At 39.0% G+C, this 288,358-nt stretch overlaps 3 protein-coding genes across 5 annotated transcripts; all 3 read left to right on the top strand.

Moving 5' to 3' along the window:
- The first annotated feature begins 91,478 nt into the window (after window positions 1-91,478).
- On the top strand, window positions 91,479-97,455 carry LOC127447433 (ATP synthase F(0) complex subunit C2, mitochondrial-like). Its single transcript, XM_051709313.1, has 5 exons — window positions 91,479-91,541; window positions 91,730-91,805; window positions 92,485-92,559; window positions 96,490-96,680; window positions 96,894-97,455. Exons 2-5 carry the CDS (start codon window positions 91,767-91,769, stop codon window positions 97,006-97,008), a joined length of 420 nt encoding a protein of 139 aa, XP_051565273.1. The 5' UTR covers window positions 91,479-91,541; window positions 91,730-91,766; the 3' UTR covers window positions 97,009-97,455.
- Window positions 97,456-97,598: 143 nt separating this feature from the next.
- Window positions 97,599-143,203, top strand: LOC127447418 (cyclic AMP-dependent transcription factor ATF-2-like). Of its 3 annotated transcripts, none has more exons than XM_051709296.1 (12): window positions 97,599-98,506; window positions 104,216-104,285; window positions 104,498-104,594; window positions 104,685-104,803; window positions 107,533-107,658; window positions 108,676-108,857; window positions 112,881-112,995; window positions 117,360-117,446; window positions 126,010-126,177; window positions 127,913-128,110; window positions 132,501-132,606; window positions 141,245-143,203. In XM_051709296.1, the coding sequence occupies exons 2-12, from the start codon at window positions 104,238-104,240 to the stop codon at window positions 141,475-141,477; spliced, it is 1,479 nt and encodes a 492-aa protein (XP_051565256.1). In that variant the 5' UTR covers window positions 97,599-98,506; window positions 104,216-104,237; the 3' UTR covers window positions 141,478-143,203. The 3 variants fall into 3 exon arrangements, with proteins under 3 accessions (XP_051565256.1, XP_051565254.1, XP_051565255.1); XM_051709294.1 differs by lacking the exon at window positions 97,599-98,506 and adding an exon at window positions 103,359-103,395 and having other exon boundaries at window positions 112,881-113,028; XM_051709295.1 differs by lacking the exon at window positions 97,599-98,506 and adding an exon at window positions 103,403-103,547 and having other exon boundaries at window positions 112,881-113,028.
- Window positions 143,204-153,898: 10,695 nt separating this feature from the next.
- Window positions 153,899-248,800, top strand: LOC127447421 (N-chimaerin-like). The gene is made up of 13 exons (XM_051709302.1): window positions 153,899-154,309; window positions 163,879-163,917; window positions 164,538-164,593; window positions 177,943-177,974; window positions 178,245-178,358; window positions 186,487-186,775; window positions 218,405-218,482; window positions 224,297-224,381; window positions 239,167-239,340; window positions 239,922-239,999; window positions 241,420-241,557; window positions 243,942-244,047; window positions 247,753-248,800. The coding sequence occupies exons 1-13, from the start codon at window positions 154,291-154,293 to the stop codon at window positions 247,922-247,924; spliced, it is 1,380 nt and encodes a 459-aa protein (XP_051565262.1). The 5' UTR covers window positions 153,899-154,290; the 3' UTR covers window positions 247,925-248,800.
- Window positions 248,801-288,358: the final 39,558 nt, after the last annotated feature.

Here is a 288,358-nt window from a genome sequence, read left to right as displayed (position 1 = left end):
GATGAGGCTCTTTTTTCATTGACCACTGGCTGCCGTTGGACATTCCAATTTCTTCCATTCATTTTAATAGAAGTGGCCTGTCTCTGCTAAATGATCTCTGTTTTGAAAAGCAGGAAATGTTCACGGAACAGTGATGTCACTTGACCTCACCAATGAACAGTCCTTGAATTGGTCTATATAGATTCTATGGTGTTGATGTCTAAGTGTAATTAGCTAGCAAAGTGGATTTACGGGTTGTATAGTTGCCAAAAGTTATCATGAGTATTTTAAAGTGTTCAGGGAATGTTATAACAACTGGAAGAAGAGCTGGGAGATTTTAAATCTAGAGTACTAATTCATAACATACAAGTGTGGTGGCGGGGGTGTGAACGAGCTCTGATCTGTGGAGAGTGAGGTTAAGAATTTACACCTGTGCTAACGCCTGTTTGTGTTTCCAGTTAGCTGTGATGGAGATAAAAGTGGAGGTGACGGCGGCAGACAGGAGAGAGAGTCATGCTTGAACCGCCTGTGTGTGTGTGTGTGTGTGTGTGTGTGTATGCAGAATGTGTTGCTGAAAAGCAACAACATTAACTTGCAAATAAAATAACTGTTTATTGGAATGCAGTACACTGTCTCCCACTTCCTCCTTCAATGGAACTAAGGGATTTGTTACAGTGGTGTTGAAACCCGGGAATGAGGAAGAACGCCTCGGAATAAGAACAACGGTTCCAGGCCATGATGCAAGCCCAGGCAGAGGACCGACAGGTGATCCGGAACTTGCTGCCACAGGGAGGTACTCCAGCAGTGACCCCGACCACGCCCGCTGTGCCTCAGATCACACTCACAAAGATGGGACCCCAGGACGACCCTAAAGCCTTCATAGATCTTTTGAGCATGCTGCGGAGGGGTCGGGGTGATCCCGTGTGCAGTGGGCGGTCTGTTTATTGCCACTGTTGTTTGGAGGGGCTCAGCTTGTGGCCCAACATCTACCTGTCATGAGTCTGCTGGAGTACTCTGACCTGAAACGAGCCATCCTTCAACAGGTCGGCCGGAACCCAGAACACCACCATCAGCACTTCTGGATATTGACATTCAGCGAGTTTGGCCACCTGTTCGCCTTTGCCAAAAACAGCTCCTTGTCGCCTGTCTGAGGTGGTTGCTGGCTGAGGACCGCAGCACCAATGGAGTCGTCAACCTTGTGGTAATGGAGCAGTTCATAGACCAACTGCCAAAGTGGACAGCAGAGTGGGTCCAGTGCCACTGTCCAGCGACACTGGAAGAGGCCATTCAGCTGGCAGAAGACCACTTGGCGGTGTATCCGGGAGCTGGCAAATCCTGTTCTCTCTCTCCAACTCTCTCTCCCTCTTTCTCTTCCCCTTCCCCATCCCATACTGTGCTTGTCCCTACCCCCAGCAACAGGGGTTCATTGCCTCGAAGCCTGTTCCTCGGACTCAGGATGGTTCTATTGCCCTGACCCCCTCTTTTCCTGTTCCCATTTCCCGCCAGGTTGGTGAATCCAGGGCCTCAGGTGTGGGGGTAAGGTCTGGGCCAGTGTCAACATCAATGCCTGGTGATGGATGTGGTGCCGTGGGGCTGGATCCCCAATGCTTCACTAGCTGCTTCCGATCGAGCAGGGGCATACCGCATACCAGTGAGAATCCAAGGGGGTACATACCAAGCCTTGGTGAATTCGGGTTGTAATCAGACTTCGATTCACCAAAGTTTGGTTGTAGGTAAGTCTTTGGGTACAGCACCCTGGGTGAAGGTGAGGTGTGTGCATGGGGATATACATGAATATCCTTTACTGCCTTTTACTGTTCAATTCCAGGGGAAAAAAACATGGAATAGAGGAGGCGGTTAGTCCCCGCCTCACCCATCTGCTGATCTTGGGTATGAATTGGCCAGCATTTCAGTCATTACTGAGGGAAATGTGTGCGGATGGATCCTGCGATAGTATAATTCGGTGTGGGATTTGTGCAGCGCTGGCTGGGGAGGTGGTGTCTGAGCCATCGATGTCAGCTCCAGGTCAGGGAAACCAGGAGGGAAGTGAGGGTTCTGCCAAGCCCACCCTCCGGGAAATCCCCATGGGGGATTAATTGATGGCTAAAAGCTTCAGCCCGGCATTGCACTCTCCTACCCCTACTTTTCAATTACTAAAGACTGGTTGTATCGGGTGACGCAGGACACCCAAACAAAAGAAAATACAACACAGTTGTTAATTATGAAAAGCCGCCGGGAAATGGTTTTCCAGGTGGCTCATTATAATCCGATGGCGGGACATTTAGGGGAAGATAAAACACTGAACCGTCTCATGGCCCATTTTTATTGGCCGGGCATTCATGTGGATGTATGCAGGTGGTTTGCTGCATGTCGCAAATGTGAATTGCTGAATCCACTGGCCACTCCAAAAGCACCATTGCGCCCTCTACCATTGATCGAGGTCCCCTTTGAAAGAATTAGCATGGACTTCGTCGGGCCATTAGAACGGACGGCATGGGGGCATCGCCATGTATTAGTCTTGATGGATTATGCTACGCGATACCCTGAAGAAGTGCCCCTGTGCAACATTGCAGCATGCAGTGTTGCGGAGGCACACTGTAAAATTATCTCCCGAGTTGGGATCCCGAAAGAGATCCTAACTGATCAGGGCACCTCGTTTAAGTCACGTACACTCCGCAAACTTTATGAACTATTGGATTAAGTCAATCCACACCAGTGTTTACCATCCTCAGACGGATGGCCTGGTCGAGTGATTTAATCAGACCCTTAAAAATATGGTTTGGATGTCCGTACACAAAGACGCGCACAATTGGGATAAGTGGCTAGAACCCCTGTTATTTGCAGTGCGAGATGTCCCACAAGCCTCACCTGAATCTCCTAAAACCATGGAGAGAGGTGGTACCCGTGGCTTTGGTGACAGTCGTCCCAGAGATTGTGGAGTTAGGTCCAGAGGTGGAATCAAAAACCACCCATCAAACCACCCCAGTTCCCTGTGGAGAAAGAAGTTTTGTGTAGACTACATAAAAGTTAACACAGTGTCTAAATTCGACGCATACCAAATGACTCGCATTGACGAACTGCTCGATCGGTGCGGCTCGCTTTTATTTGACACTGGATTTAACTAAGAGTTATTGGCAGATCACCTTGACTCTCATATCCCGAGAAAAAAATTACCTTTTCCACTCTGTTTGGCTTACACCAATTCATTACCCTTCTGTTTGGTTTGTTTGGGGCCCTAGCTATGTTTCAACGATTCATGGACAAAATTCTTTGCCCGCACACTGCATATGACGCTGCCTACCTGGATGATATTATTATTTATAACAATGTTTGGCAGTGGCATATCCAGCATCTGAGGGCCGTCCTGAGATAGCTGAGATGGGCGGGACTCACAGCGAATCAAAGGAAGTGTGCAATTAGGTGGGTGGAAGTACAGCATCTGGGATTCCAAAAAGGAGGTGAGACAGTTCCTGGGGCTGGCTGGCTATTATCGTAGGTTTGTACCTAAATATTCGGATGTCACCAGCCCACTGACTGATCTCACTAAAAAGGGAACACCAGACCTGGTCCAGTGGACAGAGCTGTGCCAACAGGCGTTTACACAAGTGAAAGCTGTGGGCCACTCTTGCATTCCCTTGACTTCTCTCTACCTTTTTTGTTACAGACGGATGCATTGGACAGGGGATTGGGGGCTGTATTATCTCAGGTAGTGGAGGGGGAGGAGCGCCCGGTGCTGTGCATTAGTCGGAAGCTCTCGGTGCGAGAGACAATGTACAGCATGACAGAAAAAGAGTGCCTGGCCATCAAATGGGCTATCCTCACTCTCCGGTACTACCTGCTTGGGAGGGCCTTCACCCTCTGTTCGAATCATGTACCACTCCAATGGCTCCACCACATAAAGTATACCAATGTGCAGATCACTCGTTGGTATCTGGCACTTCAACCCTTTAAATTCGAGGTGGTCCACAGGCTGGGGGCGCAGATGGCTCTGGCATTTTTTCTCTCTTGGAATTTGGGGGGTGGGGGTCGGTAGCATGCCGAACGGTTCCCCTGCCTAAGTCTGGCAGTGGGGGTAGGTGGAGGTGGGGGTGTAATCTGTGGAGAGTAAGGTCCGAGAAAGCTGAGTGGTTAAGGATTTACACCTGTGCTAACACCTGTTTGTGTTTCCAGTGAGCTGTGGCAGAGATAAAAGTGGAGGAGATGGTGGCAGACAGGAGTCGTGCTTGAACCACCTGTGTGTGTGTGTGTGTGTGTGTGCAGAGTGTGTTGCTGAAAAGCAACAAGATTAACTTGCAAATAAAATAACTGTTTATTGGAATACAGTACACCTTCTCCCATTTCTTCCTTCCCTGGAACTAAGGGTTTAGGTACAGCAAGATCCTACCTTCAAGCTGTGGATGTACTGATGTGCCTCTGTGCTCATGAATGTCCAACAGACAACACAAAGTCATGAAAAATATCTCTGTACGACACCTTTGATCAACTTCTCATGTCATTCACCCATCGTGTTATAGTTCAGGTGATAAGATTTTTTGAGTGTTAAACCGGGAGGGGGTTACAGTGTGAAGAATTTACATGTTTCCATTGATCATGGTATAAATATTGGGGGGTTTGTACTTGCATGTTTTTATTATTGAGGGGGTTACCTCTCCCCCCATCCCCCCTGGAATCTAAGTCCATGGGTGCAACTATATTTACACACACACACACAAAAGTGTACATTTTATTTTATATTGTGTTTACAACTGTTTTAATCACATTTAAGCCTCTTAAAAATGTGGGGTGAAAAAATAATTTTAAAAAGTACAAATAATTTCCTTTAATGTCATTAACTTGCATGTGAAATAATACGAGCTATCCTGTTTGAAATGTCATGTCAACTACACATTTTAACACAAATTATTAATAAGTTGAAACCCTAAAAAATTAAGCAGAATTACATGTATAACAATGAAACGCTTGTATCATGAAAAAGTGCATGTAGAAGTATCAACAATAAGGAAGCGGGAAGCAGGGTGGCAGTCCAGGTAAATCAAGCTTTAATGGTTTCCCAGTCTAACAAACAGTCTTTGGCTTTTCAGTTTCACAGCAGTGCATTTACTCATCAGCTTCACAACAAGGTATCTACTCCAGCTTTAGTCATAAGAGACAACATACTTAGGATTGTGGTGAGCCGCCTGGAAAAGTGTTTCCCGACGGCTCCTCAGGACTAATAACTGGGTTGTACTTTCATGGGTTTGCGTGTCCTGCATCACTCGATATAACTGGTCCCTAATAACTGAAAAATACGGATATGTGAGGGTGACATCGGGTTGGAGCTGCTGGCCATCGATTACTCTCACTTGGTCAAAGGCATGCCTAAGGGTTTCATCACGTGACTGCTCAAGAGGGAAGTCCCCCTCAGGGAATTTCCTAAGGGCGGGAATGCCGGAGGATCCCCCTCCCCCACGTGGCCCCGGCTCCGCCTCCCCAGCCATCGCATCACACACCGTGTTTTTGGTTTTCAGGACCCATCCACACACAATGCTCTTAATAATATTTTAAACCCCGGCCAATTGGTTCCCAGAATCAGTGGATGGGTGAGGTGGAAATTAACCGCGGCCTCCACTCTATGCTTTACTCCCCAAAATTGAATAACGGTAGTCACTACCGGGTATTTGTGAACATCCCCATGCACACACCTCACCATCACCTTGCGTTTTGTTCCCAAAGCCCCGTCATGAACCAAGCCATGGTGGAACAAGGTTTGATTACAATCCGAATCCACCAGGGCTTGGTATGTACTTAATTTTTACCAGTATCCTGTACGTCCCTGCTCGACCGGGGGCAGACTGTGGCGTGTCGGGGACCTGAATCCATGTCTCCACCTCCATCACTGGACGTCGGTCTTGGACGCGACCCAGCTCCCCGCAACCCCAACAGACCGGCCCAGGCTTCCCGGCTGCACCTGTGGCGGCAGACACATCAGCCTGGGAAGGATGATGGAGAGGGGTAGGGGAGGGGCCGGCGCATAGTGCAGCCCGCAAAGGTGGGGCGCCGGTTTGGATGGAACCACTATAGGGTGAGAGGGAGGGGCAAGAGGAGGAGGAGAAGCAAGAGGGAGTGAGAGAGAGAGAGAGAGAGAGAACTGGACTGCGGCTCGCCGGCTTCCGGGTAGGCCGCCATGTGGGCTTCGGCCAGCTGGATGGTGTCATCCACCGATGTGGGGCGATGGCAATGGACCCATTCCACTGTTCCTCGGGGAAGGTGAACGGTTAGCTGCTCCAGCACCATCAGGTTGATAAGATCCTCCATGCTGCACTGTTGGGCAAACGCGAATGGGCGGCCGGCGTCGCTCAAGGTGAAGGAGCGGAATCGCTGACGGTGTTGTTCGGGGCTCCGGCCAACTCGTTGCAGGACAGGGGTCTTCAGCTTGATGTAGTCCAGGCGGTCCTCATCTACAAGTTGCTGTGCCGCGAGCTGGGCCTCCCCGGAAAGCAGCGGCAGCATGTGCAGGCCCATTGGGTTCGCGGCCAGTCGGAGGCGGTGGCCGACTGCTCGAAGAAACTCAGGTATACCTCCAGCTCATCCTGGGGGCCCATCTTTTGGAGCAACAGCTGTGGCTTCATCACTGCTTCCGGGGCTGCGGTGGAGGAACCGCCTGGAGATAACCAGCTACACAAGGCCTGCTGATCCTCGGCTTGGAGGAGCTCCTGGAGGTGCCATCCTTGCATGAGGAGGGCTTGGTTGTGGGACTCCTGGATCCTGGCCAGGGCACGGATGACTTCGTCCAGCGGTGAGGTGTCCATGGCAATCAGTCTTTTTCCTTATTCCCGGGTTTCGGCACCAGTGTAGAAGAATCAACAAAAAGGAAGCGGGAAGCGGGGTGGCAGTCCAGGTAAATCAAGCTTTAATGGTTTCCCAGTCTAACAAACAGTCTTTGGCTTTTCAGCTTCACAGCAGTGCATTTACTCTTCAGCTTCACAACAAGGTATCTACTCTAGCTTTAGTCGTAAGAGACAACATAAACTCATAAATAATTAAGGTTAACAGCTTTGCAGCGTTTAGCTTCTCGAGCTGGCAGGTCTGTGTGACTGGGACTCTCTCTGTCTCACTGGCATTCTCGGCGGCCTTTTCAAGCCCATCTCTGTCGTCACTGAAATGAGACACAGGTGTTACGTATCATTAATCACCAGGTGATGGCCCTTACCACTTCCTCTCTCCCCAGTGACAGACACATGACCACGTCCCACTCCACAGTGCAGTGTCATAGCTGTCTGAATGTGATCTGCCAGGTCCATTTTACCTTCATAAGTGTTGGAAAACAAACTTGTATATTGACAGAAAACACCTCACTAGCATTTTCACATGGGAAAGAGGTGGTGTAGACTCACACCATCAACTCTTGGTGAAAAATACTTTCTGTGCTCCCACACGTAATCCACACGTGGTCCCACACATCAACTCTTCTCAGTAGCTTCAGTACAATCAGGAAGTTAGATGACAAAATTCATAACAGTGGAGCGCTGAAAAGGGATGGGACTGAATAAGGTGAATAGCGGATATGTTCAATTAGTTTTCTCAATTTTCAGTTAAAAGTACTTTATTGGCATGATTGTGTTTACATACAGCATTGCCAAAGCATTAATATACAAAACAAAACAAATAATGAATAATAATATAACTATAATGTAATATTTATCTTTCAAGTCAACTACTGTCATAACGGATCAAGAGTAGTTAGTGAAAGTTAGTTGACATGTTTATAACGCATGAGTAATAACACATCCAGTTTAACTAGTGACGCAAAATGACCTGGAATTTGATGATTTTTTTAACTCTCTCCCAAACCGTCATTTCAATCACAATAATTTTAATGAATCAGTTCGTTTTCTTTTTTTTTTCTTCTTTTTTTTTTTGACAGTTCATGTATATGTAGCTCTCCAAAACAGTTCTCTCCCTTTCATATAAAGCATTTTAGTTTATCAGTTTGTTCAGATGATTCATGTAGATGAACCATCTGAAAGCACAATTCATTTGAGTTTCACACAGAATTCCAAGATGAGAATCATTTTATGTCTTGCTACATGTTTACTTAAATTCTGGTGTTCACATCTGTGGTTTCGATTAATTTATTTAGCCTACATAATGTTGTTGATCTGTTCAAATTATATTTTATGCTGATTGTTATATATTTGACCCTTAAACACATACCTTGGGTCTTTAGAGACCAGGGACTTCATTCCACCTATTTTACCTCATCCATTTTTTTTGGGAGTTGTGCCCACACCTCTTTAGTATTCCTCAATCTATCTCTTATAAATAGTGTAACACACAAAAAATGCCAAAATTGCAAAAAATAAAATAAAATAAAAACCTTACTTTGGCTTAAGTACCAAAAGTGTATAGGGTCTTTACAGACCGAAGTATGTAAGAGTGTCTGGGATTTTTTTCGCACTTCCATAAATTATATTTTGTATAATTATTTCATATCTATTTAAGTTTACTATCCAGGATATCTATTTCTTTGCTTTATTACAAGAGAAATGAGTACTATATTCAAACAAATATACACTACATTACGTTGATTTTCTGTGCAACAATGAATTATCAACAATGGTGAATTATCCGTATTTTATACGCATGTACACATGCATTTTATACTTGTTATTTCTTACTCAAGGTGGCACTGATGTTTCAGTGATTAATTTGATTTACATTTGACAGTAACATTTGATGAAGAAACAACACTGAAGTAAACTATAGCAAGTGTAACACATGAACAGTATGATATGACTATTGTCATTTGAGTGTACTACTGAAATAATGTAAGCTGTTCATCTGTTTAGACATAAGATACACATAAGCTACACATAAGTTACACATACATGTGTAGATTATGTGTTATGTGTAGCTCAATATGTGTTTGACAGCCAGTTGCATCTCATGAAATTTCAGTGTTAAAATAATGAATCCTGTTCTTGATTTGTCCAGATTTGTTGCAATATCTCTTTAATTTATATATATATATATAAAAAAAAAACATCAAAATACATATAAAAAAAAGAATATATATATATATATATATATATATATATATATATATATATATATATTAGTGTTTTCTAATTGTCTTGAAAATATCTGGACATTTTGTACATCCATTTTTGATAGATATAAGTGCCGGGTATCTAAAGACCCGAATATGTAAGAGTGTTTGGGAAAATTACCATGCATTTAAGGACTAAGGGTGCACTCAGTAATTTTTTCCCTCATTAAAAAAGTTTAACTCTTAAAGACATGAATTGTAATTTTGCAATATATGTAGGAAATCATGAGCACTCACATTAAAATGAAGACTCCAGTCATGTCAGTAACCTTATAAAAGCTGTTTTATTCTACATGGAGAGGGTCCGCACATGGGGGCTGCCATGTTAGAATCATACGACCAGCCGAATACTACTCACTTAATCTCAGTAACCATCATGTTATTTGACACTTTCACTCATTATTAAAGTAATCATGGCTGACTGTGAATACTACATTTCTACAATGACATCTGAAACTGAAAACTATTGATTTTAAATTATGCTCCATCCAAGCCACTAGGTATCAGTGTAAGTCCAAGATGACACAAAGACAAAAGTTACTGAGTGCACCTTTAAAGAAAAGAGAATGTTTCAGTGTAGCTATTGTTCATTGCTTATAATGTAGCTAACTATTTTTTTAAAGGGGTAGATTCAACTCAAAATTGTTCATTGAGAGAAGAAGTAAACATGTTAAACTTATACACAATAAAATTATGTATGTATTGTTTGAATGAATTGCTGTTTTGCAGTAATTTCCATATAAAACAGTCATAAAAAAATAAAAAAAATAAAAAAAATTGGCCAGCAGTATTTCTTTTTTTTTTTTTTTTCAGTTATTGATGTTGTGTCCAGCAGGGCCAAGGTGGCAACTAGTTCAACAGAACCGTGCACTTGTGAATCGTTGAAAGCATTTGTCTCTGCATTGGTTATTAAAAAGTGATTATTAATTATATTTAAAAAAAATTCTCTCTCTCTCTCTTTCTCCCTCTCTACACTGTTAGCAAGCAAGGTGACAAACCCAGAGCACTCCTGTAATAATCAACGTAGCTGTCTACACGTCACAGACTTGCAGTGATACTGTGTCCCACATTCTGTCCATCATCAGGTTAGCAGCCGAGATCTGATCAGCAGGGCAGAGGGCAGCGTCCACACACTGAGGTCTGAGCAAGAAAAAGAGAGGAAAACAGGGGGAGAGGGAGGGAAAGAGACAAAATTGTCAGGCAAGCTTACCTACTGTGACTTGGCGCACCTCACTGGACAGCTAGAGACAGAGGGAGTAAAGAGCCTGCCAAAGTCTGGATGACAGAGAGAGAGAGAGATAATTTTGTGAGTTTTTAAAATATTTTATTAAAGCAATAATGACAGAAATTACATACATATCAAATTACATATCACTTTACATTTAGCAAATATCAGATTATCATCTTTCACAGAACATTTCCACAGTTTTCCTGATCAACAACTGGGAGGCGCAATGATGATTCTGATTGCCGCTGGACTGTTTTCTTGTTCCGGTCTTCATAAGAAGCAATGTAAAAACTACCAAAACAAGTAGTTCAGATGGAGAACAACAACAATTTTAAGTGTTGGAGATAAAATGAGTTCAGGCTCAACTCGTTGCTGTTGTTGGCTGTCATAACAACTCCTAGTAGTTAATGATCAAAAGGCAGTCATCTAGACTCTGTAAAGAGCACTACTGAGCCACATGTTTTTTTTAATTTTTTTTTTTTTTTTTTTTGGCAATTTTTTAAAATGTATCATGCTAAACATCACATTATCTGCTTAAAACATATGCCGATGCGAGTGAAAACACTGGAGCCCAGAAAACAAAACAGGCTGCCGTTAAGAATCACACTTCAATGTGTTCAGGAAAAAGGTAGATAGCATATCCTTATTATTCCATTTATTCTCAATATCCTAAACAGCCTATTCTTCATAGATTTTTACAGCATAAAATAACATCTTGTTCTTGCTTTTATCAAATTTCTACAACTCGAAGTCATGACAAGTTGTAAGAAAAGTACAAGATGGCGAAATCTTAAGAAATCGTACAAGTTGGCTCATACAAAGCATACAACTTCTTCTGTTGTGTACCATGGAAAAAAGAGAAACAGCTGGGTTTTGAAGTAGCGTTCTGACAATTTATTGTAAGTTTAACCCTTAACCCAAACCCCAAATCTAAACCTAATCATAACCATAAAGTTTAATACCCGTACTTAAATCCCAAACCTAACCATTTTAAAGCCAAAATATGTCACTTCTGCACCACTAGCACCAACAAACAGAATTGCAAAAATAAATGTTGTTTTCAAAACAACTGTCTGAATACATGAATACTGAATACTGTATATATAATATATATAATATGTACAGTAGGTTGTATTGTACTGTATTGATATTCAGGCTGTCGGTTGATATTCAGTTGCCAGTGTGTTGTTAAGAGAGTATAATTTATAACAGTCCAGTGTGAGATAATAAGATTAATAAAGTGCAGTGCTGATGTATATTGATCGTGGGAGATCAAGAGTTCAAAAGTCTGATTGCTTGGGGGAAGAAACTGTCATGAAGTCGGCTGGTGCGGGTGCTGATGCTGCGATACCGCCTGCCTGATGGTAGCAGTGAGAGCAGCCCATGGCTCGGGTAGCTGGAGTCTCTGATGATCCTCCAATTTTTTTTCACACACCGCCTGGTGTATATGTCCTGGAGGGAGGGAAGCTCACCTCCGATTATGTGTCTGGCAGTTCGCACCACCCTTTGCAGGGCTTTGCGTTTGTGGGTGGTGCTATTGCCGTACCAGGGGGAGATGCAGCCAGTCAGGATGCTCTCTACAGTGCTGGTGTAGAACTGTGTGAGGATGTGGTGGTTCATTCCAAACTTCCTCAGCCGTCTCAGGAAGAAGAGGCGCTGATGAGCCTTCTTTACAACGGCCTCAGTGTGGACAGACCTTGTGAGTTCCTCAGTGATGTGGACACCCTAGGAACTTGAAGCTGCTGACTCTCTCCACTGGTGCTCCATTGATGGTGATGGGGCTGTGTTCTCTTTCTCTTCTCCTGAAGTCCACCACAAGCTCCTTTGTCTTACTGACGTTGAGGGAGAGGTTGTGCTCCTGACACCAGCGTGTCAGAGTGTGCACCTCCTCTCTATAGGCTGTTTCATCATTGTCAGTGATCAGACCTACCACTGTCGTATCATCAGCAAACTTAATGGTGGCATTGGAGCTATGTGTTGCCACACAGTCATGTGTGTACAGGGAATACAGGAGTGGGCTAAGAACACAGCCCTGCGGGGCTCCAGTGTTGAGGGTCTGTGATGAGATGTTACTGCCCATTCTAACCACCTGCCGTCTGCTTGACAGGAAGTCCAGGATCCAGCTGCACAGCGAGCTGTTTAAGCCCAGAGCCCAGAGTTTCTCATCAAGCTTGGAGGGCACTATGGTGTTGAATGCTGAGCTGTAGTCTACAAACAGCATTCTCACATAAGTGTTCCTTTTTTCCAGGTGGGAGAGAGCAGTGTGTATTGTAGATGCAATGGCATCATCAGTGGAGCAGTTGTTGCGGTAAGCAAACTGCAGTGGGTCCAGTGATGGAGGCAGCACAGAGCAGATGTAATCTCTGATTAGTCTCTCAAAGCATTTGCTGATGATGGGGGTCAGAGCAACAGGATGCCAGTCATTTAAGCAAGTGATTTTGGATTGCTTTGGTACAGGCACAGTGGTGGATGTTTTAAAGCATGTGGGGACAACAGACAAAGAGAGGGAAAGGTTGAAAATGTCCGTAAAAACACCAGCCAGTTGCTTCGCGCACACTCTGATGACGCAGCCCGGAATGCCATCTGGACCCGCGGCTTTACGGATATTCACCCGTCAGAAGGATCGGGTTACATCCGCTACAGAGACGGAGAGTGAACTAACCTCTGTAGGTTCGGCAGTGAGAGCTCTCTCTGTGAGAGCTGTGTTATTTCCGTTGAACCGTGCATAAAAAGTATTTAGCTCATCCAGGAGAGAGGTAGTGGTGTTCATGGCAGAGTTTTTATTCCCTTTAAAGTCCGTGATGATATTAATTCCCTGCCACATGCTTCTAGAGTTGGTGGTGTTAAACTGTCCTTCAATCTTGTTCCTGTACTGGCATTTTGCTGCTCTGATAACTGGCATAACTGGCTTGTATATGCTCCTCCACATTCCCAGAATTAAAAGTGGAGGTCTGCGCGCTAAGTGCCACGCGAACATCGCTATTAATCCAAGGTTTCTGGTTTGGGTAGATCCGTATTGTTTTGGACGGAACAACATCCTCTACGCACTTTCTGATGAAACATGTTATGCTATCAGCATAAACCTCGATGTCGTCATCAGAGGCAGACCGGAATATCTCCCAGTCTGCGTGATCAAAACAGTCTTGTAGCATAGAGTCTGATTGGTCCGACCAACACTGGATCATTCTGAATGTGGGTGCTTCCTGTTTCAGTTTCTGCCTGTAAGTGGGCAGAAGCAGAATGGAAGAGTGGTCCAATTTGCCAAATGGTGGGCGGGGGAGGGATTTGTAGCCATCCCAGAAGGGAGAGTAGCAATGGTCCAAAACCCGGTCCCCTCGAGTGTTAAAAATGATGTGTTGGTGGTATTTTGGTGCAATTGATTTAAAATTGGCTTTGTTAAAGTCCCCGGTCACAATGAATGCAGCCTCAGGGTGCAAGGTTTCCTGCTAGCTTATAATCCTGTACAGCTCCTTGAGTGCCCTGTCTCTGTCGGCTTGTGGGGGGATGTACACAGCTGTGATAATGACCGCTGTGAATTCCCTCAGTAACCAGAATGGTTGACACAGAAGCATGAGAAATTCCAGATCAGGAGAGCAGAAAGACTTGACAGAATGTCCGTTCCTCTGATCACACCAGGATTAGTTGATCATAAAACATATACCACCACCTCTGCTTTTACCTGAGAGGTCTTTCGCTCTGTCCGCTCGGTGCACGGAGAACCCCACGGGTTTGATGGCTAAGTCTGGAATCTCCGCAGACATCCAAGTTTCTGTAAGGCAGATAATGCAGCAGTCCCTCGTCTCTTGTTGGAAAGAGATCCGCGCTCTCAGCTCACAGAGCTTGTTGACCAGAGACTGAACATTTTCCAGTAGAATACTGGGTAGCGGGGGTCGATTTGTGCGACGTCTTACTCTGATGAGAATGCCGGCTCTGTTTCCCCTTTTCCTTCTGCGTTTTCGCGGCCGGGCAGCCCAGACAAAGGGCTCCGCTGGCGTGTTTGTAAACAGCGCATTGGCATTGAGGAATTTGAAGTCCGGTTTACGGTGTGTAATTGCAGAACCAATGTCCAAAAGTGTTTGTCTGTCATAGACAATAAGGCAGACAACTTCCAAGACAAAAAACATAAGAATTGTAAACAAAACAAACAAAAAACTACAATGTTGTTTCGGAGCTCGCCACGCAGCAGCCATACTCTGCGCCATCTTGAGTCCACTCAAGACTGTGTTCAGAGAGGGACTGAACTACAACCTGCAGGCCAAACTTGCATGCAAGGGTGAGGATTCAACGCTCACTGAATTCATTTCGTTGGCTGTAAAAATTTATAATTTACTGCGCAATTCACCACGCCCAAGGATTAGCTCCAAGTCACAACCATCAGTCCATTGTCAAGACCAGGCATGCCCCGAAGCTCCTGAACCGATGCAGATCACCTATGCTAGAGTTTCTGATGAAGAACGCAATCGTCGTCATAAGTGTTACTACTGTGGTGAAAGGAGTCATCGAAACTCTGCATGCCCTCACAAAGGCAAGAAATATCAAAACTCTAGAACAAATGTGAGTACCAAGAATATCTCCTCTCCCATACACAGTTTTTCTCTTCCCATCAAACTCTCCTTTGTTGTTAAAGTCAAATGTGTTTCTGCACTCGTCGACTCAGGGGCTGCTGTAAATTTGATTCATCACGATCTTGTACAAGAACTCAATATCCCTACAGTACTGTGCATACCCACCATTAACATCACTGCTGTAAATAATGCACCCATAGGCACAGGCATCACTCACCAAACCATTCCAGTGACACTACAAGTTGGATTATTTCACATAGAAACAGTCTCTCTTTATGTCATCAACTCACCCAAGCATATCCTCATCCTGGGTCATCCATGTCTGGCTATCCACGATCCAATCATCTTTTGGAATCAGGGTGAGCTAAAACAATGGTCAGACTATTGTCAGTCAAATTGTCTTCGTGTCACTGTCACCATGCCATGTTTAACCACTAGCATTGAGAGTCCTGATATTCTAACCCAAATCAAAATCCCCAAGGAATATTCAGAGTTTTCTGAAGATCAAGGCAACACAACTACCTCCTCATCATCCATGGGACTGCGCTATTGAGTTACTGTCCAACATGGCACCCCCCAGGAGCAAAGCCTATCCATTATCAAGACCTGAGACCACAGTCATGGAGACCTACGTCGAGGAGGCACTAGCTTCAGGTTTCATTCGTCCATTCACCTCACCAGCTGCAGCAGGCTTTTTCTTCATTGAGAAAAAAGATGGAGGGCTTTGTCCATGTATTGACTACTGAGGGCTGAATACAGTAACAATCAAATACAGGTACCCACTCCCTCTTGTTCCATCTGCCCTTGAACATATGCCTATTCATATTAGAGAAGGAGACGAGTGGAAAACTACTTTCATTACCACTAGGGAGCACTATGAATACCAGGTGATGCCTTATGGCCTGACCAAGGCACCAGCTGTGTTCCAATCGTTCATTAACGAAAATTTTCAGAGACCTCCTCAACAAGTGTGTCATCGCCAACATCGACGACATACTCATCTACTCCCAAGATAAAGCACAGCACATCAAGGAGGTCAAGATGGTCCTCTCTCGCCTACAGAAACACCAACTCTACGTGAAAGCAGAAAAATTTGAGTTCCACACTACCCATACAACATTCTTGGGGTATATAATCAGAAATAGAGGTGTCAAGATGGATAACTCCAAGATCCAAGCAGTCACGGAATGGCCAAGACCCAATACTGTTAAGGAGCTACAACGTTTCCTGGGCTTTGCGAACTTCTACAGGAGGTTTATCCGCAACTACAGTCTCATCTCTGCCCCTTTAACGTCATTGCTCAAAGGTAAACCATCCAAACTACCATGGAGTGACTCTGCTCAAAAAGCCTTTGAAACCCTCAAGACAAGTTTCTAGACCACCCCTATTCTCTAGCACCCCGATCCTAACCAACCATTCATCGTGGTAGTGGATGCATCGGACTGCGGCATCGGGGCGGTTCTCTCTCAACGCCATGGTAACCCTGGAAAACTTTATCCTTGTGCTTTCTTTTCACATAAACTGAACTCAGCGGAAACTATGATGTTGGAAAAAAAGAGCTACTCTCCATGAAGGCTGCTTTAGAAGAGTGGTGCCACTGGCTTGAAGGAACTGTTCATCCATTTCAAGTAATCACCAACCATAAGAACCTCGTATACATCAAGGGAGCAAAACTCAGTAAGAACTGCAAAGCCGATGCTCTTTCCTGTAGTCATGATCCTCCTCACAACATACCTCAAAATGTATCCATACTACCACCTTCAGTCATCATCGCACCCATAAGCTTGGACATCATGGAAGAAATCCAAAGAACAGAACAGACAGACCCTGCACCACCAGAATGCCCTCCAACTAAGAAGTGTGTACCACGCACTCTACATCAAATAACGATCCAATGGATCCATACCTCCCTCAGCACTGAACACCCTGGCATTCAGAGGACGATAAGCCTGGTACATAACTCATTCTGGTGGCTGTCACTTATACATGATGTCACTACATGTTAAGTCATGTCAAGTTTGTGCACAGTCAAAGACCCGCAGAAAACTGCCAGCCGGCCTTCTACAACCACTGCCTATCCCTCAGAGACCCTGGTCCCATCTGTCCGTCGACTTCATCACAGATCTGCCAAACTTCAATGGGTATACCACCATTTTTGTTATCATTGATCGTTTCTTTAAGTCATGCAGACTAATCCCCATGAAAGGTCTACCCACTGCCATGGAGACCGCTAATGCTCTTTTCCACCAAGTTTTCAGGATCTATGGTCTGCCAGAAGACACCAGAATGAGTTACGTGCCAGAAGACATAGTATCTGACCGGGGACCACAGTTTACCTCCAGAGTACGGCAGGCTTTCTACAAACAACAAGACATCAATGTCAGCCTCATGTCTGGTTATCATCCTCAGGCAAATGGACAGGTGGAGAGGCTAAACCAGGAGATAGGCAGATACCTCAGGTCTTACTGCAGTCGTGAACAACAGAGGTGGAGCGACTTCCTCCCATGGGCGGAATATGCCCAGAACTCCCTCACCCACTCCTCTACTGGACTCACTCCCTTCCAATGTGTGCTGGGCTACCAACCTCCAATGTTCCCTTGGTCAGGTGAACCCTCAACGGTGCCAGCGGTGGATGACTGGATCAGGCGGAGGAGCAGGTGTGGGACAGTGCGCACGTCAGATTGCAGCGGGCCGTCCAGGCCCAACGTATCCAAGCTGATCGACGGAGGTATCCCCACCCTACTACCAGCCTGGTCAGAGTGTCTGGCTATCTACACGTGACCTCAAGTTACGGCTACCCTGCAGGAAGCTCAGCCCCAGGTATGTTGGTCCATTCAGAATGATCAGACAGATCAATCCTGTAACTTATCGACTGGAGCTTCCTGCTAACTACTGCATCTCTCCTTCCTTTCATGTGTCATTGTTTAAACTTGTCCACCCGTCATCTGGCCCCGGAACCACGGATCCTGAGCCTCCTCCTCTATTGGAGATCGATGGATCACCTGCTTACATGGTCAGAGAGATCATAGACTCACGTTGTTGAGGGGGCCAGTTGCAGTACCTGGTGGACTGGGAAGGTTATGGACCAGAGGAGAGATCTTGGTAGCAACCCAAATCGTCCTGCACCACGACCAAGGGGACGACCCAGGAGAAGAACACCGGGAGTTGTTCGTAGAGGGGGGAGGTTCTGTAACGAATGAGGCTGGTATCCCTTCAGCCAACCACCAGAGGGATCCCTCTCCCGAATACTGACACTGTAACATTTCTTCTATGGTGACTTCCTGTTTGCATCATATAAACAGCCATGCTTTTCCATTGTTACTTTGCGAAGCATTGCCAGTTTCACTGCCTTACCAAGCGTTATTCCCACTGCCTGTTTATTGCCTTCTTGTTATGACCATTGTGCCTGATTTTGATCATTTGCTTCATTGATTACCGATTCTTTTATTACTGTTTTGCTCTGTTTGCCTGGTTGGATTGATTACCTGTTAACGACTACTTTGCCTTGTGTCTTGGATTTGTTTGCTGTTTGTTAATAAACTTCCTGCATATGGATTCTACCTTCACCTCCATGTCAGTTCCCTCACAGTTAACTAAGTTTATGAATTGATTTTAAATTGTGTTTGTTGATTTGTTGGCGTGTAAGTAAACACAAGTTGAACCTTTTCGTACGAAGCAAGTCGTACAATATCACACGATTTCTCCATGTCATATGAAATATTACAAACTGTCATGAGACTGTGTTGCTAATTACTTCTTACACTTGCTGACCCCTTCTATTGTTCCTTCCTTGTCAAGTATTCAGTATAGTCATCTTTGCTTGACCAATATAAAATAAATTAATTACTCCATTTTCCATGTTTCCACAAATACTTATAACCATAAATGTGTAAAAAAAATATATATTTTTTTATTTTACCTTTTATTTATCACAATTTATAATCTATAAATTAGAATGTAGAGTTACAATAACTGCCCTGGGTTAAACTCAATTATCCAAGTTTTTGTTGGTTGTGATAAGTTATTGCACTTATGAGAAAACTATTTAGCTGAAATCAAAAATATAAGTCAAAAGAACTACACACATCACACTCACGTATTTGGATTCCCAGCATGCACTGCACCATTAATAAATTATGCAAATTACAGTGTTATTGTCTTTTCTTTTTTTACTGTTTGCTTATTTTATTTATGCTGTTGGTTCAGGGGTGGATCTACCGGTGTGGCATGGGGTGGCAAATGCCACCCTAAGAAAAAGCATTGCCACTCCATCTGCCACACCGGCATAAGTATCCAAATGTATTAAATATAAATGTAAGTATATTATCATTGATTTTGACATTGTGTAGGGGTTTATTCATGTCAAACTGCCTAAACTCTCACCGAATGCATAAATGACTAAAGACCCATTGATTGATTACAGCAGCAGCCAATCTCATGATTGTTTACAGCAGCAGCCAGTCACAGCATCGACCAATTGCCTACCTACTATTGCAGCGCGTGTACAGTTTTTGGGCTCTCAAGGGTTGATGAGCTTATTTCCTCAACAACAATGACCACATGGACAAATACGTGGAAAAAAGAGGTAAAAGATGACTTTCTCAATTGTTTCCTAGTATTCATTGAATGATTATTAGATACGTCACGGTCAGTTATGGGTTGAGACGGGTAAGACGTGTCCTCACCACTTTGAATAGCTTTCGTCAGGTATGTGTATAACCCAGATGAAACATCTCCAGTTCTTGAGTAGGAGTTTCTATTTCATCTGTGTGTGTTTTGACTGTCGATCCAGCGCTGGAATGTGTTATTTTGAATGTTATGATAAGTGTTCGTTGATGCTGTTATCAGCGTCGTTTAGTGTCTGCAGCTTTTCCGCAGCTCGCGCTCTTTTCCGTGTCCCCCACTGTGATGACCTTCTTGACCTTATTGTTTGTGTGTATGTAGTGTGTGTGTGTTTGTGTGTGTTGTCTTTTTCTCTTTCACTCCCTGTCTCTTATTAATCACTCTCAGGTGCGGGGTAATCAGGTGAGCTGATTGTTGATGGGGTGCACCGGCGGGCAGTGTGTTTCCTCCCTATTTAAACTGAGTGTTTCATGGATAGGTTGTGTGATGGAAAACAGTTGTTCGTGAACTGTGTCATCTCGGTCACGGGTGCATTCCGGGTTCCCGCTGTTGGAGTGGAGAGTTTGTGGTTGTCACTGTCTGAATTTCGGAGTTCGCTGTTCTTTCAGATACAGAACTGTCAATAAATGTGTCTGTGTTTCCACAACTTTCATCTCCCCTCTCGCATCTTTTATTGTTTTTTTTTTTTTTTTTTTTTAAGTGTAACACCCATCCACTGACGTACAGATGCAATCTTGTTTTATTAAAATAAAAAGATATATCTGGGTGAATTAGAATCCAAAACCTCTAAAAACTAAAAGCAAAAAGTTACCACTAGATCAGTCAGTCATGTTCTTAATCAAAGTGCTGATCAATGTAGGCCTGTTCATCTACTGAAAAACAAAATCCCAAAACTGATAGTTGCAGGTGTAGAAATGAAATTACCATATTATGTGAAATATTTATTTGGGTGCTTGAATCGGTCATTTACAATGGCTGTTGATAAAAACAGGTAATTTAAAATAATCTTTTACTGTAACATAACATAACATACATAACATAATTAATATTCATGAGTTTTGTAGCACTGCCCCCCACAGTACAATTTTCTGTACAGTTTATTTTTATTTAGATCTAACTTTGTGTTAATCTTCGCTTTCAAATTGATTATTCCAGCTGTTACAAAGGTGATAGGCCTACAGGACTTTATTAGCAGAATAACATGGGATATGCATGCATTTTCCATCCATGGGTACATTTAACAAAGGTGGTGACATTTAGTCCAGATTGCCAGTTCTATATGTGAAGCATAGGAACATTTAGAATTTGTTGATGTGTTTAATAGACAATGTCTTGGTGCTATGGTGATAGAAAATGTGTTACTTATTTTTTATTATGCAAAAATATATATTTTTTTAATGTTAGCAAATCAGTATCAAAATGGTTACTATGTGGTTCCTGTGGAAATACAGTATCACAAATTCATGGGCATTTATAATTTGACTCCAATTAATGAACTAGTACTTGTTGCAATAAAGCTTGGTACCTTAATCCATAAGAACTATGCATGGGCGCTTGCTTTTGTGTTGCCACCCCTTGCCACCCCATAAAAATTTTCTAGATCCACCCTCCTTGTCATGTAGCAATCATTTAAAGCTCATCTTTTTACTCTATGTGTTTGAAGATTTACCACCAAATGGCAGTTTATTTGGCCTCTGACAATTGTAGAACATCATGGTTACTTGTGTAACTTCCGTTCCCTGATGGAGGGAACGAGACGTTGTGTCGATGTAGTGACACTAGGGGTCACTCTTGGGAGCCAGAGACACCTCTGGTCTTTGATAAAAGATCAATGAAAATTGGCAAGTGGTATTTGCATGCCACTCCCCCGGACATACAGGTATAAAAGGAGATGGTATGCAACCACTCATTCAGGTTTTATGCTGAGGAGCCGGACACAACTTCTCGTTCCCTCCATCAGGGAACGGAGGTTACACAAGTAACCATGACGTTCCCTATCTGTCACTCACTTGACGTTGTGTCGATGTAGTGATACTTGGGGTCCCTATACGAAACGCCACAATTGGCAGAACTGTGTTACGTGAACTGGCGGTGTATGGTGGGCAGACTACTGTGTGCCTCATAGCCAGCACACCAGGTCGACACGTAACCTCCCCCAACATAGTTATGAGTGTCGAACGGCCCTTTGGGGACAAGTCGACTACTCAAGAGATAGAGACAGGCTTAACCCAGTCGTGGCCTCTTTTCCCCTTCTCTTTTTCCACTCCCTAAAAAAGAAGGGGGATTATCCGACTGGGCCGCCAGGTCTAGTCGAGGGGTGTCCCTCCCAAGGGGAAGACACCGCGGAGACCACACCTCGCCCAAAGAGAGGGGGGGATATTTAAGTGGAGGAATACATCATATGGTCTTTCCATCCATGTGGAGAGTCTTCAAGGTAGATCCTACCCAATGGGGGAGGAGTTACTACAAACATGGAGACTGGTGCAGAGGGGCTCTGCCCAAGGAAGATGCAGTTTGCCAATAGGGAAATGAATTAGTGGAAGATATATATCGCATGGGGTTAGCCTTACAGGGAACCGCCACATGCAGAGCACCTACCCCAGAACAGGACTCTTAGTTAGCACGTGTACTGGGCCGGCAGCGAGTCTCTCCGAAGACTCGACTGCCACAGGGCTCGGAGGAAGTCAACCAGGGAACATAGTTTGTGAACACTACTGGGAATTAATGGCGCATGTCTTCAGCTCAAAGGGAGGTGGAAGGCGCTATGCGCAAGCGACCCGGCCGGTTATCCTGGGCTTATCCGCTTGTATTGCGTGCCATTACCTGGGACGAATCCGGTTCCACCCAGAGGTTGTAGAACCTTGCAAAGGTGTTGGGTGTTGCCCAGCCTGCTGCTCTGCAAATGTCTGTTAGAGAGGTACCCCTGTCCAGGGCCCAGGAAGCCGCTACACCCTGGTAGAATGGGCTCGTAGCCCTACCGGGGGCGGCATGTCCAGGGCATGATATGCCATAGTTATGGCATCAATGAGCCAGTGGGTGATCCTCTGCTTGGAGACAGTGCTTCCTTTCCGCTGTGCACCAAAGCAGACAAAGAGCTGCTCAGAGATCCTAAAGCTCTGCGTGCAATCCAAATAGATGCGTAAAGTGCGCACCGGACACAGCAACGACAGGGCTGGGTCTGCCTCCTCCTGGGGCAGCACTTGCAGGTTCACCACCTGGTCCCTAAAAGGGGTGGTGGAAACCTTGGGCACATAGCCCAGACGGGGTCTCAGGATCACTTAAGAGTAACCCGGACCAAACTCCAGGCACATTTCGCTGACAGAGAACACTTGCAGGTCTCCTACCCTCTTGATGGAAGTGAGCGCAGTCAGGAGGGCAGTCTTCAAGGAGAGTGCCTTAAGCTCGGCTGACTGCAAAGGCTCAAAGGGGGCTCTCTGTAGACCCTGAAGAACTACAGAGAGGTCCCATGAGGGAACGAGGTGCGGTGTGGAGGGATTCAGCCTCCTGGCGCCTCTTAGGAACCTGATGATCAGGTCGTGCTTCCCTAAGGACTTACCGTCGACTGCATCATGGTGTGCTGCTATGGCGGCAATGTACACCTTCAAGGTGGAAGGGGACAGCCTCACTTCCAACCTTTCCTGCAGGAAGGAAAGCACTGATCCGACTGCGCATCTCTGGGGGTCTTCCCGTTGGGAAGAACACCACTTAGCGAACAGACGCCACTTAAAGGCATACAGGCGCCTCGTAGAGGGGGCCCTAGCCTGAGTTACCGCTAAGGTCTTCCGCGTCCCATCCAGGGGCCAGACATGGAGATTCCAGAGGTCTGGGCATGGGTGCCAGAGGGTACCCCGTCCCTGAGAAAGAAGGTCCTTCCTCAGGGGAATTCACCGGGGGGGGCTGTCGTGAGGAGCATGAGGTCCGAGAACCATGTCTGGGTGGGCCAGTAGGGTGCTACCAGGACGACCTGCTCCTCGTCCTCCCTGACCTTGCACAGGGTCTGTGCAAGTAGGCTCACTAGGGGAAACGCATATTTGCGCAGGCCAGGGGGCCTCAGTGAGGGTGTACCAGAGCGGGCAGTGGGAGGATTCTTGGGAGGTGAACAGCTCCACCTGTGCCCATCCGAATTGACTCCAAATCAGCTGGACCACCTGAGGGTGGAGTCTCCACTCTCCCCTGAGGGTAACCTGCCATGACAGCGCGTCCGCTGTAGTGTTGAGGTTGCCCGGGATGTGAGTGGCTTGCAGTGACTTGAAGTGCTGCTGACTCCAGAGGAGATGGCAGGCGAGTTGTGACATACAACGAGAGCGCAGACTGCCTTTGGCGGTTGACATATGCTACCGTTGCCGTGTTGTCTGTCCGAACTAACACGTGCTTGCCCTGGATCAACGGCCGAAACCTCCGCAGGGTGAGCAGAATTGCCAACAACTCGAGGCAGTTGATGAGCCAATGCAGTCGCGGGCCCGTCCACAGGCCGGCGGCTGCATGCCCATTGCAAACAATGCCCCAGCCCGTTTTGGAGGCATCTGTCGTGACCACGACGCACCTGGAGATCAGTTCAAGAGGAACTCCTGCCCGTAGAAACGAGAGGTCGGTCCAAGGGCTGAAAAGACGGTGACAGACCGGTGTGATGACCACGCGATGTGTCCCATGGCGCCATGCCCATCTCGGGACTCGAGTCGTGATGATGACCGTGCACACCGTGTATGTGACCCAGGGCGGAAGGAAACCGCTCTTTTGCTGAACTGTTGGGTACCGCAGCCACTTCAAAATCAAAACAAAAAGGCAACAAAAGATTTTCCACCCAGCCCTCCACTGGGGGATGGAGTGGTCTTCTTACCAGCTCCAGGTGAGTGGGTTCCTTCGTCCTTGGGTCGCCCGTCTCAGGGGCGCTTTGATGACCTCCGTGGGTTCTTAGGCACCAACTGTGAGACGGGTGGCATCTGCTTCCTGCGGTGGGCTCCACACCGTGGCCGGGCCAAAGGGGCGGGCTGCGGCGGAGCCGGTGCAGTCACCACAGGGGGACGCCCTTGGCGACGAGCAGACGGGGTGTGGAATCTTGAGCTGCGCCGGGGCAGGATGTGCTGGATAGCCTCCGTCTGCTGCTTCACCACCGAGAACTGCTGGGAAAAGTCCTCGACGGTGTCACCAAATAGGCCAGCCTGGGAAATGGGGGCAGCAAGGAACCGTGTCTTGTCGGCCTCACCCATCTCGACCAGGTTGAGCCAATGGTGGTGCTCCTGGACCACTAATGTGGCCATCGTCCACCCGAGAGACCGCACCATGACCTTCGCCGCTCGGAGAGTGAGGTCGGTCGCCGAGCACAGTTCCTGCATCAAATCTGGGGCGGAACTACCCTCGCGCAGTTCTTTCAATGCCTTGGCTTGGTGGACTGCAGGAGAGCCATGGCGTGCAGGGCAGAGGCGGCTTGTCCAGCAGTGCTGTAGGCTTTAGCCGTCAGGGACGACGTGAGCCTACAGGGCTTGGACGGGAGCTTAGGGCGTCCGCACCAGGTGGTGGCGCTCTGCGGGCATAGGTGCACCGCGAGAGCCTTATCCACTGGGGGAATCGCCGTATAGCCCCTGGCCGCCCCGCCATCGAGGGTAGTGAGAGCAGGGGAACTGCGGAATCGGGGCCGGGCAGTAAAAGGTGCCTCCCACGATTTCTTCAGCTCCTTGTGCACTTCCAGGAAGAAAGGCACTGGAGCGGGGCGTGGCTGCTTTGAGCAGTGCCGCGAGCCCAGGAACCAATCATCAAGCCGCGAGGGTTCAGGGGACAGCAATAACAAGCTGCAACCACAACGTTGCCATGGTCATGTTCTCACAATGAGAACATGAACCATCCACAAATGCTGCCTCCATGTGGGTCGCGCCCAGACACAAAAGACAGCGATCATGGCCATCCGAAGTTGAGAGATAACGACCGTAACCAGGAATTAAAAAGATGTTCCATGTGTGGTGCTCTTTTAGAGAAATATACTCTTTTAGAGGAAAAGATTTTTCAGAAAATATACTCTCTTTGTTTTCTGCCGAAGCACCCAGGGGCGTTCTCTGCAGTGCACCAGTGCAGAGGAGGGAGAAGCCACTGAAATGCGCCATCAGAATGAACAGTAGAATTCAGCTCAGTGAGCATGACCGTTCGGCTCCGAAGAGAAAATCTGAATGAGTGGTTGCATACCAGCTCCTTTTATACCCATATGTCCGGGGGAGTGGCATGCAAATACCACTCGCCAATTTTCATTGGCCTTTTATCAAAGACCAGAGGTGTCTCGGGGTCCCAAGAGTGACCCCTAGTGTCACTACATCGACACAACATCGAGTGAGTGACAGATAGGGAACCTTAACTACTTCCATGGTTATCATGTGTAATATTAAAGTATAATACAAGTAATTGCACTTTTTATTAAATTAGAATGAAGTTGATTGAACTAAGAAAGTCAAGTTTTCTTTAAAAGACATTAAGCTCATTTAACAAGTTATGTTGATTTAAGTCAACTTTGTGTTCTGTTTAAACAACTATTCCTCTTAAGTTGACACAACTTAAAATTTTAAAACAGCACGAACATTTACTTTTTTGAGTAGAAACAACACGTTTTTTTTTACAGTAAAAACCACACTAAATAAAGTTTCTTCTATGGTTCTTTACTGTACCTCAGGTTTAGCAAGAACCCTATCTTAAAAAAAACATATTTGCCTGTATAGTGTTTTGGCTGTATAGGATATATGCATCTTTTGAGATTTAAAAATGTATTGATGTTACGGTAAATATTTTTCACTCAGTGTATTGGTTTTTAGGTTCTTTAATAGATAGTTTCCTAAAGACCTAGAGAATGATCTTTGTAAAACTTAAAGGTGCAATATGTAAAAAAACATTTTGGGCCAATGTGAGAATGGCTTGTAAGGCAACTTAAAAAATGTGCCCTTCCCGGACTTCCTAGGTTGCCTATTAAAGCCTGTAGACTAATTTTCATGTGAAGGGAGTGGGTCGCTTTTAGATGTGGATGTGACATTTATGCGCACTCCCGAGAGTCTTGTCTCAGACAGTAGTTTCTCTTCCGCTATTCAACAACGTCAACAGACAATCTGCAACACTAGGTAACGTTATCTTAGAGATGGAATCCAGCAAACGTCCGGATCCCAGCACAACACAGACTCCTACACAAACTCAGAGTAAGCCAAAAAAAAAAAAAAAAAAACATTTATCTACTGAATCCCGTCTGGCTAAGCGGGAACGTGATCGTGGTCGAGCGAAAACTAGAGTGAACATTGGCAGGGCATTTGATTCCTGGAGGGACCTTCGTTCGGTTTTGGGGATCAAAACCAACCCTGAATTGACATTCTTCTTATTGGACAGGTAAGCTTACATAACTGCAAAGCATGTGAAATATAGTGCCATAAGGATTGATCTGTGTAATTTTAGCTAACTTGATCTTGCCTGCTAATGCTGACGAATTGCAAGCTATCTTGCTTCATAACTTTCAAATAATTTCAACGATCTTCTCTTTATACTAAAAGTCAGGTTAATGTCAATGTTAATCTGTAATTATTCAGCAAGGTAAACTACAATAACACATGAAATGAATGCTAGACAATGTTCAAGATAATGCAAAAAGCTCCATTCATTAGTGTAACGTAACTTATACAGAAAATATATACAATCTATTATTATAAAACAATAGCACATCGATATATCAAAATGACAGTTGTGATGGAATCACATCAGTACTGAATTGTGTCAACATATTTATAATGTACTGTCTATTTTATAAACAGCTACTGTCATCATCCACCAAATTTAGCTAACAGTTACTGATAAAACTGGCTAGCTAGTTAAGGCTGACATAGGCTATCGTATAAATGCAGTCAATGTATCATGCAAAGAAAAGTAATTACTTCAAACTACAGTCTTGCATAGTCAGACCTATATCCACACTTAGTTTTAGCCCTGTTCCAGCATTGGAGAGTCAAATATAATATATAGTCTCAAAGTTTGTAGTAAAACAATCATAACTGTGTAATTTTAATTATGCTAACTCATCTGTCAGCATGATGTCGGTGAATCACGTTGTCTCTTTGTACGTTACATCATTGTTTTGGTTGATGCTTGCTCGCTCACGTCCCTATGGAGTGTGTGCACGAGCGCGAGCACGAGCAACTGGTAGCTGGCTGAAGTTCACTTAACGACCACAGGTGTCATTAATAACAATGGTTTCTGAATCTTACATACTGCACCTTTAAAGGAATGTACCGACTTCAATATAAGTTAAGCTAAAGAAAAAAAACTCAAAATTCATGGTAACAGTAAGGCACTTAAAATGGAAGTGAATTGGGCCAGTCCATAAACATTAAAGTAATGTTTCAAAATAATAGACAGAAAACGTCAAATTTATGTTCTTTTTAACTTGATACCAACACGGTATCAAAAAATGCAGCGGTCCTGCGCGAGACTCTGAAAAAAAAAAAAATGAGATGCGGCGCAAAGGTCCATTCAAGACGTCCAAGACATCCATTCAAAGAGTCTTTACATAGAAAAGCAATTGAAAATCAGTGCAGACGCACACAAAAATACATTATTGTTGAACAACCCTTAACTTGTCTGTTTTTCATTATTACCGGATTTGACCCAAACCCGAAGTTATACTTGGAAAAACTGACCCAAACCCATCTCGAAACCCGACGATTTGTCGGGTCCCATCAGGCTCAGGTCGAGTAGCAGATCCTCTTCTTTCTTGTCATGACGACGTAACGCCTGTAAACCTAGTAATCTGGTATACACCCTAACACTTTGGTCAATGGTGGCTTTTGCAACACTCTCCACTTTTTTTTTTTTAAACCTCCACAAGGTTTACAAACATTTCAGTCTCCAAATTGAGAAATCCATGGGAACCTTTTCTTTACAATTGTTCACAAGAGTTCATTTTATCATAGATGGAAAGAATGGACAGTTTATACATTATACCCTTTAGGGGTCTGATACCAGCAACTGATTACCAAAATCATCTGTAATTATTTAACCTATAGTCACATACACACCTATATACACACAGTTAAATGCTTACACAATGCACTAATTCACAAATATCCCTGTACATATGACTAAATCTATTTGTGCAGTAGATTAAAGTAGCCCACTCACCTACGTTAGCTAATAATGATGAATACTGCACCTTAAACTCTGTGTGTGCTGCATACCATGTGAATGGCCAATTGCTTTTTAACCCAAACCCATTTCAGTTAGAGCAAACAAGTCAAATGTATTTATTTATACTTGAGTCTAATTATGGCAAACATGGAGTATGATTAGAGTGCAGCATTATAGTTCTTACTCAAGCCACCGAATATGTTGGATATAAAGTCAGTGAAACAACAGTATATGCTTTTTGTACTCTGTATGAATTATGAACAGAAAATATGGGTCGGTATGAATGAGGAAAATGCATAAAATACCAAAATATAGTGAAATTATCATATAAATTATGCATAAGCTCTTCAGATAGAGGAAAAATGTTTACTCGCATTAATTATTCATTGTTTTTGTTTCATTAGCATTTTTTTTTTCTTGAGAACACAAGAAAAGTTTGGACTAGAGAAAGACTGACGCTGTTTTACTCCTCTAAACTTCACTTCCAAGAGTATATGTGTGCTGCAGTGGTGTGTACCTAAGACAAACTGACAGAAATCATTAAGGTCTTGTGACTCAATTCAGGTTTAAAGACAGTTCAGTGGTGTGAATATGACATCAGATTTATTGTTTGGAGTTAAATCTAGGCTCATCAGCTCCTAGACTTTGTTACAACATACTGACAGCCAGTCTGCAATCTGATAAATGAATCTGGCTCAAACCAGACTTAACATGCAGTGCTGGTATTGTCAGGCTAAGGTGTATCAGAAGCCATGTTAAATATAAGAATAAGTAGTGTGTCTAGATTAATACTTGGTGAGGAAACATCTAAGTTAATTACACAACATGTTAAAAGGTGGAAATTGTCAATGAAACAATGTTCATTGGTCACATTATGATTACACAAACACCAAAATGCATTATACACATACACACATAAACATAAAGAAATAATATGGCTCTGTATACCCAGGACTAATTCCTGTGATATTGTGCATAATAAAGATAAAATACATATAATGTACAGTTAGTAAAAATATATATGAGGGAAAAGGAAAGAAGGAGGTGTAGGAGAGAAGATACAGGTCAGTTGTTGCTGTAATTAAGACTAGACTTGCTGTAAATTAGTCTTTTACTGTACATTACAGCCTGATCTCATGGAAATTACATGACTGTGGCGACAATTTTGCAAAATGATGTTCCTTAACCCCAAAGTATACTTTGTTTTTACGTGTACGCTAGCAAACGTCCTGGTTACTTTCGTAACCTCCATTCCCTGATGGAGGGAACGAGATGTTATGTTGATGTAGTGACACTAGGGCACTTGGGAGCCCCAAACACCTCTGATTTTTGAGAAAAGGCCAATGGGAATTGCCGAGTGGAATTTGCATGCCACTCCCCCAGACATACGGGTATAAAAGGAGCTGGCTTGCAACCACTCATTCAGGTTTTGTGCTGAGGAGCCGAGATAAGGTCCCGGCCATTTCAGCGGGTAGTTCAGTGTTGTTGCAGGAGGGAAACAACGTCTCGTTCCCTCCATCAGGGAACGGAGGTTACGAAAGTAACCAGGACGTTCCCTATCTGTCACTCACTCGACATTTGTCGATGTAGTGACACTAGGGGTCCCTATACAAAATGCCACAACTAGCTGAACTGTGTTACATGAACTGGCGGTGCGAGATAGGCAGACCATTGTGTGCCTCGTAGCCAGCGCACCAGGCCGTCATGTAACATCCCCCATTGCTCTTACAAGCGTCGTACGGTCCCCTGCCCCTCGGGGACAAGTCAACTTACCAAACAATGGGGACCGGCTACCCCAGCCTCGGCCTCTTCTCTTTCTTCTCCCCAAAAGGAAAAATCATTTAGCTGGGGGCCATATAGCGTCCACATCGGGGGGGTGTCACTCCCAAGGGGAAGACACCGCAGAGACCACACCCTGCCCGAGGGGGAGGAAATTGTGTGGAAATACGTCACATGGTCTTACCGAGTCTTGTCGGCAGTGTCTCATGTGGAGAAGTCACCATGGTAGGTCCTACCCAGGGGGGGAGGAGCTCTACAAACATGGCAACCGGGGGCAGAGGGGCCTCTGCCCAAGGAAGACACGGGTTCACCAACAAGGGAACTGTCTCGCGGAAGATACATCACACAGGGTTACATATGTGCAACTAACGCATGTGGAGCACCTACCCCAGTACAGGACCAAGTTAGCAGGGCCAGCTGTCCCACAACAGCTGGTACCTGACAACACACGGGACGAGACTGGCTCAACCCGGTGTTTGTAGAACCTTGCGAAGGTATTGGGTGTTGCCCAGCCCACTGCTTTGCAGATGTCTGCCAAAGAGGCGCCATTGGTCAGAGCCCAGGAGGCCGCCACACTCCTAGTAGAATGTGCTCATAGCCCCAAGGGGGGCAGCACGTCCTGGGCGTGATATGCCAAAGCGATGGCGTCAATGACCCAGTGGGCGATCCTCTATTTGGAGACAGCGCTCCCTTTATGCTGTCCTCCAAAGCAGACAAAGAGCTGCTCAGAGCGTCTTAAGCTCTGCATGTGATCCAATAGATGTGCAAAGCATGCACCGGACACAGCAACGACAAGGCTTGGTCTGCCTTCTCCTGGGGCAGTGCTTCCCTAAATACTTACCATCAACTGCATCGTGGTGCGCCACCATAGCGGCCATGTACCTCTTCAAGGTGGAGGGAGACAGCCACCCCTCCAGCCTCTCCTGCAGAAAGGAAAGCACTGACCCGACTGCCCATCTCTGGGGGTCTTCGTGTTAGGAAGAACACCACTTAGCGAACAGACGCCACTTCAAGGCATGCAGGCGCCTCATAGAGGGAGCCCAAGCCTGAGTGATCATGTCTGTCACTGTGGGCGGTAGGCCACTTAGGTCTTCTGCATCTGTCCAAGGGCCAGACATGGAGATACCAGAGGTCTGGTCGTAGGTGCCAGATGGTGCCCCATCCCTGAGAAAGAAGGTCCTTCCTCAGGGGAATTCATCGGGGGGGCTGTCGCGAGGAGCGTGAGGTCTGAGAACCAAGTCTGGGTGGGCCAGTAAGGTGCTACTAGGACGACCTGCTCCTCGTCCTCCCTGACCTTGCACAGCATCTGTGCAAGTAGGCTCACTGGGGGAACACATACTTGCGTAGCCCCCGGGGCCAGCTGTGTGCCAGTGCATCTGTGCCGAGGGGAGCTTTGGCCAGGGCATACCAGAGCGTGCAGTGGGAGGATTCCCAGGAAGCGAACAGGTCTACCTGCGCTTGACCGAATCGACTCCAAATCAGCTGGACCACCTGGGGGTGGAGTCTCCACTCTCCCCTGAGCAAGACCTGCTGCGACAGCTGCGATGACGATGACCAGTGACGATGTAGACCTACAGGCCCTGGACGGGAGTCTCGGATTGTTCAACCAGGTGGTGGCGTTTTGTGGGCACAAGTGCACCGCAACCACCTTATCCACCTGGGGAATCACCGAGTACCCCCTGGCAGCCCCACCGTCGAGGGTAATGAGAGTGGAGGAGCCCATAAATTGGGTCTGGGCAGTGAAAGGTGCCTGCCACGGTCTTGTGAGCTCATGCACCTCTGGGAAGAAAGGAACTGGGGCGGGGCGCAGCCGTGAGCAGCACTCTGAGACCAGGAACCAATCATCGAGCCGGGAGGGTTCAGGGGGAAGTGGAGGGTTCCACTCCAGCCCGACGCTCACAGCCGCCTGGGCAAGCATGGCCGCCAGCTCCGTGTCAGCCTGTGACTGGGCGACCGCACCCAAGGGTGGGAGCCCAGTCGAGTCCTCGGCGTCAGACTGGACGAGCCTGCTCTCTGATGCTGCGATCGAGAGATCATCCACTTCACGAGCGCCGAATGAGATCGCGAACTCGCCCTGAGATGAGCCTGTGGTCTCATCCCAGAACTCAATTGGGGCACACGAGCGTACTGGGGAATGGGAGGTCCGTAGGGGGTTTCCCGGCGGAGAAGCTCCCATTGAGGTCCCCAAATCACCCCCAGTGCTAACCACAATGAGGACATGACCCATCCACGAACGATGTCTCCGCGTAGGCAGCGCCCAAGCACATGAGACAGCGATCATGGCCATCAGAAGTGGAGAGATAGCGACCGCAACCAGGAATTATACACAGACGGAAAGACATCTTTAAATAGACGCTCCGTCTGTGCTACTCTTTTAGTAGGAAAATATACTCTTTTATTAGGAAGAATATACTCTTTTAGCTGCTGAAGTGCCCAGGGGCGTTCTCTGCACAGAGGGGGAGAAATGTGGCCCATACACAGACTATGCATACAGAGGATGCACATTTAGAAAAATGCCGAGGTGTGGAAGTGGCCACCCGACCAGTGGGCAGCCCGCCTGTTACCACTCCTCTCCAGGGAAGCACAACTAGTGGCCCAACAGCTTCCTGCTGCCAGCCTCCTCAAATATAGAGATCTGAAGAAGGCCATTGTGCAACGGGTTGGTCGTTGTCTTGAACAGAACTGCCAGTGTTTCAGGTCCCTGAAATTTGGGAAACACGGCCGCCCATTTGCTTTTGCACAACAGCTCCAGGATGCCTGTCAGAAATGGTTGCTGGCTGAATGAACACGCAGGGCCGTGGATATCATAGGCCTGGTGACACTGGAGCAATTAATCTCCCAGCTTCCTCAGGGAATGGCAGAGTGGGTCCAGTGCCACCACTCGGTGTCGCTGGAGGAAGACATCCAGCTGGCCAATAACTACATGATGCTGTTTCCAGGAGGCAGCAATCCAGAGACTCTTCCTTCTCTCTCTTCTCTCTCTTTCTCCCCTGCATCTCAAGTTGATGCAAGAGAGGGAGTTCCCATCCACAGGGGGTTCCCTGAGGGGGATTTCCCTCTAGAGTAGTCATGTGACGAGTCCCTCAAACATGCGTTTGACCAAGTGAGAGTAATCGATTGTCAACAGCTACAGCCTAACGTCTCACTCACATACCCATATTTTTCAATTATCAAAGATAGGTTGTATCGAGTGATGCAGGACACTCAAACAAAAGAAAGTACAACCCAATTATTAGTACCGAAGAGCCTCTTCCAGGCAGCTCACCATAATCCAATGGCTGGACATCTAGGTCATAAAAAAATGCTCAATTGAATAACGGCCTGTTTTTTTTTGGCAGTGGTGTGCCGTGAATGCCAGTTGGTGAATCCACTGGCCACCCCAAAAGCACCATTGCGCCCTCTACCACTAATCGAGGTCCCCTTCAAAATAATTGGCATGGACCTCGTCAGGCCATTAGAACGAACCGCACACGGGCATCACTTTGTATTAGTTCTGGTTGACTATGCAACGCGATATCCGGAAGCAGTGCCCCTGCGCAACATCTCAGCATGTAGTGTTGCGGAGGCACTCTTCAGAATTATCTCTCGAGTGGGGATTCCAAAAGCAATCCTCACTGATCAAGGCACTATTTTTATGTCACGAACACTACACAAACTGTACGAATTGTTAGGAACTAAATCGATTCGCACCAGTGTTTACCACCCACAAATGGATGGGTTGGTAGAACGATTTAATAAAACCCTAAAAAATATGATTTGTATGTTCATACACGAGGATGCTAGAAATAAGGATAAGTGGCTCGATCCCCTGTTATTTGCAGTGTGAGAGGTCCCACAAGCCTCCACAGGGTTTTCCCCATTCGAGCTGCTGTATGGGTGTCGGCCGCGGGGTTGGGTGGAAGTTCGGTATCTGTTGTTTGTTTGTCTCTGTCTTGTGTTTGAGCGCATGACTTTGATTGTGTTTTTGTTTGCCATGTGCTCTTCTTACCCTGCCCGCTTGTTTCCCCTTGCCACGCCTCCTCGTTTAGTCCTTGTCTTGTTGATTATCTGCCCCGTCCCTCATGTGTCTCTCTCTATATATTGTGCCTTCTTCCCTCTTGTGTTTGTCGAATTGCTTTGTAAAGTTGTGAAGTTTGTTAGTTGGTTTGTCTGTTCCTGTTCTAGTCTTTTTCATGTTCCCAGTCGGTCCTTGTTGCTATCTTTATTCTGGTTTATGTTTAGTTATGTTTAGTTCTCTCCCCTGTGAGAGGTTTGTGTTGCTTGTTTGTTTCATTTGGTTTAATAAAATTCGGTTTTCACTCACTCCTGCATTTGGGTCCTCATTCTTGCTATATATCGTTACACATACTGTGACATCACTCTATCAGTTGAGCTACTGTGCAGTTTGATCACACTCATAAAAGCTTGCAAATGCAGTTGGTTATGTAATGCAAAAATGGATTCATTGCTTTACAAGTCATGCGCTTAAGTAAAAGTGCTTAGATGTCTTAAGATAGCATTGTGTGAAGAACAGAGCGAAAAGTATTTATAAACTGCTAATCTGACGCTTTACTAGTTTGTTTAAAAGTAAATAAAAGTCACTGTTTTTTAAGTGCCTTCACCGGGAATTTGCCACTAACATTCAGTGAGTAGCGTAAAATCGTTTTGTAAAAATGTAGGTATAGTAACATCATTATGAACTGATGTCATGTATGGTTTCTCTTTATTTACATATCAATTTAGCCATTGAAAACATTTTGTTCTCAAAAAGAAGTTGTTATTGTTATTTATTGTTGAAATGTGTTTGGTTATATTTCAAATTTAAATAGTTTACTCCAATGATTCTGTAAGATGCTATTAATTGAATGTGTTTATTTATATTTCAGGATATAGCTGAAAGATCTTATGGTTCATGTGGTCTCAGTTTAATAAACACTTTGTGCTTTCAGTGGGACAGAGAGGAGATGTGTGTCCAGAGGTTGAAAAGAGGTAGAAAAAATATTTATCCATCACTTTGATGGACTGAGTTATAAAGTTTCCGTCATGGTCTATTTTTATCTGTCATAATTGTTTTAATTTTATAAGTACTACATTCAGGGTGGTGGCATCCATTATAATGGCATATACATGATGGTGGATAGGCTTAATGATATTTTTGACTCCCCAAGCGCAAGTCTAGTGAAACCAAGGAATTCCTGGGTGAAAGTAACTACCTGTCAATCAACCACTGTGCTAAAACAAGCTTTTTTTTTTTTACTTTACTGGTATGTGCAGCTTTTAAATGAAATAACAGTCCAATAGGAAAATGCACAGGTTCAAAGAACTTCTTCAATGTGACTGATAGCCTTAAACAATAAAGTCACAGTTGAGAAGCACATGCATCTCTGAAGCTCTAATGCAGGTACTCCTCTAAATTAACTGACAATTCTGCTCTAAACGTCCTGGTTACTTTTGTAACCTCCATTCCCTGATGGAGGGAACAAGATGTTGTGTCGATGTAGTGACACTAGGGGTCACTCTTGGGAGCCCAAAATACCTCTGGTCTTTGAAAAAAGGCCAATAAGAATTGGCGAGTGGTATTTGCATACCACTCCCCCGAACATACGGCTATAAAAGGAGCTGGTATGCAACCACTCATTCAGGTTTTGTGCTGAGGAGCCAAGACAAGGTCCCGGCCATTTCAGCGGGTAGTCCAGCGTTGTGGCAGGAGGGACACAACGTCTCAGTCCCTCCATCATGGAACGGAGGTTACAAAAGTAACCAGGACGTTCCCTATCTGTCACTCACTCAACGTTGTGTCGATGTAGTGACACTAGGGGTCCCTAAACACCACAACTAGCTGAAATGTGTTACGTGAACTGGCGGTGCGAGATGGGCAGACCACTCTGTGCCTCGTAGCCAGCGCACCAGGCCGACACGTAACCTCCCACAACGCTGTTATGAGCATCGAACAGCCCTTCGGGGACAAGTCGACTGCCCAAAAGATAGGGACAGGCTAGCATAGTCATGGCCTCTTATCCTCTTTTTTTTTCTCTCCCCAAAAAAAGAGTGAAATTTGTTAACCGACTGGGGCCACCAGTGTCTACGTCAGGGGGGTGTCACTCCCAAGGGGAAGACACCGCAGAGACCAAACCCTGCCTAGAGAGGGGGGGGGGGTGTTTTGAGTAGAAATACGTCACATGGTCTTGCCGAGCCTTGTCGGAAGTATGTCATGTGGAAAAGTCCCATGGTAGGTCCTACCCAATGGGGGAGGAGTTTCTACAAACATGGTGACTGGGGTAGAGGGGCCTCTGCTCAAGGAAGACGCAGTTTACCAACAGGGAAACGAATTAGCGGAAAATATACATCACATGGGGTCACATATGGGGAACCAACAAATGCGGAGCACCTACCCCAGTACAGGGCTTAGTTAGCACATGTACTGAGCTGGCAGCGAGTTTCTCCGCAAACTTGTCTGCTACAGGGCTCGGAGGAATTCATTCAGGGAACACACTTTGTGAACACTACTAGGAGTCAACAGCACACGTCTTCAGCTCAGGGGAGGTGAAAGGCGCTATGCGCAAGTGATACACCCGGCCAGCTGTCCTGGACTTACCTGCTTGTGCCTGCCACAACACGGGACGAAACTGGCTCAACCCGGAGAATGTAGAACCTCTCAAAGGTGTTGGTTGTTGCCCAGCCTGCTGCTCTACAAATGTCTGTTAGAGAGGTGCCACTGGTCAAGGTCCAGGAGGCTGCCACACTCCTGGTAGAGTGGGCTCGTAGCTCTGCAGGAGGCGGCAAGTCCTGAGCGTGATATGCCATTGCTATGGCATCAATGACCCAGTGGGCGATCTTCTGCTTGGAGACAGTGCTTCCTTTCCACTGTCCACCAAAGCAGACAAAGAGCTGCTCATAGACTCTAAAGCTCCACGTGCGATCCAAATAGATGCATAAAGCATGCACCGGACACAGCAACGTCAGGGCTGGGTCTGCCTCCTCCTGGGGCAGTGCTTGCAGGTTCACCACCTGATCCCTAAATGGGGTCATGGGAACCTTGGGCACATAGCCCGGTCGGGGTCTCAGTATCACATGAGAGTAGCCCGGACTGAACTCCAGGCATGTTTCGCTAACAGAGAACGCTTGCAGGTCTCCTACCCTCTTGATGGAAGTGAGCGCAGTCAGGAGGGAAGTCTTTAAAGAGAGTGCCTTAAGCTCAGCTGACTGCAGGGGCTCAAAGGGGGCTCTCCATAGACCCTGAAGAACTACAGAGAGGTCCCATGAGGGAATGAGGCTCGGTCTGGAGGGATTCAACCTCCTGGTGCCTCTCAGGAACCTGATGATCAGGTCGTGCTTCCCTAAGGACTTACCGTCCACTGTGTCGTGGTGTGCTGCTATAGCGGCTACATACACCTTCAAGGTGGAGAGGGACAGCCGCCCCTCCAACCTCTCCTGCAGGAAGGAAAGCACCGACCTGACTGCGCATCTCTGGGGGTCTTTGTGTCGGGAAGAATACCACTTAGCAAACCTCATAGAGGGAGCCCTAGCCTGAGTGATCGTGTCTACCACCACGGGTGGTAGGCCACTTAAGTCTTCCGCGCCCCGTCCAGGGGCCAGACATGGAGATTCCAGAGGTCTGGTCGCGGGTGCCAGATGGTGCCCCATCCCTGAAAAAGAAGGTCCTTCCTCAGGGGAATTCACCGGGGGGGGGCTGTCATGAGAAGCATGAGGTCTGAGAACCACATCTAGGTGGGCCAGTAGGGTGCTACCAGGATGACTTGGTCCTCATCCTCCCTGACCTTGCACAGGGTCTGTGCAAGTAGGCTCACTGGGGGAAATGCATATTTGCATAGTTCAGGGGGCTAGCTGTGTGCCAGCGTGTCTATACCAAGAGGTGCCTCGGTCAGGGTGTGCCAGAGCGGGCAGTGGGAGGATTCTTGGGAAGCGAACAGGTCTACCTGTGCCTGCCCGAATCGACTCCAAATCAGCTGGACCACCTGGGGGTGGAGTCTCCACTCTCCCCTGAGGGTACCTGTCATGACAGCATGTCTGCTGCAGTGTTGAGGTCGCCCGGGATGTAAGTGGCTCGCAGCGACTTGAGGTGCTGCTGACTCCAGAGGAGGAGACGGCGGGCGAGTTGTGACATACAACGGGAGCGTAAACCGCCTTGACGGATGATGTATGCCACCGTTGCCGTGTTGTCTGTCCGAACTAACACATGCTTGCCCTGGATCAACGGCTGAAACCTCCGCAGGGCGAGCAGAATTGCCAACAACTCGAGGCAGTTGATGTGCCAACGTAGCCACAGGCCCATCCAGGAGCCGGCAGCTGCGTGCCCATTGCATACAGCGCCCCAGCCCATTTTGAAGGCATCTGTCATAACCACGATGTGCCTGGAGCACTGCTCAAGGGGAACGCCTAACGTATAAATGTGATGTCGGTCCAAGGGCTGAAAAGGCGGCGACAGACCAGTGTTATGGCCACGCGATGTGTCCCGCGGTGCCATGCCCATCTCGGGACTCGAGTCTGGATCCAGGGCTGAAGCGGTCTCATATGCATCAACCAGAGCAGAGTGGCCACCACTGAGGATGCCATATGCCCCAGGAGCCTCTGAAAAGTTTCAGTGGAACCGCTGTCTTCTATCTGAATGCCTTCAAACAGGTCAGCATTGACTGTGCGTGCTCGTTCGTGAGGCGCGCCGTCATCGAGACTGAGTCCAACTCCAAGCTGATAAAAGAGATGCTCTGAACCGGGAGAAGCTTGCTCTTTTCCCAGTTGACCTGAAGCCCTAGTCTGCTGAGGTCCGAGAGCACCAGGTCCCTGTGCGCTCACAACGCATCCCGAGAGTGAGCTAGGATTGGCCAGTCATCGAGATAGTTGAGGATGCGAATGCCCACTTCCCTTAACGGGGAAAGGGCTGCCTCTGCGACCTTCATGAAGACGTGAGGGGACAAGGACAGGCCGAAAGATAGGACCTTGTACTGATACGCCTGACCCTCGGATGCAAACCGCAGGAAGGGTCTGTGTCAAGGTAGAATCGAGGTAGTCCTTCAGGTCTACCGCCACGAACCAATCTTGATGCCGGACGCTCACTAAAATGCGTTTTTGCGTCAGCATCTTGAATGGGAGTCTGTGTAAAGCCCGGTTCAGTACTTGCAGGTCCAAGATTGGCCGCAACTCTCCACCTTTCTTCAGTACAATGAGGTAGGGGCTATAAAATCCCTTCTTCCTCTCAGCCAGAGGGACAGGCTCTATCGTACCCTTCCGTATGAGTGTAGCGATTTCCACACGCAAGGTAGCGGCGTTCTCGCCCTTCACCGAGGTGAAGTGGACGCCACTGAACCTGGGCGGATGCCTGGCAAACTGAATCACGTAGCCGAGTCAGATGGTCCGGACCAGCCATCGTGACGGGTTGGAAAGCGCAAGCCACGCGTCCAAGCTCAGGGCAAGGGGGACCAAGGGGATAATCTCGTCGGACGTACCGCCGGGTGGGGCCTTGTGGCAGGGCTGCAGAGTCTGAGGTGCCGTGGCCGTGCTGAGTTCAGGGACATTGAAGCACTTACCTGGCTCCTTGTGACCACCCCCGGAACAGCCTGGGACGGGGGAGGAAGAGGCCTGTCCTTGTGGCCCGTGGAGACCATCACATCGGGTGCAGATTTGTGCCACAGCTGGGCGCGCAGGGGCGGGGAGACTGCCGCTGGAGCGCCAAACCTGCCGAAATGGAATGGTGGACGGCGTTCCTGATGACGGCCGTGTGCATCAGGTATGTGACCTAGGGAACAAGGAAACCGCTCTTTTGCTGAACTCTTGGGTAACGCAGCCACTGGGCATGCGGCGAAATTAAATGAAAAGGTAAAAAACAATTCTCCTCCCGGCCCTCCACCGGGGGATGGAGTGGTCTGCTTACCAGCTCCAGAGCAGTGGGTTTCCTCGTCCCTGGGTCGCCCGTCTCAGGGGCGCTGCAAAGACTTTCTCGGGTTCTTGGCGGCCGGCCATGAGACGGGTGGCGTCTGCTTCCTGCAGTGGGCTCCACGCCGGGGCGGGCTGCGGCAGAGCCTGTGCAGTCACCGCAGGACGACGCCCTTGGCAACGAGCAGACGGGGTGCGGAGTCTTGAGCCATGCCGGGGCTGGGTGTGTTGGATAGCTTCCATCTGCTGCTTCACCACCGAGAACTGCTGGGCAAAGTCCTCGACGTTGTCGCAGAACAGGCCAACCTGGGAAATGGGGGCACCAAGGAACCGTGCCATGTCAGCCTCTCCCATCTTGACCAGGTTGAGCCAAAGGTGGTGCTCCTGGACCACCAAGGTGGACATCGCCCACCCGAGAGACCGCACTGTGAACTTCATCGCCCAGAGGGCGAGGTCGGTCGCCGAGCGTAGTTCCTGCTTCAATTCCGGGGCGGAACTACCCTCCTGCAGTTCCTTTAGCACCATGGCTTGGTGGACTTGCAGGAGAGCCATGGTGTGCAGGGCGGAGGCGGCTTGTCCAGCGGCACCGTAGGCCTTGGCCATCAGGGACGATGTAAACCTACAGGCCCTGGACAGGAGCTTTGGGCGCCTGCACCAGATGGTGGCGCTCTGCGGACATAGGTGCACCGCGAGCGCCTTATCCACCAGGGGGATCACCAAATACCCCTTGGCCACCCCATCATCGAGGGTAGTGAGGGCAGGGGAGCTGAAAGATCGGGACCGGGTACTAAAAGGTGCTTCTCACGACCTTGTCAGCTCCTCGTGCACTTCCGGGAAGAAAGAAACTGGGGCGGGGCGTGGCTGTGAGTGGTGCCGTGGGCCCAGGAACCAATCATCGAGCCGCGAGGGTTCAGGGGAGAGCGGAGGGTTCCACTCTAGCCCGACGCTCACGGCTGCCCGGGAAAGCATGTCTGTCATCTCCGCGTTAGCCTGTGACTGGGCGACTGTATCCGAGGGGGGAAGCCCAGCTGAGGCTTCCGCGTCCGACTGGATGAGCCCGCTCTCCGATGCTGCGCTCGAGAGCTCATCACCTTCACGGGCTCCGAACAAGAGCCTGATCGGGGCAGATGAGTGTGCTGGGGAATGGGAGGTCCATGGGGGGATACCTGGCAGAGGTAGTCCCATTGGGGTCCCCAAATCACCCCCAGTGCTAGCCGTGCTGGCCTCATACCTGTAGATTGAAGGACTGAGGCGGGGAGCCGCTGGGGTGGCTTGCTTTCTTACGAAGGCAAGCCGCGACCACAACGTTGCCAAGGTCATGTTCTCGCAATGAGTACATGACCCATCCACGAACGCTGTCTCCACGTGGGTAGCGCCCAGACACGAAAGACAGTGACAGTGACCATCAGAAGGTGAGAGATAATGACCGCAACCAGGAATAACACACAAACGGAAGGGCATCTTTAAAAATATCCGTGCCGTCAGATCCAACAGAGGTGAATGAACAGCTGTGAGAATTCAGCTCAGTGAACATCGACCGTTCAGCTCCAAAGAGAAAATCTGAATAAGTGGTTGCATACCAGCTCCTTTTATACCCGTATGTTCGGGGGAGTGGTATGCAAATACCACTCACCAATTCTCATTGGCCTTTTTACAAAGACCAGAGGTGTTTCGGGCTCCCAAGGGTGACCCCTAGTGTCACTACATTGACACAACGTCGAGTGAGTGACAGATAGGGAACGTAGGCTAATGTTCGCACTTAGATTAAATGCAATTTATTGGCTGAAACAAAGTGCCACTTTTTCATGCTTTCATTTTGTTACTATACTTTTTGTGCTTTATTAATAAAGTGACACACTGATCATGCAGTAACACACTAACGTAATGACTGATGTATGCAGTCAATTATTCAGACCTCTCCTGGAAATCCGAACACAATTGGTCAAAAGAGACGCATACTACCAGGTGTTAATGGTGATGGTGACGTAATGACTGATGTATGCAGTCAATTATTCAGACCTCTCCTGGAAATCCGAACACAATTGTTCAAAAGAGATGGATACTACCAGGTGTTAATGGTGATGACACCTGTTAATACACATCTTAATATAAGGCAATAAACAGGGCACACACACATGCAGCGGGAGTGTGTGTGAGGGAGACAGTGAAGTCAAAACTGATGCACTAGGTGAAAATGTTTTCTTATTTTTTATCTGTCAAAATGACGGACAGCATTTGAAATTTTCCGTCAGTCTTTCAAAAAATCAGTAAATGATGGATAATAGCATTCTGAGATGATATTCTTCTCACCACAATTGTACAGAGCAGTTATCTGAGTTACTTTGTCAGTTCAAACCAGTCTGGCCATTCTCTGTTGACCCCTCTCATCAACAATACTCAAACTAGCCCGTCTGGCACCAACTGCCACGGTCGCAATCACTGAGATAAAAATTTTTTTCCCCATTCTGATGGTTGATGTGAACATTAATTGAAGCTCCTGGCCCATATCTGCATGCTTTTATGCACTGCACTGCTGCTGATTAGATAATTGCATGAATGATTGTTGGTGCCAGATGGGCTGGTTTGAGGATTTCTGTAACTGCTGATCTCCTGGGATTTTCATGCACAACAGTCTGTAGTTTACTCAGAATGGTGCCAAAAATAAAAAACATCTGGTGAGAGGCAGTTCTGTGGACAGAAACGCCTTGTTGATGAGAGAGGTCAACGGAGAATGACCAGACTGGTTCGAGCTGACAGAAAGGCTACAATAACTCAGATAACCACTCTGTACAATTGTAGTGAGTAGAATGGAATCTCAGAATGCACAAAATGTCGAGCCTTGAGGCAGATGGGCTACAACAGCAAAAGACCACGCCGGGCACTTTATTAGGACCATAGCGTTCCTAATAAAGTGCTCAGTGAATGTATATTAATAATACTTAATAATATATTAAAAATAAATGCTGTAGAAGTATTGTTCATTATTAATTTGTGTTAAAGGTGCTGTAAGCGATTTTTGTTTTTTTCATGGAAAAGTATGCAAAAAATGTTCCTACTCCCTGAAAGATATTAATGATATAAGTGTCCTGAGATATCTCGCCGGTCTCTGTGACAGCTCTAGACTCTGTAAGAAGCAAACAAAAATGTGTCCGCGGTCGATGATGCCTGTCAATCATTTTGCGTGTTTTCATAGTATTGTAGTTGCAGCAAATTATTGAGGCATACTGCATTTTTATGCCATGTTGTTCATAACAGTTGTCAGTTGAGGGTGCTATTTTTCAGCTGTTGTTTTTAACAACCGTTTCTGCTCTCAGTAAAGCTAATTTTGGTATCTTTTTGCTTGAGCTTTTTTTCATGGTGAACCTGCAATTAACTGCAAGTAACAATATGCTATTTGCCATATTCTGTTTATGTTTCATGAAGTAATAAGTGAAATTGATTGCTCCCAAGTAACATGTATACATTTTCTTTTTTGTTTATTGCTTCATGAAACATAAACAGAATATAAGTAATGGCATGTCATTACTTACAGCAGATGATGCAGATTAAAACCAGCCCCAAAACAAAACAAAAAACAAGGTGCAGAGATGTTGAAATAAATTTTTCTCGCAACACTAGCCTGGCTCTCATTGTCATACAGGTTGTGTGTGAGCATGTGTACATTTGCTTGAGGCTACCCGAGTCCCTGCCTGAAGAGAGAAGCCGCAGGCAATCAGAGATTCTCAGCTGCAAGAAAATAACCATAACAAATTATCAGCAAAAAACATCAGTGGTAGTTCCACTATTGTGCAATAATAATAGTTTGATTTTTACAGTTATCAGCAAATAATATATCGGCTGCCGATATATCGTGTATCCCTAATTTTTGTGGTAACCTACTTTATGCCACATATGCTGTAGATTGAGCTTAATTTGTATTGAACCCAGAATATTCCTTTAAGACACAAATCAAACTGGAGAGAAGAATTTTATTTTTTGCATGAAATGAATGCATGTTCATTGGGTTTTATTATATAATTAGGCAATAATACGATTATTACATAAAATCTGTAATCAATGCTTTACATTTTTATTATTAGATTGGTGGTTTTCATGTGTTTATAGTGTATGCTGTTGGGGCAGTGGGTGTTTTGTGTGGTTATAGTACATGTCTTTTGGGATGTGTAATGTTGTGCAGAAGCAAGCGCCTCTCATGTCTGTGGATTACCCATAATACCTCTTTGATCTTATTGTTTGATGGGTTTAGTGTATTTGTGGCCACATGATCAGCAGTGAGTGTGTAATGTTGAGTAAATATCCCCGCTGTATCTCTCTCTGTCTCACTCCATACAGACAGTGCTTAAGACTGCTTACACATGTTCCTCTGGCTTTGGGAAAGATTTGGACAGACAAAAAGCGCTCATGTGGCAGATATGAGACTTTTTTCAAAGAAAAGATCTGCTCGTTGTTCGTAGACTTAGCGCGTCTATGCAAGAGAGGTGATGGATGGGTATCGTAGTTTAGAGGCTCACAATTATTTCCTCAGGCAAGGTTGGGAATGTTGGATTGCTTCTGTTATAAACAATTAAGCTGTTAACGTTGCAAGTGCGTGACTCTTCTGCAGTATCTGCTATACTACTCGAGCTACTCTGAGAACTTGGCAGTGTGATACTGAATATATTGTTGATGTTTTATGCTTGTTTGATTCCTCATTTGTAAGTCGCTTTGTATAAAAAGCATCTGCTAAATGACTGTAAATCTAAATGACTTGCGCAGCTTCATTCATTATAAAGGGAGTCACTTATAGTCACTTTTAGAGCCGGTAAAGAAATACTCTGACTTAATTAGCCAGCTAAACTCTACCTATCAAACTCACTGTTATTTGGCAAAAATGTCATTCACCTAAAAGAGATAAGATGTGTGCTACAGTTGTTAGTACTGCACGTATCCATCCAGCCATCTCGCTTCACTGTAGCGGTTCATGCATCCATTTGTGGTTGCTTTGGAAATCTAAGCACTTTAATTTTTGTTAGTTTTAGGCGTCCAGGGAGTATCCAGCCACTGAACAACATGGTCCAGATTTTAATAATGACATTTGATTACAGTCGTATTAACATTATTAATGTTATTAATGTTAATCATGTTAAAGTCACAATGAATGAAGTGCCTCCTGTTGTAGTTTTAAATGAGTTTGACAAGTACCCAGAAATGTTCAAGGAACAAAGACGTCACTTCCTTAAACCAACTAAAAGCACTTAAATTGGTCTATAATTATTTTCAATTATGTGCAACCTGTATATATCTGTTAACTTCTCAAAAAATGGGGTTTCATGACCCCAAAACATCACACTGACCACATGTTCAGATACAGAGTAACAATACTGAGAACAAGGTTTGCGTTAAACGGAACACTAATCTTCATTATGGTGATTTCAAGTAAAACACCATAATTAAACCCAAAACAGCACAGGTAACACAATGCTTCTGTCTTGGCAATAAAAACAGTTCAAATGTAACTGCTAATAATAAATACAAAAGCAGGCAACACAGTGTGTGATATCAGCATCTGATGGGTCCTTGCAAAAGATTCCATAATTTTACCATAAGTAGTACTAGATAAAATGCAGTGTAGACAGTTGTTACGTAACACTAATGATAGCTTTCAACAACACTGTAAAACTCAAATGACAATGTCTAGCTCAGTCAAAAAAAAATCCTCCACATAGTGTAAAGAGCAATGTGTGGGTGTGGTTGGACTTATTTTTAGTTTGGAGACAAAATTGTGTCGAGAAGTGAGCTAAATCTGACAAAACCCTGCTGAAAAGACCATCAATGCTGGTCACCAGCTTATGTCAACATGATCACACGAGAAGTCAGCATGCTGTTTCTGAAAGTTCCGGTACCCTAGGATTGGCAACAGTATGCCGACTCACTGACATGCCCTGTCTCCCATCAGACATATTTGGAACGTTTCAACAACAATTACTTTCCCTCGTGGCATGACTGGTAGCGTGTTGAATCAGTTGCATGGGAGACCATAGTTCAGTTCCCATTCAAATGAGGAAGTAATCACGTTTGTATAAACAATCACAAATGTGATAAGGAGGTTGCATTTTTATCCCTAACATTGCATTTTGTTTCTACTAATGATTAAAGTTAGATTTGGTTTTGGTTGGGGGGTAGATTAAATAAAATAAGCATTTCTCTTCACTGTTTTACACCCTGTTCAGCTGAAAAAAAAATATTTTTACAACTGGTAACCTCTCCTGGATATAAATGGGTGTCACACTTGTTTATATGCTCTGAAACACTTACCGCTTTAGCCTCTGGAGGCAGTGTTTTCAAATTCGGTCAATGTATACCGATTTCAGCCAAAAAAAAATCTGCGTGCACACTTGCCGATTTTTATGTGAGATCAGGCTGGTTGTGTTTTGTGTGCTGGTGCCCAGCATGGAATGCTGTTGTACGGGTGTCCAAACCAAGCTTTTAAACTAGCTTAAACAGCTTCATTATAAAGACCATGCTGGTGGAAAGCATGAACATGCATTGGGAATAGCATACTGGTTAAGCTGGTCTTTTTAGCAGCAAACCGTCCTTTGGGGACATTTGGGGCTGTCATTGGAGAAATTATTGATAAACAAAGCAAATCTTGATTAGTTTTGTATAAAAAACATTTGGCTTTGTGAAGACTTTAAATGTATGTCTTTTGTTTCCCCCGTTGTGAATCACGGAGCCAAACACCAGCTACTTGCCAAGTAATAACAAATGTATTAAATCTTTTAGTTGTCAGACATAGGAGAGAACAGGTAAAATTTCAGTTTGGAGAGAATGGTGTCAAAGGTCTAGTCTTGTCTTGAGTCTTGTACCTTTCTCTCTCTCTCTCTCTCCCAGCCTGTTCTCTAAACCTGGTACAATTTTCAGGGGTATAAATACAGATCACTGAGCATACATCACCTCCCTATAAGGTAGAACATTCATGCTTGCTTCAAATTTTTATTTAAATCCCCTCCATTAGTACATTCTTAGATGGTTTCCACATAGGGTGAAACACATACACATACCTCATGTTTAAATTTAACCCCCTTCTCTATCACCTGTGTCTCTAGAATGCAACTAATGTACAACCTATGTAAAGCTTCACATGGCTGTAACCTTGAGTCTTGCACCAGGCTTTAGACATGCCTTGACTTACACTATAACATAGAGACATAATGATCAATACTGCTACTAAATGATTATGAATACTAATCAGCATGAACATTTTAGTCTACATTTCCCTCCACTGGAGCTACAGCCATCAAGCTCCACACAATCACTTCGAGGTCATCACCTGTAATGAAGTGATAGGAGAGAGAGAAAACAACAGACCAAAGAAATAAAAAAAGATAGACATACAAAAGAGGAAAAGAAACATAAGGAAAACAGAGGGAAAACAAAAGAAAACCCCAACCCCGTGATATGGGATATTTTCCACTCTCTCACACTGTTCCTTGTCTATGGTAGAGTAAACTTTTTTTAAATCCTCTATAACTGTTGTTCTTTCTTTTTATTTTTAGAATCTCACAATAATACATTTAAGTTATTCTTCAACAGTGAAAATAGTGATAATTATAATAATTCAGTATTTTCTAAACTGCTTTTCTCACCAAGCATTATTATTAGCATTTTGCCAATCCTTTATTATTATTATTAACGCCCATTTAATTTATCATGTGTCTTATATGATGAGAAGAGTAAACTTTTTCTAGAAGAGTTGCTTTAACCTTGTATTATTATCTCTAATTCGATATGTCCTAATGTTTCAACATCACTCACACTCAGTCCTTCTTTGTGGCACTCCACTAACATTTCTTTAAAGTGAGGGTACTACTCTCTGGAAACTTTTTCGTGAATGACCAATCCAATAGGTAACTCTAACTTTGCCATCAAGTTTCCACTTACTATTCACATCAATAAATCAGCGGTTAGATGCTGGATTTAAATTTAGACCCACAGAACATTTTAGACATGAGTACTGAACCCATGAATGGCATTCTTAAAAATCATAAACCCAATTTGTGGTATAAAACTGAAATAAACTTATCCAGAGAGAAATTTAAATTCACATTAGAATTTAGTAATAGCACCAGTGAGCATAGGATGACCTATCCTGTAAAAATCTGTCTCACTTCTTTTTCATTGTGAGTGAACATCAGTAGACTATTTACTTCAGCCATCTGAAATGATAAAACACTAATTCCAAAAGTTAGTGACACAAAATAATAAGAAAACTTCCATTGTTCCTGATGAGCAGAATAAGCTACTTGTCTACACCGACTTTTTAGTGGTGTAAATATAGTTTTTATCCCTAAAAATTATGTTTAGGTTCCTGTAGACTTTTCTGCTTTGCCAGTCTTGGTGTATGTGTGTGTGGATATATATATATATATAGAAAGGACTGTGTGTCCAGTCAATGTGCGTGTATGTGTGTGCATGTAAGGAAAGAGAGAGGTCTGTGCGTTTTTGTCAAATGACAGTAACAGGGAAAGTTGTCTCACTCTCTCTAGTATGCTGTTCCATTGAGATATTTTTAACCGAACATCTGCAGTATTTACATTACGGCTGCCAGGCACAGTCATAGAAAAAGCCCTCAGAGTAAGGGAGGGGCCCTCTCCCCCCTCTACAGCCCTCCCCTGTGAGTGTAACAAAACTACTAATACTTAACAAAAGGCAATTTTACATGCTCCTTAAAACTTTATCTTTATTTTGTACCTTTTATGAATACTTTTTTAAAAATGTTTCTTTTGTCTCTTTCTTTTATTCTTTCTTCCTCCTATCCTCTTGTTTCTCTTAACAGTAAAACTATAAACATCTGAACAAACTGAATTGCTATAATCAAGAAATCCTAGTCTCATTTCGACTAGCTAGCCCTTTTTTGCCTCCCGGACGTTTTTATAACCTTGTATTATAGCTTTGAATCGGCTCTTTTCAAGGTCAATCGCCTCTTTCCCGAGGTCATTTTCGTCTTTTCCGAGGTAAATTTCCCAGTTAAGTTAAAATTTGGACATAGTTCTTTACAGCAGTTCTAAGACAATATGTCTCATCACTGACTATTATCAGGCAGACTTATTCAAATTTATCAAAACAAAGTCTTACCTGATTTTTCTGAGACAAATGCCTGAAGATGCAAACCCTGCTCGCAGTGCCAATTTGAAGACTTTCAATTTATGTCTTTTGTTTCCCCTGTTTTAAATCTTAGATGGTTTCCACATAGGGTGAAACGCATACACATACCTCATGATTAAATTTAACCCCCTTCCCTATCACCTGTGTCTCTAGAAGGCTTCATATGGCTTACACCAGGCTATAGACATGCCTTGACTTACACTACATAACATAAAGACATAATGATCAATACTGCTACTAAATGATTATGAATACTAATCAGCATGAACATTTTAGTCTACACTTTGTAAGGGTTGCCAGCTGTCCCATATTATCTGGGATGTCCCATATTTTATCCGAAATTAAGATGTCCCATAAGATACCTTTTGTTAGTGGTGAGATGCTCGAGGGGGACCTCCCTCGGATGGACAAGTAGGTATAGCTGCAGGCCGGAGATCTCCAAATGCGGGCGGATTCCACAAAAGAGGGTGGAGTTATGCCAGAAGGGGGCAGGATTACTCCAAAAGGGGGTTGCGCCAACTCCATAAGGGGCCGTAACTTCCACACAAGGTTAGGGTTAGGGAAAGGGTTAGGGGCTCCCTATATCTTTGCTGGAGGTTTGGAGCTCACGCCCCTTTTTGGAAATCTGCCCGCAGCTATATCCTTCTCCAGAGGGATGGCAAAATGTCCTGTACTGAAGGCCTTATGCCCGTATTGAAGCAGCAAAATGCTCAAGGGGGGTGCTAAAGGGGGAACAACCAACCATACCCCCATAATGTTGAAAAAAGAAAATGTTTAAATGTTCCATGTTCAAGTGCCGAAAAGTTGGCAACAGTAAGCTTTGTATAAAAAACTGGAAGTCTACGGTATGTGCTAATTTAACTAAGCAAATGTAGCTAAAAAAGTAAATAATCGTGTGTGTGTGTGTGTGTGTGTGTGTGTGTGTGATCAGCTCTAACTCTACCTAGTTCCTCTAAAACTTAACACTTACTCCACCAGTGGTCTATAACATTGCAATAATTTTGATGTCTTGGAAAGGTGAACCCTCTGCAGGGGTTAGATGTAAAAAAATTATTATTTTCATGGCCACAATCGTTATTGGCATGGTGTGAACCTCTTCATCGGTTGCCATGATAAACAAAGACTTTTCTTTTGTTTAATGACTATTCGCGGGCCCAAGGTTAGCAATAAACTCGCTCCCTGGCACCTTTTCACACATACTGTATGTGTCTTTAGGGACTGCCATTAGAATCTATTTTAATATGTTACACAAACAGTTTGTCTAGTTATTCTGTGGCCCCTGCATACACCATATCTCCATAAGAAATGGCTCAAGGCAATTTTTGCATATGCCAGTGGCCCACTTATAACTTAAATGACTAGTTTAGTTAACCTCTCCGCTCAAGTCCAACATATCGTTATGGCAGCAACCGTATAATTTCACTGGCATTAACATCCGTCATCTTCCCTTTCCGGCTATAAATAACAATGTCAGTACATACACTTGCACACATACACACGCAGTGGAAGAGTGAATCGGGTTCTGGAGGTGAAGCTCTTTGATAGTCCAGCAGATGAAATATTTGCTGACTTCTCTCACCTCAGGGACTGGCGCGCTGATGGAGCCACTCAAATGTGGCCCCAGGAGTCTCTGAGGATTTTCCACAGCCCACTTTCTGCACGATCCATGCCAATTAAGCAGCCGAATTATGTATAATAGTGGGAGTGACTTGGATTTGCCAGAGCAGGAATGCAGAGGCCACGATGACAGAGGGATACCGTTGAATAATTAGAGTGAATTTTCAGAGCCCCGGAAGCTCAATCAGATTGTGCCAGATGCTAATTATTTTTAACCTACTCTTTCTCTTTCTTTGTAATTCTTTCTGATTTCACTTTTTTCCACACTTTCGCTTCTGTCTTGTGGAATTGCAGCAGGTGTCCTCAGTGTCCTGCAAAGGTTCTTGTGGTGGTAGCACTGGGCTCTACAGCAAGAGAACGCCTAATTCTGTAGTTCACTCAAAAAGGGGCACTGTTAGAATTTTTGGACCCCCTGACAACTTCACATTCAGGACCCCCTATCTAATCGCAACCTGTTACAACATTTCATTATCATTAATAAACATAAAAATAAGCATGATGTCACATTCAACAAGAGGCGCTAAAAAAAATAACTAAAATAGATACACTGATGAGCCAAAAGATTATGACCTAATATGCTGTTGGTTCTCCACGTGCCGCCAAAACAGGGCCGACCCACTGAGGCATGGACTCTACAAGACCCCTGAAGGTGTCTTGTGGTATCTGCCACCAAGACATTAGCAGCAGTTCCTTTAAGTCCTGTAAGTTGCAAGGTGGAGCCACCGTGGATTGGACTTGTTGGTCCAGCACATCTCGCAGATGCTCAATCGGATTGAGATCTGGGGTATTTGGAGGCCAGGGCAACACCTTGAACTCTTCATCATGTTCCTCAAACCATTCCCAAACAATGTGTGCAGTGTGGCAGAGCACATTATCCTGCTGAAAGAAGCCACTGCCATCAGGGAATACCATTGCCATGAAGGGGTGTATCTGATCTGCAACAATGTTTAGGTAGGTGGTACGTGTCAAATTGACATCAACATGAATGGCCGGACCCAGGGTTTCCCAGCAGAACATTGCCCAGAGCATCAGACTCCCTCCACTGACTTGTCATCTTCCCACAGTGCATCCAAGTGCCATCACTTCCCCAGGTAAACGATACACACATGCACAACTGTCCACGTGATGTAAAAGAAAATGGGACACATCGGACCAGGTGACCTTCTTCCACTGCTCCAAGGTCCAGTTACAATGCTCACGTGCCCATTGTAGGCCCTTTTGATGGTGGACAGGGGTCATCATGGGCCCATGACCGGTCTGCGGCTATGCAGCCCCATACCCAGCAGGGTGCAATGCACTGTTTGTTGTAACACATTCCTTCAGTAACCATTATTACAATTTTCTGTGACTTGTATCACAGTAGACCTTCTGTCGGTTTGGACAAGACAGGATAGCTTCATTGCCCTCACGCATCGACGAGCTTTGGGCACCCAACACCCTGTCGCCGGTTTGTGATTTGTCCCTCCTCAGACCACTGGCGGTAGGTACTCACCACTGCTGACCGGGAGCACCACACAAGCCTTGCCATTTCAGAGATGCTCTGACCCTGTCGTCTGGCCATAACAATTTGGCCCTTGTCAAAGTTGCTCAGGTCTTTACTCCTGCCCATTTATCCTGTGTTCAACATGTTGACTACAAGAACTGATTGTTCGCTTACCATCTAACCATCGACAGAATGGGGTGGGTACAGAGAGCGTAGTCAGTTTGGTTGAGAGAAGATCAGGCATGATGGTATTGAAGTCTTCAATACCTTCATGTCTGACCCAGCTCTCCGTGCTCACTCTAATCTGTCAATGGATCACCAGCTTTCTGGCAGCTAGTGAGACTGGGGAAGCACACATCCAGGACCCTCACTATTAGCATTGGTGCTCCTCAGGGATGCGTTCTCTCTCCACTGCTCTTCTCCCTGTACACGAATGACTGCACTGTAAAAGACCCCACTGTCAAGCTCCTGAAGTTTGCAGACGCCACCACGGTCATCTGCCTCATCCGTGACAGTGATGAGTCTGCATACAGACGGGAGGTTGATCAGCTGGCTGTCTGGTGCGGTCTCAACAACCTTGAGCTGAACACACTCAAAACAGTGGAGATGATAGTGGACTTCAGGAGAAATTCATTCATTCAGGTTCCTGGGCTCAACCATCTCTCTGGACCTGAAGTGGCACACCCACATAGACTCCATTGTGAAGAAGGCCCAGCTGAGGTTGTACTTCTTTTGCCAGCTGAGGAAGTTCAGCCTGCCACAGGAACTGCTGACACAGTTCTACTCAGCTGTCATTGAGTCTGTCCTGTGTACATCTATAACTGTCTGGTTTGGTTCAGCCACCAAATCAGACAGAAGGAAACTACAACGGACAGTCAGGACTGCTGTGAGAATTATTGGTACATCTCCAGAGTGAGGAAACATGCAGGTAGAATCACTCTGGACCCCACACACCCTGCTCACTCCCTCTTTGAACTCTTGCCTACAGAGCACTGAGCACCAGGACATCCAGGCACAAGAACAGAACAGTTTTTACCCTCAGGCCATTTTCCTCATGAACAATTAAACTGCCTCAGGACTCCCCCATAGTGCAATAATGTAAAAACATATCTCATGTACATATGTAACTTCACATATTTAATTCAATAATGTCCTGGTTACTTGTGTAATCTTCGTTCCCTGTCTCATTCAGGTTTTACGCTGAGGAGCCGAGACAAGGTCCCGGTCATTTCAGCAGGTAGTTCAGCGTTGTGGCAGGAGGGACACAACGTCTTGTTCCCTCCATCAGGGGACGGAGGTTACACAAGTAACCAGGATGTTCCCTATCTGTCACTCACTCGACGTTGTGTCGATGTAGTGACACTAGGGGTCCCTATACAAAAACGCCACAACTGGCTGAACTGTGTTACGTGAACTGGCGGTGTGTGACGGGCAGACCACTGTGTGCCTCGTAGCCAGCGCACCAGGCCGACACGTAACCTCCCCCAACACAGTTATGAGTGTCGAATGGCCCTTTGGGAACAAGTCGACTGCCCAAAATATAGAGACGGGCTAGCCCAGTCATGCCCTCTTATCCCCTTTTTTTCCCACTCCCTAAAAAAAAGTGGCTGCTTTGAGCGGTGCACAAGCCCAGGAACCAATCATCGAGCCGCGAGGGTTCAGGGGAGAGCGGAGGGTTCCACTCTAGCCCGATGCTCGCGGCTGCCCGGGAAAGCATGTCCGTCATTTCTGCATCAGCCTGTGACTGGGCAACCGCACCTAAGGGGGGGGGAGTCCAGCTGAGGCTTCTGCGTCCAACTGGACGAGCCCGCTCTCCGATGCTGCACTCGAGAGCTCATCAGCTTCGCGGGCTCCAAACAAGAGGTCGAACTCGCTGTGAGACGAGCCGGCGGACTCATCCGGAAGCCCGATCGGGGCAGACAAGAGTGCTGGGGAATGGGAGGTCCGTGGGGGGATACCCGGCGGAGGTGGTCCCATTGGGGTCCCCAGATCGCCCCCAGTGCTAGCTGCCCTGGCCTCATACCTGTAGGTAGAAGGACCGAGGCGGGGAGCAGCTGGAGTGCTTTTTACGAAAGCAAGCCGCGACCGCAACATTGCCATGGTCATGTTCTCGCAGTGAGTACATGATCCATCCATGAACGCTGTCTCCGCGTGGGTCATGCCCAGACATGAAAGACAGCGATCATGACCGTCAGAAGTTGAGAGGTAACAACCGCAACCAGGAATAACACACAATCGGAAAGGCATCTTTAAAAAGATGCGTCTTTAAAAAGACGTTCCGTGTTTGCCGCTCTTTTAGAGAAATATACTTTTTTAGAAAAAATACTCTCTTTTTTCTGCCGAAGCGCCCAGGAGCGTTCTCTGCAGTGCACCAGTGCAGAGGAAGGAGAAGCCGTTGAAATGCGCCGTCAGATCCAGAGGTGAATGAACAGTCAGCTCAGTAAATATCGACCGTTCGGCTCCGAAGAGAAAATCTGAATGAGTGGTTGCATACCAGCTCCTTTTCTACCCGTATGTCCGGGTATAAAATTTTCAATTTTCAATTTTCATTGGCCTTTTATCAAAGACCAGAGGTGTCTCAGGCTCCCAAGAGTGACCCCTAGTGTCACTACATCGACACAACGCCGAGTGAGTGACAGATAGGAAACTGTACATACCCCTACTTTGCACATATATTACCACTTGCACATGTACATATGCCATTCTGTTATATGTCCTATTATTTGTATGTCTGTTTACTGTATACTCTTCCCATGTTTAATATTCTGTCTCACTGTAATGTTCTGTGTGCACTTGTTTCTCCTATCACCAAAAAAAAATTGCTTGTATATGTGAGAACACTTGGCAATAAAGCTCATTCTAATTCTGATCTAATCTAATCTACACAGACCTTGATATCTGGCCTTGTTAGGAGATGATCAATGTTATTTGCTTCACCTGTGAGTGGTCATAATGTTTTGGCTCATCAGTGTATACATACTGGAATGTTTGATCACACCATTTTAGTGAGTTGGACTCATGCTTCTAATCAAAATGTTGGTTTGTAAGTTTTAAAAGTTGATTTAAGTCATCTCTAGGAATATCTAATTGCAAACACATCCAGATTTTTTCCTACAATCAAAGAGCATTAGAACAGAACAGATTTTACACAGGAGGAAAACTGATAGCTTTGTCCACGATTAATGGAGGCCCAGGCTTTAAAGCCCTTGATTACCACAACTTAGACCAGGGATGGCTTGTCTTTAAATGGGTCAATGTAACTACGGTTAAAAAAGCAGTAGCCTAAACACATTTAGAATCTATAACTAAAAATGTTATCATCATAATAAAAACGAAGTAGACTTCTACTTGCCCTTATTGTCTGAATATGAATCTATAACTTTTTGGTCATAATGCCAGTTACTACAGTTGGTGTTACTTCAGTAATTATGTTTTCTAGTCTTATGCTTGTCAGTGCTGCTTCAAATGTAGGGGCTGTTCAACATTCTCCATTGTGCTTCAAAGTCAAAAAATTCTTGGTTTAATTCCAATAATTCTCAGAGTTTTTGTGGTCAGCATGTGACATGTTCAGACTGTGTTTATTTTCTTGATCACTTAAATGCTACACATTACAGAAGCCTTAAAAGCACTAATTCTGGGGGGCCTGGTTAGCTCAGTGAGTAAAGACGCTGACCCCTGGAGTCGCAAGTTTGAATCCAGGTCATGTTAAGTAACTCCAGCCTGGTCTTCTAAGCAACCAAATTGCCCTGGTTGCTAGGGAGGGTAGAGTCACATGGAGTAAACTCCTCGTGGTCGCTATAACATGGTTCTCGCTCTCGGTGGGGCATGTGGCAAGTTGTGCGTGGATGCTACAGAGAATAGTGTGAGCCTCCACATGCGCTACGTCTCCGCGGTAACGCGCTCAACAAGCCACGTGATAAGATGTGCGGATTGACATTCTCTGACACGGAGGCATCTGAGATTCATCCTCCGCCACCCAGATTGAGATGAGTAACTACGCCACCACAAGGACTTAGAGCGCATTGGGAATTGGGCATTCCAAATTGGGGAGAAAAGAGGAGAAAAAGAAAACACTAATTCTAAATTTCAAAAGGACTGCAACTGAACGATCATCATTTCTCAACTGATCAACGTGACTCTTGTAGCCTGTCAGCCGTTAGTAAATCGCTCCATTTGTTTATTTATTATAGACTTGAACTCTCTGGACTCCATTTCCCATAATCCCCATACCTGTCAATGATTACCTGTTCACCTGTTTCCAGTTCACTCAGCTATTAAAGTCTCACTCTCACTCTCTATCATTGCGAAGTCTTGTTTTGCCCTGGCTGACATTTCTAAGCGTTCTCTGAATTTTCTGTATTATCTGTGTATGATCCTGGTCCATTTACCCTGTCTTGACCCGTTGCTGCCTGCCTATTATTACTGCCTTGATTTCCTGGATATAACCTGTGATTGTCTGCCGCCTGCCCTGACCTCTTTCTTGTTTATTTACTACCACTCTAGATTTCCTTTAATAGTACTGTTGCTGGTGATTGAACCCCCGCCTGTCTGTATTACTACGTCTATTATGATTAAAGCTGCACATGGATTTCAACTCCGTTGACTTATCATTACAGAAGACTTCGCCACAAACAGATCCAGTGGCTTTTCTGCAACTCACCACCGAGGTCTCAGCGCAAGCAGATGTATTGGCCGTACACCACCAAGAGCTTGACCGGCAGTCATTGTTAACAGAGGAGCTTGTTAAAACTTTGCAAAGCTTCCGTTTACCATCACCAAACCCTTCAGCCTCGTCATCCAATCCAGCAGCTTACCCGGCCTCACCTAGCACAATCACCACTAACCCACACCTTGCCTTTCTTGAGGAATTCATTGGATCACCAGCTAAATGTAAGGGATTTCTGCTCCAGTGTTCTCGGTTTGTTAATCAACAACCCACACTATACCCCACTGATGAGAGCCGCATTTCCTTTGTTTGTTCGCTGCTTACCGGTAAGGCATTAGATTGGATTGCAATGGTGTGGAATGGCAACAGAAAAACATTCCCTTCGTTCTGTTACTTCCTCCAACGATTTTGTGCTGCATTTGAATATCCAGTAGGAGGCAAAGACACCGGAGATCAACTGCATTCTCTTCATCAAGGTAATGCTCCACGCCATGTCACAGCCACATCTGAGTCTGCTCCACGCCATGTCACAGCCACGCTTAAGCCTGCTCCATGCCATGTCTAAGAAACACCTCAGCCTGCTCCATGCCATGTCACAGCCAAGCCTGAGTCTGCTCCATGCCATATCACAGCCACGCTTCTGCCTGCTCCATGCCATGTCACAGCCATGCCTCAGCCTGCTCCATGCCATGTCTCAGCAACACCACAGCCTGCTCAAAGCCAGGTCACAGTAACACCTCAGCCTACTCCACTCCATGTCCCAGTCAAGTTTGAGTCTCCTCCACACTATGTTCCAGTCAAGTCTGAGTTGGTTCCACGCCATGTCATAATCTTGCCTTCCGCGGCCCCAGCCTTGAGGTCCTTCACGAACCTTGTCACCAAGTTGAATTATCCACCACTGATATCGGTGCGTAAGGCTACGAAAACTCTTTCCCACAAATTGTCAGTGCCCACGCCTGCCACAGCCAACGAGCCTATGTCCACGCCTGCCACGACCAACAAGCTGGAAGCTTTGTCCTTCCCAGAGCCAGTGTTGCCAGCCTCGTCCGTCCCAGATCCAGCATTGTCAGCCTCATCTGTCCCAGAGACCACAGAGGTCGTCTCCGAGACTCAGCCCATGTTCACGACCACAGAGGTCGTCTCTGAGTCTCAGCCCATGTTCATGACCATAGAGGTCGTCTCCGAGTCTCAGCCTATGTTCACGACCACAGAGGTCATTCCCGAGTCTCAGTCCATGCCCACGACCACAGAGGTCATACCCGAGTTTGCGTCTACGCCCACGACCACAGAGGTCATTCCCGAGTCTCAGTCCATACCCACGACCACAGAGGTCATTCCCAAGTCTCTGACTACGCCACACGACCTCTCTGTCCATGCCCATAACCACAAAGGTTGTTCCCGAGTCTCTGTGCATGCCCATGACCACAGAGGTCATTCCCGAAACTCTGCTCATGTTCACAACCACTGAGGTCATTTCCCAGTCATCCTGGACTCTTAGTCTAGAGTCTCCCATGGCTCTGCCTTCCATGGCTTTGCCCCTCGAGCCTCCTATGGCTCCGCCTGCCACGGCTCCGCCTTCTACGGCTTCACCCCACAAGCCTCCCATGGCTCCGCCTTCTACGGCTCTGCTCCTCGAACCTCCCACAGCTCTGCCTTCCACGGCTTCACCCTTCGAGTCTGCCATGGCTCCGCCTTCTACAACTTTGCCCCTCGAGCCTGCCACGGCTCTCCCTTTCATGGCTTCGCCCCTCGAGCCTCCTATGGCTCCACCTTCCACGGCCCATCCTTCCATGGCTTCGCCTCTCGAGCCTCCTACAGCTCCGCCTACCACGGCTCCGCCCTCAGAGTCTTCTATGGCTCCAGTCTCCAATCAGGGGTCACCACCCAGGCCTCCTGACCCTGTTTCAGCTCTGTGGTCATCAACCAGGCCTTCTGATCTAGTCCCTACCCTGAGATGGCCTCCTGGGTTTCCTGGCCATCTGCCTGATCTGCTCTGGTCCCCTTGATCTCATGGCTGTCCACCTGATCCAGCTCTGGTCTTCTGGGTCTCCTGGCCATCCGCCTGATCTGTTCTAGTCTTCTGGATCTCCTGGCCTTCTGCCTGATCTGCTCTGGTCCCCTTGGTCTCATGGCCGTCCGCCTGATCTGCTCTGGTCTTCTGGGTCTCCTGGTTGTCCATCTGATCTGCTCTGGTCTCCTGGGACCCCTGGCCATCCGCCTGACCTGCTCTGGTATCCCTGGTCTCATGGCTGTCCGCCTGGTCTGCTCTGGCTCCCTTGGTCTCCTGGCCTTCCACCTGACCTGCTCTGGTATCCCTGGTCTCATAGCCATCCGTCTGGTCTGTTCTGGCTCCCTTGGTCTCCTGGCCATCCACCTGACCTGCTCTGGTATCCCTGGTCTCATAGCCATCTGCCTGACCTGCTCTGGTATCCCTGGTCTCATAGCCGTCCGCCTGGTCTGCTCTGGCTCCCTTGATCTCCTGGCCATCTGCCTGATCTGCTCTGGTTTCCTTGGTTCCCTGGTCGTCTACCTGATCTGCCCTGGTTTCTTTGGACCCCGGCGTCACCTGCCTCCTCGCTTCAGGAGCCGCTCATGGGGGGGGGCTCTGTCATGAATCCCGCCTTTGTTGTTCCTCCCACTCACCACCACAGGGCTCCATCACCTTTAACTCTCTGGAGTCCATTCCCCATAATCCCCGTACCTGTCAATGATTACCTGTTCACCTGTTTCTAATTCACTCAGCTATTTAAGTCTCACTCTCACTCTCTATCATTGTGAAGTCTTGTTTTGCCCTGGCTGACATTTCTAAGCGTTCTCTGAGTTTTCTGTATTATCTGTGTATGATCCTGGTCCGTTTACCCTGTCTTGACCCATTGCTGCCTGCCTACTATTACTGCCTTGATTTCCTGGATATAACCTGTGATTGTCTGCCACCTGCCCTGACCTCATGCCTGTTTATTTACTACCACTCTGGATTTCCTTTGATAGTACTGTTGCTGGTGATTGAACCCCTGCCTGTCTGTATTACTACATCTATTATGATTAAAGCTGCACATGGATCTCAACTCAGTTGACTTATCATTACACATATAGACCAATATTTATTTTTAGAATAGACCTATTGATAGAAATAGTCAAGATCTTGTGTCATTCATACTATCAATCATAAATAATGTAAAGAATGCTTTACTTTGCACTGTTTATTATGCTGTTTCACTTTGCCTTTTCTTAAGAATGCTGGAAGTCTGGAAATCAGGATTGGAATTGGAGTGAATAAAAAAATTTCTTGAATCAAACAGCCCTGCTGGAAATGCAAAATGTGCTGATGCGATGCGTGTTTAGTTTCATTATGTTGCGTTGCGTAAAATGAAATATCTATAATTTTATTAACAAATATCATGTGTTCATTGATTATGAATTTTATTCGCTAGAAATCCGTTGAATCAAAAGCAGCTTGTTATCATAAAGTTGCTGAATAAAAACTGCTTTGTAAACAAAGACTGCAATGGGCTTTGTTGTTTATGGGCAGGTTATTAAGTAAAACAAGTGCTTTTCCACCATTGGCCTGAATGATTTTGAGCACGGTGAGTAACGGTTCCTGTTGTATTTCCACTTGAACACGATATGGTACAGTATAATCACAAACTGTCCTCGGACCGCATTTCTGAGCACGGTTAACTAACCTTACTCAGGAGAACTCATGTTTGGTCACTTGCTCAGGCAGTCCATTCTAATCCTGATTTCGCAGCATTATAGTGGAAAAGAAACCATAACCGTGTCAACAAACTCGGATCGGCACGAAACAGCACAGTTCCACAACAGGAACCGTTCAGAATGTTAGTGGAAACATGCCTATATTCATTGTCCAGCTCTCAAGACAGTGGAAACTCTAGCACGTTCTGAGAGTGGTTTGGAGTTCCTCCCACTTAACAACCTGTACCATTTTGGTGAAAAAGGAGTAAATGATCTGAGATAAGACTCTAGCTTTACATTTGGTGAGGAATTAACAGCAAACAATCGAAGCTGGAAGTAAGTCAACATGATTTTGAGGGATCTTAAAAAACGGAAATGAAAACAGACTGCTGCAGCCCTGCAGTGCAGCCTTCAAAACATCTGTCCAACTATCCAGAGTACATCACACACTACCAATACACACAATTAATTTATGTTGCTAAGTTACAGCTGATTGGACCATCTGTGTGTGTAAAATAAATACATTTGGAAGAGTAGTGAGGGTGGGAACATGGGAAATAGAGAAAGAGAGATAACGTGGAATAGGTTGGAGTCTCTTATGGTTATTCAGAACCTTAACCAATTCTTTCATTTTACTGAATTACTAACCTTATTCTTTTGTCAGAAGTGATCGCTAAGGCAAGCATCACTGTTACTATTGCTCATTCTTCGGCGAGTAAGTTATCCTGCACCATTTGTGCAACAAACATGAATTATTCCTCAAATCTTGCTACTTGTTGTGGAGAGGTGTGATATTACTTTTCTAAGTGACTGGACTGGCTTAGCGAAATCTGAAGTAGGGACCCGAGCCATAACTAGGGACCATAATATGGTAAAGACTTGGACTAGGCTCTTTTGATTGATTTTTAACAATAACATAATGTTTACAAAAATATTCATTCCTCTTTTGAAGAAGCTCCTCAGAGTTTTTACACAAATCAATGGCCCTAATGAAGACACCGTTGCTTTACAATGGGCCTCTACCTGTGAATCATTAAAGTAACTTTCAATTCTTTTCAATAAAACCAACAGTCAAGAGATCACTTTCGAATGTCAAACACAAATAATGAAGACTTGCCTTTTTGATGAACAGCTAAGAGCCAAACTAAGTAACTATGCATGTCAAAATATTGTTGTGGCTGCCTTACAAAGAACATGTAAAATTATTTAAAAAAAAATTATGTTACAGTTTTTCTCAATCGCTTTGGCTCAATTCTCGAATGAGAGTTATTTTTTTCTAAACAGTAAGTTCAAATCTCTGAACAATTAGTTTCTTGTTCACACCAGATTTGAATTTCTTATTCATTTAAGCAAATTGCACGTATTTTGACGTGTGCAAAAGAGTAAGTACAATTGTCTACAATTTGCACAATAACTAAATGCACATGGCTTGCTGATCAAAACTGATGAGTTGATTCTCAGTGAAATTGCCATACTCTTCACAACTTCTAAACATTCTTTTATCATGTGAGCCATCACATGCAAAATGATCCATTCAATTATCAAAATTTGTCAGACATACATGTATATTCCATAAATATCTATGACATGGAATGTTTGTGATGTCCGCTAAATCTCTGGCCAGACCAACAAGAGTGACAGGATATCCACCAAGAAGATGGGAACTTGTAGCATTATGTATTGTGAGGAGGTACAGTTTATTATTTTTTACAGAACTACCGCAGGGTTTTTCATTTGTTGCATGGATGTCATTTTGTGGCAATTTTCTGTTCACTATATATGACTTTATATGTAAGAAATGTGTAAAAATGCAATGCAGATGTGAATTTTCTGTTTACATGTAACATATTGCTACAAAAATTAATTCACTGTATACATACAAATGTGCATATCCTTTTTCTGTGTACTACAGTATTGTACAGTATTGACTTTTCCCAGTATACTTTTACCTACTGTTGAAATCAGTATCTAAAAAGCTCAGTGTGATACACAATAACATTCAGCTAGACAAAACTGACATTCTTGTATAGTACAGTAAACAGTCAGTGTCAACAAAAAATAGAACAATAATGAAATTTTTATATAACAAGTATTTCCAGGGTTGACTGCCATGGTGAAAAAACATCTAAACATTTTGACCAGTACGGCTCACACGATGACAAAAAAAAAAACTTTTAATTTTGGTGGCATTGGCCAATTTACTGACACAATAACTAAGTTTTGAAGCATTAATTACATGTTTTTGGTGAGTTACTACATTTTGCAGACATGCAATAGAGTTGTGATGTCCCATAAAACAGTTGTGACAATTGCACTTACAGTTTAGAGAATGTTAAGACTGTTTCAAAAATGAGCCAAAGCGATCAAGAAAAACTGTTATGGTAGTCTTTTACACACCAGTACATACATGAGTGTCAAAATAAAGTGTCTTAAGTTTCACTGCATCCTAATTTGCATATCCATCCTGAGTTTTCTGAGCTAGTAATATTACCCACAACCCTTTGTGCAATGGAAGATTAAAGCTGTGTCTCAACTGATGCAATATACACTATGCACTTATACTGTACACCATGCACTTGGCCATCTAGGGTATGAATTTTCAAAGTGTAGTATCATCTCAAATGGAACACTAAGGTTTTCTTACTACAAAAAAGCATTCACCGTATTTCAGCTGAAAGATTTGACATTTCAAATGCACGTGTTGCTGCTAGCTTTAGTGCATTAGCCAACCTTAGTTCAACACTTATATCTCAGATAATATACATATTCACATAGCGTGGGGTGATGGAAAAGCATTCAACTCACATTTGCAAGGTACCGTCTTCACAGAAGTTTTACTACTTGACACATTCACCATTCATTACAATTGTTTTGTCAGACCAGCATCGCCAGGTAATCCCGCCCCTTCAGCTACGTTGCACAAGCCGTGAGCGCTGAGCAGGGATGTAAAGTGATGAATTACAAGTACTTTCGTTACTGTTATTAAACAGTTTTTCTCAGGAATTGTACTTTAAGTAGTTTAAACATTGTGTACTTTTACTTGAGTACATTTTATGTGATGTAACTGTACTTTTACTGCACTATTTTCTCTCCGTCTGTGTTCCCTTCTTCCCTAAATACAGTCAGTTATGTCTAAAGTGAACATAAACAGTGGGATAAAAAGTGGATTTGTATCAAAATGTCGGACTTCAACTGTACATGTAATCTAATAGACCACTGTCTAGTGTGTCATTAAAAGCTATTAATCAAACAACAATAACAAGAAAATGAGAAAACCACTCACTGCTTTTGGGTGAACAACTTTAGTAGCTGTAAAATTATTAATGCAATATAATAAAATAGTGACATTTTTAATAGTAATATGTTTTTGGTAATATTTTTATTTTTTTAATAATACCAACACCTGATGAAGTGAGTGTGTTAATTTGAATAGTACATTTCCAGGGAGGTAGAGATGATAAAATAATTTATATGCTAAGCCTTTATAAAGTTTTTCTAATGCCTGAAAATTATTAACCCTTATGTAGAGCAACACTTCAGGCAGAATATTCCACTAGTTACAAATACACTTCAGAAAATTGTGCATCATGCATTAGAATGAGTATACAACTATTTCTGGGCATAAAAGGTGCAAGAAAATGCACTAAATCAGTGCAGAACATTGTATCTCAATACGAATACAATGTGACCCCCCCCCATGTAGTACTTGAAACCCGATGTGGCCCCTGTACCAAAACATTCTGCCCACCCCTGCTCTGTACCCCCTCTGTTGTGCGGTATTACATGACAAGTGTCTTATTTTTCTCTCTCTCTTTGCGTTTTTTTCCATTTTTTGCCTTGTTTTGAACATAATGTTTTACGTGCAACAATAACTTGCTCTGTTTCCATTAAGGGCAGTTTAGACCCTTCACATAAACTGATTTTACTGTAATTGTTTCATACATTATGATTTAAAATGGTGATCAGTGTATTGAAAATAACTTTCATATTTTCATCTTTGTAATCATTTGTCCGTGTAATTTATTTGGAATCAAATACATGTAGTGTTTATCATAGATAAGTGATGCATTTTAAAAGTTGGCAGTAAAAATGTAATTGTTGGAGGATACCTATATTTTTCAGTCTTTCTGACAAACAGCCATAAAAGGGAATGTGAATTACGGTATGTATGCTACATTTTTAATTTTCAGCACACAATGTTTATTGTAAGGGGGCATATACTGTAGCTTTTGCAACCCAATACTCACTACTCATGAGTACTTTTAAATAAGCTACTCTTTTACTCTTATTTGAGTAGTTTTTAGGACAGGTACTTTTACTCTAATCAGACAAAATTTTTTGGGAAGTAGCAGTACTTTTACTTGAGTAGGATTCTTCAGTACTCTTTCCACCCCTGGCGCTGAGTGCATGAAGAGTCCAACATTCCACACTCTGTTATTTTAACTGAAGAAGTACATTATCCGGGTACTCTTCTAGTTGCATTTTCAGTGTGAACATACACTACTAATCGCGCCACTTACGCTACAAAATGGCGTAGAATTGTGTTGAAATGTATGGTTTAGGGAGTGGTTTCAGAGTTTGTGATGGTTCTATTTCAACTTTCTACTTTTGATGAAGGTGCAACAGCAGTTTTTAAAAATATATACCTGAAAGTAATTCATTTTAAGATAATGAATTTGGATGCTAATGTTAGAAGCTAACACTTACAGAACAAATTCGAAAAGGGTCTTTGGTATTAAGATGCATTTTTTGATGTGGTAGTATGTTCTAATACTGGTGTACTCTTTGCCACACACAGATGTACCTATTCATCACACATAGGCCTTTCAAAAAATGTAGAGTTCTGGCAAAGTTGCCTATCATTATACATGCAAATGAGCTTGTAATTCGCCGCAAATGTTTGCCAGAAGTTTGCAGCTCTTCACCGGTAGTGGTGAACCTGCAACAAACATTTGGCAACAATGGACAATTTGCTGCAAGTTTGGGAGTGCATAATATGCAAATTGGGACACAGCCTTTGTTTCTTTGTCGTAGGCTGTTTTTATAGTCAAATTAAACATGTTAAACAACTATATTCATCCTTCACTGTTCTGTCAATCTGAAGGTATTTTTACAACTCAAAATTCTGTGTAAAGACGTATAAAAGCCAGACTAAATTATGCCTGCTCTGACCCACCTCAGCCGCCAGTATCAAAGTCAGTTCTGATGCTGCTTTTGTTCTGTTTAAGTGAAATGCAGCATCAGAACAGAGTGATAGAGCATATTTTTCATAATTTAGTTTAAAAGTTAAAGTATAATTTGTAATTTTCATTAATTTAATATTTCTATATTCATTATTCTATGTTTCAAACATTAATATCATAACATTATTTATGCAATTCCAGTTGCAGTGTAAATGCATTTATGCCACCCTTGAGCAGCATTAAGCAGTCTGTGTAAATACACTTTTTCTTTGTATATATGCCACTTCAGATACAGCTTCTGTGCATGACTTAACCTGTCAGTGTAAATCACCACAGAGCAATGGTTCTCAATTGGTTTTGCGTTAGGGCCCAAATTTTACGTTAGACATCAAAATTGTTCTTAAAATCAAACATAGAAAAATGTATTAATATTACCGTAAACTGCATAGGCCCATCAATATGCAAAATTATCAACATGACATGGGCTAAATAGGACAAATAAAAATGTTGGTTTCTAAATGTCTGTTGAATTTTAATAGTTCATGCTTTCAGAAGCAAACAGTTCACTGCACAAAACACATTGTGGTTGACAAAATCTATGTTTATCAGCTCTGCACGTGAACCCGAATTCAATGTGGTCTGGATTGTATTTATATTAGCTTGAGTATTTATTTATTTAATTATTTATTTTTTTATGTTTTTTGAGGATGGGGGTATGTCGCGCAAACAGTCCATATAGGAATCTGGCTAATTTGGATAGCTTCTACGAAGTTACAGATTAATTTGCACCAAAATACTGTACTCTATTTTAGGTTGCTATCCTGACTATGCTCAATTACATGGTTTATTGCATTGTATTAATTACATTTAGCACTGGTTTACCCTGTTGTCTGTAACCCCATCTGAATGTGACCCATCATTATTACAATTGCTGTAGAAGATCACCTTTGGCATTATTACATTCATTCCCTTTTTGAATTAAATCACAACAGCTAGATGACTGGATGAGTGGAAACAGGTCAGTAGCTACAGCCTCCTCTTTTCCAAACATAAAAATATTATGGCTGAGGGCATAATCAATACATTCTCTCTAGCCAACAAACACTCACATGATCACCTCCTCCATAACGTTCCCAAACATCCCGTGCCATTACTCATCTGGCCTCTACCTCCAGCAGCTTTTGACCTGAGCAGTCACGGGTCAAAGGTCACATGTCCTTGTTTCAAATATTTGATTGGGCCGTGTTCTAATTACTGCTTTGTCATTGACATACCACCTCTCTTTCTCTCTTTCTCTGACATCCCCTGTGTTTGGTAGCCTTGTACAGGCATCATTTTGCCCTCCCCCCATCTGCCGATTGCATGCAGAGGCCGTAGTAACGAGATGTCAGCCCGCTATGAATTCTAATTTAGCTTAGTCCAGTCCATGTCAGTTATTTGTACCCTTCTACAGCATCATCAGCCTGCCGAGAGGCCATGTAGCAGCTCACCACCGCCGCGCCATATGACTGAATTACTTGTTTTCTTCTTATTTTTGCTGTTTTTAGCACTTCAACAGCAACATTAGAGAGCAACATTAACCAAATCCCAAATGGGCACTATGCAAAGGTTAATAATCCTTTTAATTAATGAACAAACCTTAATTGATGATTAATGTTTTAAGTGTGAGAATAAGAGCCCACGTGCTCCAAGATGAGCTGTAAAACCCATACTGTTGTTCAGGGAGGTTTTGGAAATGTTAGCATGCGCATTAACCGTGGTGCACGGCGCGGTGTGCGCACCAGGAGTGGCTGTGAAACGCGCAGTCCCAGTGGGGGTGTGCAGCAACAGCTGGTCCAGCTCTAGCCCGGTGCTGCGCGCAATATGATCTCTCCATCAGTGAGCGCTCGCATCTGTATTCATCCAAGAGTCTTATCAATAAACAGACCAACAGTTAGGCAAATCCGAGGGGGGACAAAACCTCGACCCAGGAAATAAAACATTCCAGCCACAGACTTTAATCACGTTAATCAATAAAACACTTTTAAATCTTTTAACTACATATTTATTTCTGTCTATGAGATGCTAGTTTTCAGTCAAATACAGCGGCATTCTTGTTACTGGCTGTGTGGTCGGTCGTACCAGGGATCCGTGTTTCTGTAATTGCATTTTGTCACCTACAGAGGGAGGTGAGGATGCCAGTTAACGGTACAGGGAAAATCTCTCCCTAACAATTATTGTCGAACAAATTACCAGGTAGGCAATATCTAAACTGTCAGGAGAGGTTAAGAAGAAATGGTTTAAGGAAATGAGGCGCTCAGCCGTTCATCATGGAGGCAGTTTCTGGGTCCAAATTGAAAAAATGTCATCCTATCTACAGGAATTAGAGGATGTTAGCTTTGCTTATCACAGAAGCTGACAGCGGACAGTGGGGGAAAAAATGTCTCATAAATGCTCTCTATCTCGCTTTTACTCTTCGGCTGTCCATCTAAAAATAAAACCAAATACAGCAGACTGTGAAAAACACTGGCTGTACAGAAGAGATTTACAGTGAAAGAGAACAGAAATCCCTAAATTTCCCCCCTTAGTGGTATCAATGGAAAACAGTTTTTTAGTCACATGAGATCTGTATGCTGCCATCTGCTTCAATATCAGCATGGTGCCTGTACAAACACACACACATGCACACACAAACACACAAGTACACATTGACTGACTCACTCTGGTGCACATGCATACACACGAATGCAAAAATACACAGATACATGCAGAAGTTTTATTAGGGTGAATAGTACAATTTAAGGAATGCATTTAGTTTGGGGAGGAATGAGAATGTATTTATGCTTGACTAAAATTATACTGTATCCTTTTTAAAGACAGCGGTGCCATATCTAGGATTGCATTTAACTTGAAAATAAGGTTATGGTAAACCATTTCTGCAGTCACTAAAGCAGCAAAAGGGTTGAAGTCAAGAAACCGTAGAAACAATTAAAGAATAAAATATAAATCAACATAATCAGGGGGTTGGACAGCGCAACTCACTAGAATCATTACAATCAAAATTTATGAATAAATAAAACAGACTTTCCATATTATTAGAAAGACTGTAAATGTGTTCATGTAAATGAATCAGTTCAAATAAATGATTCACAGATTTACTTGAGCCTATTCGAAGTGACTGTGTCTTTTTTGATGCAAAATATTTAAATATGTGCAACTGTTTATCACTATGTTTATTAATCAGTTAATATAAAAGTGTTTTATTAGTTGTATGTAGTATACTTTTATTTTTATTTTTTTTTTGTATGAATTTATTTGTTCAATTTATGTTGCCACCCTGTTTGTTTCATATCACCCTAATTGGGATCAGCATTGTTTTAAGCCAGAAAAATTCTGTAAAATTGATAGTAGAATTAAAATAAATAATAGACCTTTAATATAATTTAATAGTAGTATTATTAACATTGTGCGACCCTGCGTCCACGTGTGGACTTTGTATTTTGGCTTCGCTATATACGCAACACATCATTTAAATGAATAAAAACTGACTGAATACTGTTCACAAGTCTCTAGACTATCATTTAAAGGGTTAACTTCTACCTAACCGAGTCACGTGACACAGCAACATGCCATCGATTTCTGTGAAGCGCTCCTACGGACGCAGTGCCAACAAAAGTTCCTCTGGTAAGAAATCTCTTCTTTCTTTTTTTTTTCATTGAAACTAATTTTGGTTTGTAAAGAGTTGAGTCTAGTTTCGTTTGATATGACGCATTAAAAAATCTGTTCATTTCTCACACATAAACGCCCTGATAAACATGATGTCCACATATGTGGAAACTGGCACTGTATTTCCTCAAAAGAAGAAAAAAAACATGTTTGTTATTTTAAATAACTTTCAACTGTGGGTCATTTCACTTCATTTTAATATACATTTTGTTATGTTAATTTTGTTATCACTGTGCAATACGATTCTATTCATTAACATTAGTAAATGCATTCCTATATTTTATGTGCATTTTCACACTGAGAATAAATGGATTTATCCAAAAGCTGACAAATTTTGCTTTCAGAGGCTTTATATGGAGTTAGGATGAAAATAAGGTGCATTTCAAACTGTTCTGAGGCCAGTGAAGACAGACAGTACTCTTGAGGTTAAGTCATTCACTAAATAGGGAGCAAGGGAGCATCCTATAACTTTCTATGCAGCCAAGTGCATTCAATCCTAAAATCCGACCAAAAGTTCAGTTTTATGCTGCAGATGATGTTTGGACCACTCAACATGTTTGGCAGACATGGGACAATGATAATCATTATATAGATTCAGAATTTTATAATGCAATGTTTTATTTAAACATGATTGGCAGTGATTGGATGATAATTATAATTATAATTATTTATTCAGCTTTACAGAAATTCAGCTGTAATGTCTGTAACGTCTCAAAAACATGAGTAACCAACACTCCTGGATGCATAATAAACAATTTGATGAAAAAAATCTGGCTTTCTATAGCTTGGTATTATTTACAATTTCACAACTTAATCCCGCTGTCCACATATGTGGACATTGATTTTTAGGAAAACTATTTGCTCTAGAATTCTTTTTATTATTATTATTATTAAATATTATTATATTTTGCTTGTTTATTAGGTACTAATAGTTACAAATCAAAAAGGGAAATGGAAAATGCACAAAGCAGTCACACGGGGGTCTCGAGAGGTTAAAACATTTTCTTCTTTTAATAGCTTCAATGTATAGATAGAGTTCATATAGATTCAATACCATAGTTTGATATGTCATGGTACTGAATAATTACCATATTCATATATGCCATGGTATTTACATGGTAGCCATGGAATGCAATGGAATTACTATTTACTAAAAAACACATGGTACTAAAGTGGTACATGTCCAAAAAAATAGTATTTTCAATAAATAAATAAAAATAAAACATGATAATGCTATGGTAATTTTGTTGTTATGGTACTTTTTGGTAAAACGTTTTCATTGGTTTACATGAAGGATGTTGAATGTGCTATTCCATTGTTCAAAACGGGTATTGTGGTAAGACGTATCATATTAATTTTGGTTGTGAATGTTCACCATATAACTTCATTGCTGCAGACAGCAAATGCCTGTTGTTCTGTTGTATTACTGCATCACAGGGGCTGCTAAGCTAAGCTAAGTGCTAGCATTATTTCCCATAACCATTTAGCCGCCATGTTTGTCTGGACATTTGCCTTTCTTGTAGGTGTTAACTCAGGGTTGAATTTACTGTTGCCTGGATAGCACAATCCTGTTTTTATTATTGTTTTTCTGTAAAATCGGCTCATTTTGAGGTTTAATGGTGGCGTGTAGCGTTAGTGCTGAAACTGCTCTCAGGGGAATACAGCATCAAGCAGCTGAATTTCCACAGCCATTAAGCAGTCTCCATTCAATTAGAATGCATAGAATCCTGACACGCCATAACTTACAGCCCTCCAGGCCAACATAAAGCATGTCTATAGCACAGCTCTCCGCTTTAAAAATACTAAGCCAATTTGACCGCCACTTTTATAGGAAGCTAATTACATCCTTGATTTTTTTGTTTCAGAAAATTAAACCTGGATTAATGGTTCACCTTAAGAAAGGGGGAATGCTGCCCAGATTTGTGTCCTTTAATGCAGATAGATACAGTGAGGCAGGAGGCGGGGAGATGATTTTCAGTGAAGAGTCACATAGCCCCACACTCGCCTGCCATCAATTAGACTGCGTCTCAGACCAGCACTCTCATACCTCTACGTCTAATAAATTATGCGACATATCAGAAATGGCATGGTTACCTGTTTAAAAAACAGGATTGTGTCGGGGAGAGCAATAAATATGAAATATGAAAGGCAACAAATTGAGACAGTCAATAAAATCTGCGATTTGTTACAAGGCTAAATGCTACGTGCAGAAAGGTGTTGCTGAAAATCAGGAATTATGATGATAGAAATGGACTTTGATTGGTGTTTAATTTTTTGGAGGTGAAGCACACAGGTTTTGCTGCAGTGTACAGTTCTCATTTACCACCTGATTAATAACATTCCAATTCCACCAAATAGAGATATTATTTCTAATACAGATTATATTGTAAAAATCACCTCTTTCTAACACCAAGATTGCATTCATTTATTCATTATTATTGCTTAAAGAATCTCTGCTGGCTTTTAATTAGATAACTTCCACCTTGCTGTTTTTCATTTTTTTAAATTACATTTATTTATTTTATTTTTTTTAAATACTTTCTCTTATCCCAGCTTAATATACAGTCAACTATAAGTAAGCCATTCGTAGGTTTATTACATCGAAAAGTGTAAACCCGGTGGCTATCGAAACACTACTGTTTGTTTGAGCATACTGACTAAGGTTGCTAGGGTTGCCTATAGGGTTGCCACCTGACCTGTAAAATACGGGATCGTCCTGTATTTAAAGATGAAATGATTAGAGGTAGACCGATATATCGGTTTTACCGATTAATCGGTGCCGTTAGTTGCTTTTTGGAACTATCGGTTATCTGCAAAAACGATGCCAATAGTTGCAGATAGTTTTCTTTATTCCTCAGTGTTCCTATGAAAATTAAGTCTTTAAAGTTGAAGTGAGGGCATGCAAAGAAAAATGGGACTATATAGAAATGTCCATCTTCAGCACATACATTGTGTCTCCAACTTCATCTTGTGAATAAAAATAATATATAGCCTATAAAAAGCTTAATTTGGTAAAGAGCATTGTAATGGAGCCAAGTCAACATGATTTCAAAATAAGAGTCCCTGGAGTATTTCAGGCTTGTTTAGTGTTAAAATGTTATGCACAGAATCTTCTTTTTTTCTGATTATTATTGAGGTTTTGGTCGAAAAATAAACTACATCTGGGATTTTATTCAATTTGAACTCTGACATCTATGTATGTGCTGACTAAGAAAATGTTGTAACAGTCTATGAATTTATTTTAAAAACTATCGGCCGATTAATTGGTTTTCGGCCTTTTCCAGCACCTAAGTTATTGGTATCGGCAATCCACTATTGGTCTACCTCTAGAAATGATACGTCCAGTATTGAATCAATACGGGACGCATTTCGACCCATATTTAAGCTGGTCCGATGGCGTCATGGTGAAATCGTTCAAGATCATAAATTTAACCTTGAAATTCATTGTAAATTTTAACCAACGGTGGGTAAGGGACTGTCAGAAAATACACATTCTGCTAAAACATGCTAAATCTGTGGAGCGTGTGGTAAGGGACCGCCTGAAAATATCAGACAGCCCCCCCCCCCCAGTGGCAATCCTAGTTTTCTATGCCAACTGTCTGGCATAGCCTCTCAAAATATTTAAGTAGGAATCCCGCCTCTTGTCCCTTATTGAAGCAGGGCAAAACCCCAACCCCCCAGACAGACAGCGAATAAGACCTTAAGCATTTCCTCAAGCATTTAATACGGGACCGCAATAAAAGTAAGATGGGAGGAGTGTTCTGAGAAACCTGTTGAGAATTATTTGTATTTCAGTTCCATTTGGTGCCACTAGTGGCAGAGAAATTACACACTTCCCCTCTAAATTCATACATAAATGAATCACCTTTGTATAAAATGGCTTGGTTTGGTGTGTAATTTTCACCTTTTTTACTTTTAACTATAAGATCTTTCTTTTTCCCACAGTTTATATACATAGGTTTAAATATATGTGTTTATATGTAGGTATGCCAGTGGTTTCTGGACTTTCATGCATCTAATTGTTTGTTACATAAATCTGTCCTGAAGCTTGAAATAAAAGCTTTTATAGGGCACTCACCTGAGCTCATGAAATGCCTGCGAGGTGACACTGACAAACTCCAGACAGGCCACATTTGTTTGGAATTAGTATGACCACACCTAGTGTGTGTGCGTGCATGCTCAGACCAAGTAGTGGATAACAGACCGAGGGATTTCTTGGCCGGTGGCCGATCGCAGGTGAGCCTTCCTGCCATCAACAACAACGTGTGGTCCAGCATTTTAACACTCAGAGGTCACGAGAGGTCGCTGCCGCCGCAGATTTTGACAGTCTGACAGATTAAAAGAAGGTGACACTGAACTGATGCTTTCTGGACCACCCGTATTCTCCATTCTTTTTGCATTATGCGAAGGGAGTCAGGTTTAAACATACCTCGACTAGTGACAGACCCATAAAACTAGATGGAATTAGACGTGATGTAGGGGGCCAATAGGGCTAAATCAGACATGTTTTCATAGTGATCTAAGAGTCAAAGAGAAATAGCCCGGTGCATAATGTACAATTCAGCTGTTTGAAACAAATTTGGGGGGATTATAAGATGTATTTTGTCGCATAGGGCAAAATTAGTTTTGTGTCTTTGATCACTTAGTGTGACATGCTCATTAATTGCCTTTGCGATGAATCTTGACAGATTTCTGACAGCGTATTATCAAAATTACCTGAAGTTCAGCCTGAGTCTGAAAAATAAGCAGTCCATTAGTTTTCCTCTTTTACCCAGCTACGACAGACTCCAAACACTGCTTTGTTTTGTTTTTTTCTTTTTTTAATTTCCAGATAAAATATTACCAACATTAGCGCAAGTGCTTGCTTTGGATTGTGTGGAATTGTTTTGTGTTTTACAGACTGATGATGTACAACATCCTGTCAACACTGTCAATCATGACCTACAGTAGCTAAGATCTGTATATTGGACAGTCTGACAGAAAAGACACCATGACTGATTTTGTAAGATCTGACAAACAACGATCAAAATAAAATCACACCAGTGTAATTAAAGGTGAAGTGGTTAATTTCATCCCCACTAGCGTCACTAAACAAAATTGCAAAAATGATGACCTGTGATTGACGAAATTGCAAAAACAATGGTTTTCCAAACACTCCTTCTGTCTACCATTGGTTGGACAAACAGATAGCCCCACCCCCAAACTAAAGCCATTGGTTGAGCCAGTGTTGTTGTGTCATAAAAGATGCCATAATAGCCTGTTGTTGCTGCATCATGAATAATACTTATTTTGCTTTTTTGATTAAAATATGAATAATTGTTTATTACACATTTATAATATTTGAGTTAAAATAAAATCACTATTTGGCAAATATTGCATGCCGGTTTGCCTTATTATTCATCTTGTTAGAACTGCATATTAATGATTCCATTTGGAAGTGAAATATTAGTCATAAACCATTTATAAACCCTTAACAAAGGGAACTTTGATGTAAAGCATTACCATTATTACATTTAGGACCGAAAGTTATTACATTTAAACTCTTTTAGGCCCAACCATTATAGACTCATTATTACATATAGGACCAAACGTTAATCCATTTAGGACTGAATGTTATTTCATTTAGGGCCTTTATTACATTTAAATTTAGGGCTTGTAATACATGTATGACTAGTTATTACATTTGTGCCCTCTGCATGTTGAGTTTTATTTTCATTTTCCATATCTTCCATTGAGCTTTAGCTCATATTGGTTAGTGTGTTTTGTACTTGTCCTGCCTTAGACAATTCAGAGTAATTTCCATTTAAAGTCTTATAAAGTCAACTCTCTCTTCATATCAACAAAACCACAAGTGTTTTAGTTCACTACCACCTGGGAATCACAGGCTGGGATCAAATCAACGTTCGCATTAGCATGGCTTCGAGCCATAACCATGAGACCATCATCACCCCTCTACAGAACTTAAGAATTAACAACCAGCCAAATTCCTTTCCTTCACCATTTCCTTTATGTTCCCATACCTGACAGAGTTTTGTGATGGCCTTTGAACTATTGGAGGTTTTGAAGGATTTTAAGTATGTCTGTGTGAGAGCCCAGCGTTTCTGCCAAACGGCCCTGAGCAGACTGCCTGTGCTCATATCTGGGGAGAGAAAATTAATGCTTATTAATGGGGCCTATGAAAGCAACTAATTGAGCATTCCGGAACTTGCTGAGTTTGGCGTCTGCCGCTGACATTCCACAGCACAGGGCTCAGACAGACACAAACACACACCTCGCTCTGTGTCTCTCTCTCTCTGACAGTAGGTTAGACCAGGGGTTTTCATCAACATTTTCTCATGAGAATTCGTCACAATTCTACCAGGTGGTGAATTCGTACTGATTCGTATAACTTAATTTGTACGAAAACAGAAATAATTTACATTTATGCAGACGCTTTTATCCAAAGCGACTTACAGTGCACTTATTACAGGGATAATCCCCCCAGAGAAACCTGGAGTTAAGTGCCTCACTCAAGGACACAATGGTGGCTGTGGGGATCAAACCAGCAACCTTCTGCCTACCAGTTATGTGCTTTAGCCAGCTACGCCACCACCACTCTTCAGTACAGGCATTTACAACATTATTGTATGTACTGTATATAAATATGCAACAAAAAACTGGGGGAGGGGGTCTTGGGGGAGAGGGGTCTTTGGGTGCTCAGTCTCATATGTATTGTCAGAGGGGAGGCTTAATGTTTAAGACTTTGAAAACCAACCCGATCTCACAAGAATTCTTCACAATAGTACAAGGTGACGAATTTGTACACAATCATACATACAAAATAGTACGACTTAAACATCAGCCAGTCACATACGCTTCACGAACAAACGTTCGGAACTCAAAAGTGTTGCTTTCTTCCGTATTACACATCAGGCCTTTTAACATTAATATCATGGTTATGTTTACGTTCTGGGTATGGTAAGGCATTACACTCTATGGTTAGGGATGGGAATTGGGGTAAGGGGTTTAAGTTACGTGTTTAATACTTCATAAGTATGAACTTGTACGAATTGGTACGTATTCGCTACCTTGTACTATTGTGACGAATTCTGGTGATGTCGGATTGGTTTTCAAAGTCTTAAACAGTCAGCCACCCCTCTGACAAAATTTACAAGACTGATGTGGTCATTTTTCATTTCACATTTGCTTTTTCTGATACTAGCATTTAGGATTAGCTTTAAGGCTTAGGGTAGGGAGGTCAGTTTTGTTGATTTAAAACCTCATCTGTTTTGGAGAACTTTAAATTCGCTTTTTAGCACCACACAGTGGACATTTCACCTCGGAACTGCCACAATGCATATAAAGAACCACGTAATATTATTTTGCAAAAATGTTGCCGCAGTCACATCATTTTAATGAGACCAGGCTTGTGAGACGTGTGTTGTTTTAAAGGAATGGCCCCAAAAATGAAAATACTATCATTAATTTACTCACCCTGGAACAACATGATGGTGATGATTTTTGGCTAAACTATCCCTATAATGCGATCATACCCCCTTCGCTGAGCACCAGAGAGATCATGTGTCTTCCATTATCTGTTTTTTTTTTCTAATCAGCCTGCAGTGGCTGAGATTAAACAGCGAGGAGTTCTCCCATCAAACTCTGCTGTTGTAAATCCAGCTCACCTTGGAGACCAGAAAGGAAGTACACATCTGTAAACCAATCATCACTCGCTACCCCCAACAACTATACGCTCCCACCCAGACTCACACATAGACAAACACACACACACACACACACACATAGGAGCATGCAGACGTGTACAAAAATATGCAGACTCGCTGTGCAAAAAGGACCACATTTAAAGTAATAGTTCACTGAAATTAAACTGTTGTAATTGTTTTGGCCTACTCACCCTCATGTTTAAAATCCGTATGACTTTCTTCCTTCTGTGGAACATAAAAGGAGATTTTTAGCAGAATGTTCATGCCACTCTTTTCCATACAATGAAAGTCAGCCTGATCTCATAAAAATTACAAGACTGTGGCGACATTTTTGCAAAATGATATTACGTGGTCCATAACACAAATCACAGCAGTTCCGAGGTGAAATGTCCACTGTGTGATGCTAAAAATGAGTTTAATGTTCTCCAAAACAGATGAGGCTTTTTATTTCTCTATGGAGTTTTAAATCAACAAAGTCTACCTGCCTACCCTAAACGTTAAACCTAAACCTAACTGATAAAAAGCAAATGTGAGATGAAAAACAAAATTGCTGAAGCAACCACATCATTTTGTGGTGCTTCTAATATACTTTCGACTCATGTGTCGACTCACGTGCTGTTCAGGACTTGTACTCCAGTCCTTTGCATCAGAAGTGCAATGATTAGTTGAGATACTTCACAATTTAATCACACTTGAATTTGGGTAAATAATAACAACAGAATTTTAATTATTTGGGTGAACTGTTCCTTTAATGCTGATCAGATAGGCAGGGAAAAAGAGAGGGAGAGAGAGAGAAACATAGTGTGGACAGCAAGTCAAGTCATGAGCTGTTTTTCTCCTCACTTTGCAGCCCATTTGATTCCAATAACACTTAATAGAGACCACACACACACACACACACACACACACACTCACACACACTGGTCATGTTACAACATCTTCCTGGTCATTTTCTCTTTTCACCTGGGCAAACTCTCGCTTAGTGAATTCAGCAAATCGATTGGCTTGATGATTCACTCTGTAATATTCGTATTATTATACCCGAGTATTTCCAGTTTCCAGTCAAAAACACATTTAATCGCTCCTAGGGGAATCTTTCACAACTATATAAGAAAACTGACTCGTCTCTCTTGCTCGCCCCCTCTCTCGGTATTACTCAGAGTTGTGGAGTTGTGTTCATTTGTAGATTGTCTTATAGAGGGTAGGTGTCACTGGGGTGAAATTCAGGTAGATTATACTAAGTTATAATGCATCACATGCTGTAAAATGTGGTAACCTGCAATTGTTAACTTAAGAAACTGTTTCCACTTTATTTAACCTGTTAGTTTTGTTTGTATAAACTGATGTATTCAGGCTTATTCAGTGATGTTAAATCAGTTTTTTGACTGGAAAGCAGCTGTTTGATAGATAGATAAGATAGATAGATAGATAGATAGATAGATAGATAGATAGATAGTGTGTTGTTTGTTAGATGCATTTGTGTTTGAAATAAAAAGAGAGTGAGATTATTCTCCTCAGTCTTCTGCATGTGTTAGGCAGCGCAGATCAGTTCTGGTATAGATCAGCTCAGAAAATCAATCTTGAGAATACTAATGACCTTTAGATCTCTGAATCCCTTCAAACAGGAAGGAATAATGTTCACTAAGACCACACAGCCTGAGACAAGAGTCGGCTGGGCCACTGGGCTACCCATACACACACACACAGACACAGACACACACACACCCATACACACACACACACACACACACAGACACACACACATCCATACACACACAGACAGACACACACACACAAACACACACACACACACACACACACACACACACATTTACATAGCAATTTAAATGAGGACATACCATGGACTTATGTTTTTATATGAAGCTAATTATGACAACTAACCATAACCCTAAAAGAAAACATTTAGCATTTAAATAAATACTAATAAAAACATTTAGCATTTTTATAATTTTTGAAAAAAAAAAAAACATCCCCCGAATGTTCTTTATATATTATAATATATTCTTATAAATTATATAATAACAAAATAAAATTTGTACAATATTTTTTTACTTAAAATATTTGTATACATTTACATAAAGAAATATTTAATTCTAAGACTATATACTGTATATTTAATTGCATAGATAAACTGATCCTGTGAGCATTTAAACATAAAAATGCTAAAAATAGAAACCAAATAACCTTAAAAGCTTCTGACATAGTTAAACTATGTATTATTATAAATAAATAAATGATATAATAACAATGATAATATATTTAAACATACATATATCTCAAAAATGTATAGGTAAACAGATCCTGTGAGGGTTTCAATGTATTTATACACTAAAAATGGAAATGTTATAGTGTTTACAGTGTCTTTGATCTGCTATGTGAGATATATATTATTAAATAAATTAATGATATAATTAAAACAATTATATTATTTAAAAATTAAAAACAATTATAAAATAAAAAATACGATCCTTATTTTATCATTATAAAACTGAAAATAATGTAAAAAATATTTATACAATAATATTTATACTTAAAATATTTGATACATTCTGAAAATAAAAAAAATACTGTATATATCTTACAAATATATAAACAGATCATGTAAGGGTTTAAAATATATACAGTACGTTACAAAGTTAAACATTTATCATACATGGAACGGTATACAGCGGCAATAGTTTAATGTGTGTTGGCTTCAATATTAAAACATTTTTTAAATATTTCTCTAACCCCGCTTACTTTTTCTAAATGTGTGTGTGCGTGGGAGCAATGCAAGGAGAAGCATGTAGACCTATCTGCATGTGCTGTGCCTGTCTGCATGTATTGATGTAGCACACATGTGTGTGTGTTTGTGTGTGTGTGTGTGTGTGTGTGTGTGTGTGTGTGTGTGTGTGTGTGTGTGTGTGTGTGTGTGCGGGGTGAGTGTTTCTGTCAGTGTGCTGAACGCCTCTCACAGCTTGTCAGAGGTGTTGACCAGAACCCGCACGAGTCTTTTTCCTCTCTAACAACTATACAAAACACACACACACATTGCTCCATAGGTGCTCACTGACTCCTCTGACAGGATGTGCTGCTGGCACAAATTGTTATTCATAAAGGTTAAGGGGGTCAATGCCTTTTATCATCAGTCTGTGTGTGTGTGAGTGTGTGCCGTCTGATGAGGGCCGCATGCAAATACACCCACTCAAGATGTTCCACTCACTGAAGGGGGAAGGGAGGAGTAACGAGACAGTGGAGCATGAGAATGAGCTGGAGGAGTGCTGAGAGAATCATAAAGAACTGAAAATAGAGACACAGAAGAAGAAAAAAGTGATAAAGAGTGTAAACAGAGGATAAACGTTATCTCACTGAGGGAGATGGACGGCGAATCTGACAATTAAACATCCATATATTGTTCCCTTGTGAATAATCTGTTTGACGTCCTCATAAAGCACTTGTTCTTGGAATTTTGTGTCTTCATTTAGGCAAATTCCTGTATTCATTTATACAATAAACTAAACAATTACAAAATAAATACATGAAACATAATGAAAATGAAATGAAAAAATAATAATATTTTGTCTGTAATACTTTATATAAATGTTCCTTTTGTTAAGAGTTTATAAAAGGGTTCATTAATAACTAATAAGTCATTTACAAATGCATTATAAATCATTTATTTGCCAATATAGCAACATACATAAAATGGGCACCTTTCATCCAATACTTGCCAAATAGTGAGCATTGTAACTTGCATGAAGTAAATGCTTAGTAAATATACTTATTCATACTTATTTTAATCAAAAACTTAAAATGCCTGAATTTATGATTTACATCACAATGCAGCAAATACAGACTATTATAGTGGGATTAAAAGGAGGGATTATGTCATTTTGTGTTTATATTAATTACTGTAATGTCTTGACTCATTTGTGTTGTCACTTTCCTTGTCTCAATGATGTCAAAAGAATGGTTTTACCTAGTCCTGCTTACTTAAAGTTCTCTGAAAAAACACTTTTCAGCTCTTCATGCTCATTCACAACATATATCACATAATAAAGCCTAATGACAATTGAACCATACTGAACTTTATGTACAGATTTTTAATGATGGCAACCACTTAATACATTTTTCATATGTGTCCAATTAACATTAAGGTACATTTTAATAGGTTATTAATGTCGAATACGTATTATGAAGCATTTATAAGATGTGAGGTAAAATGGCTCATTATTTGGCATCATATGAAATTCACCCTTTTATGCATGTTGTTATAAACCCATATCAATGACTTATAATGCATTTGCAAAGGAATTAGCAGCCATTAATGATCCCTTAAAACCCTTTAATCTCTTAACAAAGGGAACATTAATGTAAAGTGATACCAAATGGTCATTAAATACTTGGGCTATTTTGGGAGTGGAATACAATAAACAAAATAGTTTGTACAATAATACAAAATTTAGTCAGTAATACTTTACATGAAAGTTCCTTTTGTTAAGGTTTTATAAAGGGGTTAATTAATAACTGCTAAGTAATTTACAAATACATTATAAATCATTTATCTGCAGTAATAGCAACATAATAAATAAAAAGAGCACCTTTCATTCAATACTTGCCAAATATTGTGCATTGTAACTTGCATGCAGTAAATGCTTAATGAATATATTTATTCATCCTTATTTTAATCAGAAACATAAAATGCCCTAATTCATGATTTACATCACAATGCAGCAACAAAATATACTTTTATAGTGAGAACAAAAGGAGGGATTATGTCATTTTGTGTTTGTAATCATTCCTGTAATGTCTTGACTCACTTATGTTGTCACTTTCCTTGTCTCGTTGATGTTAAAAGAATGTTTTAAATGAAAGTTTTACCTAGTCCTAGTTACCTAAAGTCCTCTGCAAAAACACTTTCAGGTCTTCATGATCATTCATATAATAAAGCCTGATGACCATTAAACCATACTAAACTTGATGTACATATGTAAATAATGCTGGCAACTAATTAATCAATTCTTCATATTTATCCACTTTACATTAAAGTACATTTTCATAGGTTACTAATGTTGAATAAGTGTTATAAAGCATTTATAACACAAGGTAAATTGCTCACTCTTTGCCATTGTATGAAAGTCACCCTTTTATGCATGTTGTTCTAAACACACATCAATGATTTATAAAGCATTTGTAAAATAATTATCAGTCATAAATGATCCCTTTAAAATCCTTTGTAATCCCGTGATGAGAGGAACATTAATGTAAAGTATTACCACATGGTCATTAAATAATTGAGCTATTTTGGAATATATCAGCTTACTGCTTATTGAATGCTGTACAGTACATAATATATACCGCATTATATGGCCTATATGAAACAGTATGAAATGTATATGCAATGATAAATATTTTAAACAGTATGCTATATCATCATGTTACATGTTTAATTCAGTGGGTGTCTTGCAGTTATCATCTCAGTAATAAGTACGATTATTGTGCATTTTCAATCTAATCTTATTTAAATATTATGTGAAATGAAAAAGTTGAATGTTTGTTTCTCTGGTCTACGCTGACATTGGACAGTCAAATCAAGCAGACTGCATTGTGGAATACAGTATTTTATAAAGTAAATTTTGGCAAATATAGTTGGTCATCCGGGTATTCTGTAAATAAAATATTTAAAAAAAAATTTTTTAAAAGCATACTGTGCAAACATACACAGTATAAACTGCAGCGGTATGCAGTTCCTTAGCCTTCACTGACTGGTGTGTTCACAAGGGGAACAGTGGGCTCTGGAGGCTCACTGACCCCCTCTGGTGGACAGGGTACATGGGGAGTGTCTTCAGGACAACCATTCTCAAAGATGATTCTTCAGAAGAAAAAAAACAATAATATTCCAGCACTAACACAACAGCACTTTAATAAAATACATTAATGCTCTGCAACTAATACAGTGAAAATATATATATTAAAAAAAGAATACATATTTTTCATCTGATAAAACATAGTAAAATAGTGTTTTTGTTTTTTTTTTGGGGGGGGGGGGGGGGGTTCATTGTAGCTTATTTTAGAGAGGGGGTGGTGTATGGTTTGTAAAGCTATGAAAGTTAGCATCTTAATTTAACTGGAATAAAATATTAATATAAAATATTCTTTTCACATAGGTAACTTTACCCCATACATAAATTCTATTGTTTATATTTTATATTTTTATCAAAATACAAAAAAAAAATTAATTATTTTTTATGATGGTTGTGATTTTTTAATAGGTAAAACATATTTGTCATTAATTTGTCATAAAGAGTTTCATAATTTATAAAATATGAATACATTGAAATGCTGCTTTTGAACAAGTTTTAAACCAACTTGATATAAAATAATGTACAGTATTTCACTGAACATAACAATGTTTTAAAATGTTTCAAACATCACATTCAGTATAAAATATATCAATGTTTTACAATATAAACTTTTCTAACAACTAAGAAGCTACACAAACATTAAAATACTGTAATTGTGTGTTGGTGTGTGTGTGTGTGTTACACTGCATACATTGCCTGCAATTATTTTATGCATTAATAAGGGCCCTCGACAGGTACAATTCTGTGTGAGTGTGGTGAGATTGAGTGTCTCTCACCTGTGCTGAGACACCTGAGTAGATTACAGCAGTATTTCAGCTCATCAACACTCACTGCACTTATTATCTGAACCTCCACATGCCCCACGGCAACCGTAAGCCATTCATCACCCTCAACCGGACAAATACTGCATCCAAAACTGTACAACTTTACCCAGATGCTCAGCGACAAGCCCTCCGAGAAAGCATCACTTACATCATACCTCTGAGACTGAGAACAGAGACAAAAGAGGGCGAAAGGCAGAGGCAAAGGGATTTGTAATACAAAAGGCAAAGGTGCATGCATATACACATACATGTAGGTTTGGGTCAGATTATAGAATTATCTTTATCAATTGCACAGTGATGCATATTCTGAATGATTAATTGTTTTTAATTAAAATTTGCATAATATATATCTTTAATAAAGGTCAATCAAATTGGATCAGTGTTACTTTAAGAGGTAGCTGACAGGAAATAAACAAAAACACTTGGTAAGTGTAAGAGTCTCTTACACACTGTTTTAGATTTATTGAAAAAAAAAAAAACTTTGGTTTGAAAACATTATAAGGTTCTCTATAAATGAAGCTAGTACAGTATATTATTACAAATATAAAAATGCAAATATATAAAAAAAACTAAAATTAAAAAAAATATTTTTGCCTGAACAGATCCTCTGGGAATAATGAATGGTTTTTGGTGTGTATGTATATATATATATATATACATACAGGGTTGGGAGGGATACTTTTGAAATGTATTTCACTACAGATTACAGAATGCATGCTGTAAAATGTAATTTGTAACATATTCCATTAGATTACTCAAGGTCAGTAACGTATTCTAAATACTTTGGATTACTTCTTCAGCACTGGTAGATTTTTTCACTTGTTTTGACTATAAAAATTCTGCCAGTACAGTAAGACAAAATACACATGTTAAAAATACATTTTCTGAAAAACCTAAATATCTTATGCAGTGTTGTTTCTAAAACAAGATAAATCTAATTTATATTATTTTAAGGATTTTTAGATATTTTTACAGGAAATAAATTAAAAAATGATCAAGAATATAATTTTTGCCTTAATATCAAAGGTCTTACTAGAAAAAAGAAATTATGATCCAACGTGAATTTTCTTGATAAATAAATATGATTGTGCCTGGTAACATGTTCATGTAAAATGTCTAGAAATAGCATTTTAGCTTAGCGTAAAGCTGACAATTTACACAAGGTTTATTTCTATTTCTTCTGCTCCAAACTTACTTCAAACTTACTTCTCTGTCTGCTCGTATGAATGTAACACATCATAAGAAAGTGTTTCACCGCTGTTCAAATGCACTTTGGATCGCATCATTTATATGTATAAATGTTTTCCATCTGAAAGGACTAAATATTAAATGAAACAAATGACAATAAAATGAAAAGTAATCTCTTCAGTAATCAAAATACTTTTTGAATGTAACTGTATTCTAATTACCAATGATTTAAATTGTAACTGTAGTGGAATACAGTTACTTATATTTTGTATTTTAAATATGTAATCCCATTACATGTATTTCGTTACTCTCCAACCCTGTATATATATATATATATATACACAGCTCTGAAAAAACGTAAGAGACCACTGAAAAATTATCAGTTTCTCTGGATTTACTATTTATAGGTGTGTTTAAGTAAAATGAAAATTTTTGTTTTATTCTATAAATTACTGACAACATTTCTCCCAAATTCCAAATAAAAATATTGTCATTTAGAGCATTTATTTGCAGAAAATGACAACTTGTCAAAATAGCAAAAAAGTGTTTTCAGACCTCGAATAATGCAAAGAAAACAAGTTCATATTCATTTTTAAACAACACAATACTAATGTTTTAACTTAGGAAGAGTTCAGAAATCAATATTTGGTGGAATAACCCTGATTTTCAATCACAGCTTTCGTGCGTCTTCACATGATCTCCACCAGTCTTTCACATTGATGTTGGGTCACTTTATGCCACTCCTGGTGCAAAAATTCAAGTAGCTCGGCTTTGTTTGATGGCTTGTGACCATCCATCTTCCTCTTGATCACATCAGAGGTGGGTAGAGTAGCCAAAAACTGTACTCAATTACTTTTTTAAAAAATATATCACTGAAGTAGAAGTAAAAGTACTAACATAAATAATTACTTGAGTAAGAGTAAGAAAGTATCCAATTAAAAGAGTACTCAAGTAGTGAGTAACTTGTTACTTTCACAAATGACATAATGGACATTAACTCCCCTATATTCCATTACTTAATTCACATTTAACATGTATTACAGAATTATTTTTATTAATGGAAATTCTGTCATCATTCACCATCATGTTGTTACAAACCCATATGACTTTCTTTCTTCCATGCCACACAATAAGTAGATATGTTTGCCTGAGTCACCATTTACTTTCAGTGAATGTGCTTTTTTAATTTTTTTATCCATATTTTAAAAGTGAATGGTGACCGAGACTGTCAGTCCCTAACATTCTGTCTAACATCTTTTATATTCCACAGAATACAGAAGGTCACACTGGTTTGGAACAACATGTGGGTAGGGAAATGATCACAGAATATTAAATTATGGCTGAGCTTTTACTTTAAAGGACAGTTCACCCAAAAATGAAAATTCTCTCATCATTTACTCACCATCATGCCATCCCAGATATGTATGACTTCCTTTCTTTTGCAGAACACAAATTAAGATTTTTAGAAGAATATTTCAGCAATGCAAGTGAACGGGTGACAAAAATGTTAAGCTCCAAAAAGCACATAAAGGCAGCATAAAAGTAATCCATAGTGGTTAAATCCATGTCTTCAGAAGTGATATGATAGGTGTGGGTGAGAAACAGATCAATATTTGTCGTTTTTTGCTAGAAGATCTTCTCCCAGCCCAGCAGGGGGCGATATTCAGAGAAGAAAGTGAATCACCAAAAACACAAGGAGAAGAATGTGAAAGTGATCTGTTTCTCTGTTTGTCATTCACACATTCTCATATCGCATTGCTTCTGAAGATATTGATTTAACCACTGGAGTCTTATGGATTACTTGTGTGCTGCCTTTTTTTAATTTTTTAGCTTTAAAATGTTGGCACCCATTCACTTTCATTGTATGGACCAAAAGAGCTGAGAAATTCTTCTAAAAATCTTAATTTGTGTTCAGCCGATGAAAGAAAGTCATACACATCTGGCATGAGGGTGAGTAAATGATGAGAGCATTTTAATTTTTGGGTGAACAATCCCTTTAAGGGCTGTTGTCAGATGGACGAATTTGTCAATAAGAAGAGAGGTTTGGAAACCTTTCTAGTAATTCTTATGGTGAAAACGTGAAAATGTCCCACCGGGGCATTATATATAATGCTGAAATAAAAACCAAAACAAGATCATGCTTTATTAATGCCTCCTTTGCTATTTCATAGCTTTTAGTTGTAAGTTCAGTGTAGGTACAGTTTCAGTGTCAAAAGAATTTAGATCATTAGTTTTGTACAGCAGTACAAAAAAGCCTGTGTAGGGCACCAACCCCAGTCGCAGAACACTCGCTGTCTCTGAAACCGCCCCCCTATACACTATATAGTGTACAATTTTGGGAGTGTTTGAATTCTGAGTGAGCCACTCGGTCCTAACTTTTACTCACTCATTCTTACCCAGAATTTGATGTACACTCGACGACGGTTAATTGCCAATAATCCACCGCAGGGAAGACTTACAAGCTGGGAGTCTACTGCTTCCTTCACTCCTGCAATATTTTATTTCATACTGAATGTATTAAATTACTTTTTGACCAATCATTACTTGATTAAATTAACATAAAAACATATAGAGAGGCAAAACATACAGATACATTTTAATGTACTCTTTATTTATATTTTTTTTTATAGAATTTTGCCATTAAGATGAAGAATTCTTTATTTACTAAATAATTCACTGAGGTGATATTATTTTAACTCAAGAGACTGCACACAGTGGAAATGATAATTCTGTGGATGATTTAAATATTCAGTTATAACACGTAGGTTATGATCATTTGGTCAGATGAGGGTGCTATGCACCCAGAAACGCTACCCAGCTTGTATTGTAGTTAAAAGACACTAAAGTATAACAAATAACTACAATAATGTACATTTGATATAATGTATTTACTCTTTATATTAACATATATATTAAAATGACAAACAAAATGAAGATTTATTGTATTAATATATTATTTAATAAGAATAACAAGTAAGGCCCAAGTGCATATGTGACATTGTTTCTGCGACAGCCCCAGAGCTCCGACACTCGGTGTATACGTCAGCGTCTGAATTCACTCACTCATTTCGTTCACTCACTGCTGAGATATAGTGCACTCACTGCCATTCACTATATAGGAAATAGTGAATGAGTGAACAATTTCGGACACAGTCACTCTCGTCGCCATACGTGGCGCCCGCACATCTCTCACTCATGCAACTCATTGTGCACCTGTAAAAATGCTGTCTGTTCACGCTCCAGTTGTCAATAATTCAATCGGCAGAGCAAAAGGCATTTACACTTAATTTGGATGTTTACATGGATTTATTCAGTTAATCAGCCCAAAGTAGCTGCGATAGTTTCCAGTATCCCCGCGACGGCACAGGGTAAATGCATAAATACTTCTCATGACATGCAGGACGCGGGACAAAGCGCACTGATATATTGCTGCACTGAATTAAAAATGTAAACTTAAAAACTGATGTCACAAGAGCCCATATTTACAGAATCACCCTGAAAATGACCATCACCATGTCAGAGAAAAGCCTGCGTTATCATTAGAGTCAAAACTTACCTCAGCGTGCTGCCTTAAATTGGATCTGCAATTTTAATCTTGAAATATCCGCTTGTCTTGGTGTTAATGAAGGCATTGCATGACAAAACTATTCTTTTTTCACTGTGCGGAGCAAAGAAAGTGTTTCTCTTAGTTAGAAGAGCATGATGCTGCAGCAGTAATGGACTCATCTTGAGCGACAGTCTGTGTCAGCACACGCAGCTGTGTGAACTTCCGCTGTCGTAAAAGTTCCATTCAATAATCTCTCAATAAATTACACATTAAATATTTCAAACCCAGTAATGTAATGACAGGAACGCCACCCATTGTAACTAAGTAAAAGTACAAAAATTTCATTAGAAATTTACTTGAGTGAGAGTAAAAAGTACCCACTTTTAAACCTACTCTAAAAGTAACAATTTTTCCAAAAGTTATTCAAGTAAATGTAACAGAGTAAATGTAGCGCGTTACTATCCACCTCTGGATCACATTCCAGAGGTTTTCAATGGAGTCTAGAGATTGGGCTGGCCATGACAGGGTCTTGTTCCGGTGATCCTCCATCCACACATTGATTGACCTGGCTGTGTGGCATGGAGCATTGTCCTGTTGAAAAAAACAATCCTCTGAGTTGGGGAACATTGTCAGAGCAGAAGGAAGCAAATTTTCTTCCAGGATAACCCTGTATGTGGCTTGATTCATGCATCCTTCACAAAGACGAATCTGCCCGATACCAGCCTTGCTGAAGCACCCCCAGTTCATCACGATCCTCCACCAAATTTCACAATGGGTGCGAGACACTGTGGCTTGAAGGCCTCTCCAGAAATTTGGTGGAGGATCGGTGATGATTTGGTGATGTTTCAGCAAAGCTGGAATCGGGCAGATTCGTCTTTGTGAAGGACGCATGAAGCAGGACAATGTTCCATACCACACAGACAGGTCAATCGAGGTGTAGATGGAGGAGCACCGGATCAAGACCCTGTCATGGCCAGCCCAATCTCCAGACCTGAACCCCATTGAAAACATCTGGAATGTGATCAAGAGGAAGATGGATGGCCACAAGCCATCAAACAAAGCCGAGCTGCTTGAATTTTTGCACCAGGAGTGGCATAAAGTGACCCAACATCAATGTGAAAGACTGGTGGAGATCATGTGAAGACGCATGAAAGCTGTGATTGAAAATCAGGGTTATTCCACCAAATATTGATTTCTGAACTCTTCCTAAGTTAAAACATTAGTATTGTGTTGTTTAAAAATTAATATGAACTTGTTTTCTTTGTCTGAAAACTGCATATTTTATTTATTTATTAATTTTTTTGACTAGATGTCATTTTCATCAAATAAATGCTCTAAATGACAATATTTTTAATTGGAATTTGGGAGAAATGTTGTCAGTACTTTATAGAATAAAACAAAATGTTAATTTTACTCAAACACATACTGTACCTATAAAGAGTAAATCTAGAGAAACTGATAATTTTGCAGTGATCTCTTAATTTTTAATTTTTAATTTTTATATATATATATATATATATATATATATATATATATATATATATATATATATATATATATATATATAATATTTTTTGTGTCCTTTTGATGCATCTATTCATGTCTGAAAATCTCCTCAAATAAAATAAGGAATGAAAACATTATTATCAAATTAGTTTTTAATATTTTTTTTATTTTCTTAATGATCCTCCTTGTGAATTCTGTTGTTGGGATTGAAATAAATAAATAAAAATTCATTTTTAAAAGAAAAACATCTCAATATGGAAAGTTCTCAAATATTATCATAAAAAAAAATAGTCTTTTTTATTTTCGTTCTTTTGATGTGATTTTATTTTAGTTAATTGCTATAATCTCAAATAAAACATGAATGAGAAAATTTCAGAATATCAAATTGGTTTCGGATATTTTTTTTATATTTTCTTAATGTAATAATCCCCCCTTGTGATTTATGTTATTGTTGGAATTTCAATAAATAAATATTAAAAATAAAAATATACTGAAAGTTTTAAAAGAGTATAAAAATGTTGTAATTTTTACCTTTTATACAATAGAAATCCTTTTGATGCATCTAACTTAATTTTTGAAAATCTTCTCAAATAAAAAGGTATGAGAACATTCCATATTAGCGTTTAATATATATATATATATATATATATATATATATATATATATATATATATATATATATATATATATATTGAGTGTAAATTTATAACATTATTCTTTGTGTTATATTACTCTGGAATTAATTTTAAAAAATTAAGCTGCTGAGAGAGTGACAGTAAATTTGGCATCTTCTCTCATCTGACTGTCTTAATCCACCGCTCTCTATTATTTTATTTTTTTAAATTTTATTATTAATTTTTTTTTTTTTTTTCTGGAAAGTCATTTAAAAGTAATAGTGGATTTTTTCTTTTGGTCTTGGAGCAAATGGGTAAGTGAAAATAATATTTGCTATTATCTCCCATTCACCACTGTCGAAGTTTACCCTGCAAACGTTTACTCCCGGAGTGTGAAAAAAGTCGATTGTCTTTAAAGCGCTTTTGAATAAAGCTCGAATGTAGCGACATTGCTGACCTCACACTCACATCCGGGACTTTGCGGGGAGTCATTTGTGCGCAGGCGCAGTATCTCCGGCGGTTCGACCTCTGCATTCGGTAAGTAAAATAGGGCTGACAGAATTCACTCTGAATACAAACATCTACATTCATCCGCTGTTTATAACAACACAGAGCGGTGGCTGTGATGGGAATAGTGCTGTTAGAGTTATTTTCGTATGCAAGAGAGCCGTATTTTTGAAGCTCTTCCTATGAATCCTGTCTGACCTCACATTTTGTCTTTGCAGAAAGTCCCGGGCCCCTCAAAAGCACCTAAAGCTCAAAATGTTCACCTGCGCAAAGTTCGTCTCCACACCCGCCCTGGTGAGTGACCGGAACTTCAATAAACTGTGTCATTTTACCGAACTGTCTTGTGTTCATGAAAGCTGTTCTGTGTAGGCCTGCAGATTGAACTTGACGTCTGTAATTCATTCATTTCTGGGCGGATTTCAAAGGGTTAACATTAAAAGTCAGGTGAAGATAAAGATTAACTTTGACCTTTTTCCTTTAGTTTCAAAGTTTTGACTTTGGAAAACACTTTACTCGTTCAATGGTATGGCAGTGTATGTAGGCGGTCATGCAGTTCATGTCAACAGTCATTGAATGCAGAATGTATTACTCCCTCCTAGACAGCGTTTTCTATTGCCTCAAATACTTGTTGCCATTTTTACATGACACTTTCACTAAAAGCAACTCACAGTAAACATGCTTTGAAATTCATGAATAGGCTATATGTTGACCTTGATGGTTTTGTTCACGTATACCATTATGGTGAAGAGTTTTAATGGAAAAAATAGACCTACACCTAAATACTTCTCAAAAGAATAGTGTCCACATCATTTATCTTAGTGGTAAACCATGAGCTATAACATTTGTACATACTTTTTTTACTTTGCCACTGCCTTTAAGTCATTTAATACTTTACCCCCCCCAATACTTTGTTTTGGCAGATATTTTATATTACTATGATTTACTATGCTCCATTTTGTTTTTGTGTATTTAGGTGCGTGCAAGTTCCCGTGCCCTGTACAGACCAATTTCTGCTGCTGTACTGTCCAGACCAGAGGTCAAACCAGAGGTGAGTGTCAGACCAGCTGTAAACTGCCTTTTGGCTTTCAGTTCATGCCTGTGAGCTCTTCTGAAATGTTTAACACTTTGTTTGTATCACAAGCCCTTTGGACATGTAATCACGTGCAGGGTATGAATTCATAAACATTAACAATAACATTTTCACTAGTAAAAATTAGCTTTTGACCGATATATCGCCGAGGCGAATAAATCGGCCGATATTCTGACATTTTTAATTATCAGCATCAGGCGATAAATTTTCACGTTTGGCTGATTTGTTTCTTGAGGGTGCCAAAAATCACCTGCTTGCATGTGAAGCGTCTGAGACATGAAAACGACCAGTCACGGTTTTTGTTGTTATGTGCCATCGTGTTATTACAATAATAGACCGGTGTGCAACATTTGAAAAGTCCGCATATCAGAGCCACAGCAGACGCGTTTGAGCTCATAATGTTAAAGTGCTCTCCTGTTTCATTCTCCCCCTCTCTCCTCAACAGTTCCCTGTAACCTTTAACTGTCTTGTCTAATGATAAAAAGGCAAATATCTATCAAACTAATAGTGTTGTCACAGTACCAAAATGTCAGTAGTCGGCACCGATACCAGAGAAATTTCACGGTTCTCGATACCAATTTCGATACCACAGCAAAAATATGCTAATATTATAATGTGCTATTAAACATACCAGTTTAGTTATTTTTAATTATTTAATAATTATTTTAATGGGGGCCTGGGTAGCTCAGCAAGTAAAGACACTGACTATCACACCTCCACACGTGCTAGGTCTCCGCAGTAACGCACTCAACAAGCCACGTGATTAGATGCGCGGATTGACTGTCTCAGACGCGGAGGCAACTGAGATTCATCCTCTGCCACCCGGATCGAGGTGAGTCACTACGCCACCACGAGGACTTAGAGTGCATTGGGAATTGGGCATTCCAAATTGGGGAGGAAAAAAAAGTGGCCGGTCTCTGCTAAATAGTCTCTGGTGCAACTTCAAAGTAAAAGCCCTTCACGTGTGCTATGAGTAAATGTCTTATTCACTATGCACTGTATGTACAATTGGTTTGATTCAGTATTTTTGGAATAAATGCGATGGCTAACGTGGACATGCCATTCATGGTTGCTGGACTACTGTATGTACTGTTATTTCCTTCTTTCTGATATATTAACAGTTTCTTCATGTGCAAATAAATGACAAAAATTTGATGACTAAACAGAAATCAGAAGAAACTGCTATCAACCATTTAAAATACAATATTATTTTTAGATTCTTTATTACAAAGTTAAAGTTTTGTGTGAAATAGAATAAATATAGTGCTAAATAAGAGTTTGTTTTTTTGTTGTTGTTGTTGCAATTTTATGTTTATGTAATTGTGTTATATTGGCATTTTATCGGCCTATCGGCCACCCTGCTTTCTGGATATTGGCATTGGCCATTAAAAAACCCATATCGGTCGACCGCTAGTTAAAATGCTAATTCTTGATATTAGGAATGGAATACTACTAGTGAAAGTGCTATTTTTCATATCAGTAATTACACTTGCACTAGTAAAATTGCTCATTCTTTATCAGAAATGGTATCAATACTTGTAGAAATACACATTTATTTGATTGATAATGGAATATTTGTAACGACATTTTCACTAGTAGAATTTCACAATGATCTGTCATGTTTAAAACGCAATTACAGATATCTATAATTAACGTTTTACTAGTTGACATTCTAATTTCACATTTTAGCAATGCACTTCTTACTAGTAAAATTGATTCTTTTTCATATCAATAATTGTTATTAGTAGGGCTGTGTTCAAAATATTGATATTGAAAAGAGGTGTCGTTGCTTTGACACAAAGATGCACGCTTGAAGGAACATATTTGATAAGATTTGGAAAAACGGAGGAAAGAAAAGCGCGTCTCTGATTTGCTGTTTGTTGAGATGTTTAATGGCGCTCTGTCACTCACGATCATATGAAGAGTTTTCTTCTCTATGTCAGTGGCCTGCAAACAGTTTTATTATTAATGTGAGTGCTGCAACTGATCTCAGGAGGGGCTCTGAGTTTGCATCACTTTAAATCCAGAAGTTCGCAATTTACTGTAGATGGATTTCGAATAGTCTATATACTGTTTATATGAATTGGATAATGGTGGCAAGTAAAAATCAAAGTGGCTGGTAAAATTGGGTCAAAGTTAATTTCGTACCCTGCTCTCAACAGAGGTGCAACAACTGACTACTCGATTAGTAGGTTTGACCACTAACATTAATATTTTTAGTGGTGGTGGTTTTAATGGAAGACTCAATTCTCAAATTAATTGAGAGTAGCACCTTCTGTGCTTAGCATTGAATAACAGTCAGCACAGTAAAACCCTCTGCAAGAAGTTTCTTTTCTTTAATACTTTAGGTTTAGTCCTTTTTATATGCTGCTGTTACAGCAAAGCGTTGCATCAACAATACATTTCAAGATGTTCCTGTATGTGGGAGGTGTTGTAGAAGGATTAAAGTGTGTTGCTGATTCTGTCTGACACTACTTAAATAGTTGCAGTAAAAAAGGTTTAAACTGCTTGATGTCGTGCAGTTCTGCGCTTTTGAATGCGCTCAAGTTACATTGAAGTGCGTCATTCTGCGTACAGGATGCGCATAAGCAGTTTTGTGCTGTTCTTTATTGGAGCCTTATTTCTTACTTTGAAAGTTTTATGCAATAAGATGTTATAGTCATTTATTTATTTGTTGAATATCCATTAGTCACCATGTTGCATCTGTATATTTCTCTAAAAGGCGTCTGATCGGGGTCACGTGAACATAATGGAGACAGTTTTTATGCATTATTATTCTTAACACTGACTAGTAGATTTTTGAAAATGGGTAGTTTTGCACATCCCTATCAACATAAAAAAATAAATATTTCTTATTCATAATTAAATTGTTACAAATGTCCATTGCTGATATCAACAGTTGAATTACAACTAGAAAAATTGCTCATGAGATTTCTATTATTTGGTTTTCACTAATAGCAATGTTAATTTTAGATATCTGTAATGTAATTGTAACATCAAAAATACCAAATCTAACTGTTGAAATACATTTACAGACCAAAAAAAAAAAAAAAAAATTGCATTATCACTAGTAATTCAGTTGTTGATAACAGAAATAAACATTTGCACTAGTACCAATATAGTTATTGATTTCAAAAAAATATAGTTTTTATTCTTAAGTACAGAGCTGATATGTATATTTGTAATTTCAGCTAGTAAGAAATGGAATATCTGTAATTTGTGTTTTGAAAAGGAGTGAATGACAGATTACTGTGAAATTCTACTAGTGAAAATGCAATTACAGTTATCCAAAACTAATGGCTTTTTGCTAGTTAAAAATGCATTTTTGATTCCATGAATGGGTATTTTCCGAGTAACGATGGCGGGGGTTTTATATATCAAGAATTGACTTTTTTTTACTACTGCAAATGTAATTACTGATATGAAAAATTAGCATTTTCACTAGTAGTAATTCCGTTACTGGTATCAAGCATTTAAACAAGTGAAAATTGAATTGTTTATCTTTAATTCATATCCTGCACGTCCTTAAATGTCAAAATGGCTTGCAATACATTTGAAGGTCATAGCGTGTGGATAAAGTTCACGTACAAGGCATGGGAGCCAGAAGAAGACAAAAGATAAAAACAGAACTATGAGTAATAGGAAAGTCAGTGTCAGTTTAATTAATTGGTGTAGAGTTCTTCAGGCCTATGCTGATTAAACTCCTTAAACTGTTCAGTATTGCAAGCATATAGAATTTGCGGGTGTAATGTTTCTGTTCTGTTATAATATAATTTTAATATAATGTAAAGGCTGGTTTGTTTGAAGTAGATGCTGGAGAGAGTAGGTGGTAGGCAGAACATACCAGGGTCGTGTAGAGGTCAAGTCAGTACTTTCTTCCACTTTTAGGTCAGTGCTGCTGTCCTGCCTCAGTCACCCTTCACTCAGGTAGCCCTCAGAAGCTTCCAGACCAGTGCTGTGAGCCGTGACATTGACACTGCTGCTAAGTTCATCGGTGCTGGAGCTGCCACCGTGGGAGTGGCTGGATCCGGTGCTGGAATCGGAACAGTGTTCGGTAGCCTCATCATCGGTTATGCCAGGTAACATGCACTAAAATTTCATACTCATAGGTTTTGGACATTTTTCACCCTTGACTAGACAATCTATAAATTCTATGGTGGAACATTACAAAGATCTCCAAATAATCCTACAGATTTAATGTGGTCTAGATGTTTGCAAGTGTCTCTGCATGTAAGTGACGTTTAAATGCGTTTTTTAGTAAAGCACTGAGGTTTATGTTGTTTATCTTGCAGGAACCCATCTCTAAAGCAGCAGCTCTTTTCTTATGCCATCCTGGGCTTCGCTCTGTCTGAAGCTATGGGGCTCTTCTGTTTGATGGTTGCTTTCTTGATCCTGTTCGCCATGTAAAAAACTGCTAGTTGTGTAAACTCATTTAGTATAGTTGTGACTACATATTTTTGCTGTTGCTACCAAAATGTCTGCTGTATGTCTCCACGGGAGAAAAAACAGAACAAATATGAATTCCACTCTCTGAAAAGAAATCATGTAACAGTTACATTTTGTTTGATTATTTAAACCTCAAGTCATGTTCATGCCCATTGAATGTAAAAGGCAACAGCTCCAATGGTGCTACTGGTATATCGACCTGAAATTCACCATGGAACTACAGAACTTGAAAGCACTTTCTGTACATCAGAATTGGGGAAAATGTAGTGCTTTTGTGTAGACTGTAAGGGTGCACTCAGATAGTGTGGTCGATTAGTATGACTGTAAATTTATAGCAGTTGGTTGAAAGCTAGTTCAAAAACCTTAATTGCTTTTGTAAATCGCATTAAATACATTTAAGTCACAGTTTACCGTATCTCTGTGGTGTCTATTTGATTTTTCTTCACACAGCTACATTCACCAGTCGTGTGTAGTGGCATACCAGCATTCAAAGTTATGTTTTGGAGTACGACAAGTGTGCTGTAAAAGTTGGCAAAGATAGCTCTATCCTTGGCCCTGTATTTCACCATGTTGCCTTTGGGTAACACCCATTTTCTTCACTTTGCAAGCACATTATGCATGTAAGATGGCAATGAAATTGTTGATAATGAAAAGATCACTTCGAATGAACACCAAATTGCTTTTTCCTTGGTCAAAATACATCTTGGTGGTCATTATCTAGTACTTTTTCTGGCAAGGTGCACTTTGTGGTGGTTGCAGGGTTTTGCTCTGGAGAACTGTCCCTAAGAAAAGCAATTTTCATAGATTCTTCAGCCATTAAAAATATAATTAACATTTTTTTGAGTAAACTTTATATTAAAAGATTGAGGCATATTTATTATTTGTATGTTATGCAAAATTGATACATTTTGTTGCCTTGAAGCAAGCTGTATAGTAGAATGAATACAGCTTGAATGTTCTGTTTATATATATATATATATATATATATTTATTTATTTATTTATTTATTTATTTTTGTATTATCCATTATTAAACCAACTTTAGTATTTAACAATATTAAGTAAAATTTTGGTAAAGTTACCTAAGAGACAATTGTATTAGATTATCATATCGCAGATGGTATAAAGTACTGATAAGTGTAATTAAACGGTTTAACCGCATTGTTCATTGCTGTATTTAACATTTTTAGTATTCTGACATCCACAAGATGTATAGCCACTCATTTTCATTTCAAGTATTTCTTTAGAAACCTGTTTTCGATTCATTTCTTTTCAGAGTTGCACAATGTTGCCTTGAAACAACATACCTAAAAATATAGCTGCAAGCAGCAATGATCTGGGCCAAGCCCTAAAGCCATGCCCTAAGCACAATGCAAAGAGCTCCAGCACAACGGCGAGCTGGGATTCACCCAGTCCTTTGAACTGAAGCCCAGAGCTATAACCACTGTGCCACACAATCAGTAAGTTTGACTGACATCAAAGAGACATTATTGGTTGAGAGTATACAACTATTTCTGAGAAAATAGTTATATTTTAGTTTTTTTTTTTTTTAATTGAAGCAGGAATTCCACAATAAAATACAGTCTGCATTGTAGTAGGCACAATATGAAGACTCCGATCAATTGAAGTACAAATTTTAAAAATGCTTTCTCTTGGACCAGAACCCACAACTTTTTGAACTATATTCCAATGTGTTAACCACTGGACAATTCAGTTGACAGCTCAAAAGTGCCAAAGAGACATTCCAAGCAGAGAGCAGCAGGTTTTAAATACTTATATATATAAAATACATTTAGAAATGTATCTGTGCCAATTTCAGAAGACCTAGAATAAGGAAGCAATGATACATTAAAAGTTTTGTTTAAATTTACTAAGCATTTTGAACACTACGTAGCGCTGTCTCCAAACTGCTTAGGTACCCTCAAGACATGATGTCGAAGACCCCTTACAATTTTCATTCAAATCAGACAAAGCGTTTTAATACTTTAATTTTTCATAAAATTCTAAATAGTGGAGAGGTTATATGGCTGATGTCGGAAAAATTGATAACGTTGAAATTATCAAGGAATCCAAAGACACCTAACATAATTTTAGGACAAAAGGTTCAAAAGTTACAGGCAAAAGTAGCCAATTTTTACGTTTCTTTACCCATAGGTGGCGCTGTCACCAAACTTTGCATGTTACCTCGGATCATGTCCTGATGACGCATAGAAAATTTCGTTTCAATAGGACAAAGGATTGCCGAGATACAGCCTCAAATCCATTTTCACGTCAACCTTGTTAACTTCACGTTGGCATATGTATAATAGGGGCCTGGACACTAAATATTAGTAAAAAGAGAGAAAAAATGAAGATGAAAGCTTTCTTAGCCGAAACGCGTTGGCCAATATGTTTTAGATGTTGTAGCTCATTTAAATAAAGCTCTTTTTAATTCATACCACGTGAGTGCAGTGGACTTTTCTCTTTTTTCAAGAATATTTGTTACATAAAATTATATTGAATTATAATTTTTCTGATTTTATTTTAGGTTTAAGTTATAAGGTTTATTTTATGCAGGTTAACAATAATAATAATAATAACAATGATTTAATAATGCTTGCAATAGGGGTTAAAGGGATATTCTGATGCCCACAACTGCATCAGCACAATAGAGAGTGAAAACATACACTACTGGTCAAAAGTTTTGAAAAACTTACTCATTCTTTATAATATATATATATATTTCACATTTTAGAATAATAGTAAAGTCATCAAAACTATGGAGTAACATAAATGGAACTATGGGAATTATGTTGTGACTAAACAAAATCCAAAATAAATCAAAACTGTGTTATATTTTAGCATCTTCAAAGTAGTCACCCTTTGCCTAGAATTTGCAGACATGTACTCTTGACATTTTCTCAACCAACTTCTTGAGGTATCACCCTGGGATGCTTTTTAAACAGTATTGAAGGAGTTCCCATCTATGTTGGGCACTTATTGGCTGCTTCTCTTTATTATTTGGTCCAAGTCATCAATTTCAAAAACCTTTTTTTAAATTAAATTTTAGTTTTATAATTAAATTAATATGGTGGCACAATTATATTTTTGTCTACAAAACTAATTTCAAACATTTAAGCATACACCTTCAGATCAAAAGATTTTTAAGATCATGAGAAACATTTCAGTCAAGTGTTTCAAAACTTTTGACCGGTAGTGTATATCCCATCTCTGAATGTGGCAATCATGTAAATAATGTTTTCCGTGTTCAATTAAAGTAATAGCTAAAAACATTTTTAAAAAATACGAAAATTAACTAAATAAAATGGTTTGCATTTATCTAAGAGTGTTATTTCACCATAACAACAAACGGGCATCAAAACATGACAAACATCTCAACTAAGCTGAGCAGACAACAACATAAAAGGAGTAAAAAATGAAATAAATCTAATACATTATTTTTGTAAACCAAAGTTGTCATTCCAAGGCTTTCTAATAAATATATTAATTTAGTGGCATTCTTCATTCTCAATTAACTAAAAAACAAATGTATTTCATTCAAAAAAACAACAACAAAAAATAATACTGAAAACAGGTTAGGTCTTCATAAATATAGCTTTGTATAAAGAATTTAGCCATATTTATGCAATTTATAACATACTCGTCTTTGTTTCCCACAGTAATCCCAAACAGTATGTACTATAAAGGGAACGAGCAATCAGACTGTTAAAGTGAACTGACAAAAAAATAAAAGCTAAATGCCGGCTGATTAAAGTCATGTCTGAGTGGTCAATGACATGCAGCAGCCATGAAAAAATAAAATATTTTTTTATCTTTCACAGTGTGTGCTAAGCAGTCATGAAACAAAGTGGCTGATGTCTCGTCAACACTAGCGCTGCTGCTTCGATCCGTTCAGTGGCCTTCCACCTTTCTCCCATTGAAAATATGAACCTGTAGCTACCAAGGAACCATGTAAAACCGCTTTCCTTAAAGGTGCAATATGTAACTTTTTTCATGTAATATTCACCTTTTTTTTTTGCCAATGTGTGAACGGCTTGTAACGCAACTTAAAAAATGAGTCCTTTCCGGACTTTCTAGGTTGCCTATTAAAGCCTGTAGACTGATTTTCATGCGAAGGGAGCGGGTCGCTTTTGCCGGGAAAATCCAAAGGATGTGACGTTTATGCATGCTCCTGAGAGCCTTGCCTCAGTGCTTCCTCTATTCAACAGCGACAACAAACTGCAACACTAGGTAATGTTATCTTAGAGATGGAATCCAGCCTAGGTCCGGCTCCCAGCACAACACAGACTCCTACACAAACTCCGAATAAGCCAAAAAAAAAAAAAAACATTTCATCTGGCTAAGCGGAAACGTGATCTGCAAAGCATGTGAAATATAGTGCCATAAGGATTGATCTGTGTCATTTTAGCTAACTTGATCTTGCCTGCTAACGCTGACGAATTGCAAGCTACCTTGCTTCGTAACTTTGAAATAATTTGAACGATCTTCTCTTTATACTAAAAGTCAGGTTAATGTCAATGTTAATCTGTAATTATTCAGCAAGGTAAACTACAATAACACATGAAATGAATGCTAGACAATGTTCAAGATAATGCAAAAAGCTCCATTCATTAGTGTAACGTAACTTGGTTATACAGAAAATATATACATTCTATTATCATAAAACAATAGCACATCGATATATCAAAATGACAGTTGTGTTGGAATCACATCAATACTGAATTGTGTCAACATATTTATAATGTACAGTCTATTTTATAAACAGCTACTGTCATCATCCACCAAATTTAGCTAACAGCTATTGATAAAGCTGGCTAGCTAGCTAAAGCTGACATAGGCTATAGTATAAATGCAGTCAATGTATCATGCAAAGAAAAGTGATACTTCAAACTACAATCTCGCATAGTCAGACCTATATCCACACTTTGTTTTAGCCCTGTTCCAGCACTGGAGAGTCAGATATAATATACAGTCTCAAAGTTTGTAGTAAAACAATCATAACTGTGTAATTTTAATTATGCTACCTCATCTGTCAGCATGATGTCGGTGAATCATGTTCAGTCTCTTTATTTTGTTCCCAATGGAGTGCGCGCACTCACGAGCTACAGGCTGCAGTTCACTTAACGGCCACAGGTGTCATTAATAACAAGGGTTTCTGAATCTTACATACTGCACCTTTAATTAAAGTTTTTATAATGACTAAAAAGGAGAGGATTCACACTGAAATAAGATATGCCACTGCTTTCATTAAACATAAAGTGTAAAGACGTCGCAAAATCTGTCAAATTCATTTCAGCACCAAAGTACATGAACAGCGACTGATCAAACAAAAACATCTTCAGTATATAATTAGACTATAGGAAAAATGATTGACTGATCCATGGATCAGACATAGTTGGCAAACGTTAACTGCACTAAAGTTGATGCAATTAATTCATTTTTATTACCACAACACCGAGCAATCTCCGAAGCAGTCATGGGATGACGCCTATAGCAGAAGCAACATATGTGACTCGACTGGACTTTGGGCTGACAGAATTTAGACACGTAAATAAAGATTTCTTCCACAGACATTCTTTTGTACATGCAATAATCGTTTAATTTAATCATCGAAGGTACAAATGCATTTCAAATAATCCATTCAAAATCCTCTTGGCTCAAAAATCTAAGGGGGCACGTGCACCCTCAGTCTGAATGGGCATAACGCCTCTGCTAACAATGGAAGTGAATGGGGGCCAATCTGTAAAGGTTAGAATACTCACTGTTTCAAAAGTATAGCCACAAGACGTAAACAATATGCATGTTAACATGATTATTGTGTGATAAAATCGTTTACCAACCTTTCTGTGTAAAGTTATATCAAATTTTACAACTTTGTTGCCGTAAACCTTAAAACGACCGTAAAAAATGACTATTTCAATAACTACAGCTCAAATAATACATGAGTTTTAACAGAAGAATTAATGTAAGTGCTTTTATAAAATTATAAGCTTCACATGTCTGCCTTTAAACCTTCCAAAACTGGCCGCATTCACTTCCATTGTAAGTGCCTCACTGGACCCTCGAATTTAGGAATGACGAGTTGAAATGTTGTTGATTGCGCTTAACCTGAATTGAACCCGGGATATTGCTTTGAGAAGAGCACTACAGTAAAACATGGAAATGCAGTTTTGTCAAACATGCTCAGAATCTATGAATGATAGTGCCACGTTTTTAAAAACATAAACACACTTAGAGTAGGTGACATCTCGCGAGATTAGGTTCTAATTGGCTTTCTGGGTACAGCTGAGTTCCAAGTTCTCGCGAGAGGTGGCATTAGTGGGCTTTGGCTACTGGGTTCAGTCTGGGGGTGAGTAAGCGCATCAATACACAGTATTTATAAACAAACGCGACATTTTAATAGAGCGTTCGGTTGGCTAACGGAACACTCGGCATATGAAACACAGATTTGTGACATCTTTATTGCTTGTTTTTGTTTCTTTGTTACTGATATGGCGACGGGTAAATAGCATGCTAACAGCTTGCTCAGATTCCATTGAAATGAAGGGAGATGAGGCTAAATGCTAACATTGATTAGCATGATGAGAGCGATTTAAACAAGCCGTTTAGTGCTATTACAGTCTCATTGTCACTAGAAATAGCCGTATAAACTAAAGAAATTCGGGTATGTGGTGAAAGACCCTGGCACTTTGGGATTAGCTTAATGGGAATAAAGATTTACAGTCTTATTTAGTGAGATTTAAGGCAGAAAGTGACAATAGGCAGAGCTGTTATCAGACTGTGCAGCAGCCTGATCATTAGACCACACTTCATTACTTTATACGATTGATTGAGTGGTTTATAAACACATGGACACCTCTGTTATGTGTTACATATAGAAAGTGATGAATGCTGTATTTCATCCTACGTTTGATCTTATGAGCATCCTTAAAATCCACATCCATGTCCTGTCAAACATCCACCTGCTATGACAGCATGGTCCGACACAAAGCTAATTGTTAAGGATCGTTAAGGATTTGAAGATTAATATTCATTAGAGGTTGATTACTGCATAATGTTGTTATGTAAATCTTGTGTTTGTGATTTGATGGAATTGAGTCAGTATATTGTTGTTAGATGATCAAAAAGTTGCAAGTTTGGTTTGACTTCTTTTTTCCCCATGTTATTAGGTGGCAGACTGTAGCTGTGAATATGAGTGATGATAAACCGTTTCTCTGCACTGCTCCTGGCTGCGGACAGGCATGTGATAATTTCTAAACACTTTTAAGCAGACATATACCTCCAAACTGAGATGCATGTATTTAGGAAAATCATACGTAGTCTTACAAGACTTTGCTTGCTTGTGCTCGACTTTTAACTGAATCCTCGTCAATTTTGTAATAATGTACGCCACATTATTCAGATTGCTCTATGGTTCAGATCTTTACATAATGATTATTTGTCTGCAACAGCGATTCACAAATGAAGACCACCTGGCAGTGCATAAACACAAGCATGAGATGACCTTGAGGTTTGGGCCAGCACGCAATGACACTGCCATCATCGCTGGTAAGTTTGAAAAGTCACCAGTGCACAATAAAAGACAAACAAACATGGACTGTTATTTATGAGTTTATGGCTTTATGGGCTGCTTTTCAGACCAGACACCGACACCGACCCGCTTCTTGAAGAACTGTGAAGAGGTCGGGCTGTTTAACGAGCTCACCAGCCCGTTTGAGCATGACTTTAAAAAGGCCACTGAGGATGACATTAAAAAGGTACACATCTCAATTTATTCAGCTATGTGAACATTTTGCAAATACAGTAAGTGCAAATAGGTTTTATAGGCAGGGTTACACAAAGGTCTGTAAAGACAACATGAAATCAAAATTTACCCTATTTACTTTCTAAATGTGCATGAATCATCAATGGGCGTTTTCTAAAGAAAATTGAATTTGTTTTCATAATCTTCCTTTAAAATGTAGACACCTTTTCACCTCTCTAAATAACTTTTCTTCTGCTGTCACCAAAGCAACACTGATGGGGAAAGTAATGTTAACTAATACATATGCACTTAGGCTGAAGTCATTATTACTCGTGCATGACACGAGTAATTTTTCCAACAATTGTTTACAGACAGATTGTTTCACATTTAATTGACTATATCACAATTCCAGTGGGTCAGAAGTTTACATACACCAAGTTAGCTGTGCCTTTAAGCAGCTTGGAAAATTCCAGAAAATGTTGTCAAGCCTTTAGCCAATTAGCTTCTGATAGGTGGTGTACTGAATTGGAGGTGTACCCGTGGATGTATTTTAAGGCCTACCTTCAAATCAGTGCCTCTTTGCATGACATCATGGGAAAATCAAAATAAATCAGCCAAGACCTCAGAAAAAAATTGTGGACTTCCACAAGTCTGGTTCATCCTTGGGAGCAATTTCCAAAGGCCTGAAGCTACCACGTTCATCTGTACAAACAATAGTACGCAAATATAACACCATGGAACCACATAGCCTTCATACCGCTCAGGAAGGAGACGCATTAAGTCTCCTAGAGATGAACGTAGTTTCGTGCGAAAAGTGTAAATCAATCCCAGAACAACAGGAGGAAACAGGTAGACAAATATCTATATCCACAGGAAAATGAGCCCTATATCGACATAACCTGAAAGGCTGCTCAGCAAGGAAGAAGCCTCTGCTCCAAAACCTCCATAAAAAAGCCAGACTACAGTTTGCAAGTGCACATGGGGACAAAGATCTTACTTTTTGGAGAAATGTCCTATGGTCTGATGAAACAAAAATTGAACTTTTTAACCATAATGACCATCGTTATGTTTGGAAGAAAAATGGTGAGGCTTGCAAGCTGAAGAACACCATCCCAACCGTGAAGCATGGGGGTAGCAGCATCATGTTGTGGTGGTGCTTTGCTGCAGGAGGGACTGGTGCACTTCAAAAAATAGATGGCATCATGAGGAAGGAAAATGATGTGGATTTATTGAAGCAACATCTCAAGACATCAGCCAGGAAGTTAAAGCTCGGTCACAAATGGGACTTCCAAATAGACGATGACCCCAAGCATACCTCCAAAGTTGTGGCAAAATGGCTTAAGGACAACAAAGTCAAGGTATTGGAGTGGCCATCACAAAGCCCTGACCTCAGTTTGTGGGCAGAAGTGAAAAAGCGTGTGCTAGCTAGGAGGCCTACAAACCTGACTCAGTTACACCAGTTCTGTCTGGAGGAATGGCCAAAATTCCAGCAACTTATTGTGAGAAGCTTGTGGAAGGCTATCCAAAAAGTTTTACTCAAGTTGAACAATTTAAAGTCAATGCTACCAAATACTAACAAATTGTATGTAAACTTCTGACCCACTGGGAATGTGATGAAAGAAATAAAAGCTGAAATAAATAATTCTCTCTACTATTATTCTGACATTTCACATTCTTTTTTTTTTATTTCTTTTTTTTTTTTTTTATCCCCTTTTCTCCCAATTTGGAATGCCCAATTCCCACTACTTAGTAGGTCCTAGTGGTGGTGCGGTTACTCACCTCAATCCGGGTGGCGGTCGACAAGTCTCAGTTGCCTCCGCTGCTGAGCTCGTCAATCAGCGCATCTTATCACGTGGCTTGTCGTGCGTGACACTGCGGAGACTCCGCATGTGGAGGCTCATGCTACTCTCCGCGATCCACGCACAACTTACCACACTCCCCACTGAGAGCGAGAACCACTAATTGCGACCACGAGGAGGTTACCCCAAGTGATTCTGAGATATGCTAGTTTATTGCACACTGTGGCAACTCAAAAACAAACACAAAGACAATGTTAAGCTTCATTTAACAAACCAAATAGCTTTCAACTGTGTTTGATATAATGGCAAGTGATTTTCTAGTACCAAATTAGCAATTTAGCATGAGTACTCAAGGATAAGGTGTTGGTGTGATGGCTGCTGGAAATGGGGCCTGTCTAGATTTGATCAAAAATGACTTTTTGCATATAGTGATGGTGCTGTTTTTTTACATCAGTAATGTCCTGACTATACTTTGTGAACAGTTGAATGCCATTTTGGTTAATTAAAGTATCAATTTCCTTCCGAAACAGCAAAATCTGTACCAGTGTATGTCTAAATATCAAGGAAAATTGTATTCTCCATTTCATTACCCCTTTAATGAAAACATAAAAGTGTGCATTATGGCACCACCTTGGGTTGGATGAAAGTGTGTGTGTCCAACTGAGTAGTGGGAGGATTTAGGACCACCCTGCCAAATTTGGTGTCTCTAGGACTCTTGGAAATTTTAATACAAGAGGGTTCCAGCACCTTGGACACTAAAAAGATTATTGCATTACATTGAACTACCCAAACAAATCCCATCTGATAAAATCATGTCCCACCATACATAATTTTCCACTAAATATTCTGTTTCACATGGAAATATGTCACTTTACAGAAGATTACTGTTTTGAATGTGTAATCCTTTTTTTTATTTATTTTTTTATGTTTGGGGTTATTGCAGTTGCCCCTGGACTTGTCTCCTCTTGCGACTCCTGTTGTTCGAAACAAAATAGAGGAGCACACATCCATGGAGTCTAACAGAAACAGTCCTCTACCCCACCCCGAGTCTACAACCACTGACGACAAGGTGAGAGACAGTTCTTCTCCACAGAGCACTATATAAGCACTGGCAGTAATGGGCAGGATTTATATCAGGGGCCTTTCTGTGTGTTATTACTTAGTGCTTGTCATTTCCTAGACAGTTTTCATGCAAAGCAACTTGCAATATAGTAATTATAGGGAAAGTTCACCTTGGAGGATCCTATGCTGATATTATGCAGATTTGTGATGCCAGTAATTATTTCGTTCCTGGGTTGCCCAAACCTGTAACCTTTGTGTTGGCAGCCCAGATTCTTGTGGCTGCCGCCGCATCTGTGAAAGGAGTTACATTGCTGCTCGATATAGCCAATACTGGAGCCATTGGGTTTGAAAATCTTTTATATCAACACATGAAAAGAGATTTCTTCAACAAAACAGTGTTTCACCTCCATCTCTCACAGTTGGTCAGAATTTGTGAGAAATATAGAACTACCATCCTCATAAGACACATGAGGATTCTGCAGTGAAGATTAAGAAGCTAACAGTCACAGCTATAATGAACAATCTCTGCATTTTGAACACTTTTTGGTATATAGCGTCATGTTTTACTCTTTGCTTCTAACGTACTGTTGTAAACTCTTAATATAATGAGATGATGTCTTCATAAAACCACTGTAGAGGGCAGTACTTACATATTTTCTGTGCAATAATTGAATATTTCTTAAAACACAGCTACAATAGCACACAATTAATATAATCATAAAATTAATACAGCTTACTATAGCTTTGTTCCAAAACTAGTGAGTTGTCTCTATAGGCAGCTACCTTCTAAGGCATACTAACTGAAATCGAACATTATAAGTGATTGTCATGGTTGCGAGTATGTCTAGGATGCCAAAAAAATGTAACTAAGTGGGGAGCTTGGTTTTGAAACAAAGCATATGTCAGGAAGTATCTAAAGTTATCCAAATTGCAGTCTCACAATTCATAGGTCAGTAATGGACAGTCAGAGGTGTAGTTTTGTGTGAGCAGTTGATGCAGCTTGGCTCTCGTGTGGTGTTTTCAGGAGGTTTCTTTGCAGCCGACCTCTCTGCCTTCATCCACTATAGTCCGTCCTGCCTCCCTTCAAGTCCCCAATGTACTTCTGGCCAGCAATGATGCTGGTGTTGTTATTCAGCAAGCTCCTCTCCCATCACCAACATCTAGCTCTGTTATAACCCAGGTCCCATCCTCTAGTAGACCGATAGTGTAAGTAACTTCTAAACGTTAATTATTCTGCTTCTATCTCAGTTTGCCATCATTTTCTGCTACACGCCTCATTCGGTTTTTTGTTTTTGTTTCTCATTTAATTGGAGAATTTATGATTTCGTTTCAACTGCTTGTGATCATGTGCCTTTACTTTCACATTGTACAATTGTTAAGTGCTCGACCACCAGACAATTCACAAGTTTTGTTTGAGCTTTTTGTTTTGTTTTATACACCAAACAATTGAAGAACAACATGTTTGCCCTTAATTATTTTTATGTTAAATACTTGTCACTTAAAGTCAACATGAAATTAAAATGGACCCTTTTTACTTCCTTAAAACATTATACATTTTTGCACTCTGTCTTCATAGTCTTTCATAAAAAATGAAATGATTTTCTCCACTTCTAAAATGACATCTTGGAATAAAAAAAAACGACCTCTTAAATTAGGCTATTGGCAGTCCCAGATGGAATCTCTGGACTATTTTCACATTTTCTGCACTAATTTTGGGGTAAAATCTGCAGAATTCTGCAGATCGGATTTAACCTTCTGAGACCCGAGCATGACCGCTGTGTGCATTTTACATTTCCCTTTTTTTGATTTGTAACTAGTAGCACCTAATAAATATGCAAAAAATAATAATAATAATAATAATAATCTAGAGCAAATAGTTTTCCTAAAAATTAATGGCAAAATAAGTGAATTTTTAAATAATACCAAGCTACAGAAAGTCAGATTTTTGTTTATCAAATTGCTGTTTCCAGGATTGTTGGTTATTCATGTTTTTGAGACGTTACAGAAATTACATAAGAAATTAACAAAAGTAATTCATGCAGTATATGATTTCTAAGGAAAAAATGCACTAAAGTACACATTAGTGTACATTGTGTTTATCAACGTGGCGTTTTGCGATAAATCACAAAAATTTTAAAAATGGCATATCAGATGAAACTAGACACTCTGATCTTTTGATTCAGACAGGTTTCAAATTAAAAACTTTATTAGGTTTCTTACCAGATGCAGTTTTTGTGGTGTTTCTCCCAAAGACAAACTCCACTGTGGTTGGCACCATTTTGTTTAGTCACATGACTTGCGTCAAAAGTTTAACCCTTTACTGACAGCACAGAGTTTCCTGAACTGAGATCAGTCGGCTAAAATTAATTAAAATTATGCATTGCATTGCATATAGCGAAGTCAAAATACAACATCCACGCATGTGTAGGCGGGGTCGCATGAGGATAAACATGTTAACGTGTGTTAAACTGAGATTAGATAACTCTATTTGGCAACTAAAAGTAACAATTTAATTTTGTCCGAGGGTGTCTGTTTTACGGAAATCTCGCTCTTAAGTCGGAGGTATGACAAAATTTCAGAGGGGTGATAGACATAATGACTTCCCCTGACTGTCTCTCTCTGATTCAAACAGCAAGATTCAAACTCTCTCTCTGATTGGAACTCGCCAGAATAACAGGAGTTCCATGTGAACTTGAGGTCTGACATAGTACGCAAATGTCCATATATGCAGCTTTCAGGGAGTAAAGGATTTATGACCAACAAAAACAGACTGTTCTGCCTTTCTGATTTTATTGTAGGAGAACCCCAGTAAAAACACTTTGTGACAGAATCACTATGAGTTACAGTCGTCGTTTGCAGCTGTGTGCGATCGCTGATTAAAATGTTCAGATTAGCATAATGTCTTGTCAGTTCTTCAGTAAAAGAAACTCATGGTTCACTTGACAAGACCTCAACAGCCCAGCTCAGCAACAGAAGGATTTTTTTCTAACAAGTTTAAACTGCTTTTCCAGTTCTCAGAGACAGTAACTCAACAGGGAGTCCAGATGGTCAAGGGATTAACGACCTCTTACTGGCAGACGCTAATCCAAGCTCCGTCTCTCACCTAATTACCAGCGATTATGTAAATGAAGGTTAAGCCTGAAAATCACTGGAACAATCAGCTAGTTTGACACCGTTTTAATCAGATTAGTATAAACAACATATTTCATTAATGAACATGCAAAGGGTATATGGAGCCTAAAAATGATTAAAGTGTTTGTATTTGCTTGAGTTGCTTGAGTTCTAGACATGTGATATTTAACAAAACTAACGTTTTCTGCTGTGTATTTCATAAATTTGCATTTTTTTAAACTTTTAGAAAATTCTGAGAATAGAATTACAGTTAAAATTGTCAGATTAGGAAGAAATTCAAAACTCCAAATGCAAACCTCTTACATTCAGATCTCAGAAACTCAGATTGTAAACAAAGCCAAAGGGTCAAGGAAAGTTGGGTTATTTACTTGTGCCACCCAGTGGTCGGCACAGTGCTTACCAAATGCAACACGAGCCAAATTTGCATTGAAGGACAAAACATGTTATCCATTACTGCAAATCAAACATTGCCGCTACATGGAAGCTAAAGGGTTTTTCCTGCTGAATATAGTGTTTTCAGACAGTGTGAAGTCATTCATTTTCCTTTGTTTATTACGTTTCTATTTACTTCTCATCATCGCAGACTTTATATTGCTGAAATATGTGGTAACACTTTACAATAAGTTTGTATATGTTAACTTTAGTTAACATGAACTAAAATGGACAAAAGTGTTACTTTCTCAATTTAAATGCTGAGCACTGGGTGGCGTAAGTAAATAACCCAGCTTTTCTTGACCTTTTGCCTAGTTTGTTTACGTTCTGAATTTTGGAGATTTGATTGTGAGAGATTTGAATTTGGAGTTCTGAATTGCATCTTAAGGCACGGTCACATTTACATTCACACGGCGAAATACCACGGGCAAAATACAGTCATCAATGGTAAACTGCGTGATCATGAATTTCGTGCGACGGACTTCCAGTGGTGAAGAATTCCCCCTTGCAGATTCAAATTTTGTTAACTTTGACTGGCGAATTTGCAGTGTTGACCAATAGGAAGTTGCTTGGTTTGCTAGTGATGTCTGTGTGGGCGGTGCTCCATACACCGCTGCACTGAATAGTCACAATGGACAAGGATATCATTTTAACAGCAAGGTTTTTTTAACTTCAATCTCCCAGAGATTAAAGTGCAGCATTAAAAAGAAGCTGATTGGCAGTTCATTTTTTGCTGGTTTCCCACATGCTCAACGTCTGCTCAAGCCTTCTTCACCCATGGAATTTCACCGTGCAAAGGTAAATGTGACCGCACCTTAAGGTAAATTTGACTGTACCTTAAATCTGAACATTTTAACCTAGAATTATATAGTCTGAATTTTTACAGCTTATTCCACCCCTAAAATAAAAAAAATCTGCTGTTTAAAAATACAGTTTTGTTAAATGCTACATGTCTAGTATTCAAATGAACAAATTTTAGATCATTTAAAGACTTAAGTCATTGTTCTAGCTCCATTGGGATGTGGGATGTATAGATCTTTATGAATGACAGGTGTTACAATTCTGTGGAAATCTGCAGAGTTTTCTGCATAGTTCTGCGTGCACAGATTCTGTGTGGGCTTAGCTATTATACAGTTGCCAGTAGCTACAAAATAGCTCTAGAATGTGATTGTAGCTCGGCTTTGTCCTTCGTCCAGCATGTATACACGTTAATAGGACCACCGTCAGGATGCTCTCGAGTGTCAACTTCAGCCTCCATGTCCTGGTCCAAAAGCCTCCTCACAAATAGGTATCACCAGTTGTGTTTCAGGAGGGGAGTAGTCCTCCACAATCCACTGCAAACTCACTTTATATCTGCCTCCATTCTGGTATGCAACACCAACTTTATTTACAATCCAATTAATTCTTGATGGTTAAGTTTTTCTCATTAAATATCCTGTTCTGCTCTAAAATATATTATATTATGGAAGTACAATGAGTTGAGAATGACATTTCATGTTGACTTTAAAGCATGATGCTGTGTAGTTTGTTTTTTGTGCTTAGCTGAGTTATATGTTGAATTGCTTTGTTGATAAAATCCATGTTACTATATTGCAATAAATATTATATGATACACTTGGTATGAATATTGTTTCTCTGTTTTCCCCTCTCTCTCTCTGTCTTCAGTCCAGTGTCAGGCACATTTCCGGTTCTTCTGCAGCTGCCTAACGGTCAGACCATGCCAGTAGCCATCCCAGCCACCATCGCCAGCTCAAGCGTACACATACCCACTGCCATTCCTGTGAGAGAGAGACACACACACACACTCTCTTTAGTATGTGTTCATAAAACCCTGTTTATCTATTGTGTCTCTGTTTTTAGTGGTAGGTACTGTAAAGGCCTTTGCACACCAAATGCGAATGTTCGGCACGATTTCTCGCTGCGATCAACATTTTGAATCGAAACAATAGTTTCCTAACAAGCCATTCTCACCTGGAGTGAACATTTGCGCCGAATCACGCAGAAAAAAAAACAAAGCAACAAAGCGAACCTTTTTTTTTTTTACGGAGAGTGTGTTGATTTTGTGTTCGTCTGACGAACAAATGCCCTGACCAATAATATATAAGCTTTAGATCATGTGCCCAGAAGCCATTGCAGTTACCAGAACCAAAGCAACAGGTGGCACTAAAGCACAGAAAACTGTTTTGACCACCAACATTAAACTGTGAAGTTACTTGAGAAACAAACCCTGAACCAGCAGTGAAGTTGTTTATTTCATCTGCATCAAATGCCTTAGAAACTGGAAAAAAAATGTAAAAAAAAAATTCTCATATGGGTTCATTGCTGCATCACTGCTTTGTATCCCCTTTAAAAATGATCTGATTTTATGTGAATTGTCTTCATAGATTATTTCATATTGCTGCATTGTTTGGCCTTTGCATTTAATCTTACGTGAGTTCTCTTATATCTTTAATATAAAATATATCGTGGCATATTTGCCTCTGTATCACTTTTTTAATAAACAACATATTCTTCCCCAAATATTAATCATATTAATACTATTGCTGTGACTTGCCTCTGTGTGCCTTTGAATACCAAAAACACAATCGTTATTGCTGTGCTATTTATAATAATCGGTACCAGTATTAAAAGTATCTAATAATGGGTCAGACTGAAGATGGGTTTTGTTGGGTGAGATCACCAGCTTGATCAAAATAAATACAATTATTATTTACTTTTTTTTCTAAGGCACAATTTACAAAAAATTGTTTTTATATATATATCAAACAGCACAATTATGACTCTCAGACATTACAGATATTATAGCTTTTTCTGTTAAAGCTGCTTTGAAAAGCACTATACAAATAAAAATGACTTGGCGTATTGCTTGCACTCTTGGAGCGTTTAAATTTCATCACTTTTAATTAGTAGCATGCAGGGTTTTGAGCAAATATAACACAAGTATGTACATGGCAATATGATACAGTCAAACGTTTGTTTTAAACATTTGTTTGAACAGTCATTATGAGCATTACCCTCATGCCATCCCATATGTGTATGATTTTCTTTCTTCTGCTGAAAGAATATCTCCACTCTGTCGGGCCATACAATGCAAGTGAATGGTGATCAGGCCTTTGAAGCTCAAAAAAGCACATGAAGTTAGCATAAAAGTAATCCATATGACTCCAGTGTTTTAATTAATGTGTTCTAAAGTTATCCATTCCGTTTTGTGTAAGAACAGACCAAAATATAACTCCTTTTTAACTGTTCATCTTGACATCTGCAGTCTCCTTGGCGATAATGATTTTAAGCTTGATTACACTTACTAGCGCCATCTAGTGCTCTGTGCATGCGTCAAGCACTAGGAGGTGTAATCAAGCTTGAAATCAAGATGGACAGTGAAAAAGGAGTTATATTTTGGTCTGTTCTTACCAAAAACCAACTGGATCTCTTCAGAAGACATTGATTAAACCACTGGAGTTGTATAGATTACTTTTATGCTGCCTTTATGGTCTTTTTGGAGCTTCAAAAGTTCTATTCACAATTCACTTGCATTGTATGGACCTACAGAGCTGAAATATTCTTCAAAAAATCTTTGTTTATATTCAGCAGAAAAAAGAAAGTCATAAACATCTGGGATGGCATGAGGGTGAGTAAATGATGAGAGAATTTCCATTTTTGGGTGATCTATCCCTTTAAGGGAGATTCCAATCCAAGGGAGCGTACATGTTCAGTTGGAAGGGCACTCCAAACAGTATAGGGAATAAGAGTACGTCGATACATCACTTCACAGGAAGTGGAAAGGGAAATTTACCTACCAGTCATTGCAAACCATCTGAGTACTGATGAAGTTTGGCTAAAATAAAGTTAACAAATGGAGTTTGAGACTCTGTGACCGTTACATTCATTATCATGGCAATTGCTCATAAAACATTTAACAAGATAAGTTTATTATAAAATAACCAAATAACATTTATTTTTTATATTAAGCAACAACAGTCATTTAACTTTGGGGTTAAGAGTCTGGAGAAATATATTAGTTTAAATATATAAAAATATATATTATATAAGAATACACTTGGATGTATTTTAGAAAAGTTTGTTTATAAGGTAATTTATATTACATTTTATAATGAGAATATTACCGGTATGTCCTCTTATTTGAAACCTACACTACCGTTCAAAAGTTTAGGGTCACTTACTCATTATTATTTTTTTTATTTTTTTTTTACATTTTAGAATAATAGTAAAATCATCAAAACTATGGAATAACATAAATGGAACTATGGGAATTATGTTGTGACTAAACAAAATCCAAAATAAATCAAAACTGTGTTATATTTTAGCATCTTCAAAGTAGTCACCCTTTACCTAGAATTTGCAGACATGTACTCTTGACATTTTCTCAACCAACTTCTTGAGGTATCACCCTGGGATGCTTTTTAAACAGTATTGAAGGAGTTCCCATCTATGTTGGGCACTTATTGGCTGCTTTTCTTTATTATTTGGTCCAAGTCATCCATTTCAAAAACTTTTTATTTTTTTATTTATTAAATTTTAGTTTTATAATTAAATAAATTAATATTGTGGCACAATTATATTTTTGTCTACAAAACTAATTTCAAACATTTAAGCATACACCTTCAGATCAAAAAAAAAAAAAAAAAAAAAATATATATATATATTTTTTTTTTTTTTTTTTTTTTTTCACCCAAATTTGGAATGCCCAATTCCCAATGTGCTTTTAAGTCCTCATGGTGGCGTAGTGATTCGCCTCAATCCGGGTGGCGGAGGATGAATCTCAGTTGCCTCCGCGTCTGAGATCATCAACCCGTAGCTTGTTGAGAGCATTGCCACTGAGACATAGCGTGTGTGGAGGCTTCACGCCATTCACCGCGGCATCCACGCTCAACACGCCACGTGCCCCACAAAGGACGAACCACATTATAGCGACCACGAAGAGGTTACCCCATGTGACTCTACCCTCCCTAGCAACCGGGCCAGTTTGGTTGCTTAGGAGACCTGGCTGGAGTCACTCGGCACACCCTTGGATTCGACCTAGCGAACTCCAGGGGTGGTAGCCAGCGTCTTTTACCACTGAGTTACCCAGGCCCCCAGATCAAAAGATTTTTAAGATCATGAGAAACATTTCAGGCAAGTGACCCCAGACTTTTGCATGGTAGTGTATATTCAACAATACTGAAGCGTTGTCTGTTAGATGACGTTGCAGGGTATTCAAAATGAACGAATTGTTTCAATTAAATGCTCAGTGAGTAGGGTGCAGTGAACACTATTACTAGTGGTCCTCCAGGAATAGATAGAGAAACACTGTTCTAAACCATAGTAATGCCATGGTATTCTTTGAAGTACCTCGGAGTACCATGCATTTTTACTGTTTTATCTCTATTTTATTTGTAATTTGTCCTCTCAACTTAGTTTCATTTTCATTCATTTTTACTACAACTGTAAGTAGTCTTTTTTTAGTATTTTTTTTTTTTAGTTTTTGTTTAAATATTTTAGGGCTGCCTGTTAATGTTAACCGATATCATTTTTATCTGATAAATTCAGTATGATGATATCAAATAAGTTTAACATGGGTACATTTCTCAGTGCTGTCTAGTGTCATCAACATTTAGTAAAAGTGTATGTTAAATGAAGGCCGTTTGTTGCAAATTTTTGTACTGTGTATCAAAAAATTAAATTACTTGGAGGTAATTTTATTTTATTTTAGTTAGATTTAGTGTCTTGTAAATTTATTTTAGTTTAATTTTGATGTTTATTTCAGTTAACAAAAAAGTTTTTGCTTTGGTTTTTATTAATGATAATAGCACTGACATGAATATGGTAATCCTTCAGTTTCATGGTATATATCAAAGTACCCTGGTACTGCCATCCGATACCATCACTATACCATGATACTGCCACAGAACTTTATTGAGGTATTTTTGCAAATCCTCGCCCAACCAGAGATTTGAACGCATACTGAGCTCTTCCAGTGTATGAGTGTGATGATGAGGGTGATTTAGGATCTCTTCTTGTTGTGTTTCTTTCCTTTTTTCTTGTTGTTTTTCTTTCCTAGTTTAGTGTGAAAGAAACAGAGACTGATCACCACATTATGTTTACGTGTGTGTGTGTGTGTGTGTGTGTGTTTGTGTGTGTTTTCAGCTGGTCAGACCGGTCACCGTAGTGCCTAGTGTCCCTGGGATCCCCGGCCCCTCCTCTCCTCAGCCTGTCCAATCAGAAGCTAAGATGGTAATTTCCTCCTCTCTCTCATTTGCATATGGAGCCATCCACATGTGCCTTATTAGCAAGTGTGTTTCAGTGTAAGCAGATTTTCCTTTGGCCCAGAGGGACTGAAGAATGTACAGTCCACAACATTGGCACAACACTGAGCTTTGCAAACCTGCAAATTGTAGTTCATGTTTTGGATCACTAGAGGGCAACAGTATGGAGTGTATGCATGTGTGTCTGTTTATGTGTGTGCTCTTTATACACAACCAGACTACCAGGGGTTGTTTAATTAGTATAATGTGGGGTAGGAGTTAGACAGGTCATTGGCATGAACTTTTAAATTCATGTTAGACCAGCCATTCCCATGCTTGCATACATATTTAACATATTACATTTTCTAAAATTTTTCACAAAATTTGTTGAATGCATTCATCAAGCTCAATCATTCAACCCTATTACCAGAGTTATTGTATGAAATCTAAACAAACAAAAAAATTATATCTTTAGTTCTGCAGCAATTACACTCTTCAGCTTTAAAATAAATCTGCAACCCTGTTAACTATTCTGTCTTATTTTATCTATTTTGTATTTTATTTTATTTTTTATAAATGTTACTGAATTTGTTAAATGTTACTCTTTTTAAACTTTATTCACACATATCCCAAAATTTGCTAACAGGGTTGCAAAAATGTCAAACCTTATTTAAAATAAATAGAAAATACAATGGATCAGCCACAACATTAAAACCACCTGCCTAATATTGTGTATGTCCTCCTCGTGCCGCCAAAACAGCACCAACCCACATCTCAGAATAGCATACTGAGATGATATTCTTCTCACCACAATTGTACAGAGCGGTTTTCTGAGTTACCGTAGACTTTGTCAGTTCGAACCAGTCTGGCCATTCTCTGTTGACCTCTCTCATCAACAAGACGGTTCCGTTCACTGGATGTTTTTTGTTTTTGGCAACATTCTGAGTAAATTCTAGAGACTGTTGTGCGTGAAAATCCCAGGAGATCAGCAGTTTCAGAAATACTCAAACCAGCCCGTCTGGCACCAACAATCATCCCATGCAATTATCTAATCAGCCAATCGTATGGCAGCAGTGCAGTGCATAAAATCATGCAGATACGGGTCAGGAGCTTCAGTTAATGTTCACATCAACCATCAGAATGGGGATGTGATCTCAGTGATTTGGACCGTGGCATGATTGATGGTGCCAGATGGGCTGGTATGAGTATTTCTGTAACTGCTGATCTCCTGGGATTTTCACGCACAACAGTCTCTAGAATTTACTCAGAATGTTGCCAAAAATATTCACGCAAACATCCAGTGAGTGGCAGTTCTGTGGATGGAAACGTCTTGTTGATGAGAGAGGTCAACAGAGAATGACCAGACTGGTTTGAACAGACAAAGTCTACAATAACTCAGATAACCACTCTGTACAATTGTGGTGAGAAGAACAGCATCTCAGAATGCTATTCTGAGATGCGGGCTGGCGTTGTTTTGGGGGACCTACATAATATTAGGCAGGTGGTTTTAAGGTTGTGGCTGATTGGTGTATATTTTACATTTCTTTAAAAGTTTCAAGCCTAAAAGTTTGTACTTATTTTGTGGAAAGTTTCATGAAATGTGTGCTTAGATACATATAACTAAATGAATGCACACGCACATATTCACGCACACTTATTACTAAATGCATCTAAAGTTACTTACTGTTGGGTAAGTTACTCAAAAAAGTAATCCACTACAAATTAATTCTCTAAAAATCACAAATTACTAATACAAATTGTAATCAGATTACTGACTACACTGATTACATCATCGAAAAAGTATTAGTAATTACTTTAATTACTTTTTAAATTACAACAAAAATACTTTTTCACAGTGAAGTTTTTATTTTTCCACTAAACAAAAAATAATGTCAATATTTTCCCCTTGTTCATTGTAGCACACAAGCCCTTCAGCTGTCACAGAAACACAAGCAGACGTACATATGAACATAATGCATCTTTTCATGTGTTCTTCATAGTGCTGTGACTGTCAGTCGATTAAAGATTTTAATCACGATTAATCGCATAATTGTTTTGTGGTAGATTTTGAAAGTGCATAAATTTGACAATTTTTGACCTGTCAAAATGAATTTATTTCCATTTTAGGAAAGAAAACAAAACAATATGTAACAAAATAATGCTTTATTAACATTTTCCAAACAAAGCCTTCCACAGTATAAAGATAGAAATGCACTAAAATATCATCAATTCAAGTAACATTAAACGCTTCCCAAAGTCTAAGTGTGAGTTTGACTTATTGAAAGAACTAGTCTCCACATAGGTTGCATTTTCATTGCAATGGACATTAAATCTCTTAAACTCTCATCCTCCACAATCTGCCGGTAGATGGTGGCTATCCGCTTTTCTACAGCAATCGTAAAGCCACGTTCATGATTTGCATCAGGGCATCAATGCCATTGGCGCTTTGAACTCCACATGGAGAGCACTTGCAAACAAACCAAAAAAGTCTCATTCTGCGTTTTGGTGATAGTTAAGACTTGGCGTGCTTCTGTGGTAATTAAAAATGTGCCTTACTTAGGCTGAAAAATCTTGATTTCTATCACAAGTCCCATCTGGGCTTGTTTTGTACATCAAATAGCATTTAGAGCTCTTTTCTCCATCATTTTATCATGGAAGTGCTGTTGTGTATATGTGTGCAGAGATTCTTTTATTTACCGAGATAACAACCACCGTGGTTCTGTTATAAGACAGAGCAAAACGGTCAACTAGCGTGTTACAACATCACCGCCCATAGATTGTCTATGGGACTGCTGCGTTATGCTGTAATTAACTTAATTGATAGTCTGTAACAGTAATCTGATTAAAAGAATTTAAAATTTAATGAATTACTCTACTTTTTGTACTAAAATTTAATTAGAGTACAATATTGACTTTGTCATTAGATCACACCCAACATTGCATCTAAACAACAAGAGACATACATCTACCCCATGGCCAAACATGCACAGCACGTGCACACACACACATACACGCAGCACATGAACATACACTTACACACATAAAACATGTTCACACACATACACATCTCCCATATTTCATAGCCATAGAATTTATGCACCCACCCTCCATATAACCTCCATCTACAGAAACACATGCACAAAACCTCAACTCATCAGAAAACATCTAATGAGCCCTCGTCAAGCAAACACACCCGCCATCTCTCCTTTTTCTCTCTTGCTTGTTCCCCAGCCACACAGACACGGCACTTTACAAGGACTGATGATGCTGCAAAGACCACAATAATGATAATTAACTTGCTGAATTTAGAAGATTATGCTGTTAATTAGTTGCAAAATAAAGATAAGTAATAAAGGAGCAGATGGTTGAATAAAACCCTGGAGATGGAGGGCTACTGCTCTGATGGGCTCCGATGACAGAAATGAAATATGAATCTGACTGGCCCCACATACATCGTTCACATATTGCCTCTGTCTCTCTCTGTTTCAGTCTTTCTCTCGGCCCCTGTATGACTTGTTCCACGTGAATAATTTCTTTCTAGCCATGAAACGTGGAGTTCAGGAAGGGTATTGCTCTATAAACTAATTTGCTAGATAGATTGGTCTGGCAAGGATAGCTGTTAAAATAATGTTCTTTTCATGTTTCTCCATGAAAATTAATGTGTTCTCCATCCGTGTGGCCATGGTTACACACCTCACCTGCTGTGGGGGCGTTTGTTAACTCGTGCGGTTGACTGCTTTCGGGCCACATCATGGCTTTCTCCAAAAGCTTTCAGAGTAAATTGGGAAAAATTATCTATGGAGATATATAGCTTTTCTTTATCTGGGCCTCTGAAGACTGTCTTTCCTTGGTGTGTGTATGTGTGTGTGTGTATGTATATGTATATATTTACATAGTGTGTGTGTGTGTGTGTGTTGAATAGGGCTGGGCGAGTATCGAATATTTACGATACATTCAATATTGTATTGTTGGTAATATAAAATTAACCAAGATTGTGAGTGCAAAAGACAGAAATATTTTAATGGCCTCTCTGATTTAAGCCCCATTACAATGCTGATAGTTCATTTTTGCATTTTCGATTTTTTCAAATTCAATTAATTTCCACTGAAATGAGCTGTTTGAATTAGCAATTAGTTTGCCTCATCACCCAACGACGTTCACTGAAGTCATTGCGAGGCATTTTACATGCCTATTTAAAGATTGCAGTATTGTATTGTACTGAGCACCTTTGAGAACAGGGAGTGAATTTATTTTCTGAAATAGTTTTGCATTCCTTCGCAATAGTTTACATTCCCTCGCAATAAGTTTTGCGTTCCCTCGTAATTGTTTTCTTTTTTTTTTTTTTCGCAATACCTTTATCCATCCTATATGAAAATAACCATGGTTGTACCACAGTTACCAAAGTTAATTTTATCATGGTTTTACTACTGTAACTATAGTTCAGCTATGGTATTTGTAGTAAAACTTCAACTACAAAATTTACAATGTTTTTACTACAAATAACCATATTTTACTATGAAACTTGTGATGAAAACCGTAGTAATTATACAGGGAGACCAAAACTATGGTAAAAAAAATCATAATCATTCTGCCAAAAAAAACATGGTTAGCTTTACTATAGTAAAACCATGGTTAATTTATGATATGTTTGTATGTACCATGGTTTTAAAACCATGGATATTGCCACAAACCGACCCTATAGTACATAGAATAAGCGGGCACATGGATGGATGGATGGCGTTGCCATCTTCTCCAATTATGATATATTGTGTTTATATTGCTTTATATCTCCATAAAATGCATTATTTCTCTATAAAATAGTTTAACCACTAATAAAACACAACCTAAATAAATGTGCACTATATAGGGAATAGGGAGCAATTTCAGACTGTTCTGAAGGGACTTAATCAGTTAAAAGCTAAATGCCTGATGATTAAAGTTTGACCTTTGATTAGTCAGTGACGTGGCAGCCGCAAAAAAATGAAGCATTCTCGTGAATGTGCTTGACAGGCGGAGCTGCCTCCGTTCTGCCGCCTCTCCAATTAAAAATGAATAGGGAACTTGCAGGTACAACATACCGTGTAAAACCACCTTTATACGCTACTAAAAGATCGTTTTAATTCTGTGACACTACTTATCTGTCTGCACACAACATATTTCATTTGTAATTATTGGTGCAGTAAATGTTAATGTTATGTAATATGGAAATCTATAATGATTATTCCACAGTTTAGATACCGTCTGTTTTTGTGTGTGTTTGCATTGTCATTATGTTGCATTGATATCCTTTATTCATATCAGATGGATTATGCAGTTACATTATGATTATTGTTCTGTTTATATATGCAGCCACACATACAGTCAAACTTCCTTGGTTCTAAATGCATCTGTGAGTCTTGTGCTCAAGTCTGGTGCATGTCTGTGCTGTCTAAATTAAGAAAGTAATTTTTTCTGCATATTTCTGAAAATAATTATGAATCGTTCTAAAATAATTAAATCGGATCGAATGGAATCATGTAGATTTTACGATGCATCGTAATCATTAGGTAATGAATCATAATCAAATCGTTGTCAGTGCAAATATTTACACCCCTAAAAACCATGGTTATTTTTGTTAGGGATGGGTAAAGGTTTTTTGAGGGAACCCAAAATAATTGTGAGGGAACACAAAACGTATTGCGAGAGAAAGCAAGACTGTATATATAATAATATACATATAAATAACTGTGTGATTGCTAATAACTATTCCATGTGTTCATTTAGCCAAAAACAATGGAAAACATACATTTTTTACAGTCTTTTTAAATTCTAATTATTACTTTTTGCATTAAACATAATGGCTATTTGTTTGAAATGTTAGTTCCTCTGATCACATTTTTAAGCCATTTCAGAGCAAATACATAGATGTAGACATATCGAATCAAGTCAGAAAAGACTGCCAAATTTTAAGATACAGTTGTGCTCAAAAGTTTGTATACTCTGGCAGAAATTGTGAAATTTTGATCATGCAAAAAAACTGTCTTTTATTTAAGGATAGTGATCATATGAAGCCATTTATTATCACATAGTTGTTTGGCTCCTTTTTAAATCATAATGATAACAGAAATCACCCAAATGGCCCTGATCAAAAGTTTACATACCTTTGAATGTTTGGCCTTGTTACAGACACACAAGGTGACACACACAGGTTTAAATGGCAATCAAAGGTTAATTTCCCACACCTGTGGCTTTTTAAATTGCAATTAGTGTCCGTGTATAAATAGTCAATGAGTTTGTTAGCTCTCACGTGGATGCACTGAGCAGGATAGATACTGAGCCATGGGGAGCAGAAAAGAACTGTCAAAAGACCTGCGTAACAAGGTAATGGAAATTTATAAAGATGGAAAAGGATGTAAAAAGATACCCAAAGCCTTGAAAATGTCAGTCAGTACTGTTCAATCACTTATTAAGAAGTGGAAAATTCGGGGATCTCTTGATACCAAGCAAGATTTCAGCCACAACTGCCAGAAGAATTGTTCGGGATGCAAAGAAAAACCCACAGGTAACCTCAGGAGAAATACAGGCTGCTCTGGAAAAAGATGGTGTGGTTGTTTCAAGGAGCACAATACGACGATACTTGAACAAAAATGAGCTGCATGGTCGAGTTGCCAGAAAGAAGCCTTTACTGTGTCAATGCCACAAAAAAGCCCGGTTACAATATGCCTGACAACACCTTGACACGCCTCACAGCTTCTGGCACACTGTAATTTGGAGTGACGAGACCAAAATAGAGCTTTATGGTCACAACCATAAGCGCTATGTTTTGGAGAGGGGTCAACAAGTATTGTGCTCCTGGAAACAACCACACTGTCTTTTTCCAGAGCAGCCTGTATTTCTCCTGAGGTTACCTGTGGGTTTTTCTTTGTATCCCGAACAATTCTTCTGGCAGTTGTGGCTGAAATCTTTCTTGGTCTACCTGACCTTGGTTTGGTATCAAGAGATCCCCGAATATTCCACTTCTTAATAAATGATTGAACAGTACTGACTGACATTTTCAAGGCTTTGGGTATCTTTTTACATCCTTTTCCATCTTTATAAATTTCCATTACCTTGTTACGCAGGTCTTTTGACAGTCCTTTTCTGCTTCCCATGGCTCAGTATCTAGCCTGCTCAGTGCATCCACGTGAGAGCTAACAAACTCATTGACTATTTATACACAGACACTTATTATAATTTTAAAAGTCACAGGTGTGAGAAATTAAACTTTAATTGCCATTTAAACCTGTGTGTGTCACCTTGTGTGTCTGTAACAAGGCCAAACATTCAAGGGTATGTAAACTTTTGATCAGGGCCATTTGGGTGATTTCTGTTATCATTATGATTTAAAAAGGAGCCAAACAACTATGTGATAATAAATGGCCTCATATGATCACTATCCTTAAAAGACATGATCAGTCATATTTTCAAAATCAATGCCAAAATTTCACAATTTCTGCCAGGGTATGCAAACTTTGAGCACAACTGTATAATCTTTTAGCTATAAAGCCCAGCCCAAGAGTTGTCATTACTGGGGGTTGCTTAAAGTGAAGAGAACAGCTCTTAGCGCTGAGGTCTCTGTGCTGCACATGCTACAGTATGCCAGGGAAAGGCAGATTTTTCTGACAAGAGAAAATCATGGGCATCTCCAGGGAATAGGAAATTAGCTACGACAGCTCTTACTCCTGTGCAAGAGCTCTGAGGGAAGCATCTGTTTAAAGCTGTGATGAATATGTTGTTTTAATCCTTGCCTCTGGTTTTCTGCGGAAGTTAATTATTCTAATCTTTAGTTCTCGCCTCTCTCTAATGTAGTTTAGCCTCCTGATCCCTGAGAGAGAAAGAGAGATAGAACCGTATTTTTCTCATTTCAGTGCAGTTATGCTAGAAGTATTCAAAAATGAAAAGGCTGAGATTTAATTTGGAAATGCTGTGCTCATGTAGTCTCGCATAGGCAGACTTTTCCATGTTGAAGCTTATTTCTGTTCAAGAACTGCTCTCTTAGAACAAAAATGTCAGACTGGCATGCAAACCACAGTTTTTTCGTTTTATGAGACATTTAGGGGTGGGTAAATCTGAAATTTAACAAATCTGTGAACAAAGTGGAATATAAAGGTGTGCTCAAGGATAACTTGAGCACACTTCAGTATATTTTGTCTAGAGTATATTTTGAAGATTCGATGCCTTGAACTTAAGAAACTTTGTCAAGTCTAGAGACTTCCTTGGAAGCGTTCATTGTACCTTTTATACAAGATCGTATTTTCTGGCAGACAGATAAAAACCTGTTAACCCTGACCCCTGGAAACCAGCCAATCAAAATGGAATTTTTTTTCAGCCGCCTCTTGCCATTTTTGTGTGCAATAGCCTCAGACATTCCCATTGGCCATTCATGAATAGAGTGAGACTAGTGGTACTATTCTAGTGGAGACTAGACTGGTACATGAGACTAGTGCTCAATAACTAAAATAATCATAGTGTCTGTTAGATTTTTCTTTCAAAAATGTGTTGATATTTGACCTCTGAATTTTATTCCTCTGTAGAAGCTCAAGGCGGCCCTCAGTCAACAGCTCCCTCAGGTAACCAACGGCAATGCAGGTGACCTCCAGAGCAGCTCTGCCAGCCAGACCCCACCCCCAGCCCAACCTCCAACCGAGAAGCCATGCCCAAAATCACTACAGCAACCAGCTACATCCACTACAGAAACTCCTGTATGTAGTGTCTCCTTTGGGGATGATTGTTAAACAGTGCCAAGCATTAACTGTCTCTGGCAAATAATGAACACGGGGCCCAATTGAACACTTGTATACCACCAAATGCAAATCAAATTTGGCTGTGGAGTTACTGGACAATTTGCTACTGAACAGTTGGACATTTACTTTATTAGAAATTGCAGCATAATGCATTGTTTAAATCGCAATGTGATAGCCTGATCCTACTGTCATAAGTGACATCAGCCAATTCAAATCAAAGAGATACAGACAGTCCGTGTACTACTAAATAAAAGATCAGTAGGTGTTGCACATCTTCAAACAAGTTTACCATTTGAAGTTTAGCTAGGAAGCCCAACATTTTTTATTTTTTTATTTTAAAGAATGTTTGGGGTTCAATACAAGCTAAGGTCAATCGACAGCATCGGTGGCATAATATTGTTTACAACAAATAATAATTTCGATTTGTGCCTTGTTTTTTGTTTGTATTTTTTACAGTGGTTACAGTAAGGCACTTACAGTGGAAGTGAATGGGGCCAGTCCATAAACACTAAAATACACAGTTTCAAAAGTATACTGTAGCCAGAAGATGTAAACATTATATGTGTTAACATGATTTTAATGTGATGAAATCGCTTACTATCCTTATCTGTGTAATGTTATATCCAGTTTTACAGCTTTGTTGTCATTGGCGACATAACACTGATTAACCCTGTAATCTGGTAAAGGACGTAATGCTTTTAAATCAGTGATTCTATAACACTAAAATCATTTTCACACATATAATGTTTACATCTTGTGGCTACGCTTTTGAAAACGGTGTGAAGATTAATGTTTATGGACTGGCCCCATTCACTTCCATTGTAGGTGCTTAAAGCCCTAGGTATACTTCCATTTTGACATGAACGCTCAGCCTCCGCGTACAGTCGAACGCAAGCCTGACAAAGAATACTCCAGATAACTGTGCGCGCATACACAGGTGGTTAGTGCATGCGTGCTATGACTGCTATGAGACATCCGGACTTTCTCTTCAGGAGTTTAGACCCATAAAGATGTCTTCATCTCCTGATGTTTAGCTGCGATTACATCATCTAGCGCTTCTTTGTGTCAGCAACGGCTCAAAATGTAATTGTTGCCACCTTGTGGAGTCGGACACACTAATTAGTGCAAATAACTCCAGGCGCATGCGCGGTTAGAAAAATCGGGCTGCACGCATTCAGTGCTCATGCACTCTGCTGATGATGAGATTTGCGTCACATGTACTGTACGAGTCAAAATAATTTTTCTGGTAATCAACATTATGCCACAAATGCTGTCGATTGAGCTTAACTTGTAGTGAACCCTGGATATTTATTTAATTGTCGTAACTGCAGTACTCCATGTGGCAACACATTATTGTCGCCAAGACACTAAAATGAAAATATGGGAAACAAAATCACAATGGGCCAATTTAGTTTTTTGTCCCAAACCAACTAACAGGAAAAACGGCTAAATATGTCCCTTTGTCAAAGGGATGTAAAATAAATCAATAAAATTAATGTATTAAATAATAATAATAATAATACAAAAAAAAGAATAATAAAATGAATTAATAGCAATTAGTCATCTTTCTCATACTATGTTTGTTTTTCTTATTTTATCTTTGATAAAATGTTGTATCTTTTAAACGTCTTCGGATTAGTGTGTTTTTTCTTCTAATGTGTCTATTCTTGCGTATTTTTGTTGACATGTCTAGGTGTCTCCAGCCCAGCACACGACCAGCACAGGTGGGCGGCGGCGGAGAATGACCAGTGACGACCCAGATGAGAAAAGACGAAAGTTCCTGGAAAGAAATAGAGCCGCTGCATCCCGCTGCAGGCAAAAGAGGAAAGTCTGGGTGCAAGGTCTGGAGAAAAAAGCTGAAGACTTGAGCACCATGAACGGACAGCTACAGGTACACACACATTGACAGGGTTACCTATATGGGCAGGTTTGAGTGTATTCAACATGCGTGTTTTTTGAGCAAGACAAAGATAGTGATGAAGTCATTAAAGAAAATTAAGAAGTGTGTTTGCATGACAGCCACGGCATGATTGTTCAAGTCTCATGCATTGATATGTCCCTGTCAATAAAGACGTTTCTTCCAGATGTCATCGGCACACAAGCGTGTCGTCTCTTCTGTCGAAGTGTTTGCGAGCTGCCCTGGAACTCTCTCAGGGAAAGCCGTCTCTTTCTCAACCCCCGTTTTTTAGCAGGCAATTAGGATCTGCCACTGACAAGTTCGAAACAGTTCACGTAACCGTTTTCTCCGCTGATAACTGAGAGTGCGGCTCGGCGCCAGCGCATTCCAGACAATTTAATGAGATGTGCCACTGTTTATTTGCACGCTGTCTTTTTTATTTGTCCATTTAAACAAAGCGCAATGGTTTAGCGAAGGGGTGGGGGGAAGCGAGATTAATTTGTGGGTTATATGAATGAATAAACTAACATAAAACAGATGGAGCACTGCAGAAGTCTGTTGGGTGAATAACAGAATGTTTGAGACTCTTAAATCTAGCGTGGCTGTATGTTTCATCGGAGAGAAGGTGTTTAATATGAGAGCATATATCAGTGCTGATGCGCTTGTGTAATTGTCCCTCTCTGCCCCGTTGGCCCAGCTGATCAGACCGTAGAGCTCTAATGATGCTCCGTTATGTTAACATCATCCTTAACTGGCTTTTTAACGAGGTGTCAGGGTTTGCCGACCAGCACATGGAAACTCTCGAGCCAAACATCCCCCCTGTGCTGTTTTTATGGATGCAGCCGGTCTGTGATAACATTAAACACTTTAATGATCTGAACGGGCCTGCTCTGCCATCTCTCTGAAAACTGGATATGGGAAAATTGAGATTCATCAGATTTTATTCATGTCATTTGGTCTTTTTTTGTTGTTGAAAGGCAGGGTGGGAGGACCAAATGTGGAGCAATGGGTTCCTAAAGTCAAGATAGGAAGTTCACTGGTCAGAAATCTGGGTAAAATCTTGACTTTATTGACTTCTGTTTCTAACTTGAATCATGCTATTTACATAGTAAATTGTTGGTGGAATACCTTGTAACAATTATTTTCCACCTACAAAACAGCACTTTTATGTGAACATGGTTTCCCTTTCTTTGTTTATAAGATATCTGAGCTAATGATAATGATAAATCACCCAGGCCGATTAAAAGATGCCTGCCTTTTAGGATGATTAAAAGAAGTTCAGATTGTATATTTTCTATTTTAAAATTCCTGAGTAAATATTGTGTGAAATAAATGTACATTTAATGTCAACAATTTTATGTAAGGAAAAAATGTACAGTCAGTTGGGGTCCTGATCATGCTATCAGGGTTTATTTTGCAGTAATGACCAACTATACGTTATCTGGCTTATTACACAGCTACTTGCTAAATAAATACATATATGGACATGAAGTAATGAACATTTTGATATAAACTAATTTTAGGGTGTTTATCAGTGTTTTCTCAGAGCCTTATGATTAATTTTCATGAAGTTAGTAATTAGCAGCAGTGTTGGGGAATCTACTTTGAAACTGTGGCTTCCCAAGCTACAAGCTACTCATAACTTTACCCTTTGGCCCGCTGAGAAAAATAAATAAATATCAAAATATTAATAACTACATAATTTTAAAGTTTAGAAGCTGTACTTTACAATGCATGTAATCATTATGTCTAAAACTGTACAAGTGCTTTTAAATTTGCAAATCAGAAGTGTTCCATTTTTAAAATGTATTAATTATTTTGCTCGGTAAAATCAAACTGATCAAATAGCCATGTGTCATATGTCGTTTGAAAGCTCTCAAAGAGTAGAATACAATTTGTTTAACTCATAGACAAAAATATAGCGAGTAATAGCTAAGTATATGTCTTTGACATACATGTTACAAGTAAACAGGTGTTGTATATATGCCATGTTTTTGCTTAACTTCACGAGAAAAAAACCATTGCTTAGAGGCAATTATCTTTTAATCAACCCCACACATAACGTAATTTAATGCATACATCATTAGATAATCCACATGAAGCACAATGTGCACACAGTACATAATGTGCTATCTAGCTAAAAACATGTTTGCTTTCCTGGATCAGATAATGGAAATTATGTAGTATTTTGTCCAGCGTCATGGAACACTAAACCAATCGAATTATTCAGATCGCTGCAACCAGAGGTGGTAGTCATCCAAAAATGGGCAGAGAGGATCGTTCACTAATACATATGGCCACCAGAAGATGGCGCCAATTACATGACACAGTCTCAATGATGGCTCAAATGACACAGAATGGAAATGAATGAGATCTTGTTACTCATGCCTGCATGCTTTGGAGAGAGAGCATACCTTTAGTCATTGTTGTGTATTAGTTCTTATGTACAGTTATTATGCTTTATTTGTTTAGAGTCATTTTTGGACACTAGGATAAATATTTTTTGTAATGTTAATCTTTTGATTGCTTTGTCTTATCAACACAAAATGTTACTCAGTTACAGGTGACATGATTGGGAACAAAACAAATGCAGTTTTTCAGAGCTACCTTATTTACACTGAGATATATATTGTTAAATCAGAAGAATAAGTAAAAAAATTCATTTTTGGCTCAAGTTATTTGTGATTTTTCAGCAGCTTCTTAGGCTGAGAGTCTCAGAATTTATTCGTTATTCATAATCTATATCATTAAAAATGTGAAAAGTTTTTTGTTATAAGCCTTTAATCTGGGGTATGCCACTGAAACAGGAAATCTTTAAAAACACTACATTTAAGCCATTTAAAGAAGAAAATATTTTTAGATATATAACAGTAGGATGACATTTATTTAGTACAATATCACCAAAAAGTTTTACGAAAATTAACCATGGTTTTACTATAATAACCATAGTTTAAACATGGTATTTGCAGAAAAAACCATAGTAACCAGAAAATGAATCGTGGTTACTACAATAGTACAGTATAACCATGGTGGCTATGTGGATACAACATTATTACTGTAGTAAAACCATGGTTAATTGTATCAAATCCATGGTTACTACAGTCATGGTGACTAATATATTACAACAATAAAACCATGGTTAATTTTCATAAGGGTTACCCATATAGGGTGACAACTTTAAACATAAATGTATACTTAATATACTCAAATAAACGAGAAAACACCCTATTTTATATAATTGAATCGATATATAGTGATAAACAGCAGCAATAAACTAAATATTTCACTTCTGAAAAGAAGGCCCTTTTAGGCTGAATCAGCGAATCGTTTATGTGAACATGTTCATTTACATGAATCATCCAAAAGAACCGACTCACTAAAATAAATCTGTGTTCCCAACACTAAATATAAGGGAACTGTTTATTTTAACCGGCTCATTTACATGAACTGTCCAAAAGAACAATTCACTTTTAAATGATTTTGCCAGTGCTACATGAGAGGACTGTGTGTTTGATTATGCCCTTGGCTCCATTGTGATAATTGTAGCGTTTTGTGACGCTACAGTGCTACTCGTTTGAAAATGTAGCTCGTTATTGGAAAAGCTATACTATTGTGAAAATAGCTACTGTCATGCTACTGATAAATGTAATTAATTTAGTAGCATTACTACTTTTATCTAAATACTGCCAGACACTGATTAGCTGAGTTACAGACACACACTAACTGACCGAATACTTGAATCTGAGGGACCCAGTGTATTTTAATGTGATGTGGAATAACTAAGAACTAGAAAAGAGCGAGTAAGAGGGAGAGAGGCCACTTTTGTGGTCGTAATGGAAGATGGCATAGTGTAGTATACATTTTGTCGACATAGACTTGCTGTGTTGAAGCAGCTGTGTTGAAATCTGCTTCTCTTCTGCCCACCATACCAATGCTGCCAAGATAAAACAGATGGAATGAAATAAACTGGCACGCTTTTAGACTGCTAGATTAAATGTGGCCCGTGTTTCTGAGGAACGGTTTAAATCTGCGGCTGAGTGTCGTGCCCTTCTCTCGCACCAGTTCAGCTCACTGTAAATCCTGATAAAGTCACCTTGACTGTTAAACAGTCTGTCTTTAGTGCATGCAGAACAGCATGGCCCCATGGGAGCTCTAACGGCAGCCGAGAGTAAATCTCACCAGAATGGGTGACAATGTTTTGCTGACAGAGGGGAGCTCTCTCTCTCTGTTTCTCTCTCCTGGGACTCTGTCATTAGGCAGCTATAATTGTGTCCCAAAAAAGCACAAATGAAGAAGGGTAGACAATCTTTTTGATTCTTCACTAATCTGGCCATCTTGTCAGTTAACATGATTGTTTCTTTCTCTCCATTGTCTTTGTGTGCAGAATGAGGTGACTATTCTGCGTAGTGAGGTGGCCCAGCTGAAACAGCTTTTACTGGCTCATAAGGACTGTCCTGTGACGCTACTGCAGAAGAAATCGGGATACCACCGTGAGTACTGCACCATCAGACCAGAGCAGATTCACTTTTACCAGCCAAAACGCCAATAGACATAATATAACACATTAGACCGTTGCACTCAACGCTATTATCAGACCTCATTGTGTGCACTTTAGGGTGCACATATGGAAAGGCCTAAAAGTACTTTTTATAAAAGAGAACATGAAATTAAAATTGGCACACTCTAATTGATCAAACTTAGAGTATTTTCCACCTCTCAAACAACGTTTATGCTGATGTTACAAAGACTGCATACTGTAGGTAGGGAAAAAATAATACTAACCAAATAAATTTTTAGTGGTGTTGTTGGGTGGTTGTCAGGGTGTTGCTATGCAGTTGCTAGGATGTTTCACATGGTGACTGGTTACTAGATTGTTCTGTGGTTGTTACAAAGTCAAAAGAGCCGACCCTCTTTATTCGAAAGTGATTTTACAAAACCTGTCAAGATAATGCCATGGTCATGTTTAATCACAAAAACATATGAAATTATATTTTGAAATAATAAGGAAAATGAAGCCTACAACCTTTAAGATTTTTTGTATTGTGACATTATTTTTAGGATACTTTACTATTTACTTTACTATTCCCCTGGTTTTCAGTGATTATTCTCAATACTGTAACAGTCTTTTTTATGTATTACATCAGCAAAATCAAATGGCAGTACCAAGAGAGTACTACTTCGATGTTTAAAGACTTTACATAATATGCCATTCTTTTTTTAAATTTCATTTTTCAAAAAAAAAAAATACTTTTTCCCATTGCGTTATTGAGAATTGGGGGATTAAAATGTGCAAATGTTTCAAATCAATAGAAATGCCTGTAAATAGTACAAATTATGCATTTAATTCCAAAAAAATTATGCAAATAAAATATGAAATATATGATCTTATTTATCATTAAATACATGGATTTGATAATTTTTTGAAAAAGCCAAAATATGACCAAAATAATGAAAAACCATAATGTGCCTAGTTAGAAGGTCCCCTGTATTATTCACAGCATTAGCTGGGAGCTAATTTTTTTCATATGTAAGCAAAAGGGACATTAAAATTGAAATATACCCATATGAATCAATATCGAACCAAAATCAAATAGAGAGCTTGTAAATCGGAATCGAATCAGGAAATCTGTATCAATACCGAGCCCTACACCCATATAATACCTAGATATGGCTCAAGTTTCTCCTTCAATGTAAGTATGCATGTTTTTATTTATTTTTTATACCCTTTTATCATCTGCCAGGTGAACATTTTAAGTTTCATTGCTTGGAAACGCTTACATTTCTTGTGGTATTTGTTGTGTCTGTAGCATCTAAAACCCTAAATATGAGAAATAGTAATAGTTGCTTTAGCAAGCACAACTCTTAATATAACCTAACATAGCCTCAAATCTTAATGGATGAAACCTCATCCTATATTATTCCCTACTGAATATTATTTATTACTGGGTTAGCATTGTGGATGTCATTCAGTGCTGTCTTTGAAGTAATCTCTAAGGCCAGAGTGGCAGTTGGCAGACTTCTTTATATTCATATTTCGTTAAATTTAGCTCAGAGTTCGAGACCATATCCATATCTATGAACTGACTGTCTGTATTTCTGTGAAAATGAGAGAAAATCTCTGGACTGTCAGGCCTGCTTAATGGGTTGTAAACTTTTCTTTTTTCATTTCTTTTTCCTACTATAACAGATGAGCGTTAATACTAATGAGTGTTCTGTGGGACATTTGATGAAATATGAAGAGTGGAATATGAACCAGCCCTGAGTGTGAAATAACACAGATTCATCTCATCCTATTATTACTGTAGAACAACCAAGGACTCATATATTTGCACAACAGTGATGTTAGCTACCAAAATGATCCCTGCTGTATGTTGCGCTGTCCTCTTTAAGATGAGTGATAAAGAGGCATTCAGAAACCGAGGGTTGTTTCTGTTACAAGCGCGTTTTTGGCCGTTATGCTTTAATGACACCTTGTGAAATCTGCAGCTCGTCTGCCATATGTAGCCACTTCATATCAATTAGCTGTTGTCACTGGGCCGGAGAAACGGTTGTGGGAGTGATTGCATCTGTATGCTTCTGCCGGCAGCACTTCCACAGGCTTCAGCAGACACTAAAATTTAACGGCTGCCAATGCTGCTCTGCTAGTGTGTAAGCAATTTTTGCAGATAACTTTCAATACTTTGATTTCACAACGTAACCTGTGTGTGTGTGTGTTTGCATTTGGCTCACTCCGTAACACAGCGCTGACTTGTGTTGACAATGACTGCCTCCAAAATGAGTGCATTATAGCCGCGAGCCTGACAGAAGTGCAGTTTCGCAACTCAGATGCGGCACTGCAGTCATAGAGTTCATTATACGACCGCATTGTTAAGCAGCTTTACTGACAGGTCTCATGCATATTTAGGGTAGGATGGTTGCCGGGTGAGATTGGGTTGTCAGGGAGCGGGTTCATTTGCAGGCTTCTAGTTGGTCTTTGCGAGGAAGAGTATGGAAATGATCGAGACCATTCCTCAATGCTATTTATGCTGCCAGTGTCACCGAGCACCGTGAGGGGTCATATATTAGTCACCTGTGCAAATGAGACCCAAAGAAGAGCAGTGTTCCGTCTTTGCCAGATTTGTAAACAACACAGGTTTGTGCCACATTCATCGCAGGATAGTGAGCAGCAGATGGTTATCATCTGTCAGAGAATGGTCTTAATATGGTGAAGAAGTGCAGTCTGAGTGGATGGGTCAGTGCTTGCATTCGGTCACCTGAATGCCCCAGTCTTGTTTCCTCCAGTCCAGATTGTGCTGTTGTCTGGATGCTGCACGCAATGCTCTGTCATGTAACCAAAAGTTGAGAATAGTACTGGGCAAAAATATCAATTTTCAGATGCATCGCAATCTTGATATCGATTCTTAAATCCCAAGAACAATCTTTTACTCTGTGACAGCCCTCTACATTCACTTACATATTTGACAATATATTGCGCTATGTGGCTAAAAATTGGCTTAGAAAGTTTCAGATTTCACTCACCAGTGATTGAGTAGTATAGTGGTGAAGAAGTTCAACACAGAGATCCTTTCACAGCATGTTGAGAGTAAAGGTTTGGTTCCGTCACTCCATGTAATGTGTGTCCAAAGATGAGATCCACACAATCCATTTGTCATTGAATATTGTTTCTTTTAATATCCTTTCTGTTCTTTACAGGCAGTAGTCGATCAAAAATGACAAAAAAGAAACATTTGATTCTAATCACACATAACAAAGAAGTCATTTGATTCCGCTCGCTCATTAATATAGGGTCAACCAAAACACGCTCTTTATTGAACTACCTGTATTCTATAGAGACAGTGCCTTTTATTGGCACATGTTCTACAAATCAATATAAAGACTTATAAATGGTCCAAATTATGCATGTAAACAATAAACGTAGCAATAGAAGAATAGAATTTCTAAAATGTTAATGCAGAATGGGCATTCTGAAATAAACCCATGCAAATCAAATCGAAATCAAATCAAGAGCTTGTGAATCGGAATCAAATCGCGAAATCTGTATCAGTACCCAGCCCTAGTTGAGAAAATTGTAACTTTTTCTGCAACAAACTCCAACATAGGCATCCATTGACCAATGAGAATCTTATTTGGAGGATTCAGTTGTGCTCTTGTGAATCCAATTCACTGTATTCCCACTTAATTTCAGACTGACCCGGCTCTTTTCACACCCTGAAAATGGACCTTACACATTCATTTCTGTCACTCTTTGCTTTTTCTAGTGTGTAGGTGCCTTAAGACCTGAAATATGCTCTACACAAGTACATGAACGCAAATGCTTGAGGTACGCTAAATTGTTTTTTGTACATTGTTACATTCTGAAATGGTTCAGACCACAATTCATAACACAAGTGCATGTTACATTCTCAGCATTCCCTGCAAGTCTGCTATAGGGCATTAACACAAACTGTCAACTACTTTTACAGTTATGCAACAGTTAGTTAAGGCTGAAACATACTTCATACAAGAACATAAGCGATGATACTTTTAGCTATGCAAGCTTGGTTTCATGCGTTGTTGTGTTCCAAAATGTCTTGGACCGCTATTCACAACAGAATTCACAATGCAAGAATGCATTGGATTCTCAAAGTTGCTGTGAGGGGTGCTATAGTCGATATTAGTGTGAACTGTCCACTTCCAAGTCAACTAATGTCATGGCACAGCAACAGTTTGAAGAGAATGTAGCTGAGAAAGTAAAGTCAATATATGTATAGCAACCTACTTGAATATGAACACATCCAGTTAAATGGCACAGACTTTTAAAGGTAACTCTATCGCTCCCTTGAGTACTGAGGTTTATTACCACCACAGTATCGCAAGAAGGAACTTTCAACCGGACTGCACATTGGCCAAGCCCTGGTATTGGCATACACGTACTTGTGTGTAAAGGATGTTTCTGGCCTTACAGTCAAAATGTTTATAGTTAGCTACCTGAACAATAAATGGCACAGACTTTTAAAGGTAACTCTTTCGCCCCCTTGAGTACTGAGGTTTGTTACTGCCACAGTAAGGCAAGCATGCACGTTAAGCATGTTCGTCCGAAACATGATGCGTTGGCAGTGCGTTGGCCAAGTGCTCACATGTGCAAAAACGTACTTAATTAAAGTGTGTTTCTTACCCTACAGTCGACAAGTTAATAGCTAGCTACAGTACCTGAACATTAACATATCCAGTTAAATGGCACAGACTTCTGAAGGTAACTCTGTCGACCCCTTGAGTAATAATGGTTGGTTACCGCCACAGTAACACAAGAACGAATGTTAAATTTGTTCAACAGGATTTGTTCACTATGCGATGGCCATGTGCTGACATTGGCTTGCATTAAGTAGGTTTCTGGGCTTATTCGACATGTTTACAGTTAGCTACCTGAACAATAACACATCCAGTTTAATGGCACAGACTTTTAGAAGTTACCATATCACCCCCTTGAGTACTGAGGTTTGTTACCACCACAGTGAGGCAAGAATGAACTTTCGACCGGACCACATTGGCGAAGCCCTCGCATCAACCTACATGTAGTTGCGTTACATATGTTTCTTGTCTTTCAGTCAACAAGTTTATAGCTAGCTACTGTACCTGAACAATAACACATGCAGTTTAATGGCACAGACTTCTGAAGGTAACTCTATTGCCCCCTTGAGTACTGAGGTTTGGTACCTTCACAGTAAGGCAAGAACAAACGTTCAACCGGACCGCGATGGCCAAGCCCTCGCATCAGCCTACACATACTTGTGTTAAGTATGTTTCTTGTCTTTCAGTCGACATGTTTTATAGTTAGCTAATAAAACATCCAGTTTAATGGCACAAACTTCTGAAGGTAACTCTATCGCCCCCTTGAGTACTGAGGTTTGTTACCACCAGAGCAACACGAATGCATGCAAAGTAACAGGACTGCACTTCCAATGCGATGGTCAAGCATTCTCGTCTGCGCTTGCGCTTGTGTAAAGTATGTTTCTGTTTCTGGCTTTAATCTCTCGGGCAGCGCTACCCTGGTAGCAGGTGGGGAAAAATTACCCAGGCTGCCCTACAAACAGAGCGGGCCATGCCTTCGTTTGGCATTGCACAACCCCATCTGCTCACAACGGAGATGATCCGAGAGGAGGTGAGTGGAGAGCTGTCTTGGGAGCATGCAACGCTGTGTATGGTAATATATCACCCTCTTTCCTGCTTAATACCATTAGGAGTAATTACAGACGCCTGAAAACAGAGTCGAGAGAAGAGAAAACACGGCTCCGATTTATGCCGAGTTCAACCTTATGTGCGCAGAGCCAGCGAGGGTATTTACAACCCCGTGGCATACACGTGTAGCAAATCACCTGATCAGAGCCCAGTCAATTCAGATGCTACACATCGGATCAGAATCGTGCACACAATCAAATACCCCTGCATTAATTACCAAGTGCCATTTCAGCAGTGCTTGCTTCATTAGCTATATTAATTATCATGGTAGTCTGCATTTCTGTTCGAGTCAGAGTGAGAGCAGGGCTTTTTTCGTTCCCTTCCTCATCAGGAACCAATTAATTCAATGCAACTGCAGAACAGCTGGTGGCATTTGGACCGCGCATCTCTGCCGCTCTCCTGTGTGTGTATCATTAAAATCAGGTGCAGTAATTATCTGTCGCTGCAGTAGTTGGCAGGAATGGAAGGGGATGGTAGGGAGGGGTGCGAGAGTCTGGCCGCACACTACAGCTTCTAATACACCCTGATAATGTTGGTTTAAAATGACATTGTAACTTTAATTAAAGGTTACAAAGCAAGCACAGGGATTAATAAAAGACAAAGCATTAGACTGGGAAACCCTTTAATCTCAATCACAGCATCAGTTTAGCCTCTGCAAAAGAAGTTTAAATGTTTACTGGGTCAGAACCACACATTCTCTAAAGGCCCTTGAATATGACTCTGTCAGTGTTCCCCAACTCTGTCAAGCTGCTACCCAGGTGTTGGACAAAGTTTAAGTGTTGTAACATGACAATCTGATACTGCGTTCAAATTTGCGTACTTTCAGAGCATGTACAGCATTTCTTGGCCACTAATAAAGTATGTTCTATAGCTATGCAGGTGAGTAGTTAGAACACGTTTCCCAACATTCTTCGTATGGGAACATGGGCATTGTCCCATGTGACTAATATAAAGGTAAATGCGAAAATAATGTTCTCTGCTTTTGTTAAATAAGTAAAATTTAGCCACTGTTTATAAGTACTGAGGATTCGGACATACTACTCATTTGACATACTGATTTTGGCATGCTTTATAGTAGAGAAGGATGCATATTTGGATGCAGGGAAAGTTCAAATAATTTCAACTCTGACCCTGTTTGCTGTTACCCTTTCAAAGCACCCCCAATGATTACGGCAATTCACATGATGCAACATTATGTGGGCAGTAGGGTAAACGCCTCACGATTCGACTTTTCAAAACAATTCCTGATTCATCTAAAGTTTTCTAGCTACATTGTCAGGGCAAATGTTTGACGAGTTAAGGTGGCTCAGTGCCAAATTCTGTATAAAGAATCCACACAAAAAAACAAAAAAAAACATATTGTTATTATGTCTCCTACCCACCAATATACCATATTCATATATTATGCTAGTGGCACTTGAGCTTAAAAATTTATCTTGATGTTCTTTGTTCCATTCCACTGCGCATATAGAACCACTTATTTATTTAATAAATAATAACATAATTCTGAATTGACCCATCAGGGCTGTGCAGTGCGACAGTTTTGCTTGCATTTGTGATTAAAAATTACAATAACAGATTGTATGCGATAATTGTCATTTCCACCTTTGAGAAGCATTGCAACAAAGAACATGTACAGTGAGTCTATCTGCATTGCTATTGTATTAGTTAACATTAGTTAATGCACTATGAACTAACAATGAACATTGTATTTTTACTAAATAACATAACAAAGATTAATAAATGCTATAAAAAATATACTATTAACCTTATTGTAAAGTGTTATCAAAAAGTCAATACAAAAAGTGGCTTTAGAATCCAATATATTGTTTATTTCAATATTATTGAACATAAGCCAATCATTAGCCTACTGTTCACAGCTATCCATTTTGCAATTGAATTCGTCAATCTGTCCGAAATAGATTTATTATAAGGACTCGATAATGCACACCTTTTGGAGCATCTCTGATGCGTGGGGTCATAAACATACCGTTTTTAGGTCACTGTGTCAAGTTTTATGTAGTTTGAAACTTGAAACACATCTTGAGATCCCTCCATTCGGAATTGCGCTCCATCAAGCTGTTTAAACGTAAGAGTGCGTCCGTACTCGTGTTGTGCTGTCGGTCTGTGTGGTTTGTTCTCTGTATAAGCTGCGTGCTGCCTATACAGCTGGAGTTTTTTTAATTTTTTTTTATGTGTTATTTTTTATATAATTCATTGCGCTGAATTAACCCACTAAATCGACAGCCCTATTTTAAATTAATATAGAATTTTAATTATTCCGATAATTAAAATAAATTACATTATTGTGGCAGACGAGTAAAGCATTGATTTGACAATACAAAAAGTGGCTTTAGAAGGCAATATGTTGTTTATTTCCATATAATTGGAACATTCATCTATGATAGGCCAATGTCGTTTAATAAACAGTGTTTTAGGGATGCTGTGTCAAGTTAAACATAGTTTGAAACTTGTGTTAACATAGTTAAAAACGTGTCCTCATCTTGTGCTGTCTTCTGTCGGGTAAGTGCAGTGTATTAACTTTAAAGCTGGAGTTGCGCTTACTGCCCCCTGCTGTCTGAGACTTGTAAAAACATGAAGGTGGTACTTCAAGCTTGAATTTCTCTGATGGTAGAAAAATGTCTTATAATGTTCTGGGGGCATTATTAAGTGCGTTCATTTTTTTACACTTTATTATATAATTAATCACACTGAATTAACACATTTTAGAATTAACGCTAAAATTAAGTGCTAATAATTGTTTTATTCACAAGCACCAGCGCCAAGCGTACAGGCCGTTGTTTTCTGAGTATTAGACAGCACTACTTAGAATACAAAGTGATTTTTAGAAACTGCTTTAAGCCTGCAACTGTGTGAAAGGTTAGTGATGGTGTCTGTGTCTTCATATTTCAGAGTTAGATAAGGAGGACAGCTGTGGAGAGATGTCCGTTCCCAGCAGCCCACAGAACGAGGCCATCCAGCACAGCTCTATCAGCACATCCAACGGAGTCAGCTCATCCACAGCAATCACAGCGGCTCTCACATCCGGCCCCGCTCAGGGGCCCGCCACAAACCAGGGCACTGAAGAGGAGTCGTCACAAGTGGGCGGGGCTTCTGCCACTCACGCCCAGTCTTCAGGAAGCTGATCAGACCTCTTAATGGTCACTTTGATTTCTGGCAGCCATGTTGAAATGAGGGGGAGAGGAAATGCTCCATGGAGAATATTCCTGTCTGTTTCCCCCTCCGATTTCATATGAGCTATTTTCAATCCAATGCATTTTTACTAAGAGTGAGTTCAGTAGTTGAGGAAGGCACTTGGGCGATCATGCAAAGATTTTACTGATTGATTGTTTTTTTTTTTTTTTTCAATATGTGGTGTATTTATTGAGTTGATATGAAATGCAGGGCACTGTGTAGGAAGGATCAAGAACCGTTGAATCACATGAATCCCTACAGCCAAAATGTACCTGGATTCATAGTAATAGGAAGAGGACTTATTGAAGCACTGTCAGAGGCTTAAAGATGAAAGACATGGCCACTTTAATTTCTTTGCCTTTTATATTTTGCACATGAGGAGAGTGAAATGGTGTTTTTTATTTATAATAATTATTATTTTGAAGTGCGTGTTGACGAGCAGTTCCAGCAGCTGCTAAGAGTTGCTTTAAAACTGTCTTGTTACAAATCTTATACTGATCATCTTCTTGAATTTCTTGAAATAGTGATGTGCTGGTGTGTGAATGTTTTTTATGATTCTTGGCCTGTTAAAAGAAGTCTTTGGGAAAGTCGTTACATCAAAAATATCTTGAGCGGAGCGATTGGTCCTTTGGCATTGATTGTAAGAGTGCATTATTCACCATGCAGACTTTCAAATGCTCTCTCTATATGCCATTATTTGATTAGTTTCAATTACAGTTTCATTTTAGCTGAAATCAGTAAAATAGATCCTGATTTTGAAGGTTTTCATTAACTTAATTATTTTGATAAAAGAGCTTTATGCCTTTTAAAATAAGTGATTTTATTTTCTGCGTGAGAACAAAGTGGCTGACTTTGTATTTGTGGTGTTTGATTCTTAGAAACAAAGAAAAAACTCTTTAGTTCATTCACTGGTTGTCTTTCTAATTACAGTGTATTTAAGGAAGCATTGTAAATGCCATTACTGATGAAATCATTGTATGTGATCTCTACTGGTACTATGTGTTTGTCTTAGGATCAAAAGGACAACCATTTTAAAATAAGTAAAATATAATAATCACCTGAACAAGCCTTTGAGGCTTTCTCTGCCTGATCTGTGGAAGCAATTCTGTCTTTGAATAAAATTCTTACAAATTTGAACTTTAACTGGAGCTGCTTTTTAAAAGAAACAAACAAATAAAACACACTGAGACTTTAGGATGTTTTTTTAAGTTAAAGTATTAACTTAGACTATGCTTAGTGACAGTTACCAAGTAAGAATCGGTCTTAAATTACCATTTTGCATCCTTTTCTCTTTAAACTGTATTTGCTTACTACTGTGTAGTGCTACAAGGCTTTGCTGCATTTTTCCTGCTTTAATGATCAGCTGTTTAAAACTTGATTTTTGTTCTGAGAGGTAATTTGTATGAGAGTTGTTATGTTCTTATCTGCATGACTGAATTCTGAGAAACTGAGAATTTGACCAATGTTTCAACCATGTCTGTTTTGGGTTATTGCAAATGAACATCTCTTGGGTTTCTCAGCCAGGAAATGGCTTTTTTTTTTTTTTATTAACTCTGGGTCTACTTCGAAAAAGGATGTGATTATTGTTGTGTTGGCGGTCAACTTGTAACTTGTGAAAGTTATGTATAAAGTAAAATAAATTCAAATGTTGTAATAAAACTTTTAATAGCTCTTTAAGTCCTCAAAATCATTCTGTGGATTTTGTCATTTAATGAATTTCAATGTTTTTTCTTTCCTCCTCTCAAAGTGTTTTTAAAGCATGACCTTTTGCTTTGTAGACTCTGCCATCTTGTGGAGATGCACAAGAAAAATTCAACTCCGCATTTTATTGTTACATTCATGCCTGTGCCTTCAATAGACACTATATTTTAGCCATAAATCACCTAAGCGTAGTTATTCTGTAATAATTGGAGCTTTAAAGGTTTTAGACAAATGTTTATCTGTTGTTTATGTATTTCCCACTAGGCTTTTAATGGTTTGTTGATTATGGTTTCAACATGTCACCCACCTCACTCTTACTGAGACAAGTAAGTCAAATTTCTACTTACTCGAGTGAGTCGAGTCGAGTGAGTCAAAGTTCTACTTTGTCGATTGATTTACTGAGTCCAGTGAGTTTAGTCGAGTGAGTCAAAGTTCTGCTTAGTTGAGAGATTTACTGAGCTGAGTAAGTCAAAGTTCTACTTAGTCGAGTGATTTACTGAGTCGAGTGATTTACTGAGTCGAGTCAGTCAGTGTTCTGCTTAGTCAAGTGATTTACTTAGTTGATTGAGTCAGAGTTCTGAGTCGAGTCGAGTGAGTCAAAGTTCTGCTTAGTTGAGTGATTTACCGAGTCGAGTAATTCAGAGTTCTGCTTAGTCGAGTGATTTACTTAGTCGAAAAAGTTAAAGTTCTGAGTCGAGTGAGTCAAAGTTCTGCTTAGTTGAGAGATTTACTGAGTCGAGTCAAAGTTCTGCTTAGTCGAGTGATTTACTTAGTTGTATTAGTCAATGTTCTGCTTAGTTGATTGATTTACTGAGTCAAGTGAGTTTAGGTTCTGCTTAGTCGAGTGATTTTCTGAGTCCAATGAGTCAAAGTTCTACTTCGTCAAGAGATTTACTGAGTCGAGTGAGTCAAAGTTCTGTTTATTTGAGTGATTTACTGAGTTCACTGCATCAACATTCTGCTTAGCCGAGTGATTTACTGAGTCAAAGTTCTACTTAGTTGAGTAAATCCTTAGTCAATTGAGTCGAAGTACTACTCACTCAAGAGATATACTGAATCGAGTGAGTCCATGTTCTGCTTACTCTAGTGATTTACTGAGTCGAGTGAGTTACTGAGTTGACTGAGTCAAATTTCTACTTAGTTGAGTGATTTACTGAGTGGTAAATCACTCAGTGATCACTGAGTACCATGATCCAGTATGAAGTTCGAAGCCTTGAGGAAGAATGGAGAAGAGCTAAATCCATAGAGCTCGGAACTCAAGGCACCTGGACAAGGTAGGAGCTCCGTAAGAGATCCATCACATGGGCTTAGCTGTGGAGGCTGGAGCCATTTCGCATTGCCTTCTTACAAGGAAAGGAACCATTGCACACATCTTTTCAGGGTGCAAAACTGCTTTGACCCAAAGGAGATGCCAATGGCGTCATGATAGGGTGTTGAAAACACTCACAGATATCCTAGAACAGGAAAGGAGAAAGAGGCATCCAGCCAAAACAAAACCACTGCTGAACACCATCACCTTTATCAAAGAGTGGCAGAGGCCGGTTGCTCAAGGTGAAGCCAAACAAAACCTTTTGCAGTCAACCCAGGGGTGGGAGATGAGGATCGACCTGGGTAAAAAAAACTCCAGTTCCCAGAAGCGGTATTGTCCACAACCCTGAGACCAGATGTCATGGTTGTAACATGGCATCTTTGATGTAAGTAAACCCAGTCTAATAAGTGAAAGTTATGCTGAGTTGAGTGATTTTTGTGCTGCTCCCTCTGCTGGTTTATCCTGGTATTGTTTTATCAACAATCTCAGAAAGGTTCGTGACTTTATTGGCCACTCACCATCTTGTTTGGTCAACCATGAGCCATCATTCTAACTAGACTGAGAGGGATTGAGCAGGTTTATGGATCACTGCTCTTCTGATAGTGCGAGAGTGCTGACCTTTCAGTGTTTCTGGATGAGAGCACTTTGATGAGGCTGTCTGCACTTCAGTCACAAGGTTATGTGTCATGTCTTTTGAGTTCTTAACACCTGTAGCCTATATACATTAATGCATATTGGACTCAGAATTATTTAAGTTGTTTAAACTATTAAAAGTTGTGTTTAAATTACCTTTTTTTTTTTTTTTTTTTTTTTTAGGTCCAACACTTTGTTTCAACAGCAATGAGATATATTTTCATGACTTTTAGGATGTGATTTCTATCTGTTCATTGCGCTTGGTGATTAGATAGATCATCATTCAGTAACAAGCAAATGACAGGAGGGGCCCAACATCTAAACAAGCAGTTTCTAAGATACAGTTGAAGTCAGAAGTTTACATATACTTAGGTTGAAGTTATTAAAACTCATTTTTTAACCACTCCACAGATTTCATATTAGCAAACTATAGTTTTGGCAAGTTGTTTAACACACCTACTTTGTTCATGACATGAGTAATTTTTCCAACAATTGTTTACAGACAGATTGATTCACTTTTAATTGACTATATCACAATTCCAGTGGGTCAGAAGTTTACATACACCAAGTTAGCTGTGCCTTTAAGCAGCTTGGAAAATTCCAGAAAATGATGTCAAGCCTTTAGAAAATTTGTCAATTAGCTTCTGACAGGAGGTGTACTGAATTGGAGATGTACCTGTGGATGTATTTTAAGGCCTACCTTCAAACTCAGTGCCTCTTTGCTTGACATCATGGGAAAATCAAAAGAAATCAGCCAAGACACTAGAAAAAACAATTGTGGACCTCCACAAGTCTGGTTTCCAATTTCCAAATACCTAAAGGTACCACGTTCATCTGCACAAACAATAGTACGCAAGTATAAACACAGTGCCGATTTCTCAGGGCCAGCAAAGCCTTCTCTGCTGGCCTAACATGCCAAATAAATACATATTTTTTTCATCCTTTCATTCTCAATCACCTTTTTGCCTATGTATTTTTAATCGCTTTCCACTCTTAATTAATCTACAAACAAATAGAGAAAAATTAAAAGTTTATCCAGTCAGAATTTATTCCTTGATGCTTACAAGCAAAGTGTGACAACTGTTTCACAAATTGCATGCCCAAAGCCATGCTCCTTAGCCAAAGCACCGCGTGAGTCTGAGCTCCACCCCCTCAGGCCTTCAGAATTTCCACAGAATCCCTCAATAGTGCAAATGAATGAGCAACTAAAGTCAGAGTGTCAGATACATCAGCCAATCAAATTGATTTATTTGTTCTTAGTGGGTGTGATCTTTAGGATATATCCCAGTCGAGGCCTTCTAGCTGGCCTTGAGTGACGCAATCACGCTTTAAGTGATGTACGTAATTCAAGAGTGAAAAGCATAAGATCAAGCTGTCTGACGAGTCGGCTGTCATTGCTGTTATTTGCTGAGAAGAGATCCTTATGGATTTAAAAACACGAGATGTTCTGCATGACCATGTGATTGCTTAATTTATTAAACAGGAAAGTAGGGCTCATTCTCACTTCAAGTAAATTGTTAAGTGCTTTTTGCATTGTTATAGCAACATCAGGAGTTTTCTAAATATAAATTAGGCTGCTTGAGCATTCAGTGTCAGATCAAGTTTTGAAAAGTAGTGCTGCATTCCATTCAACTTGGAAATTCGGATTTTACAACTTCATCCTAGGAAAAGTGCAATGGAATGCATTTTGAAGTCAGAATTACAACTTGTAGGCTCGTGCAGAAATTCTCAACTCCGATTTCCCCGAGATGCAGGGGCATGATGTCACACAAACATGTCGACACAGGGAGATATACAAAGTGATAAACATTCACTTTATTAAGTAATATAAATGAGTTCGTTTCCACATTACATGATTTTAAAGCTTGTTTAACTAATGCCTGCAGAAAACATGGTGTATAAAACATTATAATCTCTTTTGATAATCGTACATCTGAAGCACAAATGCTAACGCTGCAGCATTGTTTATCAGTTGGGTTGCTAGGAGACATCTCTAATGAGAGTCAACCCCCTGCTAAGCTAACAGGAGCGTTGCAGTTTTGTTTCCTTAAATGTCATCTTCTGAATATCGGGAACATTTAAATAAATAAAATATTATTAGATAGGTTTTTCCAGGTATTATAGACCTCCTTGGTAGATTCATATGAAAAATTATGATTTTTGAATGTCTGTTCAGGAGATGTTCATTTAAAAAAACAGTCATGCTGCAGTTAAAATTAGGCTTGCTTGAGCATTAAGTGTCATTTCAAGTTCTGGCTTTCGTACGTGGACGTGTTTTTAAAATGTCAGTTGGTATTCCTAGTTAGCTGCGACATAATGTATGATGCCCAAAGGCATAGGGTGTCTTATTCATTGTGAAACTGTGTTTTCTTAATGGCATGAATCACACTGAAGGCCTAGACTGTAAATTCACGGCCCGCCACTGCATAAACAACATGGGACCACACAGCCATCATACCGCTCAGGAAGGAGACTCATTCTGTCTCTTAGAGATGAACGTAGTTTTGTGCGAAAAATGCAAATCAATCCCAGAACAACAGAAAAGGACCTTGTGAAGATGCTGGAGGAAACTAGTAGACAAGTATTTATATCCACAGGAAAACGAGTCCTATATCGACATAACATAAAAGGCTGCTCAGCAGTGAAGAAGCCACTGCTCCAAGTCTGCCATATAAAAGCCAGACTACAGTTTGCAAGTGCACATGGGGACAAAGATCTTACTTTTTGGAGAAATGTCCTCTGGTCTGATGAAACAAAAATTTTACTGTTTGGCCATAATGACCATCATTATGTTTGGAGGAAAAAGGGTGAGGCTTGCAAGTCGAAGAACAACTTCCCAACTGTGAAGAATGGGGGTGGCAGCATCATGTTGTTGGGGTGCTTTGCTGCAGGAGGGACTGGTGCACTTCACAAAATACATAGATGGCATCACGAGGAAGGAAAATGGTGTGGATATATTGAAGCAACATCTCAAGACATCAGCCAGGAAGTTAAAGCTCGGTCGCAAATGGGTCTTCCAAAAGGACAATGACCCCAAGCATACCTCCAAAGTTGAGGCAAAATGGCTTAAGGACAACAAAGTCAAGGTATTGGAGTGGCCATCACAAAGCCCTGACCTCAATTCGATAGAAAATTTGTGGGCAGAACTGAAAAAGCGTGTGCGAGCAAGGAGGCCTACAAACCTGACTCAGTTCCACCAGTTCTGTCTGGAGGAATGGGCCAAAACTCCAGCAACTTCGTGAGAAGCTTGTGGAAGGCTAATTTTAATGGTAAAAGACAGTAAAAATGCTACAGAAAAAAAACGTTAATTGATTAATGAGTATTAACTGTAAAATATACAGTACAAAATTGTGATATATTTTAAAAGACAATACAGTAAAGTTTTTACAATAAAATGTTGTAAAAATATATTTTTTTAGATGTAAAAAGTATGATTTTCCAGTAAAATTAATGGTAAAATTTACATTATGTTTAACAAGAGAGTACATGTACTTTTTACAGTAAATTATTGTTAAAATTACAGTAAAAGGGCCTGGGTAGCTCAGCGAGTAAAGACGCTGATTACCACCCCTGGAGTTGCGAGTTCGAATCCAGGGTATGCTGAGTGACTCCAGCCAGGTCTCCCAAGCAACCAAATTGGCCTGGTTGGTAGGGAGGGTAGAGTCACATGGGGTAACCTCCTTGTGGTCACTATAATGTGATTCACTCTCGGTGGGGTGCATGGTGAGTTGTGCGTGGATGCCTTGGAGAATAGCATGAAGCCTCCATAAGCGCTATGTAATGCGCTCAACAAGCCACGTGATAAGATGCGTGGATTAACGGTCTCGGATGCGGAGGCAACTGAGATTCGTCCTCCGCCACCCGGATTGAGGCAAGTCACTATGCCACCACGAGGACTTAGAGCGCATTGGGATTGGGCATTATAAATTGGGGAGAAAAAGGGGAGAGAAACAATTACAGTAAAAAACAATAATTGGGCGTTCCCACAATTCCCTGCGTGACCCATCATATTTCAATATATTTGATGGGAATAGTTATATTTCTTCTTATTTTTAATATCAGTTGTACATTGGTGTGTTCTGTTTTATATTTGATGTAGTTTGTTAAAGTTTATTGTATTATTTTAATTTCACATGTGTTACCCTGATGGTGTTTGTTGAGTGACACTGAGCGCCGTCTTACATGTTTATTGGTCATTGCTCCTGGAAGAGTCACTATTAAATAACTTCATGTCATCATGTGCTCTTCTGTAATTTTTACAATGATTAACAATACCTTATTAAGTAAAAAGCAGATTTTTACAGTTTCAGAAGGTTAATATCAAGTTTATGACATTCTTTTACTGTAAATTTAACAGACTTTTTTTTTATTTTTATTTCATAAAAACAACAGGATTTTATTTTACAGTGTACCCAAAACGTTTGACCCAAGTTAAACAATTTAAAGGCAATGCTACCAAATACTAACAAAGTGCATGTAAACTTCTGACCCACTGGGAATGTGATGAAAGAAATAAAAGCTGAAATAAATCATTCTCTCTCCTATTATTCTGACATTTCACATTCTTAAAATAAAGTAGTGATCCTAACTGACCTAAGACAGGGAATGTTTTCTACAATTAAATGTCAGGAATTGTGAAAAACTGAGTTTAAATGTGTTTGGCTTAGGTGTATGTTAACTTCTGACTTCAATTGTAAGTCCAGTTTAAATTAACTCGGAAGAAGAGGTGTAGTGACAAGAACAAGATTCAGTGTTATCATTGTTTTAAAATAAATATTCAGCCAATCAACATGACACGCCTTTTACCTCTTTCCAGTCTTATCATATTCCGCAAACTCTGTAGTATATTTACTTTTATTCAACTGCAGGAAATGAGGGCTGAACAATAAATGTGGTGTCAGAAAACATTTGTTTTAATGCTCCCTTTGTTAATTAAGGTGTTTTTAAGTAATTTACAAATGCATTATAAATTATTAATATGCTGTTATAACAAAATGCATAAAAAGGGTAACTTGAACTTTTACCTCACATGTTATAAATGCTTAATAACACTTATTCAACAATAGTAACCTATGAAAATTGTATTTAATGTCAAGTAGACACATATCAAGCATTTATTAAGGAGTAGCCAAATCTATGTACATAAAGTTCAGTATGGTTTAATGGTCATCAGGCTTTATATATGCTGTGAATGAGCATGAAGACATGAAAAGTGTTTTTGCAGAGGACTTTAGGTAACTAGGACTAGTTAAACCCATTCTTTTGACATCAACGTGACAAGGGAAGTGACAACACAAATGAATCAAGACATTACAGTAATTAATATAAACACAAAATGTCATAATCCCTCCTTTTACTCTCACTAGTCAATTTTTGCTACATTGTGACATAAATCATGGATTAGGGCATTTTATGTCTTTGATTATAGTAATAAGCATTTATAACATATAATATAAATTGCTCTCTATTTGGCAAGTATTGGATAAAAGTCCTCCTTTCTATTAATGGTGCTTTAACTGCATAAATGATTTATAATACATTTGTAATTGACTTATTAGTCATTAATGAACCCCTTTATAAAACCTTAACAAAGGGAACACTAATGTTCAATGTTACCTTAATGTTTTGTTATCTAATGCAATCACATACACCTTTAGGTGGGTCTTAAGTATCTAATTACTTTTTGGGGTCACTGTATTTTGCAACAGACACTTGCAATTCTGACAGTTGTACACTACATGTGCAACATATAAACTCAATTTGCTACTTCATGTAATGCTGCTTTTTTTTTTTTTTTTTTTTTTTACTCTTTTGCACTATAATATCTGGGTAGTATCTTGCTGTAAAAAAAAGTAAACTGCCCATCTACCTCAATATCCACATAAAGCCCATGTCTGCATTTATTGTTACTATTTTTTTGTTAATCTGTGAATTTGTATGTATCTCCTGACATGGTGTTTGTCTTGTAAATGTTTGTTGGTTTTGGAGACATTGTATTCAATTTTGTCTAACAAGCAGGAGAAAAATAACAATATGTGAATAAACACTTTGATTGGAAATGTTTTAAGTGCATTTCATATACTTTATATGATGATGTGACAACAAAGTGATTTGATTTAATAAGACAAATGAAAATCAGTATCTAATGACAACAAAAAACGTGAATTATTGAACATAGATGCAATATATGTCTGCCAAAAATGAATTGTCACACTGCTACAGTACACTACTTTTTAAAGACAAATTCTGAGATGTAAACTTCAGGCACTTTTAGCACTATGGATTTTTAGACAGTAAAGTCCAATGAAAACATTTTTTTCACATTCACTAGTTTATTAACTTTACTAACAATGTCCAACAGTGTATGCACATGCATTAGAGGAGATTTGTCTTTTTTTTTTTTTGGAAAATAATGAAAATTCCCATCACAGTGTCATTTCCAGCACATCTCAAATTCTGTATTGTGTTAATAAAATTCTGTGCTGGAAATGACTGATGGAAATACATTTTTTTAAAGGGATAGTTCACCCAAAAATGAAAATTCTCTCATCATTTACTCACCCTCATGCCATCCCAGATGTGTATGACTTTCTCTCTTCTGCTGAACACAAATTAAGATTTTTAGAAGAATATTTCAGCTCTGTAGGTCCATACAATGCAAGTGATCAGAACTTTGAAACTCCAAAAATCAAATAAAGGCAGCATAAAAGTAATCCATATGACTCCAGTGGTTAAATCCATGTCTTCAGAAGTGATATGATAGGTGTGGGAGAGGAACAGATCAATATTTAAGTCCTTTTTTACTATAAATTCTCCTCCCTGCCCACTTGGTGTGGATATGTACAATGACTCACAGTTCGCCGCTGTTCTTTTAAATCCAGCATACTCATTGGCAAACTGTTTTGGCATACTATATAGTAGGGAAGTATGTAGATTCGGATGCCGCATTATTGTGAAAAAGGACTTAAAATTGATCCGTTTCTCACCCACACCTATTATATAGCTTCTGAAGATATATATTGAACCACTGGAGTCGTATGGACAGTGGCGGTTTTGGCTTATTTGGTGCCTTCGGCGAGATCTGACGTGGCACCCCCCTTAACCCCCCACCCCCCAAAAAATACACAACACAAAGAAAATATGGATTTTTACGATGTTACGATGTTGACAACTTATTATTATTACAGAACTATGCTTTAACACACAAAATATAACACAAGGACACAAGGGATAGTTCATCCCAAAATAAAAATTCTCTCATCATTTACTCACTCTCATGCCATCCCAGATATGAACGAATTTCTTCTTTCTGCTGAACACAAGCAACAACTTTTAGAAGAATATCACATCTAAAGACATAGATTTAACTACTGGAGTCTTATGGATTAATTTTATACTTTATGTGCTTTTTTGTGCCTCAAAGTTCTGGCCACCATTCACTTACATTGTATGGACCTACAGAGCCAAGATATATTTATCTTCATTTGTATTCTGAAAAAGAAAGAAAGCCATGTTTCTGGAATGGCAAGAGGGTGAGTAAAGAGGCCTACAGTATATATATATATATATATATATATATATATATATATATATATATATATATATATATATATATATATGGGCACCATAATTCGGGGCACCTTTATCCCATCACGAGCTTGTGAGCTCTGTGTGGGGGCGGCCGAGCAGGTACCCTGTCGTGCCGCCCCATAGAGCGTTGCCGCCCTAGGCGCCTGCCTATATCGCATGTGCCAGGATCCACTACTGCGTATGGATGATTTTATTCTTCCTTTATGTGATTTTTGGAGCTTCAAAGTTCTGGTCTCCATTCACTTGCATTCTGACTGTGACTGAGATGGAGCTGAAATATTCTTCTGAAAATCTTAATTTGTGTTCAGCAGAAGAAAGAAAGTCAAACACATCTGGGATGGCATGAGGGTGATTAAATGATTAGAAAATGTATACTTTTGGGTGAACTTTAACGGTTTTGAAATAAAATGGCTGACTCCTTTGTCTTGCTAAGGCTAATTTCATAGTTTACATTTTATGTCTCCTAAATACACACATTTAAATAATATTTTCACACTTTTTACATAATTTGGCAAAATTACAGATTGTTTGAAAATGATGCCCAATAAAAATATTCTGCTCACAAAGTGATATTTACCATGAATTTTCTTTGTTTTACAAGTACACTAACGTTTGATAAAGGCAAAATTGTTTAGCGTGGTTGAAATAAAACCACAATTGTGGGACAGTCATATTTTGAAATAAATAATATTAATATTAATAGTAATAATAATAATAATAAATAATAATAATGATAGAAGTAATTTTCACACAATAAATCTAGGAAAGTTTATTTCACAATTTGTTTAGATTACCATGGTTTTAAACCTAATTTTTATTTTTTATAATGAATTTTCATAGTTTAGGCAAATATTGTAAATCTGGGTCTGGGATGAGGCTAAAACAGTTACATCTGGAAAAGAAAAAAAAAAAATGTGAAAGTACTAAAAATAAATGATGACCAGGTAACAAGTTTCCGAGTCAGTTTGAAGAACTTCATATAACAAATAGAAAAGAAAAAAAGAAAGAAAGAAAAAACCCCGCTAGACCTGTAAACATGCAGAGCATCACTACCTCACAGAATAAGGGTGTCTCCGTGGTAACGCGCCATGAGGAGGCTGAGCGCGCGTGTGAGAGTGTGGCTCAGGTCATGTGGTCTCACAAGATGGCGACTTCAGTGTTTGGATGTACGGAGTGAATCAGATCTCAAACAGAGTGTTCACTATATTTGTCCGTCAGGATCTGTCGGTGCGTTCACACTGGACTCATCTGTGATCACACGTGAATCGTCCTGTGGTCGGTGTTGAGTTGTTGTCACTGGACTCTGTAGGGGTCAAAGTTTAGCTCGGCAACAGCTTATTATATCCAACAGCTCATCGCTTATGCAGAATTGTTGCATTTGACATTCACCAATAATAATAATAATAATAATAATAATAAGGATATTTGTCATATAATCGTCGAATCAGACATGGAATAATTGTGGAGATCAGGATAAAAGGCCGATTGTGTCTGTAGTTGAAAGCTTTGTCCATCGGGATCACTGCAAGCAATGGCCATCCTTGTGTTTGGTGAGTCGATGCCATTTAATTGTGTTTATTTTGAGTTTTTAAACGAACAGCAGCGTTTAATCGCAGTGTGAGTTTTTAAACGAATGCAGAATATAAGCAATAGACATCATGCGGCCACAATAACTTTGACTTCATCCTGAAGTCTGACATTATTCTGCTATTGGATACGCATTGAAAGGGTGATGTCAGTGTATTCTTTTCATTTTTAACCCCTTATCTTCAGTATTTTTTTTTTTAAAAGTGAGCACACAATAATTAGCGAGATGGTCCCTAACAGTTATACTGTAAACAGAAGGACCAGGGCGAAAGATAAATTCTTTTTGAAGTGGAATGGTCAAATAAATGAGCAGTTAAAACCTAAGACTATTTAAAAAGCGTTTTGCTAATTCATTTGTAATTGTTATGGATGTTATTATGACCTCATATTAATTGAGAGACAACATAGAATATTTGTGCTTTGAAAAATGTGTGCCACACCCATTTCATTTTACATTTATTGTACAGGACCTTTCCCAGACTTTACAAACAAGTGGTTGAGACTTTGTGGTTTATAGTGTCTAAGACCAGATAAATGTCCAGTCACAGGCCTATGTTGATAGATCACTGATTTTTGCGAGAAGGGACAAAACATGTCCTACATACAAAAGTCCTCTTTATGTTAACAAATCAAGAAATTAATAATAATAAAAATACTGAAAAAATTAAATCTAAAGGAAGTGTGTATAGTTATATATATATATATATATATATATATATATATATATATATATATATATTTTAAATGCATGCTCATCTTGGAAGCACATGTAACTTAACCTGTCCTCTGCAAGAAGTCACAATGTTAAACAAAGCGTTTAAAAATGAAACAAATTCATAAATATCTATATCAAATCAATGGGAGGGATCTGTAAGATATCAAATGAAACATAAAGTAAAATTTAAATGGTATTTTCCATAAAAACCTGCCTATCAAAGTTGTGTCCTCACTTTAAGTCAACTCTGTCAGATTTTTTAATAATCCTGAATAAATCAGACAATGTCATGGTCACATATAACTCTTTCCCACTTCCTGCTTATGGTGGATGCAACAGTAGGACATGTGGTCTGGAAAGTTTTATATTTTTATATATTTCAAACAAACAATGTTTAAGCCTCTGCGGTCACAGCTTCAACATATCAACACCGCCATCCCATTTTAATATTGATAATTACAGTAAGATGTAAGTTATGAAGTGAATAAATGCCAATTTTTTAGAAAAAAAGCATTTTTATAAAAATCTGTTCCCTTACATGGTTCGTTAGCTGAGAACTTGTCTACAGATATATCCATTTCAAGTTAATTTAGTATAAAAAAATATATATATAAACTCATTTTAAAAAACAATTTTGTCCCTTATCTCAAGAATCAGTGAGATATTTACATAGTTGATGCATAACATGCCTATTTTTTATTATTGTTATTATTATTTATGAACAAATTTTTTATTTAAAATGTATATTAATGTAAAAGGGAAAGTACATGTTTGAGGTGATTTTTTTATTATTATTATTTATATAATATAATCAAGAAATTAATGTAGGCAAAAAGTTGATTAAAATGGTGAAAATTTAACATCACTGATTTGATTACCACAAAAAAATAATTTTGATTCATCCCTACTGTAATAAAAAAAAAAAAAAAAAAAACGTTACAGAGAGGCAATAACAATGAAAGTGAATGGGGCCAATTTTTGGAGGGTTTAAAGTAGAGGTCAACCGATAGTGGATTGTGCCGATACCGAAAACTAAGGTGGTGGAAAAGGCCCATAACCGATTAATCGGCTGATAGTTTTAATAATATTCAGCACAAACACAGAGGCCAGAGTCCAAAATGAATAAAACCCTAGATGTAGTTTATTTTTCAACCAAAGTCCCAATTAAAATCAGAAAAAAAGAAGATTGGGTGCATAACGTAGGACTTTTAAAACACTAAACAAGCCTGAAACACACCAGGGACTCTTATTTTGAAATGATGGGACTTGGCTCCATTACAATGCTCTATATGTATTTACCAAATTAAGGTTTTTATAGTTTATATATTATTATTATTCACAATATATGAAGTTGGAGTCATGATGTATGTGCTGATGAGGGACGTTTCCGTATAGTCACATTTTCCTTTGAGTGCCCTCGCTTTAATTAAATAAACGTAATTATCAAAGGAACACAGAGGAATAAAAAAAAAAACTATTGGAATATATTTTTGCTGATAACCGATAGTTCTAAAAAGCAACTATCAGCACCGATTAATCGGTAAAACCGATATATTAGTTTACCTCTAGTTTAAAGGCAGAAATGTGAAGCTGATAATTTTATAAAAGCACTTTTCTTCTGTTAACTCGTGTATTATTTAAGCTGTGAAGTTACGAAATTACAGTTGCTTTAGTTTATTGCGTTACGGCAACGAACTTTTAAAATTGGATATGACTTTACACAGAAAAGGTTAGTAAGGGATTTTATAACTTTAAATGATGTTAACACACATATTGTTTACATCCTGTGGCTATACTTTTGAAACAGTGAAAATTTTACAGATTGGTCCCCATTCACTTCTATTGTAAGTGCCTCACTTTTTTTTAAACAAGGTGGGAAATGTCAGAACTATTTGTAATCAACATTATGCCACACATGCTGTTGTTTGAATTTAACTTGTATTGAACCCGAATATTCCTTTAAAAGTAGGCTAATTGTTAAACCATGGACATTTTTATAGTAAATATACATTTTTCTAGTTACGCTGTGCTCTAAAATGTTTCTTCCCCTAAATGTTGCTCTTGGATAGAGCTTGTGTAAAGTAAAAACCCATAGTATTGTCTTCTTTGAAGTCGGTTCTTTGCAGTTATTTTGTTGAAATGGTTCACAAAAAGGTCTGAATGATTAATTAGTGAATCAGTCTGAATCAAAATGTTTTGTAAAATAGGCCTATTGGTTTCCTGAAATCACAAATGAATGGAAAAGTCATGGAAATTCATTGTCCAAAAAGAGTGGTAAACCTGTATATTAGAGGTTGGTCGGTATATCCTTTTTACCGATTAATCGGTGCCGATAGTCGTTTTTTGGAACTATCGGTTATTGGAAAAAAATCAACACCGATAGTTGCTGATAGTTTTTTTTTTTCTTTTTTCTCCATGTTCCTCTGTGGCCAAAACCCTTAACCTGATGAATATATATGGTATGAAAAGCTTACTTTGTTGAATACAGAGGATTGTAATGAGCCAAGTCACTGTCATCATCACTGTTTATGAACTAAATCACGATTATTAATACAACATATTATTGTTTTAAAAAAAGACACATATTAAGCATAGACATGAGCCACTTTTCCACCATCGGGCCGAACGGTTCTGAGCACGGTACGGAACAGTTACAGTAGCATTTCCACTTGAACCGTGCTGGTGGAATGGCTTTAGTATGCGGTGACTTGTTTAGTGGATCTTCAAGATTATATTATGATGGTTTAACTAGTATTGTAGCCTACATTTATTTTTCTACACACCTTTTTCGTCAGGGAAGTAGATTACTAGCTCATTTAAACTCAAAATACATCAATACATTCTCACTAATCATTTGCATACAGTAGTTATATAAAATTTTAGCTAGTCTGGGAACTTTTACCATTCTGCATGTTCATGTCCGGTGGCAAAAACAAGCCCTCAGAAAATGATGGTAAACCTCTCGTCCTTTTCTCTTTACTCTCCTTTTTCCGACATGGTCTGTGTGATGTTTGTTAGCAGAGTAAAACCAGGGGAAAAAAGCAGTCCTAAAAACTGGAATATGCGATTATCCTCCATAGCGCACCGCACTCGCTCCAATGTTTACCTCTCACACTGTCGCCAAAAGACGGATCTGTTACATACCACAGTGGAAAAAGAAACTTTAACCACACCAGGTTACCTGGATCGGCACGGAACGGTTTTGCAATGAGAACTGTTTGGCCTGTTGGTGGAAAAGCGGTTATTGTTGAACGTTTATTTGTGTAACCTTTATTGATTATTGAGTTAATGTATTTTATAATACCGGAAAAGACAACTGACAAGCAAACTCTGTTAATGAATGACTGCTTACACAGTATTTATGAGCCCATATGACAATGTTTACCTTATAGTATTTTTTTTTTTATTGTAATACATTGTAGATGATTGTAAGAGACTAAGTGCATGTTTTGTTTAGAAGATATTTCAAAATAAGAGTCCCCAGTGTGTTTCAGGCTAAATCTTCATTTTTTTTTTTTTTTTTGTCTAGGTATTATTGGGTTTTTGGCAGTAAACCTGCATCTGGAATTTTACTAATTTTGGACTCTTTTAGCCTCTGTGTCAGTGCCCCTCACAGTAAGGAAAGACTAAGAAAATGTTTTCACATTCAATACATCGATTTTAAAAACCATCGGCCGATCAATCAGTTATTGGCCCTTTTCACCACCTTGGTTATCGGTATCGGCAAAATCCACCATCGGTCGACCTCAACTGTATATATACTTTCCCTTATACATGTCGATTTTAACCCAAAGTCTTGGATGTGGTTGACATTTATGACATCAACTACCCAAATAAATATGAACATTTTAATGGTTATAGATGCGTGATACTCCATCCACACAGCCTCAAACACTTGTTGGTGAACTCGGAGAGAGGAAGTGTGTTTGTTTTATCTTTGGATAAGGAAACAGCTATTTTCTATTAATATTTAGCTAATGCTGAATCATACTCCTTATCATGAGTAGTATTGAAGGCCTACGTGACCCTTAGAGGAAGATATTTGAATATAACCAAACTCTTCTCCATTGCTACTGTATTTCACACTCCAGCTGTCTGCGGACTCATACTGCACATTATTTTATTGAGATGATGCCTTGAATGCATTCAGATGCTTTAAACTTGGAAGTATCTTTTTGTGAGGAGGATAATAAAGAGTGTCTTTCTATTGTGGATGTTTCTGTGAAAAGGAGAGGAAGCTGTCAGTGGGTCCTTCCTCCTCAGAGAGTGAGAGTGAGTTAGTGTAAGGAGCAGGACTGTAGTGTGTTGAGCGGGGCCAGGTCTGTAGTAATGTGAAGGGCCTCTCCCTCTCCTGCAGGCTATTGTTCATGAAGTGCTGCTTACAGCAGGGTTTGCCTGCTACTATTATTCATTAATTATGGAATGAACACTCTAAAGAGCTATTAAAAGGTTTATTATTAGGCTATAAATGGTGCAACAGTTTCTTGACACATTCATTCAGACCCATCTTGTGAAAATCTAGAGCTAATTGTGATGTTTGGTCTAAGTATTGACACTATCCATTAAAAATAAAAAATAAAATAATGGTTAAACACCAATCTAGGCTATGTCAATCTGGAATTATTTTGTCAGTTTCTCCTACAGTTGCCCAGTTGATGACATATAGACAGGGGCTAGTTGTCACACTTTTTACTCAAGCAAATATTTCTCAGGGTACATTTATTTTTGAAAGTCAATTTCTGCAGAGCCACATACCTTAACCCATCAAACACCAATGTTTGATGGCTCCTGTTTCACTCTCTGTTCAAGGAAATAAGCCAAACAACCTATGGTATGTAAGTTTCACATGTTTATGGCACCATTTAGTGGTTATTTGTGAAAAAAAAAAAATGGTTTTAATGTTTTAAATCGGTCAGTTAAACAATGGCGGCGGACTTGCGTGAAAAGTGACTGTATGTTGGGATAAATGACATTTAAAAGTTCAAAGTAACATTATAATTAAAGCTATTGACATTTTTGACAATAGATGTTTGCTTTATAAGACTAGCCTATCATTGTTTCAAAGCACTATGTTTAAATTAATAAATTACTATGTCATTAGCACTGTGTTATGTATCGGACAGAAACCTTACGAAATGTTATATTTATAATATTATTGTTCTTTACTCTTGAAAGACTAAATAGTAAACTTTGTTATAATTTATAAGCAGGGTTGGGAGGGTTACTTTTGAAATGTATTCCACTACAGATTACAGAATACATGCTGTAAAATGTAATTTGTAACATATTCCGTTAGATTACTCAAGGTCAGTAACGTATTCTAAATACTTTGGATTACTTCTTCAGCACTGGTAGATTTTTTCACTTGTTTTCACTATAAAAACTCTGCCAGTACAATAAGACAAAATAGCAGCCGTCACTCTAACACCTTATCCTTGAGTAATCATGCTAAAAATCTGTACATTATTCCAAACTTTCGACTGCCAGTATGTGTGTGTATGTGTGTATATATATATATATATATATATATATATATACACACACACACACACACACACACACACACACACACACATCTGGGAAACAAAATGGAGGAAAAATTACCTCTAAAGCCTAATGTATCAAATATGATACAAAAAAACAAAAAAAAACTTTTTTTTTTTTTTACGATTCCTTTTTATATCTTGTCTAATGGTACTAAAAACAGTTTAATGTAAAAAAAAAAAAATATCATTTTCTCACTATTCTTTCATATGTTAGGCTTTACAGGGTTAAAGTCTTGGCTACAAAAAAAGTTAGCCAAATATTTATTACCATTTTTGCCCAGGAAAAAGATATAATTCATTGAGCACACGTTGTCCTTTTTTTGACAACTTGTCCCAATAGTGGTGCATGTTGTCACACTATATGGAGTGATTTGACACAATCAAACATGCCATTAAACAGTGACATAGGTTTAGTGTGAACATTGAGGGGACGTGTTCTCCTGTCACCCCACCATAACAACCACCAAAACAAAATCTATACCTCTCTTTAAAGGAATATTCCGGGTTCAACAGAAAGTTAATTGCTGTCGACAGCATTTGTGGCATCATGTTAATTACCACCATAAAACAAAACATCAACAACAACATAAAAAAATAAAAATAATAATTTGTCTTGTCCCTCCTTTTCTTTAAAAAATCAAGGTTCCAGAGAGGCACTTACAATGGAAGTGAATGGGGCCAATTATTAAATGTTAAAATATTCACTGTTTTCAAAAGTTCAGCCACAAGACTAAATAATATGCATGTTGATATGATTTTACTGTTAATGTTATATCCAATTTTACAGCTCAAATACTACACAGTTTTATCAGAAGAATTAATGCAAGTGCTTTTATAAAATTATAAGCTTCACATCTCTGCCTTCAAACCCTCCAAAAATTAGCCCCATTCACTTCCATTACAGTAAGTTATGTAACCTCACTGTAACCTTGATTTTTGTTTTTTTAAAGCTGCACTATGTAACTTTGTACTCTCTTACGACATCAGCTTTGCCTGTGTGTGATCATGACTGGAGATATTCAGAGCCGGAGTCATAACGTGTTATTTTCATGTTGATTTAATGTTATACAATTAAACATTTAAAACTGAAATATTACTTGCTTTGATGAAGATAAACAACACTCATATTCACATATTTTGAATTAAAGAATTTTACACTTATAGCGCTTTTCTGACAGTATATTTTAATATAATTATCTACTGTTAATGTTTGTATTGTACTATCAATTTAAGAGGTGATACTCGTGATATGGCTGATACGAGTTCAGTGGTAGACTTTATTATTCATGTTATGACCAGCTTGTTCCCGACACGAAAGGTCATTTCAATGATATGAATTTATTAACTTAAAGATAGTGTACAAGGAATAAAGAATGTCTAGGGGGTTAAATAAAGGTAAAAAAAAAAAAAAAATCCAATGGAGCTGGAAATGATGGGGAGCATGAAAGTAAGAGTAAAGCTAAGGTTAAACCTTGAGCTTAGCTTGAACCTAGAATATTCCTTTAAATCTGTGCCTGCATGAAATAAATTATGAGGCACAAAATTGTCCATGAAACACCAAAAACGGAAAATAGTTCCAAATAGTTTTGGCCAACAAAGATTGTAATTAATAAATTGTATAAATATATGACATTTAAAACACGTGACAACATGCCCTGAGCTGACTTTCATTATTGTGCCAAGAACACATTTATACCTTTTGGTAAAATCTGCCCCATAATATATTTAACCCTTGCCTGAATGTATGCCAGTGTGGATTAATTCCAGTATGTTCGCTTGTTTACTTAAGAGCTATAACAAAAATATAATGATAGTGAATACATACTTTGGAGGTTAGAGTTCGCAAAAATGATTCTAATTTAAGAGGGTTTTCATCTAACTGTTTGAAACCAACATATAAATCCTCTGCGAGAGGAAACACACATTTACGCAATTGGATTTTTGACTTTTTGATTCCTGGTTGTCCCTCTCAATGAAGGTGTTGCGAATGTGTATAAAATACATTTGATAAATGCAGCCTATATGTTTATGTGGATGTGCAACTCATCCTGTAAATTGTGATCTGCTTTTGTGCTTGATTTTTACACTTCCTCTGCTGCTTTCATCATAAGACAATGGAAGAGTATAGTAGTTAAAGAAACCCAAAAATTACCATAGGCAAGCTCTGTAAAAATCAATAAAATAATATTGGAAATCTGACTGCAATCACTGTATAGTCCAGCAGAGGCCCTCTCACACCATCAGTACAGTCTGGCACAATGCAAACACAAAGCTCAATGTAATGAATAGAAATCATAGGTTTAATTAGTTAACAGCTGTTTGAGCTGCTCAAATGTAAATATTCAGGCACTGTTGGTGAATGGCTGTTTTGTTCCATGTACACAAGTTGTAAAGTGTAATGATAACTTTCAGTGCCTTTATTATAAATGTGTGTGAGTGTGTGTGAGTGTGTGTGTGTGTGTGTGTGTGTGTGTGTGTGTGTGTGTATGTGTATACACCGATCAACCACAACATTAAAAGCACCTGTCTAATATTGTGTAGGTCCCCCTTGTGCCACCAAAGCAGCACCAGCCCGCATCTCAGAATAGCATTCTGAGATGATATTCTTCTCACCACAATTGTACAGAGTGGTTATCTGAGTTACTGTAGACTTTGTCAGTTCGAATCAGTCTGGCCATTCTGTGTTGATCTCTCTCATCAACAAGACATTTCCATCCACAGAACTGCCCCTCACTGGATGTTTTTTGTTTTTGGCACCATTCGGAGTAAATTCTACAGACTGTTATTTGTGAAAATCCCAGGAGATCAGCAGTTTCAGAAATACTCAAACCAGCCCGTCTGGCACCAACAATCATCCGTGCGATTATCTAATCAACCAATCATGTGGCAGAAGTGCAGTGCATAAAATCACTCAGATACGGGTCTGGAGCTTCAGTTAATGTTCACATCAACCATCAGAATGGGGAAAAAATTGTGATCTCAGTGATTTGGAGCATGGCATGATTGTTGGTGCCAGATGGGCTGGTATGAGTTTCGGCAGTATGAGGGGGACCTACACAATTTTAGGCAGATGGTTTTACTGTTGTTGCTGATCGGTGTGTATGTATATTTATATATATATATATACATATATATATATATATATACATATATATATATATATATATATATATATATATATACTTTATATAGCTTGTCTTTTAAATGAATGTAATTTTAATGTCATGTGACTGAAAAATTATAATTGAGTAATATGTCTTATTTCTCGCAGATAATGATGAGTACAGACCCCCTGTGTGGAAATCCTATTGTAAGTGTACTTTTTAATACATATTTACCTTTTCTGATCGTTTTAATAGCACTGTGCAAATAGTGTTTTGTGTTTGCAACCAGCAGCTAGATAAATATGTCAGCAGAACTTAATTCTAATAGAAAAATGTATTATCTTATCTGGAGATTAGAGCAAATACAAACATATTTTTCTTAATGGCATGTTGCAAACAATAAAGGCCACATAAAAAATTGGCACTTTAATATCATGCACTATGAACATTTTGGCTTACATGAGAGATTTTATATATTGATTTTATATATATATATATATATATATATATATATATACACACACACACACACAGTCAAAAGTGCGGACACACCACTAAAGTCATCAAAACCACACAAATGGAAGTACAGTATTCAAAAGTACTCTTCGTAGTAGTCACCCTGGACACTTGTTGGCTGTTTGTTTTTTGTTTCACTCCAATTTATCAATTAAAAAAGGCTTATGCTTCAATAATTTAAATTAGATTATTAGACAATAATATGTATTTATTTTATTATTAATTTTAAAAATGAATCCAGCCAAGTGTGTTCTGACTTTTTACTGGTAGTGTATAATCTTGAAACGCTTGACCTGTGTTGTTGTAATAGTGTACCAGCTCCAGCAGGAGGCGCCACATCCACGCAGAGTCACCTGCACATCTGAGGTGAGGAAGTGGATAGAATGGCAAGTGTCTCTGTAAAAGAGTGGGGGTTAGCAGCTTTCAATGTTATGTATGATGGGTCTAAATATTAATTCTTCTATTTTAACTAGTCAAGATGGACCAATCTGCTTTTTTGTGATTTCTATGGCTCAATGAATTATTTTGTAGATATAAGTGAAGTAGATTTCTGAGACGCTTTTCCCACCATTGAACTGAACTTTTACTTTTTTTGCTGAATCTTGCCGTTCTGTTCTGATCTGGACTGGTTGGCACAGTTAGGGTTTCTTTTATACTGTGGTGCTGCAAAATCAGGATTAGAATGGACTGACTGGGCAGGTGACCAATCGTGAGTCATCACGTCAATAAATCCGGGCTGGGAACAGTTTGTACTCTTACAGTACCGAACAGTGCTCGGGCGGAAATGCTACTGGGACTGTAACCTACTGTGCTCAGAACCGTTCAGCTTGATGATGGAAAAGCACTTCTATGTCTAAGACAGGTAACAGTCATATAAACTATACAGTGTACAAACATCTAAAATAACACAATAAAACAACGTCCTGAGATTTGAATGCGGCTCAATGGAGGACGAAAACTGTGTGTCTCATAGGAAACAGTTATTAGCTGGAAATCTTTGCCACCCAATGGCAGATCAGTGTTGACTGCTCATGTGCAGTAAGCATGAGTTTACAGAAAGAGCCTGACATCAGGAAGAGCAAGGAAAGGTCTAGGAAGAATCTCTCCAATAAACCTTCCCTTGAGGTTGTCCACTGATTCAGTTTTGTCGAAACACGTCCTGTGCTGTTCTATGGCAGCCATTCGGTAGTTCATGTAGTTTGTTGATTTTTCTCTGCATAGTAAATATTTAAAGATCAGTCAGAATATTATTTAGGTCACCCACCTACATTGAATTACAAATGTGTCTTTTAATTGTATGATGGTCTAGATTTCTTTTTGAGTAATCTCTAGAGGCGAGATGCAATATAAATACAGCACCCCTACCCCAGCACTGCTCGATTAGTCAGGGAGATAGAGGCTGTAATTAAGGAGCAAGATAGTGCCTCTGAATTATTCATCTTTATCATCATAATCGTGTGTGTATGGAGGAGTCACATGAAACTGCCTCTGGTCCAGCTCTGCGTTTAGAGGATTTGGGCAAAATCACCCTCTCTGGGGCAAAATATTTCAACCCTTTGCCCTATCTCTTCTCAGTCTGCACTCTGCAGGTTTGTGCTTCTTTATACATGAATATTAATTATAAAGATTTTTGGTCACTATTAACTGCAATTTTGGCAGTTAATTGATATTACTATTTTAATATTAGGGATGCATGAGTGACTAGTGTATTTATAGGTGTGTGTGTGTTTTTTTTTTTTTGTTTTTTTTTTTATCAGCATCATGTTTGATTAATCAGGTTAAATTGGAAGTAGAAAAAGGGTTTATTCAGTCATTTCCCCAATTCAATCTATTAAAATTTCAATCAGTCAATCTATTAAAATTTTTAATCGAATGAATTATATGAAATGCTGATTAATTCATCAAATTAATCGCATGCATAAATATTTGCCGTGAAAGCTCCCCCAATTAACAATAATTAAATGTAAGATGATTAAATAATTATAAATATAATACATATTATAATTATAACTAAAATAAATAGCATTACATAATGTGGCAGACGAGTAAAGCATTGTTTAGAAAGTACAAAAAGTGGCTTTAGAAGGCAATATATTGATTATGTTTTTTTTTTTTGAACATAAGTTTATCATTAGCCTTCAGTCACATCAATCCATTTTGCTATTTAATTTATCAATCTATCTGAGATTCATCAATCTTTTTAAGAACACATCAATGTATACATGCGATGGATGGATGCTTTTGGAGCGTCTCATTTCAATTGTCGTGTAATAAACTGCGTTTTTTTGTTACTGTGTCAAGTTAAACGTAGTTTGCAACTTAGAAAAACACGACTCGAGACCCCTTCATTCGGAATTACTTTACATACAGCTGTGTTTGAACTCAAGAAAGCATTCTCATCTTGTGCTGTCACTAGTGTGAAGCAAGCAAACAGGCGGTACTTCAAGCTTCAATTGCTCCGATGGTAGGAATATTTATTAGTCAATTCATTTTTATTTGAACAGTGCTTTTCACAATACACATTGTTTCAAAGCAGCTTTACAGAAAATGATGCTGAAATGTTTCAAATGTCTTAGAGTCCATATTAAGCATTTCCCCTCTGGCTACATGAACATAATGCCAATACCAGTTATCTATATGTAATACAAGTCATGAATTAATTGAGTAAACAGAGTCGATTTTTGGTGGGCAGTGTTTAAAACTAAAGGATATTGATTGAACTGTAAAATTAATAATTAAGTGTCTGTGAAGTCAATCCCGAATTGACTGTGGAAGTGCATGTAGATGCAGTCTCCTGTTTTATTTGACTGATAAAGGCTTTAGTTGGCAGTAATTTCTTGTCCATGTATTCCATTTTAAGAGAAGTGATGCAAACAGTGGTCAGAGAACTATTACTTGGTATTCGATTGGATTGCAGTTGATAGCAGTTTATTCACTGTGTAGTTCACCCTAAGACCAAGATGATGCATGCAGAAGTCATTGAGTTGTGCCTCGCAGTCTGGCTGGAAACTTGTGGCAGTTAATTTTTGGTGAAGTTCATCCTAAGTCCGAGGTGCAGGCAGTGGCCAGTGAAGTATCCCTTGTTTTCGGGCTTGAGTTGGCAGCAGTTCATCCTTGGTGAAGTCTATCGTAGTCAAATATTGCATTGTCAGTGCTGTTTTGTTCGGTACACAAAAATGTTAAATTAGCCGGATAGCTAGCTACTATCTAGCGGCTACTGAGCCTCATTGCCGGTTTCCATGACAAGAGGGCTTCCTGCTAATACTTCCTATCAGACTGATTTCATGACTGTGATTCAGTTAGCTAGTTGTGTGTATAACTTGGCCGAACTGCTTACGGTTTTAGCAACACATACTTATATCGTCTAGATGTATAATATAGGCTAAATATTGAAATTTACTCAAAAGTTTATCATCCATATAGAACATTTATTTTGTCCAATAAATGTCAGTATTGTTTTATGTTTTTGTCTGGTTTCGTAAGATTCACCCTAGGAATATTTCGGGTTCAACACAACTTAAGCTCAATCGACAGCATTTGTGGCTTAATGTTTATTACCACAAAAATGTTTTTTGACTTGTCCCTCTTTAAAAAAAGAAAAAAAGAAAGGAAAGAAAAGCAAAATACTGGATTACAGTGAGACTTTTATAATGGAGGTGAATGGGGCCAATCTGTAAATGTTAAAATTAGTGCTGTCAGTTAATATTTTTTTAATCGCATAATTTTTCATAGTTAATTGCAATTAATCGCAGATTTTGAAAGTGCTAAAATATGACTCTAGATATACTTCTTTTCCTGTTAAAATGCATTTAGTTTCTTCTTAGAATATGTAACAATAATGTTTTATTAATATTTTCCAAACAAAACATCCAACAGTATAAAGATTAAAATTACCTAAAATAGCACCAGTTCAAAAAATCGTGTCAAAACGTAAATCGAAAAAATACCCCAGCCCCAATTGGAGCTGTACTGTGTATGCTTACATTTGAAATACATAAATATATATATATATATATATATATATATATATATATACACTGGTGGCCACAAGTTTGGAATAATGTACAGATTTTGCTCTTATGGAAAGAAATTGGTATTGTCATTCACCAAAGAGGCATTCAACTGATCACTGGTGAGTTTCTAGAGAAAGCTGTTTCTTTTTTGCCATGTTTTACCTAATATTAACCTTATGACATGCCAGTCTATTGCATACTGTGGCAACTCAAAAACAAACACAAAGACAATGTTAAGCTTCATTTAACGAACCAAATAGCTTTCAACTGTGTTTGATATAATGGCAAGTGATTTTCTAGTACCAAATGATCAATTTAGCATGATTACTCAAGGATAAGGTGTTGGAGTGAAGGCTGCTGGAAATGGGGCCTGTCTAGATTTGATCAAAAATGACTTTTTTCAAATAGTGATGGTGCTGATGGTACATCAGTTATGTCCTGACTATACTTTGTGATCAGTTGAATGCCACTTTGGTGAATTAAAGTACCAATTTCCTTCCGAAACAGCAAAATCTGTACATTATTCCAAACCTTTGACCGCCAGTGTATATATTTTATTTTATGTCCAATAATCATATGGTTATTGGACATAAAATAAAATAATTTTTGATTAAAATAAGCTATTGGTATTGGCCAAATAAGAAGCCATTCTGTATAATCTTTGAGACAGTCTCCGCATGCTTTATGCATTTTGATGTTCTCATTGAATGATAAAGAGCATGTTCCTGCTATAAACCCGGATGCCCTTGTGACTTTTAAGACAGAGACGTGTCTGTGAAGGGAATTTTAATAAGATGTTGATCTGCTGATGGGGGCATGGTGTCTCCTGCTGTTCCGCAGGTATTTTACACACAGACGCATCCCCCTCCGCCCTGCCTCAGCTGACTGGACGTCTGCTTAATTAGTGGTGGATTAACATTAAACAGATGCACGCTGCTCCTCACGTTTATCTCAAGGGCTTCTTAACCATTAATTCTGGACCCTGCTGTTGATTTAGGCTGCTGGCCACTTATCTGCTCCTTAAAGCACATCACTCTCCTGCAGGGTGGAGAGATTTAACCCTGTATAATCCCCTACACCCCCCCAATTTTCATCTTATTCAGAACATGTAAATCAGTGACATGCAGTACACTCAGCACAACACTGTCACCAGCCCAGCACACTGAACACAAGCAGAAAATGAAACATATTGTGGTAATTTATTAGGGATAGTCTGATATAGAAATTTTGGTCAATGCAAATAGAGGCAAATAGTTTTTTATGTTATGATTGATAGCCGATATAGTAGCCGATTTTATAAATCCAATACTATTTTTTATTTTATTTTAAATGTTTATTTTAAACAAACATACCGTTACCAAGAGGGCTCAACAATAAGGATTGTTTACTGCTGACGCAGTCAGGCCAGTAGTTCAGATTTGTTCTACTCAATTAGTAGGACACAAAAATATGTGTGATCTTTTCCATTCATAAGTGAATAAGAACCTTAGACTGCCCTCTATGTAAGGGTTAAAGTAATGAGATGATGCTGTTGTCAAGAGCGTTTGTTTTGTCTTTGGTCTGTCCTGTGTCCAAACTGTTCAGGGGTTTGCTCTATTATCAGACTTCATTAGTGCTGCAGAGGATTTAGTGTCCTGTGGTAATTAAATTGTTATGCGCTGTGGTGAGCATCATCTTATTCATCATTATGGGTTTGTACAGCTTATATTGAAATGCATGATTTATCAATGACCATATTGCTAATGGCTAATATTACTGATGATTTTTTTTTTTTTTTTTTCACTAATTGCATTACACCAGCAATATAGGGGCTTATTTTTTTTTAAATTGAGTGGATTTTCTCCTGTTCCTGTTCTAAAAAGAAATACAGTTTTTGGTGTTTCTTCAACTTCGGGCACTTATAGCAAAGTGGATTTCTAGAAAGTTAAGTCTTAAAGACCCCCTCCAGTGAAAATCAAGTTTTAGGCTTGTTTACATGTCCATGTCCAAGACATACCATGAGTGAAATCAGCAGTCAATGCCATGGTTGAGCATTTTCTTCTTGGAACTGCAGTTTACCAGAGACGGACTCAAAAACACGGATTCAGACAGCACGTCATACGTCACAAACCTAAGGAACCAATCCCGTCCACTTGCGGGGTGGGGCTTTACATATCATTAGCATACGCTACGGCGAAGCAAGGGGTATCAGGAGAAGTCAGGTGTAGCTACGTATCGGTATTTTGCAAGACATGTTCTGTTTTTGGATGCAAAGTTGCAAAAGGACAAATGGTGAGCCTTCATGTATTACCAAAGGGTCTGAAAATCTGAGATAAATGGGTGCAGTTTATTTGGAAAAATCTTAATGTCCCAGCAAAACTTCCAGAGAAAACTCGGGTTTGCAGTAGTCATTTTCCAGAGAACTGTTTTGAAAATTTTACCCAAAAACAGATGGGTTTTGCCACTAAACATATATTGAAGCCCAACGCAGTTCCATCAATTTGTCCTGGGGACACAACGAGCCCGAGCTGCAGGCAAGCAGTGCAGTGGAGATGGAGGTGGGGACTATTTTGCATATTCATAGATCCTTGCGTACTAAATGAGGCAAAGGTATAGAGTTATATCTAAACAATTTTAAGGCACAAATAGAGTACATATTTAATTAAATAGCAGCCGTTGCGGTTTAATAATCACTTTGAGTCACGTAGCGACCAGCTTTTCCGGAGTGGTAAGTTCGTCATAACGTCAGAGCTCCTTGGTCATAACACACAAACACTTCAGAATAAAAGCTCAGCCAAAATAAAAGCTTAATTTAAATTAAAAAAGTATGACAGAAATTTAATATTCATTAAATTAATATTCATTATACTACTTCTACTACTACAACTAATAATAATAATAATAATAATAATAATAAATCAGTAGTGTTTGTATTATATCAATGGGGCGCGTGGTAAGTTGTGCGTGGATCGTGGAGAGTAGCATGAGCCTACACATGCGGAGTCTTCGCGATGTCATGCACAACGAGCCATGTGATAAAATGCGCGGATTGACGTCTCAGAAGCGGAGTCAACTGAGACTTGTCCTCCGCCACCCGGATTGAGGTGAGTAACCGTGCCACCACGAGGACCTACTAAGTAGTGGGAATTGGGCATTCCAAATTCCAAAAAGATGCTAAATTGCGAACAGATTTTGATATGTCGAACGGTGTCGCCATGGCGAGTTATAAAATTAATGGCGAAAAATGGGAAACAGGAAGTGCCTCATATCTTCTGTGTGCAATGTGTGATTTAGGTCAAAGTTAAGATGTTTTTTTAGTCTTGGGACTAATCACATGGATTTGACTATTTTGGGTCACGGTCATAGCGCCGCCTGGCAGCAGGAAGTGTGGCTCTTACAACAGACTTTAAAAATAGTCCTCTTATATTTACCCAAATTGCTTCAGAATTGTTTAGAATAATGTCAAATGCCAAATGCATGTGTCCACCTTGTATTGTTTTCCGAAAGCCACCGGGTGGAAATGGACCAGTTGTGCTTGGGCTCATCATCGCTGCTTGCAGCTTAATGTATTTACATTTTAAGTCATGAAAATTCCCACCACAGTGTCATTTCCAGCACATCTCATATTCAGTATTGTTTTTAATAGAATTCTGTGCTGGAAATGACGCTGATGGAAATTACATTTTTTTTTTTTTTTTTTTTTTTAACTCCTTTGTCTTCATAGATTTCATAGCTAGCATTTTATGCATCCTAAATACACACAATTAAATGAAAATGTCAGACTTTATATGTAATTTGGCAAAATTACAGCTTGGAAATGACGCCTAATAAAAATATTATGCTCACAAGTGATATTTACATTGATTTTTCTTTGTTTTCTTCACACACATCTCATATTTCAACTCAAGCATGCTCTTCACAGACACTTTTTTTAAACTTGGTTAACAAGTACACTAACTTTGAAAAAACTTTATAAGGGGTAAAATTGATTGGTGTGGTGGAATTGACACAAAAACTGTGGGACAGTCCTAATTTTTTTACAAATTTACAACCATTTCAATATTTATTGTGTGAAAATGATTTTTATGTTTAGGTTATTTCACTCTTTGTATAAATTATTGTAGTTTTAAATGTAATCATTTGTATTTTTATAATACATTTTCATAGTTTAATAGTGAATGTCTGGTCTGGGACAAGATTAAAACAGTAAAATCTGTAAATAAAAGACATTTTAAAAAAAGTACAAAAAATAAATGATGAAGGTCTGGTAAAAACGTTTCCAAGACAGTTTTATTGTGATCTTCATATAATAAAAAGAAAAAAGTTTAAATCTGTTCGTTTGAATACAAATCAACCCCTTGGACATGAAAGTGCCCGAAGCCTAAGAAACGGCCTTTTACTTTTGTTTCATTATCAAAAAAGTGTCAAGTTACATGAATATTATAATGATTCAGTACCATGTTAAATATCAAGGTAGCATGATATTACCATCTGATACAAGTACTTTTTTTTTGCAAGGGTTTGGAATGTTTTTGTGTGTGTGTGTGTGTTTTACTAGACTAAATAGTATAGATTTGTAATACCATAATACCAAAATGTATGTAGACACAAGAATACTTACCTTCTATTGTTAATCTGCCAATTGTTTATATCGGTGTGTCCTTATTCATAGATGGATCAGACATTTGTGTGTATGGATTGACAGAGGTTCTACAATGTGCTTTCATCAAACTCCAGTAAACTCAAGACTGTATTGCTATTTAAAGTCATATATGACTGTATTGTAGTGCTGCACTTCCTTAAAGCTGCACTGAGTCAGTTCTTCCACTCTCAGTTCACACCCCCCCCCCCTTTTTTTTTAAGCTTTGTGAGTCAGATGTGTTGTAGCAGTGATGTAGAGAGAGTCAGAAAGGTTAAGTGTGTGTGGATGGCATTAGTTGTATGCAAGTGTGTTGTAGCTGTTTAAATGAATGCAAAATTCAAGGTTACAGTGAGGCATTTAAAATGGAAGTGATTGTGGACAAGTTTTTAAAGGCAGAAATGTGAAGCTTATAATTTTATAAAAGCACGTGCATTAATTCTTCTGTTAAAACTGTTATATTAAATGAGCTGTAAATTTGTTTAAATAGCTTTTTTTATGGTTGCTTTAGGGTTTTAATGTTTCCGCCATTGTGTCATTATGGCAACAAAGTAGAACTTTACACAAAAAAGGTTAGCAATTTTATCACACTAAAATCATGTTAAAACACGTATTGATTACATCTGGTTGCTATACTGTTGAAACTGAGTATTTTAACGTTTACAAATTTGCCCCATTCACTTCAATTGTAAATGTCTCACTGTAAACAAGATTTTTGTAGACTATGATTTTATTGGATAATATTATTTTTCCCCACCCACATGGCCTTGGTTACATCAGCAATGAAGATAAGTTGTTTTGGTGTTTTTCAAAGGCATTTTGATGAAAGATTAAAAACAAACATAGAATAACGTGCACAATAAGACCAAAGAGGTTTATTAATACATTAAATAGGTTTAAATTGAGGTATTATGTTGCCTTTAAAAAGAAAAAAAGGTTTTGAAATTAACATTGGATAAAATGGGGTGAAACAAGGTATATTTGTGGGAAACGTGCAAAACAATTGTCTCATTTCTCCATTGTGACTGGGACATTAGCATTTCAGGACGTCTGATAAAGAAACCCAGACAGAAATCAGATGCTGTCATCCTTCATAAGGGAAATAGTACACACTCTGCGCACACACATATAGACACAAACACACACAGCCTGTGATTGTACAACTCTGGCTTTTAGTGATTGATTGTCTCTATAGTGTTTCTGAGTCCCCTCATTAGCTGGTTTTATTACCTTGTTGGGAATTTCACCTCCAAAACACACACACACACACATAGAGCCTCGCTTTAAGAAACGCATTGCTGCTTTGATTCTCATCAGGAAACGAGATGCTATTCAATCCCACATCCCATTTAACCAGAAACACTCTGTCATTCACTGAGTGACACTTCTCATTGTCTGGATTTTGTGTTTCATTTTGTTGTTTCGAATTGGCTGCTTTATTCCTCCTTGATACCATACATATACTTTAAAGGAATATTCTGGGTTCAATACAAGTTGAGCTAAATCAACAGCATTTGTGGTGTAAGATTGGTTTCCACAAAAACTAATTTCAACTCATCCCTCTTTTTTTTTTTTTTTTAAAAAAAGAGCAAAAATCTGGGCACTTACAATGGAGGTGAATGGTGCCAATCTGTAAACATTAAAATACTCACTGTTTCAAAAGTATAGCCACAAGACATAAACAATATGTGTGTTAACATGATTTTAGTGTGATAAAATAAATTTTGTGACAACCGTGTCTGTATAAAGTTATAGCCAACTGTATAACTCTGTTGTGATGACAACGTAATGCTCAAACTAAAACGATACAAACTAATAACACACGTTTCAACAGAAGAATTAATTCAAGTGCTTTTATAAAATTTTAAGCTTCACAATTCTGCCTTTAACCCCTTAAACTCTGGTGCATTTTTGGGCTGCCACCCACAATTTTTTACATTCAAATTGAAATGCTCACTATTCACACATACTGTGGACTAATTACAAATAATTGGTCTCATTTTGCAGAGAACCCCCCAAATAACCCACCCTCGTTGTTTCATTGAATATCTTGGCCTCTGAGTGGACTAGAAGCTCAATTTATTTGTCAGTTATTGAAGCATAAAAGAGGTGTTTGCATTTGATGACTTAAAGAAATCACATTTCACTTTATGATTCTTTTGAAAATCTTTCGAACTGTGGTATTAAAGCAATTAAACTAACAGTACAGCCAGATTCTTGAGAGAGAGAGCTTTCATTTGATACATGACTTGTCTGTTTAGGTGCTATGTGAAGGACTTTTACTTTCATAAAAATAGTTTTACCCATTACCTCTAGGGGGTACTATTTACCGCAAATATTTTGAGGCCTTATTTTGTTATTTTAAGTAACATAAATGTGATGGTGATGGTTATATCTGAAAACTTCAGATTCTAAGCTTTCAATTGATAACTCGTACGCCTGACTTATGTATACGGAGACTTTAACGTTTTAAGCGTAAACTTTTTTCGCAGTATAGCGGCCCCCCTTTGGACCTGCATAAACCCTCCAAAAATTGCCTCCATTCACTTCCATTGTAAGTGCCTCACTGTAACCTAAATTTTTGCTTTTTATTTATTTATTTTTAGGGAGAGGGACGAGTCGTAATTATTTTCTTGTAGAAATCAACATTATGCCACAACTGCTGTTGATTGAGTTTAACCTGTGTTGAACCCGAAACATATTCCTTAAATAATAATCAGACTTTCCTTTTTTGTGCAACCTTTTGTTCGTCTCATATGTCGTTGTTGAATTACACTTTACCTAGAATCCCCCATTGTGCACAAACACACACCACTGTCCTTCTGCCCTGCATTTGTGTTTCCTGTAATAGATTACTGTGGGAGAGAGAGAGAGAGAGAGAGAGAGATGGGGGAAGGGAGGATGTATTGTGAACACATAGCTGCTAGATGCTCCATAAATGAGTGAATGCATTTTTAATCTGCATCAATTCTCTGTTCATCTCTCTCTCTTTCGATCGCTCTCTCTCTCTCTGTACGCTCAAGGTTAATCAGAAGGGAGGTGTTGTTGTGGGGTTTGTTATGTTAATGTATTAGATTGTACCACTCTGCTGGTTTTTTTGCTTCTATTGTTGGAACACGGGTTAAATGTCACCAACGAACGTTTGCGGAAAAGATGTGCTTGTGTTTTTTCAATTATCTTGTTTGAAGGTCTTTGCAGACTGTTAAATATCAATGTTGTATTATGGAGTCATTTGGTGGTGTAGCGCTGAGATTTATGCTGCATGTATTTAATCTCCTCCACTGAAAACATTGTAAGCTTTTGTTGCTACTTGTCCTTATAAAGCAGCGTATTCTGACTTATTTCACAGGAATGAACAAAAAAAGTGTTTAAAAATAACAAATATATTGATGAAAGGCCAAAAACAAACCAAATGTTGTGAAATTCTGTAACAGTTTACTGTGATAAATGTTAGTAAGAGTGTTTATGTGTAGATGTGAAAAGTCTTGTAACTGATGCTGGTGCAGGGCAGGTGTTTTCTTTTTCCCTAGTCAGTGCTGTTCAGAGTATAGCGGTTGTTTAGCCATTTGACATGGTTGAATTGCTCCATAGTGCTTTAAAATAGAAAATTCTCATGTAGAATTCAGATGTGTTGTATGCGCCATGATATCGATGGAAGCCCGATTTAATCAGCTCGGTGTTATCCTGTCACCGGAGCTCGCAGACATGTTGACGAGCGAGTACGGATAGAGCAGAGTGCAACTTCAGGTTTAATCACTCCGTGCACATCCGTTTGGCCACATAAGAAGCATGAATATCATAAAGTTGCTGCATCTCCTGACAGAAATGCATATGGACGTGGCTGGCAAGAGAATTTCAAAATAAAGGTGCATCTTAAAAACAAAGTGGCATCGTATCGTTGGTGATTTGATCAATACATCGATCCAGATCGATGGATTGTTACACCCCTACTAGCAATAGCAAGTAGAAAATCATAGTTCATGGCTAAAAGCTAATGGCCATTTAAAAATAAAAAGGACAATCCCTTCCGCACCGGAACCTAATAATGTCCATGACTTTGTGTGCCATTAACGGTTCTCAAACATCCATTCTTCTGCCCATGCAGACAGAACATCATACTAAAATGCGCTGGGTCTTTTGAATCTACGCCGCAAAACATACTGCACGAGCAGTGTAGTCCGATGCCCAAACAAATGACTCTTATGAGCTGGTTCTTTTGAATCTACTACACAAAACATATAGCATGACCAGTGTAGTCTGAACCTTGAACGAATGACTCTTATGAGCCGGTTCATTTTAATCTATGGCGCAAAACATACAGCATGACCAGTGTAGTCTGAATCCTGAATAAGTTACTCTTTCAGTATGAGCTGGTTCTTTTGAATCTACAGTATGACCAGTGTAGTCCGATTCCTGAACAAATGACTCTTATGAACTGGTTCTTTTCAATCTGCATCACAAAACATAAAGCATGACCAGTGTAGTCTGAATCCCAAACTAATGACTCTTACGAGTCGGTTCTTTGAATCTACAGCGTGAAACCAGTATAACCCGATTCCCAATCAAATGACTCTCATGAACTGTTTTTTTTTTTTTTTTTTTTTTTTAAATCAGCAGCAACAAATTCTTTTTAGTGGATGAAAAACTTATTGCACCCAAATTAATTCATTATGTAATTTCCGGCTCGAAATGAGTCAGGTCTGTTATTTGTAGTTAAGGCTTGTTTGTCATAACTGGATGGTTGGTGGTATGGTTCTGTAGTTAAATATGCACATTATAAGTTTTGATTGAATTATTGCCTATTTGTGAGTAGAATATCTGAATGAAAATGTCTGTGTAAACACCTTTTGCAAGAATCTGTTTTGTTAAAATTAGTCATTCTGTTTTTCAATCAGCACACTGTAAGTTCCGCAACAATTTCATGACCACAAGCTTTGGGAAATGTTTTAGGAGCAGTGGGCCTATAGAACCCCCTTTGAACCTAAAATAACTTCACATTTATATGCTGATGTTCTCAATGTATGTGTGTTATAAATAAGGATAGTTCGTGAATGAAAATAAATGTATTTCTCTTGTCTCTGCAGGTGGAGAATCGACCCAAATACTATGGACGAGAGTGAGTTCATCACAAGCTTTACCAACCAGTGCTGATTCTGTGGGCAAAACATACACTGAATCCCAGTTTGTGTACAATTCAATAGTCATTGGACTATTTTCAGTGGATTTATGCTTTTTGTGCTAATATTGCCCACAGCCACTGGTGCTATGCAAAGTGATTGGTTTGGCAGGACATACTTTTCATACTAGAAGTATGCAAATTGGGATTCAGCCCAGTTGTGCTGTTAATACTATTTCAAATGCTGTATTTTTCTGGTTTCCTGTAAAGGTATCACGGGATGATCTCCAGAGAGGAAGCAGATCAGCTGCTCAGTGTTGCTGAGGGGAGTTATCTCATCAGAGAGAGCCAGAGACAACCGGGCACATACACCTTAGCTTTACGGTATACAAACACTCACCTTTGACCTTTTATAATTTAACTATACTCTCCATTTGCAGCCAGATACAGAGCTTTCTCTCTCTGTGCCTTAGCATGGCTGTTTGTAACCTTTGTCCTTTAATATTTCATGACCTAAGCCTTATGCTAATTTAAACTCTGACCCCTGTCTCTCTGATGTAGATCTTCACACTTTCTCCAGTCTGTTTCCTGAGTTTAAACCTGGTTTTGGTCCCACACACACATTAATTTTTTTATTTATACCTATCAAATATAGGACGATTCACATGTGCTGATATTTACTCACAAGACATAACTCTACAGAACCGATTTACAGGCATTACCATCAGTACCACAGACAGTTTTCATACTCATTTCACATTTATGTACATGCACATTTTATGTTCTGTTGTTCAAATCTTATTTAGGCTGATCTTAAGGTTATGCTTTATTCAGATTTGTTTGGGTCATTGGGTACACTTTTTTGAAGGGAAATTGGTTTTGAGAAATGTAATTCTGTTGATTTCTTAATTTGTTCTTTTCAGCCAAAATTGTGCTGTCTGTTTTCTCAAATCTGTTCTGGATTATTTTGTGTACACAAGGAACTCTGTCCTTGAAGGAACTCATATATCCTAATCAGATTAGCATAATGTGAGTTTTATTTTGGCTGGTGTTTTTGGCTGTTTTTTAGTTTTTTTACCAAAAAAGTAGTAATTTAGTTTTTCATGGACATTTTTCACCCTCTCTCTGACCATTCAACTGAACAGGCTATTTTTTCTACTATACCTTTAAGACTTCTATACACTGGCAGCCAAAAGTTTGGAATAATGTACATATTTTGCTGTTTCGGAAGGAAATTAGTACTTTAATTCACCAAAGTGGCACTCAACTGATCACAAAGTATAGTCAGGACATTACTGATGTAAAAAACAGCACCATCACTATTTGAAAAAAGTCATTTTTGATCAAATCTAGACAGGCCCCATTTCCAGCAGCCATCACTCCAACACCTTATCCTTGAGTAATCATGCTAAATTGATCATTTGGTTCTAGAAAATCACTTGCCATTATATCAAACACAGTTGAAAGCTATTTGGTTCATTAAATGAAGCTTAACATTGTCTTTGTGTTTGTTTTTGAGTTGCCACAGTATGCAATAGACTGGCATGTCTTAAGGTCAATATTAGGTCAAAAATGGCAAAAAAGAAACAGCTTTCTCTAGAAACCCATCAGTCAATCATTGTTTTGAGGAATGAAGGCTATACAATGCTTGAAACTGCCAAAAAACTGAAGATTTCATACAAAGGTGTACACTACAGTCTTCAAAGACAAAGGACAACTGGCTCTAACAAGGACAGAAAGAGATGTGGAAGGCCAGATGTACAACTAAACAAGAGGATAAGTACATCAGAGTCTCTAGTTTGAGAAACAGATGCCTCACATGTCCTCAGCTGACAGCTTCATTGAATTCTACCCACTCAACACCAGTTTCATGTACAACAGTAAAGAGAAGACTCAGGGGTGCAGGCCTTATGGGAAGAATTGCAAAGAAAAAGCCACTTTTGAAACAGAAAAACAAAAAGAAAAGGTTAGAGTGGGCAAAGAAACACAGACATTGGACAACAGATAATTGGAAAAGAGTGTTATGGATCTTAACCCCATTGAGCTTTTGTGGGATCAGCTAGACTGTAAGGTGCGTGAGAAGTGCCCGACAAGACAGCCACATCTATGTCAAGTGCTACAGGAAGTGTGGGGTGAAGTGTCACCTGAGTATCTGGACAAACTGACAGCTAGAATGCCAAGGATCTGCAAAGCTGTCATTGCTGCATATTGAGGATTTTTTGATGAAAACTCTTTGAAGTAGTTTAAGTAGTTTTTAAGTAGTTTTTTTTTTTTTTCAAATTGTAATTGTAATTTTTCATGTTATTAATGACCTGACTATACATTGTGATCAGTTGAATACCACTTTGGTGAATAAAAGTACCAATTCCTCTCTGTACATTATTCCAAACTTTTGACTGCCAGTGTATGTAAATTACTATTTCTGACAAATGTAAAACTATTTCTGAGGTGAGTAGGGCTGGGTAAAAATATAGATTTTCAGATGCATCGCGATCTTCGAATGATATTGATTCTTAAATCCCAAAATCGATCTTTTTCTCTGAGTGGCAATCCTCTATAATGTAAGTAAATCACTCGCTTGTGCAGCCAAATCTCACACTATGCAACTAAAAATGTCTATGATTTGCCACTGGCTAGTAAATGTTCAGATTTCACTCACCAGTGATTGAGTAGTATAATGGAGAATCAGTTATTAGCACAGAGTTCCTTTCACTGTGTGTTGAGAGTAAAAGTTTGATTTAACTCGTTCTGTGTGTCCAAAGATGAGATCACAGATCCATATGTCATTGAATAATGTCTCTTTTAATACCCTTTCTGTTTTTTACAATCAGTTGTTGATTAAAAAAAAGAAAAAAAGAAACATTTAATTCTAATCATACATGTATGCGCTTTGGAAATTACACACGTCTTCTCTCGTTACACATGCTTAATGGCTGATGGTCTTAGACAGTACCGATTAAGCATGTGTTGTACATCTCAATGTACATACTTTTAAAAAGTACATATTATGCAAGTAAACAATAAAATTATAACAAAAATATATATATGCAACGTAATATATGCAATTTCAAGACATTAATTGATGGAATAGACTGAACTGGATCATTTTTCAAAAGTTAAAATGTGACCGATTTGATGAAAAACTAATGATAATATATCATTTGTAAAATTAATATTTGTGAATTGTACCTAGAAGGGTTGCTTAGAAGGTTCCTTTTATAATTAAGAGCATTAGCTGAGAGATGATTTATTTTATATGTAAGCAAAATAGACATTGTAACAGAAATGTGCCCATATAAATCTATATTGAATCGAGATCCGAATAGAATTGATAGCTTAGTTTCAATAAATGTTTTGGGGAGTTTTTGAATTGTGATGGATGAAGTATGTCTACAAACCGTAGTACATTTGAACTCTTCTGAGCTGAGGACTGTTAAAATGAATGTGCTTTAATGAAAAATATGCTCACCAGTCTTAGATTAATGTGTTTGGGGGAGAGGTCAACCAATATGGGTTTTTAATGGCTGATGCTGATATCCAGAGAGCAGAGTGGCCGATAGGCCTATATAATACTGATATATCACACAATTTGATATAATAGTAAATTAAATATATACATAGATTGTCTAAAAAATGAATTAACTTTTATTTAGCTTTTTATTTACTCAAACTTTCACACAAAACTTTAACTTAGTAAAAAAATAATAAGAAACAAATCTTTAAAAAAACAAGACTGTTAAATGGTAGATAGCAGTTTCTTCTGGTTTCTGTTTAGTCTTCCCGTTTAAGTAATTTTTTGCACATAAAGAAATAGTTAATATATTTGTAAGAAGGAAATAACTACAGTGCAGTAGTCCAGCAACCACTGATGGCATGTGTGCATCAGCAATTGCATTGCATTTTCTCACAAAAGACAGAATCAAACTAATTGTACAAAGAGCACATACAGTGCACAGTGAATAAGACATTTACTTGTAGCGCACATGAAGCAATTTTACTGTGAAGTTGCTCTCACTTGCTAGCGTGGATCCAGCGAGAGCAGCAATCTACTGACCGCTTCCAGTTAACACGGCCCAGTTCGGAATTCTTTAATTTTTGCGCGATCACAGAGCAAAGCGAATAAGCGCAACTCAGAGCCCGTTGCTGCGTTAACGGAGTAGTTTGTGAATAGCCGTGGCACCATGCAATGGCACATTTTGCACTTCATTAACGTTTGAGAAGTTTGCTCATGATAGCTCATGTTCATTTGGATAGTGTATAAGTAAAGGAATTAATGTATTTCATATGTACATTAATGTTTGAATATATTAAGGCGTTGAATGTTTGCATGTAATAACTCACCATGTTAATTCAGCTTATGGTGATGTTTGCTTGTGAGTCTGAGCAGTGTTAATTGTCCACTTGATGAGCAATCATTAAAAAAAAAAAAAAACATGGAAATGAAAGACGACGTGCGCTGATTGTCATTGATGTCCCTTGATCTTTACCCCAGCCGCTTCTGTCAAGGGTCGCGTTTGTGTACTTGAGCAACAGCTGATGTAAGGGCCCCCCTGCGAAAGATGTGTGTTTCAGGTCTATTTCTCGCAATTTGTTTCACATTCTAATCCGTAATTAAACGAATTAACCGCAATTGATCGCATATATAAATATTTGCTGAGAAAGCCCCTCAAATAAATAATTATATAATAAAATATAATGATCAAATTACTATAGATGGTTATATTTATAATTACATAATATATATTATAACAATTAATAATTCAGATAATTAAAATACATTACATTATTATGGCAGACGAGTAAAGCATTGAGAAGACAAAAAGAAGGCAATATATTTATTTCCATGTTATTGAACATAATCCTATCATTGGCCTATAGTTCGCAGCAATCCATTTTGCAATCGAATCAGTCAATCTGTCAGAGATAGATTTATTATAGGGGCTTTTCGTCAGACGAATGCTTTTAGAGCGCTTTGGTTGTGTCTCGCCATAAAAAGACTTTTTAGGTCGCTGTGTCAAGATAAACATGGTTGAAAGTTAGAAAACCATGTCTCGAGATCGTGCATTCGGAATTGCGCTCCGTCCAACTATGTTTGAACGCAAGAACGCATCCTCATTTTGTGATGGCGCAAGTGTAAAGCAAGCCTGTGGTTTGTTCTACAGTTGCGCTTTGCCCATACAACTTGAGTTTCGCTTACTGCCCCCTGCTGAAAATAGGTGGAACATTTTTCCTTATATTGGTCTGGGGACATGATGAATTGTGTTAATTTGTTTAATGCGTTATTTTTAAATCTAATGAATTGCAGAGAATTAACATGTAAAATTGACAGCCCTAGTAGAAACATTTGAAAACACTGCAAAAGAGTTTGGAAATTCATGAAAAAGTCATGGAAAAGTCATGGAAATTTACTAGACAAAATGTGTAAGAACCCTGCAAATATCGGCCGATTAATCGGCCTCGGCAATATATATCAGTTTACCAATAGTTAGGGGCCATTTTTACCGCATGTATCCTTGCGCAAAAAAAAAACAAAAAACGTCACGAGTAGAGCTGAACGCAGGTGTCTCAAGTCACATTTTTTACAGTTGACGTTCTTTTTAACTAGACACTGCATTTAAAGATGCTGAAAAACATAATCAGGTTAGGTTGTGTGTGTTTGTGTCGCATGAGACACAAAAGTCTACATATAATCCCTTTAATCTGCTCACTTGAGCAGACAGCCAAACACTGCTGCACACTGCACGTGGTGGCTGTATAGTCCAATTCTCTCTCTGGGTCTCTCTCTCTCTCTCTCTCTCTCTCTCTCTCTCTCTCTCTCTCTCTCTCTCTCTGTTCCTCAGGCATGTGATTCCACAGAGAAAGCATCTGTTTTGTCCTGTACCCAAAAGCTTTAACATCAAAGAGCTCTTTTGCCATCAGACTTTAATGAAATTAGCCTTTGTGCATGTGTGTTTGTATGTGTGTATCTGTTTGAAATGCTTTTGTATGTGTGTGTGGTGTCTGTTTCCATGTGGGAAGCAAGAAGTCTCACAAACTGTGTGTGTGAGTGGTTTGTTTGAAATGACATCCCTGTTGTGCATATCTGTGTGTGTGTGTGTGTGTGTGTGTGTGTGTGTGTGTCAGTGTTTTGTGATGTTTTGTGATTTCTAAGGCAGTGCCATGATCACCATAAACATTAAGGGGGACACAGATCAATGCAGGTTTTTCAGTGACTGATTCTTAAACTTCTACATTTTGTCCCCTCAATCTTAAATATTTGGTGTAAGCATCTGATTTTGGGTGTGTATATGTGTTCATCTTTTATTGTGTGTGTTTGTCTCTCTGGGATTGTATCCAGACTTGAACAGGAAACACTGGCATTATAAAACATCAGCAGCTCAGTTCACCTATAATTTCCTGTGGCTCATTACGTTTCCATAGCTGCTCATGATACAACAGATAAACGATCTGTTGATGCAAGGAAAGACCACAAATGATACAAATGTTAAATATTTTCAGATTCATTAAGATCATTCTTTTTCTTTCCAATCATGTAGACAAAACATTTTATTTACTGTAGAACTTTAATGTGAGTATAACATGGAAAGTTTTATTTTAATTTTATTTTTTTTTATTTGGATGTACTGTGATATACTAATGCTACCTCTCCAATCCACTTAAATCCATTTGTTAAACTAATCTGTAAAACATTTCCTGAAGAAATCTTTGTGGTTATGATGTCACAGGCATGAGATAATTAACATGTGGCTGCCCAACAGTGCTTGCGCATTTTTTCAGTTGATTAGAAGTATAGAAACAATATACTTGAAGTATATTGCAAAATATTTAGATATATACAAATATACTCAAACCAGCCCATCCGGCACAAACAATCATGCCACGGTCCAAATCACTGAGATCACATTTTTCCCCATTCTGATGGTTGATGTGAACATTAACTGAAGCTCCTGACACATATCTGCATGATTTTATGCACTGCACTGCTGCCACACGATTGGCTGATTAGATAATCTCATGGATGATTGTTGGTGCCAGATGGGCTGGTTTGAGTATTTCTGTAACTGCTGATCTCCTGGGATTTTCACACACAACAGTCTCTAGAGTTTATAAAGAATGGTACCAAAAACAAAAAACATCAAGTTAGCAGCAGTTCTGTGGATGGAAACGTCTTGTTGATGAGAGAGGCCAACAGAGAATGGCCAGACTGGTTAGAACTGACAAAGTCTACGGTAACTCAGATAACCACTCTGTACAACTATGGTGAGAAGAATAACATCTCAGAATGCTATTCTAAGATTCGAGTTGGCACTGTTTTGGTGGCAAGAGGGGGACCTACACAATATTAGGCAGGTGGTTTTAATGGCTGATCAGTGTATAGTGTAAAATTTCAGCACATTTTCGAAATCTGCTATTAATCACGATTAACTACAAAAAAATTACGTGATGAATCGCAGTTAACAGATTTTAGCGACTGACAGCACTATTTATAAGTTATCGTTAATAATCAGTTCCCCTATGGAAAAAAAAATTATTGGGATTTTTACTTCTGGAACCAGACTGTTGCATTCAATACCTAATCAGTATTCACCATGATGAACAATGAGACCTACGCCTATTCATTTAGCTTAGCCAATCATAACATAGATCATATACAGTATATATACAGTACTGTGTTTTAGGCATATGAGATGTTTCACACAAATATTTGTCTTAAGATGGTTATTTAAATCTTCAGTGTTAGTGTGTAAATAGGAAATATACATTTTAGACTCCCAAATATTACTTTTGCAAATAGAATAGAATAGAAGAACAGGGAGCCCTGCAACAGATGCCACGGCCCCCACAGAGCGCCTACTGAACATCGTGTCAGTCTGAGATTACATAAAGAGACAGAAGTAATTGAGACAGCCTAAACAGATAGAAGAGCTGTGGTGAATTCTCCAAGAAGCTTGGAACATCCTATCTGCCAACAACCAAGAAAAACTGTGGAGAACCTAGGAGAATTGGTGATGATTTGAAGGCAAAGTTGGTCACACCAAATATTGATTTAGCTTTTTTTATGTTTACTGGACTTTGTATGACGTTGATAAATGAAAACTATTTCTGGCATTATTTTTGAAGACATCCTAACTATGCTACATTTTTTACAAGTGCCTAAAACTTTTGCACAGTGCAGTGTATATATTTGTATATATAAATCTGTGTTGTGGTGTAGAGTAAACCAGGTTGTGAGTTTATGTGTGTGTGTTTGTGTGTGTTAGAGGAAGAGTATCCGGTCCTCATATTGATCAGTATATGAGCTCCTCACCCTCCATTTGCACAACTACTAAAAGCCAAGTAAAGCAAGATGATAGGCCTACAACCAGAGATGTTCAAGTGTGTGTTTGTGTGTCCATGTTCTCATTTTCTCACCGGATCTCTTCACAGCTGTGTGTTACAACTCTCGGATCCATCAGACACTCATTTTCTCTCTCTCTCTCTCTCTCTCTCTCTCTCTCTCTCTCTCTCTCAGCTTTGGGAATCAAACCCGAAACTTCCGTCTCTTTTACGATGGAAAGCACTTTGTGGGGGAGAAGCGTTTCGAGTCGATCCATGACCTGGTGACGGACGGTCTCATCACCTTGTACATCGAGACCAAAGCAGCTGAATACATATCTAAGATGACCATCAACCCCATCTACGAGCACGTGGGCTACACCACCCTGAACCGAGAGCCAGCACTGAAGAAAGCCCCACCCGTCTGCAGAGACACACTCGACAGCAAGGACCCACCCGGAGAAGAGACGGGCCTGGAGGAGAGGGTGAGATACTGGAGGCACATTACTAGTGATCGAACGATATGGGTTTTAACTAGACAGCAGGGTAGCATATGGTCATTATAATGCTGATATTTAATGATAGAAAAGAAGATTTAAAGTTTTTTACACCCTATTTACTTTAATTCGTTAAAGTCTGCATTAATTGGCCAAGTTGGCACAATTATCGTCCAAAGCCCAAATATCGGCCTGGCTGATATATCGGTCTATCACTACACATTACCTAGCTCTTGATCAGCCTGCAGCCTGCAATGAGAGTCAACTGTGATGAGATTTAATGAGTTTTGCCCTCAGATAACCTCATCCATATGTGCAGCTGTGATGGAAAGTGCGGTTACGGCATTTATGAATATGATGTCGGCTTTGAAATATGATCGGCATCATGGTCTTGTGCACCACACTTCCTTCTTATTAAATTCTCAATATATGTGTTGTTGTCAGTGTGTAGGCAGGATGTGAGCCTGAAAACCAGGGTAAACCAGGTGTTTTTGAAATCATTTGATTTATTCAGATGTGGGCCTGTTTCTTGGTCTGTTTTGTTGTGGTTTCTGGTTGTGCTTTGCTCCTTGGGCCTTTTTTTGTCTTTGTCAATATATGTTCTGATATACAGATATACAGTTGTGCTTAAAAGTTTGCATACCGTGGCAGAAATTGTGAAATTTTGGCATTGATTTTGAAAATATGACTGATCTTGCAAAAAAACTGTCTTTTATTTAAGGATAGTGATCATATGAAGCCATTTATTATCACATAGTTGTTTGGCTCCTTTTTAAATCATAATGATAACAGAAATCACCCAAATGGCCCTGATCAAAAGTTTACATACCCTTGAATGTTTGGCCTTGTTACAGACACACAATGTGACACACACGTTTAAAAGGCAATCAAAGGTTAATTTCCCACACCTGTGGCTTTTTAAATTGCAATTAGTGTCTGTGTATAAATAGTCAATGAGTTTGTTAGCTCTCACGTGGATGCACTGAGCAGGCTAGATACTGAGCCATGGGGAGCAGAAAGGAACTGTCAAAAGACCTGCGTAACAAGGTAATGGAACTTTATAAAGATGGAAAAGGATATAAAAAGATATCCAAAGCCTTGAAAATGCCAGTCAGTACTGTTCAGTCACTTATTAAGAAGTGGAAAATTCGGGGATCTCTTGATACCAAGCCAAGGTCAGGTAGACCAAGAAAGATTTCAGCCACAATTGCCAGAAGAATTGTTCAGGATACAAAGAAAAACCTACAGGTAACCTCGGGATAAATACAGCTGCTCTGGAAAAAGACGGTGTGGTTGTTTCAAGGAGCACAATACGACGATACTTGAACAAAAATGAGCTGCATGGTCGAGTTGCCAGAAAGAAGCCTTTACTGCACCAGTGCCACAAAAAAGCCGGTTACAAAATGCCTGACAACACCTTGACACACCTCACAGCTTCTGGCAAACTGTAATTTGGAGTGACGAGACCAAAATAGAGCTTTATGGTCACAACCATAAGTGCTATGTTTGGAGAGGGGTCAACAAGGCCTATAGTAAAAAGAATACCATCCCCACTGTGAAGCATGGTGGTGGCTCACTGATGTTTTGGGGGTGTGTGAGCTATAAAGGCACGGGGAATCTTTTGAAAATTGATGGCAAGATGAATGCAGCATGTTATCAGAAAATACTGACAATTTGCATTCTTCTGCACGAAAGCTGCGCATGGGACGCTCTTGGACTTTCCAGCACGACAATGACCCTAAGCACAAGGCCAAGTTGACCCTCCAGTGGTTACAGCAGAAAAAGGTGAAGGTTCTGGAGTGGCCATCACAGTCTCCTGACCTTAATATCATCGAGCCACTCTGGGGAGATCTCAAACGTGTGGTTCATGCAAGACGACCAAAGACTTTGCATGACCCGGAGGCATTTTGCCAAGACGAATAGGCAGCTATACCACCTGCAAGAATTTGGGGCCTCATATACAACTATTACAAAAGACTGCACGCTGTCATTGATGCTAAAGGGGGCAATACACAGTATTAAGAACTAAGGGTATGCAGACTTTTGATCAGGGGTCATTTCATTTTTTTCTCTGTTGCCATGTTTTGTTTTATGATTGTGCCATTCTGTTATAACCTACAGTTGAATATGAATCCCATAAGAAATAAAAGAAATGTGTTTTGCCTGCTCACTCATGTATACATATATTACCAATTCTCCAAGGGTATGCAAACTTTTGAGCACAAATGTATGTTCATATAAGTGCCAGTACAATGTCCTGTTCCTGCGAAACGCTCAGGCCAGGGGGGCCCATCACCCTCCATCTGCTTCAATACAACCATCTTTAAAGCTGAAGTTTGTAATTTGTGCGACACTAGTGACACTGAATGGAATTGCAAAAATAAACATTGTTTTCAAAACGGCTTTCTAAATACGCACTCTGCCTGCCATTGGTCATTCAAAGAGATAGTCCCGCCCCCAACTCACGCTATTGGTTGAATAATGTTGTTGGGAAGGGTCTAAACGGGTCGCTCAAAACAAACAGAGGAACTTTCACTGCGCCACAGAGACACAGTGTGTACAGTTTTCAAGAAAATTAACCTCAATGGCTTACTTATGCATGTTAAGCTGGGACAGAAGAAAGTATTTAACACACAGACAGCTTTAAGTGTGTCTGTGTGTGTGTGAAAATGTCCATTAAAGGGGTCATGAAATAAAAATTTGTGTTTAAATAATATCTTTCCTAGGGTCCACTGATAATGTTAGTAAAGTTTTTTTCCACGAAACAGTCTTAATTTAATAATATGAGATAATTTTCCACCCTGTCTCTGGGTCTCTGACTGAAAGGCTCAGTTTTGGCCTAAACATCTCCTTTAAACTTCAACGTAATCACCCACTGTTATGATTGGCTAACAGCGTGCAACCCCTCAAATACAACCATATTTGAAACTGAATCAGAAGAGAGTGAACAAGCTCCACAACATTATAAAACAAAATTTCAGGGTTTACATATAACACATATCCAACACATTGCATCTGAATATTTTAAACTGTTAATCTCAAGCACAACTGTTAACACTCAGCACCATAAACTATCAAACAGTCATGACATTTGAAATATTCACGAATGAAACTGTTTACTTATGGTTTTGCCGTCAGGTCCAATAGTGTTTTTAACTTCTCCGTCCTTCAATAACAGTTCCTTTGCAAAGCTTAAAGCGTATTGTGACGGTTCACAAGCAATCCACGCTGATATGAGTGAAAACAAATGCACATACATAGTCCAATACACGGTAAAATGACGTACACACATAGGTACACTGAGCCAGAAACACATCAAAATGGTCAAAGATGTCAATCTAGTGCATACTTACACCAACAGTTAAAAATAGCGTAGACGTTTGAAAGAATGTGTCCAGGATGAATTTGTGCTCAAAACAGCAAATCACAGCAGCTGAATGAAAGAGAATGGCATCTCCTGTCCTGAGTTGTAACTTGACACCACGTCTTTTAAAGGTGGCGCAAAATACATGACTACAGTCAAAGATGTCTGTCTAGTGCATGTTTATATTTACAAAAATAATTCAAAATAGTCCTGATGGGCCCCCTTTGGTGTTCAGGAATAGTTGGGCACACTAGGCCTGTCTGTCCTGCTCGCTCTCTGTATCTCAAACTAAGCGCCAGTGGGCGGGGCCAAGGATGGGATGATGCATGTTGTGGGCCGTGTAAATGTAAATGAGCAATGTCTTGTGACGTCACGAACACACAGATTTTAAAACAAGATATTTCAGCATGGTGGTAACTATAAAGGCTCTTTTTAGACTGGGGAGGAAGTTTTGAGTACTGAAATTTACATTATGTTTTTTTTATAGTACAGTTACCTCTTATATGACTAAATTTGATTCTCCATTTCATGACCCCTTTAAATTAAGTCAATATTTCATCATGTTATTTTCATTAATTTGAGTACATTTTACTTTGGCTAAAATGGCATATCATTTTAGTTGACGAAAAGTAACATTTTAGTTGACAAAAATGTGCAAAATGACAAAAACATGTATCAAACTATGACACATTAAACTTGAATCAAATATTTAAATATTATGAAAAATGTATAAACTACCAGTACTTAAAATTATTAAACATGTATCAAAGATATTAAAGATTAATATGTTTGATATGTAAGATTAAACAACACGAGAAACCTGAGCTCCTGAAATAATAGCATATAATGAATATACTGAATAATTTTTAAGAGTTGCTCTGAATTCCTCACATTTAGACAGTTTAGGATATTGTGTTACGTGTAGTGTTTTTAGGGAAATGGCATATTCACAACACAAGTTGCACATTTTGACTATTGCTTAACTTAGTTCAAGTTCACCTGTTTATTTGCTTATCAGGGTAACACATGTGACACTACAATACTGCAATAAACATGAACTAAACTACATAAAATAAAACACAGAACACCCCAATGTACATAACTGATATTAAAAATAAGAAGGAACATAACTATTCCCATAAAATATAATGAAATGTAATGGGTCACGCAGAGACTTCTGGGAATGCCCAATTAATGTTTTCACTGTAATTTTAACAATAGTTTACCGTAAAAAGTACACGTATTCTCTTGTGAAACATAATATACATATTTACTGGTAATTATATGGTAGAAATATACCTTTTACATATAAAAATATATATATTTTTACAATATTTTACCATTAAATTACTTGTATTGTCTTGTTAAATATATTATAATTTTTTACCGTAAATGTTAAGGCAACTACCCGTTAACCAATTAATGTTTTTTTTTACTTTGGTGTTTTTACTTTAATCAGCTATATCCACAACAAAAATGTAATATAACAATTTACATCTGCACAGACTGTCTGTTGTCTGTTTTTTTAGATGAAAAAGTATATTTTTACTGTTTAATTAACAAGAGAATATATGTACTTTTTACGGTGAACTCATATGTAGAAGACAGATTTACTTTGGATTGCTGTTAACATGGGCAGCATCTTGATTTACAAGAGCAGAAAACATCTGTTCACTTAGACATGTGTGATGGAAGAGCTGCTGTCACAGCAACAAAACAATTCACTGTGCAGTGAACCTCAAGATGAAGGAACAGTTCAGTCTTTTTCTCACCAGGGCACTCTACACCCTCTGAAAGATTTCAAATTTCTTACTGTGACAGATGTCATGGACAGGTTTATAAAGGAGGCAGTAGACACTCATCAAGCTGGTCAGTGGCATGTGTGTTCATGGTGGCCTGATCGACCATGATAGGTTGAAACATACACTCCAATAAACTTAGACTTTTGTCAGAGCCGTGACTTGGTGGTGACAGGAAACCTGTTTGAAAGTAGTCTTTTTTTACACACTGTCTAACTTCAACTCTGCAGCTTTACGCAGGTGTGTGTGTGATCCAGCTGTGATTGGTGCTGAGTTAATGGACAACAGCTGACAGAAGCACAGAGTAAATTTATCTCAGTTCATGCAAGTAATTAGACAATCAGCAATCATTTAAATGTGCACTAATTATGTCTGAATATGTACTTAAACAGTGGTGGGAAATGGCATTTCAAGGTCATACATGATGAATGTGTTTGTATATTAATCTGATATGTGATATTGTCAGTTATGCGTTGGACATATTTGCCTCGTTTCATCATTCAGATGAAATTGATATTCACACAGCAAGCACCAAACCTTCTATTGCATAAACAAATCTTAATTTAATATAGTTAAAAACATATACAGTGACAAGAAAATGTATGTGAACCCTTTGGATTTACCTGCATTTATGTATAAATTTGTCTTAAAATCTGGTTTGATCTTCATCTAAGTAACAATAGTGAACAAACTCAATCTGTTTTAACTAATAACACACAAATTATTGTATTGTTCTTGTACATATTGAATACATCATTCAAACACTCACAGTGTAGGTTGAAAAAAGTATGTGAACCCCTAGGCAAATGACATCAACAAAAGCTAATTTGAGTCAGGAGTTGGCAAACCTGGCATCCAATTAATGAAACAAGATTGGAGGTGTGGGTTATAGCAACTTTGACTTATAAAAAGCACTCAAACATTTTAAGTTTGCTATTCACAAGAAGCATCTGCTGACGTGGACCATGCCTCGCAAAAAAGGAATCTCAGAAGACCTGCGATCAAGAATTGTTCCTTTGCATAAAGCTGAAAAGGGTTAAAAAGTTATCTCTAAGAGCTTAGATATTCTTTAGTACTGTGACTTAGTACTGTGGCTGCTCTCCCGAGAAGTGGCCGTCCAACCAAGGTGACTCAAAGGACTCAATACAGAATGCTCAGTGAGGTAAAAAAAAAAAAAAAGTGAGTGGCAGCTAAAGACTTGAAGGAATCATTGAAACATGTTAACATCTCTGTTTATGAGTCTACTATATGGAAAACATTAAACAGACATGGTGTCCATGGCAGGACACCACAAAGGAAGGTGCTGCTTTCCAACAAAAATATTGCTGCATGCCTGAAGTTTCCCAAAGACCACCGTGACACTCAACAACACTACTGGGAAAATGTTTTGTGGACTGATGAAACTAAGGTTGAACTGTTTAGGAAGAACACGCAGCGCTACGTATGGCGTAAAAAGGGCACCGCATACCATCATGAAAACATCATCCCAACGGTGAAGTATGGTGGAGGGAGCATCATGATTTTAGGCTGCTTTGCTGCTTCAGGGCCTGGACCACTTGCCATCATCAAGGGTAAAAATTAACTCCCAAGTTTATCAAGATATACAAGATAATGTCAAGATGGCTGTGTGCCAGCTGAAGCTCAGTAGAAGTTGGGTGATGCAGCAGGACAATGACCCCAAACATCGAAGTAAATCCACTACAGAATGGCTTCAAAATGGGAAAATCCACCTTTTGGAGTGTCCCAGTCAGAGCCCTGAGCTTAACCCAATAGAGATGCTGTGGAATGACCTCAAGAGAGCCGTTCACACCAGTCATCCTCAGAATATGGCTGAACTGAAGCAGTTCTGTAAGGAAGAATGGTCCAAAATTCCTTCTGAACTGAAACGCTTGGTTGAGGTTATTGCTGCCAAAGGAGGATCGACCAGTTACAGCGCCTTCACATACAAGCAGGTGATTTTTGGCACCCTCACAGCTTAAGAAACTAATTGGACAAATGCAAAAATGTATCAGCCGATAGCGATAGTGTAAAAATTCAGAATATCAGCCAATCCATATTGTGATATACTCTGTGATATTCCAGCCAATCAGAATCAAGTATTCGAAAAGACTGTTAAGTGAAAATACAGCATATAGGATAATAAATTATAGATCACCTTTTATAAAAACACCAGATACAATATATTTTTACATTGATTTGTAATGAGGTATATAGACTAACTTTATGTTTGTGCTTTCTGTCACACTCACAAATGCAGCAAACAGATTTAAGCGCTAATGTGCAACGTTACAATGGCCCAACTGTTTGTTCATACATTTATTTGCTTAAGTGCAGTGCACACTTAAACATAAACCAGAGAAAAGTCTGCTTCTTCAGCTAATATTGGTAATCTGTTCATTACAGTGATATACGGTAATTCTCAGGCCAGGTCAACAGCACATCGGCAACATGCTGTCCTCTGTAATATGAGCACAGAGATTGGAAACAAATAGTGTCCAGTGCTGGCTTTTGACCATTGACCTCTAAAATCAGTCCTCTGATGTGTCAATACTTTTTAGTTTCTCAGCCCTGTTGGTAGCCCTAATTTTCAGTCTGAAGTATAAACCTCAGCTCAGTTCATCTGTATCGATCTTTGAAAACTTGTGTTTCATAACATCATCACAAGTTGAAACTTGTGTATGAAAGCATTTCCAGATCAGCTGATATTTGTAACAGTGAGAGTTGTATAACATGGCCTAGTTTCTCATGGCCAGCTACAGCAGTAAAGAGAGAGCCAGTGATGTTGAGTTGCTTTGGGACATTAAGAGTGTGTTTCATGAACACTTACATAAGATGCTGTTATTATTATATTGGACTGGAGTGTTTTTTTCTTTCTGAGCAGTCTTTTTATACGTGAACACAGATGCATCTTGCTAAGTAAATTTGATTTCATGCGTTGTTACATTCTGAAATGTGTCAGAGCGAAATTCATAACTCAACACAAGTATGCGTTGTATTCTCAGCGTTGCCGCAAAGAGCGCGATAGCGCCATTAGTGTAAAGTGTCAACTTTACGGTGAGTTTTCTCTTTCAATTCAACTACGGTCATGTAGGGCTGCAACTAATGATTATTTTGATAATCGATTAATCTAACGACTATTCAGCAATTATTGCAATGATTAATCATTAGCTCTTAACTGATTATTCAGCTTGTGCCCCGACTTAAAAGGTTGTATTAAACATGCTTAATAACAATAAAGAAAATCATCTTTTAAAAATACCTCTAAATAACATTCTCTGAATTAAATGGAAAAAATGCTTTTTATTAAGTTTAAATTAGTAAAGAAATTCACTGCAAAAAAATCCAAGTGGTTTTGTCATTTTGCACATTATTTTAAAGTAAATTGTTATTTTCATTGACTAAAATTATGTGCCATTTTAGTTAGCGTAAAACTGATGAAATATTGACTTAATTTAAAGGACATTTTTGTTAAAAGTTTACAACTATGACTAATAATTTTTTTTTTTTAAAAAACTGTGTGAATATGAACACTTTTTTGTACATTTTCATGATCTGACCAATTTTAATACTTTCCTCGATACATTAACGGTCAAAGAGGTTTTGCATCTAGCACATCAAAATATTCCTCAGAGCAGCGTTTACGTGTGTCATTTTGAGTTATTGTGACACGTTTATTCAGACAGGGCAGGCAAAGCCAGTGCAGTTTGTTCTGATTGGTTGAGAATGCTTTGATTTAGCCAATCAGCTGGTTAGTTTTTGTTTGGCATCTGTTTAACAGACAATAAGATTCTGTTATCTGTTGAAAAACAAACTGTCTTCACACAGAGAAAACCTTCACTGAGTGACTGAAAGCTGATTGGTTGTTTGATGACATCTTGTGATTGTGTAACTTGCCAGCATTCTGCATTGTGATTCTATTTGCACTCATTAGGCCTGTTAAAAGATTATCACATTGTGTCCTTGCTCATCAAAATAAATGTGCCCTAAAATGTATTTAGTGAGTGAGAATATATTTCTCTATGATTATTCTTGATCTCTGTGGTGTAACTGGTGTATTGGAAGCCTCAGTGCTCATTAGTTAAAGCAAAGGAATTCTGACATTTGTAGAACACAGTGGACAGATGTGTAGATCAGTGTGTCATAGTATGCTTTGAAACACTGAGTGAGTTTACATTGAGTGCGTTTACATGCACACTAATACGCTGATAACTACCTACAATATCATTATATTATTCAAAATTCCGACCACGCAAGAAAACAAAACATTTACTTGAGACTTGAAGTCATCGGATTTTGACGTCAAAAGCAGAGAACATAAATAGTCATTCGCACAACACTTGCGCACATTGGAAAAGCCGGTTAAAATGCCGGTAAAATTGTTAGCATGACTATATACGTTGCTGGCTTATTAATCATAACTGGTGTTCAAATTTAAATTCGAAAATTTGAATATTTGTCCAATTTAAGATAAAAACACACATTTGAATACTAAAACTGTGTATTTGAATTTTGGATGTGTGCCAAGCACTGACGTTGAGTTCAGGCTGACTGCTTTCTTGCGCTAAAAAGTCTAGATGCAGTACAACAAATAAAGTTTAACAGTACGCATTTGTTTAGAGATGAGTTTTTACAGGTTTAAGTTCTTTTTAACTTGATCCATTTAGCGCATGTTTACATAGAAAAACTATTGGAAGACTGTGTGGATCAATGCAAAAGCATTCGGTGCAAACAGCCCCTAAGGTGGAGGTCCTTGGCCATTGGGTCTTGCCTTCTTATCAGTGTTTCTCAGAGTAAGCAATTGCTGCCTTCATGTGCTATCGGAAATTATCAAACTTCCCACTTCTGAACTGGTAATTATGAGTCCGTCACGTTCAAGTGCTTTGTTGTCGTAAAGAACTGGAAACATGGACGGTAGGTACATTCATACATATTTCTTGAGGAACTTTTATTCTGACACCATAATACATATTACTCCCTTAGCTTGCTGTCGATAATCACATTTTGGTCAAATACTTCTATGTTCACGGTGTAAAAATGTACAATATGCATCAGATGGTTGCTGATATACATAATCGAATGACCGAAACGGCAAGTGTTAACAGTTAGCTGTATGTAAAAAAAAAAAAAAAAAGAAAAGAAAAAGAATAAAACCTGTCATTTTTTACAGAAACCGTACTCACCTCTGACATGTTGAAAGTTTACATCTTGTTCCAACTCAGAAACTCTGGTATCAAAATTATCTCTGAGTTTTCCAGTCGTAATTTCGACTTGAGGGGACGTTCATGTGCAACTTCCGAGTAAGAAACTTGTATTTGTGATAATTCCAATAGCATGTGAAGGCAGCATTTAAACGCTTTGTCTGGAAAGGAGTTACATTTTTAAATGTGTGTCTCAAATTCTCACTTTTCATTCCATTCTGTTGTGTTCCATCTGTTTGAACAGCCCCTGGGCTCAGAGTCTGAGCCGCTTCACTACCGAGTTCAGCCGAATACAACTGTTATCTGCAGGGCTCCAGACTAAAAAATTACTTAGGAGTCATTGGCTCCTTCAGATTAACAATTTTTATTGATTCACATATTTGAACATAGGAAAACAAAACATATATACACAGAATCAACATTAACCCCCACTATTACCCCTCCCAGTCCCTAATCCCACCCTGGCCCCCAACAATATCCCAGTGGTTGTACATGATAGGAGCCATTGGCTCCTTAACTGAAACATTAAGGAGCCAAAATGACTGTTTTAGTTGCCAAATCAAGTAACTGCTCGATTTAGATTGTTGTTCAGAAACAAGATAGAAAGCAGAAGAAAAGGAAGACAGTTGATAACCCATTAATCGGAGGTTTAATAACAGTATATATAGTTGATAAAATACATAAGTTTGCCTTCCCTTAGGTCTCCAATGTTCACACCCCTTTCATAATTTATACAAATATAAGAGATTATTTTTTTATTTAGTACTGCCCTTCAGAATCTACAAAAGCAGATATTTACATTAAGCATAGTATGCATATAGTAGTGTGTTGCCTTCTTGAGCATCAATAAATGTTTGCACCTTGTGTAATAGTTGATTATGAGTCCCTCAATAAGTGTCGAAAGCTAGATCTATATACAGGTGCATCTCAATAAATTAGAATGTTGTGGAAAAGTTCATTTATTTCAGTAATTCAACTCAAATTGTGAAACTCGTGTATTAAATAAATTCAGTGCACACAGACTGAAGTAGTTTAAGTCTTTGGTTCTTTTAATTGTGATGATTTTGGCTCACATTTAACAAAAACCCACCAATTCACTATCTCAAAAAATTAGAATATGGTGACATGCCAATCAGCTAATCAACTCAAAACACCTGCAAAGGTTTCCTGAGCCTTCAAAATGGTCTCTCAGTTTGGTTCACTAGGCAACACAATCATGGGGAAGACTGCTGATCTGACAGTTGTCCAGAAGACAATCATTGACACCCTTCACAAGGAGGGTAAGCCACAAACATTCATTGCCAAAGAAGCTGGCTGTGCACAGAGTGCTGTATCCAAGCATGTAAACAAAAAGTTGAGTGGAAGGAAAAAGTGTGGAAGAAAAAGATGCACAACCAACCGAGAGAACCGCAGCCTTATGAGGATTGTCAAGCAAAATCGATTCAAGAATTTGGGTGAACTTCACAAGGAATGGACTGAGGCTGGGGTCAAGGCATCAACCACACACAGACATGTCAAGGAATTTGGCTACAGTTGTCGTATTCCTCTTGTTAAGCCACTCCTGAACCACAGACAACATCAGAGGCGTCTTACCTGGGCTAAGGAGAAGAAAAACTGGACTGTTGCCCAGTGGTCCAAAGTCCTCTTTTCAGATGAGAGCAAGTTTTGTATTTCATTTGGAAACCAAGGTCCTAGAGTCTGGAGGAAGGGTGGAGAAGCTCATAGCCCAAGTTGCTTGAAGTCCAGTGTTAAGTTTCCACAGTCTGTGATGATTTGGGGTGCAATGTCATCTGCTGGTGTTGGTCCATTGTGTTTTTTGAAAACCAAAGTCACTGCACCCGTTTACCAAGAAATTTTAGAGCACTTCATGCTTCCTTCTGCTGACCAGCTTTTAAAGATGCTGATTTCATTTTCCAGCAGGATTTGGCACCTGCCCACACTGCCAAAAGCACCAAAAGTTGGTTAAATGACCATGGTGTTGGTGTGCTTGACTGGCCAGCAAACTCACCAGACCTGAACCCCATAGACAATCTATGGGGTATTGTCAAGAGGAAAATGAGAAACAAGAGACCAAAAAATGCAGATGAGCTGAAGGCCACTGTCAAAGAAACCTGGGCTTCCATACCACCTCAGCAGTGCCACAAACTGATCACCTCCATGCCACGCCGAATTGAGGTAGTAATTAAAGCAAAAGGAGCCCCTACCAAGTATTGAGTACATATACAGTAAATGAACATACTTTCCAGAAGGCCAACAATTCACTAAAAATGTTTTTTTTATTGGTCTTATGATGTATTCTAATTTTTTGAGATAGTGAATTGGTGGGTTTTTGTTAAATGTGAGCCAAAATCATCACAATTAAAAGAACCAAAGACTTAAACTACTTCAGTCTGTGTGCATTGAATTTATTTAATACACGAGTTTCGCAATTTGAGTTGAATTACTGAAATAAATGAACTTTTCCACGACATTCTAATTTATTGAGATGCACCTGTATATATATATATGTGGATATATTAGGGATGGAACGACACCATTTTTTCCTCTTCCTATCCGATTCCGATACCAGTGTTGTTTTTTTCCTAATGAGTTTAGAACATCTATAATTCATTATGTGGAAATGATTGGGAGTACTCTTTGTGTAAAGAAACAAAACCCTCTAACAATACATCATTTCATTATAAAATAGGAAAACAATTACAAAAGAGCATGTGCAAAACTTTGTTAACTAGTCTGCAGGATGCAGCAGCAAAAATAACTGTAATTCCATTGAAAGTCTTCAGTAGAAAAGAAGCCAGTTCTCTTTACACATTTTAACTTGTATCTGGACTTGTAAATGGTTTATGTATCTCTCTCTCTCTCTCTCTCTCTCTCTCTCTCTCTCTCTCTCTCTCTCTCTCTCTTTATTTATTTATTTATTATTTATTTCATTTTAGTTTTATTAGTATATCAATCCACTTTTCAATCACAGTAATTTCAATCTATTACAATTTTATTGTAATTTATAATAATAATAACAATAATTTTACAATACATTGGTGATTAAATTTTAGTTGTAATTTCTTGAGGCTTTTATTTTGAAGTCTGGTGCTGAGTGCTCCAGGAAGTCTGTGTTTATGTGTTTGTTTGTAGGCTAATTGACAGTAGTGTAATACGCTTCTCATTCAACATCTGGTAAAATCCTTGTCCGGTGTCGTTCTCAATGCATGTTATAGGCGGCCCGAACTATTGATTATCTACATCTGAGATGGAGTTTGTGTGGAGTGACCACATATTGCATTGAGCAGCATATGACGAGTTTATTTGTTTGTCGGCAGAGCGGCACTTGTTCAGTAAAGCATGCTGCCAGAGACTACTTAGCTGTGCATGCTGACTGTATATGTATTATTAAACACAGCCTTTTGCAATTCACAAAGCTTTTGGATGACTGTAAGAGCCTGCATAAAATGCGCGAGTTATATGGACTACTTTAATGTTGATTTGAAGGTTATTTATGTAATTATTTGAGCTTGACAGTATCTTCAATGATCAACATGCAGTATCGGATTTGGATTGGGCTCGTCGGACCGATACCCGATCCGGGTATAAACGTCAGTATCGGACCAGATACAGATCCAGGTATCGGTGCCATCCCTAATATATATATATATATAAGTTTGGAATAATGTACAGGTTTTGCTCTTATGGAAAGAAATTGGTACTTTTATTCACCAAAGTGGCATTCAACTGATCACAATGTATAGTCAGGACATTAATAACGTGAAAAATTACTATTGCAATTAAAAAAAGAAAAAAAATGTTCAGAACTTCTTAAACGACTTCAAAGAGTTCTCATAAAAAAATCCTCCACGTGCAGCAATGACAGCTTTGCAGATCTTTGGCATTCTAGCTGTCAGTTTGTCCAGATACTCAGGTGACATTTCACCCCACACTTCCTGTAGCACTTGCCATAGATGTGACTGTCTTGTCGGGCACTTCTCACGCACCTTACAGTCTAGCTGATCCCACAAAAGCTCAATGGGATTAAGATCCAGAACACACTTTTCCAATTATCTGTTGTCCAATGTCTGTGTTTCTTTGCCCACTCTAACCTTTTCTTTTTGTTTTTCTGTTTCAAAAGTGGCTTTTTCTTTGCAATTCTTCCCATAAGGCCTGCACCCCTGAGTCTTCTCTTTACTGTTGTACATGAAACTGGTGTTGAGCGGGTAGAATTCAATGAAGCTGTCAGCAGAGGACATGTGAGGCATCTATTTCTCAAACTAGAGACTCTGATGTACTTATCCTCTTGTTTATTTGTACATCTGACCTTCCACATCTCTTTCTGTCCTTGTTAGAGCCAGTTGTCTTTGAAGACTGTAGTGTACACCTTTGTATGAAATCATTGTATAGCCTTCATTCCTCAAAACAATGGTTGACTGACGAGTTTCTAGAGAAAGCTGTTTCTTTTTGGCCGTTTTTGACCTGATATTGACCTTAAGACATGCCAGTCTATTGCATACTGTGGCAACTCAAAAACAAACACAAAGACAATGTTAAGCTTCATGTAATGAACCAAATAGCTTTCAGCTGTGTTTGATATAATGGCAAATGAAAGTGATTTTCTAGTACCAAATTAGCAATTTAGCATGATTACTCAAGGATAAGGTGTTGGAGTGATGGCTGCTGGAAATGGGGCTCGTCTAGATTTGATCAAAAATTACTTTTTTCAAATAGTGATGGTGCTGACTATACTTTGTGATCAGTTGAATGACACTTCCTTCCGAAACAGCAAAATCTGTACATTATTCCAAACTTTTGGCCACCTGTGTGTGTGTGTGTATATATATGTATATGTATATATACTGTATATATATATATATATATATATATATATATATATATATATATATATATATATATATATATATATATATATATACACATACACACACTACCGGTCAAAAGATTTGAAACACTTGACTGAAATGTTTCTCATGATCTTAAAAATCTTTTGATCTGAAGGCGTATGCTTAAATGTTTGAAATTAGTTTTGTAGCCAAAAATATAATTGTGCCAACATATTAATTTATTTCATTACAAAACTAAAATTAAAAAAAAAAAAAAAAATATATATAATTTTTTGAAATGGATGACTTGGACCGAATAATAAAGAAAAGCAGCCAATAAGTGCCCAACATAGATGGGAACTCCTTCAATACTGTTTAAAAAGCATCCCAGGGTGATACCTCAAGAAGTTGGTTGAGAAAATGTCAAGAGTACATGTCTGCAAATTCTAGGCAAAGGGTGACTACTTTGAAGATGCTAAAATATAACACAGTTTTGATTTATTTTGGATTTTTTTAGTCACAACATAATTCCCATAGTTTCATTTATGTTATTCCATAGTTTTGATGACTTTACTATTATTCTAAAATGTGAAGAAAAAAAAGTCTAATAAAGAATGAGTGTGTTTCAGAACTTTTGACCAGTAGTGTATATATAGGCTTGGGGAGAGACGTATTACTTGTAACCGTGTTAGGTAATTAGTATACAAAAATTAGGTAACTGTAATCCGTTACAGCTACATAAAAACCCATTGTAATCAGATTACAGATACATTTTCAAAAAAATTGGGATTACTGTCAGGATTACAAGTTTTAATTTATGACAAAAGAAAAAGTGAATTTTCCTGATGTAAAGTGATACAGACAGCTGTTTGTTTGGAGTGAGAGATGGTTTAGATGCACGTTCTCTTCGGGTTTTCTCGCATGACTCACTTGAGTCAGGAGTGCCTCTTACTGTCGCATGCACAAATAACACCAGTCTCTCATCAGCACTCTGCTCTCGAGACAAACAGCTGCTTCATGGCCACAGAAGAACATGCATAATTTTCTTGGAAATTTCAACATTATTCTCTCTTTAAAAGAGAAAAGTGAAACAACATTGAAGTTCAGTGGAATTTATGCCTTCTAGCTGTGAAGATGCTCTCATTATCCAAGGACCTTAGAATTTGAAGGTAATAAGAGCCACACAGAAATCACATTAGCTAGGTTAGCTGAAATGTGTTAATATTAAAATGTGTTAAAATGAGTTAGCCCTCATAATTTGGTGGGAGCAGGAATAGCTGCCAATACTGACACGATCTGTGCATCATTGCTGGTAAAAACCCATAAGAAAATCCTGAAGGAACCCATGGCGGATCCTCTTCTGGGTTTTTAGACTACAAGCTGAACAGCTCTATTCCTATTGATATGACAGTATTTTGGTAAGGCTATAATTTTTTGGTTGGTGTCAGATCCTTGACACGATATGCCATGGTATAAACAGTATAGCAGATTCTGTACCGGTTAACACATTTCTGCTGCCCAAGTTCTAAAAGTAAATGTTCCGTGAGCACTTAACCAATCCACACTAATTGTACTTACTATTGAACTTACTGTAACTTACACTTACTGTACAAAAAAAAAGAAAAGATCCTTCTCTGTCTCCTTGAGAGCTTGGCAGTACAACACTGTAGATGTTGTTAAACTTTGTATGACAAATTGCTTGCTGTGTTCTTCATTTGTAAATCGCTTTGGATAACAGCGTCTGCTAAATGACTAAATGTTTATGTAAATTATCTTCTCTTCCAATGACACACTTTACACATTACATCTTTAACATCACACTAGTGTTGCATCACATGTTAGATTTCCACCAGCCAATTGAATAACACCAGACCATTTCTCAAATATCTGTAGTTTTATTATTCTGTTTGATTAATTTTCTTCCACCAAAACCTAATTTCTCACAGAACAAGACACTGCAGTAATTATAAGCCTGCAGTCACCGTTATACAATATTCCATTGAATGTTTATGATTCATGAATTACGCATGAGACTCTATATTAAACTCATTTGTTTAGATATCATCCAGAACCGTCTCTAGTGAAGATAAACACTTTGTATCCTTGAAGAGAGCTGTGATGTTGGAGCTGTGTCTGTATTTAGTTTGATGAATCATTTGAGCAGGTGAACAGGTTGAATGAGTCAGGCAGTAAAGAGGTTTTTAAGAGCATGGCCATTTCCAGAAATCACAGAGGATGTTCAGCAGTCTGGAAAGCAATGCTCATTTTCACAGGAAATGCACGTCACACTTAGCATGTACTCCTAAGGGAGTATAGCACTAAACTAAAGATGCTTTGACATATATAATGTGCTCTCATAGACATATCATAGGTGGATCATTCAACTAGAGGCCTCCAGCTGAAATTTTTTAGTTTGTTAATACTTTTTCTGAAGAAAGATAAACATAAATGATGATGAAAGCCAAAAAATGAAATGCCATTGATCAGTATTTACTGAGTAATCAGTTTTTTTGTGACAATGACAATTTTTGCCCATTATTTTAAAGCAAACCTACAGGTAAAAAAAAAAAAAAACCTTTTGAAAGGTGGCAGCATCATTATTTTATTTTTACAAGGACACAGGTAGGTCTGTTACTAAAATCAGTTGACAAAACAGATTTTTCTGTGTTGTTCTTCTAAAGTAGGAGTGCCTATAACTACAGAATTATCTTATCTTAATATCCTATTTCAAAAGAAGGAGGTGCAACTCTCACTCTTTAAGCAAAAATAGATCCATAATTTTTTTAAATTAAAAATACATAATATTTTGGCCACCCTCAGAGCCTTCATTCAGACATATCTTTTTATACAAATGTTTTTTTTTTTTTTTTTTTTTTTTTTTCTCCAATTTGGCATGCCCAATTCCCAATGTGCTCTAAGTCCTCGTGGTGGCGTAGTGACTCGCCTCAATCCGGGTGGCGGAGGACGAATCTCAGTTGCCTCCGCGTCTGAGACAGTCAATCCATGCATCTTATCACGTGACTTGTTGAGTGCGTTATTGATCACGTGGCTTGAGACCTAACGCGTGTGGAGGCCCACGCTGTTCTCCGCGGCATCAACGCACAACTCACCACATGCCCCACCGAGAGCGAGAACCACATTATAGCGACCACGAGGAGGTTAACCCAACGTCACTCTACCCACCCTAGCAACCGGGCCAATTGGTTGCTTAGGTAGCCTGACTGGAGTCACTCAGCACACCCTGGATTCGAACTTGCGAGTGTGGTAGTCAGCGTCTTTTCTTGCTGAACTACCCAGGCCTCCTCAAGAAATTATATTTTGCATATACTGTAGATAGGAAAGCCTATTTTTATGGCCATTAAGATTTTTACATTTTGTGACATTATTTTTATGACAGTTACACACATTTTACCTCCTAATTCTCATTACTGCAATGCAAAAACAATATGGTCATTATGATACTCTCATTACAGAAACGTGAAAAAATATATATATTATTTAAATTTATGCATCATAGTAGCACTCGCTTAATATAGCCTTTAATTTTCGCTGATTTTAATAAATAATAATAATAATAATAATAATAGTAATTGTACAACAGCTGTAATGCAGTAAAAATGAATGTTACGGTAATGAGAATCATCATTGAAAACCATAGAAATATTTTCTTGAGAATCGCCCAACTGCACTCTCTTTTCTTCTCACAACATAAAAAAATTTCATCACAAATCAATACAATTTATTTCTTTGTTTAATAAGTATCTATGTAAAAGTGGGGTAGTATACAGTCATTTGTATATTATTTGGTCTTTTGGATGCTGGTCATTTTCACAAAATTAACCCTTTCAGGGACATACAAGACCCCTCCCCTTTGGGTCACCCTGTTTGCGATAACGACAGTACATTTTCCATTACTTAGATATCAGAAGCAAGCATTCTAGTGATATATAGGTACAACCACTTTACCAGTCCTTTCAGCACTGTATCTAAGTGTATATGTGTGTGTTTCTGTCCTTGTTCTCCTGTCATGCGGGGGAGACAGGAATGTAGCTGAGTTGCGTAACACAATCGATCGGCAGTACAGTGTGTGACAACCAGAGGAAGCAAAAAAGAAAGTAGAAGGAGAGATAGAGATAGAGGAGCAGGACTCATGTCTCACAGTTCTGCTTTAAACTGCTTTAAACTCAAGGTGACTGTACTTCACAGCTGTACACTCCCCTCTCTCACAGCACCATTCTAATCTTAACGCCACCTTCAATACTTACTGCACATTCTAAACACTCCACTATCAGTTCAAACACCTCAACAGAATCCTTAAGATTCTGAAAGAACTTTCCATATTAGAGGCAGAATGTAATTCACATCCTTTGATGTGTGTTTTAAACAGGATCCCAGTTCTGATTCTGATTCCTTGATGGTTCCGTTAAAGATTCTTACTTTTGAGGAAGAAAAATGTTGCCCTCAGTAGTCAGTTTCCAAGTGATGAGGTCATTTCATATTTTGACAGAGCAGATATAATGAATCAGAAATAAATGTAATACAGTTTTTGCTATATGTGTGTTTACACAGACTTTTTAGAGGCATAAATGCAATCCAGAAATTGGTCCTGTTGTAACTATAACATTTCATTCATTATTTTTAATAACTATTTTTTTATCAAACAAAACTTGTAATGTATAGGCCTTTCTTAAATACACATTGTCATATGAATAACCAGTCAGTCAGTAACTGTTCTGCTTATTTCAAGTGTCCAGACATTACACAGTAACAGTTCTTGTTTCATTTCGAGCTGGACATGATGGTAGACAGATTCACTAAGGAGAACTGGCTCATAAAGGCCCGGCATACTCACGGAGAAGTGCTTCTTTGCTCAGAGCCAACAAGCAGTTTGAAAGAGTTGAGCAACGACATACTGTTTGCAAACATTCAGACACCGGCAACAGCTGGGGAGGTGTTTAGAGGAGCATTTAAATATGAGGATGCACAAGACTACATGTAAAACATTAACTAATGGGACATTAAAATGTGTTATCAATGACTTCATGCCTCATTCTATGAGTAGAATTCACATCCACACCGCTAGGTGTCAGTGTCCAAGATGACAAATTCAAAAAATGACTGAGTGCACCTTTAACAGTTGGCCAATGTAGCACCGATAAAATTGGGTACATTTTTCTTGGTTCTACTCAGCCCTCTAGCTGCTGCATTATTAACCAACTGAAGCTTTTTTTTTTTGAACCTGCAGAACATCCACCTAGCAGTGCATTACAATAATGTAGTCTTGAGGTCATCAACGCATAAATTATCTTGTCTTCATCAGAAACATAGAGCATGTGTCATAACTTAGCAATATTTCTGAAGTGGAAGAATGTTGTCCTACAAACATTGGAAATGTGATTTTCAAAGGATAGATTGCTAACAAACACAACAGCTAAGTTCTTAACTGTAGAGGACGATGTAACAGTACATCCATCGAGAGACCAATTATATTCTAGCGTCTTATTTTTAGAGGTTTGTGGTCCAATAATTAATACCTCTGTTTTGTCAGAATTGAGTAGAAGAATTTTTTTTGCCATACACTCTGCTAACTTGGAGAATTTGGAAATTTCATCAGGTCTCAATGAAATATAAAACTGAGTATTGTTGGCATAACAGTGAAAATGAATTCAATTGTTCCTGATAATGTCTCCCAAGAGAAGCATATACAAGGAGAAAAGCAGAGGACCTAATACTGAGTGCTGCGGGACTCCAAACTTCTACTTCATCTGAAAATTCCTTGTTGTTTATTTACACAAACAAGTCAAGTCGGGTCAAGTGGCTTTTATTGTCATTTCAACCATATACAGCTAGTACAGTACACAGTGAAAAGAAACAACATTCCTCCAGGACCATGGTGCTACATAAAAACAACATGAAACAACATAAAACAAACACAGAACTACATGAGACTACACAGAACTAAAAGACCTACACATTTCTACATAAAGTGCATGTGCAAACATGTGCAAACAGTACAAGACGGTACAAAAATTGCTTAAACAGGACAACAGGCACAGTAAGAGACAGTGCAGCCCCGACCTGTACATAGTTCTAGTGTCAACTTCAACTTGGTAGCAGTAGGATAAATAGGACCTAAACCATGCTAATGCCTGGCCACACATGCCAACATAATTCTCAAGCCTATCCAAGAGAATGTTGAGATCTACGGTGTCTTTGGCAAAACCAAGATCTAAAAGCACTAGAAGAGAGATGCATTCAAGGTCAGATGATAAAAGCAAGTCATTTGTAACTCTGATAAGTACAGTCTATGTACTATGATGGGGCCTAAATCCTGAGTGAAATTCTTCACAGATACAATTTCTTGGTAAAAATGTTCAGAGTTGGGAGGACACTACCTTTTCTAGTATTTTACACATAAATGGGAGATTTGAGATTGGTCTGTAATTAGCCAACTCTCCGGGATCAAGCTGTGATTTCTTGATAAGCGGTTTGATAACTGCCAGCTTGAAAGTTCTGGGGACATGTCCTAAATCTATTTAGAGACACTACCCTTCCATGCACCGCGAAACACCTGTACGTTTTTACTCTTCCACTTGCATTACATTTTCCAAGCTGCTCTCTTAAGAGTGAAGAGTTTAATCATTCTGCCACATCACAGAGCTTTCCCTTTAACTTTATTTAATTGTAGGGATGCGACACTATCTAAAGTGCTAGAGAAGACTATTCATATTTTCTGTGACTACATCAAGTTCTTCTGAATTTTATGGCTTATTGAGTATTTGAGACGGATCTGGAAGATTATAAGTAAAACTATCTTTAGTAGTTGAAAGAATAGTTCCATCCGATCAATAACATGTTGTAGATTGAGTGACCTTAGCTAAGCGCAACATGCAAGAGATGAGCTAATGATCAGAGAGGTTTTTTATCTGTGGCAGAATTGCTTTATTTTCAACATCAACTCCATAAAACAGAATTAAATCTAGCATATGATTGTGGCGATGAGTTGGTCCTGTCACATTTTGTCTGACCTCAATAGAGTTTAGAATATTGATAAATGCTTATCCCAGTGTATTATTTTCATTATCTATGTGAATGTTGAAGTCACCAACAATTAAAGCTCTATCCACTGCAACTACTAGATCTGACAGAAAATCTGCAAATTGTCTAAGGAAGTTTGTATAGGTCCTTGTGGCTCTGTATACAGTAGCCAGAGTACAAGACGACAGATATTTTTTACTTATATTAGATGTCACATTAAGCACTATGACTTCAAAAGAATTAAACTTGTATCCTGACCACTGAGTAACACCAAGAACATTACTGTAAATTGTAGCAACGCCTCCTCGACCCTTCAGGCGAGGCTCATGTTTAAAACAATAGCCTTTGGCCGTAGACTCATCTAAACTAATATATTCTTCTCATTTAAGCCAGGTTTCTGTCAAAGAAACTTAGAAGTACCTTCTTCTGCCTTAGAAGGTACCTGCAGGTTTAGGCACTACACAAGGCAATTTGCTAGGTTACTCTCACTCTTAAAATTATTTGAAACTTTGAAGAATGTTGGTATATAAATTCCAAAACCACTAGCGTATCAGCCAATGACAGTTTCAAATGCATTGATAGTAACATTTACATCTGTTTATACCAGCTCTTCTGATCTCATCCTCCTCTGTGTGTAAGAGCATTGGAGTTGATGGTGGTGGTGATGGTAAGAAAATAATTAAACATTCCAAGTGTAGCCCGGTCTCTCAGTTCCAGTTTATGTATTCATTCATCATAAATGGTGTTCAGAGTGTTTGCCAAACCGTTTCGTTGCCTGCGCTGAGATTATGCATCACTCTGTTCTTATGTAACATTATATAACATAACACCCACATCAGCACAGCTCTTTGAGAAGGAAATATTTTTTCAAACTCAAGTGTGTTTGCGGGCACTGATGGAACGAAACCATTTTAATGATTGAAAGCCTGTTCAAACCTCAGAGCAATATCATGATGTTATAATTAAAACTGGCATCCACATATCGCTCAGAGAAAACTGCGATTTTTAGCAGTGAAGAGAATGATGGTGGGATGAACAGGAAATAAGGTCGAGGAGGACAGTTTTCTCATGCAGATTCAACAGTTCAATTAACATTTTACATAACAAGAACATTTAATTATCTTAAATAATGTTTTTGCGTGGTTTAGGTTTTCTAAAACAAGGTTTGTATTTACAAGAGGTGGGTGATGTTAAATGGGTCAGATCTTGAGAAATCACACAGCTTGGATCTTTTGAGATAAAAGAGCTTCATATACTATGAAAATATACTACAACTTATCCAAATTGCCCAGTGAAAAAATACAATTAATTGACACTAAGCTGCACAATGGCTTGTCTGAAATTCAAAGTTTCTGTTGTCAGAAAACCAAAACATTAGCACAACTTCCCATATTTACATGTCAACGATGACTACTTACTGTTCAGCAACAAGTCACATTACATTTAGAAGCACAATAAAAGTTTGATTTCAGTTGGACTGAAACAATAATTGGTCTTTTTAAAATGTTATTGTATTGCATATGTTAGAGCTTGTGTCTGGAAAGGACACTTAGCTAAATGATGGTGAGGAAAATCCACGGCACTTTTATTACAAATAGTACTTTACAGGTTTAGTTAAAAAGGTAAATGTGAAAATGCTTAATGTGGCTAAAATAAATATTTCAGGTTCAATACAAGTTAAGCTCTATGGGCTGTATCTGTGACATGTTTATTACCACACAGAAAATAAGTAAGACTTATCCCTTCGTTATCCCTAAAAATAAAGTAATGCACTTTCTGGAATTCTCTGGGACAAATGTACAGCACTGCAACTAATCGTTTAAAGTGGTCATGACATGAGGAATCGCATTTTCCTTGATATTTTGACATAAGAGGTCAGTGTATTATAAAAACATACTGTAAGTTTCAGAACTCAAAACTTCCTCTCCAAATCAAAAAGAGCATTTGTTGTTTCTGCTCTGCAAAAACATACGTAATCATTGTGGTGAACTGATAGAGTGTCAGAGGTTCTTCAACACTGGAATGTTGGTACTTTTGTTACTGCAGTTTGCTTTTAACCAATGAAAAGAAGATGTCAAGTAAATTCCCCAGACGTGGTTGTGTATCTGGTTGTGGAATCTCTGCATAGCCTTCTAAAGGACCCCAACGTGAAGAATGAGTGGCTGATTTAAACAAAGTTCCTGAACGCGTCAGTATGGGATTATATGTTTTGTTCGGGACATTTATCCAAGGATTTTTTTGAGAACTTTTATGATTCAGAATTTGCAAAGAAACTTACACAGATGAGCCAAAACATTATGACCACCTGCCTAATATGCTGTTGGTCATCCGTGTGCCGCCAAAACAGCGCCGACCTGCCAAGGCATAGACTCTACAAGACCCCTGAAGGTGTCCTGTGGTATTTGGCACCAAGAAATTAGCAGCAGATACTTCAAGTCCTGTAAGTTGCGAGGTGGAGCCACCGTGGATCGGACTTGTTGGTCCAGCACATTTCGCAGATGCTCAGTCGGATTGAGATTTGGGGAATTTATAGGCCAGGGCAACACCTTAAACTCTTCATCATGTTCCTCAAACCATTCCTGAAGAATGTGTGCAGTGTGGCAGGGCGCATTATCCTGCTGAAAGAGGCCACTGCCATCAGGGAATACCATTGCCATGAAGGGGTGTACCTGGTCTGCAACGATGTTTAGGTAGGTGACACATGTCAAATTGACCTCCACATGAATGGCCGGACCCAGGGTTTCCCAGCAGAACATTACCCAGAGCATCACACTCCCTCCACTGGCTTGTCGTCTTCCCACAGTGCATCTTGGTGCCATCACTTCCCCTGGTAAACGGTGCACACGTACATGGCAGTCCACGTGATGTAAAAGAAAACGGGACTCATCGGACCAGGCGACCTTCTTCTACTGCTCCAAGGTCCTGTTCCGACGCTCACATGCCCATTGTAGGTGTGTTCAACAGTGGACAGGGGTCATCACGGGTACCAGTCTGTAGCCCCATACGCAGCAGAATGTGATGCATTGTGCGATTCACCATTAACATTTTCGGTGACTTGTGTCACAGTACACCTTCTGTCGGTTCAGACCAAACGGGATAGCCTTTGTTGCCCTTGTGCATCGATGAGCCTTGGGCACCCAACACCCTGTCGCAGGTTTGTCCCTCCTTGGACCTCTGTCATCACTGCTGATTGGGAGCACCTCACAAGCCTTGCCGTTTCAGAGATGCTCTGACCCAGTCATCTGGCCATAACAATTTGGCCCTTGTCAAAGTCGCTCAGGTCTTTACTCCTGCCCATTTCTCCTGTATTCAACACGTGGACTACAAGAACTAATTGTCCGCTTACCATCTAATTTACCCAGACCATGACATGTGGCCTTGTTAGGAGATGATCAGTGTTATTTGCTTCACCTGTGAATGGTCATAATGCTTTTGCTCATCAGTGAATATTGAAAGATGAAGCAGTGCCAACTATATCAACATGACAGTAATGCTGGTGAGTAACAAATGTAATACTACTGTTTCATCTGTTTGTACTTGTTTGATATGTAAGTAATTGTATCGTCAGCAATGTTTATTGCAAAAAAGACCATGATCAGGACTCTATGTGGAGTGGATGTGCTTATTACACAGTTACTTGACAAAGAAATACAGCATTACTCACAAAATATTAATGTGTAATTGAATTATTTTATTATGTAAGAAGAACACGTTGCGAGGAGCACAACGAAAAACAGTGGTAAAGTGTACGCTTGTAAGGCTGCTGTCTCATCTATCTCGTATTAGCTAGGACGTATTTTGGCCGAAATGAACGCATCGGTACACCCATTGTCCCGTATTTAAGCAGCAAAGCAGTCAAGGCAGCATGACCCCTTTTAAAACATGAAACTTCTTTCACATTTTTGAAACTTAAAAAGAATAACCACAACACTTAAACATGAGAATAATATGATAGTCAACAACCAACCTTTTTGAAACTGCCAAAGGTCCATTCAACCTAAGAATGAACCTTTGAATGGCTTACTTATAGTTATCTCTGCATATTAAGCTGAGATAGCCGAAAGTATTTCAATATTAGGAGGACATCACAGACCAGAATATGAACAAATATGGCCAAATTGTGTTTTTTTTGTGTTTGATTCTGTGCATGTTTTTTCACCCTCTCTATGGGCTAATATAGCTCAGAGAATGTCATACTCATCTAAACCATCAGGTGTTTGGTGTCGAAGTGTATGAGCGATCCCTCAAACAGATGGACTTTCACTGGTCTCGTTTTGGGAGAAGAAAGGAAAGGGGCTACAATTAGCCATTCTTTGCCTCCGCCTGTTTTATGACCAGCGTTTTGCTCCAGACACATTTGGGAAACCAGAAGATCAATCTTGTCAATTAGTGATCAGTCAAAATTCCACTTCCTGCCAGACAGATGGCTAGACACAGCGGTCCTCAAACTTCCTGCTGCTGCCACGTAGGGCAGCCATATCTATATGAAAGGATTCGGGTCGCTGTGTGAACCTACCTGGTGCAGGTATCCATCAGGGTGTGAGGGTTTCGTCAGGTGTGCTGGGGTATCGGCAGCACTGAAGGTTTCAAAGCTGAGTGTTTCATCTTGGCTCCAGCAGTTTCATATTCTCTGCCTCCGTTTGGCTTATTGATCTGGAAGTCAACGGGTGGGAGGTATCTTAACCAGCACTCCGTTTGTGCTCTTTGCTCACTAGGGTTGCAAAGAATCGAGTCCTCTGTTATTGATCAAAGGAAAACACATGATGTGTGTGTGTGTGTGTGTGTGGGCAGGTTTAAGTGGTTTATGAGGACTTTTTTTAGGTTAAAACTGGTAATGCTATAAATGTGGTTTATGAGGATATTTCTAGTGTCCCCATAATTAAAATCGCTTAAAAAAAACGTACTATATTTTATTGAAAATGTAAAAATGCAGAAAGTTTTTTGTGAGGGTTAGGTTTAGGGGTAGGGTTAGGGGACAGAATCTATAGTTTGTACAGTATAAAAATCATTATGTCTATGGAGAGCCCTCATAATGATAGCTGCACCAACATGTGTGTGTGTGTGTGTGTGTGTTGGCATGTCTGGATACAACTTACAGCTTTCAGAGGATATAGAGGATGAATAATCAGACTGAGACAAGAGAGAAAGATTGAGTCACAATTAATTTGATTTTAATTTTATTCAGAGACAATATAAAGGAGTAGATGGACCACTTAAAAAAATTGCAACCATTGTTGTCAGATATTGATAATTTGAAGTGTTATTGAAACTTAGTGTTAAAAGAATATTTTGGGTTCAATACAAGTTAAACCCAATCGACAGCATTTGTGGCATTATGTTGATTACCACAAAAATTTATTTCGACATGTCCCTTGTTTTCTTTATGCCATTTCATTTGCAATAATGTACTTTCCCATCACCGGCCATGTACACACGGGGATCTTGTGCAATCAATGGAGAAATGCAGTTCTCTCAAGGATTATTTGAAATAAAAGAACATCACAATAATGCTGGCACAGCACACACCCCTAAACACACATACAGAGCTCTGGTGTGGTGTTATAGATGCTGAATGAAGCATCACACATGGATCTAGATACTGTATGTCTTAAATCTGAGATTAATTAAGAATGAAACTGACTGAGATCAGATATAATAAATAGGGGACAAAACACTGAAACAAAGACACTGATTACAAGTAATCTCTGTCTGATCTTTTTGCAAATGATCCACAACCTTTTGGCTGGTGCTGTCATTGTGATTTATGAAGGCAGATCTAGAGTATCAGAGGGGATAGGGAGAAGGGGAAGGACTGTGATGTGCTTCTATATGAAGCAGGAAGTTTCTGGAAGGAGTTGCATTAAGGAAGATTACACAGTGAGCAGATCAGGCCTGGCAATGCTTAGTGTCCAATAAGGAAATTCAGTCCTTTTTTTTGGTAAAGGGATAATGTAGAGTCAGCCGGCCATTAACTCTAAATGAACCTAGAAGCGGCGGACTCTTGTATGATCCTGAATGACCGACTGACAGTACAGTATCGCATTTATTACATGGCTACTTACTAAATAAACACATACATGAAATGAATAATGAATTTGATATATATATACATATATATATATACATATATATATATACATATATATATATGTATATATATAATACACAGTGGCGAGAAAAATATGTGAACCCTTTAGAATAAGCTGGTTTTCTGCATTAATTGGTCAAAATGTAATCTCATCTTCATCAAAGTCACAAGTATAGACAAACGCAATGTGCTTAAGCTAACAACACACAAACAATTATAATCTTTCATGTCTTTATTGAACACATCCCATTAAACATTCACAGTGCTTTGGAAAAAGTAAATGAAACCTTGGATTTAATAACTGGTCTATCCTCCTTTGGCAGCAATTATTTCAACCAAGTGTTTCCAGTAGCTGTTGGTTAGACCTACACAACGTTCAGAAAGAATTTTGGACCATTCTTCCTTACAGAACTGCTTCAGTTCAGCCATATTCTTAGGATGTCTGGTGTGAACGGCTCTCTCTTGAGGTCATTCCACAGCATCTCTATTGGGTTAAAGTCTGGGCTCTGACTGGGCCAATCCAAGGTGTATTTTTTTTTTTTTTTTTTTTAAGCTGTTCTGTAGTGGATTTACTTCGATGTCATTGGGTCATTGTCCTGCTGCATCACCCAACTTCTACTTCTACAGGCTGGCACACAGCCACCCTGACATTATCCTGTAGAATATCTTGATTAACTTGGGAATTCATTTTTCCCTCGATGATGGCAAGCGATCCAGACCCCGAAGCAACAAAGCAGCAGCAAATCATGATGCTCCCTCCACTGTACTTCACCGTTGGGATGATGTTTTCATACTGGTCTGCGGTGCCCTTTTACGCGGTACGTAGTGCTGCGTGTTCTTCCTAAACAATTCAACCTTAGTTTCATCAGTCCGCAAAATATTTTCCAGTAGCATTGTGGAGTGTCAAGGTGGTCTTTGGAAAACTTCAGGCATGCAGAATTGTTTTTGTTGGAAAGCAGTGGCTTCCTTCGTGGTGTCCTGCCATGGACACCATGCCTGTTTAATGTTTTCCATATAGTAGACTCATAAACAGAGATGTTAACATGTTCCAATGATTCCTTCAAGTCTTTAGCTGCCACACTAGGGTTCTTTTATATCTCACTGAGCATTCTTCAGTGTGCCCTTTGAGTCATCTTGTGGACTGATGAATACCTAACCTTTATAGCTTTATGCGAAGCAAAAATTCCAGATTGTAGGTCTTCTGAAATTTCTTTTTTTACGAGGCATGGTCCATGTCAGCAGATGCTTCTTGTGAATTGAAAACTCAAAATTTTTGAGTGCTTTTTATAAGTCAAAGTAGCTCTAACCCACAATCTCGTTTCATTAATTGGATGCCCGGGTTGCCAACTCCTGACTCTTAACTTTTGTTGACATCTTTAGCCTAGGAATTCACTTACTTTTTCCACAGCACTGTGAATGTTTAGTGAAGTGTGTTCAATAAAGACATGAACGATTATAATTGTTTGTGTGTTGTTAGCTTAAGCATATTGTGCTTTGTCTATACATTTATGACCAATTAATGCAGAAAACCAGCTAAATCCAAGGGGTTCACAAACTTTCTTGCCACTGTATGTGTGTGTGTATATATATATATATATATACACTACATCGATCAGCCACAACATTAAAACCACTTGCCTAATATTATGTAGTCCCCCTTATTATGTAGTGACCCAGTCTGGCCATTGTCTGTTGACCTCTCTCATCAACAAGACGGTTCTGTCTGCAGAACTGTCGCTCACTGGATTTTTTTTGTTTTTGGCCCCATTCTGAGTAAATTCTACAGACTGTTATTCATGAAAATCCCAGGAGATCAGCAGTTACAGAAATACTCAAACCAGCCCATCTGGCACCAACAGTCATCCATGCAATTATCTAATCAGCCAATCGTGTGGCAGCAGTGCAGTGCATAAAATCATGCAGATATGTGTCAGGAGCTTCAGTTAATGTTCACATCAACCATCAGAATGGGGAAAAATGTGATCTCAGTGATTTGGACCGTGGCATGATTGTTGGTGCCTGATGTGCTGGTTTGAGTATTTCTGTTATTGCTGATCTCCTGGGATTTTCTGTATCAATACCAAGCCCTAATAATCATGATTTTATTTATATCCATCATTAATTACTTTTGCTTTGATTTAATTTTTTTGCATTAAAAGTACCTTTTTCTCAGTCTTGGACATAATTTAACTTCTGTTATTTTTTAGTAGTTTTTGAATCACTTTGCATAAAAATGTGTGTATCATAATATATGTTATCCACCAGAGTATTGTGATTATAAATTTCCCATCCCTAACGTAAGACATGAAACTAGCACAGTTACGTTAGGATGTCAGTTGCCTGCCACAGTTGTCAGTTATACAGTTTAATGGTCATTATGCATATGCGATGGACCAATCAGAATCACCTATTCCATAGAGAATAATAAGTATATAGTTTGGATTGTGGTTATAGTACATTCATAAGATGGGCTTTGTGCTTTTATTAGCGGAGTATGAGCTCATCCACCTCTCATGACTCATTCACCGCTCCTCACCGTCCCACTCCTTATCATCTACCCCTACGCTTGTCTTTCTCTCTCTCTCTCTCTGCCCACTTATGCAGTGGATTGGGGGGGTTGGTTGCTGTAGGGGCATGGTGTGCTTTCTGATAATCCCCGCCCAGCTCTGCTGGGATTGGCTGGTTTGAGCTGTGTAATTCAGTGTGACTGTCGCTGGGTTGTCCCCCGCCCGTCTCTCTCTCCCTCTCTCTTTGAGGCAGTGTTCCAGAGAGGATATCTGCTGTTCGCAGGCAGGACGGGATTAACTCAACAACTCATCTCACCTGCATATAGATGCCTAGGGAGCACGACACACAGGGGCTTCACACACACGCTGTCTCTGACACATTCAGGACCACAGAGGACGCTTTCACACCCATACACATACGTTTGTGGAGGAAACTCAGTTTGGGCTGTCTGGACTTGGGTTTTTGGTCTGTTTGGAGACTTAAATATTGGTTTGGCAACCTTATTCTCAGATTTCTGTTAAATTATGTTGATTGGTCTGTTAAGGCAGTCGTAGAAAGTTTATCTTGGAGTCTGTGCCATAGTCGGTCTCTTTGCCGTGGAGTCGGCACTTAAGCGTGTGAGATGCCGTCCCGCGAGTCCTACACACTCCATGAGGAGGAGAAGTCCCTGGTGCACAAGGCCAAGGCAGAGAGCAGGGAGCAGGGGATGGTGGCTGCGGCTCTGGGGATGAAGATGAGCCCTCAGAAACCTCCAGCCACTCTCTGGCAGCCTCTTAAACTGTTTGCTTATTCACAGCTCACCTCGCTGGTCCGCAGAGCCACGCTGAAGGAGAGCGAACGTGCACCCAAGTACGAGAAAGTCCACAACTTCAAGGTAAGACTCCGGCCTGGTTTAATGTTGATTATATGACTAAAACGTATTATGTTTACATCAAGATACATTTTCCAGAGAAGCCGAATTCTGTAAGATAATAGTATTTGTTTTCAGAGAATATTTCTTCAATGAAGTTTATTTTTCTTACTCTACTGAAATTGTTTTTTTTTTTTTTTGTTTTTTTTTTTTACCTCACTACATTTTGTTAGATTTTGGTTTAAATAATAATAATAATAAAAAATAATTATCAAAGGGGTAAGAAAAATAAACTTAATTCAAGATATTCATGATTATTTTACAGTTTTGGATTGTGTATTGTTTTTAGGATGTTTTTATAATTTTACTGGAAAATGAGACCAAAATACAACATTTGATGTTAAAAATATACTCATGAAAATTATTTTTGCCATGGGCTGTTATTATTAATTAATTAAGAATTAGCATTCATATGGTTAAAATAGAATAAAACTAATTTTGTTTATAGTCTGTCTCTTTGTGTTCACTTTGAAGATTTTCATGAAGCCTGTCTAGAGAACGCTAAAATTATATTTTGCATTCAGAAAATTAAGGTTACATTTAGCATAGTTACAATTTTTTTGCATTGTGAAATTATTGTCAGGACACACTCAAAAAATAATAGCAAATTTCCAGAAAATGTAATTTTGCAATTAAAAAAAAAATTTAAATTAGGTTAAAAGTGTTTTTTTTTTTTTTTTTTTTTTTTAAATTCAAATGTTTAAATCTAAAAAAATAAAAAAAGAATAAAAATCTCTCATTGATTTTTTTTACATTAAAATCGGAGTAAGGGAGTATTACTATGATGTAAAAAAATACTTAACAATTTAAATAATATTTATTTTCTTCTTTTTTTTTTTGTCATGTTGTTGTAATGAGAATATAATAATGGCCATCTTTTATTTGCATTGCGGTAATGAGAATTTGGGGGTAAAATTTGCGTAACTGTCATAAAAATAATAATGTTAAAAAATCTAAATGGTCCTAAAAAATTGGGTTCATTTTCAATATAATGTCTTATTTGTTTATTTTGGTTTTAGAGTAAAATAGGACCAGGACATTTTCTTGACTTTCATGACAATCACCCACTTACTGATAGTGGTGTATCAGAGTTGTATTGCATTTTTACAAAGCAAAATCAATTTTACAGTGATTCATTACAGTTTTCTGTAAATAGTTGCTTGTTGTGACACTTCTGGCACATATGAGGATGTTATGCAAATTCTACCCAAATGTGATTTAAATACGTCTCCAGGGATGTGTTGTTGCCGTAGTAGTGGGTGCAAGCTCAGGAGACGGTTTGTTAAAGTTACCATAGTTTGAGTAATGAATCTGTTTAAGACGGGTTATTTACAACCAGTTTAGCCAGAGGTTTAGGAAAAAAAAAATTTCTGGGTTTCAGAAAATAGAGGGAAATACAGCTAAAAAGAGATAAACAGATATAGAGAGAATGAGAGATGTTGTTTTGGGTGACAGATGGAGAGATTAGGAACTGTTAAAGGATTGGGAAACATAGCAGTGTTTCCTCGTTTGGCTTTTATCATCAGCAGGTATTGGTGGACAGCCCCCCCCCCCCCCCCCAAGTCTGGAGTCTGAGGTACTGCAAAACCTCACAGACTGCTGACTCCACAAAGAGCTCTTTCTACTGCTTTATTTCTCTCATGCTTTCTTTTTCTCTCAATCTCGTGGTTAATAGTTATTTAGCAGAAGCTTTCTAAATGCTCAGATACTTTAATGTCTGCATTGAAACATCTGAATCAAGTTATTATTAGAAGAAATTTTGATCAAAGTACCATTAGCTTTTATACCCCATAAAACCATACAAGATAGGGATAATGTACAGTCAGCCAGTCATTATCAAAAAATAAACCCCAATGTGAAGCTTATTACACAGTTACTTAACAAATAAATAAGTGGAAATGAAATTATTTTATTATGTGAGACAGAAGGGACTGCAGAGTGATACTGGAGACATGAAACTAGATTAGCTATGTAGGGAATCATTTTGCCTGGAACAGTGGTCAGTAAGAAAGTTTAGTGATCATTATACAGAAATATATTCGGCCGTAGAATGCAGCGATTGACCAGTCAGAATCAATCTTCCTAAAGAGCCGTGCAATACTAGAAATTAACATTAAAACATTTTTTTTTTAAAAACGTAGGGCATTCAATTAAATGTGTTCATTTAGTGTGATTAATTATATATAAAATATTGCATAAAAAAATGTACGCAGTTAATCATGCCCCCTGACCTGGCATAAATTCCCTTGTAAGGAATTTTCTTACCATCAGAGCAATTCTGACTTGAGGTACCACCTTCATTTTTTCATGAGTCACGATCAGCAGGGGGCAGTCAGTGCAACAAGAGACTATTTAGCAGAGACAGGCCACTTTTATTAAAATGAATGGGAATGGGAACACTCAACGGATGTAGAAAAGGAGGTCCTGCCTTACAGTTAAAAGAGCCAGTCACCTTTTAGATACAGACATCACCTGCCAATCAACTGGAGAATGCACATGTGCGTTATCTAGTCAAGCCAGGAAAATTTTGTTTTTTAGCGTAATCTGAGGTAAAACACAATTTAATATACCAGTGTTGTCAGATTTTATTGCTGATTTGAAATATGTTCTTTGATCGTAATCTTGACCCTGACCCCAGCTTAGCTGGGATATGTGAAAACAAAGAAATTTCACAGTATATATGAAAAATGTATAATGTGTGACAATAATAAAGGCTTTCTTCTTCTTCTTCTTCTTCTTCTTCTTGACCAACCGTTTTGGAGATTTCTGTCTTTCCCCATTCAAGTAGATAGGAGCTGCACTTGTATGCTGCTTGTTTACAAAGAAAAATAGCTGCCCAGCCTGCCTGAGAGCGTTCCAAAGATGGCCGCGAATGGACTGATTTGCTAAAAAGACTTTGCCACAACTCCAGCTCTATAGGCAACAAACCACACTTACTGAGAGCAGGAGCACAAAATGAGCCAGCAGATATGGAGCGTAACTCCGAATGCAGAGATCCTGAGATGCGTTTTTCAAAGTTTCAAACCACTTTTAACTTTACACAGTTAATGGCGCAAGACACTGAACATTAATATGATGTGATGCTGCCAAAGTTAGATGCTCAAAGCATCCATCTGACATATGTATACATAAACCAGTAAAAATGGTGCAGACGGAACGCATAAACGTATCCTGTGATAACATCTCTTAAGTCTACCTCAGACTGATTGACAAACTCAATTGCAAAATGGATTGCTGTGGAATGCAGGCCAGTGACAGGCTTATGCTCAATGATATGGAAATACAGTTGTGCTCAAAAGTTTGCATACCCTGGCAGAAATTGTGAAATTTTGGCACTGATTTTGAAAATATGACTGATCATGCAAAAAAACTGTCTTTTATTTAAGGATAGTGATCATATGAAGCCATTTATTATCACATAGTTGTTTGGCTCCTTTATAAATCATAATGATAACAGAAATCACCCAAATGGCCCTGATCAAAGTTTTACGTACCCTTGAATGTTTGGCCTTGTTACAGACACACAAGGTGACACACACAGGTTTAAATGGCAATTAAAGGTAAATTTCACACACCGGTGGCTTTTTAAATTGCAATTAGTGTCTGTGTATAAATAGTCAATGAGTTTGTTAGCTCTCACATGGATGCACTGAGCAGGCTAGATACTGAGCCATGGGGAGCAGAAAAGAACTGTCAAAAGACCTGCGTAACAAGGTAATGGAACTTTATAAAGATGGAAAAGGATATAAAAGATATCCAAAGCCTTGAAAATGCCAGTCAGTACTGTTCAATCACTTATTAAGAAGTGGAAAATGCAGGGATCTCTTGATACCAAGTTAAGGTCAGGTAGACCAAGAAAGATTTCAGCCACAATTGCCAGAAGAATTGTTCAGGATACAAAGAAAAACCCACAGGTAACCTCAGGAGAAATACAGGCTGCTCTGGAAAAAGACGGTGTGGTTGTTTCAAGGAGCACAATATGACGATACTTGAACAAAAATGAGCTGCATAGTCGAGTTGCCAGAAAGAAGCCTTTACTGCGCCAATGCCACAAAAAAGCCCGATTACAATATGCCCGACAACACCTTGACACACCTCACAGCTTCTGGCACACTGTAATTTGGAGTGACGAGACCAAAATAGAGCTTTATGGTCACAACCATAAGTGCTATGTTTGGAGAGGGGTCAACAAGGCCTGTGATGAAAAGAATACCATCCCCACTGTGAAGCATGGGGGTGGCTCACTGATGTTTTGGGGGTGTGTGAGCTCTAAAGGCACGGGGAATCTTGTGAAAATTTATGGCAATATGAATGCAGCATGTTATCAGAAAATACTAGCAGACAATTTGCATTCTTCTGCACGAAAGCTGCGCACGGGACGCTCTTGGACTTTCCAGCACGACAATGACCCTAAGCACAAGGCCAAGTTGACCCTCCAGTGGTTACAGCAGAAAAAGGTGAAGGTTCTGGAGTGGCCATCACAGTCTCCTGACCTTAATATCATCGAGCCACACTGAGGAGATCTCAAACTTGCGGTTCATGCAAGACGACCAAAGACTTTACATGACCTGGTGGCATTTTGCCAAGACAAATGGGCAGCTATACCACCTGCAAGAATTTGGGGCCTCATAGACAACTATTACAAAAGACTGCACACTGTCATTGATGCTAAAGGGGGCAATACACAGTATTAAGAACTAAGGGTATGCAGACTTTTGAACAGGGGTCATTTCATTTTTTTCTTTGTTGCCATGTTTAGTTTTATGATTGTGCCATTCTGTTATAACGTACAGTTGAATATGAATCCCGTAAGAAATAAAAGAAATGTGTTTTGCCTGCTCACTCATGTTTTCTTTAAAAATGATACATATATTACCAATTCTCCAAGGGTATGCAAACTTTTGAGCACAACTGTAAATCAAACAATGTTTTGACTTTTAAAGTCACTTTTTGTATTGTCTAATCAATGCTTTACTCGTCTGTCACAATAATGTAATGTGTTTTAATTATCTAATTTATTATATTTCTTAAATATAATATAATTTTAACACATTATACTATAAATAAAATGTTAATGATATATATTGAATTTATATTAAATAGTTTCAATTCCTCAGGCCTCCTTTTTATGTAAATAGGGCACTTCTCTCGGTTTAGTCTGCTGGTGTCAGTTTCATGTACACTGATTTCATCATCTACAGTAAGATGGTGCTGCTAGCAGTCCTGCAAACCCTTCCAATTTCCTTTGCAAGACCTAAAGAGGCTGCTACAGAAGCTCAGAGCACCAGCGGTCCGTCCCGTCGGAGGTGTTTCTGTTTGGACGAACTGTTACCTGGTGGAGAGGAGAGAGCAGGGCATGATTAATGCCCCACCTTTCTCTCTCTCCCTCTCTCTCTCTCTCTCTCTCTCTCTCTCTCTCTCTCAAATTGAAAATAGTTTTATTGGCATGACTGTAAACAATACAATATTTCAGAACATCAGAAAATTAATGAACAGCAAAAGACCACAGTGTTTACATAAAACCGAAGAGCATTAACATGTCTCCATACTGTATATACATACAGTACATTCATATATACACACATAAAGTATTATGAGGGTCACAGTGGTTAACAATAGAGCAGGGGTCGGCAACTTTTAAAAAAAATGAAGTGCCATTTTTAATGATTTGACACAGATCTGATCACACATTGATCTTTATTAGCAGGTTTAAAAGTATCATTGGAGCAGAAATTATTGTTGTGTTGTATATGATTGTGTTTGGGTGTTGTATTACAGGTGCACACCTTCAGGGGGCCACACTGGTGTGAGTACTGTGCCAACTTCATGTGGGGACTCATCGCTCAGGGAGTCAAATGTGCAGGTAATTAACAAACACACGCAACTGCAAATAATTTACCATGGTAATCAAAGTTTCCATCCCACAGTTACTGCAGTTTTTGTTACTAATGTAAAACCATAATATCATACAATATTTGATCTGGGATCTCCTTCAAAGAGTCATCAAAGTAGCTTTCTGAAGTATCATTTTGATTTATTTTTAGTCATGGTTAATACCATATATATTTTTATATAACAAGAAGAATGTAAGCACTATTGCTCTGTGTGTTTGGACAGCCCAACACTGGCTCAACAATAAAGCACATCAGAGCCCACCCTCTTTTTCAGCCATCTTGGTTCTGGAAGAATTTTTCCACAGGGATTTCATAAAATGCTTCATAAAACCATAATGAACCATGAATCAAACCAGCCAGCTTCGAGGTGAATCACAATATTACAAACTTTGATTTGAACCAAAATAAAGTATTAAAAAATCAGACAAAAAGTACAAGACTGTTTTTACTGTCTTTCATGAGGGAATGAACTACAATCCCATGAGGCATTGTGAATGACTTAATCAAATTAAAAACAATGGAAAAATATACAACTACTGATTCAAAATAGTTTATTATAAGTTTAGAAACAGTATATTTTAAGTTTTTTAAATATTCAGACATTTAAAATAAGTATATAAGTAGTCTGAGAGTTTTGGTGGTCGCTGCAGAGCTCTTTTGCCACGCTTTTTTGGCAGAAATTCTCTGATTGGTGGATCTCTCTTCAGGATTATGGGTAGTGTAGTTCTTCAACACAAATTCTGCTATTAAACGCAATTTAAAAAAAAGAAGTTGAAATAACGTGGACTGATAGCTTCAACATATACCATCTATTAACAACCTTGTAGCTGGTCTGTCTTTAAAGGTTTATAAGTTATTGTTAATTAAAAATTAATGGGATTTTTACTTCCAGTACCAGTCAGTCCCACTCCATAGTCTGAGTTTGGGGTGGTGCTACCTGTTTTGCTGTGTATGAAAAACCTGTTTGTAAATTATGTAATTATGTTTGCAAATCTATTCAGGGCCACTAATGGTGCAGAATTTACACACTTCACCTTTAAGAGGAATGTTTCTTTTGTTTAAAAGACCTGTGCCAGAATCAGCCAACTGTTCCACCACAACAACACTAACATTTTAAACCATTGTAAATATTTTCGACCAAAACTATGAACTACGCTTAAAGGTGCATGCTGGATGTCACTTATCAGCCATCTACAGCTACATATACTGTACATTCATATGATTTTACAGGGGTGTAGGAACAGTTTGAAAAGTGGGCAGGACACATTAAGGACAGAGGGTCTTTGAAAAGCAGTGATTATCTCCCAGAAGTGGGCATCCGCTACAGTTATGATGGTTGCTATGCCCCTGTGTTTGTAATATAACGTTTGTGTTATTAAAGCTATAACCCTTCACTCTCTAAACCCCATCTAAAGTGTTAAATAGTTTCTACTGAGTGCATTAGGACAGATTAGGGGTAGTGAGGATTCCTCAATAAGGCTGTGATGCTAAAGCAGTGATACTTGTGTTTACTCATACACATGATGAGTTGGAGTAATGGAGATTCAGAGCTCATATAGGTCACATTGTTCAATCTACCTGATGTATACTGTATGTGAATGCTCATTAGCCTGTGGAGTGAACATAGTCTGGCCTACATGCAGAGGAAACCGATTGTTTTTAGCAGTGAAAAGAGAACACATCAGGACCATAACAGACAGATAAATGCATTTAGAATAAAATGTTTATCACTTATAGAGAGATACATGGGTAGTTGACATGAAATACTGTTGGGAAGTTAGCATGTCCTGCGGTGTGACATGCTATAGTCCATTTAAAACTATTTTGCTAATTCTTTTATAGTTATTACAGTATGCATGTAGCTTTATGACCTCATATTAATTGTGAGACTACAATATTTGTACTTTCAAAAATGTATTTGTCACACCGGAGGACCATTTAAGTTATTCAGGTTTGAGAGATTGAGGCAGTTTTTAATTTCATTTAAGCAACATTGAAGTTTGTGCTTTGTTTTTATCTTCATTCTTCATTTTATTTTGCATTTTTATTGCTTTTTTTTTTTCATTGCTAGTATTGATCAATCCTTATTCAGATATACTGTATGTCCAGTTGGTTATTTTAACACATTAGTGGTTCATCTTGGCTTTATTTACAATTTTTCTGTAAGGAATGATAACATGGTCAGTTGTGTGTGATTTAATTATTTATTTATAGGATAATGTGGCCGACACGTATGTTTTCATGAACGGGCTTCATGTATAATGCATAAAACTATTCTGAAAGCAGCTTGTGTTCAAAAACCCCTTATTCTAAGACCCCTTTTATGCTACTTGTTTCCACCTCATTTTCTCATCTCTCCCCCTTTATTCGCTCTCTCTCTTTCTGCCTCTCTCTCTCGTTCTGTGATGCCACCAGAAACTAGGGCAGTGAAATCTCATTTGATGTAGAAATTTGCATTCAATGTTGAGCTCTGACATGCTTTCTTCTCTTTTGCTTTTTGTCTGTGTGTGTGTGTGTGTGTGTGTGTGTGTGTGTGTGTGCGCGTGTGCGAGAGAGACTGTGAGCTGTTATTTTGGCTGGCTGCCAGTGTGCCAACCCCAGTGCCTGGGCATGTTGTGCCACATTGCCTCATAAGAGGATAAACCCCACCCCCACCCCCTCGGCCGAGTCCATCATGGTAGAGACTGAAAACAAAGCTGGCATATATTTATAATGAGAAGAGGGGCTGAGAGCTCACCACCAGCTCCACTTCACACACACACAAACACACATTAAAATTCAGAGCGCATAGCTGTATTGGGTCACAGTATGTGTGAGAGGGAATTTCAGGATACAGATGCATCATTTAACCAAAATTCTCTCACAGTGGAATAAGAAGAACTCTTAATAGACTGTGATATTTGCCTTTATAACAATTTTGGATAGCACTTTAACTTAAAGCTGTACATATAATGCATTATAAAGGTATTTTAAGTAATTCCAAAATTATTCAAAAAGGCTTGCACTGATGAGCCAAAACAAAATGACCAGCTGCCTAATATGGTGTTGGTCCTCTGCGTGCCGCCAAAACAGGGCCGACCCACCGAGGCATGGACTCTACAAGACCCCTGAAGGTGTCCTGTGGTATCTGGCACCAAGAATTTAGCAGCAGATCCTTCAAGTTGCGAGGTAGAGCTGCTGTGGATTGGATTTGTTGGTCCAGCACATCCCACAGATGCTCAATCGTATTGAGATCTGGGGAATTTGGAGGCCAGGGCAACACCTTGAACTCTTCATCATATTCTTCAAACCATTCCCAATCAATGTGTGCAGTGTGGAAGGGCACTATCCTGCTGAAAGAGGCCACTGCCATGATGTGCCATCATGAAATACCATTGCCATGAAGGGGTGTACCTGGTCTGCAACAATGTTTAGGTAGGTGGCACGTGTCAAATTGAGATTGATTGGCCGGACCCAGGGTTTCCCAGCAGAACATTGCCTAGAGCATCACACTCCCTAGACCGTCTTGTCATCTTCCCACAGTGCATCCTGTTGCCATCACTTCCCCAGGTAAACGGCACACATGTACACGGTCGTCCATGTGATGTAAAAGAAAATTGGACTCATTGGACCAGGCAACCTTCTTCCACTGCTTCAAGGTCCAGTTCCGTCGCTCACATGCCCATTGTAGCTGCTTTTGATGGTGGACGGGTCATCATGGGCACTCTTTGTGTGTTGTGACACATTCCTCCAATAACTATCATTAAAATTTTCTGTGACTTGTGCCACAGTAGACCTTCTGTCGGTTCAGACCAGACGGGATAGCCTTCATTGCCCTCATGCATCGATGAGCCTTGGGCAGCCAACACCCTGTCGCGGATTGTGGTTTGTCCCTCCGAGGACCACTGTCAGTAGGTACTCACCACTGCTGACCGGGAGCACCCCACAAGCTTTGCAGTTTTAGAGATGACCCCTCTGACCCAGTCGTATGGCTATAACAATTTGGCCCTTGTCAAAGTCACTCAGGTCTTTACTCCTGCCCATTTCTCCTGCATTCAACACGTTGACTACAAGAACTGATTGTTCGCTTACCATATAATCTAGCCAGACCTTGACATGTGGCCTTGTTAGGAGATGATCAACGTTATTCACTTCACCTGTGAGTGGTCATAATGTTTGGGCTCATCAGTGTATAATCAGTGTTGGGCTAGTTACTCAAAGTAATCCACTACAAATGAAAAATAACTTTAAAATTTTAATACGATTACTGACTTTACTGATTACATGTTCTATAAAGTAACCCCATTACTAAATTCTTAAGTTACTTTCTAAAAAAAAAAAAAAAAAAAAAATTATTTATTTTTAATTATTAATTTTTTCTGCTCAATTAATTCAAAATGTCTATATATCCTCAGTTTATTGTTGAATGCAAGTCATACACTCAACATTACATGTTTTTCCCTGACAGTTCTTATTTTAAATGTATTCTACATAAATTATTTGGACCCACTTTATATTAGGTGTCTTTAACTACTATGTACTTATTATGTATATACGTGTTGTTGCATCATATTTACATTTAAAGTACATGCATTTAATTACATCTGTAGTTAATCTACAGTTAATCTTACCCTAACCCTACCCCATCTTCTAAACCTAACCCTTACCCTAAACCCTACCCCTAATCCTAACTCTACTCATAAATGTAACCCAACGCTTACCCTAAACACTACTGGATGTGTCTGGCGGACATCATTGCGTGTTCTAAAATTATAAACAATTGTATTCTATGAATGTACGCACACTGCCGCCCAGCTATTACTCAGGAGGGTGCTAAATTTCTGCCGCGTCATGGAGCACAACTCCACAAGCTTATTTTCCATTAAATTTGATGTGCCGTGGCACTTTTGTCCAGTGTGTGGCCGCCTTAACTCTACTCCTAAACTTACCCCTGCCTCACCCCTACTCCTAACACTAATCTACCCCAATCTTTACCTAAACCCTACCCCTAACCCCACTCGTACTCCTAACCCTAATCTAAACCCTAAACCTCAATCTCAGTAGCAGCAAATGTAAATCTTGTGAGAATTTTGCAGAACAAAATGTAGTTACACAATAAGTACATTGTATTGTATGTATTTTAATTTTAGTACATAGTAGTTAAAGACACCTAATATAAAGTGGGACCATAATTTTTTATTTTTTATTAATTAGCTTAGTTAAAAGTCAGTACGTGTAATCTCATTACAAGAGTTAAATATGTAACATGTTACACTGCTTTTTGTTCTAGAAAGTAGTTCGATTACAGTACTTAATTACTTTGTAATTAGATTATACCCATCACTGCTTATTATACACATTGTAGTGCATTAAAAATGTGTATCCACAATTATAATATATTATAGTACTTAAAGTATGGCTACACATCTAGATAGATTTTAGATAAATTGTACTATACAGTTGAAGTCAGAAATTTACATACACCTCAGCCAAACACATTTAAACTCAGTTTTTCACAATTCCTGACATTTAATTGTTGAAAATGTTCCCTGTCTTAGGTCAGTTAGGATCACTACTTTATTTTAAGAATGTGAAATGTCAGAATAATAGTAGAGAGAATGATTTATTTCATCTTTTATTTCTTTCATCACATTCCCAGTGGGTCAGAAGTTTACATACACTTTGTTAGTATTTGGTAGCATTGCCTTTAAATTGTTTAACTTGTGTCAAACGTTTTGGGCAGCCTTCCACAAGCTTCTCACAACAAGTTGCTGGAATTTTGGCCCATTCCTCCAGACAGAACTGGTGTAACTGAGTCAGGTTTATAGGACTCCTTGCTCACACATGCTTTTTCAGTTCAGATTGAGGTCAGGGATTTGTGATGGCCACTCCAGCACCTTGACTTTGTTGTCCTTAAGGCATTTTGCCTCAACTTTGGAGGTATGCTTGGGGTCATTGTCCATTTGGAAGACCCATTTGTGACTGAGCTTTAAATTCATAGCTGATGTCTTGATGTTGCTTTAATATATCCACATAATTTTCCTTCCTCATGATGCCATCTATTTTGTGAAGTGCACCAGTCCCTCCTGCAGCAAAGCACCACCACAACATGATGCTGCCACCCCCATTCTTCACAGTTGGGATGGTGTTCTTCGGCTTGCAAGCCTCACCCTTTTTCCTCCAAAAATAACGATGGTCATTATGGCCAAACAGTAAAATTTTTGTTTCATCCGACCAGAGGTAATTTCCCCAAGAAGTAAGATCTTTGTTCCCATGTGCACTTGCAAACTGTAGTCTGGCTTTTTTATGGTGGTTTTGGAGCAGCCTTTCATGATATAGGACTCATTTTAATGTGTATATACAATTGCAATCGAAATTATTCAACCCCCCCAAGATAGTAAGGATTTACAAAGGTAAGCTTTTCTGATGACCCAGAATTTTTAAACTTTACATCTATATCAGTTGAGTGACACATTCAAAGTCATAGTGTGAATATATAACCTAATATTTGTAAATAGCAGGATTTTTTAAAAATACATCCATGTCATAATTATTCAACCCCTATTGCATGTAGCTGTTTCTTGTAAATATGTAAGGCTACATAAGTAATTGTTTTAAAACAAAATTATGTCATCACTCTGCAATAGCACTTATTTAAGTTTTAAAATTTAAGTTTAGCGTTGTAAGCAAAAATGTATTTCTATGCAAAAAATGCAATTAAAAATAAGATGTCTCAAAAGCTAATAGAGGAGATTATTTCATTACGCAAGAAAGGTCAAGGCACTTCAATTTCCAATAGACAAAGTTGGCAGCACCATTCATACATTTTTTTAAATATGGTAAAACAGCAACCTTCTTGGGGCGTGGAAGAAGGCAAAACTTCACCAAGGGAAATGTTGACTCCAGTTGACTGAATATTCAAGAAGTAATTAGGAAAGACCTGTGGAGTCCTGGAAGAAGGTTTTATAGACGTATGACAATAAACTGAAAATGAGTTTTAGACCCATGGGACAGCAGTACATCTGGAGTAAGATGACAAGGTGATGACAAGAACGACACCATCCCCACAGTCAAGCATGGAGGTGGGTCAGTCCTGTTATGGGGGTGTTTTGTGGCTGCAGGAAACGGCTATCCTGACTATGTGACTGACACCATGGATTCTTTCAGGTATCAGGCCATTTTGGCATGAAAAATGTGATGCCTTCAGTGTGTAAATTGAAGCTTGGTGATCACTGGACTTTTCAGCAAGACAATAACACCAAGGATACATCCAAGTTATCCAAAATCTGGTTCAGGGATAGGTCGTGGAATGTCCTTAAATGGCCCTTTCAGTCCATCATTTAAATCCCATTGCAAACCTTTGTTGGGATTTCAAGGAAGCAGTGGCAGCACAGAAACCAAAGAATGTCAATGAGCTGGAAGCTTTTGCTTATGAGAAATTTGTAAAAATTCTAATAGAGAGGTGTCCGAAGCCTGAGAGCACTTACCTGAAACCTTTATTTGCTGTTATTAAGGATAAAGGATGCTCCACAAATGATTGACTTTGGGGGTTGAATATTTTTGACATGGCATTTGTGGAGAGAATTAGTTATTTTTTTTATTTTAAAATTTGGGTAAACTGAACTCTTTGTTCTCAAAATCACTCAAATGTGTATTAAAAACTTACTTTGACTGTTTACTGAGGTTTTAGTTGATGTGTTTTAATTCACATCACCAGATTGTACTGCTGGTCAGGGGGGTTGAATCATTTTGATTGCAACTGTAGATACTTGTGTACCTATTTCCTGCAGCAGCTTCACAAGTTTTAAGTTTCTGTAATTGTGTTACTATGAAGTTCCAGGTTTGTTGGTCACATTACAATTTTAAATCACTTCACCATGTGTTTTGGAACTAGTTAAGGTGACTTGCGCTGTTTTAAGCGTCATACTTAATCGGTGGCGTAACAAGTGTTTTAGAGACAAAAACGGAGAAATCTAGGAATAAACCCATTATATCGATATGTACATGTGATAACCATGGTATTAGCAGAATAATTTACTATGACTGTATTACCACAATATGGTGTGCATTAACTTCAATTACTACATGGCTGTGTTACATTGAAAAATCTATTTTGATTGCTAATTCACACCATCCAGTGGTCTGATATTTCTAAAAAAATGACCGCAAATTCAGGAATGAAGTGATATTTCACCGGTCATTTGGGTATTGTGAGACTTCTCATAAGTACTTCTCATATCACTCTGTGATCTCCACAAGTAAGCTAATAAAATCATGTCACCTCAAATCAGTATATAATGTTCTTTATTTATTTGAAAGGTAGCCATGTAATAAGTGGGATAATATCCAGTCAGTCGGTCTTTATCTGTTATAACTGGGGTATAATAGTTATTCACAATAACAAACAACTGATTATAAGGTGTCTAATAAAGCATTATGAATGCATTAAGAATATCTTTATACTACATGATACATACTGAACTTAATATTGTTGTCACTTCCAGCGCTTTTAATGAAATTTGATTGAATATTTTGGCTGTTCTGAAGGCTTAAACTTCACATACATGCATTCATTCTGGTACAGAGATATGAGTGTGTCCTGATAGTCATCTGTTCACCTGAGGGCCAGAGGTCACCTCTGCAGCACTTGCACAAGTGCTCAGCAGACCTGAACTGACAGAGAATGCATTAGATATGTGCCCTCTTAGTGACCGTCTCCTCCGCTTATCAGATCCCTCGCTCTTCTTCTTCAAAAATAATTACAGTTCTGCATGGCTGAAGTCTCATGACGACAGAGCTGCTCAAGGGGCCATTTTTTACTCACACACTGCAGAATCTTTTCAATTAGTGTCATCCAGACTTAATTCAGTATTTGCACTTAAAGGTTTAGATTAGACTTGATTCTAATTTCAGAAGCCAATGGGGGAAAAAATTATCCGCACTTATTGTTTTGTCCTAAAAAAAAGAAAATCAGCTAGCTTCAGATTGTGTTTTTGGGTCAATGACACAATACTAATTTTTTTGTACCCAGATCTATCAATTTAAAATGCACTTCATACAGACAACGACTTGTCTTTGTCTTGTTCTTGATGAACATGTTTTTGACTTAATTTGACTTTTCATGATATTGCATGGCTAGTTCAGATTGTCCGATACAAGTTCTTGTGTGGATACGTCATGTTTTTCACTGAAAAATTTCATATAACTTTTTCATAAAATTTTAATTTAATCATAAATTGTATGCCTTCAGAAAACTTGTAATATGATGCATGATTCACGAGAACTACTTTTATTATACTTCTATGGTCCTTTTTTAAGATTTAAAGTGAGCTACTATCCACTGTCATTGTATTGAAAAGACAGAACACGATAATTATGAAAACATCTCCTTTTGTGTTCCACATAAGAAAGTCATACGGGTTTGGATAGAAATTAGGGTGATTAAATGATGACAGAATTTTCATTTAATGTATATAAGAAAAATAGTATTACTTTTTTCCTTGATGGTTGCACCACTTGAAATGGGATACATTTTATAAAAAACTAAACGTATGAAACCAGCATAAAAACACATATTACACCTTTAAAAACTCGGCACATGCATTTTAAGATAGATTATTTTCTTTTTCATCATCTTGGACAACCTTATTTGTCAATTACCCTTTCATGGACAGTTAGGAGCTGATGAAAGCATTCAGAATTAGTCTTACGGGTTCAAATCTTAAAGGCAGGCTGAGAGGAGAGTAGAGTGTTTGGCCTATTTACTGGATGAAATGAGGTCTGCTGTAGCCCGCAGGACTGACAAACACTGCCCACTACACCATTATGTGCCAGTACAGATCTGAAGAGGAATACAGACGGCTCAAGCTGCTCAGTCCCTCTCTTTATCTCCTCCAGGTCACATTGTTTTCAATGTCGCTCATTGGGTGCTCCATTCACATTAAACACATCTGCCCTGGGCTCTCTGTTCTGTGTTTTTCCTTCCTTTCTCTTTTCAGTCTCTGTTTTCTGTCATTCACCCTTCGTCTCTCTGGTACCTGCTTTGTAGCAGCTGGCCCATTTAGGAGGCCACATTATATATGAATGAGCTAATTTGCCTACATTTGCATAATGCGTGTGAGCTCTAGTGTCTGTCTGGACTGGTTGGATGGGTGAAGTCGGGGAGATGGGTTAGTGTTTGCTGTTTAAAATAACTCAATTAGATGTTTTCTGGTAAAAGCTGATGTGTGTCATCTTTCTGATGTTAAAATACCTATTCCAGTTAAATGTGCAGAGGCAAGTATAAGTAAGTAATTTGTAGGTTTCCCTGAAAAGTGTAAACACTATCAAATCATTGCTCTGTTTGAGTGGCCTGACACAGCAACATTGTTTTAACCAGTGTCATGAGTATGGGACGAAATTTTCTGTTTGTGTGACCAATCGAAAAGTGTTTAGGAAATCCATTTGAAAATGGTCATATTTGCAATTCTGAATGGTGACACTAGAGGTGCAAAAATTACACACAGCAGGCCTTGATCATGAAGCATTATCAGAACAAATGTCTGTGTAAATCATTCATAAAACCATTCTTATGTAAATTGTCACATTTCACGTAATAAGTTTACGCATGAATGCTTTCACAAACCGTTTACACAAAAATTCCTTCGCTCGTGTTTCATACATTTGTGTAAAGTTCATAAGCATTTTTACGTAAATTGCTGAATTTCACGTAATAAGTTTACGCTTTGAATGGTGTTACTAGCTATTTACACACAAATCCGTTCATTTCGTGTTTCATTAATGTCTGTGTAAAACTTTCATAAAAGCATTTTTCTTAAATTGTTGCATTTCATGTAATAAGTTTACGCATTAGTGTTTTTACGAACCGTTTACACAGCAATTCCGTCTGCTCGTTTTTCATGAATTTGCGTAATTGTTCATTAAACAATTTTTTACTTAAACTATAACATTCACATAAATTTATGTTATAATTGGTTTTTACTATTTAATCAGAAATTTCCTCTGCTCTTGTTTCATGAATATCTTTGTAAATAGTTCATAAAAGCATTTTTCAGTAAATTGTCACATTTTCGTAATTAGTTTAGGTTATAATGGTTTAACTGTTTACGCAAATTCATTCTTTTCGTGTTTCATGAATATCTCTTTAAAACATTCATAAAAGCGTTTTTACGTAATTTGTTGCATTTCACGCAATAAGTTTACACATTGTTTTTACGAACCGTTTACACAGAAATTCCTTCTGCTTGGGTTTCATGAATTTTTGTAAATCGTTCATAAGCATTTTTACATAAATTGTTGCAATTCACGTAATTTACATTATGAATGCTTTTACAAACTATTTACACATTTATTTTGCTTGTGTTTCAGGAATTTATATGTACAGTTGAAGTCAGAAGTTTACATACACTTAGGTTGAAGTCATTAAACAAATTTTTTAACCACTCCACAGATTTAATATTAGCAAACTATAGTTTTGGCAAGTCGTTTAGGACATCTACTTTGTGCATTACACAAGTAATTTTTCCAACAATTGTTTACAGACAGATTGTTTCACTTTTAATTGACTATATCACAATTCCAGTGGGTCAGCAGTTTACATACACTAAGTTACCTGTGCCTTTAAGCAGCTTGGAAAATTCCAGAAAATCATGTCAAGTCTTAGACAATTAGCCAATTAGCTTCTGATAGGAGGTGTACTGAATTGGAGATGTACCTGTGGATGTATTTTAAGGCCTACCTTCAAACGCAGTGCCTCTTTCCTTGACATCATGGGAAAAATAAAAAAATCAGCCAAGACCTCAGAAAAAATTGTGGACCTCCACAAGTCTGGTTCATCCTTGGGAGCAATTTCCAAATGCCTGAAGATACCACGTTCATCTGTACAAACAATAGTACGCAAGTAATATTGGACCACGATTGGACCACGCAGCCATCAAACCGCTCAGGAAGGAGACTCATTCTGTCTCCTAGAGATGAACGTAGTTTGGTGCGAAAAGTACAAATCAATCCCAGAACAACAGCAAAGGACCTTGTAAAGATGCTGGAGGAAACAGATAGATAAGTATCTATATCCACAGTAAAACGAGTTCTATATCGACATAACCTGAAAGGCTGCTCAGCAAGGAAGAAGCCACTGCTCCAAAACCACCATAAAAAAGCCAGACTACAGTTTGCAAGAGCAAACAGGGGACAAAGATCTTACTTTTTTGGAGAAATGCCCTCTGGTCTGATGAAACAAAAATCGAACTGTTTAACCATAATGACCATCGTTATGTTTGGAGGAAAAAGGGTGAGGCTTGCATGCCGAAGAACACCATCCCAGCCGTGAAGCATGGGGGTAGCAGCATCATGTTGTGGTGGTGCTTTGCTGCAGGAGGGACTGGTGCACTTCAAAAAATAGATGGCATCATGAGGAAGGAAAATTATGTGGATATATTGAAGCAACATCTCAAGACATCAGCCATGAAGTTAAAGCTTGGTCGCAAATGGGTCTTCCAAAAGGACAATGACCCCAAGCATACCTCCAAAGTTGTGACAAAATGGCTTAAGGAGTAAGTCAAGGTATTGGAGTGGCCATCACAAAGTCCTGACCTCAATCTGATAGAATATTTGTGGGCAGAACTGAAAAAGTGTGTGCGAGCAAGGAGGCCTACAAACCTGACTCAGTTACACCAGTTCTGTCCGGAGGAATGGGCCAAAATTCCACCAACTTATTGTGAGAAGCTTGTGGAAGGCTACCCAAAATGTTTGACCCAAGTTAAACAATTTAAAGGCAATGCTACCAAATACTAACAAAGTGTATGTAAACTTCTGACCCACTGGGAATGTGATGAAAGGAATAAAAGCTGAAATAAATAATTATCTCTGTTATTATTGTGACATTTCACATTCTTAAAATAAAGTAGTGATCCTAACTGACCTAAGACAGGGAATGTTTTCTACAATTAAATGTCAGGAATTTTGAAAACTGAGTTTAAATGTATTTGGCTACGGTGTATGTAAACTTCTGACATCAACTGTAAATCGTTCATTAAACCAGTTTTACGGAAATTGTCGCATTTCACGTAATTTACATTATGAATGCTTTTACAAACTTCATTATTTACTCAGAAATTTCTTCTGCTCGTGTTTTATGAAAATCTTTGTAAATTGTTCATTAAAGCATTTTTCCGTAAATTGTCGCATTTTACGTAATACATTTACCTTATGAATGTTTTCCTATTTACACAAATTCGTTTTGCTTGTTTCATGCCTTTCTGTGTAAATCGCTCATAAGCATTTTTACGTAAATTGCTGCATTTCACGTAATAAGTTTACTCCATGATTGGTGTTACTAACTATTTACACACAAATTCGTTCATTTTGTGTTTCATGAATGTCTGTGTAAAACATTCATAAAAAGCATAATTATGTAAATTGTTGCATTTCATGTAAAGTTTACACCCATTTACACAGAAATTCCTTCTGCTCGTGTTTCATGAATTTGTGTAAATCTTTCAGAAGCATTTTTAAGGAAATTGTCCATTTTGCATAATACATTTACATTATGAATGCTTTTACAAACTATTTACACAGAAATGTATTTTACCTGTGTTTAAGGAATTTCATTGCAAATCGTTCATTAATCCATTTTTACGTAAACTGTCTCAAATTTTACGTAAATTTCTGCATTTCACATAATAAGTTTATGCTATATGGTGTTGCTAATTATTTACACAAAATATTTGTTATTTTCATTTCTTGATTGTCTGTAAATTGTACATTTACATAATAAGTTTACATTATAAATGGTTTTACAAACTATTTACATTATTTCCAATTAAATTACACATTGTTAAAAAACATATATATTTGTATTCTATTGTTCAATTAGCTATTAGCTGTAAACAATTAACTACTGCTTATTTCATTTTCCTGCATCCATGTATGCATAACACGCACGTGACTCCTCCAGATTTTTTTGAGGGTTATAAAGCTATTAGGTGCCTGAAATTGCTCATGCATTTTTTATTAAGGGCCATTTGTAGTCCTGGCATGTTCTGTCATTGTCAAGGTGACACCGTTGAAATCAGCCAATCAGAAAGCATTGAGATGACTGATCAGAGGTCAGGAGAGGTCACTGATTAAGCAGAATGAAAGCTCAGCATCCTAGGATAATAGTAAACAGCCTCATGACCTATAATATCCACCTCAAAACTGCTGCTCTGTACACAAGACACTTATTTACTGATTTCAGCATATCGGTGTACTTGTTGTTTTATTTACTGATTTATTACGGTGGTTTCTTTTCTGCAATTTATTCAGCTTGAATCGCTTAACGTACATACTCCATTCAAGCTATTGTAGATAATTTCAGTCTTAGGTGTGCTATCTGTTTTCTGTTATCTAGTTTTTTTATATATATTTATAAAAATGCATTTTATCTAAGAAATCTGTGATGCATGTTTACATAGGAAAACAATTGAAAAACAGTGCAGACGGACGCAAAAACGCTTTTGGTGTGAACTGCCCTTTATGTAGACAGCCAACAAAAATTACGATTCATATGAAGTGTCATTTACACAGAAACAAAAACTAAAACCTACACTTACCAAAGACTTGCTAGCAAGGACCGGTTATACCTGTAGGGAATGCAAATCTAGTTTATTGTTTTTAATGACATGAATAATGAAATAAAAGAAGACTGGAATAGACTCAGTTTACTGTAAGTGCTTGTGTGTTCAGCTGAACTATATTTGAATTAAAGTGAATTGTTTTTTGACTGTTTGTCCTCAGATTGTGGCTTGAATGTTCATAAGCAGTGCTCCAAGATGGTGCCCAATGACTGTAAACCAGACCTGAAACACGTGAAGAAGGTTTACAGCTGTGACCTCACTACTCTCGTCAAAGCTCATAACACAAAACGACCCATGGTAGTGGACATGTGTATACGAGAAATCGAAGCACGAGGTGAGAGAACTACCTGTGTTTTATTTTAAAAGATGTTAAGTAAAATTGTCCATTGTAAATAATTTCCTAAAGTCAACATGAAATGACATTCGCAACCCATTTTACATCCGTAATGTCCCATATTTCCCATTGATACAGGAGACTTTAAGGCTAATTATCTGTATAATTCCAATTGGGAGTTGATTAAATCGTGAAAACTGGGCGTTTCATTTGTTAACTTTAACCATTTCGCTTTCGCAGCCTTGGTGACATCAATGGAAAAAGAAAGATGCTTCAGATGCAGAGCAAGTTATTACATGTTTTAATGAATGTGCACACTTTTTGAAATTTAACATGTAAATACTGTGGTATATACATATGGTAATCAAACAGTACCATGGTGTACTATATATCAAAGTACCATGGTATCAATGTCTGATGTAACTACGCTACTATAGTACTTCCATAGTATTGTTTTGTAAGGAAGATTGATGATTTACATTTTATTAGTGATGATATGTCAGACAATGTTCTGTTGTGTTTGTATGTTCTGTCATTTTGTATAAATTAATATTAGCAAAATGAATTGTCTTGTCTCTCAGGTCTAAAGTCCGAGGGTCTCTATCGGATCTCTGGATTCAGTGATTTAATTGAAGATGTGAAGTTATCATTTGACAGAGGTGAGTGACCTTACACGGTCATTTTTATCCGTTACTGTATAGCTGTATTCGTCTGAATGATCTGGCATAACCCCCGCATTCCTACATACACACATACACACTCTTACAAAAGCCTACGCCTAACTGTGTGTGTGTATTTGTGATGAATCTCATACACACTGTTTCAACACTGCTTTTTTAGGTCACTCATTGTTTTACGCATAGAGCTGTGGGTTTATGTAATGTGAATTATTCTGAGCTGCTTAAATGTTAAAGTGGCACATTTGTGTGAGGATTTACAGCCATCTGTTTATATTCAGATGCATTACTGTTTCATAATGACAGTCAAATGACATGAAGACAGTATCAGAGACACTGGGAAAGATAAAGAACAAGCTTGAGAAAAAGAAATGCTGAAAAAGGAAAGCAGTGGAGTAAGTTTGGGGTGGGATTATCTGTTTGTTGACCAACTGAAGATGGAGGGAATGTTCAGGAAAATTGAACAAGCAGTTACCAGCCACCCTAGTTGAAAAAAAAGTCCTATAAGATTCATATTTAAATTTCTGTGGTAATGTGGGAACAATTTTTATAGTATTCCAGCATACATTAACATGAAACTAAGCTAGTATTTGGACTGTTATGATTACAAATAGGATTAAACAACCCTGCAGGAATTGAAAAGAATGTCAAGTCTTTTATGACTGAATTTTTTACAGCATCAAAACACTTAATATCACTAAGATATCACCACGGCATCGTGATACAGAAATCCTCTTACGACGAAAGGTTGACCAATATTGGATTTTGCCTGTGGTGGAAAAGGCCAATAACTGATTAATCGGATGATAGTTTTTTAAAATTGATTTATAGAATGTTAAGGAAAAAAAATCTTAGTCTTTCCTTACTGTGGCAGGCACAGACACAGAGGCTACAAGAGTCAAAAATTAATAAAAGCCCAGATGCAATTTATGTGCAACAAAAGTCCCAATAATATGCAGGAAAAAATGAAGATTTGGTCTATAATGCAGGACTTTTAACTGTAACCAGAAAATACATGAGGACTCTTATTTTGAAATTATGGAGACTTGGCTCTGTTACTTTGCTTTATATGTAAATGTTCACTTCCAAATTAGACTTTTTATACCCTACAAATTCACCAGATGAAGGGTTTTGTGTATATATACTGTGTATATATATATATATATATATATATATATATATATACAGAGAGAGAGGCTGCTGTCATACTGTAGAAGTATGTTCTAACTGTACAATCCTCCAGCGCCGGTCACAGAGGAACATGGGGGAATTTAAAAAAAACGATCTGTACCAACTGTCTGTGCTGATCAGTGCAGTTGCCATCACTTACAGTATTCCAGAGGATTCACTCTCCCTGCAGCTTTGGATAAAGTGTGTCTTTGATCTGTTTGAATGTGTTCAGATGGAGAGAAAGCTGATATCTCAGTGAATGTGTATGAAGACATCAACATCATCACAGGTGCTCTTAAACTTTACTTCAGGGACCTGCCCATCCCTGTCATCACGTATGATGCTTATCCACGCTTCATAGAGGCTGCCAGTGAGTCTCACTCACACACACACACACACACACACACACACACATTTCTGCCTCATGACGCACTGTAGAGTTCTCTATTTATGAATATCTGGTTGTGAATTTTGGGTGAATGACTTTAAAGTCTTTTTAATCATAGGAGTAGTTTCCACTGTAATATCCATCTGTATTTAACCTCTGGGTTCTGTTCGGTCATTTTTGACCGATTTTACTTTTTTTTATTAAAGAAATTGTGTTCATCATTGGAATAGATTCCGTTAAAGGAATATTCCAGTTTCAATACAAGTTAAACTCAATCGAGTGGCATTTGTGGAATAATGTTGATTGTCACAAAAACTTATTTAGACTCATCCCTCCTTTTCTTAAAAAAGGAAAAAAAAAAAGAAACAAAATCGTATAGTGAGACTCTTACAATGGAAGTGAATGGGGCCAATATTCTTAGGGTTTAAAGGCAGAATTGTGAAGCTTGTAATTTTATAAAAGCACTTACATTAATTCTTCTGTTAAAACTCATGTATTATTTGAGCTGTAAAATCATACTTTTTACAGTCATTTTAGTACTTGTCATCTTAGCAAAATTATAACTTTACACAGAACAGGTTAGTAAGCAATTTTATCACACTAAAATCATGTTAACACATATTGTTTATGTCTTGTGTCTATACTTTTGAAACAGTGAGTATTTTAATGTTTACAGATTGGCCCCATTCACTTCCATTGTAAGTGTCTCACTGTAACCCAGATTTGTGTTTTATTTTTTTAAAGAAAAGGATGGACAAGTCAAAATTAATTTATGCCACAAATGCTGTCGATTGAACCTGGAATATTCCTTTAAATTTAGGCAGTTTTCCAAAAATGTAACACTTTGTGTTTGCGGTCAAATTTGAACCCACCTAGAAATGAATGGGAAAATGAATGGGTGAGACTAAAACAAAGACACAGACACATTTTCATTATCATTTAACTCTGGTTTTTACTGAAATGAAGATAACAAAAAATGTGCTTATTTTATAAAAAAAAAAAAAAAAAAAAAAAAAAAGAATGCTATACACCGATCAGCCACAACATTAAAACCACCTGCCTAATATTGTGTAGGTCCCCCTCGTGCCGACAAAACAGTGCCAACCCCCATCTCAGAATAGCATTCTGAGATGATATTCTTCTCACCACAATTGTACAGAGCGGTTATCTGATTTATTGTAGACTTTGTCAGTTCAAACCAGTCTGGCCATTCTCTGTTGACCTCTCTCATCAACAAGGCATGTCCGTCCACAGAACTGCCGCTCACTGGATGTTTTTTGTTTTTGGCTCCAATCATTCATGTAATTATCTAATCAGCCAATCGTGTGCCTGCAGTGCAAAAATCAAGCAGATACGGGTCAGGAGCTTCAGTTAATGTTCATATCAACCATCAGAATGGGGAAAAATGTGATCTCAGTGATTTCGACTGTGGCATGATTGTTGGTGCCAGATGGGCTGGTTTGAGTAATTATGTAACTGCTGATCTCCTGGGATTTTCACGCACAACAGTCTCTAGAATTTACTCTGAATGGTGCCAAAAACAAAAAACATCCAGTGAGCGGCAGTTCTGCAGACGGAACCGTCTTGTTGATGAGAGAGGCCAACAGAGAATGGCCAGACTGGTTTGAACTGACAAAGTCTACAGTAACTCAGATAACCACTCTGTACAATTGTGGTGAGAAGAATATCATATCTGAATGCTGTTTTGAGATGTGGGTTGGCACTGTTTTGGTGGCACAAGGGGGACCTACACAATATTAGGCAGGTGGTTTTAATGTTGTAGCTGATCAGTGTAATTTGAGTAAATGAAGTCTTAATGCCATAATGTCCACCAAAAAATGCATGTTGTGATAATATCTAAAGAGGTGTGACAAAGAATGTGTTATTGCATGTATTAGAAAAAAGGTGTTATAGTAAGACTGTTCCCTGGTCAATTTGTTCTGGTCTATTTGCTCTAGAAAACATATCTGCTTTAGCTGGACCTACCTGAAAAATACAGTTTTATAGCGTGATATGAGCTAAAGAAGCTATTTATGATACCATTGTTTCGTTTTTATTGGTGCATTTATATATTGCACATCATCATTTCTTTCTTAAATGATCTTAATAATAATGCAAAAAAAAGAAAGAAAAATATATACACATCCATCACAAAATCTCAATGATATTGAAATGTTTGCTTGGAAAACAATGTTGGAGATTTCGGTTTTTCCCCCTTTCAGTAGATCAGAGCTGTACTTGCATGACATTTTTCATTGTAGTGTGACATTCTTAGGGTTTGACATTCATACTGTAGATCTCAGTGTTGATGTATCATCTGGTGAGGAAGATATAAGTTTTTGACCTGTTTGTTTCCTGTATCACAGAGCTAACAGGTCCAGATGAGCGTTTGGAAGCTCTGCATGAAGCTCTGAAGCTGCTGCCTCCGGCTCACTGTGAAACATTACGATATCTAATGGCACACTTGAAAAGGTGAGGAACACGTGCTCGCAGTCCCTTTACATTCACATTTCAGAGCAGTTTTTTTTAAATAATCTAGTCGGGTTAATTCATTCAAACATCCTATTCTGTATATGTGAGATTAATCAGCTATATCCACAACATAAACATCATATTACAATTTACATCTGCACATGAACCAAGTTATGCGCTAGTCAGAATGTTTAACTTGAAAATTTAAATATAAAGTCAAATTTATTTATAAAGCACATTTAAAAACAACAATTGTTGTACAAACTGCTATACAATCATAGTCACAAAAATAATACTAATACTAAATTAAAAACTCAGCTCTCATACCGAGTTAAACACCAAAGAAGAAAAAAAATTAAAATAGCCCGGATGGAACTTGATGGAAATAAAGAATTTTTCAGCCTATGTAAGGCATATTTTAATTACCACAGAAGCACGTCAAGTCTAACACCAAAACGCAGAATGAGATTGTAACAGGTAAATGTCGGGCAAGGAGGAGGCAGGAACTGGCTGAACAGTCAACATAAAGTTTAATGTAAAACTCAACATAAAACAAACATAAACAAACACACACACATGCAGTGCGGCCGTGTGCGTCTCTCTCTCTCTCTCTCTCTCTCTCTCTCTCTCTCTCTCTCGTGCGAACTGGCTTCTACGGCTCCCCTTTATCTCACTCTCCCGCTGATTCAGTGCCGGCCGTGCACCCTCACAGCCCGGCCACGCCTTCCTCCTCGTCACACTCCTCCCCCGCCCGATTCAGGCCAGAGCGCCAACCGGACTGACCTACTCCACCCCCCACCCCATCTCTGGAGGATAGACGCTGCCCTTCCGGACATTCTGTCAGCCGGTGGTCCACCCTGCCTCCTGGGAACCTGGGGGAGAGATGAAGGGAGGGAGAGGGGAGAGGGAAAGGGTGAGCGAGAGACACACACAGAGAGAGGAGAAAGAGAGAAAACTTGCTCGCCGGTCCCCGGACACGCTGTCGCCTGGACCTCAACTGCTCCTCTGCCCTCTGGCGGATGACAGCTCACTCCTTCCCCAGTGGATGGCAGCGAGTCCTCCGGCTCCTGGCGGACAGAACCCCTCCTTCCCTTCTTCGGCGGACTGCAGCGGTTCTCCAGCTCTCGGCGGCCGGCAGCGACCCACCCATCCTCAGGCAGGCGGCTGCTCCTTTGGCTGACGGCAGCGGCGAGGACTCTGCAACAGCTCATCCCTCCCAGGTTTCGGCACCACTGTAACAGTTCAAGGATGGGCAAGGAGGAGGCGGGAACCGGCAGAACAGTCAACGTAAATTTTAATGTCAAACATAAACTTAAAACAACATAAGACGAACACACACACATCGCGGCTGCGTGCGTCTCTCTCTCTCTCTAACTGGCATCTCCGGCCCTCCCTTATCTCGCTCTCCTGCTGATTATCTAATTCAGTGCCGGCCATGCACCCCCCATCTCTGGAGGGGAGACGCTGCCCTTCCGGCCGTTCTGTCAGCCGGTGGTCAACCCCGCCTCCTTAGTGGGAGGCACAGAGAGAGGAGAGAGAGAGAAGAACTTGCTCACCACCCCCCAGCAGACAGCAGCGAGCCTTCCGACCCCTAGAGGATGGAACTTCTCCTCCCCTTCTTGGCAGATGGCAGCGGTTCCTCTGGCTCTCGGTGGCCAGCAGTGACCCCTCCGTCCCCAGGCAGATGGCTGCAGCTGCTCCTCTGGCAGACGGCAGCGGCGAGGACTCTGTGACAGCGCATCCCTCCTCCTTCCCGGGTTTTCGGCACCACTGTAACAGGTAAAGGTCGGGCAAGGAGGAGGCGGGAACCGGCTGAAACACACACACATACAGTGCGGCCGTGTGCGTCTCTCTCTCTAACTGGCATCTCCGGCTCCCCTTTATCTCGCTTTCTCACTGATCAGCTAATTCAGCGCCAGCCGTGCACCCTCACGGCCCGACCACACCCTCGTTCTCGTCACAGAGATGTTTTTGTCTGCAAGCTCTTTTCATGTGGAGTTCAAAGTGGCGATCGAAGCTGGTGTTGACGCTCTGACGGAATCATGAATGCGGCTTCACGATTGCTGTAACAAAGCGGAAAGCCACAGTCTAATATTAATATTATGGACGATGAGTTTAAAATATTTAATGCCCATTGCAATGAACATGTGTGGACTAGTTCTATGTGTGGACTAGTTCTTTCAATTAGTCAAACTCCCACTTAGACTTTGGGAAATGTTTAATGTGACTTGAATTGGTGATATTTTAGTGCATTTTTATCTTTATATTGTGGAAAGCTTTGTTTGGAAAATGTTAATAAAGCACAAAAGCAAGTAAATGCATTTTGAAAGGAAAAGAAGTATATTTAAAGGCAAATTTCAGCACTTTCAAAAATCTGTGATTAATCGTGATTAAAAAGTTAATCTACTGACAGCACTGATATTAATCTTAAGTGTGTTTGAAATAACTGTAAGTAGTTTATATGTTTTTTTTTAAATATTTGAATATTTGGTTAAAGTTTGGTCTGTTACAGTGTGATGCTTGTTTTTGTCATTTTGCACATTATTGTCTAAAACATGTTTTGTTTTTTTGTCAAAAATTTTATTATATGCCATTATAGTATAACAGACTAAAAATAGATAAAATTACACGATGAAATATTGACTACATTTAAAGGACGTTTTCGTCAAAAGACAAAAATTATGCCTAAAATAAAAAACTGCGGAAAATTAACAAAATGTTTTCATTATTTAAAAAAAAAAAAATCTATACAGTTTTCAACAAACGTTTTGATTTGGACTTAAATGGTGTAATTCTTATGTAAAAAGTAAACTACTATTTTTCCTAACTCTTTGGATACCATTTGATTCCCTAAATGAACCATTAATTTAATCAAATATGATATTTTTAAGAGACTTTACTGACTTTGACACATTCATGATGGTCTTCAGTGGCATCATTTTCTGTTTTATGGTTGTTTTGTCACACAACTCTATTTTTGATTACATCACATTTACGTTGTTTTGGCAGACAAAAGTTGTTCAATTATTAATAATAGGCCAATTATAAAACAAAACTTCTTCACTACTTACTGTTTCAATAGATAATAATTAAATATTATTCGGTTACACAACCTTGACATTTTTTATTTAAGCCGCACAAAAAAGATTAAAAAAAATTTATTCAGAAACTGAAAACATGTTAATCATAGAATAGGTGTATTCACAGGGTTCCTGCGGGTCCTTAAAAAGCCTTAAAATGTCTTAAATTCAGTTTTCTAAAATTTAAGTTCATAAAAAGTCTTAAACATCTTAAATGGTATAACAAAAGTCTTAATTATCATATAAATAGGTCTAAAATTTGGGGTGCCTAATGTGATTTTTACACTTTAAAAGGGTTTTAATTTAATAAACGTTATATGCATGCGCGGCAGGCTTTAAAGTGAAAAGCATGCAGGGAATTCGAGATTCAATGTTTCCAGCAGCTTCTGAATTTGGACTCTTGTAGCCTCTGTCTAATATCGGTCAACCTCTAATTCATATGTTCTGATATATTGGTACATAAACCAATTTTAATATGATGTGTGTATATATATATATATATATATACACATTCTATATTTTTTGTAATAAATTAATCGATTTCAATGTGAGCTTATGGGTGTTTTTAGTTGAGTTTGTATGTAATATTTTATGTTATGAAACATTTATATATGTTTGCGTGCAGGGTAACTCAGAATGAGAAGGATAACCTGATGAACGCTGAGAATCTTGGGATCGTATTCGGGCCAACCTTGATGCGAGCGCCCGATCTGGATGTCATGACAGCTCTGAACGACATTCGCTATCAGAGGCAGGTGGTGGAGTTACTCATCAAGAATGAAGACATCCTCTTCTAGTCGGGAATGAATCACGAGACTGCATTCTTCTTCTTTGACTCTGTCTAGACTTGAATATGAAGGATTCTTGTATTATAGTACATTTTCGGACCAGTACTTACTAACGTGTACTGTACCTTTTTTTTTTTTCCTGTCTGATGGATTATGTTCCTGTATCTTGCATGGCTTTCTCCCCATTTTTGTCGGGGGTCATTGAAGCTTAAGGTTGCCACTCAGTGTAGTGAGCGTGGTGTACTTCAGCATTATTATTGGATTGTTCTGACTGTGGCCAGAAGTGCTGGAGTCTGGCAGATCGTACTTCTGTCATTCCTTTTGCACAACAAACAGATGTTTTTGTTTTGTTTTTGTACAACAATGTGAATCTGGATATCATAAAGTGATTTTTGGAGACACTTTATCTGAAGAGCCGTAAAGAAGAATGGTGACACATTGTGCACACATACTGTAATAACCTCCTCATATGTTATAAATGAACTCTTATTTAGACAATCCCTGGTAATTGTTTATAATGCTCTCAAATTTGAGAGGTCTGTTATTCATGTAAGTACAGTATATGCTTTGAATGTTTAATTTATGGCTCTGCAGGTAACGCGTCACTAGTGATTTTTCAAAATGTTGTTTTGTTTTTATTCCTACTGTCAGGTTTATCTGGCTCTCTGCTCTGCCTTTATACACCAGACTTCTTTATGAGGGTCGAAATAATTATTTCTACTGTTGAGATTTACAGTCTTTGTACATTTCAGAATTCATTATCGTAGATTTGCGTTTAGAAAACACTCTTGCACTCTCAACATGACTGGTTGATGGTTTTGTTTCTATGTTTTTGTATTTGTTTTTGAGCATGAAAACGTTAAATTATTAAAATGTACTTTTAGTATGGTGTTTTGGGTCAATTTATACACAAAACTGGGTAACACTTTACATTTCTGTTCTCTTGGTTAAGGGTTCATTAATGACCACGGGGCTGTTGAATGCTTAATTCTGATTGGTTGACGAAAGTTCTAAGGTGTGCAATTAGTTTTCAGTAAACGCATGACTATGAAGTAGTTCAGTAGGCTTCATGTATAAAACTCTGCGTAGATTTCATCCTAAGAGTATGTGTTCGCACAAAAGTCAGATTCCTTTTATAAATACCAGCTAGTGAAAGATTGTGCGTACATGCACGTGATTTATTACCCACCCCGTCTCCTCTCCAAAATAACCATATATGGCATGTACAACAGCTGTTTTACTATGCATAACCTCATTTACTCATTTAATTACCATATGCATATCACCATCCAAACACGTGACTACAGCGTTTGACGGTACAAGAAACTATGAACATTAAGAGATAATACAAACTGTAAATGCCCCAAGTGCCCATAAGTTAGATGCTGGTGCTAAAAATTATTTCTTTGTCTTGTTTTAGAGTAAACAATCTAGACATCCTTTAAACAAGATCTGTTTACCCAAGAAACATTATTTTATAAGATATAATGATATCTAACCTATGCAATTCTGTGCTTCTCAGACAATGTTTTAAATAGTTTTAAAGGTGTTTATATAGAGAAGTTAAATATTTAATACTGGAAACAAAACAAATATTATTAAAATTATTTTTGCTGTTTAAAACCATTGTCTGATATCAATGGATAACTAAAATAAAATGTGCAAGCTTACCTTTTTTTTATATATATATATTCAACTTGAAAAACAGCTGAACGGCAAAAATATAATGAATAATATTTTTATAAGACTACGAACTGTTTTGTTTGGTTTTATTTTTTTGCAATTCAGGTCGGGCTGAAGTGGGGCAGGCAGCCCATTTTATGGTCATGTTTTGCAGTGCTGTACCTGTTTGCAGCAGTACAAGACTGTGTTTCTGATGAGACCAGTGGACACAGTCAGCCACCAGACTTCGAAATGGTCCGTTCTATTCGAATGTGTCTGGCAGTCTGTCATTATACCATCTCTTTTACCAGACCATTTCACGTCAGTCAGAGCAGTGGCGGTTCTGGCTTACTTGGTGCCCGAGGTGAGATCCGACGATCCACCTTAACTTCCCAACCCCTCCCCAATTATGGATTTTATGATTTTAACAACTTTTTTTACACAACTATACTTTAACACAAAATATATAACACCCAAAATTTTTAATTTTATCATCATTTAATCACCCTCATGACATCCCAGATGCGTATGACATTCTTTCTTCTGCTGAACACTATTGAAAACATTTTTAGAAAAATATCTCAGCTTTGTAGTTCCATACAATGCAAGTCAATGTTGGTTTGAACTTTGAAGCTAAAAAAAAATCACATAAAGGCAGCATAAATGTAGTCCATAAGACTCCAGTGGTTAAATCCATGTCTTCAGAAGCGACATAATAGGTGTAGGTGAGAAACAGATAAATATTTAAGTAATTTTTTTACTCTATCTCCACTTTCACATCTGAAAGTCACATGTGATGCCTGTTTAGTTTCACTTTCAGATCTGAAAGTGTAAGTGGAGATTTAGAGTAAAACGAGATTATCGATCTGTTTCTCACCCACACCTATCATATCACTTCTAAAGACATACAGGTGCATCTCAATAAATTAGAATGTCGTGGAAAAGTTCATTTATTATTTGTTAAATGTGAGCCAAAATCATCACAATTAAAAGAACCAAAGACTTAAACTACTTCAGTCTGTGTGCATTGAATTTATTTAATACACGAGTTTCACAATTTGAGTTGAATTACTGAAATAAATGAACTTTTCCACGACATTCTAATTTATTGAGATGCACCTGTATATTTAACTTCTGGAGTCTTATGGATTACTTTTATGCTGCCTTTATGTGCTTTTTGGAGCTTCAAGTTTCTAGCCAACATTCACTTGCATTATTTGGACCTACAGAGCTGAAATATTCTAAAAATCTTCATTTGCATTCTGAAAAAGAAAGAAAGCCATGTTTCTGGAATGGCATGAGGGTGAGTAAATTATGAGAGAAATTTCATTTTGGGGTATAACTAGACAATGAATATAGAAATGAAGTAACTATATACGTATATATACATATATATATATACACTGGCGGCCAAAAGTTTGGAATAATGTACAGATTTTGATGTTTCAGAAGGAAATTGGTACTTTAATTCACCAAAGTGGCATTCAACTGATCACAAAGTATAGTCAGGACATAACTGATGTAAAAAACAGCACCATCACTATTTGAATTTTTTTTTAATTTTTGATCAAATCTAGACAGGCCCCATTTCCAGCAGCCATCACTCCAACACCTTATCCTTGAGTAATCATGCTAAATTGATCATTTGGTACTAGAAAATCACTTGCCATTATATCAAACACTGCTGAAATCTATTTGGTTCGTTAAATGAAGCTTAACATTGTCTTTGTGTTTGTTTTTGAGTTGCCACAGTATGCAATAGACTGGCATGTCTTAAGGTCAATATTAGGTCAAAAATGGCAAAAAAGAAACAGCTTTCTCTAGAAACTCTTCAGTCAATCATTGTTTTGAGGAATGAAGGCTATACAATGCTTGAAACTGCCAAAAAACTGAAGATTTCATACAAAGGTGTACACTACAGTCTTCAAAGACAAAGGACAACTGGCTCTAACAAGGACAGAAAGAGATGTGGAAGGCCAGATGTACAACTAAACAAGAGGATAAGTACATCAGAGTCTCTAGTTTGAGAAATAGATGCCTCAGCTGACAGCTTCATTGAATTCTACCCGCTCAACACCAGTTTCATGTACAACAGTAAAGAGAAGACTCAGGGGTGCAGGCCTTATGGGAAGAATTGCAAAGAAAAAGCCTCTTTTGAAACAGAAAAACAAAAAGAAAAGGTTAGAGTGGGCAAAGAATCACAGACATTGGACAACAGATAATTGGAAAAGAGTGTTATGGATCTTAACCCCATTGAGCTTTTGTGGGATCAGCTAGACTGTAAGGTGTGTGAGAAGTGCCTCACAAGACAGCCACATCTATGGCAAGTGCTACAGGAAGTGTGGGGTGAAATGTCACCTGAGTATCTGGACAAACTGACAGCTAGAATGCCAAAGATCTGCAAAGCTGATGGAGGATTGGAGGAGGATTTTTTGATTAAAACTCTTTGAAGTAGGTTAAGAAGTTCTGAATTTTTTTTCAAATTGTAATAGTAATTTTTCATGTTATTAATGTCCTGACTGTACATTGTGATCAGTTGAATGCCACTTTAGTGATTAAAAGTACCATTTTTTTTTTCTCCATAAGAGCAAAATCTGTATATTATTCCAAACTTTTGGCCACCAGTGTATATATTTGGCAAATTATATTAACATTATATATACAGAACATAAATTGCACAATTAAATAATAGAGTCAATAAATAAAGAAAATGGCAGAATACTTAAAGATTGCTGCTTGTGCTATTACACATAATTCCTCATTTCAAATTTAACCCTCCCCTCCTAATTTTCATAGATGCAAAATCATCAATCACTTTGTCAAATCTGCCCAGCAATCAGGTTGATACTAATTTTGATACAAGACCACTAAGTCGATCCCGTGTCATGGTGTACCTATACTGTTGATTATGGTTATCTTATGTTTGTTCAGAATGTAAGAATGCATTATAAACATCTATAATCCTAACCATAAAGAGCCTTTAGGCTGAGTAGCCTGTCAGGAACAATTCGGGGCACCTTTCCCCCACCTTTACACACAGTCAAGAGTATGCGGGCAGTGCACACATATTTACACATCAAGTTTATTTTTTATAAATCCAGATGTTTGTGTGGGAAATTGCATTTCAATGCCCATTGTATGCGTACTCAACGTTTAAGGCCAAAGTATACTTCGGCTGTCGCTCCGTGCTCAGTATGCTTGACCCAGATTTCATCATCAGCAACAGTCTGCCTTGACTGTCCGAGCATGGCCCAGATTTTCTTGACAAGTGGACAGTCCTCATCTATGTGCATCGCTGGCGCATGTGCCTGTTGTTGACTGTAATACAAGAGTATCACAAAGCAGTCGTAGTGTGCATGTGTCGAACGCGTTCGTATTCACAAAAGAGTATACTTTGAAAAGCAAAGCAGTCGACCGGGCGCGATCCGATCAGGAACTAAGAAAAACAAAGTATACCCAGGCCTTTATGCATCAGACCCCAGGTCTTGACTGCATTACAGTTCCGTATTCCTTCACCAAATTATTTCAGTTATTTCAAAGAACCGTACAGGCTTCCGCAGCAAAATAACCATACAAAAAGACATTGGCTAAGTAAATTGGTTAAGAATGACACACAATTTCTATAATATCCTAAATTTATTTTAATTTCTGTGGAAAGCACCCTTTCTCTCTCTCTCTCTCTCTCTCTCCCTCTCTCTCTTTCAATTCAATTCAGCTTTATTTGCATGACAGTTGGAGTATAGTATTGCCAAAGCATTTTAAGTGTTACAATGAGGGAGGTCACAAGAGCAGGATCTAAACGCAGCTTTGTTTAATAATAATAAAACAAAATACAAAGCAGGATAATGCTGAAACAAGTCAAGACAGGAAACCAGGAAGCGAAACAAAAGGTAAACAAACAGAACTAGAACCGGAGCATGAACTGGATAGAAACATTACAACTGACCAAGGGGAACAGACATCAGGGCAATTTATACACAAGTGATAATTAGGTAAATGAAACACAGGTGAAAACAATAGGGAACAGCTGGTAGCGATCAGGGCAGGGAATCATGGGAAATGTAGTCTGGGGGAAACAGATGACAGAGGCAAAACACAGGGCAGACAACAGTGAATCGTAACATAACCCCCCCCCTTAACGGGTGGCTCCTGACGCCCAAGGAGGGCAGGAAGGGGAGGCAGGGCCAAGATGGAGCTGGAAAACAAAGAGTTCAGAGCAGAACAAGCTGGTGGTCAAAGGACCCAGGAGACCAGATTAGATCAGGCAGACAACCATAGGACCAAAGAAACCAGGGCAGGTCAGGCAGATGACCAGGGGACCAAGGAAACCAGGGCAGACCAGGCAGACGGTCAGGGGACCAAGGAAGCCAGGGCAGATCAGGTGGTCGACCATGGAGCCAAGGAAACCAGGGCAGATCAGGCAGACTACCAGGGGACCAAGGAAACCAGGGCAGATCAGGTAGATGACCAGGGAACCAAGGAAACCAGGGCAGATCAGGCAGATGACCAGGGATCCAAGGAAACCAGAGCAGATCAGGCAGATGGCCAGGAGACCAAGGAAGCCAGAGCAGATCAGGCAGATGGTCATGAGACCAGGGATACCAGAGCAGATCAGGTGGATGATCTGGAGACCCAGAAGACCAGAGTAGATCAAGCAGATGGTAAGGAGACCCAGAAGACCAGAGCAGATCAGACGGATGGTCAGGATACCCAGAAGACCAGAGCAGATCAGGCAGATGGTCAGGAGACCAGGGAGACCAAAGCAGATCAGGCGGATGGCCAGGAGTCCAGAGCAGATCAGGCAGACAGCCAGGAGATCCAGAAGACCAGAGCAGATCAGGCGGATGGCAAGGAGACCAGAGCAGATCAGTCGGACGGCCAGGAGACCCAGAAGACCAGAACAGATCAGGCGGATGGCCAGGAGACCAGAGCAGATCAGGTGGACAGCCAGGAGACCAGAGTAGATCAGGTGGACAGCCAGGGGACCCATGGTCGTGAACATGGGCTGAGACTTGGAAACGACCTCCGTGGTCGAGTACATGAGCAGAGACTCAGAGATGACCTCTGTGGTCGTGAACATAGGACAGAGACTCGGAGACGACCTCTGTGGTTGTGAACATGGACAGAGACTCGGAGACGACCTCTGTAGTTGTGAACATGGGCAGAGACTTGGAAACGACCTCCGTAGTCAAGTACAAGGACAGAGACTTGGAAATGACCTCTGTGGTCGTGAACATGGGCAGAGACTCGGAGACGACCTCTGTGGTCATGAACATAGACAGAGACCTGGAAATGACCTCTGTGGTCATGAACATGGGCAGAGACTCGGAAACGACCTCTGTGGTCGTGAACATGGGCAGAGACTTGGAAACGACCTCCGTGGTCGTGTACAAGGGCAGAGACTTGGAAACGACCTCTGTGGTCCTGTACAAGGGCAGAGACTCGAAGACGACCTCTGTGGTCGTGAACATGGGCAGAGACTCAGAGACGACCTCTGTGGTCGTGAACATGGGCAGAGACTCGGATACGACCTCCGTGGTCATGTACAAGATCAGAGACTTGGAGATGACCTCCGTAGTCGTGAACATGGGCAGAGACTCGGAGACGATCTCTGTGGTCATGAACATGGGCAGAGACTTGGAAACGGCCTCTGTGGTTGTGAACATGGGCAGAGACATGGAAACGAACTCTGTGGTCATGAACATGGGCAGAGACTTGGAAACAACCTCTGTGGTCATGAATATGGGCAGAGACTTGGAAATTACCTCCATGGTTGTGTACATGGGCAGAGACTTGGGAACAGAAGCCTTTCTCCTCCTCCTGGAGGCCGAAGTTGGCAGCGCAGGCTCTGGGACGGACAAGGCTGGCAATGCTGGCTCTGGGATGGACGAAGCTTCCAGCTCGTTGGCCGTGGCAGGCGTGGGCATTGACTTGTTGGCCGTGGCAGGCGTGGGTGTTGGCTCATTGGCCATGGCAGGCGTGGGCGTTGGCTCATTGAACAATGAACCATGGCCAACATTGGTTCATTGGCCATGGCAGGCATGGGCTCGTTGACCTTGGCAGGAAGGAGTACTGACAAGCTGTGAGGAAGAGTCTTCATGACCCTACACACCGACATCAGTGGTGGATAATTCTACTTGGAGACAAGGGCCGAGAAGGGCTCCAATCAGGGAGTCACGGAAGGCTGGGCCGTGACATGGTGTGGAGCTGACTCATATGTTGCTGTGATATGGCGTGGAGCAGACTCAGACATGGCTGTGACATGGCAAGGAGCAGACTCGGACGTGACTGTGACATGGCGTGGAGCAGACGCAGACGTGGCTGTGATATGGCGTGGAGCAGACGCAGACGTGGCTGTGATATGGCGTGGAGCAGACTCAGACGTGGTTGTGACATGGTGAGGAGCAGACTCAGACGTGGTTGCGACATGGCATGGAGCAGGCTCAGACGTGGCTGTGACATGCCGTGGATCAGATTCTGACGTGGCTGTGACATGGAGTGGAGCAGACTCAGATTTGACTGGGACATGGTGTAGAGCAGACTCAGGCATGGCTGTGATGTGGTGTGGAGAGGATTCAGGCGTGGCTGACTCGGAAGCCGGGATTGGGATTGATTGAGGAGGATCTGCTGAAGCGAATGTCTCTAATACCAGCTCAACATATTCCTCCCATGTGTAATCTCTGGTCGCCAGCAACTCCCTCCACTGGTGTGCAATGAGTCCAATTTGATACATGGATTTTAGGGTAGAATCAGAAAACTCTGTGTATCTGGCAAGGATACTAAACAGATTGGAATATTCCTGGACGGGTAAATTCACTTGGGTCAGCTGAATGAAAGGAGCCGCTAGATCTGTAAGACTGGCACAAAATTGTTTGCATCACTTCCGGGAAAGTCAAAGAACTCTGCGAGAACCAATGTCATAAAACTTTCACACAGAGGAGCATCTCCACCTGAGAAAACACACCCCACTGATTGGGGACCATAAAACGCAAATCACACTCACATCTGCTCTCTCTCTCTCACCTCAGATTACTTTAAGGACACCAAAAACTAAGTTATGACTTATCCTGTTCTGTAATGTAAAGTGCAACTCGTAAAAGGGTTTCATTCCCTTTCAGCAAAGTCAAATCACAAGTAAGATTTAAGAACTTAGTAAAATACTGTATTCTTTCAGGGGCATGACTCCTCCCAGACCAGATGCAGATTAGGCGCATTCTTTGTAAACATCAATCAAATACTCAATCACAAGTTTCAGAGGTCTACCTTCAAACCCCTAAATTGTAAACCAAATCCTGGATAACATCAAACAAACACATTTGAAATAACAATAGAATCGTTTTGGTATTTAAGGAGAGATGACAAAGGAATCAGGGTCTCTGTAGCCAGATGATCCACACAGTAAACATTGTGTGTAGTTTTTTCTCTACCAGGTAATTGCAATTTGTTTTTCTTATGTTTGGTAAATGTTTGAATGGAATGCAACTTTAATTATATTATTATGCTTGGTTCATTGATAGCTTTGAATTTGATTTAATATTTTAATTGGATTGTTTGAATATATTACAATTACCTGGTAAATAAATTGTTATTATTCATTCTGAAGGACTGTTTTCTAGTATATTTCTTATTAACTACAAATCTATGGTCAGAGTTGGCTTAACTAAGCTACTTCAGAAGTAACCCATTAGTTAAGTATGTAAAAGGCAAAAACGGCAAACCGAGAACCTATAATAGAACTTAGCCAAGCAGAATTAAATGGGAATACTAAGGGTAGGACAGAAAATCTGTAAAACAGAACTTAATTGACTGGGGCTAAACGGTGAGTCTAGAATCTATATGAACTTAGCCAAATAAGACTAAACGGATAAAGCCGAGAACCTATAAGGACTTAAAACTTACTAATATCTGAAACTGATGAGTTTTGTAGTCAAAGGACCTGTGTCCGGCCAGCACAGGACCCAAATAACACTGAAATAACAAATGCAGTCTAGAAGAGAGAATTTAAAAATAAGACACAAAACTTAAATTCAGAGCATAGATACATCAACAAGGTTATTTCATAATTGGAGTGATGTAAAGAATGAATAAAGAAAATAAATAAAAGAATTAACGATAAGATTAATAAAACATGGAACTCAAATCAAATAATCAAAGTATTATTTAATGTTGCACACGATAAGACAGAACACGCAGGAGACCTTCAGCCACGCCACTGGATACCGTCCTTGGACCAGTGGGTGACTTCCCCCTTACAGATCCATTTCGGTCAGTCGGTTGTTCTGTTACAGTGAGGGAGGTCACAAGAGCAGGATCTAAACACAGCTTTGTTTAATAATAATAAAACAAAATACAAAGCAGGGTAATGCTGAAACAAGGTAAGACAGGAAACCAGGAAGCGAAACAAAACGTAAACAAACAGAACTAGAACCAGAGCATGAAATGGATAGAAACATTACAACGGACCAAGGGGAACAGACATCAGGGCAATTTATACACAAGTGATAATTAGGTAAATGAAACACAGGTGAAAACAATAGGGAACAGCTGGTAGCGATCAGGGCAGGGAATCATGGGAAATGTAGTCCAGGGGGAAACAGATGACAGAGGTGAAACACAGGGCAGACAACAGTGAATCGTAACATTAACGTTATGTAAATACAAACTGTTTTACATAATATAATACAATAATAAATACAACAATTAGTAGTAATGCAAGAAAAAGAAAATGTAAACATTTAAATATTAAGAATGATTAAATTGAATAAAAAGATATATAGTATATGCAAAATAGGAGAATATATCCAATATGAATGAAATGTATACAGTGAATTAGTCATGTCTAACAGTGTAAATGGCAGACACATATTTAGCAGCTAGTGTGGCTGTGCTGTCGTCCTCTCCAAGTATATAGGGGATTTTCTCTGTATCATTGAGTATAAGGAATGACGGATTCAGTGTTTCAAATTTGGGGAAAAACATTTCTCTCACAGTGTGGTACTTGGGATAGATGAGAAGAAAGTGTTTCTCATCCTCCATTTGCTTTAGGTCACAGTGTCTGCATATTCTCTGCTCTCTCGGTGTCCAGGCTTTCTTATGTCTTCCTCTCTCTATTTCTACATCATGATCACTTCATCTGTATTTTGAGAGGATTTTCTCTCTTTTAATTGTTTAACTGAAGTAGTTCGCCAATTATGTGGTTCTATTTAGTGCCGAATAACATTGGAGTTTGTTTTGGAGGTCAAATTGAGTTTTTAACATTTTATAATGAGCATCTTTGAGATTTTTCTCAATGTCTTTAATAATGATTTTTAGAGTTGTACCTGGAGTCAATCACAGGTTGAGTTTCATTAACTAGTTTAAAAGCCAGTGTATTTAGAGGATGAGAAACTGGTGGGATCTCATTGGTGAGGAGGGCTTTATATTTTATAGACTCAGGATCAGACTGATGGAGGTGATGCCAGAATGGAACAGATCTCTTCTGTATTTCAATGTTTAGGGGATATAAGCCTAATTCATTCCTGCAGCCGGTATTGGTAGTGCCTCTATGTACCCCCATAATATTCTTTGCAAATTCCAACTGAACTTTTTTTCTACTGCAGTTTTATCCCAATTTTGAAAATGTAAGACCGGTCCCCAAATTTCACATCCATATTATAGAACTGCTTTAATGATTGAGTTGTATAATTTAATCCATGTTTTAATTGGTAATTTCATATGGCCGAATCGTGATTTAATTGCATAAAATGCCCTCAATGCCTTTTCAGTCAATGCTTTTACAGCCAGACCGAAACCCCCAGATGCACCGATCTCAGTGCCCAGATAAATGTCGCTGGTGCTGTGCTGTAGGACCTCTCCTCTGTAGATGAACTGGTATTTGTTTCCCTGAGATCTGGTCTTCTTCTGGAATACCATGACTCTGGTTTTGTCCAGGTTGACTGTAAGGGCCCACTCCTGACAGTACTCCTCCATCAGGGACAAGCTCTGCTGAAGACCCTCTGCTGTGGGAGACAGCAGGATTAAATCATCTGCATACAGCAGACATTTGACCTCAGTGTCATGTAGAGCGAGGCTAGGGATACTGCTGCAAAATCATTTATATAGATGTTAAATAGGGTTGGACTCAGACTGCATCCCTGTCTCAAGCCACGTCCCTGCTGGAAGAATACTGTCCTGTGATTTCTCATTTTGATTGCACATTTACTGTTTGCATACAGGGATTGTATAATATCAAATGTTTTTCCACCAATGCCAGTTTGAAGAAGTTTGTAAAATAAACTATTGTGCCAAATTGAGTCGAATGCTTTTTTAAAATCTATAAAACATGCAAATATTTTTCTTTCTTTGTCACTGATGTTTTTGTTAATTCGAGTATGAAGAGAATAAATGTGGTCGGATGTGCGCTGTTTTGGTAAAAAGCCAATTTGTGATTTATTTAGGATGTTGTGTTTTGAAAAGAATGTGACTATGCGGCTATTTATTATACTGCAGAATAACTTCCCTAGGGCACTGCCCACACAAATGCCGCAGTTATTATTGGGGTCAGATTTATCTCCTTTATTTAAATATAGGGGTAATCAGTCCTTCAGACCAGATCTCAGGGAAGATACCAGACCAGAAAATAGATTGAATATTTTGACTAAAGCTTTGATCATGTTGGGGCTGCTGAGTTTAAGCATTTCGTTGCTAATGTTGTCTTGTCCACATGCTTTCTTTAATTTAAGTTTTTTTATATGCTCTATTATTTCTGACATTGTTATAAAGGTATCCAATGGATTTTGATCATTTTTAATTGTTTACTTTAAATCTTCTAGTTCTTAATCTTATAGAGATTCCAAAAAGTGTTTTGGTCTATTGATTCATTAATTTAATCAATTTTGGATTTAAAATATGTTTCTCTTTTGCTGCATATAAGTCTTTTGTAATTCTTCAGACTGTTTGAGTAAGAAACCCTTATTGTCTTATTGTCTGGTTCATTATGTTTTTTGTTAGAAAGCCTTCTTTGTACATTCATTGTCAAACCACACAATGACACGCATTCTTTTTTCTTTATATACATATATATATATATATATATATATATATATATATATATATATATATATATATATATATATATATATATATATATATATATATTTGTTTTGTTTTTTAATGTTGGATAAAGAAGCCAATGTTTCAAATATATGATTAATGTTGTTTGGTGCTAAATTTATTCCATTAATATCTGGGGTGAAATCAGTGGACATAAAATTATCCAGCATCTCTCTCTCTCTCTCTCTCTCTCTCTCTCTCTCTCTCACTCTCTCTCTCTCTCTCTCTCACTCACTCTTGCTCTCTCACTCACTCACTCACTCACTCATTCACTCTTGCTCTCTCTCTCTCTCTCTCTCTCTCTCTCTCTCGATTTCAATTTTAAAATACTTTATTGGCATGATTGTGTTTACATACAATACAGATAATGACAAGACAAATAATAATAATAATAAAACAGTAACAAATAACAATATAAATATAATTAAAATAAGGTGCCAGGTAATTAATCAAATAAAATAAAACCTATAATAACAATATACACTATACAATATAAAATAAAATAAGCATTTAATAAGACATTATGAACATAAAATAATAATAAAAAAATACTGTGACTCTCTCGCTCTCTCTCTCTCTCTCTCTCTCTCTCACTCTCTCACTCACTCACTCTTGCGCTCTCTCTCTCTCTCTCTCTCTCTCTCTCTCTTTCTCACTCACTCACTCACTCACTCTTGCTCTCTCTCTCACACATACACACACAATATCTTGTTACACCAAGTGCTTTAAATCAGTGCAAGCCTTTGTTACTAGTTTTAAAGTGATGCTTTCAAACTAACAATGAAAGTTTGAGCTATAAGCAAGATGCTGAATCTGTGGTGTAAGAAAGTAGTTCTACTCTTTCTTACAGTGTTTTTTGTCATGACCACATTACCATTACCACATTATTTTTCAATAATTCAACTGTCTGTCATCAATTATTCCTTACATAATTCATTTACAAATGTGTTATAAATCTTTAATATGTGGTTATAACAACATGCATAACTGGTTGACTTTCATGCAATACATGCCAAATAGTAAGCCATTATAAATGCCTAACACTTATTCAATACTAGTAACCTATAACAAAGTGTACTTTCATGTAAAGTGGACACATATATAAAGCATTAATTAAGGAGTTGCCAGTATTGGAAAAATATTTACATAAAGTTCTGTATGGTTTAATGGCCATCAGTCTTTATTATATGATATATGCTGTGAATATGCATGAAAACCTGAAAAAGTGTTTTTGCAGAGGACTTTAGTAACTAGGACTAGGAAAACCTATTCTTTTGACATCAACGTGACAATGAAAGTGACAACACAAGCGAGTCAAGACATTACAGTAATGCATATATAGAATAAATAGAAGGTACATAAAATTACATTTTTTACATAAAAAGTGCTGCATATTGTGTGTGAATAATTCCATTATGAGGAAGTGCTTTGTGTTTGTAGTCAGAAAGCATGACCTTGATAAAGCAGGGCTGTATGTTTAATATCTAGAGTGATGGTTCATCTGAAGTCCAGAGAGCCCTCCAGCTCTGTCTCAATCATGCTGATGTGTTCAGAGATTTACACAGACATAATTTGTCCTGAGGCAACCCCCCTCTTCCCATATACAGCCATGTTTTTAATTACTAGACGTACATGCAGATAACATAAGAGGATATTTGCATAGCTAGTGCTGAATGGCATCATCAGATAGTAACAGAATGTCATTACCAGTTAAAACATGTCTGATCAAAGCAGGTACTGAATTGTGTGTGGGCTGTTTCTGATGTCTTATCCATTTTTTCAGAGAGCTCTGTGCTTTATAGACTGCAGCAGTTCAGGTCAGACCCGCCACTGCATTCATGACCTTTCTGTCAGCTGCCGAGTCTTGATGTTCCATGAAATCCCATTAAATTATCTCCCATTGTTCTGCCTAGTAACCATGGAATGACCGTCAAAGGTCCGGTTGTAAAAAGACATGAAGCATGACAGGCTTTGATTAGTGCATGTCTTTGATTTTGTCAGGCTTTATTTATCTGTCCCACATTGCTGTGATTCTTAAACTAAATTTTTCTGGGCTACTGGGATTTTTAAGATTAAAGTACTGAATACAAAATCTAATATAGCATACATATCTTCATTAGCAGTCAGCAGTCAGTCGTGATCTCAAATCAGAATCAGCTTTATTGCCAAGTATGCTTACACATACAAGGAATTTGTCTTGGTGACAGGAGCTTCCAGTACACAACACTACAAAAACAATACAAAAACAGCAGCAAGTCATAGATAATAATAAAAAATAAAAATAATTATACACATACGTACAGACACACATACATACATACACACATACACATGGGTAGTGCAAATCTAAAAAACCAGTAATCCTCTCAGCAGTCCGAACTGTCCTTTGTAGTCTTCTGATGTCTGATTTCAAACCAGACAGTTATTGAAGTGCAGAGGACAAACTCAATGACTGCTGAGTAAAACTGTATCAGCAGCGCCTAAAGTCCACAATGATCTCCACCGTTTTGAGTGTGTTCAGCTCGAGGTTGTTTTGACTGCACCAGACAGCCAGCTGTTCAACCTTCCTTCTGTATGCAGACTCATCGTCATCTCGGATGAGGCCGATGACAGTGGTGTCATCTGCAAACTTCAGGAGCCTGACAGAGGGGTCCTTGGCGATGCAGTCATGGGTGTAGACGGAGAAGAGTATTGGGGAGAACACAAACTGGTGCCCCCACACATCCCTGGGGGGCACCAGTGCTGATTGTATAGGTGCTAGAAGTGAATTTCCCCTGTCTCACAAGCTGCTGCCTGTCCGTCAGAAAGCTGGTAATCCACTGACAGATAGACAAGGGAACAGAGAGTTGGTGTAATTTATTCTGGAGTATAGCTGGGATGATGGTGTTGAAAGCCGAACTGAAGTCCACAAAAAGGATCCTTGCATATGTCCCTGGTCTGTCCAGATGTTGCAGGATATGATGCAATCCTATGTTGACTGCATCATCCACAGACCTGTTTGCTCAATAAGCAAATTGAAAGGGATCTAGAAAGGGTCCAGTGATGTTCTTCAGGTGGGCCAACACCAGTCTCTCAAATGATTTCATGACCACATACGTCAGGGCAACAGGTCTGTAGTCATTAAGTCCCGTGATTTTTGGTTTCTTTGGGACAGGAATAATGATTGAGCGTTTGAAGCAGCATGGGACTTCACACTGCTCCAGTGATCTATTGAAGATCTGTGTGAAGATGTGGGCCAGCTGGTTAGCACAGGATCGAAGACACGCTGGTGAGATGCCATCTGGGCCTGAAGCTTTCCTTGTCTTTTGTATCCGAAAGATGCGGCCCACATCATGTGTAAAGCTACAACATATCCTGGAGACAAAGACAAGGCTCTTTCAGGAAATTCTCAGAATTTTTTGATGGAATATACACTGGCAACCAAAAGTTTGGAATAATGTATAGATTTTGCTCTTTTGGAAAGAAATTGGTACTTTTATTCACCAAAGTGGCATTCAACTATTCTTTCAACCACTAAAGATGGCTTCACTAATAATCTTCCAGAATTATCTCACATACTCAGTAAGCCAAAAAGTCTAGAAGAACTTGATGTAATAACAGAAAATATAAATAGTCTTCTCTAGCACTCTTGATAGTGTCGCCACCCTTCGATTAAAGAAAATTAAAGAAAAAAGCCTCGCACCATGGTACAATGATCACACTCATGCTCTCAAGAGAGCAGCTTGGAAAATGCAGCGCATATTGGAAGAATACAAAATTAGAGGTATTTCACGGTGCATGGAAGGATAGTGGCTGTAGCTACAGACAGGCACTAAAAGCTGCCAGGTCAGCATATTTTAGCAAACTCATAGAAAATAACCACAACAATCCTAGGTGTTTATTCAGTACTGTGGCTAAATTGGTTAGGAATAAAGCACTGACTGAACCAGATATTCCGTCGCAGCACAATAGTAATGACTTTCTTTACTGATAAAATTGAAATAATCAGAAATAAAATTGGAACTATGCAATCAACTGTCACAGTACCTCAGAAAACAGTGTCTCATAATTTTCCTCACGTGCAACTTCAATCCTTTGCTGTCACAGGTCATGAAGAGCTAACAAAAATCAAAAGCCACAACATGTTAGTTAGATCCAATACCAAATAAGCTCTTAAAAGAGGTATTCCCAGTAATCTCTGAAGCTCTTCTTAATATTATTAACTCTTCGCTATCCTTAGGACATGTCCCAAGAAACTTTAAAATGGCAGTTATCAAACCGCTTATTAAGAAGCCACAGCTTGATCATAGATAATTGGCTAATTATAGACCGATTTCAAATCTCCCTTTTATGTTAAAGATACTAGAAAAGATAGTGTCCTCCCAACTATGTTCATCTCTACAGAGAAATTGTACATATGAACAACTTCTGTTAGGATTTAGGCCCCATCACAGTACAGAGACTGCACTTATCAGAGTTACAAATGACTTGCTCTTATCATCTGATCACGGCTGCATTTCTCTTCTAGTGCTTTTAGATCTTAGTGCTGCCTTCGACACAATAGATCACGACATTCTCTTGAAGAGGCTGGAGAATTATGTTGGCATTAGTGGACCTGCTTTCGCATGATTTAGATCCTATTTATCAGATCGCTAGCACATGCTTCCCCTGGGAGATATTATCAGGAATCATGGAATAAGTTTCCACTGTTATGCCGACGATACCCAACTTTATATTTCTTCTAAACCCAACGAAAATTCACAATTCTCCAAATTAGCAGAGTGTATCAATGAAATCAAAGATTGGATGGCCAGAAATTTCCTTCTGCTCAATTCTGACAAAACAGAGGTATTAACGATTGGACCAAAACCTCTTAAAAATAAGCTGCTAAAATATTATTTGACTCTCAATGGATGTACTGTTACGTTGTCTTCTTCAGCAAAGAATTTAGGTGTTCTATTTGATACCAATCTGTCCTTTGAAAATCAAATTTCCAATGTTTGTAGAACAGCATTCTTCCACCTGAGAAATATTGCTAAATTGTTGCTGATGCCAAAAAACTATTCATGCATTCATGACCTCAAGACTAGATTATTGTAATGTATTACTGGGAGGATGTCCAGCAAGTTCAATAAGTAAACTTCAATTGGTTTAAAATGCAGCTGCCAGAATGCTGACCAGAACTAAGAAATATGATCATATTAGCCCAATTTTATCATTTTTACATTCTTGTTGTCATGTTCATTATGATCACAAAATCCAAGAATATCAAAATCCACAAAAGGAGGTAGATCCTTTTCATACTTGGCTCCTATACTATGGAATAGTCTCCCTAACACTGTTCAGGATGCAGACACACTCACTCAGTTTAAGTCTAGATTAAAGACTCATCTATTTAGCCAGGCATACACCTAATTTATCCTTCAACTCACAATTAGGCTGCTTTAGTTAGGTCTGCCGGAACCAGAAACATCCATCATGATCTATTACTCTGCATAAAAATGAATGGCATCTACGCTAATATTGTTCTATTTGTTTCCATGTCTCAACCTTGGGATTCATTACCCATGAATCCCAACTTGGCATTCATTGCCAGAGCCTGCCCGATCCAGCTCCATTCCTGCTTGGTGTCGGACTCCACTGCTACGTGTCGCTGAGAGATAGCGACAAACTACAGCCAGTGCTAGCCAGACATCACTTCAGTTTTTTTACTTCAGAGGATGAACTGATGCCAACTCCAACTGTAAGACATCGGATACTTCATATGCCACTGCCTGAACCTTGGATTTAGGATGGACCACACCGAACCTCACCGAAATGGTGGGTAGAATTCAATGAAGCTGTCAGCTGAGGACATGTGAGGTGTCTATTTCTCAAACTAGAGACTCTGATGTACTTATCCTCTTGATTAGTTGTACATCTGATCTTCCAAATCTCTTTCTGTCCTTGTTAGAGCCAGTTGTCCTTTGTCTTTGAAGATTGTAGTGTACACTTTTGCATGAAATCTTTTTGACAATTTCAAGCATTGTATAGCCTTCATTCCTCAAAACAATGATTGACTGATGCGTTTCTAAAGAAACCTGTTTCTTTTTTCACATTTTTGACCTAATATTGACCTGAAGACATGCCAGTCTATTGCATACTGTGGTAACTCAAAAACAAACACAACGACAATGTTAAGCTTCATTTAATGAACCAAATAGCTTTCAACTGTGTTTGATATAATGGCAAGTGATTTTCTAGTACCAAATTAGATGATTACTCAAGGATGAGGTGATGGAGTGATGGCTGCTGGAAATGGGGCCTGTCTAGATTTGATCAAAAATGACTTTTTTCAAATAGTGATGATGCTGTTTTTTTTACATCAGTAATGTCCTGACTATACTTTGTGATCAGCTGAATGGCACTTTGGTGAATTAAAGTATCAATTTCCTTCCGAAACAGCAAAATCTGTACATTATTCCAAACTTTTGGCCGCCAGTGTATACCAATTTGAATGTCCCTAGTCATCACCCATATATGTTTACAGGTTGTGTGGAAACATTTTGCATATTTAACCTGAGACCCGAGAGTGACTGCTGAGTGCATTTTTCATTTCCCTTTTTGATTTGTAACTAGAAGCACCAAATAAACATGCAATAATAAAAAAAATTCAAAATAAAAAAATAAATCTAGATCAAATAGTTTTCCTAAAAATTGATGTCCACATATGTTAACAACAGGACTATGTTGTGAAATTTTAAAAAATACCAAGCTATTGAAAGTAAGATTTTTTAAAATCTAATTATTTATTATGTTTCCAGGAGAGTTGGTTATTCATGTTTTTGAGACGTTACAGACATTACATCAGAAATTAGCATAAATAATTCTGATTCAAAGTAATGGCCAGCATCATCTAATCACTGCCAATCATGTTAAAATAAAATTATACATTATAAATTCTGAATCTATGTACTGATTATCATTGTTCCATGTCTGCCAAACATGTTGAGTGGTCCAAACATTATTAGCAACCTAAAACTGAACTTTTGTGATTTTTTAGAGTGAAGGCACTTAACTGCATAGAAAGCTATAGGATGCTCCCTTGCTCCCTATTTAGTGAATGACTCTCAGAACAGTTTGAAAAGCACCTTATTTTCTTCATAACTCCATATAAAGCCTCTGAAAGCAACATTTTTCAGCTTGTGGATAAACCCATTGATTCTCAGTGTGATGATGCACAGTAAATATATGATTTCTGAGGAAAAAATGTGCTAAAGTACACATAAGTGTACATTGTGTTTATCAACGTGGCGTTTCACGATAAATCGTTCAAATTTTAAAAATGTCATATCGGACGAAACTAGAGACTCTGATCTTTTGACTCAAACAGGTTTCAATGTAAAAACTTAATTAGGTTTCTTACCAGATGTAGTTTTGTAGGCGTTTCTCCCAAAGACAAACCCTGCTGTGATCGTTGTTTGGTCACATGACCACGACATGATCAGATTATATTCATAGCTCTGATTCACACCGCTGCCTTTACACAAAATGGGCCAAACAGTATAATGTATGGGGGGAATTATTGTATAAATTAGTAATCCATCTCCATTAGTTATGAGTTAATTCACTAAATATAAAGGCCACTTCCTCCAGCATGCTGTTGAGGTAATATACAGAGCATCAAATGACATGTGACATGGCTGCAGAACAATAATAAATTGCAATTTGATGGAATATGTATTTGTGTTTGTGTGTGATCCATGAAATAAGTGACCTTTCTGTGTGACTGACACTGGTGAGCTATCTACAGAAGGCAAATTGGTGTAAAAAAATAGTTTTATTGGTGTATATCATGTATACTGTAAATGTATGTTCAATCTAATGTTGTCACCCTTTTTGTTTAATCCTTATGAAAATTAATCATGGTATTACTATAATAATATTTTAGTAAACATGACTGCAGTAACCATGTTTTTTTTTTATTTTTTTATTTTTTTTTTTTAGCAGAAATCATGTTTTTGACACAATAAACCATTGTTTTACTACATGAATAGTGTAGTATCCATATAGTAACCATAGTTTTACTATTTTTATATTGTAGTGACCATGAATGTATTTAGCATAACCATGGCCACAGTATGGAATTCATTTACAGTTCTTATAATTTGAAGTAAATTGAGGTAGTTCCATTTCAATGTGCCTTGTAATAAATTACTTTATAATTGAAGAAAGAAAGAAAGAAAGAAAAGAGAAATTAGGCAGAATTATATATTTTTTATAATTATTAATATATTGGTTCACGCACAGTAGCCAATATTCTGATGAAAAACAAACATTTAATCATAATAGTGTTTTATTTTCAATATTCTTTTGCATTAAACAATAAAGAGAGTAAGATTATGTAAATTCAGTAGTATCCTGTTAATTATGTCAGTAGCACTGTTGGGTAAATTATTTAAAAAGTAATCTACTACAAATTACAAATCTCTTCTCTAAATTGTAATCATATTACTTTACTGATTAATTCATGAGGAAAGTAATCATATTACGAAATACTTTGAAGTTACTTTTTAAAACACTTCACATAAACGGTTTTGCTTTTCTTCTCAACAAATTCATAATAATGTCAATATGTCCTTGTTCATCGACTCATGCAAGTCATCCATGTTTTTCTCCCTTACAACTCATTATGGGGCCCTTCAGTTGTCACAGAAATGCAAACAGATGTACATATGAACATAATTCATGCTTTAAATGTATTCCACTTAAATATTATTTTGGAAATGTGGGTTAAAAGTAATTACCTTAATTGAATATCAGTAAATGTAATCTGACTAAAGTGTATCTTTTGACAAAAAAAGTAAATACACCCCACACTGGTCAGTAGTAGGTCATGGGAACACACATGGCACACAAATGTAACTGTTGACCCATAATTTTATACACAGTAAGTACATCCTGTTATATAATATGCTACAAGTAAGCCCCTATTCTTGTGTGCACACTTAAATACTTTGTCTTCAACCAATAACATTATATATTGTAAGTACTTCTTAATACTATATGTTCACAGCCAAGCTCTCTTATGCATTTGTTTATGGAACAAACATCACAGAAGAATATTCTAATACACTTTGCCTACAGATTGAACTTGCAGTGATGCTTGCAGTGGAAAAGGCATGAATTCAAACTCTCTGAACATGGCTAGCAGATGTTCAGCGTGGTCCCCATGTTTAGAAAGAGCTTTTTAAAAGGCTGGTAATCAAGTGTAAAAAGCAGATTAGGAGAAGGGCTGGCTGTATGCCCCTGCTGTGATGCAGGACTTTTGTGGTGTGGTTAAGAACGCTCTGTGTTTGACTCCTCTCAAGGTCGAATGAGTTTAATATTTCAAGAGGACGCATGTGGGGGGCTGCAATTCATGTGGCCAGGGGTGTGTAGGGGCGGTTGGGGTACTGATCTCTCTTAATTCAGAGGTTGCCAAATGTGACAGTACGGCCTAAGTAAGATGAATGAAGCACGGGTGTTGAGTGGGCTCTGTGAAGGCGAGGAATGGGGTTTGGCTCGCCCCATCAGCAGCTCAGCGGGGTGGGGGAGGATTTTAGACAGTGCAAGGGTGGGGGTGGTTCTTTCACGGTGGAGATTTTGGGTTTGGCAGGTAAAATGCAATAGATTTTAGCGTGAGGGGGCGGGCTCTGTATTTATTGGGATGATATGGTGGTTTTGGTTGGTCCAGGAGCAAGGGCAGTAGGTAGGGGCAGTTTGTGTTGAATTGGTTGGAGGCGGCCGCAGTGAAAATGGATTTCAGACTCAGCTATCTGGAAAACGAAAATCTAAATCAATGCAGTCAATCACCTTCGTGAGGTAATGGAAAAGGATGCACGATTTTCCACCCTGTGTGTGTGTGTGTGTGTGTGTGTGTGTGTGTGCATGCATTTACATTCCAAACACGCCCATTCAGTAAATATATTCACACAAAAGAACCATGCAGTGGCAAAAACAATAAGGATTGTAGTGATACCATGGAACAGATAGCTGGCCTACTTTGATCCTCATAGTGAAATAAAGAAAAAGAGTGTGTGTCTTTCAACATGACTGCCGATTCAGAGTTTACAATGATATAATTAGATATTAAGATTAAGAATAATTCAGATTTATAACTGTATATTCAGTTATATTTATATATTCTGATTTATAGCTATTTATTTGGATTTACTATTATATTCAGATTTAAAACTACATATACAAGATTTATAACTATTTATGTATTAGGATTTGTAACTATATATTTGGATTTACTAACCTATATTCTGGATTTATAATTACATATTCAAATGTACAAATATATATTAAGATTTGTAACTATATATCTGAATTTACAAGTATACATTTAGATTTATAACTATATTACAACTAAATATTAAGATTTATAGCTATATATTCGGATTTACAGGTATATATTCAGATTAATAATAACTATTGTTCAGATTTTATAACTATATATATTCAGAAATATAAGAATATTATCAGGATTTATAGCTATATATTACGTTTTAGAACTATATATTTGAATTTTTATTTCATGATTTATAACTATGTTTTCAGATTTATAACTATATATTTGGATTTACAAATATATATTCAGGATTTATAACTATATATTAGGATTTACAACTATGTATTCATATCTACACTTCAAGATTTATAACTACAGGTGCATCTCAATAAATTAGAATGTCGTGGAAAAGTTAATTTATTTCAGTAATTCAACTGAAATTGTGAAACTCGTGTATTAAATAAATTCAATGCACACAGACTGAAGTAGTTTAAGTCTTTGGTTCTTTTAATTGTGATGATTTTGGCTCACATTTAACAAAAACCCACCAATTCACTATCTCAAAAAATTAGAATATGGTGACATGCCAATCAGCTAATCAACCCAAAACACCTGCAAAGGTTTCCTGAGCCTTCAAAATGGTCTCTCAGTTTGGTTCACTAGGCTACACAATCATGGGGAAGACTGCTGATCTGACAGTTGTCCAGAAGACAATCATTGACACCCTTCACAAGGAGGGTAAGCCACAAACATTCATTGCCAAAGAAGCTGGCTGTTCACAGAGTGCTGTATCCAAGCATGTTAACAGAAAGTTAAGTGGAAGGGAAAAGTGTGGAAGAAAAAGATGCACAACCAACCGAGAGAACCGCAGCCTTATGAGGATTGTCAAGCAAAATCGATTCAAGAATTTGGGTGAACTTCACAAGGAATGGACTGAGGCTGGGGTCAAGGCATCAAGAGCCACCACACACAGATGTGTCAAGGAATCTGGCTACAGTTGTCGTATTCCTCTTGTTAAGCCACTCCTGAACCACAGACAACGTCAGAGGCGTCTTACCTGGGCTAAGGAGAAGAAGAACTGGACTGTTGCCCAGTGGTCCAAAGTCCTCTTTTCAGATCAGAGCAAGTTTTGTATTTCATTTGGAAACCAAGGTCCTAGAGTCTGGAGGAAGGGTGGAGAAGCTCATAGCCCAAGTTGCTTGAAGTCCAGTGTTAAGTTTCCACAGTCTGTGATGATTTGGGGTGCAATGTCATCTGCTGGTGTTGGTCCATTGTGTTTTTTGAAAACCAAAGTCACTGCACCCGTTTACCAAGAAATTTTGGAGCACTTCATGCTTCCTTGTGAATGAGAAACAAGAGACCAAAAAATGCAGATGAGCTGAAGGCCACTGTCAAAGAAACCTGGGCTTCCATACCACCTCAGCAGTGCCACAAACTGATCACCTCCATGCCACGCCGAATTGAGGCAGTAATTAAAGCAAAAGGAGCCCCTACCAAGTATTGAGTACACATACAGTAAATGAACATACTTTCCAGAAGGCCAACAATTCACTAAAATGTTTTTTTTTATTGGTCTTATGATGTATTCTAATTTTTTGAGATAGTGAATTGGTGGGTTTTTGTTAAATGTGAGCCAAAATCATCACAATTAAAAGAACCAAAGACTTAAACTACTTCAGTCTGTGTGCACTGAATTTATTCAATACACAAGTTTCACAATATGAGTTGAATTACTGAAATAAATGAACTTTTCCACGACATTCTAATTTATTGAGATGCACCTGTATATTAACATTTCCCTGAATATCTTCTGTATTTATAACTGTATTAAAATGTGCAACTATACTGTATATTAAGATTTATAACTACATATTCACATTTACAACTATGTATTTAGGATTGTAACAGGGTAAAAGGGAAAAGGAGGAGGCGAGACCAGCTTGACAATATAAATAATAATTTAATGATTAACTTAAAGCAAAAGACATTCAACACAAATGCATACAGGGCAGCTGCCTGTAGCTCTCTCTCTCCCGAACTGCCACCTCCGGTCGCCTCTCTGGTGGGCTTGATTAGCCTGATTATAGGACTCCTCCATCCTTTGCTTCAGGCCGGGGAGCCCCTGGCATGACATACATCCCCCCCCCCCCGCCTGCCAGCAGGTCTTCCCCACCTTCTCGGACCTGGGAGGGAGACAAGGGAAGGGAAAAACAAAACAAAAAAAGAAGAGAGGGAAAGGCCAACACAGAGCGACAGCGGGAGAGAGAGAGGAGAGAGAGAGAAAAAAAAAAAACGTACCTGCCGGTTCTCTGATATGCCGTAGCCTGGTCCTCAGTCACTCCTCCACCCTCTAGTGGATGACAGCCGCTCCTCCCCGGGTGCATCGGAGGTAGTCCTCTGGCCCCTGGCAGACGGAATGTCCCACCGCGTTTTGGTGGATGGTAGGGGTCTCCTCCACCCCTGGCAGCGGTTCTCCCACTCCAGGCGGTCAGCAGTGAGCCCCTCTCCACTCGCGGATGGCGGCCATATGTTTAACCCCGCCACGTTTTAGTGGCCGGTAGGGGTCTCCTCTGCCCCTGGCAGCAGCCCGACCGCTGCAGGTGGTCAGTAGGGAGCCCCTCCTCCTCTCGTGGTCGGCGGTCATTCCTCCGCTTTCAGGTGGCCGGGCTCGCTCTCTCCCCCAAACTGCCGGCTCCGGCAACCTTTATCCCTCTTGTGGGCTTGATTAGCCTGATTAGGGACCGGATGTGCGTCATCATGGCCCAGCCACTGCCCTTAAACATAAAGGGCAGAGAAGATGTGTGTATGTATGTGTATAAATGAGAGAAACAGATTTACTGCACATCACAGAGGTATGTCCCACTGTGTCTCTGGTTACTTGTGAAGAATTTGACCGTTTCATCAGCACTGACTGACTACAGCTGTGTACTGCTTTCAGTTTACACACTGAAGGAATTACATTGAAAGTGTGGCTTCCTGGGTCTGTTATACCACTTACCAGGGTTGGGGAGTAATGGAATACATGTAACGGGATTACATATTTAAAATACAAAATGTAAGTAACTGTATTCCACTACAGTTACAATTTAAATCATTGATAATTAGAATACAGTTACATTCAAAAAGTATTTAGATTACTGAAGAGATTACTTTGCATTTCATTGTCATTTGTTTCATTTAATATTTAGTCCTTTCAGATGAAAAACATTTATACACAAGTGCATTTGAACACACCTTTGATATTAGGGCCAAAATTGTATTCTTGATAATAATTTTTGTATTGTTTTCCTGTAAAAATATCTAGAAATCCTTAAAACAACATAAATTTGATTTATCTTGTTTTAGAAACAACAATGCATAAGATATTTAGGTTTTTCAGAGAATATGTATTTTGTCTTACTGTACTGGCAAAGGAGAGTTTTTATAGTCAAGTGAAAAAATCTACCAGTGCTGAAGAAGTAATCCAAAGTATTTAGATTACATTACTGACCTTGAGTAATCTAACAGAATACATTACAAATTACATTTTACAGCATGTATTCTGTAATCTGTAGTGGAATACATTTCAAAAGTATCCCTCCAAACCCTGCCACTTACCCACCACCAGAGGTCACCTTACCCAGACATAGTTCTCATCTGTGCTCATTTCCTGTTTTCTAGTATGTGTTCCAGTTGGTAAGGGATGATGTACAGTCCGTAGTATTCATATCTACGGTAAAGTCAGCCAATCATAACTGCAACATAAACCCTGACAGGGCTATCGTGTCTTGTTACACAGCATAGTAGATGATGAATTACAAATAAATAAAAAAATAAACATAAAATGTGTGTGTGTGTGTGTGTGTGTGTGTGTGTGTGTGTGTGTGTGTGTGTGTGGTGTAGGATTGGAGGGGAAGTCCTTCAGAATAATTGAGGTCTTTTCTTGCAGACACACAAACACACACCCAGGGCTTTTCTCTCACTGACAATGGATCCTCTGCCTGTGAAACCTTTGATGGTGGCTCTCTGGTTGGCAGGGTGGTGTTAAACCTGGATGCTGGCAGAGCTGTCTGCATGTATATACAATGTCCTAATTTTGTCTCCCTTTTCTTGTCGTCCTATTTAAAAAAAAAAAGTGCAACAGTGTGCAGTATGCAATAATAAACATTTCAAACAGTACTATGCTACACTGTATTCACCTGACCTCACTACATTAGATGTCTATTTCATTGAGTGCAATCCAGTTATTACCATGGGGAATTTGTTTTTAATTTTGCATTATTAATGCAATTTTTGTGGGAAATGTCTTCTATTGTACTCTACTCAACTCAAGGGACGTTAAAAGTAATTATCGATGGGGGCCTGGGTAGCTCAGCGAGTAAAGATGCTGACTACCACCCCTGGAGTTGCAAGTTCAAATCCAGGGCGTGCTGAGTTCAGCCAGGTCTCCTAAGCAACCAAATTGGCCCGGTTGCTAGGGAGGGTAGTCACATGGGGTAACCTCCTAGTGGTCACTATAATGTGATTCACTCTCGGTGGGGCGCGTGGTGAGTTGTGCATGGATGCCATGGAGAATAGCGTGAAGCCTCCACACGCACCATGTCTCTGCGGTAACACGCTCAACAAGCCATGTGATAAGATGCACAGATTGACAGTCTCAGACATGCAGGCAACTGAGATTCGTCCTCCGACACCCAGATTGAGGTGAGTCACTATGCCATAATGAGGACCTAGAGCACACTGGGAATTGGGCATTCTGAACTGGGGAGAAAAAGATGAGAAAAAAAAAAAATCATAATCGATTATGCTATCATTTCATTTGGCATGAAAATGGCGTACTATGCCCACAGTAAATTTCGAAACATGTTTAGAAAAATGTTTTGCTTCTAAAAATATCATCTGACTCAATGCTCACACATACTGTGTTAGCACTAGACAAGATAATGCATTCATTTTTTTTTTTTTTTTTTTTTTTATAAAGATACAAACCTAACAGATGTTTAATTTAATATGGAAGTTTTAGTTTGTTATGTTCAAAAACTGTACTGTATGAAGATATACACAAATAATTTTTAATTACTTAAAACCATGAAGTGGTCCTCACGAGAGCCACATCTTTTGCAACATTATGTATTTATCTGAATATAAAGGTTTAGAATACCATAGAGCTATAAAGTGTGTGGTCTAGTGGGTAAACATCAGGGGTGATAAAGTCAAGTCATAATACACATTGGTTCAAAGAATCTTTACAGAAAATTATGCTGTAATGTCTTGAATGCCGTAGAGTCCTCATTGAGCAGTTTCAAGGAAATCCTTTTAAAAAATGCCTTAAAAATATTTGTCTTTAGGCCCCTAGAGACCAAGACAAAGGCGATTGTGGCAAGGAACTCAAAACTTCGTAAAACGTAAATTTTTCAGCAAGTTATTGACCAAATTAAAACCAGTGGCAATCAGACATGAGCTTGAAAACGGCATTATAAAACATCCTGGTTAATTTTGTAACCTCCGTTCCCTGATGGAGGGAACAAGACCTTGTGTCGATGTAGTGACACTAGGGGTCACTCTTGGGAGCCCCAAACACCTCTGATTTTGAAAAAAGGCCAATGGGAATTGGTGAGTGGAAATTGCATGCCACTCCCCCGGACATATGGGTATAAAAGGTGCTGGCTCGCAACCACTCATTCAGGTTTTGTGCTGAGGAGCTGAGACAAGGTCCCGGCCATTTCAGCGAGTAGTTCAGTATTGTGGCAAGAGGGACACAACGTCTCGTTCCCTCCATCAGGGAACGGAGGTTACAAAATTAACCAGGATGTTCCCTATCTGTCACTCATACTGTGTCTCACACACGATGTTGTGTCGATGTAGGGACACTAGGGGTCCCTATACGAAATGCCACATTAAGCTGAACTGTGTTATGTGGACTGGCGGTGCGAGACGGGCAGACCACTGTGTGCCTCGTAGCAAGTGTACAAGGCCGTCACGTAACCTCCCCCAACGCTCTTATGAGTGTCGAATGGTCCTTTGGGAACAAGTCGACTTGCAGAACAAATAGGGACAGGCTAGCCCAGCTGTGGCCTCTTTTCCTCTTTTTTCTCCCCAAAAAGAGTGGAATTTTGTTTACCGAATGGGGGCCATAAGTGTCTCCCAAGGGGAAGACACTGCAGAGACCACACCCCGCCCAGATCAGACAAAGAGCTGCTCGGAACTTCTAAAGCTCTGTGTGTGATCCAAATAGATGCATAAAGTACGCACTGGACACAGCAACGCCAAGGCTGGGTCTGCCTCATCCCAGGGCAGCGCTTGCAAGTTCACCACCTGATCCCTAAACGGGGTCGTGGGAACCTTGGGCACATAGCCCGGTCGGGGACTCAGGATCACGTGAGAGTAACCCGGACCGAACTCCAGGCACGATTTGATGACAGAGAACGCCTGCAGGTCCCCAACCCTCTTGATTGAAGTAAGCGCAGTCAGGAGAGCAGTCTTCAAAGAGAGTGCCTTATGCTCAACTGACTCTAGGGGCTCGAAGAGAGCACCACATAGACCCCGAAGGACTACAGAGAGGTCCCACGAGGGGATGAGGCACGATCTGGAGGGATTCAACCTCCTAGCACCTCTCAGGAACCTGATGATCAAGTCGTGCTTCCCCAAATACTTACCATCTACTGCATCGTGATGTGCTGAAATGGTGGCTACTTACACCTTCAAGGTGGAGGGGGACAGCCACCCCTCCAGCCTCTCCTAAAGGAAGGAAAGCACTGATCCGACTGTGCATCTCCGGGGGTCTTTGCGTCGGGAAGAACACCACTTAGCGTACAGGCGACACTTCGAGGCATACAGGCGCCTCATAGAGGGAGCCATAGCCTGAGTTATCATGTCTACCACTGCCTGGAGACCTGCTCTAGGGGAACCCCTGCCCATAGAAATGCTAGATCGGTCCAAGGGCTGAAGAGGCGGCGACAGATCAGCGTGACAACCACGCGATGTGTCCCACGGTGCCATGCCCATCTCGGGACTCAAGTCTGAAGCCAGTGCTGAAGCGGTCTCATATGCATCAACCCAAGGGGTGTGGCCACCTCTGAAAAATTTTCAGTGGAACCGCTGTCCTCCATCTGAACGACTTCAGACAGTTCAGCACTGACTGCGCGTGCTCATTCGTGAGGTCCATCTCCAAGCCGAAAAAGAGATGCTCTGAACCGGGGAGAGCTTGCTCTTTTCCCAGTTGACCCGAAGCCCCAGCCGGCTGAGGTGCATGAGCACCAGGTCCCTGTGCACACAAAACACATCCCAAGAGTGAGCTAGGATTAGCCAGTCATCGAGATGACGGACGCCCACTTCCCTTAGCAGGGCAAGGGCTGCCTCTGCGACCTTCATGAAGACGCGAGGGGACAAGGACAGGCTGAAGGGGAGGACCTTGTATTGGTATGCATGGTCCTCGAAAGCAAACCGCAGGAAGGGTCTGTGTCGGGGTAAAACCGAGACGTGGAAGTACGCGTCCTTCAGGTCTACCGCCATGAACCAATCTTAATGCCGGACGCTCGTTAAAATGCATTTTTGTGTCAGCATCTTGAACGGGAGTCTGTGCAAAGCCCAGTTAAGTACTCGCAGGTCCAAGATTGGCCACAACCCACCGATTTTCTTTGGTACAATGAAGTAGGGGCTGTAAAACCCCTTCTTCATCTTGGCTGGAGGGACAGGCTCTATCGCACCCTTCCGTAGAAGGGTAGCGATCTCCGCACGCAAGGTAGCGGCACTCTCGCCCTTCACCGAATTGAAGCGGACGCTGCTGAACCTGGGTGGGCGCCTGGCGAACTGAATCGTGTATCCGAGTTGGACGGTCCGGGTCAGCCATCCCAACGGGTTGGAGAGCACCAGCCACGCGTCCAAACTCTGGGAGAGGGGGACCAAGGGGACAAACACGTCAGACGTGGGGTGGGGCCTCGTAGCGGGGCAGAGCCTGAGGCGCCACTTCGAGGGGGCTCAAGCCCCGTGGCTGTGCTGAGTCCAGGGACATTGAAGCACTTACCTGGCTCCTGATACCCACCATAAGATTGGCCGGGGAGGGGGGAGGAGGAATATCGTCCCCGCAGTCCGTCGGAACCAACCCGTTGTGGGTGTGTTCGTGCCACAGCTGGGTGCGCAGGGGCGGGGGGCCTGCCACTGGAGCGCCAAACCTGCCGAAATGGGACGGTGGACGGCGGTCATGACGACGGCCGTGTGCACTGGATATGTGACCCAGGGAACAAGAAAAGCGCTCTTTTGTTGAACTTTTGTGTACCACAGCCTCTTGGGTATGCGGCGAAATAAAATGAAACAAAAGATTCTCCTCCCGGCCCTCCACCGAGGGACAGAGTGGTCTGTCCACCAGCTCCAGAGTAGCGGGTCTCCTTGTCCCTGGGTCGCCCGTCTCAGGGGCGCTTCGAAGCCTTCCTCGGGTTAATAGCCTCCGTCTTCTGCTTCACCACCGAGAACTGCTGGGCAAAGTCCTCAACGGTGTCGCCAAGCAGGCCAACCTGGGAAATGGGGGCGTCAAGGAACCGCGCCTTGTCAGCCTTTCTCATCTCGACCAGGTTGAGCCAAAGGTGGCGCTCCTGGACCACCAGGGTGGACATCGCCTGCCCGAGAGACCGCGCTGTGACCTTCGTCACCCGTAGAGCGAGGTCGGTTGCCGAGCGCAGTTCTTGCATCAATCCAGGTCAGAACTACCCTTGTGCAGCTCTTTTAGTGCCTTGGCTTGGTGTACCTGCAGGAAAGCCATGGCGTGCAGGGCGGAGGCAGCTTGTCCAGCGGCACCATATGCCTTAGTCGTCAGAGACGACATAAACCTACAGGCCCTGGATGGGAGCTTCGGGTGCCCACCCCAGGTGGCGGCGATCTGTGGGCACAAGTGCCCTGCGAGTGCCTTATCCACCTGGGGATCACCAAATACCCCCTGGCTGACCCACCATCGAGGGTAGTGAGAGCAGGGGAGCTGAAAGACCGGGATCGGGTAGTAAAAGGTGCCCCCCACAATCTTGTCAGCTCCTCATGCACCTCTGGGAAGAAAGGGACCGGGGTGTGGCATGGCCGTGAGTGGCGTTCTGGGCCCAGGAACCAATCATCGGACCATGAGTGTTCAGGGGAGAGTGGAGGGTTCCACTCTAGCCCGACAATCGCGGCCTCCCGGGAAGCGTGTCCGTCAGCTCCGTGTCGGCTTGAGACTGGGCGACCATACCCAAAGGAGGAAGCCCAGCCGAAGCCTTTGCGTCAGACTGGACGAGCCCGCTCTCCGATGCTGCGATCGAGAGCTCATCGTCTTCCCGGGCTCCAAATAAGAGGTTGAACTCGCCCTGAGACGAGCCGGTGGTCTCATCCAAGAGCCTGATCGGGGCAAGTGAGCTTGCTGAGGAATGGGAGGTCCGTGGGGGGTTACCTGGCGGAGGTGCTCCCATTGAAGTCCCCAAATCGCCCCAAGTGCTAACCGACGCGACCTCATACCCGTAGGTAGAAGGACCGAGGCGGGGAGCCGCTGGGGTGGCTTGCCCTCTTACGAAGGAAAGCCGTGACCGCAACGTTGCCATAGTCATGTTCTCGCAACGAGGACATGACCCATCCACGAACGATGTCTCCACGTGGGCAGCGCCCAGACACGTAAGACAGCGATCGTGGCCGTCAGAAGCGGAGAGATAACGACCGCAACCAGGAATAATACACAAACGGAAGGGCATCTTTAAAAAGATGTTCCGTGAGTGCCACTCTTTTAGTTAGAAAATATACTCTTTTAGAATATACCCTTTTTGTTCTGCCAAAGCGCCCAGGACGTTCTCTGCACTCCACAGGTGCAGAGGGGGAGAAGCCGCTGAAATGCGGCGTAGATCCAACAGTTTTGAGGTGAATAGTAGCGAGATTGAATTCAGTGCACTGAACGCAACCGCTTGGCTCCGAAGAGAAAATCTGAATGAGTGGTTGCGAGCCAGCTCCTTTTATACCCGTATGTCTGGGGTAGTGGCATGCAAATTCCACTCAGCAGTTCCCATTGGCCTTTTTTCAATATCAAAGGTGTTTGAGGCTACCAAGAGTGACCCTTAGTGTCACTACATCGACACAACATCAAGTAAGTGACAGATAGGAACACCAATTGTTTAATAAAATATAATGTGTACTAATGTAAAGAAACACCCACCAAAATAAATGAAATCCAAAAAGTAAAACATGTGCATAATATGAATTCTGTTGTTTAGAACTGCAAAAACAGAAATGCAAAAATATTTTAAAAGTTCAAATTAAAAAAAAATAAAACAAATCTATTTATTTTTTATTGTGGCTCTCTTACAATTTTGGCCTGTCATGTGTTCAACAGATTAAATCCATATTTAAAGGAAATTATTTATTGTTAAAACAATAGAATAGCTTTTGTAAGGTGGTGGAGAAAGCCGCCGATTAATCCGCCAATAGTTTTATTGTTTATTATAGTTTGGAAATGCAACCAAAACCCCAATAAAAAAACGTTTTAAGATTTGGTGCGTAACACTGAACTTTAAACCATAAACAAGACTGAAATACCCCAAGGACTCTTATTTTTAAATGTATCCTCCAACGCTGCCCACAGAGAAAAAAAAAAAAACTAGTGCTGCCAGTCCATTAAAATTTTTAACTGCTATTAATCTAATTATTTTTTGTAGTTAATCACGATTAATCGCATATTTTGAAAGTGCTGAATTTTGACACTATATATACTTCTTTTCTTGTCATTTATTTCCATCTTAAGAAAACAAAACAATATGTAACAATATAATGCTTTATTAACATTTTACAAACAAAGCCTTCCATAATATAAAGATAGAAATGCACTAAAATAGCACCAATTCAAGTCACATTAAACGTTTCCCAAAGCCTAAGTGTAAGTTTGACTAATTGAAAGAACTAGTCTCCCCATAGGTTGCATATTCATTGCAATGGGCATTAAATCTTTTAAACTCTCATCCTCCACAATATTAATCTGCCAGTAGACTGTAGCTATCCACGTTCCTACAGCAATCGTGAAGCCGTGTTCATAATTCGTGTCAGAGCCTCACTGCCAGCTTCGAGCACCACTTTGAACTCACCATGAAAAGTGCTTGCAGACAAACTGCATTTGGTGATAGTTAAGATTTGGTGTGCTTCTGTAATAATTAAAATGCACCTTACATAGGCTGATAAATACTTGATCTCTATCACAAGTCTCAACTGGGCTTGTTTTGACATCAAATAGCACTAAGAGCTCCTTTCTCCATTATTTTATCAATGATAGGGATGCGCGATCAGAGATTCTTTTATTACTGAGATAACAACCTCTGCGACTATCACAGGAGAGAGCTTAACAGTCAACTTTAGCGTGTTAAGAATGTCTGTGGGACTTCCGCGTTATACTATTTCATGCTATGCTTGTAAACTGGTAGAAGGGCTCTGGCGCTGTTGTGTGTGTGTTTGTGGCGTGTGCGTCAGTGTAATGAATCCGGGCGGACACATTACAAAGGTGCTGCCCTTCACACCAGTGTTTATGCTGTATTAATGGTAAATGCTATTCTGAAAGCTCTAAACAAAACTATTAACAAACTATCTGCATTAACTTCTACCAATAACCGATAGTTCCAAAAGTAGCCATCGGCACAGATTAATAGGCAAAACTGATTTATCTGTCAACCTCTACTTTGTACTAGGTATGCACCGATCCAATACCTGGATCAGTATCAGCTCGAATACTGGCATTTTTAACAGGATCTGGTATCGATCTGACGAGCCCAATCCAAATCTGATACTGTGTATTAGTCATAGTTGCTACCATCAAGCTCCATAAATGGCAAAAAAGAACCATTAAAGCACCAGTAAAGGAGTCCATATGACTTGTGCATTTTATTTTAAGTCTCTTGAAGACAAATAAATATAAAGTCTGCATGAGCAACGCGCTTAAGTAAATGAGTGGTGCTCTGTTGTTGATACACACATTGCATGCGCGGGCTGCTGTTCTCAGCTCTCAGAGCGGCACACAATATGTGAGTGCTCCACTTGAACTACACCTCCGATGTAGATGCTCAACAGTTTGGTCCGCCTATAACATGCATTGAGATCGGAACTGGAGGAGCCATGGACTCTATGCACGGTCACTTCCACTTTTTGCCTCAGAGGGCCAACTTACATCCGGCACAGCACATTTCTTGTGCTAATAAATGCTTTCATGATGACTCAGACTCTTTAAATGCTTTCAAATGCTTTCATTAATCTTTACACATGTTGTTCACAGGAGTTTCTGAGGATGACACTGAACAATATTGAGACACAGAGCTGTTGCTTCATCCAGTAAACATGAGAAGGGGTTTAACAGTGTGTATTTCAAGTTATGTCAACAACTATGAGAGAGCTGACCAACACTGTAGGTCCTCATTTCTGGCTGTATATACAGTACTTCTAAATGTATTATGTTGATTCATCTTGCTTGATAAAGTATACAACTGTGATATTATAAGTTAATTAACAATATTCCAGCTTCACGTCAAACAGGAGTGAACGATGACTATATTTCCTAACACAGTTACATTATCACCTATATTTACATTTATTAATTTGGAAGACACTTTTATCCAAAGCGATTTACAATGCATTTAAGGTATAAATTGTATCAGTTTATCTCTTTCAGATAGTGGCCAATATTAGTTTATTTAATTGTATTTATGCAGTATATATTATTTAATCTTTACTTTCATTATAACTGTCACTGTGGCGGGCCATGCATTTAAAGTCTAGGCCTTCAGTGTGACTCATGCCATTAAGAAAACACAGTTTCACAATGAATAAGACACCCTATGCCTTTGGGCAACATGTCGCAGCTAACTAGTAATATCAATTGACATTTTAAAAACACGTCCACGCACGAAAGCCAGAACTTGAAACGACACTTAATGCTCAAGCAAGCCTAATTTTAACTGCAGCATGACTGTTTTGTGAAATGAATGTCTACCGGCCAGACATTCAAAAATCATAATTTTTCATATGAATCTACCAAGGAGGTCTATAATACCTGGAAAAACCTATCTAATAATATTTGCGATGTAAATGTTTCGTCAAGGTACACGGTTATGCTGCGTTCCATTCAAGTTGGATGTGGGATATTCCTACTTGATATCTCCGACCATAAATGCATTCCATTCCCCGATATTCGGAACTGCAACGCTCCCGTTAGCTTAGCAGGGGTTTGACTCTCATTAGAGATGTCTCCTAGCAACCCAACTGATAAACAATGCTGCAGCGCTAGCTTTTGTGCTTCAGGTGTACGATTATTATTGTTAAACAAACTCATTTATCGATATTACTTAATAAAGTTAATGTTTATCACTTACTTTGTATATCTCCCTGTGTCGACATGTTTGTGTGACATCATGCCCCTGCATCTCGGAGAAATTGGAGTTGAGAATTTCTGCATGAGCCTACAAGTTGTAATTCTGACTTCAAGATGCTTTCCATTGCACTTTTCCTAGGATGAAGTTGTAAAATCCGACTTTCCGAATTGAATGGAACGCAGCACTACTTTTCAAAACTTGATCTGACACTGAATGCTCAAGCAGCCTAATTTATATTTAGAAAACTCCTGATGTTGCTATAACAATGCAAAAAGCACTTACAAATTTAATTGAAGTGAAAATCAGCCCTACTTTCCTGTTTAATAAATTAAGCAATCACACGGTCATGCAGAACATCTCGTGTTTTTAAATCCATAAGGATCTCTTTCTCAACGGCAATACCAGCAGTGATGACAGCCGACTCGTCAGACAGCTTGATCTTACGCTTTTCGCTCTTGAATTATGTACATCACTAAAAACGTGATTGCGTCACTCAAGGCCAGCTAGAAGGCCTCGACTGGGACATATCCTAAAGATCACACCCACCAAAAGCAAATAAATAAATCTGACTGGCTGATGAATCTGACAATCTGACTTTATTTGCCCATTCATTTGCATTTTTGATGGATTCTGAAGAAATTCTGAAGGCCTGACGGGGTGGAGCTCAGACTTACGCGCTGCTTCAGGCATGTGATTTGTGAAACAGTTGTCACACTTTGCACTTTGATAAACTTTTATCGTTTTATCGTTTTAACGTAACTTTTAAGTTTTTCTCTATTTGTTTGTATATTAATTAAGAGTGGAAAGCGATTAAAAATACATAGGCAAAAAGGTGATTAAGAATGAATGGATGAAAAATATTTATTTATTTGGCATGTTAGGCCAGCAGAGAAGACTTTGCTGGCCCTGAGAATTTGCCACTGAACTGTCATTTATTTTAATAAAAATCGTGTCCCGTTTCCGAGAGATTTGTCAGGGTTCTGCCGAACAGGAGAGAGAGAGAGAGAGAGAGAAAACCCTTATGATGGAGGAATGCTTATGAGAAGTTAACTTTTTATTCTCTTTTTTCCTTTTATTTGCAGACAAGCAAAATGTGACAGTTAACAATAGCCCCGTTCACACATGCAACCAGGTAAATTACAGGAAAATCATTGGGTTCCCTTTACTGGTAAATGTACCAAATGTGCTGTACACACATACCATCAATAAGGAAATTTATAGGTAATGATACAACTTTGCGTTAAGGAAAATTGCCAGAGCAAAATTTACCAGTATTTTCAAAATGGTCGTGTTCACACATGACATCTTAACTGGAAATTGTTGGTAATTTTCTGGAAAGGCCTGTATGTGTGAACGCGACCAATGACACAATAAATTGCCACAATAAATATAACGATTACATTGTGTTATTGTCTAATTATATCACTTCGTATATTTATGAATATTGTGGTGTAATAGTACAGTTTATATGAATAAAAACGAATTAATCAGTCCTCAACTGTAACTTTAACTCAACTGTAAGTTAAGCTCATTACTGATACCATTTGTATATTTGTACTAAATAATACCACATTTGTTGTGATTGTATTATTTTAGAAAGAAGGGTAGTTTGCTGCAACTATTTTGACACTTTTGCTATGAATACAATACCGGTAGCACATTACCACCCCAAGAATGTACTGGAAATACATAGGCTAGGTGCCATGCATAGAGTCCATTCACCAGATTTTGAAATGACTGTGAACTAGTCCACACACAGACACTCTGTCTTCCTGGAGTGTTTTGCCAAAATAAAAGTTCCAGGTTTTGTTAACTTGTTAGTTAGAATGAAAGTGTTAGGCAAGATAAATACCAGATAATCTGGATAATCTGGCCCTTGAAAGAAAGCAGCTGAAGAGCCTTGCCATATAATATAAATCCTCAAATGTATTCATTATTTTTAAATAAGCATATGTTGTAAACTAAAGCAGTCTCACAGTATAATTTATTTACCAAAAAAATCTAGTTTAATACTAACAAGGAGAGTACATGCACTTTTTTTCTTTCACTTCAAGCACTGGGTCCAGACTGATATCCCACTCCCACTGTATCCTATGTGTCACTACGCAGTGACTACTAACTGAAGCATGTGCCAACCAGTCAGCAAGGGGCACTTCGATTATCACTATTCGATTAGATGGACTTCTCAAAGATGAACTGCTATCAACTCCAACTGTACAACACAGGATACTTCACTGGCCACTGCCTGCACCTCGTACCTAGGATGAACTGCCACAAGCTTACAGCAGGACTGCGAGGCACACCTCACTTACCTCTGCGTGCATCTTGATTTTAGGATGGACTACACAGTGAATAAACTGCTATCAACCACAATCCAATCGAACACCGAGTAACAGTTCTCTGACCACTGCTTGCATCACTTCTCATATATGGAATACACAGACAATAAATGAATGCCAACTAAAGCCTTCATCAGCCAAATAAAATAGGACACTGCATCTACATGCTCTTCCAAGGTCAATTCGGGATGGATTTCAAAGACACTTAATCATTAATCTTACAGTTCAGTCAATATCTTTTAGTTAAAAAAAAAAAAACACCAAATATCTAATCAGTTTACTCAATAAATGCATGACTTGTTTTACATACAACTAACAGATACTGGTATTATATTCATGCTGTATAGCCAGAGTGGGACTGGCTCCCCCAACTGAGCCTGGTTTCTCCCAAGGTTGTCTTTTCTCTCCACTAACTAACACCTAATGGAGTTTTGGGTTCCTTGTCACATTCACCTTTGGCTTGCTCACTGGGGGCCTTTCATTTTTAAGATACATTATTTACAATGACATTCATCAATGAAAACACTCAACTAGGCCTTTAAGACATTACAGACATTACAGCATCATTTTCTGTGAAATTGCTTTGAAATGATGTGTATTGTGAAAACTGCTATACAAATAATAATAATAATAAAAAAAAAATGTTACAATTTTCAACAGTCCCTTTTAAGGCAAGTCAGTCCACTCGGCAGCCATCTTTGGAATGCTCTTGGTAAGCAGTTTTCTATGGATACAAGCGGCAAAAAGTGCAGCTTTTATCTACTTGAATGTGGAAAGACTGAAATCTCCAAAACGGTTAGTCAAGATTACGACCAAAGAACATATTTCAAATCAGCAGTAAAATCTGACACTTCTTTAGTTCTGATCACACTAAAAACGCAGTTTTTCTGGCTGTTCCAGCTAATGTGCATGCGCGTTCCAGAGTTGACTGACAGGTGATATCTGTATCTAAAAGTTGATTGGCTCTTATAACTTTAGGGCGGGACTTCCTTTTCTACATCCACCATACTGGGCGTTCCAATTATTCCCATTCATTTTAATACAAGTGCACCGGCTCAGGCAAATAGTTTCCGCTTTCATGCAATACTTGCCAAATTGTGTGCATTTTAACTGACATGTTATGAATGCTTAATAAATACTCTTATTCATATTTATATTAATAAAAAACATAAAATATCCACATTTATGATTTATGGTACAATACAGCAAAAATAGACTTTGATAGTTAGATTAAAAGGCGGGATCATGTCATTTTGCTACAGTCCGCTTTATGTTTATATGCATTATTGTAATGTCTTGAGTCTCTTGTGTTGTCACTTTCCTTGTCACATGAATTGTCAAAAAAACAAAAAAAAAAAACAATTGTCATAGTTACCTAAAGTCCTCTGCAAAAACACGTTTCAGCTCTTAATGTTCATTCACAGCATATATCATATAATAAAGCATGATGACCATTAAACCATACTGAACTTTATATAAATAGGTTTCTAATGTTGGAAACTCCACTTTACATTAAGGCATGTTTTCATAGGTTATTAATGTTGAATAAGCATTATTAAGCATTTATAACATGAGAGGTAAAATGGCTTAGTTTATGGCAAGTATTGCATGGCTGTTGCCCTTTTATTCATGTTGTTATAACCGCATATAAATTATTTATAATTAATTTGTAAATTAGTTATTGGTCATTAACAAACCCCTTTATAAACCCTTAACAAAGGGAACTTTA

Source organism: Myxocyprinus asiaticus, chromosome 10, assembly GCF_019703515.2.
Source record: "Myxocyprinus asiaticus isolate MX2 ecotype Aquarium Trade chromosome 10, UBuf_Myxa_2, whole genome shotgun sequence".
In the NCBI taxonomy this organism is placed as follows: domain Eukaryota; kingdom Metazoa; phylum Chordata; class Actinopteri; order Cypriniformes; family Catostomidae; genus Myxocyprinus; species Myxocyprinus asiaticus.
Note: the sequence above shows the minus strand (reverse complement) of the source record. Positions and strands in the feature narration are given on the sequence as shown.

Coding starts and splice junctions, on each gene's coding strand:
- LOC127447433 (XM_051709313.1), top strand. CDS start 91,767: ATGTTCACCTGCGCAAAGTTCGTCTCCACACCCGCCCTG. Junction 91,806..92,484: donor TCGTCTCCACACCCGCCCTG/GTGAGTGACCGG, acceptor TTGTGTATTTAG/GTGCGTGCAAGTTCCCGTGC. Junction 96,681..96,893: donor CTCATCATCGGTTATGCCAG/GTAACATGCACT, acceptor TTTATCTTGCAG/GAACCCATCTCTAAAGCAGC.
- LOC127447421 (XM_051709302.1), top strand. Junction 178,359..186,486: donor ACATACACCTTAGCTTTACG/GTATACAAACAC, acceptor TCTCTCTCTCAG/CTTTGGGAATCAAACCCGAA. Junction 239,341..239,921: donor ACGAGAAATCGAAGCACGAG/GTGAGAGAACTA, acceptor CTTGTCTCTCAG/GTCTAAAGTCCGAGGGTCTC.
- LOC127447418 (XM_051709294.1), top strand. CDS start 104,238: ATGAGTGATGATAAACCGTTTCTCTGCACTGCTCCTGGCTGCGGACAG. Junction 107,659..108,675: donor CTACAACCACTGACGACAAG/GTGAGAGACAGT, acceptor TGGTGTTTTCAG/GAGGTTTCTTTGCAGCCGAC. Junction 128,111..132,500: donor CCATGAACGGACAGCTACAG/GTACACACACAT, acceptor CTTTGTGTGCAG/AATGAGGTGACTATTCTGCG.